Raw genomic sequence first — 267,985 nt, forward strand, 5'->3', positions numbered from 1 at the left:
TTCACAATATTATTTATCCAGTTGTCTAGTGGTTCTTGATTCTATTTAATTATTCAGCAAGAGGATTAGTCTAATAATACATCACTCCTACCATGCATGCATGTACCATCACATCTGACATCAATTAAGTATATATATATATATATAATTTATTTTATTTTATGTTGAATATCACCTAACTGGATTAAAATACCATTATTATATATATATATATATGTATACTTTTTTCAATCGTAACATTGGTTTTTGGTCACACTAACATCAATGTGCAATAATTTGTAGAAACTCCTTTGGTGCACGGGAAGTATAAGGGAAGTCTGCGCCGTTTGCGATGTCGGTGCCGCTTACAGTCAGAATTCCTCGGGTTATCGGTGGCATCAGCCGACAAAAGTTGTCCGTTAAGCTTCCTTCCCAACAACTAACTTTGCCAACGTGTCAAATTTCCGTTGATTTGTACGCCCTGGCAGTTTCGTGAATAAGTGTAGGATCAAGGGTTTTTTTGTCATTTTAAGATAAGCACAGGTCCCTCGATAGAACCTTCTTCCAACCTCTCCCGCCTACGTCTTAGTTCTCACTCCCTCCCAAACTGCATTGACTGCTGCTTATCCACGTGGCATTTTATAAGGTCTTAATTTATGGGCCTCGGCCCTCAGGACTAAGCTCGATCAAATGCTGTTTGGGACCCCGCAGCTGCTCCGTTTGATAGCTGGGTCCTACTCAGATCCCCACCTAAACCACTAGTTCCTTGCCACGTTTACAGGAAGCGACAGGGCGGTGCGATCACCGCCCTCTGTCTTCTTGCTCTTCTTCTCCTCTAGCTCTGTTCGCGATGGAATCGGAGTCAATAAAACCAGGGGCCCTCTTCTTTCTCTTCCCGACCCCATCCTAGGGTTAGAGTTTCGAAGAGTCGCCGCTAGGGTTTCGTCGTCCCCTACCTCGGCCCACCGGGAGCGGCGATGTCGATGCTACGGCGGAGGAAGCCCTCCGAGGCTGAGAAGAAGCCGCCCGCGCCAGCGAAGACGCCGGATGATTCCACCGCTTCCGACGCCGATTCGTCCAAGGAGAAGGATAATCAGAAGAAGACGAAGTCGGAGGAGAGGAAGGGGAAGTGGTCGTGCGTGGATAGCTGTTGCTGGTTGATCGGGTTGATCTGCTCAGTGTGGTGGTTTCTCCTCTTCCTCTACAACGCCATGCCGGCTTCGTTCCCGCAATACGTGACGGAGGCCATAACTGGTCCATTACCGGATCCGCCAGGGGTTAAACTTCAGAAGGAAGGGCTCCAGGCGAAGCACCCGGTGGTGTTCGTACCCGGTATCGTCACGGGGGGGCTCGAGCTCTGGGAGGGGCACCAGTGCGCCGATGGGCTGTTCCGGAAGCGACTCTGGGGTGGGACCTTTGGAGAAGTCTATAAGAGGTGAGCACACCAATCTCCTTCCATCAATTTGGTACTCCTCAAACTTTTTATGCTATTGAATTCTTTTTCTTGGCGTGCTTTTGGGGGAAGCAAAGGAATAATTATTTGTAAAACGGGAAATTATTTGTCTTTTCCAGTGATGAATTGCATTTAGATCTTGTATTGAGTTGGTTTGCTGAACAAGGAAGCTTGGTGCTTTTTGGTTATTGGCGACTCTTTCGGAGCTACTTATATTTGATTTGTAGGAAGAAAGAATAATTCGGAGGAAGTGTTCTATCAAAGGAAAAGGAAGGATTCTTCATTGTAAAACAGAAAGATAATCTCTAGGTAGGAAAAATATCGTGTATGCACATTATCTCAATGATATGAACACTTTCATTTCTAGGACGAATGGTACGCACAAAGTAAGTATTTTTTGGTACTTATATTTTGTTAGTCAGCAAAAGCCCTTTTAATTGGGATAGCGAGAGAGATTTCTCTGAAACTGAGTTAATCCACTCCTTGGTTTAACAGTTATTCGAGTAGACTAATTACTAATTACTCTCTATCTGAATGGATGAAAAATGATCCTTAATGAACATTAGCATGGATGTAAAATAAACATTTATATTAGGGGATATCTGGCATTTATGTTGCAAAATGTCTTCCCCTTTTATCTTTTCTGAGAGTGGATAGCCTCAGGAAATGGATCTTTGCAAATATTTAATAAGATATTCTAGCAAAATATTGGAAGAACCGGTAATCTAAGAGAGAGAATAAACATATCCTTCATTTATAGGTGTACATGGAAGCACTAGGTTAATAGAATGAACAGTCAAGCATCATGAAATCGTTTGAAGATCCTTAAAAACACAGTCAAAGTTATTAAGTGCTGATCTAATGGTTACTACCTCAATTAATTCAACTAGATCATATAGGCTTTTGAATCAGGAAATCACTCTACTTTTGAGCCTAAAAATATCATAATCAAATGGTGACTCGGTTTTAGATTAAAAGAAATCTAGCCAATAGAATGCTTGGTATTTTAGGTTTCTAGTTTGACTTGGTGTTTGTCGCTTTTTTCAAATAGAACATGGATGGGGAAGGTTGTAGCTAAAACAGTCTCTAGTCCTCTCACATGGATCCTGCTTGGCGAAGTGCAGTTTAGTGAGTTTTGGGGTCCACCACGATTAGGATTAGCTTTATAAAGGTGGAAAGATGATGCTCTCATTTTCTTGGATATGGAATAAGTTACCAGGACTTTATTCATTCCTTGGAAATTGGAATGATAACTGTTCTGAGTGTAAAATTGTTGTCCCTTTAATTTTGCAATATTTTGGGACAAGACTAGTATCATTTAGCAACTGATTAGCTTATATACAATATATCAGTTGCTTTCTGTTATTCTACTATATATCTAGAAGGAGACACTACTACTCTAAGGTCCTTTTTATCCTTTTAGTGACTACTTTTGCTTATTAATTGGTGCTAATCCTGTCTTTCCTTCTGTTGGAACTCCCACAGACCCTCTTGCTGGGTCGAGCATATGTCACTGGACAATGAAACTGGAATGGATCCTCCAGGTGTGAGAGTTAGACCAGTCACAGGGCTTGTGGCAGCAGATTATTTTGCTCCTGGGTACTTTGTCTGGGCAGTGTTGATTGCTAATTTGGCTCGCATTGGATATGAAGAGAAGACAATGTATATGGCTTCCTATGATTGGAGAATATCTTTTCAGAATACTGAGGTACTCAAATATTGTAATTGCTGCTTACCTCTCTTGTTGTTATGTTAAATATAATACCTATATGATGGTAGATATATTTTCTTGCTCCTGCTTGTATACCTCATTGCAGCACACGTCTTCTATTCCTGTGACCACAAATTCCAGAATATGTCTTAATTTCCTTCTGTTGATTGTTGTAAACAGGTCCGTGACCAGACATTAAGCAGAATAAAAAGTAACATAGAACTCTTGGTATCTACAAATGGTGGCAATAAAGTTGTTGTCATCCCACATTCCATGGGAGTTCTGTACTTTCTGCATTTTATGAAGTGGGTTGAGGCACCTGCCCCCATGGGCGGCGGCGGTGGTCCAAACTGGTGTGCAAATCACATTAAAGCAGTACTAAATATTGGGGGACCTTTCTTAGGTGTGCCAAAGGCAGTTGCTGGATTGTTCTCAGCAGAAGCCAAAGATGTTGCCGTTGCCAGGTAAGCACAGTCGAGGCAATCTTATTCTTTCTGGTATATTTAATTCTTCTGTGTTTAAGCAGAAGCTATTTAGGCGTCATCGTTTAGTGTTATCACATCTATGAGCATCGCAATTCATATCGGTAAGGGACATCTCCCTTATGATTAATTAATGAGCTATTTGGTTATCTTTTCCATGTCCTCAATTTATGTTAAAGTAACTATCTGTGTAACATGGCCATAATTTATATCTGTTTCCTTGACAACCTATTGCATAGGAATTATGTATATGTTTTGTCCCTCTGACTTCCATTGCTATTGATGAACTGCATAACCTTGCATCCAGCATAACTTTTCTTCACTCTCTTTCCATTATGTATTAGTGACGAGGTTAACTTGTAAGTGTTGATGTCTGCTAGAGTTTTGAATCTACTAACTGAATTTTCAAATATTCCTCATCTAACTAAATAAGTATGCCACAACTTGTATATTTGCGTGAGCCTTCTTCAAATTTTGGTCTAGCATGATAACATATCATTAAGAAAAGGGTTGGGCATTGGTGATGATATCATTCAATTTGAATACTTGTTTGAATCTTGTTTCTCCAATTAAAGTTTTGTGCTCTTACTTGCTTAGAAGTTGGATGTGAACAACATAAGGGTTCCCTGATTCGCAAAAAATTGTAGAAACGTCTCCTCTTTAATGGACTAATAGATGTGATGCACAAATTGGTTTGCTTTAGGAAATTAAGTAAAGTAGAAGGATACCATGGATTAAAAATTTTATTTTCAATATAAGTCGGTATTTTCATTTGACTTGAACAAAAGTGTGAGACTTATCATTGTCCTTCTTGTGTAGGGCTATTACAATAGATGTGATGCACAAATTGGTTTGCTTTAGGAAATTAAGTAAAGTAGAAGGATACCATGGATTAAAAATTTTCTTTTCAGTATAAGTCGGTATTTTCATTTGACTTGAACAAAAGTGTGAGACTTATCATTGTCCTTCTTGTGCAGGGCTATTGCACCTGGTGTTTTAGATTCCGATTTCCTTGGGCTTCAAACTTTGCGGCATGTCATGCGTATGACTCGTACATGGGATTCAACCATGTCAATGATTCCTAAAGGAGGTGATACAATTTGGGGTGGTCTAGATTGGTCTCCAGAAGATGGCTATGCTTGTATCCCAAAAAAGCATAAGGCCAATGGTTCTCAGGATGTTAATTCAGACAAGATGGGCTTTCATACACAAGATCTTAACTATGGTAGAATCATTTCTTTTGGGAAAGACATAGCAGAGGCATCTTCTTCCAAGATCGATCAAATAGATTTTCGAGTAAGTAGTTTATACAAATTAGCTTGCTTTTATTTAAAAAAAAAATCTAACATATACATATGTATATATATACACACACTGATTTATTTAATGTAGAGATGCATATTTGCACATGTATATTCACACATACGCCGTTGTGGAAAGGGATGCAAGCATATTATTATGACTGCAGTTTTTATCGTATCATTTGCAATGCAAAGAATGCATATTTGATACGGTCCGATTACGTAGGTTAAGTCAGTTGAGTCAAGTTGAGTCAAATTGAGTTAATTAGATTTATCTTATTGCTTTAAATTTTAAATCAAGCGGATAATCGTCATATGAATCCGATCCGTTAGGACTTCACTCCTATAAATAAGAGTGGTTATGAGTTGACTATTATCATGAAATGAAATTTAAGTTAAGCCAATTTATCTTTGTTGTCTTTATCTTTTATTATAGTCGTTAGATCATCAGTATTATCATAGAAGAAGATCGTAATCCTAGATTCACCTTCAAGCAACCAAATCCTAGTCACCACGAGCCACCCTACTATATGGCCGTCCACCACCCCCCGATGACCACCGCAATGTCGGATATTTATCGATCTATTCCGTTCTGACTTTTCACTTTTTATTTTTTATTTTTCATTTCAATCTCCAATTTACGTAAAATCAAAGTCATTAGATTCTAACTTTCGAAGCTTTCACCTATAAAAATATCATAATTTTTTTACGTGTAAATAGGTCCAAATTTAGTTCGTAACAATATCAATAAAAGATCCAAAACACATTATCTTTACGAATAGTTAAATTACCAAATAAACTTAATTATGTGATTTTTGGTCTCCTTAACTATACTTAAATTAGATGAACCAAATAATGCTGGTTGGTCATCAATGTGATTATAGTTTATACCAAAGATGTAAGTTTCAGCCATAACACAATTATGATTCAAATAGCTTCCGGACCCACATAAATATGGGCCATGATTAGGTGGCTCAAAGAATTTTAACAGAATAAAGTTATGAATATACATATTTCTGCTAATTCTAGGGTTTGGTTTCTCTAGGAATCATAGAACTAAAGAAGTCTAGAATAATTATTCTCCTTCCATACCTTATATAAGTTTACTAATGAATGTCAAAGACGTTCCCCGACCTCTAGATGAATCTATCATTCTTTTCTACTAGTAATTTGACATGCTGTTATGCAAACATGATATTTAGTTGTAAGATCTTTTGATATATATATTTTTTTGTTGTCTAAATTTATGTTCTCTTTCGGCTCCGCTCCATTCCCCTGCTTCTTTGTGATTATTTACTTCCAAGCAACTATGGCCGTGCTGGCGGCATACTGCCACGTGGCATGAGGGGTGCCACCTCAGCACCTCTCCTAGTAGCTTCGTCGCTTGCCATCAACCTCGTTGTTGAGCTTGTTGTCGCCGATCACTGCTCTCCGAGTCACCGTTTTCGCTGGTTGCTGCCTGAGCTCGCGCCGCTCACACCCCCCATCGAGTGCCCTAGTTCGAGAAGAAAAAAAGGTCGAGAGAGATAGGGTCGGGTCAGTTGATTAAAAACTTAAGTTGCAGTTCTTCCTCCTCGAGCTAGGGCACTCGATGGGGTTGCGAGCAGTGACTCGGCGAGCAGCAAGCGGAGAGCGGCGACGGCGAGCGGTGAAGGACGACGGTGAGTAGTCCCTTATCTTTCTCTCCCTCTCTTACGGCACGTGCCGGCCAGCCGGTGGTCGGTACAGCCATCCTTGCTACCAAGTACCTATTTGTAAATTTTGGTTAAACCGAACACTCTTTTCACTGTGCTAAATCAACACACTACTGGATCAATTACTAGAGAGATGTCACACCATGTGTGGCATTCGTGTATCAAGTACTAGCATCTCCTAGAAATATTCGGAGACAAATTCATTGGGAGTTGTCAGAAACTGCTGTTTTACTAAAACGAGACAACAAAACAACCAGTGGACAGTATGTAGCTTACACTATTCGTTCTTTGGGTTCACTTAGTTATTCCTTAAAGGAAAGATCTGCAGGACACCCTCACTTGCAACCTGGTTAACCATGGGATGTCAGTCAGAGAGACGGTGGACATCAATGGACAGAGAAACAAGATCAGCGACCAAAGCAACATGTTTCATACAGAAGAACTATTCCAAAAGGACATGGAATTGGCAGATTTCATGTAGAAGTGTGGAAGAAGTCCCTCGAGCTTTCACAAACTTATACTTCCCTCCTCTTGAAGTCTAATTATGAGCTAATTTACATCTTATCTTCTTTCTACCTTTTTAAATTGCACTCTTGCACCCAACATTTATTATTCCAATATCATTTTCAAAGTATAAAATTATTAATGAACTTGATCATTCATTCTCTACTTTGATGTCTGAAGCCATGTCCAAATCCATGAAAGACCCTTTTTTCCTTCTTTTTTTGGGAATAGCTTGTGCTCTTGTTTTTTTTTTTTTTTCATTTTCTATTAAGAGTTCTAAGTTCTAACTAATCTTTCATGGATATTGTGGTAGACTAATTTTGTCTCCTATAAAATCTTTCTGGAAGTTTTTAAGAATATGGTTAGAATGTTATCTTCTAACTTTCTTTTTCTTCCATCTAATTTATTACTCTCATACAGGATGCTGTTAAAGTAAACAATGTTGCGCATTCAAGTGCATCATGTCGTGATATTTGGACAGAGTACCATGAATTGGGGTGGGGAGGAATAAAGGCAGTAGCTGATTACAAGGCCTACACTGCAGGTTCCATTCTGGATCTTCTTCATTTTGTTGCTCCAAAGATGATGCAGCGTGGAAGTGCTCATTTTTCATATGGGATTGCTGATAACTTGGATGATCCAAAATACAACCATTACAAATATTGGTCAAATCCCTTGGAGACAAAGTGAGAATCTATGCCTCTAGTTCTAACTCATATTTCTTGACATATTGCTTCATAACTACTTTTGTCAGATAAAAATGTATGTTTCTTCTTCAGAGAAATAGAATGTGTATTTATGTGTATCTATGGACTTCTTCATTGCTGGGCTTCTTTGTACCGTACAATTTATGCCTTCTCTTCCCAGATTTCCTGGTGTGCTCCATATCTTTGAATTTTCATCCGTACCAGTGATGATAACCTTGGGTTATATCTTCTCTTCTCAGATTACCAAATGCCCCAGAGATGGAGATATTTTCTATGTATGGAGTAGGCATTCCTACTGAAAGAGCATACATCTACAAGTTATCCCAGTCAGCTGAATGCTACATTCCCTTTCAGATTGATGCATCAGCTGATGGTGGACATGAGAATAGCTGCTTGCAAGGTGGTGTTTACTTGGCAGATGGGGATGAGACTGTACCAGTTCTGAGTTCAGGCTTCATGTGTGCAAAAGGATGGCGTGGGAAAACTCGATTCAACCCTTCTGGTATCAAGACCTACATAAGGGAGTATGATCATGCCCCTCCTGCTAATCTCTTGGAAGGCCGGGGCACTCAGAGCGGTATGCATGTTGACATAATGGGTAACTTTGCTCTGCTTGAGGATATCATCAGAGTTGCAGCTGGAGCCAGTGGAGACGACCTAGGTGGTGATCAAGTTTATTCCGAGATATTTAAATGGTCCAAGAAGATCAATTTACAGTTATGATTTACCTGAAAGATCTGGCTTTACATTCAGAGATTTTAAATGTGCTTGATAAGATACAAAGAGCTATAAAGGTTTGGTCTCCTGATTGTCATTTGGTGGTAACTTATATTACTCTAGAGGCAGGCGAATAGCAAAAAAATCAGTGCTGCACGACCGCATTTTCCTGGGAAGTTGACCCTGCTAGTGTTTTAGTGGATGTTTGAATTATCAGGAGCTTGTGTTGGCGGAACACATTGTTTAGTTGTACTCTTCTTGTGACAACGCTGCCAAATCTTTTAAACCTCAATCATTCTCTATTTTATTTATTTGATTCTTCAACTTGCAAACCTGCTTATCTTAAAGAGTACCGGTTTATTTCATTTCTTGAAAGTACCGCACAGGTATTATTACATGCAGAAATTGGCTGAGAAATTTACTAGCCAAAACAGAGAGAACCAAAGTTGGCTATTATTATTATTCTAGGATTCTAAACCTTCATATAATCTGGCCCTTCTTGCCTGAAGCCTTTCGATCTCATCTTTAATAGCAAATAATCCTCCCCTTCTGCTGCCTCTCACCAGCTCTCCCTGTAACCTCGTTATCTGCCTATCTATTGCGTTTATCTGCGGCACAAACATCATTAGAAATAGATAAAAGAGTAGAGAGAGAGAGAGAGAGAGACCTGTCTGCTAGGCCATCGAGGCATCCCATTCCGACGGCAGACATGTTTTAGTGCCGTGGAGCACAGCTTGAGTTCCTTTGCAGCTTCCGTCATGGGAAGGTGAAGATAAGAAGCCAACTCACTCAACCCCATGTTTGCTGTTCTCTCCCTCTGTTTCCATGGATCCACACAACCGCACATTAAGTAAACCCCAATCATCTTCTCAAAACTTACTTGACAAATTAAAGATATAAAGGACACATCATGCTACTACCTGAATTGCGAGCCAACTTCTTTTACCGACCGAAGGAGGAGAATGGCTCGCTTGCGTCGCGTTGTTCATTTGCGATATGAACTGGCTAGCTCCGTCGTTGGCTACTTGCATCATATTGGTCGTTTGCGGTAAGAACCGGATAAGACCATCGACGTTGGCTTCTCGCATGCTTGACGACAAAGTTCCTCCCTCAGCTTCCCATACGCTTGACCCCCAGGCTCCTACTGTCTTCCCAGTAAATCCGTGTCCTTCTCCAACCATTGAACCCGAAGATCCTATATCTATATATATACACACACGTCCATTAGTATTACAGTCCAATGCAGGCACATGGATAATCCATCCTTGTAGCCACAGTTGAAAGTTGTAGGTATAAACCTGACGAAGGCTCTGGAAATTTAGATGCAGCGGGTGGGGCTTGTTCTAAGTAGCTGCCTCGCGACAAGTACAGATTAATGTCACCACATAGGGCGTCATAGAAGGAGCAGATGGAGTCATGCATGACACCAGTCGTATCGCTCTTCAGAAGCATGATGCACCCAATTAGAAAGTTCTTCACCCATTCGTATGTCCGCGAACTAAGCCTGGGGGACACAACGAGTTAGTGTTCATATCTACACTTAGTATACACTCCTAAATGGACAAGAATCCCAATTTGTTTCCTATGATTGATATGTAATTTATGAAACGTTCGAGTCCCTTACTCAACGTAGAAGAGTTCTCTTCTTGGAGGCTGATCCACTTCGCCAAAATGCTCCACGTCAAATATAGCATGATCAAAGGTGCCAAGACCACCATGGACTACAAACATCAAGTTCCGAGACCCTACAAATAGAAATCACAAAAAAGAGACATTTTAACAGAAGGAAAGGGGAAAAGATATTAGTATTCTTCTCAAGATTATGACATGGCACAGACCATTATAATGCAGAACTTCTCTTAACACATTGCAACCACTGCAATCCACCAGACCCGGCTCAAACTGCTGAAAGATTTGCTCCTCCATCGCCTCCTCATTTGGGCTCGAAGAATTCGAACCCCCTCGGTTCCCCTCTTCAACACTGAACCCTTCAATCCCTTCGATCATGGACACAACCGCATCAGTCCTCTGCACTGGACTCGACGGTCCACTGCCACCGCGCCGCTCTTCATCTCCGGGGGGCCATTGTGCAACCGGGTGCGGTCGAACGACTAACTCGTGGGTCATCGGTGGCGCCAATTGCTGCGTTGGCGGAGGCGGCGGACTTGGTTGAGGAATGAAAGGGAGGGGTTCAGGATTAGAGAAGTCAAGGAACCGGCGGACATCGCAATCGGGATCATAGTGGTCGTCGAGGTGGTCCATTGGGCGGCGGTACTTGGTGGTGCCGACCAAGTGCCGCTGCTGAGGGTGGCGAAGGAGGAGTGTGCAAAGAATGAGTCACAGGGTCGTGGGATTGGGGGGAGGAGGAGGGAGTGATTTAAAGAAGGCGGGAAGAGGGTAGTTATGAAAACTCTAGGGACGGGTCGATTGGCTCTTGACCGTTGGTCGCAACGGTTGGATTTTTTCGAAAGGGTGGGGGATTGGACAATACTGGTGATCTCTTGGTTTGAAGAGAGTTACTGAATGCTAGTTATATCATCTGCAGTTTAATTCGGTTTTTCTTCGCACATAAATTTGTTCACTGAGCGCATTAGACCATACATGCTGTAGAGAAGAACTATCATGTAATTCTACGTAGAAAAGTAGACCAGAGAAAGGACTTCATCATTAATCTATTTGTATTGCTCTTATGTGTATAAATAATCCACTAGTCCTTTCCCAATTGGAAATTACAAAAGGCAAATAATGCCTATATATACATCTTACATATTAAACCCCTAAAGAAGCTTTTTTTTTTTTTCCTACTGATTCACTGGGGCAAAAAAAGAAAGAACCATTGGATGATGTTCTTATTTACCGTTTAGTAATTTCTTCTCCTCTTAACTAGGGGGAAAAAAGCAATTCAAACGCTGACGCTATTGGGCACTCCTCGGCACGTGATCCCGGGTCCCGAGGACGGCGCCATCAACTCGTACGGCAAAACCCCGGCCCCGCAACGGTTCCTCCTCGCCGGATCGGCGTTCCTCCTAACGATCTCCTCCTCGGCCCGCCTCACGTCGGCGGCGAATTCGTGGAACCCCGCCACCATCGCTGCGTCCCCTGTCCACGTGTACGGCTCGCGCCTCTCCCCAAGGTACTCCTCATCCTCGGAGTGCGTGGACAGCGTGTCGATGACCGTCATGAACGTAGTCGTCTGGGGCAGACTCGGCAGCGCCGAGAGGAAGAAGCGCTGCGGGTCGGCGAGGAAGTGCTGGTACTCCGGGTCGCCCTCAGCTGGGACTAGCCGCCGCATAAGTGGGGGCCGGTTGGGGATGTAGCCGCCGAGTGGGTACTGACCGAAGTTCAACGCGGCGTGCTGAGCGGACGCGAGCCAGATGAGGGTGGTGAGGAGGGAAACCAGGTCGGCTGGGGTGGCGAGCCGGGGCCACCAGGGAGCGTCGCGCTTGTCGGCGTGGCCGACGTGGACGGCTTCGGAATACCAGGCTTGCAGCTCGGCGTCGGCTTGGACGGCATGGGGGGAGGCGTAGTAGCGGTCCACGTAGGCCCGCGCCCACTTCTCGATGGCCGACCAGAGGAGGAGCCCATCGGTCGCGTAGGGGTAGTCGTCGATGAGTAGCTTCACCCCATGCGGTTGGCTGGGATCCTCTACCGCCATGCCTCTGTAAATTCCAAATTTGACGGGATCTTTAATACAAAAATACTCCCCAAAAACAGAAATTGCTAAATGAAATTTCTCTCTTCTTCTTCTTCTTCTTTTCCCCCCAATTAGTTACCTTCGAATCAGATCGGCAGGAAGACCCTCCTGGTCTAAGCGCCAGTGATCACGATAGAACGCCGCACTAATATCCATGCAGTATCTCCCAGGGGTAAATCCCGACTCGATGACTCCTCCGCCGTTGATTAGGATCTGGCGAGCGAGGGCGTTGATCTCTAAGGTGTACCTCATGTGGGGCTTCAGCATCTTAAAGATTGGGTGCATCACGCTTAGTTGGCGGTGTGCTGCTATTATGAAGGGTTCCATGCACGCATGCGTCCTCAACCTATTTATTCCAATCAAAGTCTCATAAATTCTAATCGCCTCAGCTTTAATAATTAATATGGTCCAAGACAAAAGTGTTTGACGAAATGAATTAAAAGTAAGTAATTACCAGTGGTTAACGAGTTGGTGGACGCCAGCGTCGTTGGAGCACACATGAGCCTTGGCGAGCTGCCATAGCCAAGTGCCGGTGGCATCGGTGGGGGGAGTGAGGACGCGCTTGGCTCGCGCGCAGTTCGCGGTCGCGGGAGGAAGGCTGAGCTCGATGGCGATCGGCTTTAGGGTCCCGTGACTGGTGAGGAAGAAGATGGTGCGAGTGCCGTAGGCCTTTCGCCCGTCCTGCGCGTTGATTTGGTCGAGGAAGGGGAGATAGATGTCGTGGTAGTCTATCATGTATAACTTGTTCTCCTCCAATGCCTAATCATAACATTTTGAAAATTAGTCAAATTTAATTAGCACAAAGTTATAGTTATATTATACTTAATTGTTCATGTCGTAATGACATGCTGTCTTCAACCTTTTCAGAAAGATATTCTGAGATCATGCTGACCCATTGTGAGGAAATTTAATGAAATTATCGTAGTGATTAATTTTGATAAATGAAAATTACCTGTTGGACCGACATGCCTGCGAGATGTCCGATGATGTGTTCCTCCTTGATGGCAGATTCCGGCGGGCCGTAGATGGCCGGATCAAGCTTGCTAACGGGAGGGAACACCTGAAAAAAGACAGACAACGCCCTTCATTTTGTAAGAATCCATGTCACAGTAGAACGACCAATTTTGTCAATTTACTTACACCCGACGAAAAATAGCCTTGAAATCTGTGAGAATTTACCTGAAGCCGCTCTATGGTGACCGGGTTGATACCGGCGAGAGTCTGCCGAGCGAACTCGTCGTCACGTAGCCATGCGAACTTGTCCTCTGTTGTCAAAGAAAAAAGAATCCAGTGATCAGTGGGACCCGAGCAATCTAAAAAGAATGGCGTGGAGCCCGTTATTTGGGCACGGTGCATTGCATTTTCTTACATTCCGTAGCGATCTGGCAGATCGATCTATTCTGACACTAATAGATATGAAAGTTATACCAACCAGTGCTAGGTGAGTGCCACTAGGATGTTGATTTTTCTTCTTTCTTACAAAGCAGCAAGCATTTCCCAAGTCTTTTTTGACAATGTATACATAGTTATTAAACGAGAGAAGTAAGAAGTTTCCATCATAGACATCATAAATGCGACCACTAGAGTGGCTTGCCATGGTGTTGTGCAATAGGCGGCAGACAAACGTGACACAAGCGTCTGCTACTGTGGTGCCCGAGGCTACACGTCCTCGCGTGATGGAGATCAATAACCACCCATGTTTACGCGCGTTAAAACAAGTACGATATATGCAATATATAATTATTTTGTAGTATTTTGTTAATTTTACTTACTTGTAATTATGTGAGGAGTATCGTAGCGGAGTAATCCCTCGCTAGATTCTTGAATCTTGGTAACGAAGGGGAGCTTCTGGAAGAGATGGTCCTGCACAGTTTGCTTCATGCGAAGGCCTTCTTTGAAGAGGTTGTCAATGTCGTGGAAGCCCTTAAAGTCGTGGATCTCCGGCGAAATAGCCGCAACGAGAGAGGGCACCAGGTTGTGGAGCAACGCCTTCAGTGCTCCTTGCTTTAACATCTCCTGCTTGCCCTCCTCGAACTGCTCATCTCGAGGCACGTACATCGGCAGTGGATCTTCCGCCCTGCTCTCGGCTTCTTCATCTGCAGAATTATAATAATAACAGTATAAATCGTCGTAAATTTTTCTCAGATAGAGAACTCATGTATTATTACTATTTGTGTGTGCCTAATGTTGCTGTTGATTTTATAATTTTAGTCAATTGGATAGGTCGCTGTGGAGGGATGTGTATATGAACGACCAAGACTCGAAACATACTATCTTCTCTAAAAGTCTATGCAACCAGGTCAGAGACAGACTCTAGATTAGTTCATATTATCTCTGAACAAGACATTAGCCGCAAAAAGATCAAATCTTGTAGAGGGAAAAGTGGACACGTCGAACTGCAACCCGTACTGTTTCCCTAATGACGTGTACACATAGATGTGGCCCAGGGTAAGTTTGTGTGTGTGGCTAATGTTTAATTTGTTTATTCGATTTTCAATCAAACTAGGGGCAGGTCACATTCGTTTTATACAAAAATTAATCATCTCCACATACTGGAATTAAATTGTGCTGTTGACGGCTAATTATGAAAACAGTGCCCTGTAGGATTATTAAATCCTCCATGCTAGTGAAAACCCGGTACTTAAATCACTCTAGAAATGATTATTACCTGTGTTGGTTGGAGGTCTTCCCGTTCTTAATCTTCTTGGATAAGGTACTTCTTCTCCGCCGAGGGTCGGACGGACGAACTCGATGCCTTTGTCAGGGTTGCCCAAATCATTATACGGTGCGTAATCGTAGACCCTATCTGTGAGCTTCCTCTCACCCTTTTGATCGCCCCTTAGCACTTTGAGCTCCTTTTCCCTGAGCTCTCTCAGGCCGGGAGGAGTCTCCGATAGCAAATAAGGCTATAATAACAAATAAATAAGTTAATCCTAATTCATATATATATTAGAACGGTATTTCTCGAGTTTTGCGTGAAAGGAAGTGAGGGTAAATTCACCTTATTGCTGAAGAAGACACGTTTGGTGCGGTGGATTCGAGTTGGCTGGACCCAAGAGTTGCAGGTGAAGTGGACTGGGCCGCAAGCGAAGCCTTCGACGACGATGGTTTCGAGGAAGAACTCCCTCTGATGGCGATTGAGGACGGTAATCGCACCGGGCTCGCCGAAGCTGGAGTCGACCATGAACTCGGCCGTGCACACCATCTTCTCTGCCTCGATGTCCTTCTTCTCGAACCATCCCTTGAGCTCCGCCTGCTTGCTTACTCTCGGGCTCTCTGTCCCTGTTAGTTTCAAGCAATCGAGAAGACAAGTACGAGTCAAACTTAGCGGCATATATATATATATATATATATGTATGTATGTATGTATATTTATATGTATATAATATTAGAGGGATTTATTATTATTTGGATAGAAAAGAAAAAGGACTAGTCAAAGAGCTCAAGAAGGTCAGGTCAACAAAACAGCTGGGGAAAAACTGTGGACAACTCAGACGACTTATAATACCATTCAAAATTCTCAAGATGCATAGATTTTTCTTGAATTTCCTCAAGAAACCCAGATGAGGAATCGGCTTACTTGGATCGGTCTCGGTGCTGATGAGCTCCAGGATGACATTTCTTCCGATCTTATCGGAGTACGCATCGAGTTGGTTTGCCATCTTCTCTTTGATGCCCGCCTTCCTCTTTCTCCTCACCGTAACCGCGGCTCTGACCAAAAACTTGACGGGCTTCTCCATCTCCACGCGCACCAACCTCTCCGTTATCGCAGCGGCCACCATGGGAATTTTGCTCGCTTTCTTGATCGCATGGACTCTTCTCTGCTTCGCAGAGGAGAAAAGGAGCTTGCTCTGTTCTCCGCGGAGGTATAGAGCGGTGGAGGAAGGTAAAAGAGGAGTCTTTTGGAGGAGAGAAGTGCCCAAGAGATCCATCGAAGCTGCCATTAGGTTTTGAGATTTGGGATTTGCTTGATCTGAAAATAAAAACTATGGTAAGGAGTTAATTTTGAGGTGGGTCTACTCCTTTGTGATCGATTGATTGATGTAACTCTCTTCGCTTCTTTCCGAGTGTATGGGTTCTTCGAAGAAAAGAGGAGTTAGCATTCGGTTTATATAGGGAGATTGAGGGGTAAAGTTGGAAATAAAATGTCCGATCGAGTTCGGGTGCTGCGGACGCCGTCCACACGTTTAAAGAAAGTAAAACAATCGTACCTTCGCGGCAGCGGGAGCCATGCGGTTGGTGAATTTGACGCCGACCACCCCGAACAATACTATAATACCATCTCGGTCCCAAAAGGTCTCTACTAAAACCTTTTCTATATCTTCCTCGCTTTCACACGTGTGCGTCAAGATATCGATGCCATCTATTATCTTAAACCTCTTCGCCTAACTAGATATACAATATACTAATCAAAATTGCACGGCACGTGAGAAAGTTGTACAGAAAGGCAAAAATTCAGGCATTTACCTCGGGGGTAATGCACAGTACTGCTCTCGTTACCTTGGCAATCGAAATTAGATTGCAAGGAGTCGACATCGATTTTAGTGTCCACCTCCGCCGCTCAACTTGCACGGCAAAGTAATAAGTTTCGGTTCGCTGGGGGGGGCTATGAGATAGAGGGCTAGTTTGCTAAAGACAGAGAGGCACAATGATGCCATCCAGTTGCCAACTTGGAATTTAATCAGATATAGGGGTGAATGCCTGTGCTTGGGCCAGTTCATAAGGACTCATGAATGAAGATGGCAACTATGGTGCAATACGTCTCCAAAAGAGCTTTGGCAGACAGCTTTCAATAATTTGGTTGAGTTTAACAATGGTTTTTTGTTTTGTTTTTTTTTTTGGTTTTAATAACAGTTATCTGCAAACAACTTACCTAGCTACTCTGGTAGTTAGAAGTTAAAGGATAGGAGCAAGAGCTCTCTGCTGGACATTATCCCATTCCATTGTGCGAATCATCGTGTCAGTGTCACAATGATTGGCATGAAAAGGTCGACGTGGCTAATTCTGAGTTACATGGGGCTTTTGCGTATTTAGAGGGGCAGCATTTAAGATTCATACTATTTGTGACAGTAGACTTTATCAAATAAATCTTTCAGCTTGTTATGTACTCTTACATTAGTCTTATATTGGAAAGAGAGCCGTAATAACTAATAAGGACTATTGGGTTCACACTTAATGACTTATTAGTACTATGATGTTGCAGAAGAGTTTAGCAAAGGAGTCTCGTGGGCATTACGGGAAATTGTAGGGGGTATAAGAGTCATATTAGATATCTACAAATACAAAGATCCTAATTAGCAGCCTCCTTAAACGTGCGAACAGCGTGCTTAATTATTTTTTTGGACGGAAATCCGCGTTGACCGCATTCCATCTCACGTGAAGTCAACAACTCGAAACTCTAATCCCATGCGCTGTCAAACTTTATTAGAAAAGACGGCGGTGTCAAAACGCGGTTGCTCCGGGGTCCACCTCGGTTAGCTACGTGTCGTCTGAAAGGGCTCACGTCAGAATTTTATTCCTACGTGCAGCTCGATAGCCGATCCTCTGGAAACATACGTGAGACGTTGCCAGGTTTTATGTCTGTTGTTGTACTATGGAGTAATACTTAAGCAAATTAATTCAAACTGCCCGTCGAATTATATACAAGAGGATGACTTAAAGGCTTTTCTTTTTAAAGATTTAGATAGCGTTTAACTATAAATTATAAATAAGAAATATCTAATTCATAAATAAGGTTTTCTTATTCCTCAATATTAAATAAAAGTGCTTTGAATAGTTAAATACTTAAGAAGTTTCATAAAGTACCACCATCTTAAGCACATAATACCAGTCCAATTCCTATCTTATTCTATGTTTTATCCAACGCATAGTCCCACGTAAAGAATAAGCAAGTGCTTGTACGACTCTACCACCAATTATTCTTCTCACTTTTGGAAATTAGAACGGATTATTCACTTGTACTAATCTAATAGTAATCCAGTCCATTAATCTGAAAAACGTCTTACTCATTCGTCGATCCGGCCAAACTTTGACAAACTTGAATCCTTTGAAAGAATACGTACTACTTCGACTTACCTCGTTAAAACCTTATATATACACACACACATAAAAGACAAGTTTAATTCTTGTTCACCTTTTGGGCGACTTGTACCCCATGCATGATGCATCGCATCGCCTCATCGAGTGACACAAAGTGATTAAAGAATCTAACTGCAAATGTCTTCCAGTTCATAGAAACGGAGGCACAGAGTCCCAGGTCATAACAAAACCATGGAATGTTGCGCAAGTTTTCTTTCGGTGAAATCTTTTTGAACAAATGTCACTGGATTGCTTGGGATGCAGGCAATTGACCAGAAACTGGAAGAGACCTTTTTTAAAAGTCCAAAAGCGTAATCTGAGATCGATCAAGGACGTAGCAATTAAACACAGGCTAGGTTTGGTTGCAAACTTCGATATGGATTTCACTTGCCAAAGTGCAATGCATATATCATTGAGTAGATCATTGTCCTGAGAGAAGAGACCCAGAAGTTTCCCTAATGGAATTAAGTGTTTAAGTCATTAGGTTAGGTAACTCTTTTTTTCCACGAATGGGAAAAAATTGTAGTATTGAGTTGAAAAGATCAATATAGAGTACTATGATCGTTCGGGTCAAACTGGCATGCAACTTGGGCGTGAGCTTATACGTGGTCTCTTTGTAGTGTTTCAGATACTCAAATGTCAAGCTTATTAATACGTGACCGAGCAAGAGTGGCCTAGCAAACAATAAAGTATAACATTAGGTGAGCAGAATAAATATTTATACAAGACCAAAGCAAGATGGTTCTAACAACTGACATAGAATATAAAAGGACCTTATCCTCACCTCGACTGACATCTAAAGAAGAGTACGAACAAACTATACTGGAGGTACGTGTTCACACTCAAACCAACTTCTCGTAGATAATTTAGCATAATTCCTGGATAAGCAAGAATATATAGATATATTAAAAGTTTTATTTATATTTATATAATTAAAAAATAATTTATGCGTACAAGTTATTTGAAGATTTTCAAATTACAGATTCCAACACACCTTAGATGTAGAAGTCGTTCAAAAATATGGTGGCACTAATTATTTGAGCATTCAAGTGTTCAAATGAGTATGCAACGAAGGTGCTACATAGGTTATGAGTCATGTCATTCGGACGACTATTACCCGCGTTCAAATAATACCAGAGATTTTTCAAAGATTACATTATTCTGTCAATTTTTTTATAGAATCCGTAAGAATCTTTGACATTCATATTTTTATTGAATCCTGAGAATTTTTGGAAAAATATTCCAACTTATCTCTAAGAGATATTTAAGGAGGTTTTAATCTAACCTTAAGTAAATCATCTTTAAGAGATATTTTGCAGGCTTTGGACGGGACGTGTTGACTCATTCTTAACTCAACTCATTTTCATGTATCTACATCAGCTTAGAAAGAACTAAATTTTAAGGATCACTAAAACGGAATGATTAATCTTGAGAGTCTCTAAGGTTTGAAAATCTTCAACAAGAAGTGGTATATCGCAGGATTTAGCAAGAAAGATTATTACAGATTGAGTTTTAGAGATCGATGAGCTATTTATAAGCCTTTGCTACATATTTTAGTGATTGACTTCGATTTAAATTGGATCCGTAATTTTTTACTTAGTTTATAAAACTTTTACATAAAAATCTTTTTGTCTGCGATTGTCTTTTTACACTTTATGATAGCATATGATAAATCAATCTCCTCGGTTATATTTTATTTTAAAAATTCTCAATTAGAATCATAGTGTACCTAATTATTTAGGTTTGTTCAGTATGTATATTTTTCCTTGGGATATATATATATATATATTGATAGGATTGCATCCATTAGTTAAAGCCCCTTTATGTTTCCTAACCGTATGCTATCTTCTTTACTGCTCTAAAAGTTTGAACAAAAACAAGCAAAAAAGAAGAAGGAAACTGGCTTATTCCACTAGGTCGTAACGTTTAATTTTATGCTTTGAATCATTCGTATCTTTTCCATCACAAGTTTGGGAAACAAAGTAAAATAGGAGAAGAAATAATATAATGATAAATAAAAAAAAACTTACGTACAGTAAGTACTCGTTATGACTCCGTGTCCCTCGATCAGGTTTGCATGCTTATTCCTACTAGTTGATCAAGTCCATGCAGCTAGCTAGTTGCACACGTACCGACGTACGTGACAAACGTCTCTGGTGTAGATTCCAAAGTGATGTTGTCCATATACCTGGTAAAGTGATTACATTGTATGGTTCTTAATGATGAGCTTTAATGGCGAAAGCTTCAATTTGCATGGAACTTTCCATGAAATCACTTTCATGAGACTATTACAATTCTCGCATCTCCTTAACTATCCAGAGCTTATAAACTCAATAAAGTTATGGCAGCCGCTAAAATGCCATCATCTGCATTATTGACATCGAATTGGTGACGACCTTGGGATGGATGACGACTATGTGATAACTACTACCCATACACTTGTAAGGACTATAAATAAATAAAAAAAAGTGAACCAAATTGCGGCCTTCACCACTTGTTATGCATCTCCTCAAGAATACCACTGCCGACCACTAAAACAAATCAATTTCAACTCGTCCCATTCAGATTAAAGAATTAAAAAATCGATATATATATTAGTATATATATTGACATTTTACAAGCAGATGAGAGGAAAAGGATCTTCCGTTTTGACATTCTATGCTGTTCTCATTTCTTTCTCATGATTGACCAATATGCAACATGGAAGGGGTGATCAAGCATTAGGTATGAAAATCTCTTGCTTGTTTATAGAAAATGATACACACACACACACACACACACACACACACACACACATTGAAGGAGAAGGTTTAGAGCAAGAAGGAAACCGTTGACGCAGAAACCTTGGGCAAGTTAAAATATATTTTTGGTGTTGAATTATAATAAATGCCAATTCTATTTGGGCCTCAAATTCTAGCTAAAATATCATAAGGCTATGTAAGTGCTACATGGTGCAAATAAACTGCAACCATATATGCATTAATCGGCTCATCAGCAGTCCATTATGGTTTGGATCACAGCGAATCAAACGTATGATTGATGTAAAATTGGACGGCTAGTATTGTCCTTTTGAGACCCCACTAGGTTTGAAATTTGTAACTGTTAATTTCTTACAGAAAGTCATGGTATTTATAATGTGTAGAACGATTGATGCAGTCCTACTTGTGTTACATGTGTGGGAACGATGCCATTCTATTTTCATGGTTGCCCTAATTGTTGACTAAAGCAAATGCTCTATTTATTTAAAAAAATTCATGGATTATTTTCTCAAGGATTAAATTAATCGCTAATTATGTATAAACATAAGAACCATTTACCTACTGAATCTCACAACTTTTTTTTATATATTTTCTTGATTGTAATAATTGTGATGAATTTCTTTGAGTAGTTGATAAACTTATTCGAGTGACTCTCGAGATTGGATGCATTGTATTAGTGACCCTCATGCAAGATAGCATAATGTTCGAAGGAGAAAACACAACAATAATGATAAAATGAAATGAATCCCATTTCTCTAAAAAAAATTTATTATTAAAAATATTTTGACAAAACTATTCTATCATCGTTCAACTCTTGATCTAGGGTTATTTTCTTTATATAGGTGCAGCCAGAAGACCAAAAATCCACTTTAACTCAACTTTTAGAACAACTTTTAATTTGTATTGCCTGCAATGCCACGAAAATACTTGAACGCCTGACAGTACCTCAAGTACTCCTAAAGACGTTCTAAAATATTCAAACACATTTCCAGTGAATCAGGAGACATTAGCCATACAAAATATTCTAAATGCATCCAAATAAATTTTTATACACAAATTGTCGATACAAAAAATATAATAATTTTCCTACCTAATCTATGACTGTTAAAAATAATTCAGGTCTTCTGTTATCATGCTCCTATAAAATATTCTAAATACAACCAGATAAATTTTCTATATACAAATTGTCAATACAAAAGTTATAACAATTTTCCTACCCAATCTATGACTGTTAATAGTAATTCAAGTCTTATATCGTCATGTTCGTACAAAATGGATAAACTTTTTATACAAGAATTATCAATACAGAAAATATAACAATTTTTCCTACCTAATCTATGACTGTTAAATAGTAACCTTCTCTTTACGTCAAAGCTACCTCATCTTCATTTTATCAATTCTTGGAGTTGGGCCAAATTTTAAACAACTCTCTCTCTCTCTCTCTCTCTCTATGTTCCAGCCCAGCATGATCCATGCATAAACAAATGGACGAAAAAAGATGACAATCGGCTCTACGGTCCATTAGGGTATAATTAAGCCTAATTATGATCAAGCTGGAAGCCTATTGGCCCTTTTCGTCATAATTCGAGCTTAATTTCGAGTTGGGCTACGGCAGGATTTGGGCCAGATGTACACCAAAGCGCTATTGGATCCTCTCAAATTTGGGCTAGGATTAGTGCTGGGATGACATGGATAGTTTCCTTAGGATTCCTGCGAGCCGATCTTATACAAGTTTATCTGAGCACATCTTTAGATGTGTGTCAATATATCAATTATGCACGTCTAATTAATTTAATTTTAAAAAATATATATAAATATTATAAGAATTAAGTATGATCAGGGCTGTCAGATATATAACGTTCGACCTACGTTGAAATCTTGCTCTAGATAGTTTATCTCGCGATAAAGAAAAAGAAACACAGGAGTGATAAGAAAAGGAAACACAAGAGTAATACAAGCTGAATTAGGGTTAGGGCACAAGTGGATCACAACATTGCGAGCATATGTGTACTGTAGCTCGTGGGGGAGTTCCAATGATTGGTTTGTTGTTATCTTTAGTTGGATTCCCTCTGTTATGCTACACAACGTGAGCTGTTGGTATAAATACAATTTGGTTGGTTACTTAGGTTCATTGCATGCATGCATGAAATACTTAATTTGGATGGCCATCGACCATATAGATATAAAATCATTAATTAGTCTCCTGTTTCCTTTTAAGGTTAAGACAAACTAGGTTAAGAGCTCAGAATAGGATGTAAGTACTATCTTGTTAATGGAATTAATTTTTTTTCTTCCAAATTACAAGCTACTTTATAATGACTTTGCAACTAACACCTCATCTTTGAGCTTTTGATAATTTAACCTTTATTTTTTTTATTTTAACTAATTATTAGTTGTAGACGAAAAGGAGAGAATAAAATTATAAATAGGTCAAAGACATAATGTAACAATAAAATGACTAAAAATATAAGCGTATAATTTATACTTTCTTTTATTTATAATTACATTTCACGTTATGCAGACCGAGAAATAAATACAAATAAAAAAGCAACATAAAAATTATGACAATTGACAAAATATATTATTAGTTTTAATAAAAATTTATTTCAGAACGTTAGAAAGAGATCCAAGTATCAACTAATGTTTAATATATATGCTTTACCAACAATGGCATCCTTAATTTCTAGGCGGTGATCATTTTGTTAGCTAGTGAAGCACTTAGTGGGTGTCTTCTCTTAACCCATGCCTAAAATATAGGATTAGTACCCACCAACTCCATTAATCATCTCACCCGATCAATCACACAGATAACATTTAAAAAGTGAGGAAAATTCCACATAAGACTAATTATAATCCATCAAAGAACCTTTCCATGTGAAGGAAACAAACTTTCTCTTTACTACTAATAACCATGCCCACCTTAACTATTTCTCTAATTATTTGTTTCATTAGTCAAGGTTTGGAACATAAGCACGTAGTAGGTATCTTTGTCATGAATCATCTACCTAATTCTATTCCTTGAGATCTTTATTATTAGAATCTAGGGTTGTCAAAAAAGGTCAAGTTTTGGGCATAAATTTTGGGTGCTAAGCTTAATTAAACTAGCTCGCTCAAGCTCTAACTCGAAGGAAACAAGAAGAAAACAAATGCTTATGAAGAGTAGATTTCATTCATTAATTTCTGATTACATTGTCGTCTATATGGCGGCCACTCACATCATTTGTCTTAGTGGTCCAAAACATTTAGTTAGCCTGTAATTTGTCTAGTGGTCCAAAACATACATTTTTTAACCTTTTCTTTTATCATGCAAATAGATAACAATGAGAGCTACCAATATTTGCATAATTGCATCTTATATTATCAAAAGTAAGGATTTTATGGACCACATATATTTATTTGCTATATCTCAAGGATCGAGTTGTTCATCTTTTCCTCGACCTAATCTGAGTCATAAGGAATCGGAAAAGTTGGAAAGAAGTAAGAAAGTGATAAGGACTAATAGTCTCACAATAGATATTAATCCTTGGATTAAGTGGTTAATAATGTGCAATCATTGTCGTGACCCCACTCTTCATTACTCATAACTCATAAGATGCCCATAGTGTGGTCCTTGTGGGAGAAAAAACAACATATAATGTGGTGGAATCCTCTCCCGTGTACCTTTTATTTTATATTTAATTAAAAGCTTGTAGTTTGAAACTCTTCGTGTTAACTTTGCTGAATTACAATAAGGGATACAACATGACAGCCGAATACATAGATAGGGCAACGATTCTTTTAGCAAACTTAGAGAATACTACTGATAAAATATAATATCAAGCCAAAAGACACATAAACATATTCAAATGAAGAACGGCCATGGTGAATTCATAAGATCGTCAAGAGCTCTTTAGTTAGCCTATGGTTTCATCGTATTCGGACAATCTAAGACTTCGCTCCCTATGAATATCCGAAAGTTATAAAAAATTTAAGATCACCAACCTACAAGAAAGAACAAAAAGAAGCAACACTAGACAAATCGAGGATAGTAAAACGAGTTAAAGAACACAAAGCAAACTCCAATACAAATACATTACCTCAAGATGCCAACAACGGAAAAAAATCTACGGTGAAGTTTTCTTAATTTCCATTGTATTATTGAGAGAGATTAGGAATTATTTATTACATCCCAATTAAGTTATATAAATTATCATAATCCTGCCATTATATGGTTATTATGTCATCGTCGACTTCGATTAACAAAGAAGAACAGTATTTTGGTAGCTGTAGTGTTGTCTCTTTCCTTCCATAACTACAACCACCAACTACGGTTAAAGTATCTTTGTCAAATCTGGACAACTTTTAAAGGAATTCATTTCGATATCAAGGAATTGTGTTCCATTTGCTACTTCCTAGCATGGGCTATGTGGGTTATATTCTCATACGTAAAAAATAATGGCCAGGCTCTTAATTTAATGAACAGTTAAACACACGAGGATCACTCCCAAGTCCTTTTCCAAATTCTATACTCTGTTCCCTCTGCAGACAAAGCTCGTGCATTTCGCAATCTTAATTAGTCCCAACCTTCGACATCTGTCACCTCTAATCATGCATCTTTCGATGCAAAGCTTAAATTAAGTACGATAAACAAATAGCACTAATCATGCAGCACATTAATTTGCTTCACCCCTTCATAACCTCACATATTAACAAGTACGCAAAACACTCAGAAGAGAAATGAACAAGAAAAAAAAACCAAGAAATTAGTCAACATATATATATATATATATGTATATATTAATAAATCTCTTGTTCTTGAGTCTTACCTTGAAATTAAATCAACGTACTACTATTATTTATTATTTATTATTTATTTTTTAATTCTTAGGCGATCAAGCCTTGGGCAATGGCTCGATTTGTACCGACATTGGTGGTCTCGTAGACCGGCAGCTCATCCCAACCGATCGCCGTGAGATTCTTCAACTCGAATAAATCGGAGCTCGAATCGCTGCTCTCCTCGTCCTCTTCTTCTTCCTCTTCCTCTTCCAACACCCTAAGCAACTCGTCCACCCTCTTCTTTGCCGCAGCCCCTGCCTCGAGATCCGCATTGTGGATGCACTTCGTCTTCTCGCGCGGACGGCACCCCTCGTCCCCGAACCGCACTGACCTCTTCGGCGGCGGCGGCGGCGGCGCCGCCGGCTTCCGCCTCATCGGGAGGCACGACGGTTCCTCCTTTGGCGCCTTGGGTTTCTTCCTCGTGATCCGCGCCGAGGAGAAGAGCGACTTGAGTAGGGAAGCGAGGGGGGAGGACGGCGACTGCGACGAGGAAGGGACCGGCGACGTCATCTTCCTTAGCTCGCGCAGCCGGCTACGGATCGAGGATGTCTTTGTCTTCTTCTTATTTTTCCTCTCGTGAGGCGGAGTCGACGGGGGCGGATTGGGCCGGGACAAGTCGGCGTCGGAGACGGAAGAGGCGGACGAAGAGAAGCCGAAGCTGGAGGAGGAGTCGGAGGACGATGAGGAAGTGGGAGCCCACGAGGATTTGGATTTGGAGTTAGAATTGGATTTAGGTTTGGGCTGGGTCTTGCTTCGCGGGGAAGAGAATGAGCGGAAGTGGTAGGGCGATAGGGATTTGGGCGAGTTTTTAGTGGTGGTGGTTTTGGTGTCGGAGTCGAAGGAGCGGTAGATGGCGTCGAGGAGGGAGGAGGAGAAGGATGGGTGGTGCTCGCGGATCGGCCGAGGCATTCGCCGCTCCATTAGAAGAGAGAAGAAGATAGAGAGAGATAGAAGAGGAGGGGGTAGAGCAGCAACAAATTAGTAGTCGAGTAGAGAGAGAGAGAGAGAGAGACGTGCGACTTCGCTTTTTAGCTTCACGCGCGGGGGGGAGGGAGGAGTGGTGCTAAGTTGGCATGTTCGATGACGTGGCATTTCACTAGTGCTGTAGTCGTGGGGCGGATCCATTTATTACCCAGACCTTGTCAACTCTAAGCAACTACACAGGCTCATGCTACAACTCCTTTCAAACAAACAAGTTTGGACGGTGGAATAGACTTACATAAATAATAAAGCTATCCAAAAGTAAGAACCACAGAAAAGGATATATTAATAACTTCCATTTCAGGAATAATTTTTTTATTTATTCTAAATATAATTTTTATTTTAAATAATAGTTAAATATTATAGTACTTATATTTTATAAATATTTTTTATCAAATTTATATCTTATATTATACACTAACCCAATTACTAATTTATTCTTAATATTTTTTTTATTAATCTAGTTTGTATCAAATCAAAAAGTATTTATCATAATTATTATAAAAAATATAATTTTTTTATTTTTTTTATTTTTATTTTTCACTTTATATCACATCAAAAATAATTATTACACTAAAACTTTTAGTATAATATTCTACAACACAATTGAAGTATCACACTGCCCATAATGATTAGATCTCCGGAGAAGTTAATAGGTCAAATTAACAATGTTGAATGAAGCCTCAAAGGAAGCAGGAAAGCATGCTAAAACCTCTCAAAATCTAAACGGAAGGAAATCTAGTACAGAAGCATGCACTGCACTGTTTCTTCCTTACAAGGTCAGGCCAAGGTATATGCAATAGAAGATGCGGACGTGAACAGTTCTTTGATCCTATGCATAAAAGGATTATTTTAGTTCACTTGTGTGATGTTCCAACAATCATAGGGCATCAAAATACAATAAAAATGCACAGTAAAATTCATCACTGTCTATCCTCCTCACATATGTAGAGAAAATATGGTAGTCTAATTGCAGAAAGAATGTGAAAATTAATACCTCAACTGATATAAAATGTCATACTACTGAATAATAAGAATCTTTGTATCTAGCAAATAACACTTATCATAATTCAGGTCATGAATAATGGAGGGTTTAATCAATTCGACGATATTCTTCAGAATATACCTTTAATTAAAGTTCAGAAGACAACATCTAACAAGCTATGTGATTTCATATCAATATGAAGTATCACACAAAGTACTAGATCATAAGATTACAACTTTAACAAGCCATAATCTTGAAAATTTTCTTCAGGCAAAAGGAAACTTACATAACAATAACAAAACAGATGTACAGGATATCATCAAGCCTATGGTCTTGAGTCTTCTACAACTTAAGTGGATAATCAAATTGAGTCAGTTTCAGTTCTCACAAACCATTGAGAGTCTGTTAAGTCAGAAGACCACAGAGCCCGCAGGCAATTGACACTAGCTCCCGTCAAAATATTGAGAGGTATACCCTACTTCAGTCTATATCTTAATGTATACAGTCTGCATTGAATTCTTTTTCACAACTCCTCGAGAACATAACTCAGTTAGTAACTCAAGTGCCTCTTTGGACATGCCTTCATAAGCTAGGCCTTCAATGAGAATGGTGTAAGTTGATTCCGTAGGCATGCATCCTTTAGACACCATATAAGCAAAAAAGTCAATAGCACGTTCTGTCTGCCTAGCTTTACAAAGTCCCAGCATCACTGAGTTGTAGATTATAGCATTTGGTCTCATACCCATCTTTTGCACTTCGTGGAAAATCTTGATTGCCTCTTCGATTTTTCCTTCTCTACTGAGACCAGCAACCAGCGAAGAATAAGTTATTATATCCGGACGGAGGCCCTTTGCTACCATCTCTTTCAAAAGCTCTAACGCTTTCTCAGTGTTCCCTATCTTCGAGAGCCCATCAATGACTGTATTATATGTAATCAAGACAGGAGCACAACCCTTGCTCCCAAGCTGATGAAGCATTTCAACTGCTAGATCAACCTTGCCATCCTTGCAAAGAGCAGTAAGCAAGGTGTTGTATGTAACAATATCTGGGTAACAACCTCTTGACACCATTAGATCCACATACTCAATTGCTCTATCCATCTTCTTCTCCTTACAGAACCCATGAAGCAAAGGATTATAACTCAAGGAATTTGGTGTGCAGCCATGTTCCGGCATCTTCTCTAAAACATCAATAGCCCGACCTAGCAAACCTTTCCGACATAAGAAATTAATAAGTATATTGAAAGTAACCACACTAGGAGAGCAACCATTCTGAACCATATCAGCCAACAATTTCTCAGCATCCATCCATCTCCCGGTGCTACACATGCTCCTCAGTATAATATTATAAGTAATAACATTTGGATTGCATCCATATGACGGCATACTATTTAAGAAGTTGATCGCCTCGTTCAATCTCCCTTCTTTGCAAATCCCATTGATCAAAACATTATATGTCACGACATCAGGAGCGCAGCCCTTCGTCCTCATCTCATCCAAAAGCTTCATGGCCTCCCCAACTCCACTCTCCTTGCAAGTGGCTTCAATCAGAATAGTATAAGTAAACACATCAGGAGCGCAAGCTCTCTGAAGCATTTGATCAAGCACCTCGAGCGCTTTCTTGAGCTTTCCCCTCTCGCATAAGCTCTGGAAGATAGTATTATAAGTAACAACATCAGGAGCAACACTCATACGATCCAAGAGGCGGAGCGCGTTGTCCGTCTCACCGGACTTGCAGTACCCACCAATCATAACATTATAAGTGATCACGTCCGGCGCGGCGCCAGAGCTTTCGATGATGCCCAAGACTCGACTTGCCTTCTTGGTCTTGCCCACGCGGCAAAAGCCACGGATAAGACTTGTGCAGGGGATGATGTCTGCGACTCCGCCGTTGTTCGCCATCTTCTCAAGAAATTTGAGGCCTTCCTCCAATTCCCCGTTCCTAACGAGGCGGCGGAGACTCTCGTTGCTGCCAAAAGCATCAAATTCTTTGGAAAATTGGGTTCTCACCGGATGCCCATTAGGTGTTCGAGAACGGCCCGCCGGGACAATGGAAGTTGCTGCGAGAGGCCGAAAACTGCGTCTTTTTCTTCTGGGTCTAATCAATTCAGGGCGGGGATCAAAACCCAGAAAGGAATTCAGGAATGAGATGGTGGTCGAGGGGATAGAGGTGGGATCGTGGAGAACCCTGTCTCTAGGATTAACCGTGGAATTGGTTGATACGGGTGGTAGGAAGCTCTTCAGAGGCATGGAGATATCCATTTGGGTAGTAAAATCTGCTCTCTGCTACGCTTCTACGATTGAGGACGGAGGAGAAAACCTCGGATAACGTTGCTGAGCAGATGGGTGACTGTAAGAGAAGGTGGGGTTTAGGGTTTTGGAGCGAAACCAAAAACGAATCAGACGGAGAGAGAGGATCCGTTAGGAGAATTGTGTGCCTAGATTTAGCTACTAAAGTTACGTCAATGGTGCGGATCTAATATTTGTGGGGCCACCATGATCTTTGTCCTTTGAGTAAACGGGTAAAGATAACTTAATTGAGAGTTGAAACAACTTTTCCTTTTATTTTCTTAAATAAATTATGAAAACATTTGAGAAAATAGAGCAGAGGAAATAAAGTTTATTTGAGGAGATTATTGGCTGTTACTATTCAGTAGTGATGGTAAAGATATTAGATATGCCATTTTTAGATTAATTAGATTGATTAGGTTAACCTTTTATCTTGACGATGACTATTGTAGATAAGTGAATATTAAAAAATTTGAGAAAATATAGCAGAGGAAAAAATAAAGTTTGAGGAGCTTATTGCATGTTATTATTTAATAGTAGTATATTAAAGTATTAGATTTACTAATTTTTAAATTTAATTAGATTAATTTTTTATTTTTAAAGTCAACCACTATAGTTCAGTGGCTGAGTTCTACAAGTCCATGACAGAAATCATAAGTTCGATTCTCCCTATGAAAAAATAAAGTTTAGAGTCTTTGAACCAATTATGCCCATTAATTAGAACGATGTCTTAGTTATTAAATCTATATATTAGAGATTGTTAGTATATTGTTAAGTTTAATTATTAACATTCAAGAAAAATCCTAAAAAAAAAATCTCTTGTTCTCTTTTGAACTAGAATATGCTAATGGGCTGGGTCCAAAACTTCTAAAGTAGTTCAGCCCATGGGCAGTTTCATAGTTGAAAATTCTATGTGTTATCCTTTATCTCGTCATCATCTTGTCCCAAACCTTGAACCAATCGCCGACTTCGTCTATGATCACTGTCCTACAATAGAGTGATCCACATAGAACAATGCCGAAGGAAACCTCCATAAAAAATGGACGCCTCTCTGGTTTCTCTCTTTCCTCTTCTTTAGAACACCATAAATTACTGAGATAGGAGAACAAGATATAAAGCAACGGAGGTACGTTGTAACTATCGTTGTTTCCCATGGAGAGATCTCCAATTACAGAGAGCAAGATGCAGGAGCATCGCAGTTGCTGCAAGGGCCTAGCAGTGATCTTCTCTTTGCTCTCTGAGACCAAGCAATCACCACCCAGATCAATACTCCAGCAACAGGTATATGTTAATTACGATATTTTGTAAGGATAAAATGTGATACGAAGTTAGAGCAAAATATTGGTCTTAATATCTTTACAATCTTTTTAATCAAGGTTGCGAAGCTTAAAGAAGAAGTCCAACGACAGAGAGAACTCAAGGCCACTTATAAAGCTCGGCTAGAGAGGACGCAGGAATATGTAAGATATTGCTTAGATATTGCACAGGAGAATGGATTCTTGCACCAAATATGCAACAATCCACAGAATTCTTCGCCTGTCGAAGTAGAAGATCGAACGACGGTTGGCAATCCACATTTGGCTAATACTAGAGACCAAGCTAAACTTAATGGATGGTCCATTGAGCCAAATGAGGTGAATACACGTTTATCTAATTGTTATAGGCTACAAGTGCTTTATATATCCCTTGTGGCAGATAAATTTGCAGGAAAAAATAGGCCAAGGAACAACTGCTGAGATATACAGAGGAACTTGGAGAGGCCTTGATGTTGCAGTTAAGTGGATTTACCCAAACTTTTTCCTATCCAACGAGAATGGTGAAGACTTCTTTGCCCAGGAACTCGATACACTATCGCGACAACGACACCCGTACGTCGTGCAATTAGTAGGCGCATGTCTTCTTCCACCGGAGAATTGCTTCATAGTTACAGAGTTACTCAATGGAAGGACATTAGCAGAATGGTTGCATGGGCATACGGAAAGGCTAAGAGAGAGATCGACAACAACACCTCTTCCTCCTTTTGCTGGAAAGGATAGAGAAAGGACTGGAAATAGCTCAAGCAATGCAATATCTCCACGAGCAGAAGCCTAAGGTCATCCACAGGGATTTGAAGCCAAGTAACGTACTCTTAGATGATTCTATGCATGTTCGAGTTGCGGATTTTGGGCATGCTAGGTTCTTGCTTGAGGGGCAGGAAGCACTAACTGGTGAAACGGGTAAGAAGGAAAGCTTATTGATTACTTCATTTGATTACACCAAAATGCTTCATATGTCTTCGTTTCTTTTCAGGGACATATGTGTACATGCCACCAGAGGTAATTCGCTGTGAGCCATATAACGAGAAGTGTGATGTGTATAGTTTCGGCATCATACTGAATGAGCTTATAACTGGTGAACATCCATACATGGAGACCAACTATGGACCGACTAAGGTACAGCTGCAAGAGACATAATTAAGCATCAAAATCTTTGAGAAAAATTAGTTTGCACTTATTGAAGGTTGTTGTTACTTTTCGTAGATTGCACTTGAAGTTGCAGAGGGAAGGCTTAGGCCTAAACTTCCAGAGGATTACTTCGAACACTGCAAGCTTATAGAGCTTATATGCTGCTTGTGGGATGAGGATGCCTCGAGAAGGCCATCCTTTGGGACGATCACTTCAGCTCTTCGATCGATTTTAGAGAAGCTCACATAAGTTAAAACGTTGGTTGCTTCGTTGTCTAGTTCAAGATAACATTAATCATGTTACATCTGCGTTCTTTCTTCGTAATATTTATCTCATGTTAATTTATTGTAAGGAGGGTCTTGATGTTAAAAAGGTTGTAGATTGGGGATAAACAGGTGGCTTTGTTGATACAGACAAATCTGAACACCCTATTTGGAAGTCTTAAATTGGTAGAATTCTTATAAAATCTACTGTTTGAAACCATTAATCAATGAGATTTTAATTAATTTCAGTAAGTTTGGATAAATTTTATTTTAATTTTATTACATTTTTGAACAAAATCATTTTTACTGCATCTAGAATCGATTGATCAAAACCTTTATTATAGAACAATTAAATAGAACTGCTACCTTTCATGCCCCAAAGCAATTCAACACACACAATGGACAAACACCACCAATTACAACAACGAAGAGTAGATCATCGAGAAATGGAGGTACACGTGGAAATTTAAAAATATTAAAAATAAAAAACTCAAGAAGGGAAACGCGGAATCCTCAAAACCCACCGGGGGAAAACGCGTGAAACACCGTTCCTATGCCTGGATGGGTAGGATCCCTTTTTTATGCTTTGTAAACCAGTTAAATCCAACGAGTTTAAATAACTTTTAACAAAAATTCAAGTATTTCAATAGCATTCAAAGACTAAATTCAAGCATAAGCATCAAGCGTGAACTGTACTTTTGTGAATATTGCCCAGAATATTACAGAACTATTGCACTTTTTGAAGTTATTGCTACTTTATAGATTGCACTTGAAATTGGAGACGATAATCTTGAACACGACGAGCTCAGACCTTACATTACTTCATTCAATTCAAATTGTTTTGTATTGGGAGCCACATAGATGATTTATGCTTGAATAGGATAAAAATGAGGTATAAATTTGTTGTGCTTATGATTGAGGTTGTGATTGGCGTCAAATTCGTTGGTTACGTTGTTGTCTAGTTCAACAAATTAATTAATCTTGTTACGTATTCGTTCTTTCCTCGTAATACATATACTAATATTGCTGTTTCTGCTGTATCTCATGTAAATTTATTGAAAGGATAATTGTATACATACTGTTTAGGATACACACTTCTGCTCCCTAAAACTAAATTAATCAAAAGGAGAATGGCGTTTGCAAATGAAGGCTAGACAAAACCTTTATTTCTAGTACAAATAGAAGAGCTTTTTTCTTTGAGAAGTGAACCTGGAATATGCAAACAAACAAAATAACTGGAAAGTCGAAATAAACAACTCCAACCATAACCACCACCAGTAGACCATCGAGCAAATATAAGTAGCTAGGCCAGAAGAATATTAAGAAGGGTCCCAAGAGAGAAAGTAAGAAAAGACGTGGCGAGCGAGACCCAAATCATACGCTTGGCGGAGTTTGGAACTGCTGATTGATTGGGGCTAGTGGAGAGCCTTACGAGGTATATCACAAGGACGATTCCCAACGTGAAATTAATATAATTAGCAAAAGTGTACAGCTTGAATGCTAATTTATTTGCGGGGACTGCTGGTTGTGTGGCAATCGATAGGCTGAGTTGCAGAATATAAGCAATCAAGACTGTGATGAGCTTGTCATTTTGGTTAGAATTGGATCCGTCGAGAGGAGTTTCCACCGAAGGATCCACCTCTTTGGCTGGAACTCCGATTGATACTTCATCCTTTGTGATCTGGGCCATGGAATTGGCGAAGGTTTGCAATGTGCAATGTGTCATATGGAATTGGCGAAGGGATGCAATATGCCATATTTAAAGGGGCGGGGGTTGACAAAGGGAACGGAGGGTTGACATACTAAAACAAAAATTGTGATTTCTAAAATACCTATAGTACCCTTGTTTTCTCACCACCGCTTAATCATTTTGAGGAGAAGGAAAGTAGAGACGCAGAAGGTACGAGTTGGGATGTGAGGAATAGTGTTTGTGAATGAGTCATGGCCAAGAAAGGAGATGGCTTACTGAATTTTGAGGGGAAGGGAGAAAGCGGCAAGCTTGCGTTTGGAGGGTCACTGTTATAAACTAGATTTAGATAGATTCAGATACAAAAAAATTATAAAAATTTAGATAATGGTAGCTTCATGAGTTAGGGTTCTAATGGCTCTAGTTTCACATAAATCAAAAATCGAGATGAAAAGTTAAAAATAAAATAGTGGAGATAGGTCAGAATGGAATAGAATGGTAAATATCCGATATTGCGGCGGTTGTCGGAGGGATGGTGGATGGCCGGGTGGTTGCTAGAGGTAGGAGGTGGTTAGGATTTGAAATTAGAGTTTTTATGGCTATGATATACTCCTAAAAAAATAACGACGATCTAATGACTACAGTAAAAGATGAGAACGATAAGTAATGCAAGCTAAATAAATTTAACTTAACTCAATATTTATTTCATGATTTCTTCTATGACAATTAAAGATAATTGTGACTTAGCTAAATCAGTCTTCCTTATCTTCCTCAGATTAATTTGTTGTTTCGCTGTACAAAGTTATGAATACCAAAGTTGTAGATCGGAAAGTTGACAATCTTATTCAGCTAATTTGATATTATTTTGATCCGTAAAATATTCTATGAATAAGACTCTGACTAAACTAAATAACCCAAATCATAAGCTTGGCGGACTTGGAGTCTGCTCTTTATCAAGATCAGCTCGAAATTAATTTTAAGCGCGATTTATCAAGCTTAAATCTGCTCAATTTCACGCCGGGCTTAATCAAGCAGCAACTTGAGCCGAGCAATTATTTTAACAGCCTTAACTATATATATATATATATAATTTCTAAGCGCTGCCCCTTCTTTCTGACGAACCTTTAATTTCACAAATCATTATTTAATCTTTTTTCAAGACTCTCAGCTCTCCGTTCACCACTTTTTGCGTGCTAAAGAAGCCTCTTTGGGAAGCTACTCTCTTCATCACAGCCGTCAAAATGCTTGTCGCTCGTCTTATCACCGTCCAAACTGAGGACCCACGCGTTCCAGAGTGAACCCCGTCTCCGTTCCTACCGATCTAACTCCTTGCTTTCCCCTCTTTCCCCGTCTCTATCTGTTCGATTCGAACCCACGCCCTCCCCCTTCCAATTCTCTCGTCTCCCAATTCCCTTTCGGCCCTTCTTTCTCCCGAATCCTTCTAATTCTTCTCAAGCCACCGATAAGGAGCAATGCCGTGCTAATCGCCTTATTGATCCCCTCACTTCCATGGTCAGTTCAGAAGAATCTTTCTTGCTATACTTTTTTTTCCTCAAATTTTGGTGCATTTTATGTTAATCTTGTTCTCAATTTAGTGAATTGAAGCTCTAAATGAACTTTCTTTGATCTGATTGTAGATTATTATAAAATTTGGTGATTAGGTTTTGGTTCCTGTACTCGGTGAATTGATTGGAGCATGCTGGTGGTTTTATCTCAATTCTTCTAAGTGTATTAAGTTGGGTGTTTTGTTGCTGGGGTGACAGTGCTTGTTGATCTGAATTGTATGTGGTGGAATGTTCCATGGAAGCAGTTCTTGACGCAGAGGTTAATGGGAAAAAGAATAGTCGAGAAAGTGAGATTGGAAATAACTGTGTGTCCGATCCCGTGGTTTACCAGCTTGTTCGGGTAAATGCCTGCTTTTCTTTGTCTTTCCTATAATTTCAGTGTGTTATGTGCTTCTATTTGTAAATTTAAAATGTATTCTTGTATCTTTGGCTTTGATTGTTGTATCTAGAAATGCTCCTGTGCCTCGCTTATAAGGAACATGTGAATTGCAGTCAGCTCATTAGAAAAATTAAATTCTAGTTGCTTAGAATATTCCATTTGTGGATTTCGGACTTGAATAATTGCTCTCATAACTAGAATACCTTTATTTTCAATAGAAACCTGTTTTATTGTGTTAGTGTAAGAGTCCTTTGATAGGCTAAAACTAGTGTAATGTTCTAACTGGAATCAAATGTCAGACTGAATTTTCTTAGTCTCAAAGACTCAAACGGCTTAGCTAAAAAGAAAATCATCGAAATAGTCGGACTAAAAGGATTGACCAAGGATGAAGGGACTAACAGCTTATCCCTGTAGTTCAGCAATACTATGGTCATATTGAGTCCTAAAATCCACAAACCTGAGGTCAATGGCGAAATATGATGTGGGTTGTTCCAAGCATGCAATTTGATTGATCTCCTGAGAGTTCGTGCATAATTATCATTTGGAATGTTTCAGTGATCTTTTATAGCATCGTTATGGAAAAAATGAATGAGTTGCTTCTCTTTCCTTTGCTAGCATTTATGCTGGAATAGCAACGTGTCCTTGTATAGGGGATGTAAAGGCTGCAAGTAACATGGGTGGGATGCAATGATTTGGCTGATGACTAATTAAAATGCTATATGGAATGAAAACAGGGAAGGTCTGCCTAGAACCAAAACCAACTGAAATTGACCAAAGTGTTTCATTTTCTTAACTGAGCCAAGACCGAAACTGAAACTTCAAACTATGGTGCTGTTAACTACATTTGAGGTAATAACATTGTATGAACTAAATTCTTCTCATTCTCGGTCTTCACAACTATTGTCGGGCAAAAGGAACCCATGTGAACATGGATGCCCACAATATATAGTCTGTGGTTTGAGGAGAAATTTTATTATTTCAATCATTCTGGAGATATTTTTTTAAGTATCTTCAATCTTTGTGTGTGTGTGTGTATATATATATATATATATATATATATATATATGTTCTGCACTGTCGTATTCCTTGAATTTTGATCTTGTGAGTTCTATATCAATTGTCAACATTTTAATTGTGATACATGTGTGGATACAACTTCAGAATATTAATATTCCAGATAATATGATTTTCAGGTTGAAGGTGATGGAACACTAGTTCCCGCTACAGAAGATGAGGTTATGCAGTTTGAGCATCTGCTTGAAGATGAAAAGACTGAAATACCTTCAGTTGAAGGTGGGACGTATTGGATCTCTTCCACTAAAGTATTGTTTTCAAGATACGTCTTACTTGTAAGATATTTAAAATAGAAATCTGCACTTTATATCAACCCTTTCTGTTAGAGTTTTATGTCCTTGAGATCAGTTCTCCTTGTATGTATGTATGTTTTATCTCCTTTTAGTAACTTGTTATATAATTCAGTTAATTGATGTCCAGTCTTCTGTTTCAAGCTGCCACATAGGGCTGCTGGTAATATGAATGAGGCTTGAATTTACTTTGGTTCGCTTAATTTTTGGTTTCCTGAAGGAAACTCATGTCTTACTACACTTCATGTATCAGGACTTGCTCAATCAGAGAATGCTGAGGTAGAGCCAAGGAAGTTGGACTCTAGGCTTGAGGTTTGTTGTCATCTTATGTACATCAAGAAAATTCATGAGTCATTTTCAATATTTTATTTGGTAATAAAAATGTATGAGTCATTTTCAATTGTACATCTATAAATTAATACTAAGTACTGTACATGTTCTTCATTTGTACTGAACTTTTGATGCTGTTAGGTTTTCTGGTAGCAAGTTATATGCGATGTAATTTCTTGAAACTAGATTTCTTATAGCTTTGGCTTTCTAGAATTGGTATTTTCTTTTCTTGATATATGTAAAAGTTTTCTATATGCAGGTCTTTGTGAATCTATTCTGTTAAAAATTAGGCTGCTTTCCGGATTTCTGAATCAACAGATGGAAGTACCTACCTAGTTTTTGGAGTAATGAGTTGTCTAAGTGATGGTACCAACAACATCTTGATTATTGTAGTGCTTGCCCGCCTTCTTCTCAGACCGGCCTAAGAGCTATAATACTCTTTCCTCTTTTCATAAGTCATTATATACACATAATATAGGAAAATAGTCAAGCATAGATGATATTGTTGATACCCAATTTAATGAATTTAGTGAACACATAAATAACTTATAATTCAGAACAAAAGTAACTTATATTTTCTGCAATAAGCCAACAGCAACTTCTTAAAAGAGATGAAGATTTTCAGGCAAATTTGTTGTGGTGAGATTGTGTAGCTAGACATGTATCTAAACAACCGATTCAATATTTGATTGCAAGAAGTTGAAATTCTATCTGTTAGCAGAAATTTCTGGCTCCAGATTGAGTTAATTTGAAACTGAAGAGAACAAATTTCGGTACCCTGGTATGGGAGGTCAGGTTTTTAATTGGTGGTTAACAAGTGACAAGGCTTTCAAGTCTCAAGCATGTGCTGATACATACAGGTTCTTAAAAAGATTACCTATCATGGAGTAATTTGCTATTTATTTTTCTGACTCCTATTTTGTGCCAGTCAATAACATTACCAAGATTAGAACATGATAGATGGTAGACTCAGGTCTTACTTTTGGCTATACACTGGAATTATGTGTGAAGTGTTAATGGTTATGATTATGAGTTACTTTATGTGAAATTCTGAATCCCTTTTAAGAAATTTCCCTTTATTTGATCTTTTTTTTGTAATTTGTAATTTTATTTCTGAGTTGACACTTCCCTATTCAGCTTCTGCTTTTTAAATATATATTGCAGTACATAGAGGTGATCTCGGAGAAAGTTAAGCAAGAAGAGAGGCTGTTATTATCATGTGAATCTCTAGATGTCAATGCAAATTCTCTAGGTGGTAAGAGCTCTCACTGTCCTAACACTGAGGAATCCCAGAATGACATGATCCATTCTGAAAATCCTTCAATAGAGGCAGCTCCTAATTCTGCAGCATTAAATGGTAATCCTAGTGGTGAAATTGAAAATACAGTAAGATGCTCAGGACCTACAAATGATGCAGTAAATAGTAACTCATCTCTCCCCAAAACATGCACTAGTTCAAAGCCTGATTTTTCTCTTATAGAAGGGGAAGTTTGTTTGGATAATCTTACCATTAGAGAACTTCAAGAAGCATTCAGAGCTACCTTTGGGCGTCAGACTTCTGTTAAAGACAAGTTATGGCTCAAGCGACGGATTGCAATGGGGTTAATTAATTCATGTGATGTTCCAACTTCAAGTTTTTCAATAAAAGATAATAAAATTGTTTGCAATGAAGTGAAAGAAGAGACACATTGCACTGACAGAAGATCTAGGCTAGAATCTGGTTTTCTTTCTGAAGATCAAGTTGCCAACCCAACAAAAGACATTTACCAAGTTTCACCAACTAGCTCTTCTGACCATATTGAGGACCAACAAAGATCCAGCAGGAGGCTTAGGATGCCTCTTGAATATGATGCAACTAAGGAAAATCTTCAAATGGAAGAGTCTGCTGTCAAAAGGATGAGAAAACCCACAAGGCGGTACATTGAGGAACTCTCAGATTTTGATGCCAGGGAGTGTTCCACAAGATTGCCTTCAGTAAAAATTTGTTCACCTGAGCAAGCCTGTCCAAAATCTCGATTACGGCCTGTTCTTGGTCCACAGAATATAACCTTTTCCACTAGGCAGGACTACATCGGAGGATTTGGCATTCAAGTACCATATGTTTCAAGGGCTAGAAGAGGACGTCCTAGGAAAAATTTCTCAGCTCTTAAGGTAATTATTCATTTAAGCATCATCTTTTAGTTCACTTTGACTACTTTGACTACTTTGACATTGCAATCCGATGCAATAGTTTATTTTTTAAAGATGACATAACTGGTTACTGGTTTTGAGGGATAGCTATGAAATAGCTTTAAAAAATTAAATTAGTGTGAAGAACTCTCATTTGTAGCTTGATGTCCTGCAAACACTGTAAATTCACGATGAGGTAATTTGAAATTAGCATAAACAAGTTAAATAGATACATTTGTTTTTCTCCGTACATGTATTCTGTACTGCACTACTGTATCATGCTGCAATATAAGTACTGCACTGCAAAGGAACAATAAACTAAAATTTGTTGTGTCATACCTATTGATAACGAACTATCTAATGTTTACTGATCATTTATAGATCTTCAAGGGTTAATATTTGCTGTTGAATTTATTTTCTCACATTATGTATGATGATTTTATTCCTATGAATAGAACTTTCATGTTCTCATATTCATGCTTCTGGTAATGGTCACAGGCTTACCATTCTGTTGGCATGGCATTTGACTTGGTTAAAGCAGTACTAGATATTCCCTTGCAACACAATGTTGGAAGTGGAATCCAAACAAGGAAAGCCAGATCTCTTCTTATGCGAAATCCACAGCTGGTAGGCTTATGCAATCCATGGTGTTGTTTTCCGATAACATATGTAGTTTAAATTTTAAGTTTCTGGAAACATTATCATAGAAATTCAGTAGCAAAGAAGTTTTTGTTGTACCTAAATAAAATCTAGAGATTTTCTTTGGTCTTCAAGTATTTTTTCCCATCCGCTTCGACACTTTGTTTATGTGCATATGGTATGTGTCCAGTGGTTTTTGCCTCCTATGCATATAGCCAAATATTTATGGGTGAGTACGCCATGACCAGTTAGCATTGGACGTTCTAATTGTTTCTTCTTCTGTCAGAACTTTGTTCACAAGAAAAGAGAAAAAGTATGTACACATCCAATTACTAGTGAGAGGAAGCCAGATCTCCATCATGAAAAGTTGGAGGCAGCTGGAGAACAAATAGATGATAATGCTGATACTCAACCAGTCGTAAAAGGTGGTCCTAGAAGGAAGCATCATCGAGCTTGGACTCTTTGTGAGGTTCTGAAGTTAGTTGATGGAGTAGCCCAGTTTGGGACTGGAAGATGGTCTGAGATCAGACGTCTGGCATTTGCCTCTTATTCTTATCGCACGTCTGTTGATCTTAAGGTGCAGTACCTCATATCTGTGTATGCTAAATCTTGGAATCATCTCCGAGGTTTCTTGTACTTTTCAGAATGTTTGCAGTTGATATTGTAATTTACCAATTGATACTAAGCCAGCAACAATGATCATTTTTAGGATAAGTGGCGGAATCTGCTAAGGGCCAGCCTGGCACAGGTTCCTGCTAGTGAGAATGAGGTAAGATTCTGTGGTTTTCTTGTTTTTCCCTTTAGCACACCCATGCCAGTAGAATAATCCCTTTCTGAAGTTATCAAATTAACAGCACCTTTACAACTCTGATGAATTAGTGGGGGTTCTTCTTGGTTGTGATCACTTACTATTCCTACTATTTGTAGGGAAGATAACTTCATGTGATTACTATTTTTGTATTTGATTATTCTTATCTGCCTTTTGTGTAGCAGGGGAAGAACTCCAGAAAGCATACCTCTGTACCAATTCCGACACCTATCCTCTCACGTGTTAGAGAGTTAGCAGAGACACACTCACAGACTGGGATAGAATTCGGAACGAGCAAGTTTTCTAGCCATGGTGCTAAAGTTGTACAGGGAAAAGGAACTGGATTTTTATGATCCATGTAGTCAAGTAGATAAAAACTAATAAAGCACCATGTAGCCAGTTGTATACAGTAAAAACATTTTATATAAAAAACTTTACGACTTCTGTGCATGCATATTATGCCAACCCAGCCTCATCCACCTGCTGTATCTTCTAATGCTCCAAGTTACTATGGAATATAGATAACAAATGCAGGAAAGATATCCTTTGAAATTATTTTTATATTGTTACTTAGGTTTCTTTTGCATGCTGGTCCTTTTGAATTCGATCAGTTTTCTCTTAGTACCATTTGTGTTCAATAGTAAATGTCTAAATAAGCTATTGTTTCATAAATTAGCTCCTTGTATAAACCAATACTTAAGACGGTTAGTTTCACATTTATTGGTAAATTGAAGGAGAAACTCACGCCTTGTAAACTTTGTATTGCTCCATTAGAAATACTTGTTAGGTATTATTATTTGTGGCATTAGTAGTAATAGTTATTTAAGTGTTCGGGTTAATTATAAAAAAGAACTCCTTGGATACTGTTTAACCCGCTTGAATCTTGATTGATGCCGCAATCGCATACAGCGTACTCCTTCCAAGTTCCATCAAGAGATAAGAGCATCACAGATAACCTTATCCTCCACGCCACGTATCAGAATCGTCCACGTAGGATTCAGATGCTGACCTGGCATCTCCTACGCATCTCCCCCCTCCTCTACTTCCATTCCCTGTGTCCTATCCATCCTAATCTAAACCCACTCGCCCTGACTCCCTATGGCATCTGCTCTTCCCGCAGTCACCATGGCAATGGCTTCCCCTTCCACCACCATCACCACCCCAAGATCCGCCTTCTTCAACCCGATGAAGCTCCCCAAGAAGCCCGCCTCCATCCACGTTTACAGGTGCATCCAGGTCAAGGCGTCGTCGTCGTCGTCGTCGTCGCCGTCGGCCAAGGATCAGGCGGTCGCTGGGCTGACGGCGGCGGCGTTGGCCGCCGCCTTGGTGATCCCCGAGGTGGCGGAGGCGGCGCAACCGGGGATCTCCCCGTCGCTCAAGAACTTCCTCCTCAGCATCGTGTCCGGCGGTGTCGTGATCGGCGTCATCATCGGCGCCGTCATCGGCGTCTCAAACTTCGATCCTGTGAAGAGGAGCTAGATGAAGACTTCGTTATCGATCGGTAATTGGTTGACAAATTTGTGAGCGGTTTTCCTACCAGTGGTATCTAGTTGTTGATTAATTTTTATTACAACTTCCAATTATATGCAATATTGCGAAGCTATGTTAATCGTTCGCTCTTCTGAGTCCTCAATTCTGAGCCATATCATACCAAATTGCTTCTAAATATATCATATAGATGTAGAGAAAAAAGGCGAATAAGAGGAACGAGATCACCAGGAAGAAGTATATAACTTATTACAATTATACTGCTGAGTCATAGTTAGCAATACATTTACTTGTTCTTTTCCGTTATAAAAGAAGTAAAGAATGCTAACACCCACAACTTCGTACTTCGTTCGTTCTGTGAGCTGCTGCTCTCTTTGCATTTAGTTGCTGATTCCAAACTTGATCAATATCCACAGTTCTCTCTGGAGAAAAGAAAGTTTTAAGCGCAACAAGCCCTCCCATGTCCATAGATGAATCTTGCGTCCTCCTCTGTGTAGACATGCGTTTCCTTCAACAATCTGCAAGTTAATTTGAGCAACAATAAGATTGCTAATCATGTCGAATTCGAGGACATAATAAGCATAAAGAAAGAGATACTTACGATTGGTGAACACTCTTGTTCATGGTGGTGGAGGAAATAAGAGACTCCCCATTCAAGTAAAGTAGCTCCCCGTTGATCCTCTCCTTGATTCTTTCATCGATTTGTTGAGCATTAAGGGTGAATGGGTGATCTGATGCCTGTAGAACACCAAGTAATTATCTAGATTACAGCAATCATAGTAAATTTATTCTATAGAGAGTAAACTAATTACCATGACCCATCCCCATGTATCTGCAAAGGATGGCACATGAGCTGTATATGCAAGCACATCTGCAACAAAATTTGTAATCTTAGTAGGCATAGTAGAGAGCTTGGTGTTATCTAGGAGATCCAAGTTTGAGGAAAAAAGAACAAAAAAAGGAGTAAAAATCTCACATTTAAAGACATGCTTCAGAGTGTTGTATATGGATGAAAAGACCTCCTTGTGGGTAAGAACACCTGCTGGTCCAGCCTATGCATAAACAATTAATCAATCAATCAACCAACCAAAATAACAATAAAGTTGGTCAGAGAAAAATAAAATCTATATCTAGTTATGTATGAAGATGTCTACTTGTGTGACAAAGATGCCCTGGTGATTGAGCTTGGGCTTGAGCACTTGTTCATAGAAAGATTTGGTGTAGAGCTGATAGCATGGTCCCCCTTCCACAGGGTCAGCTAAGTCTCCTACTATCACATCGTACCTCTCTTCTCTCTTCTCCAACTCAGCCCTATATTGATCAATAATTTCTTTTTAGTCAAAGCCTTATCAATTTAATTACAGTAGAAAAGAACTAAAAGATTGGTGTAATTAATTCCCCCATACTTGGCGTCGTTGATTACGAGGCAGAGCTTGTCACTTGCGAAGGCTTCATAGTTACTTGTCAGGTACCTTCGACAAAAATCCACAACCTCCTGGTAATGTATAGGCATTTGTAACTTTTAATGTCCATATAATTGTACTATATATATATATATATAAAGTTTTAACTAAGATAACAAATAAAAAACTAATAGTACTGTAAAATATTTATCTAGTTATCATTTATAAATTTTACTACTATCATAAGCTTTATGGCACCTGATCTATGTCGCACATGACCACCCTTTGTATGGTGGTGTGCTTGAGGACTTCTCTGGCGGCGGACCCCTCTCCACCTCCCATAATAAATACTGTCCTTGGACTGCAATTATTATAATTTAGTAATCGAAGAAAAGAAAATGAGTTAGTTACCATCTCACTGTGTATTATAAAAATGATAATAAGAGTACCCTGAAAATATAATATATTCAGAAACAAATTTATTATACTCTTTCATGAATATGACTCAGTAACCTATGCCCACCGATAACATAGGAAAAAATATCCTCCAAACATATGAGAAGAAAGAATTACTTTGGGTGGAAGAGGAGGGCAGGATGGATTAAGGATTCATGGTAAATGAACTCGTCCAGCTCCGAGCTCTGCATCTTCCCATCGATCACCAAGGCCTGCATAATTCAAATAAATATAATAATAGTCGAACCGTAAGTAAAAACAACAAGAAAAAGAGTATTTACAACTATATATGCGAGCCAAAGTTTACCAACCTTCCCAAAATGCTTGGTATCAAGAAGAGCTATTTCTTGATATATGCTAGTCCCTCTATGCAGCACACTAGCAAACATATACCGTTAATTAAGATACAGAAGTACTTGTTAACAGTAAAAGAACTACTATTGATCTAAGTATAGAGAAGGCTATCGGTCACCTATTCAATGCGTAGCACAACTTGAGATCATCATCGATCTCCTCCTCGTACCATTTTCGTTCCTCTGGACACTCTTTGGCACGATGCTCATCGTAGCCATTGATTGCATGCACCTCATCAACAGCCTCTCCCATATTTCCTAGTGAGAGAAACTTGATTCACAGATAGAGAGAGAGATGTGTATATTTATATACGAGAGAGAGAGAGAGAGAGAGAGAGAGAGAGAGGAATAGAAAAGAACTAGTAGGGAGTTACTTATGTAGAGAGATAGCCAAGAGAGGTATCATATATATATAGTGTGAGGAGTGTTAGCACTGCACTAGCATTTATATAGCAAGAGGTTGGTGGACGCAAAAAGGGCCGAAAAAAAGGAGAGAAATAAAAGAAGAAGAAAAATAGAAAAAGATGACACGAGTACGACAGAGGAGGGGGAGTGGGCAGAAGCACGCGAGAGCCTTGTGGGGCCCCCGCCGCTGCCACGCGTTGTCCAATTAACGCCATCCGTACATCCACGTGGCGTGGGGGCTCGGACAGACAGGAGTAACGGTCAAGTGGGCTGGGTTCCACCAACTCTCCGTATTAACGGGTCGGATGGTGGATCCATTTGCAAGGCTCAGCTCCGCTAGACACGTGGCGGATATAGCCTAACGGGGGGTCTCCGTCGTCATCAAACGGGTCACGCTTCAAACTTGGAAGCCTGAAATGACCGGACTCGTATTCTTTTTGTCAACGGTTGTAGAAAGATGCAGCTCGGTGCTGATGCAAGTCTATTTAATGGCTTTCAAGGATTAACACGAGTTGACCAGAGAAAATTCGACCGAAGACAAAACGAGGTTTGTCGTTAAGTCTTTACTCTACTCAACAACTTTAAAAGGGGTAGATAAGCTATTAGCTTAAATGACAGGCGGTGAAATGCAATTTATCAGTAGTTATTGGTATCGGATGCGGAATGGTTTGCAGATCCGCTAAAACGAGGTCCAAGTAGGCCCACCATTAACTCAACGGTGGTGGAGGTGGGGGGCCCAATGACTAGCCGGAACTGGCCTGCTGTGGTGGACTTAATTAATAATTCCAATTCAGTACTTTGGACAAAAGAGGAGAGGAGATAGAATAGATGGATAGATAGATAGATAGATAGATAGATAGATAGATAGATAGATAGATAGATAGGAGCGACCTCGTCGAACACTTAGCGGGTGGGGCCCGCACGTGACTGTGGAGCTGTCGAGCGTGGGAGTAATCCACTACGAAGCTATGAAGAGAGAGTTGGGGTTTTAGTCGATGTTTGTGGAGAGTCCACCTGCTGTCCTCCCCTCCCCCTCCCACCACGCGCGCAAAAATGGCTCGTGCTCATGAATCGTCTTTTTACCATACTACCCCTCAACGTAGTATGTCGACATGCTCCCACTAAGTTTTAGTTGAGGAGAGGAAATGAAGGGTACTGTGGTCAATTAGCAAGCGGCTTCCACGACATTCCCCACGGTGCTGTTTAAAACCGGGAAAGCCCACACAGACACCCACTTTGGCCATTTGACATTAGTCTTAGCCTTTAATAATAGCAAGCATTACACCTATCTAATCTAATGAGGTCAAAGCTTCTCTTTCTGCTAACTCTTCTTCTTTTTTTTCTTTTTTTTTTGGTTACCTCTCGTTTTTGGTTCTCAAGTCAAGGCACTAAGGAGCATGTGGGAAGGGACAATGAGTCACCCAGCTCATGAACAACCTCGGGGTTGGGTGGCTAGTGATAATTTTTTGTGCAGGGTAATGGGTACCAGTGCTCATGGGATTAGTTATATGGATTGGTGCTTAAAGATCTCTAATGATCCAGTGTCAAAATCGTGTCGGCATCTACCCCTACACCACGAGGGGATAACAACTATAGTGCCGCGCGCCCGTGCTGCTCGACAAAATACCTATGTGGACCTCAAATGAGCAATTAAGGAGTTACCCATGGCAGAATACCAGTTGACTGTTATATTGACCAACTTGATAGAGAAAGGAGTCATGGCATTGTGAGTTGAACGGATGTTGATGGTGTAACACTGGATTTGGACGGATAAGTATGCTTAGTTGGAGTCACACAGGACTTGTAGGCTGCTGTCTTTGTTAACTTTTGAGAAGTTGAGATTGTAAGGCCTAGTTTGGTCGTCTGGTTGAACAACAATAGACCCTTATCTGTAACATAACTAATATCATAATTAATATTCCTATAATATTACTAATACCACTAAATTCTTATTTTTCTATTCTAACTTAGAGTTAGAAATAAAAAAAAAGTGAGAACTTATTCTAGTATTACAATCAAACTCTCTTCTAAACCATGGATAAAAATTTAATATAACATTATCCATGAATTACGTTATCTTTCAATCAAACGAGACACAAGGAGACACAAGTGAAACACACGACAGAATGGAGTTAGTCAAGATTGCCTCGATAAAAACAGATAAATTATAATCGACACTTTATGCTAATTCTTATTCTATCTCACGCTTATCTTCGCATGAAAATACTACAAATTTTCAATAGTATTATTACTGGAGTAATCCAAGTTGGCCTTTCACTACCAAAATTTCTACATTAATGGAATTGTTATACCATAGTCGATGCTTAGGAAACACAATCGATCAAAATTAAACTCAGGGATGTTTCCGAGAAACTGCTGAAGAAAATTCCAGGAATCAACTATCCTACCTGGTTCTCATATCACCTTCCAAAACAAAACACTGCATGCGCAAGGCAAGAAATGGCATATAAATTCTCCAAAAGGATTTGGCAGCACACCGTCTGCATTTGGCAAACTTGCAGCATTTACCTCAGCCTATTGTACATTGACCAGCTCAACATCAAACACAAGCCACGAGTTTTTCGGTATTTTTCCTATTGCTTTGTCCCCATAACTGCATAGAAAAAACATTCAGCATTCAATATTACACATCAAGTTAGGAAGAGAGCAATCGACGAAAAAGCCAGTGACTTTATACAAACCCCATAGCTGGGGGGATGGTGAGTCTTCGTTTGTCACCAACTCGCATACCTAGACAAGTCGATAAAATAAAGTAGAAGATCAATACTCCAATAGAAAAATATGATGGAAGACACATTTTCATAATTAAATTTTCTAAGATGACTACCATTAACACCAACGTCCCATCCCTTGATAACTTCCCCAATACCTGCAAATGATGGAAATAATAACCGCTTTAATTGTAAACCAACATTTAAAAGAATGTAGATTATCAAAAGGCATCAGTTTATTTGAACATACCAAGGCGGAACTTAAATGGTCTTTGGCCAACATTGGAGTCAAATATCTTTCCATTTTGTAACTTGCCGATATAATTGACAAAAACCTTGAAGGAAAATAAACCAACTTTCTTTAGTCAGTACAACTCGTCTGACAGGGTTGTAAAGAAAATGACTTGTTCCTAGCAACTTAAGTGCAATAAGCTAGGATTAACAAGTACCATATTTTCATTTGACTTAAAGCAAGGTGGCAAGCAACATAGACATCATGGAACTAAATATTCGGCAAACACTAAGGACCTTACCTTGCTCCCAGGGGAAGCTCTTTTGCCATCAGGCTTGCCCATTTGTAGGTCCTCAATGATCAAACCGTTACCATGAGTCCTTGCTTTAAGGGGCTGTTTTCTGTCCTCTGCCTCTGCTAGGTTAGCTGGCTCCAGCTTATTGTTTACATCCTTGTCATGATTCTTGCTCTTTTTTTTCTTCTTTTTCAGGACCTCTTGCCCAGCAGGATCAGCATTATCTTTAACACCCCTGTGCACACAACAATGTGGGTGACAAACAGTGGGAAATAACACAAGATAGCACTTCAATTCAGCAATAAAGTGTGATTTAATACATGCTTATCTCTGATTGCTGGTTACTCTCTCCTGTAACCTTTACTGCAGTATCAACTGATAAACTGTCTCCCTCTAAAGCAATATCATCTTTAACCACTTTTTTCTTATTTTTCTTCTTCAGTTTCCGACTGCTCTGATCCCTGCATGTAAAAATATTCTAACATTAACCAAATGCATCAAAAAAATGCAGTTTAATACTGAATAAAGAGAAAAACAACAGAAATACTTGTCATTCCGCAGCTCCTCTGGTTTGGCAGAACAATCCTGGCCCTTGCTATCAACAGTAGCAACTTCACTTTGATCACTTTTAGCTTTTCCGTCAATTGCATCAGCCAAATCATCATTCTCTGTCTCAGTAGTCTTTGCCTTCTTGGTCTTCTCCTTCCTTTTATTCTTTGGTTTTGCATCATTTTCTGAGACAGCCACTTCTTTGGTTTCAGTATTTGCATCTGCATCCCCTTGATCATCACCATTTTGGTTCTCCTTACCAGTTACCCTTCCATCAATAGTTGCTTTTTTGTTCTTCTTCAGTACGCCTTTATTTCCAACGTCATTCGAAGAAACATTTGCCTGTGAAGTATCCCTACTCAAGAAGTTATAACATGTTACTACACAAGTAAACCCAAAGAAAGGTCTTTACATGACAAATACTACAGTCGCACATACCTTGCATATTCAGGATTCTGGATGATAGAATCAATTTTCCTTTTCCTATCCTCATTGTTTGTTTTATCATTTGGATTTAAATCTCTTTTAGCATTGTCGCCATTGTTTTTCTTTGTTGAAGAAAAAGATAAAGGAAATCCATCTTCATCTTCACTTTCCAGTAGTTCAGAGACGGCAGGCTTCGCAACAAGTTGACGTTGAGAACCATCATCTCCATCATCACTATCACTGACCTGATGCTTCTTCTTTAAGCGCCGACGACTTGCATCCCCATTTGCTGGCTTGTCATCTTCCACAATCTCCTCGATGACAACTACAACATAGAAATAAAAACTGTCCTAAGAATAACAAGAGATTAATGGAAAGAAAATCTCATAGATCAAACACAAGGCATGGAATGGGCTGGATGTCAATTGTTAGTCAACCTCCACTTCCAAGGGAACCTATATCTGAACTGATGTTAGGCCAAAACGGCAAAACCTTAAAGCATGTCAAGTTTGCAAAACCCAAAACGGCAAAACCTTAAGCATGTCAAGTTTGCAAAACCCACAATGAACCCACCTAACGATATTTCTTGGCTCTGATCAATAGAAACTTATCATAAGCAGAACTCTGAACCAAGTCTGCTGGGTCAGATCAGGGTACAAAATCAAGATACATATACATTCCCAACCACATCCAGAGCAACATGTTAAGAAGTCAAATACCAACTTGCATAATAATAACCTTGAGCAACAGTTAAAAAATCATGTCCTGGTCAAGTTTGCAGTCCTAATCTCAAAGCAGAAAGCAACTATGAAGTGGTTTTGTCGTCTTAGAAAACACCACGGCCACAGATATTACAGAATAGTGGTTTACAACAGAGAAATTCAAATGGCATATCATGGCTTATTCTATTGTATCATACAGAGAGCTCTGCACCAATGTTATGAGGGACTAGTGTATATGGATACTGATAATGCTACCATATATTAGGTAGCTTCCCTTCCTTCTAATTCAAATTTATGATTAAGCTTTCATCAACATTCCCTGCCTTATTTCTTAGCCAAAGATGAATCCCTACCTTACCTACTGCATGGATTGCATTAGGAATGCATGGCTGCACAAAACAGAAATCAAGGGACCATATTCAAATATACCACCAAGTTGCAGAACCATATTATAAATAATGGTCTATTATAAATTATTTGAATTATACTTTCAACTACTGTCATTTGGATTCAGAGAAATATTTCATTTTCACTTACTTTGGAAAAGTATTCAGCAAATTGGTAAGTCGTAATCTGAAAGGAAAAGAAGCACGACACAAAACATTCTTGTGATTCTAGCAAGTATAAGTTAAACAAATTTGGAAACGCTTATAGGAAGCAACAAACAGGTTCTAGGCCAAATTTATGCTTAAGAGTATTAGAAAAGTACCAGCATACAATAATACAATATTGAAGTTACACAACTAAGTTCCCTTGATCGATGAAAGGATCATGGTCCACAGTTAGTAAGCAACTTGGTGAACTAAAATTTTACCTCCACTTTTGCGACGAGAATCAGAGAACATCTCAATGTCGCCATCATCAATAAAGTCGGACTCGTACTCATCTTCACTGTCAAAACTTCCATAGTCTGAAGCTTCACTATCCGTCTCAGCAATGTCTTCTCCATAAGAATCTCTAACCAATTCAATGACAAACTCCACAATAAGTAACAAGAAATTTGGGAAAAAATATCAATCAAAAGTACAATTTTAGAAAGATACGTCTCATCTCCTCCATTGTTGACACTGGACCGAATGTAATAACCCGAGAGATGAGCGCTTCTCTGGCCAAGGACAGAGAAGATAACTTCCTCTTCCTCTTCGAACTCGATCTCCAAATGGCACGTCTCTGCCACATTAGGAATCAAGCTGCAAAGCAAGACGGGCGCTTTATTGCCAACATTGCACTGGACTGAACTTTTTGTAGTCGCCTTGCCATTCCCCAACGTAGCCTGCATCATTCACCATAACAAATTATGTAATCAAGAAAGAGAACCCCAATGGAGGACAAGCAATTATGAACTCGAAATTGACTAGAATCATCTGAGAGGAGTGACCTGACAAACGCGAAGCCGCCCACGAGCGTTGTCGTAGCGATGAGTATAGGGCTTCCCCGGCCTCACTTCGATCCCTGAGAAAGATAGAGAAAAGGGACGGAGACGAGTTAGAAGAGGTAGAAGTCGAGAAGGAAGTCGAGATGAGGGGAGGAGCTTTCTAACCCCAGAAGGCCATCGGAGAAGAGGATTTGCGGGAGGCTCGAGAAGAACGAACGAATTGGAGCCAGAGAAACGTGGGAGAGATCTAAATGATAAACCCTAGAAGATTCGCAGGGGGAGAGAGAGAGAGAGAGAGGCCACCTAAAACCCTAATGGCGGAAGAGCGGCGATGGGAGGGTTTGGTCTGCAGGTGCGATTCATATACTATATTTTTCTCGCAAATGTTCTTCGAACTGTCGCTTCGGCTGCAGGTGTGATTTACCGCACTGGTTATGGTATATTTATCGGCAAATATTTGGATTATTTTTTAAAAATTATAATCTTAATTCAACAGCTTTAATAGTCAGTTTTCATATTCGGTACTGATTTTTTATACCAATTTTAAAATTATATTACGTAAAAAAATTAATATATTAATCAAAAAAATTTAATTACGTGCGCCTAACTTTTAAAATTTTCTATTATAACCTTGAAGATCTTAAGAAATAGATTTTCATCAAATTGATTGATAAATAATTAACTTTACGGTAGTGAAGAAAAGCTCTACACGTCCTTCTGTTAAAAAAAATTTCTTAAATATAATTATGCCTTAATAGATATATCATTTAATATTAAATAATTTAAATTTAATTCTTTGGAGATAAACTTCAATTTAAATATAATTCTCTATCTCTATATGTTAAAATTTAATTTAAATCAATCTTAAACTAATGAGAGATATATATAAATAATAAAAATAATCAAAGAGATAAAATATAATTAAATTTTCATCAAGTTAATTTAAAAGACATCCATAACTTTATTTTGATATATATACATTACTAACATATAAGAATATATGTGTCTTTTACTTAATAAATATTAAAATAATATAATTGTAAAAAAATTATGTGCAAAATTATATATTTACAAAATAATAATTACCTACAGAACTAATAATATCTTTAATTCCTATTGTACTATTGAAGATTTTAACCACTAAATTTTTATCAAACTGATTGATAAAAAATTAACTCTATGGTACAAAAAAAATGCTCATATTTATCTCGCTTTCTTTTTTAATTTTTTTTTAATCAAAGGTAAGCAGAATAACCACAAAAGATTAGAACGACTTCCTAGCCGTTGGATAGGTTAGTGTATTTGCATACAAATTTTAGACATTCCTAGGAAATGCAGCTCTCTCAGAAACAAAATAGAAAGAATAGAGATTTACCAAATTGAGAAAGTCAATTAGTTAATAGAATTAACTTTTAAATAAATAAATAAAAAGTATTACTGATATTTAAATATACTTTTTAAGCATTATCACATCACAATTAGAGTCAATGGATAGGCCCAAAGATTGGCATTTGAGGAGGACCAATCTTAGGACATTAGTTTGGAGCAATCGAATAAACACATTGTGCTTTTTTATCAAAAAGGCACCATAAGCATTCATTTTGAGCACAGGGCAAGTTGAAACGATCCATTAGATTTTAGCCTTGGGCTGCTTTAGAAGGCCCTGGAGGTGATTTTGACCCATGGAGAATATCAGCTGCGACAATCTTGAACCTATATATATATATATACTGAGATGATTCTTTTTTGTTGCTGAAGATGAGAGTATTCTGGGTTTTCCAAATGTTCTGAAGCTCGTAGCAACGTTGGTGATAAGAGTTCTCCTCGAGTTCGGTTCCCTCCCTCGCTAATCCAACTTCCTTCACACCAAGACTCCCGAGTGGAAAACTATATCTACAGGTAACTTTTGAACAAAGCCTAAGTTTTCCTGATGAATAGGGCAATGAAATCCTGGATGAGCCAACGAACTCTTTTTGATGAAGAGACTAAGAGAAAGATGCAGTAAGGTGGGTTTGAAGGCAAGCAGGATATCAAAACAGTCAAGGGTCTTAGATTAGGTTAAGACTCGTGACTATCACTAATAGACTCAATTAGACCTCATGTATCTCAAGCAGTGATGATTACTACAACCTAACAAGTGCGACTAAGAGCTCCCACTTTGAGGAGGCCGTCGGGGGGTGACACAACCCTATGCTTATACTGCATGAGTTCAAAACTTTAAATGAGAAGCTTGAAGGTACGAGAGCCAGTAGAGACCCATAATATAATATCTGAGTTATCTAATGCCCAACCCACCCATCTCTTCGAGGAGACAAACCTCATACTAATTGAGCTCCCCCTGCTCGCACAGGAATACAGGAATGAGAGAGTCCCTTTATCAATTTTGTCCACAATACTAAGAAAAATAGAGAAAAACTGTCGTAAAATCTTACCTATATGCTTTTGATGCACTCAATTGACTTTTTTTCTTAATAAAAACGCTTTTTTTTTTGACGTAAAATTATCTCTTTTTTCGTAAGATTTTTTTTTTCAAATTAGACAATCTATAATGAATTAAATACAATTTTTTTCCTTTCCTTTTTTCTTTGTCTTTCTCTATCTATTAAAACAAATATCTATACAAATATTACTTGATATGAGATATGAGATCAGATGCCCTATAGACTTCTTTTAAAAAAAAAACATTATTCACGTAATCCTCATACAATCATCATAAAACCATTGATTATCAGCAAATTACCTGAATATTATTTTCTTTTCGTCAACATAATCTTGTAAGATTCAGGGATTAAATCTTGTTAGTTTTATTTTTATTATGTAAGTACGTATTAAACATCTTCTTGAAGACACACGTACATTGTGACTTATCATATACTTTATCGCCTCTTCTGTAACTTTTTTTTTATAGAAGAAACGATTTCATTTTGTAATTTTTTTCCCGATCCCTTTCGAGTTTTGAGGCATATCATTCCTCGATGAGGAACTTGTGAAACTAAAACAAGAATACGATTAGAAGCCATAACGCAAGTAGTAGCTTGATCTCCATCTACGCTTCGGCACTGTTGCATGAATTCTGAACAAATCTAGAGGAGATGTTGTCCTGTTTCGCCTCTAAAACGCCAAAAGAGCGTAGTCTTGAATTTGAGAGGAGAACACAAACAATTCTAACCTCAAGATCAAATTTGAAAGTAATGAATCAAAGCGACAACAGAGATTAATCAAAACAGGAAAGGCAAAAAATTTGAGATCACCGACGATACTTTGGAGATCATTCCAAACTTCAAGCATACACGAGAGACGCAGGAAGCCTGACAAACTCGATAGCGAGTAATCTAAGCATCTCGATGGATCCCCTCAAATGAATAGAACGATAAGAGCAACCAATGGAAGGTCAGAGAACAAAGTGAAAAAATTCTCATGATACTTTAAAAAGCAAAAGAAAAAATAAATAAAGTGAGAAATATATATATATATATATTGCGAAGAAGGATGTAGCACAGGAATGGCTGGTGTCATGAAACATTATGTGAACTATTTCACAACCATATCAGCATCCATGGCAACGTTAATATCGTCATCTTCCGACACAAAGTTGGTATTATATCAACCTATTTGCTTTATAGATGACGCAATCCTCAAACAACGATTAGAAAGATGAGCTAAATAGTAGCTTTCGAGAAAGAAAACAAAAATAAAAATAGTTGGAAGATATGCAATCAAAGGCGAAACAGAGGAACTCAGTAATCAAGAGATACCAAAACTACGCCTAACATAAAAAAGATCTAGAGATGATCATCTCAGCCGCCACCTTTTGCTCTTCGAGTTGAAGCCTACAGAGAGAACGAACGAAAGAGAAGTAAAACCCTAGTTATAAAGACGGCGTGCTGTGAGCCGTGAGGACGGACATCGGAAGACCTCAAATGGACGGCCGAGATGATCTTTTTGGGAAGTGGTGCGTTACTAATCTTTTTCTTGGGCTGGGCTTAGTATTTTTCGGCATATAATGAAGTCCAGACGTTTATTGGGCTGTAGTCCAGTTACGGCCCGTTTACTTTACTTTACTTCCGAATCACGCGGTGTAGCGTACCGCTCACGCCGCTTTCTCCGTTCGTCCTGGTCGCTCCGCCCGCAACCCTCTCCTCTTCGTCCGCTCCGCCGGCGACGGCAGTTTAACGGCTCGCCAACGATTCCATCTCTCCTATCAGGTGTGCTTTCTTCGTTTTTATCTTTTGCTCTTTTCAGAAAAAGAACATATATAAATTGTAATGCAGCTTCTTGGGGGATTAACTCAGCATGTTTGAAGAAATGTTGGTGTGATTTGTTACTATTTTACTTCACTCTTGTGCTCGCATCATCTATTTAGAAGGGCTTTGATATGTTGATGCAATCGTAGCGTGAAAGTTGCAATTTTTGGTATGACTGCTAACCTTTAGTTTGTTGTTTTTGCTCTAATTTTTTCGCATAGTTATGTTAGAAAATTCTTGCACTTTGTACATTAGAGTTTAATTCTAATTATTTTTTGTATAATTGCGATATTTTAGCTGTCCGGGAATTAGGAAAGGATGGTCCACCATGATGGTCCGTGCCAATAATTTAGAAGAGTAAAGAGAAAGTATTCATCACTGTACGAGTCACCCTCTTGGTATTCATTCGGATCCATTGTTTCTGACGATTCCTTACCACTAAGTGATCTTAAACCAGCTATGTTATGATCAATGATTGTTTGCACTCTGGAAAGTTCCATTTTGTTCTCTGCTTTTATTTTTGTTTTCTTAGGCTAACTAAAGTTTCTGGATATTGACTGATAATGACAGATCCCTTATTTGTAATAATTCGAATAACTGAGAGGTCTTTTTTGAGTAGTTTTAAAAAGAACAGAGGAATCAAGAAGAATAAGAGATAAATAAGATCTTTAGGCAAGGATGTTTCATTCTCATTCCCCAATCGGCATTCACACACAGAACAGAGAGATTGTACGCCCGTCAATTTTGGATCCAATTCGGGATTTTACTTGGGTTTCTGACTACTTGGAGTTCTTGTATAGTCCATGTGTGATGCCTCATCCACAATTTCATATTGAGTAGTTAATATAATCCAAGAAGAAACCTTTGTTTCTAATAAAAAACACTGAAGCAATTAGAATATTCAGTAGTTAAGTTTACATGCCTGCGAAACTTAAGTCAGATGCCACCGCACAAAATTTCTGTAGTTTCTTTGAACATTGTTAATGCACATCCTAAATAATGAGAACTTGCACATTTGTCTGTATTATAAGTCATTCCTAAAGACTATACCAGATGCTGTGCGATTAAAATTGCAGATGTTAACCATTGGATGTACTTTGCCGCAATCAAGCAGGTCCAATCGTCTTATTATAAATCGTGTCCTCAAACAAATTGGATCGGTCAATCATCCCAACTTTGATAGGTAGATTCAATCTGCCGGAGTTGACTTCTTGGCTCATTGCAGCATGCAAGTACATCCCATTGCTTTCAATGGGGGTTTCCAGCTAACTTTCTTCTGAGAATTTGAAAGTTGGTTAGTGAGTGCTACTCATGCTAGTGTCCATTAATCAGTAGTCTCTATCCTGTATCAAGAAATTTGGGCTTATCTAAATGTATTTTTTTTCCCAACGCAAGTTGTTTTCTCAGCACATGTTGAATCATCAGCACCATGAAATGCTTAGTTAATGTGAATACCAAGCGATTTTGTGATTCTATCTTAATTCTTAGTGGAATTTGTAGGATTCTCAGCTCTTGGCACTAGATGCATAAGAAAAGATTTTATATGATCTTTAAAGAACAGCATGATAAGAATGAGAACTAACTTGTTAAGAGGTTAGTCAAGATTTTATTCTAGGTGAATCTAGTTTTTATCTTCTTGTGCACTTTAAGTTTGATGGTCATAGGAAGCTAAACTTTAAAGGATCTAATCTTTCCAGGAAATATTACCCAAATCATGCCTTTTACAGCATAGCATAGCCGTTTATGATAGTTACAACTATATGATATATATATATATATAATTTTGAATACTGGAAGCATCTTTAGCTAGCAGTACTCCACTACTCCCACATAGACAGGAAGTATTTCTATTTGCCCTACCCTGCATCAATTTAATTACAAGTAGCAAAAGTTAGAGTGGTTGAAGAAAATAAAAACAATCTAATGATTGTTTAAATTGAATTGAAAGAAAGAAACCATGCCATTGACCAGTAGGGTTCATTTGATGAAATATTGCATTGGGATCTTTTCCTTGTCTAGCATGTTGATCCTACATAGTACATACATGATATAATTGCTCTTTCTGATTACATGTATCTTATAGAATTTCTAATTCTATGTTAACCATAAGAATATCAGATATCCTGTTGCCGACAAGAGTCTAAAATATCCTGACTAGTAAATGTTTCCAGCTTATGTTTCTTCTTCATCATTTTATTTTGGTATGAGTGTTGCCTTTTATTTAGCTTATCAATGAACCACACTTGTTTCAGTACCAGTGGGAAAAAACCTAAGAATTGTAAAATGTTTTTTTCGACCTTAAGTTGCTCATGCTTGACACTATTGTCAGTTGCTCTTGGTGTCATCACAAAGCTACATCATATTGCTAGAATGCAATTGAGGACTTCCATTTTCTTTTCCTTTTGTATTTCATCAATATAGCACTAAAGTTTCAGTTTGTGGACTAATGTGCCATTCAATATTTTAACAACCATCAAATAGGGATGTGTTAATCCGATACACTTGAAACAAATAGACAACAATTTATCACTTACCGACTTAAGAATGACGTAATCCAGTCATCAACATAGCTTATCGCTTATAGAAACAAGTAAAAACCATTTTTTAACTTACCTTCGACTTAAAAAATGATGTAATCCATTCGTTCGTCAGCATAGCTTATCACTTACATCTCTGTGTAAGGAATGATGTAATACATGTAATGCAATGTCTCCAGCGATAATGGATGACGCCGGACTGATGTTACGTTCTCTTCGTAAAGATTAAAATGCCAAAAGTGAACTTTCTACGTGATCCTTGCTGTTCTATAAGTAAATACGCGTCAATGGTAATCCCTAAAGTATTAAGTGAAATTATGGGGTCTGAGCCCTTTGTGCAAAACTATATCTATTGAAAATTCTAAAGTTTTTTTAGAGTATTTAAAGGTGCATATGGCATAGTGTTTACCTGTCAGTGTTAGCAGATCATAAAGTAAGAAATTAAACAATATAGAATGACACTGCTGTCACTAGTCATAATATAATAAAAAGTTACGCTTTTTAGAAAAAAAAGAGAAGTACATACACACACACACATATATATATATATATATATGTATGTATTTTATGTATGGTTGTGTGTTTGTTGTGTGTACATTACCAACATATCTGCATAGAGGTAGTAAAGCATAGTAGACATAGAATAGGAAACTATAAATACCATGCAAGAGTAACTTGAGCAATAACTAAAAAAGAAAAATAGAGAACAAAAGAAAAGTTGCTCAAGGATTGTTTGTCTAAATATTACAAACTACCTAAGATGGTCTCCTACACATCCAATGGAAATTTCATGGATGATGTCTTTTGAGTACATGAATTCTTCAACATTTAGTTTTTTTGATGATGTGCATGTATATTCATTTGTTATATAACTACCTGTTTCTTTATGCATTCGAAACTGTAATAGTGACAGTATAAATTGCTAATGAAAACCTTAAATTGCAGAATGTAGAATTGTCCCAATGATTTTAAGTTCTCTCCCAAGTCAATGGAGATAGAAGGTTTACAATGGTCATATGCAATAATCATATATTTTATAAAAAAAGTCATATGTCGTATCATGTGTGACTATAAGAATGTCAGTTTTTATCTGTACCCACAATTGTCCTAATGTGTTGCACTTGTAGAACCTCTTGCATTCTGGCAATAGAAGGCATAGTTAACAAGAATTTTCTTATATGTAATAACCTACTCGGAAAGACATATTTCCTTACTTTATCACCTTAAGTCACAGGTACTTTTTAGTTCGATGTGTCAAATTTCTTGTATACTTACTGCATGCAAGCACAAAAGAAGAAGCATGAGAAATAGTTATTTGATATGGCAGTGAGGTTTTATTACATGGAGTCATGGAGATGGATGTGTTTGCATGTATGTACTATTAATGATGGCAGAAAATTTCCCCATGACCAGGTCATCATTTTTCTTGCCACTCATCTTCAGAATCAAGCAGAGATGCCAGAGTTCTAATCTCAGAGGCGACGTTTTGGTCAAGGCAATCGTTTTTCTTCCAGTCTTCCTGCATGGCTCCACTAAGCCAAAGGGAGCCACTTGCAATATCACTGTCCATTACATGGCAATCATCTGCGTTGTCATTGATGCATAGATGGAAGAGGCCATCATCTTGAAAGCTTGTCATGAGTTCTTCCATGTTGAAGTCCATAAAGAAGTCGGAGGAGTCGCCATCTTGAGGGCCTAGGTTGTTGTTTAGCTTGTTATCATCATCTTGTGGTGGCATGTAAACCTTGGTGCACCTCACTGCTTTGGTCCGGATAACACTGTGGGGTTGCTCAGTGGCTGCTTCCGAGGAATCAACTTTACCAATAACTTTTGCTTTAGGCTTGTTAATAGTTTGCTGGGGCTCAACTTTTTTGCTAAGATTTGTGTTCCAGTAGTTCTTGATTTCATTGTCTGTTCGCCCAGGTAATCTGCCTGCTATGAGGGACCATCTTTGTACATGCAATTGCACAAGTCAATGGCAATAAAATGAATGCTCAATTATATACCTTAATCATATAAGCAAATGCGATAGAACTATTACCGGTTACCGAGGAGCTTGTGGAGCTTTATGATGAGGTCCTCTTCGTCGTCTGAAATGTTTCCTCTCTTGATATCAGGTCTCAGGTAATTCAGCCATCGAAGACGGCAACTCTTGCCGCATCGCTTCAACCCTGTGAAAATCAGACACACGAGCAATGTGCAAAAATTAAGACACCGGAGATCTTATGATGTTATGATGAAATGGTTGGTGCCCACATCGCAGTATGCATGCAAATTCTCACCTGCTCTCTTTGGGAGGTCTCTCCATTTCCCTTCTCCATGGGTCTTAATGTACTCAATGAGGATCTTGTCTTCCCGACCTGACCACGCTCCTCTATTAAGTCCTTCCTTAGAGCAACAAGGCTTCCTCCCCATTGACCTGCTCCTGATCTCTTACTCACGTCTACCAAACTTCTCGAGGCGTTTCATACGAACATCTTATTATTTTCGAAGGCTTCTCTAGACCAAGATGACGACCCTCTTGGAGCAAAATGCTCAATTGGGTCTTGCTTGGCGATCGAATGCCCCTACGGAGCAACACCCTCTGGCAATCAAGTGCATGCCCTTACGGAGTAACACCTCTCTAAATATATATGTATATGTACTAAAGCAGACAACGAGGCCTACTACTACACTTATAGGGATCGTCTGTTTGCTAGCTAGTTGCAAACATCCATGGTGGAAAGTAAGAGATTATTCTAAATATTAGTAACAAGTAATAATGAGAGGGCCAGTGCTTGCTAGCTCTTATTGAAAAGGTTAGGCTTATCTAACTGCACGCTAAGAGTTATAGCCGGCTAATGCTGTTCGACGTCACTAAAGTGATAAAACAATTGACTGGAAGGTAACGGCGAAATTGTGGCGAATAAGGGGGGAATGCTCCAGAAATAACTTCTCTATCAAAATTCTTCGAAGATGATCTAAAATTTAATAAAGTCTATAATGACAAGGCGAAATTTACGGCCATAACATGTGGAATTTGCAGTAAGTTCATATACGGACAGAAGAATTTACTACTCACCTTAGCTTAGTTATTCCACAATACTCCGTGTCCAAAAAAGACACCTATCTATCTATCTATCTATCTATCTTTTTATACGTATATAAATATCTTCAGCAGCACATTTTTAACTTGACTAGGGCATTGACAGAACCTAGCTTATGATCTCAGAAATTTCGCTTTGAATTTCCATGCCAGGAGAGACTGAAAAGAGCTTACTCTAATAATCTTCTCTCTCTCTCTCTCTCTCTCTCTCTCTCTCTCTCTCTCTCTCTCTCTCTCTCTCTCTCTCTCTCTCTCTCTCTCTCTCTCTCTCTCTCTATATATATATATATATATATAAAGAAAAAATTTAATTTATCCATGCAAACGCTAATATTAGTGGTCCCTGTAGCAAATCTCATTGTCATACGCATTCCAATGACGTCCATGCAATAAAAGATCTCGTTGATCACTTTGAGCTTCTCGTTCCTATCAACCCTTCAAATCCCGTGATCTCTCAGCTAACTTCCATGCCAAAATTTTCACTTGGAATTTTCTAGTTTTAGCAGTAGTGGGTAAACAAATAATTCGTAAGATTCGTATAATAAGACAAATCGAAGGGTTCATTCTAGGTTTGGGTTGATCTGTGAATAAGTACGCAGGAGGAGCATCAAAGCTAAAAAAAAATATATAGGCTTATTAAAAATGGAGGAAGAACTTTCACGTGCCTTATAGTACTAAATTATTCTAGACAGGAACAACCTTAATTTCGATTGATTGATTGCTACACGTATATTTCTGCAGACCTTACTTTAGGAAGCGGCCGATACTTGATTGATTTAAGACTTAAATTTCATATACAATTTCTTTTTTATTTACCATGTAGACTCACCAATCTTGACCCTCTAATCTACCACATTTTTTAATCAAAGTATTCGTACCCCCCCCTAACTTTATAATGCAGGGAGAGAATATATTTCACCTTACATGGTTAAACCAAAGTTTTTAAACTCTCTTGTGAATATCTTATCATATATGTAATTGTGTGACAGACATTACCTTTTAACCTTTTAGGTGAAAAGATTAAAATGTCATCTTTGTTTCACAAAATTCTTGAGTGTCTACTTTTGCCTTTTTTATGTCGCCATATTATATTTGCCACGTAAAGAAACGTTCAGAAAGGCACTCAATTTTTAGCATAACTATAAATTTGTAAATCATGCTTTTTCTCTTAAAATAAATTATTATTATGGAAGTGGGACAATTAGACGGTGCTAGTTTTTGCTAATTTTAAATTGTGTGGTAAAGATGATCGATCTAAAATGGTTGGACCTTCAAACCATTAGTTTGACACGGACTGTTTGATAAGTCTATTGCATGTGAGTTTGACGATAACTAGAATGGTTTGTCAATAGGTGAGATGGTGTGACATTTTTTTTTTCAGTTTTTTATGCTTGTCCTTACTTAAGGGGTTGTTTGGTCAAAGATATTTTTTAGATACTAAAAATTATTATTTAGTTTAATGCGCTAAATCTAAAAATCACTATTTTAAAAAACTAATTAGACTCCGATATCAAAATACTGTATCTAGCCATCTCAACCTAACTCATCATTCTCCTCTCATTTTTCTACCCCAACCCAATCACTAGGTTATTCTTAAAGAAACCAACCTCTAAATGCATTGAGATATGCATCTTTAAAAAATATGTACATCTCAATACACGTGCATTTCTATATACAAGAGGCTAAAGACTCCTAAAATATTCATAAAGAGTAGGTATCACTGGTCACTAATTATATATTTATTAAATATATCTGCCAATCTTGTTCCATAAGGCCTAAGTTGTTGTAAGTAGCAGTGGTACTATTTATCGAATATGACATCAATGATAGCTCCATCATAATTTAGGAAGAGGGGAGGTTGTGGGTTGGGGGGGGGAAGTCCTCACAAAGGGGTGTGAGTGTGGGGGTTGATGCATGCCTAATGCTAGAAGATTAAGAAAATTGGTGAATTGATGACAGGATAACCAGCAAATGAAGCCTCGATGAACGACAATCGTAAAACAGTTCAAAGATAGCAAAATTTCTTATTAAGTTTCGACCTGCATGAAAGGCATAATAATCTGACAACTCAATTTATGATCCATTTTGATTTCATTAACTTTCTAGTTTTCTACACAAAAGGTGAAATTTGGTTCATCCAAACTCTTGAAATAATTCGGATGTTATAATTTTATCACACCCACGTCTACAGTCTACAGTCTACAGTAAAAAAAATATTTATCAATTAAAGTTAAACATCCTTACATAAGCATAAAACGAATGTCCATTTTTGAGAGATGGTGAAGTTTTGTCTATTAATTCCAACCAACAATACTGCATTAGATTAAATTCAATAAACTATACTACATTCTACTTAGTGATCACAAATAAGAAGTTATCCAAAGAGTTAGTTCTCTTGCCAGTACTGGACTAGATCTGCATTGCATTTCTATGCCAAATTTTGGCTCAATGAGCTCATTGCTCCCTGCTACTTGACTCTCTGACACATGTTGGCTTTTTTTGCAACTTTCTTCTTGGAAGACGTGTTCCAAAAGTTCCTGACCCCGCCTTCCGTACGACCAGACAGGCAAGATATTACAAGTTTATAACCACGTGGTAAAGATAACTTCCAGATCTGCAAAAAAATTTGCAACATAGAGACGAAATGTACCTATTATTCCCCCATTAACTTTTGAAGCCTGAGGATGAGGTCTCCTCTCCTCTGCTTGCGCTATGTTCCCTGTGCGATGCTTGGTCTGAGATAGTTCCACAATTATGAAGATCTAGTTATTTTACAAAATAATAGAGTTAGTAAGAGTTGAATATATATATATATATATATATATATATATATGTATATATATTACCCACCATTGTTGTCTTTTGTCTTTCGCTAAGTTATCCCCTTCTTTTACCCACAGATTGATGCTAGCCCTCTGCAAGTCAGTAGTGGAGAAAATCTGACCAAAAAGTAGTTTTACTTCAATCCGTACTGGGCTATGTCTCAATGTCCCATCTCTTAACAAAGATGGGCGTCAGTTGTCTTTCATTGAGGCCAAATGATGAATAAAACTAGCACCCACTTTAACTATCAGGTTATATTAAGAGAGATTACGATATGCATCCTAAACTAAACGGATTCCACCACGCAATCGTCTCATCATAATAAATAGCTTTTTTTTTAACAAAAAGAAAAAATTACGATCCCTTCAGTGTTTTTTTTTTTAAAAATAATTTAAATGAGCCTTGACAATAATCTTACCCAACTGCTTCTCAACGACATAATTCACTGTATGTCGTACGAGAACCTCAGCTTCAAACGGGGATACCTAAGTCACCGGTTTGGCACTGACAAAATAAAATGGAAGGAGCTAAGAATCTGCACACATGTCAATTCTCTGCATAGAATATGCATGGTGTCAGTTTCATAGGAATTTATCAGCGACTCTTAGGCCTTCTAAGTCGACAATGGATGGATGGATGGATGGATGGATGGATGGATGGATGAGGACAACAGAAGAGTTGCTTTGGATAGATGCATGATCATGCATCAGAGAATGCTTTTGGAAGTTGCTTACGGAAGTAGGATGGTCAAGCTCGTGGGATTTAATTCTTCGAAGAACTTGACACACTTTCCTCATCCATAGATATAAAAAGATGTGCCAGTGGATCCTTCTTTGATGGCGGAGTGTGTAGACCAACTGCTGCAGGAAATAACTTAGGAAAAAGGTAAATAAAATTCAAACAAGGGGGTTGATTTGGCTAGCATCGGGTTGCAGCAAGTCCTCATCAGTTCCTTTCGGAGGGTTTCACGTTGAACGTTCTCTGCTAGCTTAAGAAAAATATCGACTGTTTACGGTCTAGAAAAGTCCTTAAAGCAGCAATAAGTTAAAAAAGAATGTCTTGCATTTCTTCGGCAGGCAGTTGGAAGTGAGAAAAAAGCACTGACTGCAATTACTGAATGTGCTGTTCAAGTGCAGCTTATTGACCGTCACTTGATTTGAAGTCGCATATGTCCTGCTACACATTCATCCTTACAATTTTGTTCTCTATTTTCTTTAAAATGGTGTATAAAATTGGCTGTGTTAATCACATGATATGCATGCCTCCTTTGTCCGTTATAGAATAACTTAAGTTTTTGAGTCATTAATTATCATCTAATATTATAAGATTCTTTCAAATTCTTAATTTACATATATATATATACTCTTTACCAAGATGCATGCATGCAAATAAGAAGTTCCTTTTACATCTTTTTTTTTTCTCTTCTTCCTAATATATACTAATCGAAAAAAATAAATAGATAATTTGTTCTTAATATAAACTAATTTGATGAAATCTTAACTATTAGTTAGCTTTGGCAGGCATAAAGACAGTGTTTGGCTCATGCATAAATAATATTTATTTTTAATTTAGATCCTTCTTAAATATGTTTTCTCACTTATGTATATTTTATTCAAGTATTATATAAAGTAAGTCACATAATAAATTATACATAAAATCTTATCACAGCTAGAGTGTTCCAATAAAATTATACATATTTTTCTAGGTAAGATTTATATTACACTTAACATACTCAATCAACAGTTTAGTAATTAAACATAAATTCTTACATAAGCTAGCTTATTCAAAATTATACATATTTTATAACCAAACAATATGCATAGAGTTATTCTTAAAGAAAATATATGAAGCCAAATATTTAGAGGAATATACACTATAATAAAAGACTTTATAGCCATTATATATATATACAGACACAAAGAATGAAAGAAACCGCAATAAGATGTTTGAAAGGCCAGTGAGAAGGGCAGGTAGCTAGTGCTTGTACACTGCCATCACCCTTGAAATTACTTCTGCACATCGATATCATTAACGCACCCAACTATGACTAAAATACCATATAGGATATGACATCATTTAATTAATCAACGGGGATTAATAATATTCTACACTGGGAGGTGCATCATTTTTGTACATGTGTGTATGACTAACCACAATATTGGACTCGTCTTGTCACGGCCGCCAGATCCCCATCATTTGCCAAACACTGCCAATACTTCATTCATCAAAATAACTGTGACCTTGGTGGCCCCTTAGTACCTTTTAAATTATTGCTTCCTCTCTCCAACCCAATGCATGTGATCCATCACGCCCCCATATATAGTACTGCCAACACGAAGCAAGCTACTAATTAGATAGCTAAATTGTATAGTACATATATATATATATATAGGTAGATAAATAAAGCCTGAGCCACTTGTTCACTTATTGTTTTATTTATGGCTCTCTCCAAACCCTTGAAAGCAAGCATGGGTCGACGAAGGCTGGGCTGCTCAAAGGAAAGCTTGAACAAGCGCTCTTGGAGTGCATTAGAGGACGAGATCCTCACAGACTACGTTAAAGCTCATGGCGAAGGTCGATGGGGAAAAGTCCCCAGAAGTGCAGGTAACTTAATTGCATTACTTAATTATAAGTAAAATCTATTCGTCATGTTAATTTAGTTAGTTTTTAATCGATTTTTTGAAAACATTCCCCCCCCTCCCCCCCTCTTGGTTTAGTTTAGGCTTGAATCGATCCGGGAGAAGCTGCCGTCTTCGCTGGCTGAATTATCTGAGGCCGGATATTAAGAGAGGAAATATATCCCATGAGGAGGAGGATCTCATACTTCGGCTCCATAGGCTCTTGGGGAATAGGTATATTTTATTAGCTATAAATACTCTTCTTAATTTGCTAAGCTAGCTGGTATAAGCTTCTTTCTTATCTTCTTTGACATCTTATAATACCAGGTGGTCTTTGATAGCTGGGAGGCTCCCAGGTCGAACAGATAACGAAATCAAGAACTACTGGAACACAGTGCTGAAGAAGAAAGTGGAGACCCAGGTTGGTGGTTTTCCTGATGGGAACCAATTGGAGATGCAAAGTCCTCGCAGTGATGGGTTCTTTGGGTTGGATTCGGATGCTCCCCGGATGGCTTCTCCGGATCGTGATCCGCTAAACTTGTTATCGAGTTCGGATAATGATATGCTCTTATTGCACGACCCGTTAGAGTACGAGCTCTTGAGATGGTTCAAGGATTGTGGCCAGGATATTAAGAGTTGTAGCACCGATAGCTTATCTGTACTTGATCATGACTATGTGAGTCTAGAGTCTTTGTTCCAGAATGAATCTGGAAGTATAGAGTTGTGGAGTGGCACGGTTTAATTAATTAAATTGCATGGAGGTCTTGCTATAACTATTCTCCATTAATTTGTTAATGTATCTATCTAAGTGTGACACAAATTAATCTTCTCTCATCTTTCTCTCTCTCTCTCTCTCTCAACTCTTTGGTTGCCACTTTATCCATTTATGGCGTCTTAAAAGGCGTAAGGAAGGAGAAATCCATTCAAGTTATTAAAGTCCACGGAAGAGAAAATTATACTGAGATTCTTTCAACTATTACCCATTTTTATATTAGTACCACAAGAGAAAATTATACACTGATAAGACGATTATTTTAACGTTTTTCTTCAACACCGAAAAAATAAATAATATTCTAGGAATCTAAGTACAGTTTATCTTAAATATATTTTACTGCTGGTGATAGAATAAGATCCACTACATTGTTGGCATGAATATGATCCACTACATTGTCGGCATTATTGGTTCACAGAAAGACGACACATTGTCTCCTTTATGCAGATTACTACTTTATAAATGCATTATAAATTTCAAGAACTTGGAGCTCGACCTACCTCTCTCACTAACAAACAATGCTGGTACGTTGCAGTGGTCAGTGGGTCACCAAAATTTCTACTTCAAAGATCAATTTCCAGAAGGAACGTCGATGACTAACGACAAATTGTTTTTTTTTTTCTTCTTCTTTTTTTTTGGGGGACAAAAAGCTACAGTCCTGTTTCGATGATGACAAAATTAGAAGAAGAATCATCACACATTCAAAGCCACGTTAAATGTTGATCCAGAAATATTTCATTGGATAGGAAACATAAAAGAAATTTCGACGTGCAAGATGATGGTGAAGTGTCATTCCAAGAAAGAACAAAGCAGCTCCGAAAAGCTCTTCATGGCCGAAGCTTGAATTGTCAAAAGAGTATATCGTACAAAGTAATTAAATAAGAAAATAGACTTCATATAGCATTCCGGTGGGATTTTTGTCTACGATAACAATATAATTTTCTTAGTTATTTCACATATAATCTTGGACTAATATTAGAATATGAGAATAGTAATGGATATATTATCTTCTTAGGATAAATTTAAGAATGAATCTTAAATCGAACGCACAGTTAGCTCATGTTACCTCATGGAATATGAATAAATTTATTCTCTGGTGTAGTAGACTACACAACAACTTATTTTATTCCGTTATAATAATTTATCATCCTCTCTCATTTTATTTTATATAAGTTTAAAAAAAAATTTAATAATAACACACAATCACTAGTTTAACCTCCCCCTCAACTACAGTTAAAGTTCTCTCTTCACTATCTCTTATATTAACACCGGTCATCTCAGCTACTATTTAAATTCTCTTCTTTATTTACTCTACATACACGGTTATTTTATATACAGTGTGGACTTATAATCATCATTATCTATAATTATTTATATTTTGTAAGTACACATAAGCCTGTAGTTTCTTAACTAGTACTAGAACTATGATTCTGGGTCAGTTTTAGATCTTTTTAAGGTATAAGTGCATGGGTGATCCAACAAGTTTTATTTGGTAGGGAATAAAAAGAGATTTCAACAGATAAGACGATGGTGAAGTGTCACTCGAGAGAGAACAAAGCAGCTTCGCATGCTGTAGCTTGAATTGCGAAAATAGTAAATCGTACAGAGTAATTAAAAGGAAGCAGAAGCTCTCAAAATTTTATTTTAGTGACGAATGAAATGTAGGTACAAATTACAACAGAAGATAATTAACAATAATTTGGATTAAAAACAAATCAAAATTTTATAAGGGTAAAAACCACAAATTATTTCTAGATTAAAACTGTTGTGCTACAAGATGTACTTACAAGTCACAACCCGTCGCACCTCTCGATACTCTCAGCTAATTATTGAAGTCTTTCTTCCCTCAGCTAATGGTTAAAGTTTTTCTTACCCAACTATATCTTAGACCCTCTAGGGTTGTACCAATTCTTAGGCAAAAAATATATTGGACTTAGATTTCTTTTCTTTTCTTTTTAAATTAAAAAAATATTTGTGGATGCATTCGAATGACATCCAATCATTCGAGCACCCGAGTATTCCATACTAACGGTGGAAAAAATTTATAGGAATATTCCAACTTACTTGGAATATGTATATAGTGCATTTTATAAGGGTATGCATGACATATCTTCAATTTGATGCTTAAAACGTGTAGAGTGATAAAAGTGCCGGCAAATCTAAGATCACGTCGGATGTTCCAGCATAGGAGGTTGTAGCGGACCAGGGAAACAATATTAAAGTTGTTACGACATCCAGATCAGATACAGCGACACCAAATCCACAGGAGATACAATCATACAATCATGCAAACAAACTCAATTAAATTCGCTTGTCTTATGCTAAAGGAACAAATTATAAAATAAAATAAAAAATTATTGCAGTTCAATCCACCAATAAAATATACTAAAGTTATTTCTTGATTAAATTATAGCGAAACAAAATATGTATATATTTTAAATTCGTTGTGCTCAGTTTTTTTTTTTTTTTGAAAAAAAAGGATTTAACTCAATTATTCAACATACATATTGACCTCTATAGTCTACGGTTAGTCTCAGGTTAGTTTCATGGTCCATAAAAGATATTAATAAACTAAATGGGCTTAAATTTAATTCCATCAAGTCCTTTTACATAGCGTGGGGCCATGCACCTCATTGTTAGCCACCATCCGTAGTAGTACACAGCTGTCTCTCAATTCCCTTTTTCGTCTTCTCACTTAATTGGTCGCTTCTTTCTCAATGATGGCTCACGGACGGTGGAAGAAGCTGCCACGTCTGTTAAGGGGGGGTGGGGACTGCATACACTGTAGTGCTACAAGCGGCCGCCCAAATTGATGTTTTTTTTTTTTTTTTTAGTTTTAAAATTTTCAAATTACACTTTATATTTTATTTATTTTAAGATTCACATTCTGTGTTTGAGTTCTTTTTTATAATCCAACATCTACTTTTTTTTTTCTTATAATTCTCATTTAATATTATTCGTTAATTTAAATAATGCCAGCAAAAGAATATTTTGTTATAATATATAAAATAGAACAGAGAAGAAAAAAAATTAACGGTGAGAGTAATTTAGTAACTTGATCGATATTAATTAGTTAAAATAATATTAGGGCGTTAAATAATAATTATAAAAAAAAGCTAATTATAAAATCTTTAAAGTCAGAGTGTGAATTATAAAATAGATAAAATTTAGGACATGATTTGTAAAATTTAGGACATTATTTATTTATTAATTATATATGAGTGTGTATTTTTTATACTTTATTATATTATTATTTGATTTATAATACTGCCAGCCAGCCAAATGTGAGGTTTGTTCGTACAATTCTTATCTTATTTTTTCCTTTATTTGTATTTAAACAAGCTGTAATTATTTAATTAAAATATTAGTAATATAATTAGTTTACAGACTTTCTTCTAAATAGACAGCATAGCACAATTCCCCTCTGCTGCCACTTTCAGATCATAGAGAAAAACTACAAATTATTTATTATTTGAGCTCTTCTGTTGAGTTAACTTAAAAAATACTCTTTTTCCTAATAAGACTTTTGAGATTAATGAGTGGTCATTTTGAATTCGTAGAGTAAGACTTACTTATTTTTTAGTGGACTCTATTTGATAAACAATCATGAGAAAATAATAGATATATATTTTATAATCCAGTCAAAATATAGTTTGTCAATTGTAATTTTTTTCTCTTCAACCCAGATGGGCCAGATTCAGATTCAGATAATTTTTGCTTCTCTTTTTTCTCCTAAATCCTAATGGCGTGGGCAAAGCGATTGCTACGTATCGTCCTTATTGATAAGAATCGATCATAAGAGGGATTTAAGGGCATTGCCACTGTACAGGGGCAAAAGTTTTTGTTTACCAATGCCAGTCCACTGATAAAGTGATTAAAGTTTGAAGTACTTGGAATTTTCTTCATACGGAGTTCGAGCTAGAGTCAGTGTAAGAGACAAACGGGTGGGCCTACGGCTGCCCTTATTAGTTATGGGAACCTATTTTTTTTAATGAATACTACTCCAGATTTCTCGTTTATTATTGATCGTTTATGAGTTGTCTTTTGGATTCTTATGAATCGTTCTTTATATTTTATTAACGTGACGTTATAACAAAAGAGCATTTTGTTTTGTTTTGTTTGTTTTTTTTTTTTTTTTTTTTTTTTCATCTGACAAGTGGACTGGCTTTAATCAAGCCAAACTGGCCTAACTTTTTTTAATTTTAGTTATGTAGTTGGATTGGTAGAATGCTTGCATGCATGCATGCATGCATGCACTAGGCTCGTTGCAGTTCTTCCTCTCTGAGTTCAATGATTGACCAGAAGTGTTGGTAACCCCTTCACTTTGAATAAATTAGTTTCTTAATATTTTTTTTTTCTTCTTTTATCTTTTCTTCACCGATTGGTCAAATAATATCATCTTATTTTAATAATTTATCGATATATATATTGAATCATTGCTCTTCATTCCAGCCCTATCAAGACATAGAAGGCGTAATAATATAGTTGGCCGACACCAACATAGGATCAAAGATGAGCAATTAATCAACTATAAATTGTGGACTAGGAGAATATTATCCCTGCAACTTATCACAATAATTCACGCTCGCTGATAGGAAATGTTGAGGAAAGTGGAGGACAAAAGATCTCTTTGTCTACGTTCTTGTTCTTGGAGGGCAGAAGAAATTATATGATTAATTTTTCATTCATTCCCTAAACTACTGGTGATCGATCTCTACCTAACATTTTGATTTGATAGAACCCACTACTTTCTACACACTCACTTGAGGACAAGCCTTGCATGTCATGTGATGGTAATTATGAATTTAAATAAGTACACAGGTGTCTATAAGACAAAAAGGGACTGATTACAATAAATTTTATCTGTGAACAATATGAAAGGAACAGTCTTAAAGATATTAAAAATTCTCTAATTTCCAATTGGCACTTCATATCCCAATGAATTATGTCTACATAGCTGGAGAAAAATGCCAAATTGACCTTGTTTGAGATGAAGCACTTCACATGTAAACACTTCACACAAGTTCACATTTAGTGTGCCTTTGCCAGATCCTCTGCAGCCCAAGGTGTAGGATTTTTCCTACAGCCTTGATAATATGGCAGCCAAATCAGATGGGCTGGTAAAAGTTAAAACTAGCAAGAAGTGAGTTTTTGACTGTTCTAAGTCCCCCCACTAGTGTACATTTTTTTTGTTTTGGACTTTTAGTTCATAGTCTATTTCAAAATTTAAATAATGATCCAATTGAGTTGTGAACCGAAGGTGACTTATGTGAGAATCGATTTGCTATATAAACCCCTAAGTGAAGTCGCGGAATGAGATAAAAATCGCTAAAGGATGATAACTTCTATATAATATATTGCTGAACCAAAAAATCGACTTACGTGAACTGCAGAACTAAATAATAACTTTCTTAAAGTGAACTAAATTTATTGAGAAAAGCAATTTATATATGAGTCCAGACACAATAAATGATTTACCAAAAAAAAAAAAGTTGTTGTTGTCATTTGGTTCAATGATTTTGCGTAGCAAAATTCACTGAAATTTGTATTTAAAATAAAGTGAACTAGACCTATTCATGCACTTGAGAGAGTATGGACTCATCATTTAGAAACATTAGTGGCTTGTCCTAGTTTCCTCATCCTTTCTTCACTAGCATTTAATTTTCATCAGAAGAATTAAAATCTTTGATGATGAGGGAAATTTTCAAACCAAATCTAAGTGGTCTAGTTGTTGTTTATACTGTCGTAAAACATCAGCACAATGATTATGTTCATGCATCGGCCATAAATAACTTGCTGTTCTCAGCCCTCCACATTTAATTCACGAGGAGTCTCAAATTACTTGGGAGACTTGAAAAGAGAACAACTTTGAGCAACAGTGAGGAGGCTGCTGAGAGACTAAACGAGAAAGGTAGATGAAGAAAGTGATCAGACGATGGTAGTGATGGACTTAAAGCTTCTTTCCACTTAATTAATTAACCATGATGGGGCCGGCTACAGTGGATTTCTCGATCACTTGCTTCACTTTTCGATTTGCAAGGCTGTGAGTCTAAGTGTTAGGCAACTAGAATCTAAGCAAAATTATATGGTCATAAAAGTTTTAGCCATAGCCTTTATATATATAGTATCACTAATGAAGAGGTCTATTTGGTTTAGGCATCTCTAGACTTGGATTCCTCACAATTTTGTACGAGAATGTTAGCATATAGCTAGCATAATCCCTCGTAGTAAGTAGTTCAAGAGTCTTATAAGAGAGACCTCTAAAGACTAAGGCAAAGTAGGAAGTAGGAGGCATATACGTTCGCTTCCGTATCATGGGTAGGGAACCCTGTTACTTAAGAGAAGAACTCAAGAGAGGAGCTTGGACTGCAGAGGAGGATAGAATTCTCAAAGCCTACATCATAGCCCATGGAGAAGGGAGATGGGGAAGCATCCCCAAAAGAGCAGGTGCAACTAATCCCCCTTATGAATAAAGTTTAAAATCATTTCTCATTCATTTATTTCATCCATTCATGTGGTGTGATGGGTTTTTAAAGGTCTTAAGCGATGCGGAAAAAGTTGTCGTCTTCGATGGCTGAACTACCTGAGGCCAGACATCAAGAGAGGCAACATTACTGGGGACGAAGAGGACCTCATCATAAGGCTTCACAACCTCTTAGGAAACAAGTAAGTTTCACTTGTTCTAATAATTTTTTGTTTTTTTAATAAATTTTCAAAACTATGAACTAGAAGAAGTTGATCGTTAGACAATTCCCTTGCAGGTGGTCTCTGATTGCAGGGAGGCTGCCAGGGCGAACAGACAACGAAATCAAGAACTACTGGAACACGTGCTTAAGGAAGAAGGTCCAGGATCGACAGAGAGCAAAAGAACGGGAGGCATCAACCGGCGGCGAACGAGCTCTCTTGATCCGTGCGAAGGCCGTTCGATGCACCAAGAAAGTAGCTGATTACAAGGGAGCTGCTGAAACTGCCGCAGTAGGAGAGCTGTCGAGCATGGCTGCTGCTGCTGCTGTTGCTCAAGACAACTGGTGGGATGTATTGATGCCTTTGGATTCCGGTGGAACCTCGGCATTGGATTCTTTGGATGTTGGACTGTCTGGGGGACAATCACCATGCAACTTCTTTGCAACAAGAGAAGAGGATTGTGGACAGGCGTTTGTTGATTGGATAAGTGATCCGATACATTGTAGCTTTGGTAATTACTTGGATCTCAGAGGAGAGAGGTAGGGGAATAATGTGGGAGATCTTAATTTGTAACTAGGATGGTTCCAAAATGGCATGGACTGTACGATGAGACATGTCACTGCCTTAATGTGTAATGAATAAGTAGGTCAATATATTACTTCACCGTGCAACAAAACAACCAGTCGGCTAGCTAGACAACTTTACCAAATATTAACCCCAGGCCCCTAGGGGAATCGAACATGTTGCTCCAAACATGTCTATCAATGTCCTGGCTCAAGCCTGCCTGGTCTGATAAAAGGCCAAGGGCACATTAACTCATTAACTCATGGGCATGCATAAAGTTGGTAAATTCACACTGAAATATTCACCATGTTGGATGTCATGTAGAACATATAGAAGACGTCTCATGCACAAAATCTCGCTAGTCATTGGGACCTATTAATGTTTGTCCAATTACAAGTCTGTAAACTGAGCAATGCATTAAATTTGTCCCAGAAAACTCATTGAAATCCAATTCAAGTCATATGACAATATGTTGGGCATATTGAATCAAATTAAGCAATGGCCCTTCCCTATACATAGCTACACTAGTCATCAACTGATGAAATTAACTAGTGGTTCTCATCATGTCTTCTTCTGAGTGAGTAAAGACTAAACAGTTTTCCATTTTCTTTTTTCTATCATATACGCCATCCATTCTTCTCGTGGGGGTTCTTGGGAAGGGCAAAAGGTATATATGTTCAAGACTGATAGGACCATCCTATGATTAAAAATTCGAGCCCAAGTAGATTTCAAAGTCACAAATAATTAGAGACCATGATGAATCATGAACCCTAGCTATGATCAATAAAAAAATAGTAAAGATAAGGACGATAATGTGAAAAAGCTTCATCTTTAGAGGATCTTTTTAAAGGTAGCAGCATGGCCAGCTTTTGAATATCCAATTCCTTTTCACGTGGACCGAATTTATGTGTCATGGAATAAAGAAAGAGGTTATGAGAAGTGCCATGAGGTCAATAGACCCTTCCCAACTGCTTTTGGCCAGAGAAATTGATCAAAAATCTGATCCAGTAACTATTAACAAACAAATAAACTAGACAGTAACTCTAGGGAAAAAAAAAATTAAAACCTATAAGTATCATTATACGTACAAGTATTGGAATTTTCGTCATCCACGTGCTTTTCTCTGAAAAATTGAATCATGTTCTAATAATGTTTAATTCTAACATGGAAATGATGTGCAGCAGATTACTAGAAACAAGGATTAGAACCCCAGGGCCTCCTGCGTATTAAGAGGCATTCGATCCTCTCAACCTTTGATTCATAATATCATTAACTAAAAACCCTATAAAACTGAAAATGTAGCTCAACTAGTTGTTCTGTCAAATATACATACTCATCAATTAGAGTGCAATATTAGTACCGTACACTGCCTAACCTAACGTTCTGAAAAACAACATAAATCTAAAATATTTACTATTAAGAGCCTCAGTACATCAAGAAGAAAGAATAATATCCTACTTTCATTAAAAGGGTAGCAATAAAAAGATAACAGGTCTTACATGCCGTTTCTGAAAGGTGGCAACATATTCTGCTAACGCAAATCTTAAGAACTTCACAAACACAAGTCAGGAAGTATGGAGTATAAATAAATCTTCTTCTGTGCAAGTTCCAGAAAATATAGCTTCAAATCGTTTCTCAACCCCATGCCATGGAGGAAGCATAATTAACAACCAGCTTCCCATCAAACCCAAAATTCTGACATTGCAAAAGAGAAGTTTATTAATCCTGTCTGATTACTGAGTAAAGGCATACTTTATTTAAAAAATTAGAATAGGACAATATTCTGTTCTAATGTAGCAATTTGATATCTAGTTACAATCTCGCAATTTCACAACCATTTATAATCTGGCAATTTAATCCACAGTATATGGAGATGCACAACTTCATGCAAGAGGAGAGGGGTTTATGCATGCTTGATAAAACACAAGGATATTGTACCAATCATTATGAACTGCACACGAGACTTTCTAGTATTTGGTACAAAGTTAGGTCTTAATCATCAAGTTCGTATGAAGTATAAACTATATGTGATAGTATACAGCTGATTGCAAGCATTACTTCACACAAAAGGGAAAATTAGCTGGAAATAATAAAAATTACAAGGTAAATGTCATACATATGATGGCTTAGAGTTCACAAGGAACAACCATGCTCGTGTCCAGCAAGCAAAGCGCATGATCAGTCATTCAAGACGGACAGCTGGTTATCCACATCATTCATCATAATTTTGAGCATGTAAAATACCGACAAGTAAAGCATTAAGTAGTTGGAGATGAATTGCCCATGCATCAATTTGTTTGCTCGTTTGTTCTCTTTTCTTTTTCTCTTTTTGAATAAAGTCATGCATCAATTTGTTAGCTAGATAAAGGCTTCATTGCTAATTATAATATATTATGACATGTCCTAATTCGCATTCTAGATCCACATGAATACTGAAATTTCTGTATGCAACTTTTCCAATTGTCAATTTAATCATTCCCTAACAGAACCAACAAATAACTGAATTGGTGATTTCCTAGACATGTCCTCAGTATATAACTGTAACATCAATGTGTGTGTAATTGCATGCATCCAAATGCTGGTGTATATGTCTGTGTGCATGCCTACATGTGAACGTGTGTAAATGCATATAGAAGTATTATATATACATAACAATAACTAGAACTTACGTTGTAAAGATCAATCACCAGTTCATCTGGATTTGGTGAGAAAGCACTATTAATATATACAAACTGTCAAGAAAAAGTAAGGCATTAGCAATCAAGCATCCAGAGAACTGAAGAACTAACAATTTCAATGAAAGTTTACATACCAGGGTATCCCGATGAAGTTGACGACGAAGAAATTCAATGACCTTTGAGAATTTGTCACTTCCAGCAATCTGCCAGGAAAAAAGAAGTGATCTTATCCCTTTTGTCATCCTTATTCTTTATGATGGAAAACCATAAAACCATAATCCCAACGGCAAACAATTGTCCATCTTTTACTGGATAATTCTGGGAAGTAGTTCAATCTCCATAGAGGAATTCACCACATAAAAAATATGCCAAATGATTCTATACCAACACGTCCATATAATTTTTGTGGACAGACACATACACGTGCTACCTAATCAACCACCCCTAATACTGCGTTTCTGCTAGTTCCTACTAAAGTTCTTAACAACATAAGCCTTATTTAGTGTTTCACAACTTCAACTGCATTGTTTTTTCATTTCTCTCTTCCTTAACAATGCTTTTTCTTCTAACTATCTAGTCAGTCTCAACTTACATTTCCACTAAAAGAGTAAGCACATCTCGTTCCATCTAATTTTATCATACAACTCCTAGTTTACTCTTGATAGGCGCTTCTCTAATCTAAGAAGATTGATAATCTTCTTCAATTAGTGAATAGTTGATAAGGACTCAATAAGATAAAGAACATGATTCCCCAAAAAATTGCTCAGTGAGATCTCAACAGGTGTCTCTGCCCCAAGCGACCCCAAACCATTGAAAGGAGGAAAAGAAAAGGAAACGATCTCGTTCTTACTACATTTGTTCTCCCTTCGATCCAACTAGAGCGAATCCTCATCAGTTACACGGCAATTTTACACAGGAGTGCCTAGAGTTCTATTAGTGGTAGGACTGGATGCCTACTTCATAATAATACGCCTATGGAGGAGATGAATTGTACCTCATCAATTTATTTCAATTAACGAGTATCAATTGCAATAGCTAATCTAGTCTATCTTCGAATATGGAGTCATTTCAGAGCCAATTCGACGAAGAATATGCATAGTTGAAGAAATAGTCGAGAGAGATGAGAGATCGGCACCTTGAATTTGGCCTGCTTTAGAATGGGAGCGTCTCCGGTCGCCCTCAGGTGGACCACAACTGCACAAGCGAGTGGAACGATAAGAGGAAGGGAAAGTAAAGGAGAAGGAAAACAGAGAGGGGATTTTAGTAGTCTTTACCCTTTCGATCGGAAGTCGGCGATTCAGCCGCCGCCATCGTCGAAGGGGGAAGAGAGGTTTAGAGGAACACGAGAAGCCGGAGATCCAATGGAAGGGGGAAAGAAGGAAAAGGTGGGCTACTCGAGGACGTATAAAGAACGCGAATAAGAAGCCGGATAACTTAACCGATTCGTTTGAAGAGTATATATTTATCTCTGTCGGGTCTAATTGATCCGATAAGTTGGACTCTTTAGTATATGAGCCCAAGTCGCAGACCTTGCTTTCTGCCTTCTTCATCTCTGGAGTCCTTCGCCATGACTGTCAAAATGTAATATTAGCATCTCTCTCTCCCTCCCTCTCTCCAGATTATTCATCACTCGCCATGGATAGATATAAGCTTATTCGTGTAGAATTGCAGGCTAATGCACTGGCAGCCTAATCCGGGGACAACCCTCAACAGCCAGATCTTGGCGGAGTTGTGCCAATGCGTGGAGGGCTTTAACGGCGTCAAGGATGGGCGGTGGAAGACGGCGATGACGTTCTACCGCGCGATGTCTCGAGAAGCGACGAGTTCCAGCGACATCCCTCGCGATTTGCTCGGCCTCGTCCTCCACGACCACCCTTCCAAGTACTTCTTCGTCCTCCGCGTGCACCGCCTCGTCGTCGAGGCCGACTTCTCTATCCAATCCATCATGGAGAAGCTCCAATCCTACAAAGGCCGCGTTGTCCTCAACTTCGAGGTTCCATCAATCTCAGTGCTTTTTTGGGGTTTAGGGCTTTATTCTTGATCTCAAAATAGAGTTTTTTTTTTCTTCGTGCACCTTTTATATTTCCGCGCTTCGATATTGGAAATTCTTCAGGCACTTGCTTCCTGTTTCAGTTCCAAGTTTATATTGCATCGAGGAGATTCTAAAAAGTACTCGAACAAAATCCAATTAAGCATTAGAGGGACAGAATTAGTGATAAATACTGAAGTAGTTTCGAGTCGACAAGTTCTTCTATTGAAATCCTTTTGAGTAATGGTTGACCATATGAGCCTGCAAAATTGCACTATTATTTGCCTCCGTATTATGTTTATTTCTATTTTTTTGTCTGGACAAACTCCTCCATATTATGGTTATATGATTCTAGGTGGAGGTTACTTGGAATTGTGAGGATTCTCTGATTCATTGAACAATTTGGTGTATGTTTAGTTCAGGAATCTCGTGTACTTTACTTACATACTTCTTTCCTTGTTCTTTCCAGGGATTTCAGTACCAACTAGGTGACTTCAAGTTGAGGGTGGGGAAGTGCATTCCTGCTCTCTCTGAGACTTTGAGGGGAATCATGATGGAGGTATGTTATTCGAGATTCTTTTCTGGGTTAACTTTTCAATGTTAACTTGTCGAGTTTTGTTATGTTTTTATCAGCTTGAGTTAACATTCAGACAACTTCATTGAAGGATATTATTGATTCTTTAGATGCCTTGTTTATTAACTGATGTTCTTCTAAATGGAAAAGACCAAACATTGGGGCTGTCTGTTGCCTCTATCAATATTCTGCATATGGTTTATATATTTGGACATGATCAAATTTCTTGAATGATGATCTTAGTGATGTGGTATTTTTTTTCCTTCTTTCTGTCCTTGTCAATTTGCCATGAATTCTTTTTTTTTATTCCCTTATTAAAAAGGATTCTTTGCCCTACTTTTGACCTTTGACCATATCCAATGTTTCATTTAATTAAAAAAAATTGGCTCCAAAATTTCCTGCTATGGACATATCCAGGTGGGATATCTGAGTTAATAATTTAAGGAGTTGTAGAAGCTTAGAGGGTTCTAGCTTGTTAACGACTGCACATATAGTGATTAGGAGCTTCTGTGAAGGTTCTTATTGATCGGAATGAAGGTAGTAACTATTTAGATAGTTTTTTTTGACAAAAAAGCCACAACCCTGTTTCATTGAAACATAAAAATGCACATTTTCCATCAATTGACAGATTTGCAAACATAGAGCTATTTGGCACTGTGCAAATGCAAGTACAACACGGTATTAACTATTCTTCCCATGTATGGACATGCTGTGACAGCCCTTTATTTCCTTCGGCACTGAAATATTAAGAGGTTGTGCACTATTATGTTCTGTGTGTCACTTAGATGGTTCCTCTGGAAGGGTAATTTATTAACAGAAAGATGTAGGTGGTTTTATGAAGATAATTCTTTCTTGCTGTCAAGGTTATTATGAAGATGTATGTGGGTTTACTAACTGGTGCTTCAATTTCGGTAGGGGATTTTTCCATCTTGAAGCATAAAAAGTATCTTTTATTGCATTGCTCGATATGATCTCCTCAAGGAGTTAGATATATGTATACTATTATTTGTAGCTTATATAGTTATATCGTGACGAAAAGGGTAATCATGATATGTGGAGAAACCTGTTGGGTGGGAATTTGTCAACCTTCCTTTCCAGCAGTTTTAAGTTCAAGTTTCTTTATGCTGGTTAAGCTTTCATGATAAGAAAGAGCCAAGTAGTTCATGCAACACAAAGTACTCAGTCTGAAAGACCATTAAAATCATGATATTACAGTAAATGAGCCAGAAACATTTGAACTTAGAAACTGCATTTAGCCATGATGAAATTTGATTTCCTTGGAATCCACTGAATTCATCAGAAGCACATGAAAAACTATATTGTATAGATATACAACGTTCATAGGAACTTAGGAAGTATATATCATGTACTACGCCAAATTGATATGGATGAGTTTAGCGAGCTTCAAGAGAACTAAAGATTGTTTTCGCTTTGCTGTCTTTTGGAAACTTTACATGCACCTCTAGTTACTGAGTTGTTAATACTATAAAAAGTTCAGTACCACTTTTACTTTTTCAATATTAGTCAGCATGCTTGGAAAACACTTATGTGAGGTTGTTATTGTTGTCATTCTGCAGGTGGAATACCTTCCCTTGTCTTCAATAGAAAGATCAAGGCCACTTCTGGAGGAATTCTTCGACATATGGCAGGAAACAGTAGCCAGGAAATCGTTGCCTGGGCATTTTATTCACATTGAGGCGAACTTTGCAGAGTATGGTCTTGAGGACCATTATACTTCTCAACATACAGCACTTCAGTATGCAAGCTGCATGGCCCAACTGATGGCTTCTGTAAGAAACTAATGGGCTCGAAAGATAGAATATTGTAACCCTTGTAGCCTGTTTCTTTCCAGTTGAAGACTGTATAAGAGTATAAACTAATGAACTCTAATCGTGTCAACCCTTTTCTACGATTCATCATCAAATCATATAACATTTTTTCTTTTCCATGAACAGGAAACAAGAGGTCTCAGTATGCTCATTAATAGCCTTTCTTTCTGTAAAACAACATGAACTACTCCTTAGGAGGCCTTCTTTCTGCAAAAAAAAAAAAAAAAAAAAACTTTACTTTTGATAACTAAATCTGCGTAGAAATATAACTACATATTTGATATTTGTGTGTATGTATACGCCTTCGCTTCAAAATTGGCGACTAAGTTTATGGAGCCTGGCGTAATTAACCCCAAAAAAAAAGAAAAAAAAAGTAGTGGTGAGATTGTTGTGCCTTATTCATTAATTAGCTCACTAAAGGGCTTATGAAGCAGGCATACTTCCTTCCAGAAGCTTTGTTACTCCAATCAGTTACCTCCTTCCGCATTCTATTTTTCCGATCTCCTATCTCTTATTCTTCTTTTTTGGATTTTCTTCCTCTTTTCTTATCCAGTCTGATTTTTTTTCTTTTCCCCAACGGCACAAATTCAACGGGAGGAAGGTCGAAAAGCTCGACATCATCAAGATCTGGTAAGATCTCTCTTTATTACCTCCAGTAGTAATAAACCCTCAGATCTGGGCTGGTTTTGGTTAACCTCTGAGTTTGGATGGTTTGCAGTGAGGAGATCTTGAATCTCTCTGTTTCCTATATTTATTTACGAGTTATCTTACGACTCCCTCACTATTTGACTACGAATTCTTATCCTAATTTAAGCTGGATTAAGACAAATCTTATATATATATATATATATATATATATATCTTATATTATCGTTCCATCTGGACTAACGTGTTCTAATCCCCCGTATTCCCGCGTCGGCAGAATAATAGCAGAGAGAGCGGGAGAGTTCGTCGACCAAAAGGGCGTCCTTGAGCAGGCAGAGCTCTAGGTAATCTTACGGAAAGTTTACGTCTGTGAGATTCTACTCTCTCTTGTTATTTTGGTGGACGTTTTATGTCACTTAGCTTGTTGATTTGTCTAATTTCTTCACCTTATAAATACTTATCTCGTAATTATGCTTTGTGTGGTTCGACAATTTCTTGGATTAATTAGGTAATCTTGTAATTCTGGATGGTTTCAGGGTAAGAACTGTAAAACAAAAGATGGAAATTCGTCGAAAACGAAAGTTAGATGCGAGATGTACGATTCCCAACGATATTATCTTCGATGTTCTTCTTAAGCTTCCTGTGAAGTCTCTTTTGCGGTTCAAGTCTGTCTGCCGGAGATGGTTCAATGAGATCTCCAGTCCATATTTTGCCAATTCACATCTAAACCAAGGTCGAAGATCTCGCCAGTTACTTGTTATACCAATCAGCGAAAGGTCTCCATCAGCACAGACGATCTCCTTTTATAGGTACAGTGAAGCTGAGAATGTGGCTACTCTCATGTTGGAAAAGGAGCTTCCTGGTGATGAAATAGTGCACCTTCTGGTTACTTATTGTGATGGTCTGGTCTTAACATTCTCACGTACAAACATCTTTCTGTGCAATCCTAGCACAGGAGAACTCCTGACCTTGCCAAAGGGCAACCCTAGCAAGCCCCTTTGTGAATGGAGCAGCGACCTAGTCGGTTTCGGCCTTGACCCATCAACCAAAAGGTACAAAGTAGTCCGAATGTTCTATCGCTGGTTTGACTTCAAAACACGAGATTACAGTATAGGCTGTGAGGTTTTTGAGGTTGGTTCACAATCGTGGAGATCCACTGAGGACCCCCCGTTTCCAGTCAATGAACAATATCCTGTTGTGTTAAACAATGTCCTGCATTGGATTAGCGAAATGGACTTGTGCTCGGAGCAAGCTATATTGACCTTTCATCTTCATGGCGAGAAGTTTGGCGTGATTCGGCCTCCTCCTGTGAACTTTGGCAGCATATCCGTCATGTATCTGATGACAGATGGACATAAATTGTTCTTTGTGGAAGGAAACTGGAAGCTCAACCTCACTTGCATATGGATGTTGAAGGACGAAGCCAGCCATACTTGGGTCAGAATGTACAGCTTCAGGAAAGAAGATTCAAAGCCTTATATTCCTTTAGAGATACATGGTGGGGAAATCTTTCTTAGCACAACGAAGAGGTTGGATTGCTATGACACCAGAACAGACAAGACGAGGACTTTGCTGGCTATTCCGAAGGAAGTGGACAACGGAAGTCCATCGAGCAAGGCATACATGGGCCTGTTGAATGGGGCTTCGTCCTTTCGGTTTACCCTCTATGCTGAAAGCCTTGTCCCACTTAAAGACATTTGAAATGTATATAGACTAGTCTGCTTGATTAGTTTTGTTATACAACAAATGCTTGCTGTCTTGTCTCTTTAACTTGTTGCTTCAAGAGAAATGCATGTTCATATATCATTGATTTATGCATACTTATGTGTGTATAATTATTTAGGTTGACAGTGTTCTATTTCGCCTACTCATATTATAATATAAATCTTTGAAATACGAAAACTCATAAATAAATAAAAAATAGCTTCCAAACAAGTGCTTGAAAATTCTTGATATCAGTGTATGTGTAAATTTCTTTGTTCTCTGTTCTTTGGTTTAGCATTTTACTTTTCTGCTTTTCGCTTTCAATTATGCTTCCTAAGCTCATGTGTTGTTTCTCTTCTTAAGACATAATCGGGCAACGTTTTAAACTTAAAGACATCTCTCATTAGTTTAAGCCGGCCATAATGATGGCTAAGAAGATACTACACAAAACACAAACACAGAAGAAAGGGAAGAAAAAAAAAAAGAGATTGAATACTCCGGACTAGTGAAGAAGAAGATACCTACATAAAATAGTATAAAAATTTCTCACAGCTGGGTCCCAAAAAACTATACTATATATCTTATACATAGTATAAAAATAGTTTAATGGGCCCCATGCGGCCGCCTAATGTGCCTATAGATTGAGCCAGAGCCGGCCATAAAGAGAATGTAGTCTCTCTGTTTTTTTTTTGTCTATAATTTAATCTTGAGACTTATAATTTATCAAAAATCTAATCTCAAAGATCCGAGCTCGGAATCTGTGGAAGGGCGGTCCCATGACCCCCATGGTGAGCTCATCCTATGGCTTGTTGTTGTTGGTGGTGGGGTCGGAGACCATTTGGAGCATTCAATCTGGGTGTCCTTTTCTCCTCTCCAGATCCCCTGTTGTAAACCAACTACCCTTTCCTTTGTTTCCCTTTCTCTTTTTTGGTTTCGGTTTCTTTCTTCTCTCTTTCAGGAACAAAGCTATCACTTTTGCTCTCTTTGGAACTGATACTACTTAACCAAGATAAAACGAGCTTGTTGTTTGATGAAAAATTCCAAAATAAAGCGTGGGTCGGGTCAAGCATTTGTTAGGACGAGTAATTTCTCCAACACCGTCGCTCACTGGGATGGACAGTACAACGTACGACTCTGCTGCAGCAGATCTGACTCAGAGATAGAGGAAGAGAAACACTGTTCCTTGGCCCCATGAGTTCAGCTCTGAAAGATGCTCATCCTGTCCATCTAATCCCATTCCACTTCTTGAAAGATGAGCCATGACTGCTGACCGAACCAAAATAATAACATTTTGCCCACGTAGTCTCTTTTTTTTTTTGTTCTATTTTAATTCGTTTTTAACTTTAATAACTTAATTTTATACAATTTTATAACTCGGTTATCTACGCTTCTTGGATAATAAAAGAAAAGAAAAAAGACTATGTTTATGCCTAAAATGGTATATGTGATAATTTCGTTTCTATTTATCAATCAAGATCCATCCGAGTTACTCGGAAGATTTTCTTTTGTCACCAAAATCCTTCTCCAGTAGACTTTTCGAACCCACCAACTAATTGCTAGTTTCTATGTAAACTAATTGACCTTTGGTTTTCACTGTCAAATCTAGGACACATGAGATCTATCAAATCAAAACCCACAGCTCCTGGTTGGGCTGACTAATAATATATTAAAACCTATATTACATAGCTTAAAATATACATACACTCGAACAGAAATTTAAATCCACAGTGAAATTACTCACCTCCTATAAAACTATATCTACAATTAGTCATTGAAATTATACTGTGCCGGAAAACATCCAAATCTCTCTCTCTCTCTCTCTCTCTGGATCTCATCGTGGTCACGGAGCTGACAAGAACTCTATGCATGAAGCAGTGAGCAATGAGTAAGGTTGTTTTTGTTTGTATCAACAAAGAGGCACTGCATAGGATACCTTCATTCAACTGTTAGAGAATTTTTCTAATCAAACAACAGCCAAGAAGCTTATTGTTTATTTAATATGCCACTTTAAACTACACAATGGAGGTTTGCATCTGGTTGTGATATTTTATGATCCAAATAACTGTCAGCTTCACGAGATTCTTCACAGAAACAAATGCTAGTCGGGGGATAAATAAAGATCAATCCCATTAAACAATTGGGTCCTAATTAGATGACAAATCTGATGTACGATCCTGATTTTAAGACAGACATACCTACCTACTACTTCAGCTCCTCTAATGAGCTAGTGTTAATACGTCACAAGAATTAAAGGCTTTCAAGTCTGGCTTCCGCTGCCAAGCAAGTAGATGCTGCAAGTTGATAGAATCCATTAGCTCTTCGGTGGGGGAACATATAATAGAAGGCGAGGGGGGAAGAAACTCGTGGACCCAGAGACAGCTGCTAACCTCACGGCGCAGCCGTGAACAATATCTGCCAGGCCCAGTTTAATGGTTTGCCGAAGAGAGCAGTACAGAGATCTTTTTTATTATTACTATTATTATTACTATTATTTTCTAAGTGTTGGGTCCCATAATTAGACCACCATCATATCCCAATCTGAAACCAAACCGGTCATGGAACCAGCTGGTCCATTGGGACATCATTCAATGTCACAAACCAAGCAACATTCTGATAACATGGAGCTAATTTACTGTTTAAATCTCTCTTGGGTCCACAGAGATGAGGAAAAATAATCACCAATAGATAATTTGAGATGAAGAAAGACATCACCAGTGCATTGATCGATGAATAAAACTAGGGACAAAATGAGGGATGAGTAAGTCGATCCTCTCAGGATGAGAAAACTTAAAAGAACAAACAAATATGCAACCAACATGGAGGGCATTGAAACCCCATTACAGCCAGAGCTACAGCAGCAGCCTGACAAGATACTCCCAAAGTTGAGCAAAAATCTCCTCATGACTTTATTCTTCTGCAGCACAATCAAAAAAATCGATTGTTTAGAACAAATGGTTGAAAGAAGAAAGCAAACCATTGGGTGTAAAGTTTTGAACGTGAGAAGCAAACCATTGTGATGGTGATACTGAGGAGTGGTGAGAGGGAAATCTGGGATGGAAATGGAGAGTTGGGTCTTTGAGTAGGACTGGTTGCCATGATCCCCTTCCAAGTCCATCCATGAGTCCTTGCTCTTCTGAGGCCACTCGTCAAAGAAATGGCGCAGAGGCTTCTGAGCCTCCTGCTCCCTCTCCATCTTATCAGGCTTTTCCAGCTTGAAGTCAGCACCCAGGACAAAGCAATGCTGGTTCTTCTCCTCTTCCACCTCCTTGGAAAGATCAGCGGTGCAGTGGCTGTAATGGCTCTGCTGCAGAGCAGGCCCCTGTTTTGGCTCCCCCAAGGAAGACATGCCCAGTGGCCTAAACTGCCATGAGCTCTCCCTGTCAGCTCTGGAAGCCTCTGAGAAGAAAGTGTACTCATCTACATCCTTCATTCCATGGCAATACCTGATATTCCATGAAATAGAGATAAGATGTAGAGATAGAGATAGGCATAGACATAACTAAAGAGAGATAAAGAGGTGGTGGGTATATACCTGTAGTCTTTATTAGCTGAGTAAGATGGAGTATCCAAATGAAAGTGAGAAGAGTTCACTTGGGTTGAGGAGGAGTAAGGGTAGAGGAGGTGATAAGGGTCAGGAGTGGAGATGGAGAGAGAAGGAGGGTAAGGAGATGGAGTATGGGAAGAGGAGGAAGAGGAGGAGGATGTGGGAGGAGGGGTGCGGGTGGTGGCCAAAGACATTTCCACAGGCTTTCTTGAACGGTTCTTGCCTCTGTGCATGTGCTTCTCACAGTACTTGGAGTCTGGATAAGCCTCTTTGGAGCACCTCCACTTCTTACCATCTGTTCTCCTGCACCTCCCTGGCTCTGGGTCCTCTGCTTTCCTGCCAAAACCCATCTGGAAGCAGCCCCAGCCCACTGCCAGAAAGAGACCCATATCCCATTTTGGACTTAAAACTCACATTTTTACAAGGAAAACACCAAGAAAACCAAAGATAAAGAAAAGGGGGAAAAAAACAAAGGAAGCTTACATGAAGGCTGAGGAGGGAAGCCCAGTGAAGGAGATGTGATAGTGGTGTCCAGCAAGAAGCTCCTCCTGATGGGGAGGATGAGATCAGATGGTATGGGGATCCCTGAGACCATATACTTGAAGATCAAGGCCTGATGCTCCAACTCCTGCCATTGAGATGGGGTGAAGGGGTACCTACTGCTCCTTCCACTCATCATCATCTCAAACCTTTCAAAACCCTAAAACCCACCAAGTAGAAGAAAGAAATGGGAAGCGGAGGGAAAAGAGAGGTGGCCTCTTATACCTACACCATATGTATGGCTTTTAGACCAAGAAGAGCAGGCCCCCCTGCTTGCATTCAATACTATGTAATAGAAAAAGGAGGATAATAATAATAGTGTTGGATACCATTATCTTCTCAATGCTTAGGATGGGTCATTCAGTCAAGATGCAGAGTGAGGCCTGCAGAATCTTCTGTGTTGTTGCATGGATAAATCACTTGACCTTGGGGAGGCTACTATTACTAAGTCTGGACTTATAAGAGAAAAAGAAGAAAGAAATTTATTAATAGGAAAAGAATAAAGAAACAAGAGGGGTTGGGTGGTGGAAGGTGTGATGATGATGTATGGGGTGCATGCCTTTCCATGTCATTTGGGTAGAAAGCCACTAATTTAATGCTAATGGTGTCAGGTGTTGCAGGTAATGCTGCCACCTGGGGGCAGTAGACTCTGCTCCTCTTGTTATTATGACAGAGCAGAGGCAGCAGCAGTGGAGCAGGCAGGTTTGCAGACAGAGAGCAGCAGAGAGCTACTCTCTCTCTCTCTCTCTCTCTCTCTCTCTCTCTCTCTCTCTCTCTCTCTCTCTCTCTCTCTCTCTCTCTCTCCCCCTCCCTTTTTCTATCTCTATCTCTGAAGCAAGCTGCTGTCCTCTGCTGCCTTTTGTTGCTGTTGTCTCTGCCAGCTTTACGGAAACTCATAAACAAAGGGCTGTTGTGAAGTTTAAAATAACACAAAGTAAAGGTAAAGATTAGTACACAAGAGAGAGCGAGAGAGAGAGGGTGAAGTAAAGAGCCCCCCCCGTTAAGACTGTACTCTTTACTGCTCATCTCTCTTTTTGCTGCTGTTACTTTTCTCATCTCCCTTCTATTACTTGTTTTTAACAACTTGGTATGCTATTAACAACTCATCCTTCTCAATTAGTGTCTTACTTTTTTCACCTGAAGGCTGAAGTTAGCCATCCTTTTTTGGCCTTTTTCTGTTTCAATACAAGGGTGTTGGAAGTCATGAGTCATGACAGTGGCTGCAGTCACCACTTTGTGTTGAGATGTGAACAAGGTCTAAATGCCCTTCCTCCTGTCCACTAATCATGGTTTAAAAGTTAAGATACCAAAGTGTTAACGTGAGAGACTATAATTTATTACTAGTTTATTAAACTTTTAAAGTTAAATTAGATTGTGGCTCCCAAATCTATTGTCTTTGGTCCAACACTGCCTGCATCATGATCAATGGCTGCCCAAAAGCCCAGGCATACTCTCAAAAGCATCTGGTTAGGAACTCAATACCAGAAGATGAAACTGATCTCCTCCCCTAAGGCAGTCTCTTGTCCCTTTGAGCAGAGGAACAGGAGGGGCTCCACTTAATAATAATTCCTTTTTGGCTTTACCCTGGCAGCAACTAGGGTTCACTATCCCCCCCCTTTCCATTTGAGACTCGACACCATGAATTGATGCGGTGGTTCCTTGAGTACGTACATAGTTTTTTTAATTGGTTAATGTACCACCAAAAAAGAAAAAGAAGGGAGTTTACTCCTCTAATCCTCCCCAGTGGAAGAGAAAAGAGCTGTAAAATTATGATGGTAAAAATGGGTGAAATAATGGTGCAAGTTGGAATCCAAAACCATCAGCGTAAGTGCAGGTGAGTGTAGCTCATGGGGTTGCTTTTGGTTTCTTCTCTCCATAAGCTGTGTGCATACATTGGATGCCTAAAAGCACCTAAAATTCTTTTGAAGTTAAACTAATATTTTTCAAACTTTGGATTTGCATTCTGTATACTTCTGACACAGATATTACTCTCGAAATATCACAAAGGTATTGTTCCTAAAATGACCCTGTACCAATATTGTCCCTGGGTGTCCTTAAGGAGGCTACTATGGAGACAGCTTCAGAGCTCCCCTATTCCTAGGTGACAGCACTGTTCCAGCTGCTCCTAGTGTTAGTGTCTAGCAAACATGGCAATTGGTTCAGTGGGTTGCACTCAGCATCTACCACTGTGCTTTTCCTGCTCTAGTGAGAGATGCTATCTTAATATCTCATTATTTATATATTTATATATATATATATATAGAGAGAGAGAGAGAGAGAGAGAGAGAGAGAGAGAGAGAGAGAGAGAGAGAGAGAGAGAGAGAGAGAGAGATGAGTAGGGAGGAGACGGGGAATGAATCATGAAAACAGAGGGGGTGCAGTAGAAGGAAGCAAAAAGGAGGTTTCTTTGGTTTTTTCTGGGGGTTTTTGTTGGCGCAATTGGAAAGGTGGCATCCACCACATACACCACCATCCATATTCCAAGCCCCACCACCTGGCTTCAGAGAAGATGGCAGTAGTCTTTGATGGGTAAAGTTGCAGGCCAAGCCACTGCCACACCTGCCAATGCACACATGCCCAACCATCCCACCTCCCCACCCCTTTTTGCTATGATTCTTTTACAAGAAAATAGAAACATATATAGAGAACCCTTTTTTTGCCCAATTACTATTGTTAAGTTGGCTTAAGCCAAGCTCTGTAGATGGTACCTAGTCCCATTTTCTCTCTCTCAACAAAAATAAATAAATTAGCTTTTAGTCAAAGCATTTGGGTGAGGAAATTTAGCTTGCACAAAAGCAAGCAGCAAAGAATTAGGCTTTTTTATGTGTAATAATTTGGGCCTCTCTTATCAAAGTATGGAAAGGCCCATACTAATGGTGCGGCCCAAACAAGTACGAGGGTCGATACTTTAGTACTTCGCCCCTGCAACAAAGGGGTAAAACAAAAGCCCACTTATTACTAGGCCATGTGAGGGCTATTTTGGATGATGACAATCTTGTCCTTTACAAAAATCGGATCTCCTATTCTCCTCTGCAACTATTTGGGCCATTATTAACCCAACAAAGTCTAGAGATAGCTATTACGTGTCCATAGACAAAGATGAAGCAGCAAGACTCGTCCGGAGACCCAGACAGCTGATCAGCTGCAAGCACACATGCAGAAGGAGAAAAACGTGCGTTTAGACCGACATCCACCATTGACTTATTCTCCAGGATTCCTATATCCTTCTCCAATACCAATTTGAATACCGTCACCGCCAGGTGAGAAGATTCCTAAGGACCTCCCCCTCCACATATCGTTGATGATGGTAGATGTTGGCGGAAGGTGACCAGATCTACTCCACCTTCCTCGCGATATCACTTTGTCTTCCTTACCTTTCTCGCCACCCACCAATAATTAGTACTCCTCTTCGCCTAGCTAAATAATATCCCGATCACTTGCTCTCCACTCCAGTTCCTCCCTCTCTTTCCGGTGTCCACGTGGACGGATCCGATGGAGAAATCACCAAATCAACGGCCCTCCCTCTTCTCGCCCTATCAGATGGGCCGGTTCCGCCTTTCTCACAGGTGATCTATCTCTTCCTCAATCTAACTTCGAAGCTTTCGGGTCGGGTTGGAGAAGGAGACGGATAGATGTCGGAAGAGATTAACTAGGCGAAAGAAGTGTGATGTTTTGGTTGTGTGTGCGAGGATATACTTTTTAGGATCACCGATTTACCCTTATGCGTTTGAATTATTTACTTCCGACAGGATCGTTTTGGCGCCGATGACGAGGTGCCGCGCGCTGAACGGAGTACCGCAGCCAGCCAACGTAGAGTACTACGTGCAGAGATCCACGGAGGGTGGATTTCTCATAACGGAGGGCACCGTAATTTCACCGACCGGAGCGGGGTATTCTCGTCTTTCTGCTACATGTTTGTTAGATTCTTTGCCATGTATGATTAGATGCCGTAGCCAAGATCGATATTATATGCAGTTGGCTTGCTGAAGTAGAATAATCATAAGGGAACATAATAAATGATGAATCTGGAATCATGACACTCTGTTGGGATTTGCAGTATAGTGGGTGTTATTTCAAATTTAGCATCTCTTCCGAACTAAATTTCCCTACGAGCTAAATTATTATGAAGTAAACAAATGTTTCTTGTCATTAGTAAAGTCAAAATAATTTTTTAAGTAATATGTCAACCTCCCCCTTGAGCAAATATAAGAATGTCTACGCTGTACCAGTTATCTTAGAATAAATTAAGCCCTCTTTCTGAAACTGAGTGAAAGAATCAAATAGATGCTTGCAAATTGGTAACAAGTGGGAATTGGGTTATTGCTTTAATATATTACAACTGATTCTAGTACATTAAGAAGCTGAAATTAATAGCCATGTAACCATCTGTATCTTAAAATTCAGAAATAATCAGTTGGTAGCTTCGACGTTCAGCCACCAATTCAGATTAATTATAAATGTTGGACTATGTCCTAAAGGGTTTGTGAAGTAATTCATTTTATAGCTAACCAGTTTGCATTATTAGAGAGTCAGCCAGTTTGCATTATTAGAGAGTCAGCGATGGTCTAATCCTCGGTTCAATTCCTTCGGGTTACATTTAATGTGAAGGCTCATCTATAATTGGACCATAGGATCCATTTAATATGTTGGAATGACAATCCACTACAATCATAAATCGAAGTCGATTTGCTTTATAAAAAGAAAATATCAATGAACTTCTATGAAATGGTTTCACGGGATTCAGCCAATTGTCTCAATCATGGGATATCATTGAAAAATTGGAATCCGTGGAACTTGTCCCTTCGGTTAGATCAATTCCCCCTTTCACAAAGTGAGAGGCGTGTTCTGAGAAATATTTACCATCCGGAAAGAGGAAAAAACGGAAAAGCACACCAGGGTTGAAATTTTTTCTTGCAAACTTAATGCTTTAAGGAATTATCTATTTCATTCTGCTCAAATAGAAAAGGTTAGTTATATTGGAAATTTTGATGCCACTATGCTGGTTCTTCCCTACTAATCAGGTCCTAACTGCTCCAAATTATCTCTCATTGTACAGTATTGAACTACAAATGCTGATATGAACTCCCTCTTATAGGTTCCCTCATTCACCTGGAATTTACACAAGAGAGCAGATAGAAGCATGGAAGAAGGTGGTGGATGCTGTTCATGCAAAGGGAAGCATCATATTTTGCCAATTATGGCATGTTGGTCGGGCTTCTAATCAAGGTCTGTTTCATTTGGGTGCCAAATTGATGTTCAGTGGTCAGTAGACACACATTAATTTAAGCATCTCAATTTATCATTCTGCATCATGTGGAAGTCTGTTTTCGAAACAATAGTATTAGTTTCAGTTTTCTGTATGAAATAAGATACTCCACACTAAAGGTATGCAAAGGTAACCATCAAGTTATGCAGAGGTAACCATCAAGTAGTCACCTGATCATGTTGCTAAGCCCTGCAGAATTTTTAAGACTTTAATATAGGATTTCAGGTTCATCCTGCAAAGCTACTGAGAATCATAAATTTATCATTTCTTCCATGTAGAAAGAGAGTAGAAAGTGAAAATTATATTGGAAGTGTCGAATTGGAGAAGAGTATGAGCTATTCCCTCTGACTCGCACTATGTGAATGTCACCTTACAAATTTGTAAGATTTAGACAAGATACTAATATTGGAACATGAACTAAACCAGTCCCTCTGTATGTTGCTTGAAGTTTTTTCAGCTTCAGCGATACGACATATTCCTGGTACTATAAGATGTTGGCTTTAAGATAATTAATCAAATTCTTATGCCATGTTTGTTCTGAAATGTTTGGTTAGCTATTCACTTGACAAACTTTAGATTCAACAACTACGTCCTTACAAAGTTGTTGTACTAACTGAACTCTTTTATTTAACAGTGTACCAACCTGGAAGTGCAGCTCCAATATCATCAACCGATAAACCAATATCGAGCAGGTGGAGGATATTAATGCCTGACGGTTCCTATGGCAAGTACCCTAGCCCTAGACGGCTTGCCTCATCAGAGATACCAGAGATAATCCAACAATACCGTCAAGCTGCCTTAAATGCCATTGAAGCAGGTATTAGAATTTTATCCGCAACTTTGTTAAATCCTACGTATCTCTGGATAAGTAGATCAATACTCCACTCTACATCTACAGGCTTTGATGGCATTGAGATTCACGGCGCTCATGGCTACCTAATTGACCAATTCCTCAAAGATGGTATCAACGACCGGTCCGACTCCTATGGTGGCTCACTCTTGAACCGTTGCCGGTTCATCGATGAGCTGACCCGGTCCGTGGCCTCTGCCATTGGAGCTGACCGAGTTGCGGTTCGAATCTCGCCTGCTATTGACCACCTGGACGCATATGACTCTGACCCGCTACGCCTTGGCCTAGCTGTGATCGAGCGGCTCAATGCGATCCAGCGTGCGTTCGGCCAACAGCTCGCGTACCTCCACATCACGCAGCCGAGGTACACGGCATACGGGCAGACTGAGTCAGGGAGACATGGGAGTGCGGACGAGGAGAGCCGTCTGATGCAGGCATGCAAGGCAGCCTACGAGGGGACGTTCATGTGTAGCGGCGGGTACACGAGGGAACTCGGTGTGGAAGCGGTGGAGAATGCTGATGCGGATCTGGTGTCATATGGGAGGCTGTTTATAGCGAATCCGGATTTGGTCGAGCGGTTTAAAGTTAACGCCCCCTTGAACCGATACGTGAGGGCTACATTTTATACGCAGGATCCTGTGGTTGGTTTCACTGACTATCCGTTTATGGATAAACCCCAGTCACGACTCTGATCCAGCATTGCTGCAAGACGTTTAAGAATAAAGAGTATTGTACCACGTAATCTCTTAATTGTCTACATATATTCATGCTTGAGAATCTGCAGCGTGAGTGGTAGAACGACATTGTAGGTGAAGGTGGAATAACTCTACGAATAGTATAGTTGGAGTAGCTGGTTTACAATGTATTAATTGGTCGAGCCATATAAATGAATTAAAAGCATATCATGATACGAATTGCAAGTAGGAAATAATTCGAAAGCATCAAATATATAATTTTATTTCATCTCACAAATAGGCACACCTCAAAGTAAAGGGTACACCGGCTTTCCATCAGGATAAAACAATCCCCAATTCTGCTCGATCCCTGCAGGCTTCTTGTTCTCATTGAACATAGCAAATATGAACCCATCAATTGGAACATCCGGCCTCCTTGGTGTCCTCTTTCTCACAATGTGATCGATCAAGTTCCTGTTATACCTCTGAGCAAGCTCACGCGTTGTGAAATTCCCATTTCCCGCAGACGGCCAACCTGATTCCGATGCCAGAATCCTCAGCATGCCTCCCCCAACCTTCTCCATCGCAGCGTAGTAACTATCAACCATGGCATCAAAGAGATTGTAGTAATGCAAGATCCCATCTCTCACGACTGGCTGTTGAGATAAAAACTGAGCATATTCTATCGAAATATGCTGCGGCTCAGCAGCGTAGGCAAAGTAAGGGTAAACATTAGCCATCACCACATGTTGGTCATCTCCATAATGTCTTAAAACATCTATGACTGCCTTCATGTCAGCAATCGCACCGGGGGAGAAGACCGTTTGAGACGGTCGGTAGGAATTAGCAAGAGCAGTGCCTGACACTGCTGTAGTTAAAACTACCCTACCAAAGCCCTTATCATTGAGCGAGTGGCGTAGATACTCTATGGCGGGGGCAACGTACTTGCCCAGCTCACCTGGAATGACCTCGTTGCCCACGACGACATATTGGATGTTGACGTCGTTGTAGGGGACAACGTATGAATTTACCCAGTTATCTGTGGCCTTTATGTTGGATGCCAGGCTAATTATCTCTTCGTTTCTGACACCAAGAACAACGGAGATGCCACTCGATCTGAGGGCATGGAGGGTTTCACTGTCTGGATGGAAGAGCCTCATCTTATTGATGTTGTACTTCTTGTAGAGGGCTACGACAGCAGAAGGAGGTGGAAGGTTGTCACCTGACATCCCATAACATACGCCAATGCTACCTGCGCGCAAGATTTAAGTAAAGAAAAAATGTCTGATGCGCAGATACATATATTCTTCAACGTATTTTTTAATTAGGAAGTTCGTAGTGTTTTACCTGAATACTCGATTTGTTGGGCAAAGACCAACGAGAAGAGAATCGCGCAAGCAATCCAAGCCTTTCCCATGTCTTTTATATCAAAATCTGTAGCCATTTTTTGGAGTTATTTGCTAACACAATAAGTAGAATGGAAGTAGATTCTCAACTTGAAAAAATAAATTAGACATGTCGAACTGTAGCTTACCTCCTCTATCTTGTTAGACAGTTAAGACACCAATTCTGAGGTGCACACATATACTTTCTACAATCTCATGAATTCTCACTCTTATGGCTTTCTGGATGTTGAGATGCTGCTCATTAACTCCTCATGTGTGATAGATACTGCGCCAAGATTTTCTTCTCTTCCCTTCTTTCTGATGCTAGGGATGAAAGCATTAAAAAGCAGTATAAGATTCCTTAGCTTGTCCAGAAAAGACACCCTACCTCTATTAGTCTCAGTCCAGCTGTTAGAACTACTTCAGTCATGTGTCAGAAAGAAGCCGAGGCTATTGCTACAGTGTAACTGAAGTGTACAGGACATTAATTGTACCTCTGGCCTCTGTGAATGCTCTTGACTGAAGTTTTAAAAACTTTTTGATAATTGAAGACTGTGCATTACTTCATTTACTCTGTGTTGTTACTCTTACATGTACTGCAGTCTAAACGATTAGAATGGGAATTTTTTTTCCCATACTATGTTATTTTTTATGATCGTTCAGCAAAAGCAAAAGCGACCTATTTAAAAAGAGCGGCCCTTTCTTTATCCTCACTTTACCCTAAGCAGTTTAGAAATAGAATATAAGTAATATGATAAAAGTGTTAATTACATCTACACCTTCTTTACAATATGGCATTGATGGAATATGTCTAATGATTATTATACTCCTAAAAAATATATCACGTTATTAATTTGTGAATAAAAATAAAATTACATAATTATCTTCAATCAACTTAACCCTTTTATTAGATTACGACTAAGCAATATGATAAAACATGAAAATTATTAATAGTAAAAAAGTTAATTTTATTTCTGTCACATTTTAATGCTAACATCCAGTTCCATTACGGTCTCAAGGTTCAAGCCCAGTCCTTGTTGAAACCCGAGACAAAGCCCATCTGGGCTCAGTAAAGGCGAAGGTCCATAGGCTCATATTCAACAACAAAAGAAAGGCCTACAACAAAGCTCTGGAAGAAAATAGAGAGAACTAAAAACTAAGGCCCTGACCTCGGACCCTTTTCCGGCAAGTAGAAGGCGAAAAAAGGGAGCTAAAAATGGCGAGCAGCGGCGCCGCGAAGAACCCTAAGAAGGCGAACCTCCTCGATCCCCATTCCATCAAACACCTTCTCGATGAATCCGTCTCTGAGGTATAAGATCTCTCTCTCTCTCTCTCTCTCTCTCTCTCTCTCTCTCTCTTGCGGTCGCTAGGGATTCCTTTGAGCTATTCCACCTCCTAGAGTTTCTGAGAACGGTGTGAATTTGTCCATGTTTTAGATCGTGACGGGCCGTGGATACGTGGAGGACGTGAGGCTGAGCAACGTAAGGTTGCTGATTGGATCCATCATCATGGCCATCGCGCTTCTCGCACAGTTCTACCCCAAGAAGTTCCCGGAGAACAAGGATTTCCTCATCGGATGCATCGGATTATATCCTTTATTCATTGTTTACTGGTTTTATTTTTTGTTAATTGGAACTGGGGGGATTAATTTATTTTGGGAGATTGTTTGATTCTTGACTCGGGCAAGTATATAGTCTTTAACGGGCTGTTGCAGTTCATTAGCTACACGAAGGAGAAGAATGCTATCCTTTTCACTTACCCTCCCGCTGTGAGTTGCCTCTTTTCACTTACTTTTGCTTGTGGAAATGTTGAATATTGCACTTTGTTTTCCTAATCTTTCTCCCTTAATTTCAATTAGAGTATGAATTATGTAATTACATTACTTCAATTTTATTGCAATATTAGAGGTTTTAAGTTGAGTTGACATAGTACTTGAATCCTGAATAGATGTTGGTTTAGTTGGACATGTTTTAGAGTCTGTGGATTGGTTCATTTTGCTTGATGTTCTTTTAATTGGAAGACACTTTCGTCAACTAAGAGCTGTTGGAGTAGTTTGTTTGTGTTGTTTACACTGCATAGTATTTTCATCTTATTATTTCAAATTGGTGTGTACACCAGAAATGATGACACCGTCTCTTTTTAAAATTTCTTCCTTGTTCTTTAGTAGTTAATGACTGAAGACGAGGGTAAAAGGAGTCTTGTTTAAGCAAGGTTTAAAAGGCTACAAGTGGTAGGTAGATGAGCAGAAGGGGACTAACCCTAGATTGCTAGGCAGTTTGTGGACAGTAAGTAATAGATTAAGCCATCTGAAGAGCAAAAGAAAATAATATAGTAGCATATGTAAGAAAGATTATATTAGGTCAACGAAATCTATGTCAATCAAGAACTAGATCATCAGGAGTCTGTATCATTGAATACAAACTTCAATTCACGTGCCATCCTGTATATGCTTAAGATTTTATTGTTGAAGGCTTTGGCAGACTTCGAATGCGGCCTGAATGGTACTGCTTATGAGTTATGATTTGCACCCCTGTGGTTGAGGCAGCTATGTTTTAGGAGCAGTGGGTTAAGATCAAGACATTAATTCCACATTAGCAACTGGATGTAATCTGCTTTTGCTAATATTTTTTTCTTTTAACATATGAAACAAATAAAGAGGTACATTGCTTTTTCCATTGAAAAGATTGAAGGGGTATAAATGGAAAAGATAGAAATTCTATTTCATCATGTGAGACTATTCCAGATCTTATTACCAGGAAAGACCATTTGAAGAAATATTAATTCAAGGATCTTGCAAGAAGCTCCTGGAAGAATTAGCTTAGTTGCTTTTTTATGAAAGGTAAATTTTATTGGATTTGGAGTGTAAAGTCTTGAATCTTCATTGTGAGCAAGAAAACTCAGACCGATTGCACTTCATTTAATTTGTTTGGTACCAATTTTTTTCCAATATTTTGTTGTCTACAAATATCATTTAGTCAAAGTTGGCTTTATGTGCATATATGATATACGCTTACTCAATGTTTACTTGTTTGTTTGTAGGTATCTTTCAGCAAAATTGAGCTGATTGTATTCGCAAGGCATTTTACTAAGTCTTGTTTTCTTGTTGCATGCAGGGGTCTTTCAATAGCACTGGACTGGTCGTGTCTTCTAAGTTGCCAAGATTCTCGGACTTGTACACACTTACAATAGCCAGTGCAGATCCAAAGTCCATTTCTGCCAATGGAACAGTTAAACTAACTAGGAGTGTCACGAAATGGTGAGTATGCAGCCTTTTATTTTGGCCATTACGTCAGCGATTACAATCCATCATTGACAAGTCTTCTTCATTCTGACTATATCTGGTTGTCCTAAAGATCTTCACTATAATTTGGGGCAGATGCAATCTTAATGTGGATTTATCAAATTGCTGCAGCAATTTACCTGCAATTAGTTGGTAAAACTAAGTAAAGAAGATTGTTTTTATTTGTCCTTGAACTGGGCCATTAGATGCTATGTTTGAGAGTGGATTTAAACTTACATGACAGTGAGAAAGGGTCATCATATTTTCATGCTTGAACCGTGTCATAATCCCCCGATGGGTAGAAATAAGTATTTCTATTTGGCTCATAGACACATCACTTTGTACCCATGCTCTATGTGATACTATTATCTTCATGCATTCTCTCTCTTCTTGTCAGGTTCACCAAGGATGGATTTCTTGTGGAAGGTCTATTTTATAAGGATGTTGAGAGACTGGTTGATAACTACAACGGGGATCGTAAAACCAAGTGACTGCTGACACGGAAGCCTTTGTCTCCGTTATAAGGAGATCGAGATGCTGACGGCTGACCATAGACGTTGGAAGCTGTGTACCTTTTTGTGGCCACCCACATTAAGTGTCACTTTCTTAATAAAAAAAGAAATTATCACTTTTAAATCTCGTTACATTGCAATGTGATGTAAAAAGCCCTTCATTTAGCTGGTATACGGAATGACATTCAAGGGCGTATCCTTTTCTAGTCATTGGGAGGAATTCTGTATAGTTCAATCAACACAATTTAAAGTTTATCGCCTTTATTTCACAAGATTGTTGTAGCGTGACAATAAAATGATGGAAAGGGTGCTTGTTATGATAATTGAAATCAGAGGTTCAGCTATTGTTCGTTAACACTATATTTTGCTACCAATAGTGCTTTGTAAGAGCTATTGATCAGTTTCATTTCGCATCCTTGCGTCTTTATGTTGGTTTCTTCAGTTTCTAAGCTATAAATATTACGTATAGAGTAGGAAATGGATGCAATTAAAAACTTGTGGTGAAATATAGTGGTTGATCAGATCAATTGTAAGTTCTGTGCAATGTCATCCATGAGCTCTCAGGAGTCGACAAATTATGTTAAATGTAAAGCAACGCAATGCTGCCTAAGTGTCTGAACTCTGAAGCCTTAGATTGGAATTTGACACAAATTATTAACAACAAAAGGAATTAACGAGAATATGATAAGGTCTATATGATAGATTCTTCAAGTGACCCTCTTCCCTCCAAGGTGGCGAGGATGCCTTGTGTCCTTACTCATGCAATCGCTACTCTTTGTGCCCACAACGTGCCAAAACGTATCGGAATAACTCTATTATATATATATGCATGAGAGTGAGAGTCTTCATCACTACCGGGTAAAGTTGTGGCCTTTTGTTCTCCTAATGCCGAGTTAGCTACCCCTGCAAGAAAGAGTCCGAGGTCACCGTACGTCGACGACTTCGTCTTCTCCGTCATCGGCGTCGCCGGAAACATGTCGAACCCAATCAAAGCATCTGTAACCCTGGCATTCGCCGCCAAATTCCCGGGAGTCAACTCCCTCGGCCTCTCCGCCGCACGCCTCGACTTCGGCGTGGGTGGCATTGTGTCGCTCCACATGTACACATCGCGGTCCTCGACGGCTCAAACGACGTCTACTGTAAGAATCTCAAGAAGGGTGACACGCTGGTGTTTCCACGAGGATTGTTTCACTTCCAGGTGAACTCCGGTAGTACTCCGGCGGAGGCGATAGCAAACTTTAGTGACCCGATTGAGTTATGCTATGGTGATGTTTATATCTAGATCTCTCTCTATCTTTTGTATCTCTCCTCTTACTCTGTTGTTGATCTATGATGTAGCAATTACTCGAGTGGTGCTTAAGTACATCAAATTATTCAAAGCGAAACTATAAAGTTTTAAAAAAAAATATCTCGACTTTATATATCGTTTCTTCCTTCTTTTTTACCATATTTTTTATAAAGAGCTACATTGATAACTATAGTATAATGGATAGTGCTCGGTTAAAAAATGGCTCAGATTATATGAATGTTTTTCCGTTCGGATTTAGCAGACATCAGTTTAAAATTTAATTGAGATATCATTAAATTTGTACTTTTTCTCTAAAAAAATGAAAAATAATTTGTGACTAGTTAGCCTCCAAGATTGCCAAAATATTAGGAAATTAACGAGATTTGGTGGCAAAAATAAATTGATTAGCAAGACAAATCTGCAATCTCTTTAAGTACGTTGAATCGTTAGTGCATCTTAATAATACAAATATTTTTTTCTTCTTCTCTTTGCCGATAGTTATAGCATTGTCTAGCATCAGATGTGATCTCATTCACCGTCCGATCACGACCAGCAAATCTGAGCCGTTTAAATCCTGCACGCGCCTCTTCGTCCCCAAAAATAATTTTTGCCCATCCTCTCCCCTCCTCGTTCCCTTGACCAATCCGTCTTTATCGAGAGATTTGCTTTCCTTCCATCCGGTGTAATCTTACCCCCTTCCATTGATCGGATCCCACTCGCCGGACATGTGCCCGCTTCGCCTTATCCTCGTCTTCCTCTCCGCCGCCCTCGCTGGATACCTCGTCTGGAAGTCGGTCCGGTCCCCTCCTCCTCCCATTCCCACAGAGGCATCGGAAATCGAAGTTTCCGTCGAGGAATCGAAGAAAACCACGAGCAAGGTTAGTCCCTGTTTTCGATTGCGAAAAAGGAACCTTTCTTTCCAGTTTTCTTGCCACAAAAGTTTAGTGGGTCTTCGTCTAATTGGATTTTCATATGAACAGATGATTAGCGATGGGTTCTTGGTGTTCTTGGATATGGCAAGCGGGAGATATCTTTGGAAAGTGGCAAAGGGAAAATGAGGAAGAGATTGGAGTTGTGGGCCTTTCGTTCTTCTCCTTCCAGTTTGAAGATTCTGAGCATTTTCTGCCCTTTGGGTTGTAATGAGCTGTTGTGTTTCCTCAATACAAATGAGAATTTTTACGTTTTAAATTTTGGGTTCCGATCACTGGACACGCATCCCTTGTATGCAAATGTTGATGAAGATAATGATTCTATGCAGTTCTGGTGGAATTCGTTAGATATGAATTGTGCTTCCTGGAATTGAGTTAATGAAATCTAAGTCATTGTGGTGTTTCCGAAGGATCTCCTTATTACTAACCGGACAGAATATTTTCGTTAGAAATTAGAACACTCGACTTGTCTATCAATCCACCTCTCTTTAGGCCGTGTCAAATAATCCTTATCCTTAACTGCAAGAAGGCCCCTTCTTGACAATCAGCAAAATTAAAACGTCGTTTTGTTTAAGAGGCTATTACATCTGATCACTTCTTTATGATCATTTGTTAAATGCATCTGTACTTCTAAGCAGTTCAATCTTTATATAGGTTTACTTACTTTTATGAGGTAATTTATTTTCTTATAGTTGATCAAAGAATGATGGAACTTATCTATATGCTGTTCCCCTTAAAAAAGGCATACAGACCCAGTCCTCTCCTTTATTTGGTAACTCGATATCTGCGCATCAAAACATTTCTCGCCAAACTTAGTCAACGGAAATCCCGTTGACCCCACCGAATACTCCGTTTCCTCGAGCTCTAAAAACGTCAACCCGTCACCCCCCAAACTCCCTCATTTCCCTTCCCCAATGCAAAGCCAAGAAGGGGAGGGAAGCCAAAGAGAAAGGAGAGAAGAAGAAGAGTACCCGCATCTCCTTGGGTGACAACGATGCCGAGCAAATTCTGGCGAGCCGTCGACGCGGTCAAGGACCAGACGAGCCTAAGCCTCGCCAAGGTCTCCAAGCACGCCGCAATCGACGTGGCCGTCCTCAAGGCCACCTCCCATGACGAGGTCCCCATCGACGAGCGCCACGTGGACGACTTCATCCTCCTCCTGGTCTCCTCCCCCTCCTCCTCCGCCGCTGGGGCCGTCCAAGCCCTCCTCCGCCGCACCTCCCGCACCCGCAACTGGGTAGTCGCCCTTAAGTCCCTCGTCCTCGCCTTCCGCGCGCTGCGCGAGGGCAGCGCCGAGTTCTCCCGGGAGGCCGCCAAGCCCGGCCCCCGCCGCCTCCTCGACCTCTCCGCCTTCTGCAACAATTCGTCGAACATCTCGTTCGCGTGGGACTTCACCGCCTTCGTCCGCACGTACGCGCGCTACCTCGACGCGCGGCTCGAGTCCGCCCTGCTCGGCCGGCTCCGAAACCTCCACTTCTCCCGCAGTCCCAGCTCCGCCACTCCTATCGCCCACATGAAGCCGCTACTACTGATCGACAACATCAAGCACTGGCAGAGGCTACTCGGCCGCGCCATAAGCACTCGCCCGACCGGAGCCGCAAGGACCAACAGGCTAATCCAAATCTCCCTCTACCTAATCGTCCGCGAGAGCTTCGACCTATACCGCGACGTCTCGAGCGGCCTCTCCCTTATGCTCGACAACTTCTTCCATCTCCACTACGACGGCTGCGTCGAAACCTACAAGGCGTGCGCGATCGCCGTCAAGCAATTCGAAGAGCTCGAGTCGTTCTACGTGTCGTGCAAGAAGATCGGGGTCGGAAGGGTGGCCGAGTACCCAACCGTGCAAACCATCTCGAGATCGTTGGTTAAGACGTTAGAAATGTTTCTCAAAGACAACCGGCCGTCGAATAACGCCCGGATAAGTGGGCTCTCCAAGTTGGTTATTCCGGATAAGGTGAAGAATAGTTCGGAGGATAGAGCATCTGAGGCAACGTTATCGGATCAGCAGTCTAGTGTTGACTGGGCATCGGCTGTATCCGACCCGAGAGCAGATACCCAATTACCAGCGAGGGCATCTCTAGCTTCTTCGAGCTCGTACGAGGAGTGCAAAGAAACGGATCCGGATGGGTGGGAGCTTCTCTTGCTCGAGAGCGCGAGCAACATGGCCGAGCAAGACAGTGGTAGTAGTTCGAACGAGCAAGCGAATTATAACAACCCATTCCTGCATGGATTCAATAACAAGAACTTGTCGAAGGGAGCGTTGCCTTCCCCGACTTTCAAGGCAGCGAGGGCAAGTGAGGTAAATTTGTCGGTTGAGACGGGGGCTTTGGGGTCTTCGTCCAATGTCGGGTCGTCGGATTCGGGTCGATCGTTAGATGACTCCGCAAGGCAGCAGGTCGTGGTTAGAGAGCAGCAGATCTGGATGCAGCAACAGAGGAAGATAATTGCCAAGAATTTGCAACGTTGATCTTCTTCTTCTTCTTTTCCGCCAAAAAAACAACTTTAACTTATTGTTTTCCGTCCATGCATGAATAACTTTGCAAGGATATAGATGTAGAGTGACAAATTAAAAAGGCTAGTTTTCGTATAAATGTGATATAATCATCCAATACTTTTCACCCGTTTTTGGTATACTCTTTATCTTTTCGTAGAATGGCCTATGGGCCATAGTGCAGTTTCAAGTTCTGGACCATTTGTGTGGGTCGGGCCCTTGTTTGTTCTGAGGTCATAAATGTAAGGGTATTTTACGTGTAGACCCTTAAAAAATTACTTATTTATTTATATAGCTCCTCTAAATTTTATCTTTGTATGTATACCTTTTCACACACACGTCGTCTTTATATATGCACTCTTTAAAACCTGTTAAACTTAAATAATTATATATAAAAAAAACACAAAAATGTATTTAACGTGGGTTCATCTCTGTAATGAGGTCTTTTATGCTAGATAGAGGCATAAAGCCCCTACTGTTTGTCGGTGGGATAAATGATAAATGTTGCATGGGGCTTTGCGAAGGTCAACAACGCTAACGCCGTGAGAAGCGCCGTCCGGGAGAAGTCGTTTCTACTTGGGGGCGTGGGGCCCGAGATCTGAGAGAGAGGACTCGACTGAGTTCCTTACCGAGGTGGAATGGGACGGCAACTTTTCCCCCTCTCTCTCTCCCTCACATCGGGCATCCATGATGAATCGAAAGCGACATGTTACAGTATGTTCCATCTCAAACAAATCAAGAGCTAACTATTCTTATCACATCTTAATCTCTACTACCCACTACCATTGTGGTGGCAAATATCGGTAAAACTGAGGGTAGATTTATAACAAATATACTCAATAAATGAGATGAATTGCTCCATTTATGGGGTTTCTGATCAACATGTTACCATGAAACCGATCCACTATTCTGGCCAAGTCCTTTCACATGCTCCGCTGGGTCTCTTTTGACATGCATCCCTGGTGTCTCTTTTAGGACAAAAAAAAGACGTGTACAGTGTACTCTGTTCGTAGTTTTATAGGAGGAAGGCATAGAATTAATATTGCATGTGGGATGTTTCAGGGTCGTGTACAAGTTGCAGCATGTTGATGTATTGGCTTGGATTGGAATCTCCATCTAACCACCTTCCAACCTTTGCGATTACTACCCGGCTAATTATACTTAAGGCCCACAACAAACATACTTGGCTCGGCCCATGGGCTTCATCATCTCCCAAAGGCATCGCCTAAAAGAAAATTAATTTCCTACTTAAGAATGTTTTTTGCGCCTTGGTGGGATACTGTTCACTGGAGACTCCCAGTTTACTGTTCATGGCCCTTGTCATTGTGTACTTGAATCCCATAAAAAGTTGTTATATTAAAGTAATAACAAACCATAGATACTCTACTAAAGCAAAGATTGAGTCCAATCATTGAGGCCATGACTGTATGGTGAAAGCTGGAGAGAGGATTGATTCCCTTCGACCACGGGTGAAGGAATTTGCTACCTCCAGCCAGTCTATTAGCTCCAAATGTGAGGAATTCCTGTTTCCGGGCCGCACGACCTTTTATATTCAACTCGTACTTGAGCCCCAAGTATTGATGGATGGTGGATATTTATAAAAGCACCCGTAAACTTTTATCATATTATGAAAACAAGAACCCTCTGTGTTGGTTGGATGGAGGAAGGAGGATTACTGGATTTTAGGTCTTTCGATTGGCCTTGGACTTTATCCGATGAATAGTGATTAGTTATTCCATATACGAAGATTAAACGTAACCGGGGGGAGAATGAAGATTAAACTCGGGTTTGTTGGCGCGCTGGAGGTTCGGTTAACCTGACACAGTGTCCTGCGGATAAAAAAGTGAAGCAGGTCGGTCCGTAATAATTCACGCCGGGCCCCGCATGCAGACCCACCCGTACACCCAATCGTCATCACCAACAGCTATGCTACGAAGACGACACCGTACGACGTCTATCCACCAGGCCCCGCCAAAAGGAACCAACCTGAGTTGTCAAATCCTGCCCACTCGTAGCGCGGTCTCCCTACTTCCTGACCGTCCGATTAGTGGACTTTGGAACCAGGGCATTGGCCCGTAAATAACTTAATTGCCTTGTTCCCCCTCTTCGACGAGGCCACTTATTTTTTAGTTATCTTTTCTATTTCTTTCTTTTTCTGGTTACCTAGGCTATTACATTTCTCTTATGATTCCTTTTTTAAGTTAAATATATTTTATATCATATATTTTGGACCACATTTACTTTACGGTGAACGTTATTTTGTACTAATAAGCAGTCATAAACTTTCTAAAATACATATTTATTTACTAAAACCAAAGTGGCTGGCCACCAACAAGCCACCTCCGACTCCATCTCTCGTAATTTAGTTCAAATTTAGTTTACCTACGATCACATAGAAGCTTTTATGCGGTCGTACCTTGTATAAGTGCTGGCCGCGGTTTAAACAAAGATAAAAGTGGGTTCGGATCGAATAGAATCCTAGCCCAATAAAGGGAGCAAAGAAGAAGGCGAAAAGGATTAAAGTTAGAGAGAGAGAGACCGAGTAGAGTGGGGAGAGAGATGGGAGGGAAAGGAGGAGAAATAAATGTTTGAATAATGTTGGGCCTCAAATTGTTGTCACCCTGAAAAGGACTCGTACTAATCCGCCTCGATCCAACAGCCGCCTGAGCTCTTGCTGATGCCATGCACAAAAGAGATGAATGCTATCGACACCCGAAAAATAATTACCACTTCTCCCACCCACCTCCAATAATGGATCCATGTCAGAGAATCGTGGGCCCCGATGGGACGTCGCCTTCCGCCGGTTCGTAGTTTGCCCGAGTGGGAAACGGGCTTTTTGCCAAACCCCGGGAAACGCCCATTTCCTAACGAGTGAAAGAGGAAACCGGGCTTTTTTCTTCTGTTGGGATGGACAGAGGGGGTATTAATACGGGTAGCTTTTTCGAACGAGCACGAAAATAAGCCGAGTGCATTTACTGCTTGCTACTAATAAATGTGATCTATTTCCTTGTACGCATGAGAGGTAGATCTGTAAATTAGCAGTCGATGGAAATTAACTTGCATGGACTTGGGAAACGTAAGTTTATGGAATGTACTCCCGAGCTCCAGATATTGATGGTAAAATATCTCTGATCCCTCTCAACTTAGGTCAAGATATTGGGATTCTTTGTTTCTACCCATCTTCTCGGTTTAGGATTTATTTGAATTTCTCCGTCTAGCCCGAGCCGAAGTCGGCTTGTTTACTTTCGACTCAAATATAATATTTTTATATATTTATAATTATTAATTTTTTTAATTTAATAACTTATATTTCTATCTAACTCTAGGTTTTAATGATATTTTCTCCCATAAACTTAGCCTCCTATTCTTTAAATTCAAATAGGCTCAAGTTTAATTTAACTCGATTGTTATGTGCCGATGTAGCTCATGAATAAAATGGTGCTCCATCGCAATTCAAATTCACAAGTGTGTTATCCACTCAACGAATTGCTTAGGGCTTGGCTTACACATGGAAAACCTGGTGTGATTTGATGAACATCTTGCTTTGTTAAATGTTTATAACGACATTTTCTATGTGGTTTTATAGGTGACAAATTTATTCGTACTTACAGGCCCCAGATCATAGTGGCTAATTGGGCTGCAATTGTAGAGGATGGTGACTTTAAAATATGCCCCCAGCCACTGAAAAAAAAAGTTATACTCTTTGATATACTCCTTGATTAGCATTGCAGATTGCTACTTCATTCTTTTCAAATAATTATAATAAAGATGCTACGTAAATATATGCGAACAATTCTTTATACCACTAATATGGTTTTTCAAGGTGCTAGATAACTCTATCCTAGACCCAACCCGAGTCCAACCGACGAGTCTAGGATGTTAGGTTATGCCTAACATGAGTTAGTCATTATCACTCTGTACTCAGCGTGGAATTGTACCCATTTAAAAAAAAAATAATCATGAGTTCATATAGGTTAGAACATACAAAGCTCAAACCATACTAAATATTAATTCTGACATAATTATATAGGAAAAATAGAATCCATGATCGAGGGGCAGCTTATTATCCATTCCCTTTTTATTACCTCCCAACTCACTGTCAACGTAGTTACATACGACAGATAGCAGAAGGTTATTTTTTTTCATATATATATTTAAAAGAGGACAGAGAGCAGCAGTTTTTTGCAGCTGTAACGGGATAGCAGTAACTGTTACAGCGATGAGGGAAAACATGATTGGACTTGATGTCGATATATTCCATCCCCTCGCGTTTCCCCCTCCTCGTTTCTCACCAAGATTCATCTCTCTCTCTCTCACATCAAACCCATGGTAGAAAATATATACCAGTGTATAGAATTACCTTCCAGCCCGTAGTTAGTTTGGTTAAATCCCAACGAAAGAAAAGAAAGAAAAGAAAAAAAAGAAAGCGGAAAAGAACAGCCCTGCCACCCTTCTGCAGCTCTGCTCATCCATACCTCACTCGTCTCTCTCTCTCTCTCTCTCTCTCTCTCTCTCTCACTAAGAGTGAGAAGGAAAAAAAAACATAGAGACGAGAGAGAAAGAGATCTAGAGAGAGAAAGACAGATGGATAGAGAGAGAGGGAGAGCAGATAGAAAGAAGAGTATGGCGTGTATTTAGAGACGCTGCCACATCGATGTGACGGGTCAGGCAAACCCTTCGTGATCCCATCCTCTCTCTCTCTCTCTCTCTCTCTCTACATCCAAAATCCTCTTCCCACTCCGCCCCCCCCCTCTCTCTCTCTACGTCCATAGCTCTTTCTATCTCTAGGAGCAGAGCATTGGGAAATGGCTACGAGCTCTACGAAACCATCTCCATTCCCCTACAAGAAGCTTCTTTAACCGCTCCTGGCTCCTGGCTCCGGGGCGCTTCTCTCCGTGGCGAAGCTAGTTACGGAGGATGAGATACTCGCGTCGCGGATCTTTTCCGGTGACCCGACTCGGTTTGTAGCGGTGGAGGCCATGGCGGCGGGCTGGTGGTGGGAGCAACTAGTGCTTGCTCTTCTGGTCATCTGTGCGGTTTGGAGCACCGCGTGCGGCGCTGATGCCACCGACGGTAAGCTTACCAAGGGAATGCGGGGCTCGTCTTCTCAAAGCTCTGGTTCATGGAGAATAAAAATACCTCCCTTTCTGGTTTTTTTTCGACGTTTTGAGGCTTACCCTCTTCGCTTTATCTCCTATTTCTTAGTTCTTCGTGCAATATTCTCTAATGGCTACCCAATCTAGGAAGAGAACAATGGAAGATAACACTATCCCAAGTGTATCTCCTAATATTTTATTCTAAATCTCTGTTCAGATAGAAGATTACATCCTCTTATTATTTTATTATTGGGAAAGTACACCTTTCTGGTTCTATAGTTATTTGTCTCTATTTTTTTACTCGACCCCGGATTAGGGAGCTCAAGTTCATTTCTTTATACTACCTTCTTATCTTATGTTTCATTTTCCAGTCATCTTCAACCCCATTAACGAAAACTGCACCTTTTCCCATTGACTTCTGTTCATCTTTTGCATAGTATGCCACTCATTTGGGAGTTCCACTGTTATCATCAACCTAAATATATATAGTTAAAGCTACAACTTTTCACCTAGATCATGATTTGCATGGATCTTTTGTTGGGCTGCTCAACGGTACGTTGTACAATCGTTAACTGGTCGAATCTAAGTTTGAAATTTCTCACAGGGGCAACACTATCAGAGATCAAGAAGTCATTCCGCAATGTGGATAACATATTATATGACTGGAGCGAGTCGTCTTCGGACTATTGTTTATGGCGAGGGGTTATCTGTGACAATGTTACCTTCAATGTTGTTTCTCTGTAAGAACTTTTTTCTCTTGTCGGCTCGTTTCTTGGGATGTAGATCTCCCCTTCTTACTGGATCTCTTTTTTCGGTGTCTTTGCCATTTTAAAAATGCAGCAACTTATCGGGTTTGAATCTTGATGGGGAGATCTCACCAGCTATTGGAAATCTGAAGAGTCTTGTATCAATGTACAGCCAATCAACCCTCTTATATTTCGACTGTCATTAGCATTGTGAATTAGTGGTATATGTAATTTTAGGCTAATAATAGCGAAGAAGTTGTCTTATACTAATACGCTTTTCTTCTTATTTTGTTTCTTTTGTGTGCTGTTAATGCAGTGACCTTAAGGCTAATCGTTTATCCGGACAGATTCCAGATGAAATAGGTGATTGTTCGTCGTTAAAGTCGCTGTAAGTCCCATTCCTTGTAACCTTTTCATTTGCTGCTGGTAAGTTTTCCCCCCTTAGCTGGATCAAGTTGGTAAACGTCCTAATGTCATCTTGTCCTTCTTGGTGTGGTCTTGCAGGGACTTATCGTTCAACAATATCTACGGCGATATACCATTTTCCATATCAAAGTTAAAGCAGCTGGAAACATTGTAAGTCTGTTAATAAGTGATAACAATATCACGCACAGTAATTTGCATTATTGAGGACCTACAGCTGATGTTTCATCAATCAGGATCTTAAAGAACAACCAACTCATTGGGCCTATTCCATCAACATTGTCCCAGATACCTAACTTGAAGATTCTGTAAGTTCGCTGTTTCTTTAATTTTACATTATATCATGTGTGGAGTATATCTGATCCGCCTGCAATCAGGGACTTAGCTCAAAACAAGCTAAGCGGAGAAATCCCTAGGCTCATTTATTGGAATGAAGTTCTCCAGTACTTGTGAGTATTTCTTGTCTCCCTGTGTTTCAAATAAACTAGTGCCACTTCTACAACTAGCTATCTTTGCTCTCTCCAGCTAATGTCTAATAGGTTAATCCAACGGTATGCAATTTTAATAAACTGGTACCCAAAATGGCTTATTTTTACCAGGGGACTGCGTGGAAATAACTTGGAAGGAACCCTATCTCCAGATATGTGCCAGTTAACTGGGCTTTGGTACTTGTGAGTCCCATCTTTCTCAACTTTTCCTGACAAGTTTCATGCATGCATCCTTGCATTTGGTCTGGAATGATAGATATCCTACTGTTCTACAGTGATGTCAAGAACAATAGTTTGACAGGAAGTATACCTCAGAGTATTGGAAACTGTACAAGCTTTCAGGTTTTGTACGTATTAAGCCATCTGGATCACCTAATTCATTGACCTTTCCAAATATGAAGGTTTGGTTATAACTAATCATTTTGATTCAGGGATTTGTCTTACAATCAGCTAACTGGTGAAATTCCCTTCAACATTGGATTTTTGCAAGTTGCTACATTGTAGGTGGCTGTGAAACTCTACTGAAATGCATGTCCTCAGCTTCTCTTTAGTGCTAATCGGAAACATATTTCCTTCTGTGTAAATCAAGTTGTGAAGAATTTCATTCTGCCATTTTGCACCAGGTCGTTGCAAGGCAACAAATTTTCTGGGCTTATTCCATCTGTCATTGGTCTTATGCAGGCTCTTGCAGTGCTGTAAGTTAATAAAATTTTGTAAAATTTAGTAACACTTTGCAATGCAACTGCTTTTCCTTAACTGAAATATTCACACAAAATTTGGTTTGCATAATGAAATTGACTTAAGTGCAAGTCCACGACATGCTAGCAAAAGCTTATTTTTTGTCTGCATTTATATGTTACTCAATGGTTCTTCCATCTTCTATGTATTTTGCCGCAGAGATCTGAGCTGCAATCTTTTAAGTGGTCCTATTCCACCTATTTTGGGGAACTTGACATACACTGAGAAACTGTAAGTTTGTGGCTTGCTGTGTATTTCTCTTATACATCAGTTTACATCTTGATGCTATCAGTTTATTTTGTTTAAACTTAAAGGTACAAAATTCACCTTAGTTAGAAGCATTTTCTCTCAAAAAAATGTTGTTACATGTTTTCAACTGTGGATAGACCTCAAAATACTGGGGCACATATAATCTTGACAATTACCATTTGTTAGCGTCTGTCATTGTTGGACAATAAGACTTCTGATCCACAGGTACTTACAAGGAAATAGACTAACTGGACCAATTCCACCCGAGCTTGGTAACATGACAAGACTTCATTACCTGTAAGTGTACTGATGTTATTCTGTCTCCAAAAGAAAATTCTGAAAACTGGTATGGGTTTTCAAGGTAAAATATTTTAATTCTGCAGGGAACTTAATGATAACCAGCTCACTGGGCAAATTCCACCAGAGCTTGGAAAGCTCGCAGATTTGTTTGACTTGTAAGTTTGTCCCTGAACATTGTGCTCAGTTGTTATAGATTTTATTTGAAAACTAGAATGTTATACTCGTGTTATGAATATTCTTGCAGAAATATTGCAAATAACAATCTTAATGGGCCAATCCCTGATAACCTGAGTTCCTGCGTGAACCTCAATAGCTTGTAAGGATCATGTTTGGAAAATTTTCCTCATAAAAATTTTATATTCTCCATTTTTATTTTATTTTTTTCTGCAGCAATGCACATGGCAATAAGTTGAATGGAACCATACCAGGCTCATTAAAAAAGCTTGAGAGCATGACTTATTTGTGAGTATGCCCTTGATTTTACTAATGTGTGGTTTTTGAATCTGCTTGTTTATTTGCTTCTTTTATAGTCAAGGAGGATGACTGCATTTTTGTGATTGATTAGTCTGAATCTGTTGCACACCTAGCCTGATGGATCACTTTAATGGAGTTCACTTGTCTTTGCTGCATGTTCACTTCTAGCCTGATGCTTGCATGCTTACTTTAGTGCTTTACTGGTGTTGTACATTTGCTATTTGTTACCTCGGAATTGCTCATGCAAATCTTGAGACTTAGAAGAATCACTTGACCAATAATGAATAAGACATGCTCTCATTAGTCTACTGAGAGGCCTTTCAATAACTATCTATTATTAGTTTGACGATATCGATCTCTCCTTGTTAACACTCTGTGCATTCAACTATATTGCATAATCATGTGCTTTATCCATGGTTAGTCTACTTTGTCATTGTTCTTCTGCTTGTACCGAAGATCATATACCCAATCTAGATTAATTGATTGCATATATGTTTATGTTTGCTGCAGGAATATATCGTCCAATAATTTGAAAGGTCCTATTCCAATTGAACTATCAAGGATTAGTAATTTAGATACTCTGTAAGTATGAATGGTTTACAGGACGTGACATGTTTTGTGGGAAATAAATATTATGCATCTTCCGGCTGTTTGATTTTTCCTGACAATAAGCTGAATTTTGACCAGTGATATTTCATCTAACAAGATAAGCGGTCCCATCCCGTCCTCCATTGGTGGTTTGGAACATCTCTTAAAATTGTAAGACTTGTCATTAAAATATTTTATGTTCTCTTTTGCATCGTGTCTTTACAGCTGTCATTGTTATTATCCAGGAACCTGAGCAACAATCTCCTTGTCAGCTATATTCCATCTGAGTTTGGAAACTTAAGGAGTATAATGGAGATGTAAGAACTTTTTGTCAAGCATTTGGAACCTTTAATTTTCAGGGCAATTTATTTTATTTCAATTTGGTGGATTCTGATGCTTATTTTTCTTTGGAAATCTTGTGCTATAGTGATTTGTCAAATAATCGCATCTCGGGCCTAATTCCCCAGGAACTTGGACTGTTGCAGAATCTTATCTCACTGTAAGTCCTAAACTTGTAGTCATCTCTTTTACGCATGTTTACAATGAATACCGAACTAAGCAAAGAATGGAAGTAATTTGCCATCATTTTTTACTTATTCTTTTCAGGAATATAGAGAACAACAATATCTCAGGTGAAATTACGTCACTTATGAATTGTATCAGTCTTACTGTCCTGTAAGCCAACCAGCTCTGAGCTCTCTAAGGTTGTTAGTTGATTTTAATAGTAGCTGACACTTTCTGCCTTGTTTTAATGGAAACAGAAACGTATCTTACAACAATTTGGTTGGTGTAATTCCCACGGACAACAATTTCTCTAGATTTTCACCTGATAGGTATGATGCAGTGATGATTGCCATATCTTAATACTGGCATTTGCTTGTCTACATCCCTTGTTCTAGTATTTTCTTGCTGAAGTTGTAATGTTGGATTTTGTTCAGTATAGTTGTTTTCATACCTATTGTTGAACCAAGTCATGCATAACGATTATTGATCTTAATTTTGTCACGTAAGAAATTCTTATATTTTCTGTGCTGGTTTCAGCTTTCTAGGTAATCCTGGGCTTTGTGGTTATTGGCTTAGTTCCTCATGTCATTCATCTCATCCACCTGAGAGAGGTAAGAATACTTAATTTGGTTTGACTATTACAGTAATGTGGCAGACCTTCAATCCCTACAACCATAATTATTCATTTGCATCCTAGTTATAATCATCCTAGATGTGTTGTTTGAAGTATCACTTCGACGATTAGACAATTTGAAAATTCTGCTTAAAGGATTAGGATCAGGAAGCAGCTGCACTGGCTAATTCCTCTCTTTCCCTGCAATCATTTATGCAGCTTCAATATCAAAAGCCGCAATTCTTGGAATTGCCGTGGGTGCACTGGTGATCCTACTAATGATCCTAGTAGCTGCTTGTAGACCACATAGTCCTCCCCCTTTCCCTGACGGTTCAATAAACAAACCAGGTAAATCGATCTGTAATAACATCTACCATTGCATTTTTTATAACTATGTTACTGCAAATTGTCTATGTAATATTAGTGCTGCTTATTATGTTAATGCTACTTTTTTCTGATTTTGTCTTCATTAATATTTGTTCAAATGTGATGATAATTTCACACTTAATCCCATATGATAGAAGTCATGAAGCTGTTTTCAGTTGAAAGATTATTCTGTAAGATTTGCACCAGAATGTTTCCTTCAATATGTCCAGCTATTCTTCAGTCACCTTGTCATATGATTAAAAGTTTTTGCTCTTGCAGTTAACACTATTTCTCCAAAGCTGGTGATTCTTCACATGAATATGGCCCTTCACGTATATGAAGACATTATGAGGATGACCGAGAATTTGAGTGAGAAGTATATAATAGGTTATGGTGCATCAAGCACAGTCTACAAGTGTGAGCTGAAGAACTGCAAGCCAGTGGCTATAAAGAGGCTGTACTCTCACTATCCGCAAAGCATAAAGGAATTTCAGACTGAGCTGGACACTGTTGGAAGCATCAAACACCGAAACTTGGTCAGCCTCCAAGGATACTCTTTATCTCCAGCAGGCAATCTTCTTTTCTATGATTACATGGAGAATGGAAGCCTCTGGGATCTTCTACATGGTATGGATAGGTCGATAATCTTCTGTGTTTTCATTGAATGTTTTTGCATACTTGGCATTTTTAACAGCATGGGCACTCTAATAGATTGGTTTTGTTAGCCTTCTTGCCATCTCTGTGAAACTCTTTTGCTTAAAAGTTCTCTTCTATATTATTGATAGTCAAACCTGGAGTATAAAATTTTTGTTGAACATATTGAATGGCATCATTCACTGAGCAATCTTGAAGTTTTGGAAAGTTGTTATCATTCATAAAATAGCAGTACCTGTTTCTAGTGAAGCAAACCCTATATCTGCATGTTAGTAATTTAATAGCACATGGCTTAGTGTCATGTCATTGGCTAAAGTAGTTACCAGCTGTAATAGATGTCCTCGAGGACCACAATCTCAGTAGAAATTATTATTGCTACCTAACTATTTGAAAATATTGTTTTTCGCTTTTGCAGGATCAGCTAAAAAGAAAAAGCTTGATTGGGATTCTCGTCTTCAGATTGCACTTGGAGCTGCTCAGGGTCTGGCTTATCTTCACCATGATTGCAGCCCTCGCATAATCCACAGGGATGTTAAGTCCTCAAACATTCTTTTGGACAAGGACTATGAGGCTCATCTCACTGATTTTGGCATTGCGAAGAGCTTATGTGTTTCCAAGACCCATACATCAACGTATGTCATGGGCACTATTGGTTATATTGATCCGGAGTATGCCCGCACATCCCGCCTCAATGAGAAATCTGATGTTTACAGTTATGGCATTGTCCTGCTTGAGCTCCTAACGGGAAGAAAGGCAGTCGATAACGAATCTAATCTGCATCACTTGGTAACTATTGTTTCCTTTTTTTTCTCATTTGTTCCTTAGATAATTGGTAACCTTTTGAACTGAAATGTGCTTCTCAATTATGATACAGTAATCATTATTGGTTTGTAACTGCTAATGGGCCCCTCATGCTGAAACCTATCATGTGGATTCTTTATCTGCAGTATGCACCGTCCCAATGTGATGTTTGTAGCGTAGTGCTATTATTAATGTACTAGTGTCACCCAAAGCTAGTCGGGCTCGTCAAGAACCAATGAGTAGTATGACAAAGCTGTTTGTCTCCATTAATTGCTAATGCAGATGCTTCCAAATTGTTCCACAGATACTTTCAAAGGCGGCAAGCAATGCAGTCATGGAGACAGTGGATCCGGACATCTCTTCCACCTGCAAAGATCTAGGGGAGGTAAAGAAGGTTTTTCAGCTGGCCCTCCTCTGCACTAAAAGGCAGCCATTGGACCGTCCAACCATGCATGAGGTAACTCGAGTTCTGGTATGCTTAGTCCAGTCAAGTCCAACACCGAAAACACCGCAGACTCTTGCACTACCACCCCCCTCCTCGGTGCCAAGCTACATTAACGAGTATTCCAACCTAAAGAACCCCAACGCCCTTACTTGCCCCGCTTCTATGAGCACATCCGATGCCCAGCTCTTCCTCAAGTTTGGCGAGGTGATATCTCAGAACTCTGAGTAATTCTCGCGGTTACTCATCTGTCACATTTCTACAGAAGGTAAAGATCAAATGCTGCTTAGTGATTACTGTACAAATCGGTATCCTTTTTTGTATCTTTTTTTGTCAACCCCTTTTTTGTCTGTCATTTGTAGCATTGGAAACATGTGAACTGGATTGAATAGTCTTGGATAGTATCAAGAAAAGGTAGTTGGTAATGCTGTTTAAAGTTGAGGAAGTGACTAGTGGGTGGGGTTGTGGTCCTTGTGGGATTCACTATGAGTGCCCGGGATGTGTTCAGTAGTAGTACATTTGCTTGTCTTTGGGATGGAAAAAGCTTCATGTCACTGTGCCCGGGATGGTAAATAATTTACTGAGCAATAGTGACCGGCCTTAGCTGTAGTCTGAGCTCTTGTGGGGAGGCCGTGATGATTGATTTGTGTGGTCCTTGCAATCTGACATAGGGGGGTGGATCCTCGTGATAGAGGAGCTTGTTGTGGTTTGGGAAGTTATGGCCAATCTAATGAGGTGGGGTAGCTAAAGATTGGAAATTTCCTGCTATCAGGTGGAACCTTTTGGCTGTGGATGTTAATGGGGCCCCAATCACTGGCTTGTGGTCCTTGTGATACTGATTGGGTTGGGAGTATTTGGTGACGGCGAGTTGGGTTGGACCGTTGAAAGTATTTGTATTTGGTTTAGTCCCCAAACAAGTTCCTTTAACATTGAAGTGAATATGCACAGTTAGACAAATGACGGGTTTTAAATTTAACATAATGTCAGCCTTTTCCTAAGCCTTAAAAGGGAAAATTTTACCTCCAGATTCTACTCAAATCAAGTGAAGCCCGTAAACCAAAATATCAACTCTTCACATGAGCTGAAACGAACTGAGAACAATATCTAAAACTTGAACACGGCCATCAAGTCAATAACAAAGGGTCATGTCTTTGCAGGTTTTGTAGTTCCGGAATCTAGAGTTTATCAACGGACACCTCGAGTGAAAAAACAGTAGTTCTTTGTACACAACTTTCCAATAAACAGGAGTAATCTGCAGAAATACATTTGCATGTCTTCTATAGCTAGGTTGGAAGAAATTCCTGTTTGCAAAGGCATTAACTTCAGAAAATTCAGCAATTGAGTCAAATATCGGACATAGGAGGCTCAGAAAGTGTATAGTTATTTTTTACGCACGGTGTCGAAATCTGACCGCAAATTGCAATAAACTCTGTTGATCTTACTGTTGACAGTCCAAAACTTGAGGTCACTCCATCAAAGAGAGGCAGCAACTCGCTAGTAAAGGTGAAAAGTCCAACCAACCACGGTAAAATGCACAAACGGCAAGAAATAAGGAGCTATAACATTCAAAAATTAATAGTCAAAAGGTGGGATTCCTTTTCTTGCGTAAATACACGCTGCATTATATAGGCAACAACCGAACGTTCTCGCACTAAACATTGAATTTGACACATCACAAGGGAGATGGGGTTAACAGGAGTAAACTCTCTTTTATATTCTTGATTAATACACGGCATCTCTCATATTACTGTTGATACAATCGGATGTGTAGATAATTGCAGCCAAAAAGAGGGGAACGAGATAAAAGAATTTCTCTCAAGAGGCATCTGAAGATCACTACCATATGCAGTAAAAGGTTCTACGCTGAAAGCAATGTCAACGAGAAAAACAGGAGAACGGCCAGTGTGAAACATAAACCTGCAATCGCTGCAAATGCCTGCAAGGATGGAAAAAAGAGGTGTAATTATCTCAAAGACATAAATATTGAATATCTGAAGTTTACCTTCCCTTGTGACTCAAATTTGAACTTGATTGTGAACCAGGACAATCCTCGATCAACAAAAGGAGCTAAGGCCAGGGCCCTATATCAGGCAATTAGATCATTCAAAGTTAGGGGATCTTAATGAAATAAATCAATTATGGCCTATACTTCCAGATGATCCTCTTAATATATCTTATTCGGAAGAAACTCAATGCCCTCATATTTCATTGCCAAAGTTTTGTGTCTAGGAAAACCATGGTTTTTGCTATATAGCAGATCTGGTTTTTGCTATATAGCAGATCGCCAGATATATTAACAGGAATATGTGATATGATCGTAACTAAGAAGTATCTGAATTGCCCAATCAGAGGTAGAATAAATTGCCAGGAGCATCAACAGTGAAACACTTCAGTTAAATTGAGTTTGTTTAAGCAAACTAACCCTCCTGCTCGTATAATTTTGGTAACTTGGCTGCCAGCCCATACCATTGCCATTATTTTGAGAAATCTGTAGGATGACGAAAAGCACCACCTCTAGTGAGAAACTATAAACAATGTTATAAATAATAATTTCTTTAGTCATTACCTTTCAACAGCTGCAGCATAACCCATTCTACCAGGAGCTGGGGCGAAGTAAAACCTGGAAAGTGAAATAATATACAACATCAAACCTTAAGGAAAGTGATTGGGATAACAGTATCATCAAAGTTGTTGTGGGTACACATGGACAAGACAAAATCAACAACACAGAGGAACACATATACATGCACAGAACAACCAAACACACTATTATGAATTTATGATCAATGAGTTGGACTCTATAGGCAAAGTAAATGAGGCCTGTCAACTCAGAAAGCCAAGAAAAGATTGGCCAGATGAAAATTTTGAACGTCTTGGCCTATAAAATCTTGTAGCTTCAAGTTCTTACAATATATTTTCATGCTATATCTAAATCCCTATAGACAAGCATATTTGTCACAGTTTGTATAATAATTATCCTCAACCAGATTCAAGAAAATCCTAAATATAATTCAACCTAATTAGAAATCTGAAATAAGTGATTTATGAACCAGAGGGTACATGCTAAAGAGCATAATTATCCCAATGTTTGAAGAATCAGAGGTGATTCAAAGTAATGTATGTTTAGGTTTTCCTAAAATAACTGAAGTTACTGAACAACATCAAAAGTTCAAAACTGTTCATAGAATTATCCTGATGTTACGGTGATTTAAGGAATCTCAGCATGACGGAACTGTAGTGCATACTGATGGAATTTCAATTAGTAGATTGAATGGATTCAGTGAAAATTCAATTAAAAACACAGAATGAAAGTATTTCTCAACAATCTCGCAAGCATATATGATTCATGAACTTTAACTTTGACATTTCCCTAGTTTGACTGTTCTGATTGTGATGTTACCTACACACGGATAGAGACAAAGTGAGATAGAACATTTATTGTACAAATGCCTATAACCTCCTGAATCTTAAGTGCTGATTAGATAGTGGCACTGAATGTTCTTACTTCATGGATATATTTATGATATAATGTCAGGCAATCTCTAGATTTTTCACCTCACCTGTTTTTGCCTAATACCTGTATTTTGAAACAGTAAGTATACATGTAGATAACATTTCTCTTGCTGTTTCTGTAACAACATCAGTTAAGTGTTAACCAAGAACTTATAGTTTTGTTCAAAAGTATCTAGATGAATAAAAGACTACATGTGACTCGACTTGAACTCACCAAACCAAGAGAAAAGTGGTAAGATAATAGATGGTATTAAGCAGCCCATATGACAATACTCCTGCAACACCGTATCTCCTTAATTTCTGCAACAATCTGGAAAAAGCAGATGGGATTTTACTCCCGTCGGATATTGTGATAGAATATCTGAAGAAAGCACAAAAAAGCTAAGGAAGCTGTATGCCCTTCATTCCAAATCAAAACACACCCAAACTCATCTAAAGCACGATAATTTCTATAATATAAGAATGCAAAAGTCAAAAGAAAATTTCTCATATAAATGAAACAAGAAAATATGGTGCTTTCGACACGACATTTTAAGGTAATATAATATGCATATTTAAAACTAGCAAGAATCTGATACTGTCAAGAAAGTTTCTGTTCAATAGACTCCACGTGACTAATTAATTGTGGCCATGGTAAGATTCCCTTTACAAAGGTGAACATTGGCATGTTGAAGAAGAGGGGAATGGAAGCAAAGAACACGCAATCCCTTTTTATATCTTCCATTCTTGTAATACTAGAGAGCTTGATTGATTCATATTCTTCTATAACAGTTCAAGTTGAGTAACTTGAGTTACTTCCAAGAAAAAGAGGACCAAATTTAATACATAAGAAATCTAGAAGCCTTATTCTTCTGTTGAAAATAAGCTTTGTGTAAACAGTAAGGTGTAAAATACTCATTAGATGAAAAGGGTTTCACAGATTGTTTGCTGTCACCTTTCCCTGAACCTATGACAAAAATAAAAAAGAAAGGCCATAAGTTCTAAATAAATCCAGGGAAAATGATGATTCAAAGTGTGAAGAACATCGTTACCACTAGAATCTACAGATGACTCATGAGTATCTCCAACAGGTGTTGAATCCACCTGACACGAAATAACTCAGTGATAAGCAACCAATCTGAACAAAACATAAAAGTTAATCAATTTGATACTATGGACCTCTACTGCAGAGTAGAAAGACATCTTAAACCATTCATATATCCAACCGTGAAACTATCTGAAAGTAACAGGTTAGTACACCCATCTAGAAGACATATATTCTGTTTATTCCAGATAAGTTTCTTACCTTCTATGCTTAACTTCACCGATAGAGCTAGATGTTCCATTGATTTCAAATGAACTCTTCATTTCCTTCCAAATCTTTCTACACATTTAGCATTCATTTGATTTACACGTTCTTATAAAATTATACACCCAAATGTGTTGCAATTATCCTACCATTCCCAATTAGCCTAGTGAAAGAATTATAGACAATCGATCGAGACCTTCTAATTTCCAAAGGACTCAAAGAAGAAGAACAGAGGAATCTCACCTCACTCTGGTCCCTCTCGGAGCAGCGATTTGGAGCTACGAGCAGTTCCAAAGAAGAACGCATCGGCTTCCTTAGGATACCGAACGAAACCCTAGACAAGCCCGGCGGAGAGAGGCCATTGCGGACCTGCACGTTGGTTTCGCTCGTATTAGAGAGAAGAGGAGGAGGTTGGAGGAGAAAGAGGAGACAATGGTGAAAAGTCTTACGCCCGCCGGCGGTGACGGGATCCAGTGGTCGGTGAAACACAGCGACACTGACGACATCTTTGGTGTGCGAGTGTCGAAGTCCGAAGGGGAAGAGGAGGGCGAGCCGGAAGGCGGGAGGCTATAGGTGGAGTCTTGTTGTGATCCTCACCGTCGAATAGTTGGAGGGATATTCCCAGCCGTCGGATTTGCTTCGCAGGCCTCTGATAGAGGCGGCCCATAAGATGACCCACAGAAGAAGTCCTTATTCTTATCCTCTTTCCTATTGAGAGGAAATTTTACTAGTCTCATTCTATTAAATGTTGCTAATGATTCATACTTTGTAAAATAATGTAAAATTCTGCATTCGAATATTAATTTAACCCTAAATTGATTTACTTATAGACTTCTACTTACTATCATATGAAGGGATTCAAATATTAACCATGAATTTATATAGTTAATCTGACCATTATTGTAGCTAAACAAAAAAAAAATGTTTTTCCTAGTAACTTCATTAGTATACATATGTCTTCTGGATTCAAGTCGATAAATTAACAAGCAATACTAGTAAATGTTGAAAGGTTGGCATATGAGGAGATTGATATCGAACATATAAACTGAAAGGCTTGATATGCCCCAGATATGTATAGAGGTCCACGTAGAAGAAGGTTTTACTTCAGCAAACCTAGGATGCCAAACGTGAATGTGGAAGGAGATATAGTTGAAACTGGATGAGTAAAACAACAAAAAGAGAGAGAACCTTTTGACCTCTCCAAGTGGTAGATGGTCTTACTTAATGAGTATCTCGACATGATTCCACAATCATATCTCAAAGGTGCTATATTAAATACCTTTAACCTTTTTGAAGCATAACATGCAATCTTCTTCCTACTCATATATCTAAAGGCACACCATATGAAATTGATAATTAATGCCGGCGTAGCAACAGTGTCTGTATATATGTGTGTGTGTGTGTGCGCGCGCGCGCGTATGTGCATACATATATAAATTTAAATTACATGCATATATTAAGCATCTACTCAATAAACTACATCAGGGTGATGCTCAGCTCTAACACTCTAGTCTTTAAAATAATTGTTCAGTTTTATACTTAGTTCTACTACTTTACAGAGAAATGATCTAATTTTGTTTCTATGTGCCCTTACACACATAGTTTCATTATTTTTTTTCCTAATATCAGATATGAGATATGATATACCATATTAGATGTAAGGACATTTTATTTAATCTGTAATGAATGATCACAAGAACTTGGAAGTTTGCAGTAGTCATAGATTGTGCATATTAAGGCTATATGAATCTAGAAACATATTTATCATATTATTGGACGAGGCACGTGCACTATCAATAATTACTTTCATATCTTTTATACATATGATCGATATTATATATCCGACAGATTTTACCTTTGGAGAATTAGATGTTAGTTAATACTCAATTTCATACCATAGTAATAAAAACACCTTAAGTGGAAGTAAGTTTCAACATTCTATCTGCCACCATTTTATGTAGGCATAAAAGTTGTTGCAAAATCTTAGTAATTAGACCTTTCTGACTTATTGAAAAGTATCAAATAATCTAATTACTAGAAAATGATATTCTTGAAATCGACTAGCTTTTAAGAAGCCACATCCAATTCATCTCACATCAAACAAGACGATTAGACTTGTAAAATAAAAATGCAGTTAGTAATATATGAAAACAGTTTGATAAAATATAAGTATCAGAAAATGTATGATTCACTATTGAAAGGGAATCTGTCTTGGTTTTATTGATTAATTTCTTTGACACGAATAAAGCTCTATTAAGATAGGAAGAACTTTCCTATTTTACTAGCCTATTTTAGAACAACATTATTTTATTTGTATACAACTTCATTTCTTAATTAAAGATCAGAAGAGATGTTCTATGACCATTTTAGGGATTTGCAATTAATTAAGTTATAAACAAGACATAAGTTCCTTTTGCTGGCCTTTTATCTGAGCGTGCTAGTAATAGCCACATGTCATGTGGCTTCTCTTCATATAAGATGGATTCCAATCAGTCTTGCCCTTGTTTCTACAGCATCATGGGTGATGATATGATAGCTATTTTTCCTAGTGGTTTTCACACTTTGATTGTGAACGATGATCCAACATTCCTTGGCTTGGCAAAGAGGATGCTCTCAGCATGCCACTACAAAGGTAAAGAGTAAAGATTGAAGGTAAAACACGGCAACTGCTGTTTCACAAACATGCATGTATTTGAGAATCAAATTTTACCTACAGGATCATCTTCATCATCTCAAATCTTTTCAGAAGGAAATATGGTCTTTTGATTATTATTTTTTTGACTTTTTATTATTTCTTTCCAAGTTTTATAGACATGTTGTCGATTACATCTAGTTGTATTTAAATATCTAGCACCCCACATTTCAACCTCATATTTTCTTACTTATAAGTCAGTGGAATTTTGTAGTGCTTAAATTTCAATTACAAGGGCTAATTGTAAGTGCTGCATGTTTGCTTGGTTGTATTTGATTGCTTTCCTTAAGAGGAACAAAAATCTTCTTTTCAATTCTTAAGGAATATGACTATTTCTGTACAAGCTCACATTTCTTTTGTCAACCATTAATTGCAGTGACTACATCACATTGTGCAACCTCTGCGCTATCGATTCTCCGAGAAAGAGTAGGTGAATTTGATGTGCTTCTATCAGATGCTGACATGCCAGAGATGAGCATCTATTTGCTCCTAGATATTGTTGAGGGAGAATTAGGCATCCCAGTCATTTGTATATACTCACTACGAATATTTCTTAATTTATTGCATGTTTCATTGATTGTGATAACTAATATCCTTATTTAGCATATCTTTTTGGATACAGTCATGTCAGATGGTACAAAGGAGGAGGCTATGATGAAAGGCATGTTAAAAGGCGCATGCTACTTTCTCAACAAGCCCCTTGATCTCAAAGAAGTAGAAAACCTTTGGAGAGTTGTAGCTTGGAGAAAGTTCTCTATAGAAGATAAAACCAAGACACCAGTGAGTGACAACGATAAAGGAAAGACGCCTGCGATCAAAGACTCCTCATCGTCGAATGATGGAGCAGGAATCAAGGGTTGCTTAAAGGAAGAGAAGAAGAAGAAGAAGAAGAAGAAGAAGAAGAAGAAGCCGGGAAAGGATAATTCATTAGTTCACAAGAAGAATCGTTTGATTTGGACTGCTGATCTCGAGAAGAAATTTGTGGATGCAGTTAACCAACTGGGACTGGGTGATTATATTTTGCCCTAGTACTGCTGTGGCTTCATATTGTCAAAAATGATCCATTCTCATATTGTTTTCGTTTTCTTTTTTAAATCAACAGAAGCTGTTCCTAGTAAGATAACCAAGCTCATGGGTGTAGAAGGCGTAGATAGAGATCACGTTGCAAGCCATCTCCAGGTTAATTTGGTGTCTACCTTTATTTTTTTATTTTTTGTGTGAGAAAAATAGTGCATGCATGTAGACCTAACTTATGCGAGACAAATAACAAGAATCTTAGGGTGGAAGCATAATATTGTCTGAGATCTCACCACTGTAAATTTGTTACAAGTAGCATCTGTTGACCATTATATGTATATATATATATAAATATGTAAGTATACTGCAAATCTTGGTCGTTCTCTCTCTCTCTCTTTGACTGACTTTTATGGAGCGATAAGGATTGCCAAATAGGAATGAAGTTACTGTCCATGCTATTTTCAGTTAGTAATCTTGGTATGCACCACCTTGGACTCCTCTTAAATTTTTTATCGTGAGGAAGTGATACAAATCTATCATCCCATTTAAAACTTTTAATTTTACATATATAACTAAATTGGTCTCTATGATATTGTATATACAACTCTTTATCAAACATATATTTAAGTGCATGCAACTAAATCTTTTATCATTTACTATGACACTCTTTGAGGGCTTTTCTGTTGTTGTGAAAATGTTAAAAATATCTTCATTTGTACACTTAAATATTCCTCTATGTTTGACCTTTGCCTGTTAGTATAGTTTATACCACAATCCATCACTGTAACTGGCTACCATTGATTGATGATCAAAAATACTCTCGTACTCCTCTTAGAATTCTTCTAATTTCTAATGTCTCAATATAACCAAATTTCTAGGATGCAATAGTAGATCATGCAATGACCTACTTTAGTGGGACACAAATTATTTAGTCTGAAACATACCTAAGTTAACTTCCTTATTGATTAACTATAATCACTACTACTCTTGATATATTGTTTCTGGGTTGTTATTTTTCCTGTTCATGTTGTGACTGTGCTCAGGTGCTTGTGCACTTGAACATGTGCAATATTGTCGTGCTTGTGTATATCGTAGAAAGGAGAGATAGAACTAACTGTCATTAACCAACATTCTATCAACTTCACGAAATGGCATACAATCGCGTGTCTAGAATTATGAGAAAAATATGAGACTATATATATTTTAAGTAGCTTATAGAAGTTAGAATTAATATAGGGGAAGCATGTGAGCTTGAATAACTAACAAGGCCAAAGAGCAAAGAGACTAGCTTAATTTTTCTTATATTTTCCAATAGTAATTCTTTGTTAAAAATTGGTTCAAATTCAGTTTCAGCAAAATATCAGCATTTCTGTGCCGCGCGTTCGAACGGGCCCTGGGGGCGTTCGAACACGGGCTCCAAACAGAGAGCAGTCTGTGATGCAAGCGTTCGAACGGCCCCAGCCGCGTTCGAACGCGAGCCAACCCGAGAGCAGTAGTTTCTGCAGGCGTTCGAACGGGGCTTTGGCCGTTCGAACGCCAGTCTGCATTTGCACTAGGCGCGTTCGAACGCGCCCCGAGGGCGTTCGAATGCGACGCGGAAAAACTCAATTATGAACCGGGCCTATAAATAGAAATGTTGGGTTTTAGGGTTGAGTGTAGGCATTTTGCAAGAGAGAAAAGCTTGTAGGGGAGAGCCACCATTGTTTAGAGAGAGATTAGAGTTGTAATCTCTTTGTATTTGAATATTTGCATAGTGGATTGAAGATTGCTCCGCCCGTGGACGTAGGCACATCGCCGAACCACATAAATCGTGTCTCTCCCTCTTTTCTCTTCATGGTTTGCATTGATTTGGTGTTCATGTTTGTGATTACCTTGGGTATTTGAAGTTCTCTACAACTAGCATCTTGCATTTGGAGTTCTCACATAGATATTGATATTAGCTTTGCTAATATTTGGTTTGCCCCAAATTATTGCTATTCCACTTGGATTTATTTGAGGGTGAAGGGTTTTGCTTCCGCTTCCTTCACCCATTTGAGTATTTTGCACAACAATTCTTTTGCCATCTAAAGAGCACAAAAGCTTAAGAAGAAATAATTTGTCCATGATGTTGACCACCATATGACACACATCTTGGGTTACTTCAGGATACATTTCATGGATCATCTTATGATCACCATCGTGGGGCAAGTTATGATTGTTGCTATTTGCTAAGCTCAACTAGTTTGTATTAATATCTCTATTGGTTTCTACAGTCAGAAAATCTATGATCCTGCATATTATGTGAACTTTTTCAGCATTAACCCCTGGAACTTTGAACAAATATCAATAAAACATAAAGTAACTCTACAATTCTGTACGAACGGTTTATCATATTTGAAAATTTTAAATCAAGGAGACGTAATACTTACTAGATATTTCTATTTATGTGCAGAAATATCGTATTAGGATGAGTAGGGAACGTAACGAGGAGGACGAGGAGTTGCCATACTATATGAACCCTGCCTCGTCAAATGTTCAAGTTCCAGATCAACCAAGATTCGCGGATGAGCAAGCAGGCTACTTTCAGGATCTAAGTCTTAATCCTCAAGTGCTCTCACCTCAGATAGATCCTTCCCAATTCCAAATGCACTCATCTGTCAGTAACTATCATATGCCTAACATGATCGATGCAGAAGGATTTAACAGAACCGAACCATTTTTAGGAGCTCCACTTTATCGGTCATCTACAGAATGGAACAATGTCCAAGCAACAGACAACTTACCTATTACGTGGAGCAACATAGCAGGATCTGGAGATGAAGCTTATGGGCAATTTGGAGGAGGAATTCAACAGCAGCTGTTGGATAATAATGAGCAGAATCAATTCGATTTCGGCACCTTTCCTACTGGTACAGGCGGAGAAACAAATGATGTGGCTTTCTATAACTCCAGCACAATGCGGAACACCAGGGAAGGAGACCCTCTTCTACTTTCAGATTTCAGTGCTTTCCCCTATTCTACCTGGACAAATGGTGAGGCTTCATATAACTCCAATCAAGTGCAGCAGCACACTAGGGAAGAACACTGTCTTCCAGTTCCAGACTTTGCACAGCAACGTAATTCCTGGATGAATGGCGAGACCTCAAATTACACCAACCCAATGCAGAACACCAGGGAAGTAGACACTTTTCCAGAAGCAGAACTTACCGCACCCAATGCTAATACTTGTCCATCTCTGGACATCTCTGTGTTAGACAACGTTGCGGATTCTGAATTTAGCTTTGGAAGGCTTATGGGATGAAACAAATCTCAACATGGCAAGATATGATCAATGCATGCAGAGAGTTCCAGGAGGATGTCCTCATTCTAGATGGCGATAGATTAAACAAGTGGTAGTTCATTGTCTCCAGTTCCTAGCTGCTTTGGTAACTTGTTATCAGTTGTGATTGTGAAGTTTATTATGAAGTATAGCTTTACAAACAGAACATGGCAAGACGTAATGTCTGTAAATTGTCCATATATAAATATGCCTGAAAGTGCTCTGGAAAAGCTCTTTATAGTTCAGCAATACTCTTATGATACTATTGGCTAGTTCTTTTAGGATTATTCTAGCTGCATTTTTTATGTAATATGGAGGACGGTCAAATTCAGAGAGTTTCTTTATCTCTGAAAATTTTCATTATTTCATGACTCAATGAGAGGAAGCCGCTAACTTTGATGCTTAATTATTGTTCTTCATTCAAACTTACAGATATACCAAGCTTCTAACTTTCACATGATGCATGATATGGATGATATTTCTCTAGTAATCGGTGTGTTCCAAAGGGGATGCGCCTTAAATAGCATGGATTAAATGGGTATTGCAATTAGGGAGCAGAGCTCGCTTTTATTGAAATTAGTTGAGCCTAACCTAAAATATCAAGTTTAAATTGGTCAAATTTAATTCGAGTTTAATTCAAGCCTATTTTCAGCCACTTGATAAGTATAGTCTATTTCAATAGATTTGGATCTAAGCTTGAATTGATGTCTACATTTAATATAACTAAATCAAACATGTAATTAAATAGAATTTTATGTATATCGAGCCTGATTGAGCCAACCTATGCTTAAGCTCCGCTTGAAATTAATTTTGAGCATAATCGAATTGAAATATGCGAGTCTGCAACTTGAGGTACTTCGCCACCGACTTAAGTTCGAAATTTGCAACACCATCGACTTCCGTCGTCCGAGGAGTATTCCTTCTCTTCAACGCGCAGCTTATGGATCTCAGGAGAGGTACTTTTAAGTTTGATCTCTGTCTCGTCTTTTTTGTTTGGATCACGATTTTTTTATTGGAAATTTGTGAATATAAGTTCAAGATCTCTATTTACTTATAATTTAGGCTGATCTATTGGTTAACCATGTTGTCCTTAGTAGTGGTGCCTTCAAGATTAATGTAGAAATGCCTGAGAGACGCTATGGATAACGGAGTTGGTGAAGCTTCATCAGCAACACAACATTCGGAGAGTCTGTTCTTATGCTGGAGTTTGCAGGGTCCCTTTTGGAGTAAGGTGTTCTGGATGGTTTGTGATACGTAGAAGGTTATTGACAGCAGCGCATATCAAGAAAAATGAATTACTAGTTGATTGCCGATTATTGAGTAGGCAAGAAACCACAGGGTACGTGTTCTTGGCATATGGCATTTTTTATTTGTGCAAGTTTTCTATGGAAAGGTTTTTGTACATAGTAACTGCATAGGATTTTGTTGGTGTAATGATTGTTTACAAGTATAAGTTTAGTGGTCTTAATGGTCCTTCATGTTATATTTTGCCAGTGGAAGACAATATTCTTTTTTCTATGCAATTGGAGTGAAGATTTTAATACATCAAGGACTTCATTTTCTTTAATATAATGTTGGAACAAAATCCTTTTTCTCTCAGGATAACAAGTATCTCCAATGATAACCATCTGCAAGAACAACATTAAACATTCGAGGCATAACAAAACAACAGTTTTGTAATTCTGTTGACAGTGTAATTCTAGGTTGGTTATGGAGATGGATGTTTTTAGTTACTCTGATCTGGATAGTAGATTGGTGGTGCTATCTCAATTAAGTTTTGTAATGAAATAGGACCGCGTGCCTTTTCTTCAAGAATGAAAATCATTCATAAGTTTGGACTTCTTTCTCTCTCGAATTAAATTCTGATGTAGAGAGGAGATAGTGATCACCATGAAGGAGAGATCTATTAATTATTTTCAGGAGTGAGTTTTTCAATCTCCTAGCCTAGGGAAGCTTGAACTGAAAATTTCTAAGTAGGAAAAGGAAAAAAAAAAAAAGGGTTTCTCTACCATGAGCATCACAATTTTTGCACAGCCATGTCTTCCATTCCATAGTTGGGGCAAAGGCTGAAGGAATCTACTAAAAGAAGAACATGGACACATATAGTAGGACCACCATTCTTCATTCTTCTGTCTGACTCATGTTGAGACATAGCTAACTATAGATGTATGCAGCTGAATAGTGCATCAAATTATATGTAAAAGCAATGTCATTTTGTTCTTCTGGTTTCCTGTATTAAGAAACAATATGAGCCTTTTTCCAAACTTAATAATTCTTCAAGGGAATTCCAAACTTTGATATATTATTACTTATTACTATAGTCACCTGTTGATGTATAGCAAGTTATTTCACCCTAAGTATGGAGTGTTGTTTTCTTTTAACAATTAATAGTAAATCACTGAATCAGTTGAATCATTTTCTTATGCTATTGACTTCAATTAGCTTAATAAAAGGAACTTTGAAGGTTCTTTATTATTAGTTGGTTTTAAGCATTGATTAGCACTTATGTACAATATAAGACAAATGTGGTACAAGTGAAGCAAGTTATTTACTGTTGATTTATAAGATTGCCTAGAAGCCTCATTTCTAACTTATGTAAACTCTCCCAAGTCGGAAATTGATTTTTTCTCCAACAACATGTATCAAAGATAATACTCTTTAGTTTACTCAAATAAATCGCCTTCCTATTGATATACCCAACCCGACTTGATTGGAAGGAAAAGGATGATCTCACATTTTCTTTTAAATTCCTCATCTATCTATAATTTTCTTACAAGAATATCCATTTAATTGTCATAGCATATGTCCCATATCTAATAGTGTATCAAGTCTAAGATAAAATAGTTTTTACTTTGCTTCCCAGAGTTTTCGAAAACTTATTGGTGTGCAGGTTCAAATAATTAGCTAACAGCCTATAATACTCATGCAGTATATCAAAAACTTTCTATCAAGCATCAAATCATATATTGTCTTCTCCTCATTGTAGGACTACAAAGGCCTCAAGAATTCAACAGTGATATTTATAGATAAAAACCATGAACAGAGAGAAGTAAATAAGATAAATTATAATGCAAGCAAATAACCTGCAGAATATAAAGAGGCAGAATCTCTGCCATAAGAAGTCATTGCTCAATTTATGAGGAACAAACCTTAAATGTTTATAGCAAGTTAATTCCTGAGTTATTTTTATTACATCTTCAATTTGAGAGCTGAGATTTTTTTTGTCCTCAAGAATATAATAAAGATCCATTGTAAGTGCATGCGATAATTAAAATGAAGTTGCTTCATGCTTGCATCATTGCATTGCATAAAAAAGTTCGCCACATGGGCCCATCTTATTACTGTAACATCACCTACATAGACTCCTTTGGTAGATCATAGTTGTACACTTTGTCCCACCAAGTTTCCTCAAGCAACGGACCACCCCAAGAATTCCATGCCTGTAGAATACTCACCAGTCTCAGTAATGAATACCTACTACCTTATTTTATTCTCTATATCGATTCAGCTTTTTGAAATTTTGAAGCAACCTAAAGAAAAATTGTCATGATAAAATACAAAAGTTATATGAACATACCTCTCTTATTTCACTGATTGTATTGTAATGTATTGTACGGTCTGTACTATAAGGATATGAGTCTAGCCCAGAAATCGCTTCCACACTCAATTCATCCAGTGGGCTGGGAGAAATGAGAATTCTAAAAATTTATTCAATTATAAATTTATAACGAAACAATGCATACAGATCACATACTCATTAAGCAGTTCACTAATTGTATTGTAATGTACTGTACTGTCTGTACTATAAGGATATGAGTCTGGCCCAAAAGTTGTTTGCACGCTCAGTTCATCCAGTGGGCTGGGAGAAACGAGAATTCTAAAAATTTATTCAATTATAACAAAACAATGTATATAGATCACATACTCATTAAGCAGTTCACTGATTGTATTGTAATGTACTGTACAGTCTGTACTATAAAGATATGAGTATGGCCCAGAAATCGTTTCCACGCTCAGTTCATCCAGTGAGCTGGGAAAAATGAGAATTCTAAAAATTTGTTCAACTATAATAAAACAATGCATGCAAATCACATACTCAGCAAGCAGTTCAGTGAAAGAAATGTCAGCCAGTTGTTCGTTATTAGCAGCAGCAGCGATTGGAGGATTATAAGATGATACCTGTATAATTTTTACACTTGTTACTTACTCATAGGCTCATAGCATCCTTGTTCAATCAATGACATATAAATTTTGAATACCTCAATTTATTTTCAAATACGGATGAACCTTTACAGATTTTTTTAAGAAACATAACGAAAAATTGCGATAAGAAAAGACAAAAACAGTATAAAGAGCATACCTCCCATGTTTGACTGATTGTATTACTAGTAACTGTACTATAAGGATATAAGTCTGATACAGAAACCATTTCCTCAGTCACTTCATCCAATGACCTAGTAGGAGTGAAAATTCTGCAAAAAACCATATAATCTTTCTATCACTCTTTGAGAACCTAGTTTAGTAAATCAAAGCTTGTATAATTCATAATTTACTAAGAGGTGCAGCTGTCGTACATATCAAGCAGTTCTCCGAAAGAAAATTCAGGCAATTCATCATTATTAGTGCTGATTGGAGAAGCAGATGATGATGCCTGTACAATTTCTAGAATAAGTCGCTAATGTTATAGTCTTGTCCACTTTTCAGTGAACAATGACAATATGCAAACTTATTCAGTTGATCAAAAGATTCAAAACAATATGCAACTCTATATTTCCTGATCCATTGTACTCTTGTGCGTGGATCTTTCCTTTGACTTGCTTGACTGAATATTTCATTTGATGTGTTTGAGAACTTACCTCTGAAGCAATAGGACTTGCAAGCTCTAAAATTTGTGCCTATAAGAGGAAACAATTCATTGTATAAGATATACTCAGTAATCATCTCTAAAATGATAGCATTTTACATATGCACAAGCTTATCCAAATCACATAGAGGTTGCAAATGAAAAATAGTATATAATGAATGAGATCTACAAATTTGTAAAGAGTTAGAAAGGAAAATAAAGTAAATTCATTTAATAATATATATGAACCAAGTGATTCATTGATCATTTTTTTTTCTTTTTCCCTTTTTCCGTTTTCCTTTTTCTTTTGTCAATCAGACATGAAACTGTAATTATTGTTCCATTTTGATAAGAAAAGATAGGAGGCAAGCGTTTTTGAGAGCTTGTGTCATATAAGTTATTCTATACAGAAAATATGGTCATATATGAATCACCAAATTCCACAAGAAAGTACATTTTAGGTCCTGTCTGTCTACCAAAATATAATAATATCGATAGATTGCAAGTACATGGATGAAAACAACCAAATGATAGGTATTTTATTAACCTTACTGATAGCAACATTTGAAGGTAGAAATAGCACAATATGTTGATACGCACTGTAAGAGTGATATCATAATATTAAATGGAATGGTAATAAGAACAAAACTTTTAGTTATGAAAAGGAAAGATTAGTACAGTATGTAGGTTCTCAGAGAAAGACATATCACCTTTTGATTCTGAATTTTCACAAGAGATTCTCGCAGAATATTCTCCATTTCAGTAATCTCGAGTATGTTGTCGATAGCATCTGGATTGTTCCAAAACCTAGAGAGATAATGAATGTAATTCATCAAAGCAGATAATCTCCGCCTCTCCGGAATACTTGACAAAGTCTAATGAGCCTATGCTGACATGAATGAGGCAAGTCAATAAATAATTTCTATTTATTGTTTGCGCTTAAATACTCATTTATTCTTGATTCTTCCTACGATTAACGAAGTTTTATTTGCTTCAGTTTGCCTAAAACAATATGAAGTCTTCCCAAATTTTTAGAGCTGGTTAGTTATAGAGTAATAGTATTGTATCCTTGACCGTGATTAAAGCTAAGCTAACAATTCTTTTCCTTTTATAACCATGAAACTAAACATGAAGATGAAATGTTATCCGATATTCACATTAAGATAAAGTACTGCTAACTAGAGAAGTTTGATAATATACGTGAAGTCAAAGATGAATATGTTTATAATTAAGACCTCAATTAGAGGACTCTACACTCCATAAATGCCTTCTACTTAGATCATGATGTTGAGGTTATCAAATACTTTCGTTCGATATTCTTTCCGAAAATTCTAAGTGCCTTATCATGAAATTGAATCATATGCCTTTAAAAACAAGGGGTAAATTTGAATGTCATTCTATGCTCTGTTATTGCATGGTTTGAAGTTTCATCCAAAACCGAGACATTTCGGCAAAATGTTTCATGTTTCCAATCTATCCGATCCGAAACCATCCCCTGAAACTGGCATCCAACCGGAACAATCATAATAATAAACTTTTTAATGTATGTTTTAAATTCAAAGCTTGATTTGACATGAATCCGACTTGTTCCTGGCTCGATATCAACCTCGTTGCTTAAATGTTGTTAGATTTTGTGTAATGCATTGAAAAAATAAGATAAAGAAGATTATTTATCAAAAGAAGTCCGTAACTGATATAATGAAATTAGAATCGAAACCGACCGAAACTGGCCGAAATTGACCGAAACGTGTCATTTTTGAACCAAGCCGAATCTGAAACTTCAAACTATATGTTATAGTTTCCGTCTTGCTTGTCCTTCAAAATAATCTTGAAATCAGCTGCTCCCAAGTGATGATGTGGCAAAGATTTCCCTATTGGGCATCCCGCATTGTACTGCTCAATGCTACTATGGTACCTTAATGCAGCAAGATGTAGACCCCGTGCCCCCTGTTTCAAAACAGGGATATTTTATCTGGCACGAGGATATCTCATTCTGTGTTGAGTGCACCAGTCTCGTATACCAGATTGGTGGCTAACCTAAGAGTCCCATGTCATTGCTGTAGTATATCGTTATGAGAAAAACTATGATACATTTACATGACCACATTATGTTGAGGTTATGTAATTTTTTACTCGAGACTATTCACAAATATAAGAGTCCCATGTCATCGCCAAGCGCCACTACTTGTATAAAAAATTCTTTTAAGGACTTGATTCTGTTCCTCGATTATGTTCAGGCAAGCGAAGCACTTGTTAACTCTGATTTACTGTACTGTGATCAGTCTTATTAGTGTATACTCTTAAATTTCTTAGGGTAGGTAAATGGAGAAGTAAAGTAAAATAGTAGGAATATAATTGCAACCTTATTAAGTAATCATCAAACTATACTACTGTCCTAGAATGGTCAACTAATATAGCGGTAGTCGAGATAGTGTTAGGTAATATTTTGACAAATTAATGTGGATGAAGGAATGGAGCTGCAAATTAAGACTTAGTGACTTCTATATGCTTTAGGATTCTTAATATCTTAGTTTTAGAGCTAAAGTAAATAAGCAAAAACATTTGGGATTGTTCTAATAAATATTTATTAGAAAGTTAATTTTTTTCACATTTGGTCACTCAGCAATCAACAGAATTGAAGGATGAACGCTCATTTCACAAAAATATAGTTGCCATTGCCTCTTGTCAAAATTCTTAATTATTTTTACAACTTTAGGAAAAGGTTACTCAGTTTCATCATAAATAATGGCAACTTTAGAATGTTTGGACTTTGAAGAATTCTATGTTTTCCCTGCATATCTTTTCTCTCTATTTGTAACACTACGTATTATCCACATTTGTCCATGTGTGTCGCATATTAGCACAGCATGAGAACTCATATAATCTCAATCGTGTTAATATGAATACATACGACAAGAAAAATTTGCTCCCTGTCAAAATCCATGATAGCCTACTAATTACATCCTTCCATACATAGGCCACTCCTTATGACATTTTTGCATTTATCACTTGTTCGCACAAAAACTTTATAAGTCCTAGAAAGTTTATGTAAAGTCATTTCTCCTGGCAGATCCTAGTGTGAGGTAGGATATCAGCAAAGCCAACTTCATTTTATCTGAAGTGATGAAGATTGTTGCCGTCAGTATACCTAAGATCAACAGAAAAAAAAAACTTACATCTAACATGAAACCACTCTAGGTTTTTCTTTAGCATCATTATATCGTTCATTGCAATTACACCCTAAAACAGCATGAAGACAACATTTGCCTTAATTTTAAACTAAATATCTTCAATCATTTTATCGAAGTAAGATGAAAAGCTACAATTGGGAGATGAACATTAGTGTCTTATTATACCAGACAATCAGAATTGAAAGCATGCAATTTCCAGAATGACATTTTAGTGGAATGCAGATGGATGCTTCAAGTAAACACCTCAAATTTTCATTTGATTCATCAATCTTTTCTTGTATGTCTCTCAAGTAAGCTTTGTATTCCTGTGAAAGAAAAACAGGAGAAGTTCAGGTTTTAATTGATGTTCTGAAAATTCATAATTCAAATTCGGAGTACTATGTTAAGGTGCTTACTTCTATCTCTTGATGTCTGTAGCAACCATAAAAGTAAAACAGGTTAGTTGGCAAGGGTATCATCAATTGTGTAACACATAGAAAAGTAGAAGCTAAAGTAGGATCCATACCCCTCAGGTGCTAGCAATTCTGGAGCAATCTCATGATCCTCTTTCTTCATGGACTTGCTAAGTTTCTGTCATCCATAAAAGAACAGGAACAAGAATGAAAGAGTATACCTTATTGGAGTTTACAACTCACCTAGTCAATTATTAGATGTGCATAATGCGACAAAATTCACTTTGATCTTACTTTAATAACTTCCATCTTTCTGTAGCAATCAGAAAAAGACAATTAATTACATAAGATCAATAAGCAATTATACTTGTTATAAAGGAAGTTATCGGAATTATTGCACCTGCTTTCTCTTTCAGCAGGGTCAACCTTTGAAAAGTTATCCAACATTGTTGCCAACTCACTGGAAGATAAGAAAACCATCTTATAATCATAGCCATGGATGATTTTGATACAATCATCTGACAATATTCTTGTACATTGACTAAACAATTTCAACAATGAAGAATTGTATAGATAGGCAGACAACTAGACAAGTAGAATCAGATGATAGTTAGCTTACATACAATTAATTACGTGTGTCAAGGTCCGTAAGGTTTTCCATTTTCGATATACATGCAAGTGCATAGATGCCACTGAAATCATTTCCCTGCTGTCTTTGCAAATATATATGACTTTCATTACACTTTGACAGATTTTTGGGAAACAAGCATATTTAGTATTTACAAGATTCTTGTGCTTATGTTTCTGATAATTCCAATAATATCCTGAAGTAAACTTATATATATTCAAAAGAAATCCAATTTCTTGTTGACTGCATGGAAGATGGATTATCACTTTAGATGATATGTCATTCATTTTCATGTATGTGGGCATGGAATACGGGTTACTACCCATTTTCTCCCTTCTTTCTCAGAGAAAGGAAACAATATAAAGAAACTAGCAAGCATATTTCTTGGATTATCAATCTTATAGGTGGTATAATAGATAAAGAACTTAAATTCAGTTTTACGGTCAAGCAATCATAAAAGGGCTTCTGTTGCTTCTCATAAACTGTCACATGACTCAGTATTATCAAAGGAATTATTTGATGGATTTTCCTTTTCCTTTCCCTAAAATGAATGTGAAAAAGGAAAGATGGTTTAACATGCATCCACAGTCCTTCTATATTAAAAATATAATATCTCATTTTATTTTGACATGACCTGTAGATCAAAGCAGAAACAGGTTTCAGAATCACAAAAAGAAGGAACGATCACCTGTTCTGTCCGAGAAAGAGAGAAGGGATTCCCACGGGCGAGAACAGAAGGATAGCAACATCCGCATCGCAGAGGACGGCGAGCTCCTCTGCCCGCTTCCTGAGCACCCCCTGCCTCTTCTTGAAGGTCCTCTTGCGCAGCGCATGCGTCTCCCGGGGCTCCATCGGAATCCTCTTATGAACCATCTCTCTCAACACAAGCAGAGAAACCGAGGTAATCAACCTTTAACTTAAATCTTCTCATCCAGGGGAAAACGGTTTCTGCCTCACCTTCTTTGCGTTTGGTGAGCTGTAATGAGGAGGTAGAAGGGCAAGTGGCAGCCATATGAGCGGATGGTTTTGGCAGGATTGAGCCGAAGAAGATACACTCCATGAATGCAGTGGTGGCTTTCAGTGGCAGTGAGGGAGAGGGGGGATGAACCGTTACATTTGGAAAGAGCTTTCAGGATTTGAAATGGCATCATCTGAGCCGTCCGTGGACAGGTTATAGTTTTGCTTCATTGCGAGCAAAATCCGGACCAGAAACGGAAAGACATGAGTGTGGGTTCTGTTGCCTTGTGGGATTCGAGTTGGACTCAGATCTAATGCTTTCTCAACCTCTTTGCTTCGTCGATGGCTGTTAAGACAAGTCTATAGTGAACCAACCTTTTTACTGTATTTAGGAAGCAACTCTTAAAATAAAGAAAGAAAGTAAGTAAATGCAACTTCCCTTTCATTTCTAGTAACTCTTAAATTATTTTCAAAATTATTATAACTTTTATCAGCTCAGCCTCATCTGAAAATTCTATGTAATTATTAGTATCTCAATGTATTGAAACTACTTTTTTTTCTATAAATATAACACTTTTCTAGGGAGCATTTTTTTTTCAAATTGCTTATTGAGTGTGTGATTTAGCTTATTTTCTTAATGTATACGAAGCAACACTAAAGAGATAGCGAAGGCAAAGTATTAAAGAATGAACACGTTATAGAAAAGAGAAGTACTGTTCGAGAGAGCAACTTATTAATATACAAATAAAAAAGTATCGATTTTGCAGTATATTGACATATTGATAAATGCATTAAGAATCATTGTTATTTTTCATATGGCCTCGAGCTAACAAAACTTATGATAGTTTTAAAAAGTATAGTATATTGATCAAAAACTAAAAAATGCATATCATACCCATCAGAGAAACTTTAAAATGTGCCCAATGGACAATAGTAATAGTCGGTAAGCAATGAGCCGTTTCACTTGTGTAGAGACTCTACATAAGTGAAATCTTTGTTACACCTCGTCTAATATCAAAATTGATATGACCCGGCTTGAAACTTGAAAACAGGCACAGTCTAAAACTTTCAACCCGTTTCAACCCCACCGTTTCCAGCCCAAAAGTCTAAGCCGTATATTTCATAAATGAACCCAGCATGGCCCGGCCCGGTCCGGCCCAAACCTAAAGAACAATAAACAATTTTATCTTAGTCAATAACATGAATGTCGTCCATCTATTTACTGTCTATACTATAAGCTGGATTATATTGTCAAATTATATTCTAGATGATGGTCCGGCTTCCATCTGAAGTCAGAGTGGGTTGTTGCTTCTCGCAGCATTTTGCCTGCGAGGAGAAATAATTGCGAAGGATACAAGCCATCATTTTTTGGCCTGAGTCTCCGAACGTGTAGTGGTTGAGTGCAACAAGTCATCATACAAACTACGCACAGGTGTTTTAAGATTTATGACAACTAATATCCCCAATATACGAGGACTTATCTCGCAATATTTAAACTCCAATGCCTCCTCTCTCGCCACTGGACGTCTGCATACAAGCTCTGGATAGGCTTATTTATTTGCACCACCATCACACGCAAAAACACTTTCAAGTAATCTCTCTACTAATTAGCTTCTGGAGTCGTGTAACTAAACACCCTTCACAAATGTTAAGGCATTGCGTGGATCAATCTCATCGGTCCAAAGATCAGTACCGATCTCGTGATCTCGCCCAATAGAGCGAAGAGACACGTAGACGTAGTTGAAGAAACCGTGCAAGCAAGCGGTCGGCTCTATCCGGTATCTTCTTTTATCTTATAGTCTTTACCTCGTTACCCCGTTGATACGAGCTTTTTATTCCCTAATTACCCCCAGGCTAGCTCCGGAATTGCGGATCCAGTACTCTCAGCCAGCTGTAGAGAACAGGACAGGTGCGGCACGGGCTCCGTGCTGGGACCCGGCTTGGTGGTTCCGATAACCAGATCTCCTGTACTTATCACCGTCGGATCTCATCAGAACGGTGATCGTTTTGTGGGCACTCCACATGGAGAAAATTGATAGCTATTGCCTGTTGTACGAGGGCAAAACCGTCATTAGTCTCACGACTTGATTGCCTCGGCTCGAATCCCTGCGCACTCCAAAATTGCACCACGAGGACGATAAATACGTTATTTAATACGTGTGAACATTTCGAACGGAGCGCGAAGCGGTCATCCGTCTCGTGCATTTGAAACGAAAGGACCAAAGTAACCCTTGCACAATTCAAACTCAGTGGCAATTCCGTTGTTTTGTAAGTACTGGGGGGCTCTTAGGGAAACACACAAGTTTTACTAGTGATTTCTCGTCCGTAACCGGCTGTATCCGGAGTTACGAGTCTGGGGGGGAAACGAGTTCAAGAAAAGAAGACCCAGTCGAGGGTGAAGTGTGAAAGGGCGAAGAAGGCTGAGAATCGTGTTTGATAGGGGAAACGGAAACGTGTCCTTCGGCCCGAAGCATTGGGAACTTGGAAGAGCTCCGTCATTTGATTTTTTCTTTTTGGTTTTGGAGAAGCGCCAAGGAGCGGTATAGCCCAAAGAGTCCGAAACACGAAGAGGTTTAAAACAACTCTTCGAAGCCTCTTCTCCCGGTCTCCGCGATCCTTTTCCGATCTCTTTGGCGGGAAAGAATACAGGTGCTCTCCTCTTCCTCCCTGTTTGAGCTAGGGTTTTGATTTCTTTCTTTTCTTAATGTTCGTCTTTCTTTCTATGTTTTCCTCTATCTGTGTTCCTGTTAGGGTTTGCACGGTTTTCAAGTGTTCTTGTTGGATCTTTGGAGGGGAAGATGAGCTTCCGGAAAGGCTCCAAGGTATGGCTCGTGGATAAGGACAGCGCGTGGGTGGAGGGTGAAGTGATCGATGTGAGAGATAAAGTTATGGTCGTCGCGACGGCTCAGAGGAACAAGGTCGGAGAATCTCTCTTTTTCTTGTTCTATACGTTAATTCTTTTTCTTGAGTTTTCATCTTCTTTTTTCTGATTTCCCCCTAGCTTGCTTCTTTTATCGAAAGGTTTGATTCTCGATTTCTTTTTCGGAGCGTTATACTGGTTTCTGATTCTTCTTTTCCGTTAGACAACAATATGTATTATGTCTGCTTTTTTTTTTTTTTTTGGTTTGAAGCTTGATTTAGGTTTCTTTTTGTGTTCGATTTCTTGTAGATTACAATTGCTCCGGAGAAATTGCTGCCCAGGGATACTGATGTTGACCTGGGAGGAGTCGATGACATGACGAAATTGACTTATCTCAATGAACCGGGAGTTCTTTACAATCTTGCAAGAAGATATGTACTCAACGAGATATATGTAAGTGGTCAATACTCATTTATGAGTGTAATTCCCTACAGATGCGCCTTAAATAATGTTCACACCACTTCTCTCATAATAGTTCTCTTTGATTTGTTAGGAGTTATATAATCCCCACTGTATATTATTAAAATTAAGATAGATTTATCGAGATATTCACTCATTTATCTTTTACTGGCCAACATCTGATTCTGCTGATGTGCTAGAAGCATTTAAACATGCAGTCATCCTTACGGTAAATATAATGTTACATTTGATCAACAATCTCTTGATTGGCAACTGATCTAGGATTTGAAAGGTACTAAAGTAACTAAATTGCTAAATGAGGGGCTTTGTCTAAGTTATTGCTTATTGCTTGATGAATACAATAGTTATTACTAAGTTCTGAGTATGAGACGACAATTCTCATGTTTACGGACCATCTAATATTGTTTCTACTAATTGAAAGAAATAGTTTTCGCAGTCCAGAATCTAAAAAAACAGAGTCTAGAACATTAAATAATTTACACAAGACTCATCCATGTATTTTTCTGTATGAAACAAAAGTTGGTGTGACTGTAACCGTAGTATAATGGAATGGATGGGCAAATTGGTTTGCTTTATGAAATTATAGGCAAATTTAGGCTAAATATAACTTACTCTGTTGGATGGGGCCTATCGTGGTGAGCTGTAACTTGCTCGTGCCATCTAGTTGGGGCAGCTTTTGAGATCTTAGGCAACTTCAAAACTTGAACACTCCCAAACACAATGTGTTCCCTGTTATCTGCTTGTCATGATCTGTAGCAGAAGTAGCATACATGAATTTGACGAGAAAGGGAGGTCGAAAGTGAAAGATGCTACAAGACAAGGATGGACATATTAAAACCTCAAAGAAATTGTAGGAGGTTAGGCCTTTGTGCCAGCATCAACCATATATTTTTCACACTACTTTCCCGTATTGGCAATTCTGTCCTTATTGGTGACTTGGTCCTGTTAATATCATGCAACAAATTTTTTTTTGGGCTGATAGTTGAGCCTGTTGCACCTTATGTGGAGCCTGTCTGATATACTTAAGCTGATTATCTTTGTCCTTTTTTGATAATTGTTGCTTTAGGTTTGCTAGATCAAAACATGATCCTTCTTCGGTGCACTGAATGTTTTGCTTATTTTTTTATGTCCATTTGCTGTTTATCAATTTGCCGGTTTGAAATAATTTTTCCAAAAAGAATATCATGTGTTGCTTGCTTAATTTGCTCTTTAACTTAGGTACTTCTATATGTGGAATGAGATTTAACTTCTATGATTTGATAGACATACACAGGAAGCATATTGATTGCTGTTAATCCATTCACAAAGCTTCCTCATTTGTACAATGAGCACATGATGGAGCAATATAAGGGTGTTCAACTAGGGGAGTTGAGCCCTCATGTTTTTGCTGTAGCTGATGCGTCTTACAGGTAGGAATTTTTTCTGTTGTTATGCTGCATGGCTAGTTCTGATAAATAGATTTCAACAAACATATGAGTGCAATCTTTACTGTAGAGCTATGATGAATGATGGCCGCAGCCAGTCCATCTTAGTCAGTGGAGAAAGTGGGGCTGGGAAAACTGAGACAACAAAACTTATTATGCAGTATCTAACATATGTTGGCGGTAGGGCTGCTATTGATGATCGGACAGTTGAGCAACAAGTTTTGGAAGTATGTATCTTTGGTTTTTTTTTCTTTAATAATCTGCAAATGCTCGGATAAATACTTAGATATCATCTGGTAATGATTGTTTTGCTACTAATTTGCATTCTTTTTTGTAGTTTATTAATGTACTTTTTCCCCTTTCCAGTCAAACCCGCTTTTAGAGGCATTTGGTAATGCAAAAACAGTGAGGAATGATAACTCAAGGTAAATTTCTTGCCTACTGAATTTCTTTTATATATCAATTGTTTTTAGTTTCAGTGATGACTGAGGGCTTCACTTATCTTTTCTTCTTAATTCTGATAACGTTGCTTGTTGCTTTTGTAAGGTTCAATTACTTTAGAACATTAATATATTATGATTATTATCTCTGGACATGTTGCAGCAAGTTGGTAATAGGAGTTTGGGGAACTGAGAACTTTTAATTGGATTTCTCTCATGGTTTCCATGTGGGTGTTCAGACTCAAATATTATTTGGCTTTGACCTTAGTTGTTACTGTCACTCATTTTTATCTAATTCATTTTGTGAAGAATTTTGCTGAAGGTTGGATTTGTACATACACAATATTTATTAGCTTGTCACCACACCTAATTATAATTCTTCTAAGAAGCTTGAAGAGTTCAGGGTTAACTGAGTGGGTATATTTTCAACAGAGTCTTGTTGATTTTTTTTTCTAGATAACTGTGTTATTGGAATATATCAGTTGGTAAGACAGATGTGAGAGACCTTTTTAACACATGAATTTTGAAGAAATCACTATATCGTGCTTCACAACCTGATGTTATTTAAAGCAAGCTTATTTACTATTTAGTACTACCTGGTTTTATTCTTAATTCACTCCTATTTGTTGTTTGCAGTCGTTTTGGAAAATTTGTTGAGATACAGTTTGATGGAAATGGTAGGATATCTGGTGCTGCTATTAGAACCTATCTTTTGGAAAGATCCCGTGTGGTGCAAATTACTGATCCTGAAAGAAATTACCACTGTTTTTATCAATTATGTGCTTCTGGAAAGGTATATGTTGATTGTAATATGCGCATCATGTCCATCCGATGTATTTCAGTAGTTTTAATTTGTTGATTCTCAGAAAAATAATCTGTGCATTAATCTGCCTAAAAATTTGTACCATTTAGTGTGACTGTTCAAGTTGGTGTTATATAGGTTTGGTTATTGAATGGTGCTATTTTTTTGTGTAAAATAAAAGGTACTATTTTTTTTGAATGGTACTTAATTTAACCTATTATTACCCACTTTCGTATAAGTTGGCACTTTCTCCTACCTTCTGTATCTTGACGACATGCATCTATCCATTATTGCGTAGCAGGAATGCTTAGTCAAATTGAATTCAACTGCTAGCTCGCAAGAGTTGGAACAAATTTGAAATAAAAGGATCAAAGGTATGAAAGATAGAAAGTTAGGAAGTTTGTGGCATGATTCTCATGTTAACTATTATAATGTTGGATGAGAATCTTACATTTCATTACCGTGGTAAAGGACAACATTTTCTTTTCCCACCAAGGTCCTGCATGGCAGAAATTTTCGTGAATCTTGTTGTAGCTTTTTTTTGTCTCTTTCTATGCACACATGCGCTATATCTCTATCTTGTATATTTTTGTTTGTGTGTCTATGTGTGTACATGTGTGCATGTGTGTGAGAGTGATCCTGTGGCCCTATATAGCTATGAATTATTATATATTTTCTTTTCTATATTGATTGGTGAATTGGTGTTTGTTGTAGCTTGATTCATAAAGTGGGATAGTAATCATACATGTCATAAAGCTGGTCACTGTGGTAGTATGGTGGGACAATACTCTTTGTTTGTACTGTTGTACTGTTGATGTATAAATATAATATGATAATATCAACTCAGGCTTATTTAGTCTAGGTATATTCAGCCTTAATAAGAGACTTATTTATACTTTGATAACTGTTCTGGGAAGGAAAAGGAAATGCCATTTAGTCCTTCTTGCTATCTGTTCTGCTTAGGAACTAGTTTTGCCTTTTTTTTTTTTTTCAGAATAGATGATATAATATTTGTTGTTCAATTATCTGGATGATGCGGAGTTGCACAAAGATGGAAATTATCTTGTTTGTAGTGTTTCTGGACCTTGAACCAGAATAGACTAATAGAGTTATCCTCATGGTTTTACAGCTGGTGATGTATAAATGCTAAGATTTGAAATACTTCCTAATTTGAGCTGAAGTCAACCATTTGCTGTGGCCTCCATGTTATGCTTGTTTTCTCTCTATTATATGAATAATGGTCTAATAAGCAGGCTGTTGTTTAACTTAACATGTATTGGTTTTCCATGTTATCATCGCTTCAAGGATGCGGAGAAATACAAGCTTACGGATGCTAGAAGCTTCCATTACTTGAACCAAAGCAAGACATATGAACTGGAAGGATTAAGCAATGCAGAGGAGTATCTGAAGACAAGGAGAGCAATGGATATAGTTGGAATAAGTTTTAGTGATCAGGTTTGAGTATATAAACATTGCAGGAAATACATTTTGTACTCGGTGTTATTGGGAAGTGCCTTTATTGAGTTATTTAGATGATCAAGCTTTATATCATCTTTTCATTCTTCAGGAAGCTATATTTCGGACCTTGGCTGCTATTCTTCATCTTGGCAATATCGAATTTTCTCCTGGCAAAGATTATGATTCTTCAATTATTAAGGACCCTAAAGCAAAATTTCATCTTCAAATGGCTGCTAACTTGTTTATGTAAGAAACTTGGCATCACAGTTTTTATGTCTTTTCTACGTAAATTTGATTGCACTATGATGCATGCATTGATTGTCCTAATTACTTTTTTCAATTTGGTACAACATAGCTTTTATTGCAGCCTATTGAGTTTGTGATGTATGGCTGACTGATGATTTTAACTTATTGGTTTGGTAGTTTTGCATTTACTTTGGTACAAGCTAGGAAGAGGTAATGTGTGCTTCCTAACCTACAGTGGTGCAATCGATATATAGACAATTAACTCATAAAGCTGGGTGTCCTCCATGTGATTCATTTGTCAGTGCATGACATTTTGAAATAGTAAAATAAAGTTTTGCAAGTTACAAAAAGTAACATCCTAACTCGGAATTTGTCATTTGAGACCCTATCTTACATGTTTATCACTATATTGCAGTTCCACTTTGCCTTTTCACTATTTCAATTTGACTCCAGTATTTTGTTATTTAATGAAAAACATATGGGTCAGTCTGTGTTTTTGGCGATTTAGAGAAAAGTGCAGGGATCAAATGAAAGAAAGGGAAAAAGGCAGGGTGTAAACTGCAATAAACACAGGGTTGGTGGGATCTGAGAAAATTGTTTTCTTTCTTTAGGCAGAAATGCATGTTATGTAATGGTCATTTTGCAGATATAAATATTTCACAACTGATTCGAAAATCTAGAGTTCTAGACTACTTAATGATCAATTAGGGAATGCTGTTATCAATTTGTTTATCCAAGAAGAAGTTGCAAGGTGCAAAACTAATTTGTCGGGTAAGCCTTAGATTTTTAGTACGGCTGTTGGCATTCTGCTACAGAAAACATGCCTAATATGCCAGGTTCTACTTTCTTGCTACTGTTGAAAATCAATTTGTATCACCATCATGTGTAATTTATTCACCAACAAGATATTTTTATTCCTTTTAACACAGACTATTGTCTTCTTTAATGTCAAATGATAACTAAATTGACTCTTACTGACCAGTGACAACATTTATTATTCTTCGTCAGGTGCGATCCAGATCTTTTAGTTGCAACGCTGTGTACTCGTTCTATACAGACTCATGAAGGGACTATTATTAAAGCACTTGACTGTGCCGCAGCGGCATCTAATCGTGATACTCTGGCCAAGATTGTATATGCTCGAATATTTGACTGGCATGCACATTCTTGTTCTTATTTTTCTTCACTAAAATATTTTTGCCAAATATGGACCCATATATTTATTTGGTCTTCTTGTTACAGGCTTGTAGAAAATATCAATAAGTCTGTTGGTCAAGATATGGACTCGAGGATACAAATCGGTGTCTTGGATATCTATGGTTTCGAATGTTTTAAAAGTAACAGGTTTTTGTTAATCCATGTCTTGTGTAAATGTTTTCCTCTATTTATTGGAAAGTTCTTTTGCTCATTTTAAATTAAAGTACTAAACATCTAGTATGAACAAAAAATGGGCTGTTGGTTTATGAGGCTGAATCAGAAATTTACTATATCTTGGGGAGAAAAAAATGCAAATTAGCTGTATGCTTATACATTCGAATGGAATGCACCTAAACACATTATATTTAATCTGAGTTGAGCTTCCTAAAGTTACATGATAAAGCAACTTAAACTAATATCTGAACTTATTAAATCTTAAGTGTAAGCCTAGATGAGAAAACAGCTCAAATTGATGTCTGAACTTGTTGAATGGAAATTTGTCATGTTAAGATGTATAACATTGTTATTGGAGAAGACCATATAATAATACAGCAGTAGTGCACCTTCACATAATGGATTTACAGAGACCCACTGCAGATGCATCTTATTTATAGGTATGTAGCTGAATCTTAAAAATGAAAGATGAATGATTATTAAATGTCAGACTTAGTTAAGCAACCTTTAAATTTGCAACCATGCTACATGATAAAGCAAATGAAACCATTGTTTAAAAATATTAATGCCTTATCAGCTCACACCCACCTTAGCACCTAGGCATTAATTGATCTACCGTCTGCCTGTTTACGTAAAATCTGTTTAGAGTCTTAGTCAAATCTAGAATAGATTTTTCTTTAAAAGCAATGTTCCATTTGTTATTAACTAAGTTGGATGACTATATGTTGTGAAAAGAGATCCTCCCCATAACATGAGAAAAGAAGCAAGGTCTTAGTTGCTAATTTAGTGCACATTAGTTTTGAGGGTGTTATGGCTGAGAGGAAGTAGATAGTAGTGATTATTATAAGGGTATAGGAACATGATATCCAATAATAGAATCAAAGCAGTAAGGATAGAATATGAAAAAAAGTGATTCTGGTTGGTGATACTTGAAAAGAAGTTTGAAGATTCAGATTTCTGTATCTACTATATTTCCCATAGAGATCCTCTGCTAAAATGTCATCACAAGAAAAGCAGGGAGGAGCCAGCTAAAGGAAGTGCCCCTACTACAGGAGAAGGATTTGATAATATTCATTGGGAAAGATTTACTCGAAATCTTGTTGACTAATCTCTTATTGTTATGAGATATATTATATGATGTAGCTGATTTGCATAACAACTATGACTAAGATCCAAATTAGTGTTAAATTGGGGTAGACTAATCTTTTTGAAAGTTTGTTGTAGATGTTTATAAATGAAAAGGTTCATTTATAGTTGATGCAATCAAGATGTTGAAACTTGGTATCAAAATTTGCCACATAAAAAATGATATGTATCGGCCATATTGGTTGCTCGTAATGGGTTGACTTATTTTTTATTTTCGTAATATTTAATTTTTTTTTTTAAATTTAGGAAAACTTTGAAATATTTAAAAAATGTGCAAGTAAGAAAATAAAAAGTACTCATGTATGAAGCCTAAGAAGTAAACAATACTAATTCAAAACTATGATGAATTTTGAGTTGGATAATTGAATTTCTATGCTCGTAAATTACCTTTGCAGAAGTGAAATGAATATTCACTGTTCTGCAGCAATAAGAAAAGAGGAGCTAAAAAAGTGAGTGAGAAAGAAAGAAAAAAAGACATGAAAAAAGAGTTTACTGAGTTCACCAGAATGTGGAGTAGCTGGGAGTTCATTGGATTGATAACTAGATGAGTGCAGTAAAATGTGGGGGGGTGAGAGAAGAATGCACGTGAGTGATGAAGAGTAAAAGGTGAAAATTTGAAAAGAAGGCAATTGAGGATATCAACTATTGATGTTCCGCAGGGCAGATCTATTTATATTTGACCTAAATTGAAAAAAATCATTTCAACCAGTTTTGGCTGATGTGGCCAATGGCCGAGCCATAATCGAAACTAGTCACCATACTGGTTTTGATTTTAGATTGGGCGCTTCGATTGATCCATATCAGAATTGGCCGAAACTGGTATCCATGAATGCGCTTATATCAGAATACTAAATATCTGTTCATACTCTTAAATTGCAAATGGGAATGGGAGGCACGAACTTGATTTAGTTTCTTATTGAGTCATTTGGATACATTTAGTCCTGTGGCGTAGTGTGTAAGTAGTGGAGAAGTTCCCTTTCTCTGGTCTATTATATGTGTTTTGGTTCTTATATATATAAGAAGCTGTGCTATGCTATCAGCATTATATTATTATTTGAAACATTATACTCCTTGTCATATTTCCTTCTCTTTTTATCTAATATTATGCTTTGTTCAGACTATCTTGTCCTGTTATAGGGAAAGAAAGAATGTTGGTTTGCAACTTCATAATTTTCTTATATCTTGCAAGCTGGTTGTTTGTTGGCAAATTGACGGCCCTTAATTTCTGTTCTCAGCTTTGAGCAGTTTTGTATAAATTTTGCAAACGAAAAACTACAGCAACACTTTAATGAAGTAAGCTACATCGTTCCTACTGACTTTCAGTTTACTATGATGTTATTGTGGTGAAACTTGGATATATTTTCTCGTGACCTCTTGTCTCATCATTTTCTATTGGTTCAGCATGTTTTCAAGATGGAGCAGGAAGAATACGAAAATGAGGAGATTAATTGGAGCTATATTGAATTCATAGATAATCAAGATGTTCTGGATTTGATTGAGAAGGTTCTTTTTTCTCATTGACACAAGAAATACTTTAATCATCCATCTCTTTTATAATATTTTCTATATTTCTTCCCATGTGGTTAAAGTACTCTTATAATTTTAGTTTTTGCCTTTTAGGAACTCAGTTTTTTAGCTGTGATAATTTTTAAAAATTTTATTTTCTTTCAATTTTTGAATAATATAATTTTAATTCCTCTACCTGAAGGACTTCTTGAATTTTCAATATCTTCTGTAAAGATGTTTTCTTATGTTTTTCTTTTTCTAAAGAAGTATGTGTCCAGAATCTTACAGATTACTTTGTTGACTGAGAGAAATTAATGACTAATATGCTCAACTTATCTCAAATGTGAGGAGTTCTGATTTTAGCTCATTAATTTTATGGTAGTCTAACCTAAAGGCATAGAGCATATGAGTCTGCCTTGGGTCCTTATTCTCTACTTGTTGTTGTGACTTGTAAAGGTAACTTTGAGTCATAAGTTTACAATGAGCAATCGCCTAATATTATGACTAGAAGAGGGATAATTGTCTTTGGTAATGGAAAAGATATACTGCACCTTTTGCTGCGGCGATGGATCTATGGTTTGTGCAGCCGAGAAATATTTTGGTTGATTCTGCTAATTCCAATAAGATCTTTTGCTGGAAGGTGGTAGTAGCATAATATTCTATATTAGGTTTATGATTTAATCTATACAGATGTTGAAATAACAACTTTTCTTCAAATATTTGAAAGATAATGTGTTCATATTATTTTTGACCAGTTACTTGTTGCCCCCTTGAATAATATGTTTTGGTGATAAGTAGTTTATAGGACTTCACTTATTTAAAGTTCTACTCATCATCATATTAGCCTATTCCACATGATGGGATTGGGTGGAGCAGAACTCAATGTTGAGACATGAGAAGGCACCAAGAAGAATTGACAAACTTTATGATCGATATTCGGTTCTATGTTAACCTGTTAGTTGGTGCCAACTGCCAAGTTCCTGGCTGTAGTATAAAGCAAGAAAGGGGCGTCCCATGAAAGGTACAAGGCAGTTGGTAGGTAGAATTTATTGTAGTTTTATGATGAGGAGGATGAGAATAAAGTTAGTCTAACAGACAAAATGTTTCTCTTTGCTCCACTTTGTCCCATATGATAACTCTTATAAGTTATTCATACTGATCAGAGGTGAATCCATGTCTTATCTTTTATGTTGTTTTCTGCAGAAACCAATTGGAATAATCTCACTATTGGATGCAGCTTGGTAAGGAAGTCTTCTTTCTTGTTCAGCTTCTTTATTTCCACAAGAAGGTTCTATTCTGAGCTACTTCTCATACAATTGTCTCATTCTTCAGTATGTTTCCAAAGTCGACTCATGGAACATTTTCTACCAAGCTGTTTCAAAGCTTTCCCTCACATTCCAGAATGGAAAGGACAAAATTTTCTGAAACAGATTTCACAATATCTCATTATGCTGGAAAGGTAAATCAACACTTACTTTTGTGAATTCTGAAAGTAATAAATTATTATAAACGTCTTTGTCATGATCTAAGCAGGTAACATATCAGAGTGATTCCTTTCTGGATAAGAACAGAGATTATGTTGTTGTGGAGCACTGTAACCTTTTGTCCTCTTCTAGATGTTCTTTCATATCTGGACTACTTGCTTCAATGCCAGAGGAGTCTTCAAGATCTTCATACAAATTTTCTTCTGTTTCTTCCAGATTTAAGGTAACAGAATTGGGAAACTTTGTTTCTGGAATGTTGACGCATCACCTTCTTCCGTTGTACCTTTACTTCTCATTCATTTTTCCCCTTTTTTCCAGTAATATCTCTAATTTGTGGTAAAAGAACAGTGGACCCTGTTTCTTTCTGATAATGATAAACTGATGCATTTCTTTAGTCATTTTTTCTCAGCCTTTTTGTAAACTTGCATATTTAGTGGTGACAATGATGATGGTGTTGTGAAACGGATATTCGGAATGTGAAATTGATACTGGATTAAGCTTAAGTCTGATGGAAAAAAGAAATAAATTTAACAGTTCAACCATGTTCTTGTAGATCACTATGTATGCTTAGAAGGAAAATTTTACTTTTTTTTGAAATCAATGATTTTCTATGGTGTTTACATTGGGGAAGAAACTTTCAGTCATTTAGTATTGTTACTATTTAGTATCTACCACGATGAGTTGAATATAAAACTTCATACTCATGCATAGTCACATGAATTTTCTTAGTTGATGGTGGTAGCAGCTTCTATAGATGAAATAAAGTTGTGAAAGATAGAGGTAATAGATGTCTTTTTCCACAAACAATGGATGTGGTTGTTGTTGCGCAATTCATTGAAGGAAGACAATGTGCTGTAGCTGCACATTAAAAAAATATATAATCCTCGATATTAAATAAATATGTCACAACGTCATACAATCATCATAACTCTCTCTCAAATATTTCACATGATGCATGCTAACCATGACCATGCATGATATCAAATACAGCCATATATGATGCATATTGATCACTCGATAATCAGATAACCAAATGATAATAAAATCATATGCATTTCTCAACATCACAATCATCACCAACATCTCGGTATTATATCATCATACTAGATCACTGTGCACAGTCAACACCCGGTACCCGTTCTCAACATAATGTCCGAAGGCTTAAAGCATACTTCGCCACCTGCAAGAGTGTTAGAATATGAAAGAGAACAATTCTAACAGATTAAGCTTTTACAATAGTTGATGAGTTATTATGATATTATAGTAGGAAATCGTCCGATTCCACCTATATTATCAATTAAATAATTGAACCTCTTCCTATTTAATCGAGTTCATTTCAATGTCTCGAACCCAAAAGTGATGGGAGTGAATATAAAAGATAAAGACCATGGTTCTCTAACATTTTAAAGCTTTTAGTATGGATGTCGAGTTGATAAGATGAATAGTAAGGAGGCTGGTAAAGTGTTGCCACTTGATAGGGTGATCATTACTGTTGGGGACAGTTTAAGATTGGTTAGATTTTTTTTCCCCATTGACTACACTTGAGGTAGGTTGAGATGTTTGAAAACATTTGCATCATTCTGATCTCTTTGTTTGTTGTACATATCATGGTGATGCTTTGTTGCTTTGTAGGTCATTAATGTTACATCCTTGGGAATATGAAGTCTAGATATAATCCTTCTTTCTCAATCTTTTTGAACCATCTAATGTTATTCATTTGGAAAATGTTCAGCAACTCATTATTTATAGTATAAATATTATATTCCATCTTACTACCTCTTTTTCTCTATTATATGTTCAAACTTCCATACCTACCGCTTTGCACCTAAAGGATATGTTGCATAAGACTTCCATAGACAGGATTTAACTGTACATATCTTCATACTTTGACATCATCTTTTGATAATTGTGTTACATGGTTTTAAGCACCTTAAGGGTTGCATTTATAAGTTTACTTCGTTATGCACTCCTGGCCCTTGTGCACTTGTTGTACATGTTCTGAAATATAATCAGTGAATAATTATACATCAACATGTTAGTGCATAAGACAGCTTTTATTGGTGAAAAACGCAAGTGTACCTAAATTACCTTACTGATACTTTATCTTATTGGAGAACGCGAAACTGAAAATGGTAGATTTGCTATATTTGTTGTTTCAAGGAGAATCAACATAGTGAAACTTTTTCAAAATAATTAGTACCATATATGTATGAGACCTAATTGCCCAGCTGTACTTTTCTTGGGAATCTGCATTGCACATCTTTCTTCTTCTAAACTTTTCTTCAGGTTTAGACAAGAAAGCCGACCTAGAGACAAACTATAGACGAGATGAAGAATGCTGCTATTTAGTTTTCTAATGAAACAACAACACGAAGCTGAACCAATTTGCCAAACTTGACTGGGTCAGCATGTCGAAGTACTTTGTCTAAGTATCTTGTTGACAGGAACAGCATGTCTAAGTACTGTGTGCAGAATGTTAGGAGATACTATCATGTTTCAAATTTTAAATTTCTGTATTTTACTTGTTTGGTGATGAATACTTAGAAAAAATTTAATAAATACTTTATTCTAAGTATTTAGTTTACCACTTACCAGTATGGGTCACAACGAGAATTTCTGCCTTTCTGGTGACAAGTACTCGAAAGAACGTACAACTGTGAAAGCACAATTCTTAATTCATAGTATTTAAGTAACTGATTATCTTTATGCATGAATATACATTCTATGTGGTCCTAATACATATAAGAAGCATGGTTAGCATTTTAAGTATGACCGCATGGATAGCATTTCAAGCTGTTAAGTATTTATAATTTGTACTACAGATTATTTATGTGTTCCTGATTCATGTATTCCGTGGCTCCAATATCAATGGTGATTAGTCGCTGTAGATTTTTCTTGTTCCTTGAAATATGGCAAGCTATTGTATCCAGAGTCATAATATGTTCATAGCGGGGTTAATCTTTCTTGATGTTTGATTACGATGAATTGGTTATCTTTTATACAACTGAAACTTCGCTGCTAGGTTAAGTGGAACTTTTAGGTATCTAGCAGTTTTACCTGATTCTTATTTTCCCTTCAATTGATCTCAGCAGATTCTTTAACTGTTTTTCTGATTTATGTTTCTTGCACGAAATTTTTAGTTGATTGGTTCTCTTATTTGTCTTATATATGAGTCCTGACTGTTTTGCCCTTTGACTTGTTTTACTGAACTGATTGGTAAAGCAACAACTTCAAGCCCTGATGGAGATACTCAACTCAACAGAGCCTCATTACATACGCTGTGTGAAGCCAAACTCTTTCAATCGTCCTCAGAAGTTTGAGAACCAGAGTGTCTTGCATCAACTGCGATGTGGCGTAAGAACCTTACACTGATGTTCATTTTAATGACTTATGAGTTTTTTCTTGCTTTCAACTAATGCTGCTATACTTACCACTGATGTTCATTTCAGATCCATATTTCTGTATGTTTCACACGATTTGCATTTCATTTATTTTCATTTCTGAATGCTACGGGTTTTCTTGTTATGCACGGTGCCCAGTGGTATTGGTTAAGAAGTTGGAACTTAGTACTTGCTGTGCAGGCAAGGTGGATCTTTGATAATTCATTGTTGTTCATCTTTATGTTTTTGAAATGTTCAGGAGCTCTATTTTCTGTCTTTCAGTTGTTATTGCCCTTTATCTGACATCTTTATTCAAGTAAAAGTTATAGAATATCTCATATTATTAATATAGAAAATGTGGTATGTATCACAAGTCTTCTATAGTATATCATGGATATTTATAACTTGTGAATAGAAAAGGAGACCATAATATAGTTGATAATGCTCTAGAATTATGGCATTTAAACTTGTATCATAGTGCCATTATCTACTGATAACTTTGGTAAGAATATATTTTTTTCTGATTTTCTCATCAAATGGTATTTGGTGATGGGATGACTTCCCCCTCATCTGCAGCCACTTGCTTAAAACTTTATGGTATGCACTAATATGCCTGATTAGTCTCTATTTGCTGAGTAATTTCTATTTGCAGGTCTCAAATTTTCTTTGATCTTCCACTGTTTTTCTCACCATTTTTTCTTTTGATCATGCTGGTACTTTTACAATTACTTCTGTTGGAATGCATGCATTTATTGAGCACTAGCGCTCATTTATGGCAGGCTATCCTGGAAGAATCTTTTCTAGAGTTGACTCCTTTTGCTGTATAGCCAAAGCACAACAGTATTATTTGCTGTCAATAACTGATATTGTTTGTCCTGTAACACTTGTGCTGGATATAATTGACCTATGTAATTGCTATTGGTTGAAACTGTTCCTCGTTATGCAGACAATGTTTTAGTTAAATTGTGACTATTAATGGTAATTTGTATAGCAAGTAAAGCTTTCAAACTTTTTTTTACATAAACTACAATTTGTCTGACAAATTCTTTTGGTTTGCAGATAAGTAAGAATAGTTCTTGAACAATAAAAATGTTGGTAGAATACTGTCACACACAATGCTATTATTATGGCTGGAATTTTGCTTTTGTACAAAGAACAATTTCGCTGATTACCAAGTTGTCAAAATTATTTATCTGGTGTCATTGGTTTTGTTCTGGTGGGTTTGTATATTAAGTTGTCTTATCATTCAATTTTTTTTATATGTCATGATGCGAAATTTCCCCTACGCTTCTCTTATTTTTCTCATTTTATCATTATTATTATCTTTTCTTTAGCAACTTAAATTACATATTTGAGTCATATATCTTACTAGGTCTATTTGGTGTGGCGCATGGAATATAATTTTTTTTTTCCAGGGTGTTTTAGAAGCTGTTCGGATAAGTCTTGCTGGTTATCCAACTCGAAGGACTTATTCTGAATTTTTGGATCGGTTTGGACTTTTAGCTCCAGAGCTCATGGAAGAAAGGTATCTGGTTAAATCATTACATGGTTTCGTCCAATACTTTTTCCAGGATACTTTTCAGCCATACTTTGTCTTCTAAGCTTCATTTGAGAAGTTCGCCAATGCATTTCTTTTCATATCGTTGTTGGGGGATACCTTCTCTCAATGATTCATGATCAGTAATAGTTTTAAGTAAAAGAAGCTTGAAGATGTTCACTTGTCCACACATGGAAGATGTGGGCAATCTTCTTTTCTTCTTCATTTGTATGTACATGTGCTTATCAATGCGGGCAAAGCTTGAAAAATACAATTGGCATGGATCGTGAGAAAGAAAAATTGGCGATTTCTGAGGTTAGATATTTCTACATCCGGAATAGGAATATCATACTAGAAGTAATTTCTACATCTAGAAGTCATGGTATCTTTATTGATGAAAAGTTGGAGCTTAATTTTTATGACGTTGATGTATGAATGACACATAAAGCATCATGACTCATCAGGAATCTGAATCTTTCCCTATATTTTATCCACTATCAGTTCGGGAATCTATCCTCTTTTCCCTTTGAAATGGTCAAATGGGCAGAAGTTCTATGCTCTAATGATGCATAAGATTGATCTATACATTTTGCATCATTAGATAAACCTTTTCTAATATAACTATGGTTGCCATGGAGTTGAAGGCTAGTTAAATTAAACTTAGATACATGGCTAAATAACATCAGTGATCCATTGTCAGAACAAAGAAGTTTCTTACTCATTGTGTACCTATGGTCAAACTGGAAGCTTTAGTATGTTTGCCTAATGTGTGAACTATAGGCTACAGAAGGACAAAGACGCGTTGTGATTTTCTTTTATATGTTGTGTGCATTTGTTTTATTATATTGCAAATCATCATTACAAAATGCATCATTAGTAAGGACAAGGGCCTAATGGAACTTTGGTAGTAGGATAGCGTGTAATGGGAAAAAGAACTTCGCACAAGTTGTTGCTTAATTTGGTTCTTTTTAGCTTAAGGAAGAGGTAAGGGATAGAAAGTATTGTCGATGAATGAAGTGTAATCTATGGATTATGCAATCTTGTTGAAGAGCTTGGCAACAAATTGTTGTCAGAGAATGCGCAAGTAGTCTTGTTAATTATGAAATTTGTTGCTCGGAAGTATATCACTACATAATAGATATGAGACAATCAAGGGGAAATTGGCTTTTCCATAGACTTCTTAATTCATACCTTATATGGTTCATCTCATTTCGCCACTTTTCATGGTACCCTTGAATGTTTGATCTTCTACATGAAACATGGACCGGATATCTTATTCGATAAGTTTGCAATTATGAGTGCATTTATTTTTCTCTATATATTTATTTTACATCTCTCTTTTATATTTTGTTGGCAGTTATGACGAAAAGGCATTGACGAAAGGGATCCTCCAAAAGCTCAAACTTGAAAATTTCCAAGTATGATACAATTTCTTACATGCTTTTACCTGCAAGGACTTAGAATGACTATCGTGAAATGCCTTTTGAAAATGTATTCTATGCTGTGTTCATATTCTTATTTGTTGCAACTTTGGATGAAATCATTTTTGATTGTTTCATTGGTAAATGATGCATGATGTCTAGTCAAACTTGTTGTTAGGCAGAATAGCACAAATATAAGATTAATATTTATCTCACTTAATTTTTCAACTCATTTTAAAAAAAGGAAATTTCAAAATTGCTACCAAGATTTTAAATAAAATGGAGCAACTATTGTGTTTCCATATAGCACGAAGGTTGTTTCTGGTTCTCTGCAATTGATGATTGGTTTGAGATGTAAATTGGCCCTTAGTTTTTATTAGCAATTAACTAAGCCCATATCTTGTGAATAAGTAAACTCTATTTCTCTGAACATCAATTATAGTGATACAAAGCAATTGAAGTTTCAATATTGTAGCTTCTTAGACATTATCTCTATATTTATTTAATCATTATAGTTTGAGAAATTGTACAGAAATTGTATACTTGTATAGTTATGTATTGCTATAATCTTCGTGGATTTATAATGATATATTTCTTTAGTACTTGCATTTTCCTTGCTTTAAACTGATTTATTCAAATAATGCCTTTTTAATTAAACATCTTTTATACAATCTAAGTGTGCTTATGTATTCATTTGGCCATTAGCATGTGGTTAGAAATTGTATTTATTATATAAGAAAGCTAGGCCTCTTCCATGTTATCCTTTTGCTAGTTCCCCTTGTATTTGTAGTACAGATTTCAGATATGGTAAAATACATGTATGTGTTAGTTCTAAGAGCTTATTAAGTCTTTGAACTATTAAGAAGCTGGGAATCGTGTAAATTTCATTTGCCTATTTTTAAATGTAAGGATGCATATACTCTTCTCTTTTACACTTGACTCCATTTAGTTCTTTGACATCCATTTCTAAGTTTCAAATAATGATATTTTACCTTTGCAGCTTGGCAGGTCCAAGGTTTTTCTTAGGGCTGGTCAGATAGCAGTTCTAGATTTGCGACGTAATGAGGTTTTGGATAACGCTGCAAGGTTCATTCAGGGTTGTTTTAGAACATTCATTGCTCGTAAAGAGTTTGTTCTGACCAGGGGGGCTGCAATTTCTCTCCAAGCATATTGTCGAGGTTTGTTATTGTTGTTTGTTTTTTCTACTGTGCCTCTTGTAATCTGTGTAGTTACTAACAGTGCATAAAATTCCATGATGTGGGTATGTACGGTCAGTATTCCATACTGTCTATAGACAAATGATAGCCATCTTAGGTATTTTAACAAATGACGGCCATCTTAGGTATTTTAACAAATGACAGCAACTTAATAGATCAGCCTTTTCACTCTAGTTATGACATACAATCTTTTTTGTTGTATATCCTAGGCTGCTGGCTACTAGCTGAGCGATAGGCAGCAGTCTGAATTTTTAACTTTTTCTATCTAGAGGGAAGGAGGCCATAAATTGTCTCCTGACTCTACTTAGTTCCCCAATCCATTTTCAAATCAGAATATGTTCTATACTTGATTAGTAGTCATACTTGTGGAACATAAGCTCTCAGTTCTTTGTTGTGGCAACTTTTTATTCCATTATTCTTCTTTTTTTTACTTCTCAAATCTCAGTTCTTAACTGTGACTGCCTTTTATTTTATATTTCTCCTTTTCTATTTATTATTGTTCCTGCTTCTTAAGGCATAAGAAGTGTGTTTTCTTAAAGGTTATTTTCGGATGTTCTTTTGTATTGAGTTTCTTGTGTTGACATAGGTATAACTAAGCTCTCTATTTCTTTCGGGATTGATTGATTTTTTTTCCTCAATCAAATAGTTTTGCAGTACAGATACTTTATACTCTTAAACATTATTTGAATGTGATCTTGTGCATGCTAGAGAAATGCATAACCAGAAAGGATGTTGTGTGCTAGCTAGTGTATAACTGTGTGCTTTTTATACCTGGCTAATGCCACCTTGGGTTTAAGAAGTTTGATACCTCTATGCAGGACACGTGGCAAGATGCATATATGCAATTAAAAGAGAAACAGCAGCAGCTGTATTGATTCAAAAATATGTTCGAAAATGGTTGCTACACCAGGCCTTCTTGCAACTCTGCTCAGCAGCTATACTTATTCAGTCTTTCGCCCGTAGTTTTGTGCTACGCCAGAAGTTATTGTACATCAGGGAGCATAGGGCTGCAACTCTAATCCAGGTATTGTTGTAATCCAGGTATTGTTGTTTTCTAGCTTGATTTCTCACCAAGAGGCTCTATTTAGTTGGGTACTATCAGACACAATATCTTGTTATAGAACAAGATTTGTAATACTCATTGATAACGCAAGTAACAAAGGCTGTCACAGTGCATAAGCCTCTTACCTTTGCACGATATGGGAGGGAAGATGTATGAGGTTGTACCCTCGTTTTTTAGGAGATTGTTTTCAAGACTTGAACCGGTGACTTTTTGGGTATAAGGGGGCAATCTTTACCGTCGTATTGACTGACACCCTAATCAATAGTAATGCAAGTACTTGCTACTAACTATCATGGCCATCTAAAATATGAATTTTAATTTCTAAGCTACAGATTTGGTTTCGAATACTTTTCTGTTTTTCCATCATGAACAATCTTTTAGATGATTGTGGTATCATACTTTGCTTCTTGTTGGCTAGCCATATATGCAGTTTTGAGTACATGGGATGAGAATTCTGAAGAATAATTAGTGACTCAGGCATATAGATTTAGTTTTGGCCCCATTGTTTGTTTGGAAGCTAAAGGATGTATGTGAAATGCATGGAAATATGTTGCCAAGTGAAAATACATACCTCGAACTATATTTCAGTCTTACTAGAGTATTTTGGCCTTATAGTAGTGTGCTCCATGGCACTTGTTTGTGATAGACTTGAGCGAACGAGCTGAATGTAGATTGATTGGATGAAGAGCAAGAAATTGTACCTTCAATTTGCTTTTTATAATATCTCACCAATTTCTTATAGACAAGTGTTTCTTGAAAAGGTAAAGCAAATGTAATGAAAACCTGTGGTTGTCCATCTGATGGCATAATAGTGGGCAAAGTATGAAGCTAAGCAGACACATCTGATCATGCAATTCTTTGGTTTAAAAAGAAATTGTAACATCCATGAGCTTCATTGGTGACTTGGGTATGTGAGAACCATGGGTTGACATCAATGGAACAACCAAATTTTATTTTGGATGAGTACTGTGCTTTGCTACAAAGCTCACGAGGGAAGAAAAAGATACAAGAATAGTAGTTTCAGAGTTAAATAAGGTGTGAAATCCTTTCTCTTTACTGCATTGAGTACAATAAGAACTAAGAACATCATTTAGTTGATAATTTTACTTATAGCTGCTCGAAGTATTTAGTAGTTTAGAAAAACAATCAAAATTCATCCAAGCCTATGGTAGTGAAATTAGGTAGAGAAACTAATTCATTATAGTTTGTATTAAATTATAGAGCTATATACTTGTCTTGTTTCTAAATGAATGTGTGCTAGAGCCAAATTATTCTTAAACTTAGTGTGCGGAGTTGTAATGCTCGCTATAAAAATGATAACTGAATTAATTGAGGCATCTGTAGATTTGGTACACCTTCTATTGGTATAACGTAGTTGTATTTTAGCATCTATCTGGATTATATGTTGAAACATGATAGGAGGAGGTATAAGACTGAATGCGCATCCTTAAAGTTTGAACTCAAACATATCAATTCCAATTGCGTTTGTGATTTGGGACTGATGCTTCAGGGCCGTAGTTTCTGAATTACTGTGTAATGATAGAAGAGCAGTAATAACTAGAAAGCAGTGAACAAATTACACCGGGAAACTCCAGGTGACCTTTGTAATGAACTCAATCAACTTGTACATCAAACATATACAGTAACTATGTGCATGCTACGGATAAGTGCAGTAGAATTATTTGCTATGAGCTGATGTCCATAATCTATTGTCAAGATATTTATTTGATTAGACATAATAATTGGTTGGAGAGATTTATAGAGGAAATTATTATCAAATGAGAAAAGCTTTGATTCAAACAGGTACAACTTAAGTTCTTATGCAACACTCAATTTCTAGTAAATTTTGGAATATTTATAGTAAGGTATCCCTGTAATATTACGTTAATTGGAAGTAACTTTCTTGCTTCATGAGGCCCTTATAAGTAAAGGTGTAAAATAATCTTGATAGCTTGCAAGCCACTTGAGCTCTGTTCGTTTTTGTCTTGGATCGAGCTAGTTGCAACTAAATAAAGGAACCGAGCTCAAGCTCAAAACTTGAGCTCGTTTATTAATTGAGTCGAGCTTGAGCTAGGTTTCGCTCACTAGAGCTGGATCAAATTAGATCAATATACTTTTGTATATTAATATTACACAAATTTACAGTTCATTTTGGCATTTTAGAAAGTAGCAAAGGTGGCTGCCTTGGCAGGGGGAGCATTGCCAGCCTCGCAAATGGAGTAGGTGACAGTGATTTGGAGGTTGGGCCAACAAGGCAGTCTTGGTTGGTTAGGCGGCCCTTTCTGGCGTAATAGCAGGTCGAAATCGAGCAGCGGCAAGCAAAAATGAGCGCGGGCCATGTGTATGTGTGTATGTGACATTGGGAGCACTACTTTATTTTCTTTTCTTTCTCTCACATTGATAACCATCACTTCCTTATTGTCTTCTCTTTCTTTTCTGACGTTGGGAATCACCACTTCCTTTATTTTTTCTCCTCTTTGACGTTGGGAACCATCACTTTTATTTTCCTTTTCTTCTCTCTGTTTTCTCTCCCTCACTGGCTAGCATGCATCCACTACTATTAATTTTTTTTAGATGCATTAATTAAATATACATGTATGTCTATGTATATATATATACATATTTGCAAATTGTGATCTTTTGTTGTTTTGGTTGTAAATTGTACTATTATAAGTTTTATATATGATATATCATATACGATTATTTCTTATTTTTATATTTTAAAAATGCTAGATCTGTCACTTGCCTTCTACCATTGGTGCTTTGGAATTGCTAGATAGCACATATGGTTAGACCTTTTCCTCTTATATAGGTTACGGGTGTTTGAATCTCCATGGTAATGTTTATTACGTTACTATATGTACATTGCAAAGGCGGGTTATTTAGTCTCACATTCGAAAATTGATATGTTAGAGAAGTTCTTGTAATAAATGTTCTCTGCAATAATGCTAGTGGTTTTCAGAAACTCAACTTATTTGGAAGGTAATTTTTGTAGATGACCCTTAATTGAGCGTAGCTTGACCTGATATTAATAAGCTTGAGCTCGTTTAGACTTTAGACCCCTACTTATAAGCAATGACCTGGCACTTCTTATTCTTTTGTTGGATATACTTTTCAGATTCTTGTCCTTTCCTTTCATATTTCCCCCCCAGATCTACTAATAGTTTTGTCAAATATTATGGAGACAATTAATACACAACTAGCAGTTTTAGACTTTCAGTCTTGATGTTATCTGTCATTGAAGTTCGCTTTTTTTTTCTATTATAAAAACCACCCTTAGGAAACATTAGTGTATTATACATATTCAGTTTTGATAAGTTGTTGTTATTATGTTCTCATGTTCACAGGCATCATGGAGAAAGAGGAAGGTACATGTGGCCTTCCAGCATTACCGATATGCAGCAATATCCATTCAATGTGCTTGGCGACAAAAACTTGCAAGAAGGGAGCTGCGCAGGCTTAAATTGGTAAAGAAATTTTTTGCTGCAATGAGCTATGTTCTTTTATTGTATATGCTAATTCAGACACATCAACTCTACATGCACATAGCTGTTATTTATTCTTGTAACCCAGTCTAAAGTCTAAACCATATTAAATTAGCTCAGATATGCCCTATCTGCTACTTCCTAGCATGCAATTTATTCCCTGTAAGGTTGTAATAGTTGCATATTGGTATTGTAGACCTTTCTTGGTGTTTTTTTTTCAATTCTATGCTTATTCAGAACTGAGTCTTCCTTTGTCTAGTTGTCTAATGCTTGATATTGGATCAAGATGAAAAATTCCCTTTGTTAGCCACTTCTGTAATACAAACTTGGCTGGAGTATTAGGTGCAAGTAGTTGTTTATTTCTTAGATCCAATCCTCTAAAAAATGTCCAGCTTTTGCAGCCACATATTCAAGTACCCATCTGAACTTGTTTTGTTGTTTGTGGGTTCTTTCTGGTAAACTAAAGTAGTCAAGGGCTTAGTATCACCTGGCACTATACATTCCAGCCAGAACATGAGATATTGTGTTTCCGTATTGTGTTAAACCATACTCGTACATGCATGGAGAATACATCGGAGGTTCTATTGACTGCTGATTCTAGTCTTGCTATCTCACTACCTTTTGCCGGCAATGGATCTTTAAATGATGGTCCTGCACGTCCTCACCCTCCTTTTCTCCGCGTGATGCTATGTGCCTCTGGCAAGATGCCTTCATAATTTAAAGGGTTCTGATTTTTGGTTCTTATATGCTATACAACATGCATGATTTTATTTTCTTGGCTGTTTTCTTGCTTGTGCTATTTTGAGGTCAAGAGTCATAATCTTTTTTCTTTGGAAATTTTTAGGCTGCAAATGAAGCTGGTGCTTTACGTGAAGCTAAGAACAAACTTGAGAAGAGATTGGAAGACCTTACATGGAGATTAACTCTAGAGAAAAGGCTGCGGGTAACAATTTTTTGCCTTCCAGCTGTTACTTTTATTGTAACCTAGCTATGGTAACTGCTATTCTGGGTATAATTAGTTTAGACTAATAGTTACTATATTGAAAAATTCAAGTTGTGTAGATGCCACACTCTGTTACAGCTCATTGTTCCTGCCTAGGTTGCTTTCAGATGAATGCAAGCATTTCACCTCATGAACAAGCTGTAAACCAATGGAATAATTAGAAATGAAACTACTAGGATATTGTATATGAAAGTAGAAGCTCTATGGATTGGTCCACGAAATTACAGAAAAACAGATATAATTGGTATTGTCAATGGCTGGATGGATCATCAATCAGGGAATTGTGTCGCACAATTTTCTCAACCATTATGTTCTTTATCTCTCTTGGAGTAATTCTCTAATGTTTCTTGAAACTTCCGCATCTAGATTGGGGAAGTGGATTGCTGCTTTATTATGATCCATTGTGTTATTTCCTTGTATCTTGGACTTTAAAACTGCAGGCAGCAAGTGAGGAGTCAAAGTTGGCAGAAGTTGTGAAGCTTCAAAAAGCATTGAAGTCATCCAATGCTGAATGCGCTGGAGCCAAATTAACTGCTGCTGATGAATGTGCCAAGAGTGTATTACTTCAGAGTCAGTTGGATCGTTCAGTGGAAGATATTGCAATTTTGCAAAAGAACCTTGCAGAGATGGTAGAAGTTAAAAAGGAGAATGACTACCTCAAGGTATTGCAAAATTATGTGCTGGGTAAAATAGTAGTCTTGAGTTCATAAAGTGGATATTTGGTCTTCTATAACAGGCATCCTCAGTTTACTGGGAGTTATCAGTAATTCAGTATGATCACATTAATTAATCGTACTGTTTTCTTTAAGGATTGCTCTTTCTATTCACTTATCAAACTAGTCAAGGTTTTTCTACCATATAACTAAATTTAAATAAGATCATATTCCGCTTTTATATAAGGTTTCCTACTGAAAGATACTTTGCATATATTATCAATAGGGCATTGGCTATCTAACCTGGGAAGATTTTTAAATTAGATTTTCTCCATCTTACCTTTAATCTAATTTCCAGCTTGATTTGAACTTGCTTGTTTATTTAGCCATCCAAGATTGAGCACAAATTTGGGCTTGCTTAGTAATCAGTTGACTCATATAAGGTATACATGGGCATGCCTTTCTATCACATATCCTGTGTTGGCCTATGAAGCATCAGTACAGATACGATGTGATACGCCTAGGATACGTGCCTCATATATGTATATATTTATGTCCCCACACAGCTATATATATATATATATATATATATTAGTGAAATCATGTGCTTAAAATTTTTTAATTGAGGAATCATATATATCAGTGAAATCATGTGCTTTACAACTTTATATGTGGAGACCTCTAATTTATGAATTAAAACAACTATAATTCGTAACAAAAAACTATTACATGATGTAGTATATTACTAACTAAGGTGTAAGATAAACAAATAAATTCGATTTGTAAATCAAAAGAAACTGACCATTGTAACGTGATTTCTAATATTGGTCATAAAATAAACGAAAAAAATCATGATTGAAAGGCACAACATGCATGATTCTATTTACAAAAAGAAACCTTCTAGATCCGATAAAAAATGAAAGGTAATAGTCTTATTTGATTTGACTCCATATTGGAGGTATCCAAAAAGTATCTATGAATATCACAATATTAATTTTATTTTTAAAACTTTGGATATTCTAAAGAAGTATCTAATATGTCTCCGATGAATATCGTATTCGATACGGATATGACAAAAGTATGGAAATATCCATGTTTCCTAGGTGCTGGCACAAATTGTTGGAGCTTTGTTTCTTCCAAATGTTTGATCGTATCATAAGCATGCTTCATTTTTTGTTTTTGTTTTTATTATTTTTTAATTTTTGAGGAACATTCTCAACAACAACAAAACTGGAAGCATCTGCATTTCCTAGGTCCTTGCACGGCTTGTTGGAGCTGTGTGCTTTTACCAAAGGTCCTGGCACAGCTTGTTTGAACCATCATGAGCGCGCTTCTTTTTTTTTTTTTTTTTTTTTTTTTGAGTAAGATTATCATTAACAGAAAAATTGCTTTAAATTGGAGCGAACTTAAGCCTGAGCCTGCCAAATATAAGCTCATCATGAACTTGGTTCCTAATAAGTACAAGCTGAGCCAAGCTTGGTCAAACTTGGGTTACGTGGTTCATCTACACCCTCTAGTGAAGAAGGTTTATATATACATTCTCCTGACTTGAGGTAATTGGCTTCCTTTAATGTTGTCCCAGGTAAAGTGAAACATAGTAGACAAAGTATATGGCAGGTGTTATAATTATGCTGTGCTTTTAGAAGAGGCAGTGACTCAGCACTTAGTGTGGATGTGTGTTGTTTCATTTTTGAAGAACAGGAAATACTTCTCTAGCTTGTTCAGAGATATTAGATTGTTGCTTATTAATTCTATTGTATTTTTCCAATTACTTTGCCCGAAAATTTCAACTTTAAGTTTAGTTACTTTGCTAGCTATTTGTAACTTACATAGTCATGTCATACTCTTCCTTATATCATGATAAGGAAGACGTGATCAAACTCTTACGTGTGCTACCAATCATCTCTCCTTCTGGCTTTATGAATGTTAAGGTGGAGATTTCTTTGGTGCTTTTCTGCAGAAATCAGTTGAACTTTTGGGAAAAAGGAACACTGAATTGGAAAATGAGCTACTTGAAGCTCGAAAATGTAGTGATGATACTTTGGAGAAGTTGCAAGATGTGGAAGGAAAATGTAGACAGCTTCAGCAAAATTTGGACAAGTATGTTTTCTTATCGAACTATGTTTAACATTAATGGAGAAGTTGTCCAAGCATCTGCATTTAGTTTTCACCTTTGTGTTTTCTCATGCTTTCTGCTAGGCAAATTTAACCATTATTATGATTTTGTTTGATGTACTACTTCTGAACTGTACGATTTATTCCAAGCATCTAAGTATCTTTGATGTTTATGAACCTACATTGGATTGCTTTTCTTTTGTTTTTTCTCTTACATTCCATTTCTTTACCGAATGTTTATGCTTCCTATATCTTGCAGGTTGTCAGAGAAACTCTCAAACAAAGAAAATGAAAACCATATTCTTAGGCAAAAAGCATTCAGCATGTCTCCAGCAGATAACCATTCTGTGGTTGTGAAACCATTCTCTGAGGTTTTATAGCTCTTCAGAAATTTTTTTGTCTTTTCTCTGCTAAATATGACTGCAAGGCTCTATTTGATGACTTATTGATTCTTCTTTTAATTAACAGAATTATTCTGGTGCACTCATGCTTCCAAGCACCAACCAGAAATCTATATTTGTAAGTTTAAATCTGTTCGTTGAGTTTCAAATTCAATTCTTTTTTACCTTTTTGATAAATAGCAGGTTACAATTATTAAATCTAATTTCCAGGAAACCCCAACACCAACAAAATATCTAGTACCACTTCCACAGGGCTTAACAGGATCAAGACGAACTAGAATAGCTGTTGAGCGGCATGAGGTAATTTTGTCTCTATGTTCCAAGTGGACTTTGCAATATCTGCTTCCATATTCATCTGTTTAAATTAATGAGGGTGCTCTAAGTATCATCAATGGATTCAATAGAGTTACTATATCTTCTGCTTTGTTCATCGTGATTTTTTCTTCTTTTTTCCCTCTAAATCTATTTCAAACTGATGAATAGAAATATTTTTTTAGCTGTTGAATGTGCTTAAAAATTCATTTGTACCCTTTGGTTAGACTGATCTGAAGCAAGGTCGTTATTGTAGGAAAATCATGAACTTCTTTTGAGGTGTATTAGAGAAAATCTGGGGTTCAGGGACAGTAAACCAGTTGCAGCCTGCATAATATATAAATGCCTTCTGCATTGGCGTGCCTTTGAAGCTGAGAGGACAGTTATTTTTGACCACATAATTGAGGCAATCAATGATGTCCTAAAGGTTGGTAATCATTCCATTTTCTTTTTCTTTTTTTTTCATTCCAGTTCTATTATGGATTCACTTTAAGAACTTGTGTTCTTCACACATTCAGGAGGATGAAGGGGATGAGAGCTTGCCTTATTGGTTGGCAAATACATCTGCCCTTCTATGCCTGTTGCAGAGGAACCTAAGATCAAATGGGTTTCTTACAACACCTTCCCGACGTTCTGCAGGGTCTATTGGTTTGGGCGGGAAGATAGTGCAAGTGAGTGACATTTCTATTGTTTTTGGCTCCAGCATTAGTTGTATTATCCTTCATTTTTCTCATATGCAGGCTTTGATATTATTTTGAGTATTGAAATTTGTCTGACTGTGTTGAGTCAATTAAGCTATTGCTTGTTATGTGATGGTAATTTCATACTAGTTACCACTCACTCTTTATGTACAAAATAGATTTGACATTTTTTCTTTTGAGAAGATGGTTAGGAGATATGGTTGGTTAGTGCGTTGAAGAATTGTTGTGAAGATATGACATAAAGAATAGGTCTACCTATGGGAATTTAGTATTTGTTATCCGCAATAGTACTCTTTTCAGACACCTTGTCCTGCTATTTTAATTCACCTTCATGCAGCGTTCATGACAAATAGCCTGATACTTTCTTATGATTCCTTTTCCAACTTAGATTTTCTGATGATCATGTCTGCTAGATTTAATTGGATATGTTCATTTCAGACTCTGAAATCTCCTTCAAAGCTTATTGGAGCTGAAGATGGGTTGACACATGTTGATGCACGATACCCAGCTATACTGTTCAAACAACAGTTAACTGCTTGTGTTGAGAAGATTTTTGGACAGATCAGGGATAATCTGAAGAAAGAGATATTACCACTTTTAGGCCTTTGCATTCAGGTTCTTATGTTGGTTGTTTTTGTTTGAACTCTTGTATTGTTTAGTCGCACAAGGCTTCAGTAAATTTTTCATTGCTAGTTGAACATGTTCTTGCCTTCTAACTTCTTAAGAAAGACGATGTTCTATATTTACTTATTGTTTAAGAACATCTTTATGAAGGCTCCGAAATCCACTCGAGCAACCTCTGGAAGAACATCTAAATCCCCTGGTGGTGGTGCTCAACAGCCATTGAACACTCACTGGGACAGCATCAACAAATTCTTGGATTCACTTCTGAATCGTTTACGCCAAAATTATGTAAGATTCTCCAACCTATTTTCTACCTTGTGAACTATTTACTTGTAAATGTTGCAGTTTATTTTTTTTTAATGTACTGTTATCGATCTGGTTGTTACTTTATTCTTTTCTTAGATTAATTACCTGTGACCTGAGTAATGATCCTTCCACTAATTCAGATTTTCTTAAAATGCTTTGTTAGCCCTTTAAAATCTAACCAGTCCTCTTGAGCTCTAAAAGTATTATGGGACTTACTATGATCAAGGGTGTATTAAGAGTGGATGCTGGACTACTAATCTTCCTGTGTTACTGTGCACTCTCTTTCATGTGCAATAGCAGGTTTACGAGAAATAATTTTCATCCTTGAAGGAAGCAATGCAACATGATTTAGCATTGAAGCAATGGAACATTTTCCGGGATTTCTTGAGTTACACTTTTGGGCTCCTAATACACACGATTTAGCATGATGGTTTTTGAAAGAACAAAATGATTTCTCATGTCTGACAAAAAGGAAGATCTTGCTCCTGACCACAAAATTTTTTGATATTGAAAATGCTCTGGTACTTGTAAATTTAGTACCTTACTATTCAGGTTTTAAACAATTTTTGTAGATTCTTCAAGTTGTCTATGAAATATCTTGGGCCTGTTCTGTTTGCCAGCATCTTTGACGTGCATAAGGAAATTTATCACAACCTACGAGGAAGGGGGAAAAGATTTCCCTATAGGTGCTTGAATAAACGTCCTAACAGTACAGTCAAGGTCTTGGCTTCTCTTAGCATGGTCATCTGATTAAACAATTGGGTGCTAGTTATCATGTCAAATGTTACAGTCACCATCCTTTGTTACATAATTTGTTGATTTGTTGGTGAATTTGCATGGAAACCCCACTACATTCTTCTTTTCTATGCACTGGCACAAAGTACAAAATTTTAGGGATAATTATCCCTAAACCCCTCAAACTATTTCCCATATTTTCACATAGACCCTATATTTATTTTTCATGACTTATTGACCCATTTAACTATGTGACACCTCCGAAATGCCTCTTTCATTAGTTATCCATTAGATAGTTTTCTGTTAAAAAATATCACGTGACTATTATGTGATCAATTTTAGGCCATTTATGAAACATTTTATTCTTATTTTAGAGCAAGAAGAGAGAAAAATTGAGGTTAAGATGATTATTGGACCTTTTTTGTTAACACAATTAAGGGGTGAGAGATACTAGATAGTTGTGGAGGTCAATATTACAAAAAAAATAAAATAAAGAGGTGTATGTAAAAGTGAGCTATAATTTAGGGCCTCTAGGTGTAATTAACCCAACATTTTACAAGTCAAAGGTGGAAAAAGTGTAAGTTTAACATTGGTTTGACGTATATATGATTTAGCTAATATATTAAACTATTGTTCCTAGACCTCCTATATTGTTGCGCATTTCCATATGGACTCCCTCATTTATTTTTCATGTGACACCCTTAACTATCTAAAATCTCCAAAATGCTCTTTTCATTAGTTTCCATTAGATTTTTCGTTAAAAGGTAACATTTGTGTCACGCAATCAATTTGAGCACTCTAGGACCCATTTTACTTTTAGTTTTAGAGAAAAGAAAGGGGCAAAAATGAGAATAAAATGATAATTTGATGTTTATTATTAACACCGTAAATGATGACAGATGTTTTAGAGTTTAGGTGTACCAAAAAATTTGAGATGATGCATGTGAAAATCAATATTTCAAGAGGTTTTAATGTAATTATTCTTATATTAAAGTACGCATTTAAAAGAAAGTAAGGAACGTTAGCTGTTACAACTTATAATCCTTTTGCTTTAGCATATTCTCACTTCTGTTACATGTACTTGCACTTTATTAAGTGAATTACTTTTATTTGACAGGGTTAACTCTTGTTATGTGGTTGAGTCTTATGTAGGATGTGAGCGTTCATTTGGTTCAACCATTACTTCATCATCGTACACAGCTTTCTTGTTCTCAGATGCTACAGAAATCTGTAATTGCTTTTTTTAATATTATTAAATAAATGGTATAGGTGCCTTCTTTTTTCATTCGCAAGCTCATCACCCAGCTCTTCTCATTCATCAATATCCAGCTTTTTAATAGGTACAAGCTTATCTGAAGGTTAAAGAACTTGTATTAGTTAAATGAAAGCTCCATACTGTAACCACTAATCCATACTCTCTCACGCTCATTAGTCTGCTTCTTCGGCGTGAATGTTGCACTTTCTCCAACGGGGAGTATGTGAAGTCTGGGCTAGCACTGCTGGAGAAGTGGATTGCTGATGTCACAGAAGAGGTGACTACTAATTTTCCAGCTCTTTTGCTATTTCTTCACAAGTTTAATTTGCCCCTCTCTTTAGTTTGCAGGGACCTCTTGGCATGAGCTGAATTTCATTAGACAAGCTGTTGGCTTTCTGGTATTGCAGTCCTTACAGAAATTAACAGATTCTGATTCTTGAGGTCTAGTTTCTTATGTACTTGATGGATGAAACAGGTCATACATCAGAAGCGGAAAAAGTCTCTCGAAGAGATAAGGCAAGATCTTTGCCCGGTATGTTTACTTCAGCCAAATAAAACTTGTAGTGCTATTAATTTATTCTCAGTGAACTGATTCTCACAGCTCATAAAGTGATTAAACCAAGCAATTTTTTATTCTCATCTGAATTGGAACAGGCCTTAAGTGTTCGGCAGATTTACAGAATATGCACAATGTACTGGGATGACAAGTACAGTACCCAGAGCGTTTCAAATGAGGCCTGTATATGGACTTGAGATCTATGATTCCATATTCTTACTGCAAGTTCTGCTAACAGTGTTAAATATGACAGGTTGTTGCAACAATGAGGGAGATGGTTAACAAAGATTCTCAGAATGTTGTATCGAACTCATTTTTATTGGATGATGATCTAAGGTTTGTTATTTCAGCTGATTTAGTTAGCTTTTGCTGGTCTGTGCCTTTTTGTTTTTCATGTAATATATTCGGTTTGGGTCCAAATATTGAAATGGTAGTCTTGAAATGTTAATGGGCTGGACTTCTTCAAAATCCAGATATAGTAGACATCGACAAAATCTAATAAAAATCTATTGTGGAAAGCAATAATGTCTAATATGTAGTACGTTGATGAATATACTCTTGCAAAAATTCCACTGGGAGTATGAATGCACCATGCTACTTCCTAATACTCGGAGAAAAGGATAAGCATAGCTCACTTGATTCTTTGCCTGCCTCAAGTCTTCCGAATATAAGGGTCTGAGAGTGATTTTCTGTTCATTGCCCACTTCACTTCTTTGTGAAGCCTCTGCTGCAATTTCGCCTTTTCAGCATTCTGCCTTCTCTCCTGACCCACAAAGTTCATCACACTTGAGAAGCCAAAACAAGTTAAAGAATAAATATCATAGTTTCCAGACTTGATGAATCAAATTATGCAAAACAAGATAGAGTGACAGGGATCTGTGTTCTAAATTAGCAGACAATCAACATAATAAGGGGCAAAGGAATTCCACTGCTTCAACTCATTCATCACAAACCTTCAGTGGCAAAACTAGCGGCAACCTGAATCATGATTTATTTTGAACTGAATTAGCTTAAAAGGCTGGTTCAGTTCAGTAGTTCTCAAAGAAACACCTGAATGATTATGCATAGTAGATTTGTTTACATTGAAAATGATGGCTAGAGTAACTGATTTGGGATTAACTGGGTTCATCTAGTTGGTCCAATCCAATGTTGCTAAGCTTTGTCTGAAACTTAAGCATTCACATATAGTTGCAACTGATTTTGAAGTTCTAGATGCTTGGGTGGACGTTTGGTTTATTTGGCTATTGGGAAAGTTAGGTATTTGCCTACTAGGCTTGTTGTCCATCATATCTGCGGAGTCTTTCTAGCATTGTCCTACAACCTAAATTGACCTACCTTATCTGTATTGTCTCTAGGACATGCTTTATGAAATGTGAAAGCAGTTTGTTTGACTTCTCATTATTTGCACCTCCTTTTCTTTGCTGCAGCATACCATTCTCCACAGAAGATATATCAAAGGCTATTCCAGTAATAGATACTACAGGTGTTGAACTTCCGCAATCGTTGTCTCAGCTTCCAGCTGCTCAGTTTCTAGTCTGGCATCCAGAGCTCCTGCCAGCCTAGTTGAAGAGCAACATGTAACTAATGTTAGATGTATTATGCTACTCTGTTGCACCGCAACAGGGTTTGTAAAGAATTGCAGACGCACGTATCCGGCTCCAGCAATTTGAAATTCGGAGATTGTTGCAACAATTGTTGCTCCAACGATTCACATCTGAGTACCATGTCAAGGCTGCGGACTACAGTCGACTATGAAACTGTAACACGCATGTGTGGCCATATTTATTTCGTGGCCCGTCATTCCACTTAATCTTTGTTGTCAGTTGAGAGAGAACATGAAATGTAATCCTTGGTGTAAAACGTTTCACTTTTATTATAGCAATGAAATATGTGGTCTTATTTATTAAATGTCTCTGCTTTGGTTTTTTTTTTTTTTTTCTTTTCTCTCAAGGTTAGAGCTGCTGATGAATCCTTGATTTATGTCTGATTTTCACCCAAGCTGCTAATGATTGTTTTACTGGGGCACTGGCAGCGGCACACTATTTGACTAAAGTAAGTTTTCTTTCGTCTTGAGATAGTTCTGACCTGCCAAGTGAAAAACTAGTAACCTATGACCAAAAATGCTCAAAATTAGACACAGTAGCTTGTCGAGTATCAAGTTGGATTCGTATTCTAGTCAATGTGCTTGCCTCTGATGTCTCTGGTGTATGTTTTCCCTCGAACGGCCTATCATTGAAGGATGTTACAACATGCGAATGTGAATTGATCAACCGATCTTGAGATACAGAATTTTGTACTTTGATTGCCATATCAGAGGTTTTGCAAGATGATCAATCTTCCAAGCTGTGCACATAATTAAAAGCTTCTTGGCCACAAGCTATAAGGCTATCTACATGAGATGACGTACCACAACTATGAAACAATTGTTTTTTTTTTGGGGGTTAAATCTTAATAGAATATAATTAAGCAAAAGGACGTTATACATCAATATCACTAATAAGGAGACGTAATGAGGCTGATAGCTCATTCCCAGCATTATAAACATCCCTTCAACAACCTCCAACCTCCCAGTTATTACCTAACTACTACATGGCAACAAGATCTAAGAATGAAGATAGGCTACAAGGCAAACAAAATAATTTCAAGCTACTGAGTCCTCTTGTTCTTATCCATAGGAGCAAAAGAGCAACTTGAACTCGTTACTCGCAGATCCATCATCGAGAATGATCTTGCAGGAATTGATGATATTTGAAGTGGGGAAGAACTGAGTGGTGAAGCAACAGTGGCAGTAGTATGAGGTTTTCCATGTGGGTGAAGGGGAGGAAGCACCCTAGATGGCTCATGCTCTTCTTCGCTGCTATTGCCAATGCTGCCTGAGCTGCACCTGCCAATGGGAATTGTCATGCTCCTGCTGGAATTTGTGAGTCTCTTGGCAATGCCACCTTCCATGGCAGTCAACTGTTCCTTTTGTGGCTTGTCACACATAATACTGAGAGAAAGTAGATTTTTCCGCTTCCTGCTGTAGGCATTCTCTGGCTTACTGAGGTCCTTAGCAGAAGGAGATGAAGATACATCTCCAAGGTAGGTGAAAGATTTAGATTTGCCACAGTAGAACCTGGATATGCCACGCCTGCCAAAAGTGAAGGAATCACCCTTCAGTAAACCACAGACAGTAACATGATTATCTATAAAATGCAACATTTAACTATCACTTTGACGTATTATTTAGTGAAAACAAAAAAAATCACATCATGAGTGAAACAGAGACATTCCACAAATGGACTTATGAGAGGACAGATCCTTGTCAAAGCAAGTATTATGACAGCAACGGATCACAAAATTAATATAAGTAATAAAAAGTTCATATATAATTCATTGTAAGAAGCATCCAACTGTCAGTATAGAACAGCAAGATATGTTTGATAGTGTACTACATGCATCATATTTAGGTCATGCATGTTTTAGGACAATCTGATAGGCTGTTACAAGGAAAACACAGTTTCTAGTCCATATCTGTTGTAATCTCTGCAACTCAAATCAGGTACCAGCTTATGCAATATATACATGCATGCTACGTTAGTGGATCATGGGATTACTGAAGAGTTTTAAGTGTAGTATCAGAAGTTATGCAAGCTGATCTTTCTCAACTTAGTTTATACTCAATGAAAACTTTTGCAGTATGCATCAAAAGAACCCATTTTAATAAATGTCAATCTAGTTTAAACAACAACAAACAACATTCCAACAAATATATGCAGCATCTCTCTTGGATGCATACAATGTGTTCCAAAGGCTAATAAGAGGATTAATATTGCTAAACCAGCTTTCATGCCTCATGGTGCATGGTATGTTATTAACAAAGAGAGGACCTTCCTTTTACCTTCCAGTGGTCGAATCAAAGTTTCATCCTGGCGCAAAAAAAGAAAAATAAAATAAAGAAAGGTTCTGAAAGGAATAGCTTAGGAGTATTATCAGATCTTGGTACTCACATATGTCATGTATTAAGGCGCTTGTACAATCACAAATCAAACCCAACATAATCCATGAAGAAGTGATGAACTATTTGCTGCCAGACATCACCAGTCACCATAGATGTACCATTAGCATAGCCAAGTTCCAGCCATTAAGGTTTCAATAAAATGAGATGTGAATCAACAAGAACAGTTATAAGAAATAGAGGATTTAATTTTTTAAATCTCGAGAAAGATCTATTTTGAAATGATGTTCCATAACCAACAGATATTTCATTGCAAAAGTTTAAGCACATGCACGAACTCACGGCACCAGAAAAGTAAATCATTTTCCACAAAATAATTTATGTATAAGAAAGAGAAAACCCAGTTCAATCATAAGTGAGAAAATTGTATCAAATAAAAAAGTATGAAAGATTGATAACTAGAGCAGGTAATCAGTAGAAATTTCAATGAGAAAAATTAGCTTTCTCCTACGGCCAAAAAGAAGGTATCCGTCGAAGAAATTCTTAATGTACACCTCATTTCTCTAGCATGCTCGACCAAAAACACCACCGCAAGTAAACTCCCAGAGATCGTCAAAAAAGTTATAAAAAATGCAACTTTCTCACATTAATTGCATCAATACGACCAAATTAGAAGAAAAATATGAAGGAAAGTGCACAAACGACCTAAGTTACGATCTTCACCTCATCGGAAGTGAGTCCTCCAATGCATCCATCACATCGAGCGGCCCCTTGTACAAGCTCTGCACCTCCCTCTCCTCGCCGTCCGATCCCGACCCCGCCGCAGAGCAATCGCTATTCTTCCCGATCGACGACGAGCTAGAAGTCTCCGCCGCCTCCGGGAGCGGCGGCTCCGCCTCGTAGACCGAGATGCATGTGACCCCTCGGACGAACCCCGACCGTCCGATCTCCCTCCCCCTCTCCAGAGCGATCGACATCCGTCCGATCCCGGTGTGGTCGAATCCACAGTCAGGATTCAACAACCTCACCTGATCTCTTCGATCACGAGAGCGCCATGACCATTACAGCTCCGACGAAGGGTATGAAACAAGCAAGAGAGGAAAAAGGAGACAGCTTTAGGGAAGACACAGCTACTCGTAGCTAATTAACAAAATAATTAGACAAACTTATCAAAAACACCCTACATTTACCTTTATTACATTCATACCTCGTTTAGATATTTATCATTTGCGCTTGCTTAAAATGCATAAAACATACTCGCCCATTAGTTTTTTCTTTTCTTAAACATCATTTACCTGAGTTAAAAATAACTATAAATATAAAATAACATCAATATTTTATATTTTATATTTTTATTTTTAAAAGTAACGAAATATTTTATTATGTTAGCTACTACTATGGAAAAAATTAACTTCAATTATTTTTTGAAACATTAAAAGCAGAAAATAGATTGAATGATAAATAATCTACATGATTATGAATGATAATTAAAGGTAAAGATAGGGTGTATTTGATAAATTTCCCAAAAAAAAAAAATAATGGCAGCATTGGTGCTTACTTAGCTGTTCTCAATAGTTAATTAGACTAAATTAAGGATGGGGATTAGATTAGAGTAACAGGTTGGGGACCTTATCTGCTTATCCTCTCGTCCTCTGCTCACTTATAAGTTGAATACTAATACAATATTTGCCTAGTTCGAAATAAATATTACTAACCAAGTCTATAACTATTGGACCAAAAGAATAGCCCCAAAAGACTAACCCAATCATTGTGGGTTTTTAGGTGAGTTTCTGGGGGCAACTTATGTTAGTGTCCGTAACCTAACCCAACTACATGGTCACATGAGATGTCCAGATGGTGACGCGTGTAGGTTGCATTACATGGACGGTTGATGGTGAATCTCCCGGCGTTGATCCCGAATTCATCATCTCAAGCTTATCCGACTCGTACGGCCCGAATAAACGATGACTCCACCGTGACAAATGCTCATGCTTTTATTAATATATAAGATAAGATTTTTTTATTAGCTTAGAGACTAAATATGAGCATGACAAAGGCCCAACTCTTTCTAGATACTAGATACTAGATACAGAGGTACTTAGACTCTACCGAGTTTTTAGCTGCTAGTCTAAGCTTCAAGTCATATGCGTCGTCGAATAATTTTTTCAAACTAAACGCTCCTGAGACTTGCTCTAAATTATTTGTGTTGTCGAGCTGTTCCTTCAAACTAACCGTACTGTCAAACCATCAACCGAATTGAACCAAGCCATCAAACCTTATGACCTTGTTGGTCATGAAAAGTTACCTACCAACTCAGTTATATATAAGATTAGATAAGATAAATCTCCGAAAAAAACGGAAAATAGGTCAATCGCGAAATATATTCGATGATGATAAATATATAACATTTTAATATTATAAAATAAGTTTTTATAACTGTGGCAGGAGTTTCAATCGGACGGCTCTGAGATATTTTTGGGGACCATCTTCTACTTTTTGGTTGATCGTGACGACTCTTATCCATCGATAAGATAACCGGAACAGTGCATAGAGTTTTATATGCGGGAATGATCTCCGCCGTCGAATAACGACTGCACACCAATGTTAGTCAAAGTAGAATCTGCTGCTAAATAATGGTGACAAGTGGTTGTCATCTTAATGTCATCGGGCAAGCCAAAGGAATCATGCACCCAAAACTAAGGGATCTTGTATCACTTTTATTAGACTCTTAATTTTGAATCATCTATTAAGACCTTATCCAATCTATATGTAGAAGTCGGTCACCATAGTTGCAAATTCTTTAAGTATGACATTAGAAGCCCTCATATTATCTGCAAATGAAGTAGATTATGGCAGATATTTATTTATTTTTTTGTTCTTTTTGTTCTTTAATGGCTGGAACAATGATGTCATCAGAAGATCTAAATAGAGATCCACAGGAGCCGCAAAATCATTATCTATCGAGCCATGAGGATGTGGTGGTTTCACATCTTGCCTTTCGTTTTCGATCGTCGGCAGAAGTCCTTATCTCCTCAGCTTTTTGTTGATGGCGAACCAAACTATGTCTTAAGCGAGACAAGTGGGACATCATAAATAGACCACATCATCTCATCTCCATTGTTGTACACAAAATTGTGAGCAGTGACTACGTTAACAACAATCTCAGGCCACCAAACTGCTCTTATTTCCTTAGCCGAAGGATGGCAATCACTACAAGGATTGGTGATGGATTAGGTTAGGTTTACTGGGACCATTTGCAGCCCTAGTGTCCGAGAGAAGCACAATGGACGGCTCTTATGGCTCTTCTCTTGCAGTAGAAACCTAAACGATGCCGTAATAAAGCTTTCGCTACTTATTAATTTATTTGTTATATAATACTTTAAAACTAATAGCTGCAGATAACAAAGTTTCTTCCATTGTTTGTGTGTATAATCTAGTTACAACTACTAAGCCCCTCCAGAAAAGGGTTTACGATGATACAAAGGATTTATAGACAATTCAAATAAGTGCATTGGCAAATATCATAAACCGGGCTATCAACGATATATTATTAAGATCACCTCAGAAAAATAAATCAACTCCATGGTACAAAGACAGATAAGGTGAGGTGTAATTTGTTCTATTTATTTAGTGTATATGACCTCCTCCTTTCCAAAGCATATGTGACATTTGGATTTTTGAAGAATAACCTGCCAAATAATGATTTAGGAGCATTAAGTGTTGATTGCAAATATATAAAGAAAAAGAGAAATTTGAAATAAAAAAAAAACATAAGAGTGTTACCTTTCACACTATTCCAATTTCCCTATAATTCTTACTGTTTCTCCAACTCCCTAAGTAGCCTGTGAGAGAAAATAAGAAAAGGTAGTAGATGGATCAAAGGATTTTGGTAGAGTATTACGTACTGCATGATTGACATCCTCTATGTGCTGGTAAAAGATCTTCCTAAGCGTTCAGACAGCCCAACTAATATGCAAATTAATCAAAATGCGGGCATAAAGCATCATAGGTTACTTTATATGAGTTGACTATTTTCTTTTAACATCATAGTAACAGTTTCCGATGTCAAGGTTGAGATGCATGCATGTTTAATTTTCCATCTTAGATTTGGCTGGCAGGAAACAAGATACATGCATATGCAATTAAGCATCTACTGAAATTTATTTTGCAATTTCTAATGTTATAGGAGAAGATAATTGCTCTTACCTTTTCATTAAATGAGGAGAAAATAACTTTTACATCCTCAAAAACATCTGAAATAGTCTTCCCAGCATCAATCTAATAAGATGAAACAGTTAAATCATTCTCATTACAAAAGCATGCAATTGAAAGATATATATATATATATATATATATCATATTAAACAGACTACTTTTTTTTAAGTTAAAATTATTCATCTCATTCTTTTTTTTTTTTTTTTTTTGATCATTCATGAGCCCGAAGGCTAGATATGGGCCGGACAAAGGGCCAACCCTCCCTAGATACAGAGGCACTTTAGGCCCCACCAAACTCTTTAGCTATCTAGTCTAGGCGTCAAGCCATATGCGTCGCCGAACAATTGCTTCGAATCAAACGCCGCCGAGACCTGCTCCAAGCCGTTGCGTTGTCAAGCTGTTCTTCCAAGCTAACCGCACTGCCGAGCCATCAACCAAATCGAGCCAAGCCACCAAACTACCAACCACCAAACAATTTCTCCACAATATTGCTTGGTGTTGGAGTTGAACTCATGACCTCCTTGGTCATGAGCAAAATACCTACCAACTATACTAGAGTTGGTTGGTATTCATCTCATTCTTCTCTCTTACTCTCTATGCCTCCTTTTCTCCCTTCTCATCTCACAGGTTCTCCTAACTTTTTGTTCCATCTTTTCTTCCTATGATTGCTATACTATCTCCCTTTTTTACTATCTCCACAAAAGGTTAAGGTTACATTTTTTTTTTTTAAGTCACACAAAAGGTTACATTTGATGAAGGCCTCGAGTACAGCGGCTCCACCGAGACCCAGGATCTGCTGCCTATCCAGAACCACCCTTCTGGTTCATCTCTCTATCCCCTCTGTTTCCCATCCTTCACAACCTCAAATAGTTGGTTGAAAGTCAAAACCATGATTTAATTTTTCCGGTGTACTTGGTCTGGCTTGAGCCTGAAGCTGCCTGAATAAGGCCCATCAGGTTAATCGTGCAGGTTGCAGATAAATATTTCACACTAGAGGGATACCACTGTTGAAGTAAAGACAGTTCAATTTATAGATGAAACTTGTGAGACTAGGAATTTTCCAACAGTAAATACACGGACACGATATACATGAAAAGGGAAAAGAAAAGAAGTACACGGACACAAAGTACTCTTGCAAGTTGAAACTACTTTTACCATATTATAATATTAAATAAAAAGAGAAATACCTTCTTAACCTTGCCCTTCGAGTCGTAATATTCAATCACAGGTAAACTGGATTCCACAAAAACTTTGAATCGCTTCCTTATCGTCTCAATGTTATCATCAACTCTTCCCTATGAAACCAACAGCAGAAAGAAATGTCAGAGGTGAACTATAAACAACAGAAACTTTTCATAGGTTGCCGTCAACCTCACCTCATTACGGTTCAGAAGACGCTTCTCCATCTCTTCCTCAGAACACTCAAAAAATAATACAAACTCAGGTACTATCTTTGTCTGTAACAGAAAGAGATAACATTCTTAGATTCTCTTTTCAGAAAGAAAGGAATAAAATTAGCAGAACAATCGGTATAAAGAGAAATAGGTAGTTAGTATCAAATAAGAAATGCAGAATCGTCAAACTTACAACTCTCTCAAATGCAGCACGATTTTCTTCATTCCTAGGGAATCCATCAATGAGAAATTTGTCATTTGCATCTTCAAGCATAGCCCGTTGTAAAAGCTTTATTGTTACCTCTGAGGGAACAATCTTTCCCTCCTTTATCATGTTTTGGATCATGGTACTGTAAGAAATAATATTATAAACTTAAAGTAAATATCAAATAGAAAGTACAAAGAATTAGAATGGAATTGAAGGAAACTTTGTCTAACAGAAGAGAAACTCTGCTTTCAAGTATAAAACTGGCTTCCTTTCAAAACCTTGGCAACCATGAAATTATCAGTAATTATCGCAAAAAGAAGAACAATGTGTATTAATGAGCAACTGCAGAATCAGTAATCATGTTTATATTGTTATAATAATGGTGATTGAAAGTACCCATTCTCAGAACCGGATCTTATTTCTGCCCGCAGAAGATCGCCGGCACTAAGATGAGTAAACCCAAAGTTTTGAACGATATTGGCACATTGGGTACCCTTACCACTACCAGGACCACCTGTAAGTAAATCAGATTTTGTCAGATCCAATGTTTTTGATCTGGACTAACAGCATAATTAACATACTATAGTATCTAAATGTTGGAAGAGAAATATGGAGAGAACATTGGGAAATCAACCGAAACATGAATGAAGCAAGAAATCTCACCTAAAACAAAAATGACTGTCACTTTCTTGTTACCCAGGATGTTCTCATTGTCATCCTGCAAATAAATAGTAGTTAATTACAGTAGAGAGAGATAAAATTAAATTAAATATCTTGATTCACATAAATATGATGCTGTTATAAAAATAAAGAAAGATGAATAATAAAAATGAAGTATTATGATTTAGTTCTTGATTGATATCAAATCTATTTCTTTATGCATATAAAGTGTATCTTGGAAACTTGTATCTGTCACGACAGTAACTAGCAATACAAGATGAAGTAACAGGACATCCAAATTCTAGATCCATTCCATTGTAAAACAGATTGTCTTCTTTGAAGGTACACAGTAAGTGGAGAAATATAGGTTGTTTCTCAACCGCTAGTTAGCTAAAGTGTACAAATCCTGCTATTTACACCTCAACCTCATATCTTTGTAAACAAAATTAAATATATAGGAAAAAAAACTCATACCTCTGTATTGCATAAGTGGCAGTTCTAACAAGCATATGATTCTTCATATTAAGTCATTCAGAATCATTGATTGCAATGCTATCCATTTCAAATTGTTAACTAAAAATTTTGTAATCATCCCTTCTGATCTGATATACAGGCATTACGTGCAGAAGAAGGGAATCATGATTCAATAGACTGGTTTTATATCAAAAGAAAGCAGGCATGCACGTACAAACATGTATTATACTTGTGTAAGAAAAGATACTAATTTGCATCGTTTGCGTAGAAGGCAGCGTAGAGAATGCCTTAATATCTACTGCAAGTAAAGATTCTAAATGAAGAAAAGTAACTGAGCTGGAAATTAATCTTCCAGTTAATTGTATCTTGAAATTTACTAAATACTTAGAATCTGAGATTATAGAGTACCTTGACAATTCCAACTGCAGAAGCTTCTACAACAGTCCCCATTTGTAAAGCTTTCGGATTTGTTACCTGCAAGGAAGTTTGGATTAATGTCAAACTCCTATCTCATAAGTGAATATATAGAGCCCTTGTTTATTTCTATACAAGGTCAGAACGGCACCTGAGTAAGTTTATGGAGTAAATTCTATTAGAGTTTGTTGAATGAAATTTCTTTTATCTTATCTAGATGTTGACAATGCCAAATAGCTATTTGTCGGAAAGAATTGAAGGTCTTCTAATATAACTTTATTCACAAAACTTACAACATTGTTTTCATACCATGATCCATGTTCCAACAGATAAAATTTTGCATGATGAGCACTGGAGGATACGAAGGTAAGGAAGGCCACATCAAAGACATGCTCTTAACAGCAACATCTCCTATTAACGATACTATTGAAATGCATATACCACATTATTCGACTACCAAAAGGGGTAGGCTAATGTATGTAATAGACAACAACCTGAAAATGATCCGTCGGTAAACACTTCCCAACTTAGCTCTGGCGTCATCCTTAAGAACAAATTACTCTCTAAAACCTTCTCTATCTAGAGATCTAGGTCAAATCAAGTAAAACACAAGTTTCTTTACGGCAGAGAGGCCCTTTCCAAAGATTTGTGGAACTATACTTCCATCACTCTAGCGAGAAAGAATTATCTGGAGAAAAACAATATCAACAAACAGATTGGATAACAAATACTAATTAGTGTAAATTCCACATTTCTCACAACAGGAATCACCAATATGTTAAATTCTTAAGCCGTTACTTCATCAACAAATTGATATGTCGAAATTTGGATCTCTCTAACACCAGATCTAGACAAGATTTGCTCTAAAGTAACCATCAACAGTAGAAGAAAGCAACAATAATCCCAATTCCACCAGATATATCATGCACAAAGAGTATAGGATCATTTTACGAGCAAAAGAACCATAATTAAACAACACGACCAACAAAATCAGGAAAAATGTGACAACCTAAGCAGATCATTGCACAAAGACAATACCGGCATTAGATCCGGAGAATGAGATAGGAAGAACAGATCAAGAGATGGAATCGGCACCTAGTAAGAGGCGAGAGGTTGGTGGAGCGGAGTTTCAGACCTCAATGGGAGAGAGAGAGAGAGAGAGAGAGAGGAAGAGAAGGATCAAGATCCAAGTTGCCCTTGGCAATGGAACCAATTCCTCTGATATAGTGGACGTTATATACGCGCGCGCGGGGAGATCTTCCTCCAACTTGCGACGAATTCTTATTATTATTAAACGTTGAACCCTATAATACGAAAAAGCACTCACTCACCATTTTATTATCAACTTTGTAGATCATGTAATGTTCACATATTATTTTGTAATAAAAGAATCTAACGGATAACTACCTGAACATATATATATATATATATATATATATATATATTATAGTTTTCTATAGTTAAGAAGGCTAATATATTATGAAAAATAAATGAGAAATCTATTTTAGATGTAATTATCTCTTATTATTATTATGAGACGAAATCTGCGATGAACGATTACGAGAGGGAAGAGCGAGATGCCAACCCACGACTCGGCACGTTACGAACGTGAGGTAGTAGGTCGCGTTATGTGCTGCTTCCCCCTCCCTAATTACTTTTCGGAAAAGGATTATTTAAAATTCGGTATTAATAACATTTTCAAATATTTGAAATCCATAAATTCTAAATCATCTCTCTCGCAAATCAAGTTGTTACAGCTGCTGTAGTTATTTGTTTGGGATGGGTTTGGTTGAATATGATTCAATTGTCATCAATACCACCTAATTATATTAGGAATAAGAATATATAAGGATAAGAAGAGGGAGGGACAGCTAGACAGGAATTTAAGGACCTGATTCTCACTCAATAGAATACCAATCCATAACTAAGCAGGGCTTGGTGTCTGACAGAAGAATATCTACAATAGAGGGTGGCAAAGAGTAAATGCACCACAGTAAGAGCTCTAGTTGGGTGGAAGCCTCCCCCAGCTAGTTGGATTAAGATCAACACAACGAATCCTTTATAAAAGGTGACGCCCAAGGCAAACCGAACCGGATCATGATGGAGTTGGATGTTGAGGCTCTGATCAAAGTGCTTGAAGAGAAGGAACCTGAACCGTAGAGAATTAGGTGGTCTCGTTGACACGTGCTGGACTTTAATTACTAGTTTTTTAAAGATTAAATTCCTTCGTATCTATAGGGAAGGGAATCGAGCGACCGATTGAATGGCCAATTTTGGTAGAGGGGCAACCTAGTATGTTTGTTGCGAAGGGGATAACTCTGCCCCACCTGATTTTGATGTTTTGATCAATTTGGACAGAAGTGGTATCACTAGGACCACCGTTGTAAATATTAGTTGATTTCAGTAAGGTGCATTTCGTCCAGATTGCTCAAAAGCTTAGGACATACTTCTTGCCATCACCCGGTGGATAATATAGAGGGAGCCCAATGTCAGAATTTTCCAATTCATGGCTCTCGCCCTGCATGTTTCCTGGTCTATCTTTTACCCCGTTGGTGAAAACTAAACCATTTGAAGTGAAGTGATTCGAAAATGTATTGGGTGGAATTACAATAGAATAAAATATGTTCTACAGACTCCAAAGCGGTATTACGAACAGGACAAACAATAGGGCCTGTGTGACATTTCCAGTAGACAACTACACATTTAACTAGAGGAGAATATAGTAAAAATTTTGAACTGTTACCCAATAATCCACTATAGCAATATGCATACCTCTTTTCAAAGTTGTGCTGCATTCTTTGAAAGTGAGACTCGTTTTTCTATCTGCAGGTCTTGGCTGTCGTTAAAATATTTCTTATCTGATAATGAATTCCAGAAGCGGAGCGAGCAAAGAGAGCAAAGTCACAAAAATTCTGACAAATATCATAACATCTTTAAGCCTTACAGTCTGCCATTTATCCCACATAGATGATGCTGCTCTGTTAGTCTCTGGCTCTCGCATCAGTTGCCAAAATATCACAATGAAGCAAACATGCCATATTCTATTATCCACTACCACAATTCCCAAATATCAAAACAAGAAAATAACTCAATTTGAGTAGTAAATGACGAAAACTGGAAGCTGAAACCTGAGAGATTCGAATGAATTGGATTTTTACGACAAAAAAATCAAAAGAATACATCAATTCTGGTAAAGCAAAGCAAAACAAAGCATTACAGATCAAACGTTGTGTGCTATAACTACCAGAGCGTGACTGGCAGTAGAATTTTCACAGCCAACAGCATGAATAGTAGTCAAAGTTATACAGAATTAAGAAGAATCATACATGAGCATTTTAACTAGAACCTCACAAACTATACAGATAGTTGTCAAAGATCACACGTGGACAGTTATATTGCAGCTGTCCAGAATCTTTGCAACCACAAGATTCTATGGAAAGCAGTCATAAGAAAGATATCAAGAGCCTGTGGATCACTTGGGATTAGAATGATGTCATAGCTTCCCTCACTGGAGCAAAGCAACAAAAGGTTTGTAAAAGTGCTTCTGCCTACCAGGTCTCCCTCCGTACTTGATTTTTTTTTGTTGCAGAAAGCTAATCGCTTTAAAGCGTTTCTGAAACATTTAACTGTATTAATAATAGGAAATGAAAGAGGACAGTGGAAAAGATGAGATAAGGATACAAAATATTTAATCAACTTTTCAGTCAACATAACAGCCCCCTTCATCCGTTTAACCCAGCTTCCACATTTCAAATGGATTAAGGGACTTACTGTACAATTCATTTGTACGATAAATCAATGGACATACTAGAACATGTTGACATAGTAATTATAGGCGTAGGTCAGCTTCTCCTGCCACCCTGGCAAGAGAGGGAGGAATTGGTCAGCTTCTCCAACCACCCCGGCCAGAGGCGGTGAGCCCTCCCTCGTACATCCGCTGGATTTCCTCCCTATACTCAGTCAAAGACTTGTGCGGAAGGGCTGGTGTTAGCTCCACCACATCCCCCATATGCAGCTTCTGACTGGGGTCGCTCACAGGCTCGTGATTCAGTCTTGGCCTCAATTCCTCTTTCAGAGGGAAACTGTAAGCGCTCCATCTCGAGCTCCCTCCGCCAATTCTTTCCAATAAATTTGTCACAGTTGAGTTTGCTGGGAACTCATGCACAGACATCTGAAATCACCAACAACCACGTCAACTAAGTGACTGTCTAAACATTATATCGTCAGTAATGCAAAGGGGTTATAGAAAGATGTAACTGAGTGAAGGGAAAATCATGCCTCCGTGTTCTTACTACAAAAAAGAGAAAATGTACAAACAAAATTCACATCGACAAGAACAAACCTTTTCATTTTCCAGCATGATGATGAAAATGGGTCCATCGTGGTTGCACTGGCGTGTGTATGAATAAGGACAGTCATCAGAATGAGAAGGAAACGGGCATGGTGGCCTAATAATATTGGAGTTGCCAAAAGACAAGGACTTATCATTGCCCATTGTTTCACACTGCCAAGTGACAACCCATCTTGCCCATTCCACCATCTGGAGCACAAATGAGTGCTTGCAGCTACCTTCCTTGTATCTCCAATGCGCAGCAAATCCATATTCTGCTTGTAAATGCATTTCCCTTGTTCGGATCTGAACTTCCAGTGGGAGCATATCTTCACTCTGAACAACAGTGTGTAGAGATTGGTACCTGCAACTAATGATCAGCAGGAAGTCCGAGTTTCAATATTGAATTAAAATATCAGAATACTCAATCACATACCCATTCAATTTGGGATGACTTATGTAGTCCTTGAATTTTCCAAGAGCTTTTGGCCACAACTTATGAACAATATCCAGCGCTTTATAACAGTCTTCTTTGTTATCTACTATTAGGCGTAAACCATGGATATCATGGATCTCATCCACACTCAGCTTCTTCCTGAGAAAGTTTTGTAGCAACCTAGTTAGCCTCATATAGTAAACAAGAATTGCAATTTCTGAAGTAGAAACTTCATTATAGTGCAGATAACAAAGAAACTATGTAGAAACATTTGTAAATTAGAAGGATAAACACACTTTAGCATCTTGCAGTAGATACTGTACAAGCTCTTATGCCTCCCAGATAGAACATGATAAGGAACACCTTCATCTTTTAAACCATTTTCTAGTTTCTCCACAGAAGATGCAATAAGTCCTTCATCAAAGGATTTCATAAGTTTGGAGGATAACTCCTTGTGCTGCTCCGGATTCAGATGCTTGAAGCAAATATTTTCTAACTTCTCTTTCCAACTAGAGATTCCTAATCTATTGGCTAAGGGCACAAAGATCTCCAAGGTCTCTTTTGCAAATCTCTGTTGTTTTACCATAGGTAGTGCTTCTAAAGTCATCATGTTATGCAGCCGATCTGCCAGCTTTATGAGAACAGCTCTGGCATCAGCCATCGCAAGAAACATTGTATGTAACCTGTCAGCCTCAACAGTTTTGCTTGCAGTGTTGCTGTCACGAGCAAGTTTGCTTAAATGGCTTAACTTTGAGACCTGGATAAGTTGCAAAGAAGCAGTTAAAGTTTTATCTTCCGAGTCTATAAGCAATAGTAGATTCAGCTATAATAATTTGAAACGCAAATGTCTAATAATAGATTTAGCTCTAATTTGAACACAAATGTCTACAACAATGTACTAATTCCCCCCCTCCCCCAAAAAAAACAAAAAGATAGGACTGCTTCAGATAGTTAGATAGTTATAATTTATAAAAAGTTTCTTATAGGTAGAAGTCCTATTACCAGAAAAAGAGGTACCTCATCAGCTGATACCATAAAAGCAATAGAGAACAAATTAATGGATCACACGGATGCTACAGTGAAGATCTTGCCAAATGATCGCATCAATATTCATCTAATAATTCATCACTATACAGATGGATAAATTATCTGTACGTAAGTGTCAGAACTGTGTACTTTTCATCTAACACGCCACTGGGAACACTATTTAAAAGATGACTCAGAAATATCCTGATTATCATATGTATGAAATAGTATTATACTATTATCACAAACAAACAACCAGTCTACATCTGTCAATCCAATATATCTGGTCATTAAATAACTGTGAGATAAAGAAAAGCCACACTTCTTGATAGTCTAGCTAGCTATGCAAAACAAATAAAGAACAGGCAGGCCAAGAATAATCTGATAACTTATAAAGTGAAATCAGTCAATCACAGTTCTCATTCTCCACAAAGAACAGTTACATGCATCTCTGATTCCAAACTAACAATAATAACCTTCCAGTAAAAGATCTGAGATTAATAAGATTTAATCTAACCATTATCGAAGTGAATAGAAAATAAGTGGATGGAATGATAATAAGATAAATAGATATAAAGCAAATCCATGATCTGTTAATTTGACGTGGCCTAATAATGTGTCTTCAGGTATTCTGAAAATTAACTGGAAAAGTAGTAAATGGCACAGAAGGACCCATCAAACTAGACAAGAAAGTTTTGCACTACAAGTATTCTGATAATTAACTAAAAAAGTAGTAAATGGCCATCTCTCCATGATATAAAATGTTGAAACAGAATTGAGGAAATTGACCGTAAAAAAATAAAATAAAATAAAAAGAACATACCCCTTCAACAAGATCAGCTACACCAGCTCCAAACATATGAAATATATGATCATAATCCATAAAAGAATCATCTATTGTATCATGTAAAAGCCCTGCAGACACTACTGTAGCATTAGCACCAATCTTTGCCAACAGAACTGCAGTCTCCACACAGTGCTGTAAGTACGGATCTCCGCTCGCCCTCATCTATCAATTCATAAAAAGATATATCAACTTCATTAAAACCTTCAAAGAGAGACTATAAAGCTTTAGAAATCATTGACGATAAAGATAAATATGGAGAAGGCCAAGAAACTAAGCATTCCAAATCTATACAAGACATCTGAAGGCAATCGTGTTTGAAAAGAAAATTCCTATTTCATTTGAGAAACAATTAGATAAAAGAAGCAATATCACCTGTCTCCTGTGAGCTTTCTCAGCTTCATAGAAAGCCTTCACCACAAGCTCCTCGTAGAAAATCTTATGCCTTGATTGAGCTCCAGCAAGCAATTCCCTCGCATAGGGCTCAATAGATGGCTCCATCTCATCCAATTCAAATGTCAGCTCCTCAACATCAATCCCACTTTCCACCTGACCACCCCCCTGCAGTGGCAAACTCGGCGACACGTAATCCAAGCAAGAACCCAACGCATTCCTCACAAACCCACTAAAAAGCCGATCCCTTCCAGCCTTCCAATCGCTTCCCATCCACTCTCGGGGCGGCCGCAACACCGGCGGGCTTCGAGAAGTTCCGCTCCCACTACACGACACCGGGCCCTGTAACACGGACACAGGACTATGGTCCCGGCACTTGAACGATGAAGACGACGGGTACGAAGAGTATGAGTAGGAGCTGCCGATTTCGTCGGATCTCTCGTGCCAAAGCGAACCAATCTCGTCGCCGCCAGTAAAGGTCGACGAGGGCCCGTGGCGGGTGGCAGCGGCCGAGGACGAGAAGAGGCAGGAGAGTCCGCCGGCGATGGGCTTTTGGGCGGAGGTGGAGGACGACGGGGAAGCGGATGAGGAAATGATATCGAAGTCTGGGAAGCCATGGGAGGCGGAGATCTGAGAAGAGTGGTGGGGAGCGGAGCAGACGCCGCCGGCAGGGCTCGCGTAGAGGGCGATCGCCGGCACAGGCATGGTCACCGGAACTCTAGATTCCTCTTCCCCTTTTGACGGCTCGAATTAGGGGAATCGTGATCAAAAAGCGGAGACTGCTCAGCTTTGGGGCCTCAAATTGTAGCTCAGGAACCCTAATTTCGAGCTGGAGAAGACGAATTCGAGGCAGAGGGAAGAGGATTTGGAGGAAAGGAGAGAGCTCGATGGGATTTGAGCGAGGGATACGGGAGACCTAATATTAAGGGAGAAGAAAGTATAAGTTGGGAAAGGTGAGAACGGTCGAGAGAGAAGGAAAGGAAGTAGAGAGAGAAACGGCAAAATAATTTTCTTTTTCTTTTTCTTTTTTTCTCTTTCCCTCGTTTGTGGTTTGGATTTTAGTGCGGGAGAAGAAGAACCTGGCACTCCCCCGGCTAAAGCATAGAGACCAGGAGAAGTAAATGACAGAATCACGGAATTGCCACCGAGAAAGGAGATATTAAATTATTAGTTATTGTGATTTAAATAAATAATCTACACCTTTTTTTTCCCCGCATGAAAATAAAATGCTACTCTTCCTTATGACAAAAGGCTTTGAGATCTTATTGAATCAATATATTAGTGGTAAGGTTGTGACCTAGGGGAAATAATAATAAATAAAATAAGTGGACTTTCTCCTACCATGATTAAAGATAGAGTTGGATAAGTCTCTAGTCTAATAAGATAATCATCGATAAGCTCTTATCAAGGGTTAAATCATTGAATAGGCATTGGACTTTTAAATAAGAAAAACTAAATAGGAAAGAAGTAACGGATAAACAAACATTATTAAAAAAAATTATTTGAGAAACTTGCAAGGTCTTATTACAAAATTCTGCAACTAAAGATGGATGAATGGATGATGATGACCAGAGGAATGATAAGAAATTTCTCGAGGATAATAATATTTTAGATGAATTGGTACCCCCAATTTAACCTCTGATAGTTACTTAACGCAATTAAAATGGGTAGAAACGTGGTAAGGAACATAATGATAGATTGGAGTTTGAGGGTGGTATTGTTTTTGGAATCTGGAGAAGATTGGCAGAAGACAAGGGTAGTGAGTGAGTACCTGCAGGGAGTTGGCAAAACGGACGGTCTTTGGAAAGCACGTGCGATGGAGGGGGCTTGCAGTTGATCGATTTCCGCCGCTACACACGCAGACACGTTTCTGCGGTCATCGCCACGTGGCTTCGTGAAGAGGGATCGTAGCCGTTGTTGAGACGGCCCGTGGTGGTCGTGCGGAGCACACGTGTCGGGACTTGGATAATGGAGTTAGATATGTAAGATTCTCTTTAAGAATTATAACTTCGGATAGGACGTAAAGAATTATTATTTACCTCCAGAAAGTTAGCCTGATTTTAAATTTAAGATTTTTAAAAGTTGTAATTATTAAGTTTTCCTTTCAGAATTTACTGTGCAAATACTTAAATTAATAAAAAATTATTGATACTAATATTTCTTACCATAAGCAAATTGGTAATGTTCAAAATACCACGGGTGTAAATAAGTCGAGCGTGAGCATTAGCTCTAAAATTTAATTTTAAATCAAAATTTTTCTTTTCAAATTTATATCAGCACAATTTGAATAAGCCTAATAGTTAAAAATTCAACATAGTATATATATAATATGAGCTTAATCAGCTCACTCCACTCAATTCAAGCAGAGCTCGAGCTGAGCCATATCTCTGTTAACCCGTGATTAAACAGTTGTAATTTAATATAGACCACTTAGAGAATTGCGTGCTTAATTATTTTTTTATTTGCTTAAGTTTAAAGTAATATAAAAGAGGAACATTGGAATTTACCCTGTGTTAAATTTAAACCTAGCATAATTGTTTGTAATATAAGGAGTGGTAATTCTTTTGATCTGTTTTGATAAACAAAAACTTAGCAGCTGCGATATCTTCGTATACAAGTATACAACTAGTCATTCATCTTATCGAAAGCTCTTTCGCTTAACAGTGTAGCACTTTTATGTTCACTCTAAAGTGGAGGAGGATAAGGATGACACCTAAACAAGCATAACAAGTAACATATGACTCTGTCGTATTGTCATGCCTTGCCATCGCAAGCAACCACAACTATGCACTCAATCTACCAATGGGGAAGTACAAGAAACAAGTATAGATCCCAGAATTTGTAGTATTGATTTCTATTAAGATGAAAACGTTTTTAACAAAACTTTTAGTTCTGATTACATAGCAAGGGTAAGGTATCTTCTGATGAATTTGTAGTGATGTAGAAGTAAAATTTATTGCCTTCTCCGAGGTCGAAGGTCATATCTTCTGGTAATTGATGTTGTACTGGTGTAATTCTCTGAAACTTCTTCTGGCAAGATGTAGTTTGGATCCACATCGCTATCTATATCTTCTGGCAACTCCTTGCAGATCCATGAGTAGTTGCTGATACTCTCATCACTCTCTGTGCTGTAAGACAACAGTTTGTTCCCTGTATCACAATAGCAATATCTCATCAATTATTACAAATTTATCATCTTTGCCAATAGTAAATGCTCATCAATTGTTATGAGTACCCAACCTGAATTTTCTTCTATTGCCCTAACCTTTTCAACCAATGTTTGTAGCAACTGATGGTTTAGTACCTCGTAATCTCTGCAAAGTGAATGACAAATAAATAATAACTTTTTTCTAATAAGCTTACGAGTACTATCGATAAACTAAAATTTACCTGTAAGTAAATATAGAATGCAAGACTTGTATAGCTGCTGCAGCAAGGAATGCTATTCGAGTTAAGAACACTTTAGACATTATCCAATTTTGCTTACTGAAGTCATCCTCTCGAAGTCTTACTAATCCAAGCTCAACGACAAGTGTTATACAAAGACCTATCAGAATTAATGCCGTTAAGAGACTAACTCTGGATATTGTTTTGAATTTAAGGATGTATATTACAACCATTACCAAAATATAGTCGCCCTCGGATGCCGAATGTTTGTTTTGCACTAGTCAGCATGTAGAGAAGAAAAATGACACAAGAGTAGAAAAAGAATGACTTGATGAAACGAGACTCAATCAAAATAGCATTATGTAGTGCAAAGAGTTTATCCAGTGCTGAAAAAATATTTGCTTGCTTCAGTTCAAACTCTTCCTGCCGGTAAAATGAGTTCAGCATCTCAATCGATGAAGAATAAGTAAACAAAATGGAAAACCTTGAGATCCAAAATAACTCACCTGAGCAGCTAGTATTGATTGTGAATTTTGGATAAGAAGTTCATGGGCCTGCTGGATTTGCTCTTGTCTAAGTAGTAGCTCTTCCTGCTGCTTCTGACCAAGCTCTGCTAGTTTCTGTATAGTTTCCCTGACAAAACAACAGAAATTTCACAGAAAGATAGAAGATATTAGAGAAGCCATTAAGGAAATGGCACTTCAACCCAAATTCGATGAATAAATAATCTGATACCTGCTCTCTTCAAGTGCTTGAGATTGAAATTTTCTAAGGATATCTAGACCTTCAAGTGCCACTGCCTGTCCATCTAAAAGTCGTTTTTGTTTCTCCAAGGACATTCCTGCTGCATCTCCAATATCATTAGCGGTACTTTGAAGATCTTGCATCTTTGAGGACATGGAATTGCCGACGACCTTAATCTCCTTCTCTATATCCATAGCTTCCTTCTTCAATTTATCCATCTCATTGCCCAAGATCTCATAGGACTCCTCTAATCGCGCCATGCCTGACTCTAGTTTTTCCCTCATCTCTAAATGCTCTTCTTTTAGTTCTGATTGAGATGCCGCTATCTCCTTAGATTGCTCAATAATAACCTTTGAATGCTCCAACACATCATTAATCTGGTCCTCAACTTCCCTTGATGCCTGTGCCAATTGCTGAGTTTGGACTTCTATTGAAGCTATTGAATCATGAACTTTACTAGACTCTTTTAGGATTTGCTCTGATCTCTCCCCAATTATCTCTAGCTTATCCTCAGCGAATCGAGACGATCTCGTTAAATCATTAACCAACTTTTCTGTTCCATGCTTGAACGCTTCAGCTCTGAACATTTCACATCCAGTTAAAATCTCAGTAAAAGAAACATTTTAAGAAATTTAACATGACATCATGCACTATGCTGGAATAACTTGGAGAGTACTTAACTGTAATTGGTGGCAAAGAGTGTTAGTCTCAAGAAAGAATTCAAGAAAAATCTTTTGGTCGAAATCGCTCAACTTCTTGCGGCAATGCACCATAAGTACTCCTGCGTCACAATGAGGAAACATTGACCTACCAGAGTCCTCTTGAAAGCAATTGCTGAGGTCCCATGCCAACCTTGATTGCTTCTCTTTATCAGCCATGATCTCAGAACAACTAGAGAATAGATTTTGATACGCATCTTGCCAGCAATTTCTTGGTCCAATCAATTTATTCCTCGCATTCTCCAGTAACTTCACTCCTTTTGGATTATCGAGGTTTCCCATGAAGAATTCAGCAAATGGTTCTCCCACATCCTTCTTCCAAGTGCCATGGCCTGGAGGAGTTGTAGAAGAAGAGGAGGAGGAGGAGGAGGAGAACCATCTAAAGCTATGACTAATGCGAAATAAACATAGTAAGGCCAACAAAAAGAGGTGATGCATATTGCCCACAATGTGAAGATCTGAGAACTTGGATAAAAGTTTAATCTGCAACAGTCGTTTTATGCTAAAACTGAGGATTATACGTAGAATAAAGTTTCCTCTATGCCTGTAAATTTTCGCATTGTAAACCAACAGAGGAAACTTATTATTAATGACGTAAGAAAAAGGAAAGAGAAGCACCGACTTGATCAATCCAATAATAATAGGAAAAACGAAATATTCTGACAACAAATCTTTGTATAAACTAGTGTTCAAACATGGTAACTTGCAGTGCAACGAGACCTATTCTTAATCCATCCTGGAATTAATTAACCAGTATCCCCCTCATGGAAACAAATCTACCAAGGCAAGTATAAGAAGGAATAACATTTAAACTTGATTGAAGGAAACAATGGAAGCTTCCAACAATTGTCATATAAAGGCTTTTCTTCTCAAAGTTTTCTCAGCCAACCATGAAGAACAAAAATTTGTTACCCGGATTCATCAATATAACAAAATTCCCCTGCTCTTTTCTTTATCTATCCTTTAGTAAAGCGAGCTTCAGTAAACATGCATGGTCTCAGAACTTCGGAGTTAGAACATAAACAGAAGAGAAAGACTTAACTTTGGAACATATATATGAGAGAGAGATAGAGAGAGAGAGAGAGATGCCTCTCTGTCTTCCAATAGTTTACGAAGAGTCGTACTAAATATATGTCTCATAGACGATGAGATGTGAAGAGATGCGTGCCGTTTAGGGACGGTTGTTAAGTGAAAGGATGTCACGTCCGCAGAATATTGGTAGTTTAACTAATTAGTGCTTAATTTATTGCTGCTAAATGAGGGCAGATTCAATAAATATGGTAGGAAGTTATAGGTAATTAATGTGATTTGGTATAATTAATACTTCCCCTGTGAAAACTCTCTGTTCATTTTTCTTTTTATCTTGTTTCAGCTCGATATGTTAAAAACCATTTAAATTGAAAAGGTTGAAAGAAGAATAGAAACCAAATTGAAGAAAATTCATTAGCAAAGTATTCACAAATTTTGAGTAGATTCAAATGGACTCACATAGTAGATAAAAGGTTCTTTTATACCACAGTGCCAAATAATAAAACTAAACCAAATCAAGAACATGAGTGATCTTTATAACCAGAAGAAAGAAATGCATAACCCTCCATATGTGAGAAAAAAGAGAGACCTTTCCAAATGAAACGAAGGCTGACAGTACTGAATGCTGCTTAGGACGACATCATTTGTTTTCATTTAAAATGAATACTAAAGTCGTAGTTTATAGACAAACATGTGTTTATAATACTACATTGACAACTACAAGCAAGCTGAAAATGTTGCTCTCACCCATCAGAAAACAAAGAGCCCACAATAACTCTGAACTATATATATGTACCTGCCACCGACATTTTAACAATGCTGTTCATGCAATATGAACTGATTCACAACATTGCTTAGTTGATCCCTTCTGAAATGAACCAATGCCAATGCAGCAACATCACAAGTGGTTGCAGAAATATTTGCTGCAAAAAAAAAAGACCAAAAGAGGAGATCTGCATCGGTCAACAAACTACCAGAAAGTTCTTTGATTTTGTTCCGCTATCACCTCTAGATGTTTGCTTATAATTGTGCAGCAAGGATCTCATTCCATGTATCAGGAATACCTGGTAGGCACCAATGCAAGCAGTCCTGGACACCTTCTGCAGCTTTAATACTGTACCTTGAAATATGTCCCTCATCCCTCAATTGTGATAGAGCAGTAATGTCCAAAAGCTTAATCCCTGTGCCATTCACAGCTCCCTCAGCATCAGCATCATCAGAATGATCCTGAGAAACAGTATTTCCACCTGCTAGGGAACTCATACTGTCACACCTACCTCCAGTATTCCAGTCACCATTGAAGAAATGCCTAGGAGATATTGATCTGAAAAATATTTTTAGCCGTGGATGATGAGGGAGCTGAGAATTCAACCACTTTACAGTACTGTGAATAGCAAACTTTTTGGCGTTCCAAATCTGTGCAATTTTTCTATTGGTATTTGGAGCTCCTCGAACATACATTTCCCACCTGTTTGCATTAAGTTTCCCTCTATTCCAGTGGTGCCCAGAGTTAAGAACCAGAACATCAAATTTATGAAGATTCTGCTCCAAAAATGCCGGAGGGCGGTCGAGGTGCATAGCATAACTTGTAGCTGGGTCTGCTACATTCAGAGGCTCCAATTCACACAGGGTTGATGACCAATAGAATAGAATGGTAGTATTGGTTCTTGGGAATCTATAAGCCCAACCGTTTGGTCTCTTAGCGCCAAGTTCTTGAACAAAACCATAAGCTCCACCAACATCTTCTGCATCTGGGCTTTCTTTTCCAACCATACACATAATTGACTGGAACATCTGTCTTCCTAAAGAATCACCGACATAAGCAATTGTTTTGTCCTGCATCCTGGAATCCATCTTAATTAGCTGGAGTTCAAAGCACAAATTTCCTTCTACTAAGCTTTTAATAAATAAATATCATCAATAGCATATTCACACTCATGAATCTGTGGTATAATGCATTCAGAATCAGCAAAAATGTTGTACCTTCTCAAGAATTCAGAACCTTCAAATTCTGGCATCTTGCAACCTTCAGGTTGCCATTTGAATTTCTCATAGGAGAAATCTACGCGTTGAGTCAATCTACAAGCCCACATCTCAGAGAGCCATCGTTTACATCCAAAACCAGAATACAACGGTCTTCTGTCATCCGCAATCCATTTTCCCTTCCCATAGTTACATCCTACATATTTGCTCAGAACCTTCAGACATTTCAAAATCTAAAGAACTACATGTCATTAAAAAAACTTATTTTAGAGGAAAAATAGAACTGAAAAGTATAATTAGAAATACAGTCTAAACATATATGTATAACTGAGCTAACATAGAATTTCAAAATAAATAATTAGATATAAGGAGTCATAAGGCAAGTAACATGGCTGCAGATTTTCGTGAATCACTATGAAAATATTAAACCAAGTGATGACATCTACCTGTTACAACAGAAAAGGGAAAGGACCAAAGAATGTAATCGAGTATAAAAATAAAAATTACCTTCCCTCTCCTGCGGTATTGTTTCTGTATCCTTTTTTGCTGTGTTGGATGAGCTTATTATTGAGGAACCCAGTGGTGATTCAGTGAGAACTTTTTCTGCTCCCTCAGTCAATGGCCTCACAAATGTATCTGTATTTGGAAAATCTTCCTCTGAAGAGGGATGATGATGTTCGTATCTCGAGCGAGCTACTGAAGAATTAATAATAGCAGGGCAAACCACAAAAGAACAAAGTGAATCAACCAAGGAGAAAAGAGAGAGAAGATGGTATCTCTAGAGATAAAAAATTAAACAAACCTGGAGGAAACAATGCCAATGTATCTGGTGGTAGGATGAAAGCAGATTGATGTGATGCTTTCTCCCATCCCCAAACAAGAAGTATCGTGCTGAGAGCGATAACAATGATCTTAAGTTGGTTACCTCTCACTCCATTTAAGCTCCCCAATTTCATCCCTTTATTGATTTACCAAAAGGCAAACTGCACCTGTTCTGTGTCGAATGTACCTAGGAACCCTCCACATATTATTGAGACACAATTGGCTTAAGCATACAACTGTTCCAATAACAAGAAGAGCAGAACTTAGAAACTCTTCATTAACCCAATTGATCTATAATACCACATTACAAAATAAACGCAGGAGTGAAGAATTATCCAACAAAAGGGCACTTCAAAAGATCATTTGGAACACAAAAGCCTCCAATTCCCTCGTCCAGTAAAAGTGTACTGTAAAAATGTATTAGTTCTATCTTCCTTGGGTCAAACCAGCCACTTAAGTTTTTACCAAAGCACTATGTGAAGTCACAACGTAAACATGGTAGAAAATTTCACAACTTAAAGGAGGTATCTCGCCATCTCCACTCAATAGAATCTTAAATTTACTTTACCTAAAAGGAGGATTCCAGGCTTTCAAGTACAGTGATTATTTCTAATTCGGATAGCACAATAATAGATCAAAACACGTATTAAAATATACAGTACAGGAAAAGGGAAGAACCTCAGAATATCGCTATCACTCTTTAATCGGACAAAATGAAGAGGAATAAAACTTAGCAATCTTACCGCAATGGTGAATATTACTCTCGTCAGAGTAGAATACTTTCAGAATCGATCCAAAAATTATTCTTTACGGCGATTCCAACTACCAACCCCAATTAAAACGAAGAAGAAAAAGGACTGGAAAGGGGGAAGCTACAACCGAGAGAGGGAGAGGGGGGCTGGAAATTGGGGCTTTCATGCAGTCGACCGCTTATCTCTCATTCGCTGAGAGAGAGAGAGATGTTAGTTCTTTTTTCTTTTTAAAATTTTTAATTATCTGGAATGAATAAGTTATATAGAAAAAGTGAACGGATTGCCGTTAACTTCTGCAGTCCAACTGTTTCTATGACGATGGTTACCAAAAAGAGGGAAGGATCAATACGACCCTTCCAAACTGTTTCTATGATTTATTTTGCAATTTGAATAACGATCCAGATCATGTTCCTTTGGATGACTGAGAATTGCGATTAAAATTGTTCAAGGTACAATAATTCTAGGAATACAAACAGCTAGATGTTTCACAAGATCCGATTTAAATTATAATTATTTTTAGACCGCTTTTTTTGTATCGTAGAAATAATTATTTATCAATCGGTTTGATGAAGATTTAATGACTAAGATCCTCAATGATATAATAGGAATGAAATAAAATTTAAAGATATTACTGCTTCAATAGATAATTATTATTTTACTTTGCACATTATTTTTTGATAATTATATTATATTAATAATTTATTAAGTAAAAGATACACATATCATTAACTGAGAGTAATATATATATATATATATCAGAATAAGAGTATTGATGACTTTTTATAATTAACTTGATAAAAGTTTAACTAAATTTTATCTCTTTGATTATTTTTTATTATTTACATATATTTCTCATTAGTTTAAGATTAATTTAAATTAAATTTAATAATAAATAGAGATAGAGAATAATATTTAAATTGAAGTCTATCTCCAAAGAATCAAATTTAAATTATTTAATATTAAATAATATTTCTTATAATTAAGATTAATCATATCTATTACGATCATATTTATAAAAAAAATCTTAACAGAAGAAAAAATATATATAATCTAAAAGTTATGCAAACGTAATCAAATTATCTTAAATCAGTATCCGGTGTAAAAACGGGCTATCTTATTTTTATCACCATTATTGTCGCACCAGCATGGTGCTCTCTTCTTAAAAACAGTAGTCGAAAAATCCAGTTTGAAATTTTGGAGGCTTGAACTGATTTGAAACTTCCAGTAGAAAATAGAAGTTGTAAATCAAATAATTAATAAGAACTTTTAGTCAGTCCATTCTGATAAGAAAAACAACTGAGATTTTCTAAAGCAGTGGTTGTCATTGCCCTTAATCCGGCTCGAAACTAGCCCTTAGGACACCTCATCTATATAAGCATACTTACATTCTTCATATGTGTTCATGGTTTCCCTATACGTTTCCAGCAAAGGCATGAAACCAAGTACTTTTGAGTTGAAGAGAAGCTGAAGCGCAACCAAGTTCCACACCCGAGAATTAACTTTTGCTAGCATACTAAAGAAATTAGAAGTAAATGGAAGAACAAGATAATTATGCACAAATATCATAATGGGACAGTGATTTATATATAGATGGGATTTTATCTCTTTCTTACATCCTGCAAAATAATTCACATAATATAGTCCAATACACCATCCTATCCAATACAATGTGTACAGATCCAATAGTCCTTTCGTGCTCTAGGTACAAATAAGAAAGAAGCATCTATTCCGTGGCTTCTCTAAGCAGCAATAATTGGATAGGAGGAACAAGTAGCAAGACCTGCAAAAACCTCATCACAATCAGAATTCAAGTTTGGATATCTGTCCTAAAATTTTGAGCCTTGGAACCATGTCTACAATAGCTCATATGTCCTTAAGAATGTCAGTTACTCGTAGAAGAAGTATGCCTGAGCTTTGGCAAACATTGAGTAAAGCTTCTTACCGCACATGTTCTTCCCCAGCTCCATTTTGAAGTAGCCATCAAGACCCCAGTCAGCTCCCCATGAGTTCTTGATTAGCCAATATGGAACACCATCCTCCACCCCATAACCAACAGCGAGAACAGCATGGTTCACATCCTATGCATCGGATGAGAGTTAAGACACTTTAGTGGGCATGGAAGTTGAGTGAATAAGAACATCGCAGTTTCCTACTCATCATTTACCATAGCAAAATAACTATTTACAAGCAAAGCAGCTGATTTTAGTTGAAAGCACCAATTACTACAGATATGTTGCCCATAGAAATTTACAAATGTTGACAAGAAAAGGGGAAATAGGCGACTTTCTTATCTTAAACAAGCATAAGGAATGATTGAATGTTAGATAACTCACAGTAGGAGCATTGCCACATGTTTCACTAGAAAAAACTCCAGCTTTGTATAATCTGAATTCCTTGATCACTTGAAATGCAACACTAACTGGACGAACCACTCCAACTGCATGCTTCAACTCGTCTTCGGCACCCTTTCCAGATAGTGAGGAAGAAGATCAATCAACTTAGATGATCAGCATTTAATTCAAAAATTTGTAAGCAACAACCTTTGACATTCTTGGTTTATACTTCATAGAGGAAATATTATCTGGCAACCATATAAATATATAATTGAAAGAAGGTGGAAAGAAGAAGGATATATGTTCCTCACCATGGTGATGTTAACCGAGTCAAGAACCTTAACACCAACATTCTCGGGTTTAAAGCTACAAATACCATTGACTCCAGTATAAGGGTACGACTCCTCTGTGTCAAGGCCTCCGTTGTACTTTATATACTGAAAGGCTTGTGATGGCAGCCCACCGTTGCAGCCAAAGTTATTGTATCCATAGGCACAGTCGACCAGCTGCTGCTCAGACAGTAAGATGGGCTTTCCAGTAGCTTGTGTATATGCTGCCTCAAGCGCCCCTGTTGTGCTGCCAGTTTGAGCATCAATATTATCAGAACTTTAAGATTTACATCTGGAAAATCTCAGATTATTGCACTAGGATGAAAGAATTATTCTTTCCATATTAATAGTCTGAAAAAGTAACCGATGGATGATGTAAAGAAAATTTAATATTGAATAAAGAAAATCTTTGGATTTTAAATAGTGAGTGTTGGTGATTAGGAATTTAGATGTCTGCAGAGCATCGATAAATTTGTAAAATATCTTGATACTGAACCTATGCAGTTGGATATATGCAACCACTTGAGTCTAGCTTTCACTGTTATTCATATATGAGCTATCACCTCTTGGTCTTCGTTTTTCATTAATTTGGTCTATTTAAACTTTAAAGCCACCTAATTGACTGGATGCCATTGAAACTTGCTAAAATGAAGTACAAGGAGACTATAAATGGGCACTAAAGTTGGTAATAATATTTGTTTAATAAGGATAGAGACGAATCAAGATACCTAATAAATCAGCCTGATTTATACAACCATTCATAAATGTGATAGTACTTGGATATCTAGCATTATTCAAGAAAATTAAAAAATATTTAGCACTCAGGCAAATGAAAGTCAAAGTTTTCTATTTCCAACACAGTTTCAGCATTCTCCCTAACTCAGACTCATGGTTAGCAAAGACATGACAAAATTAATTGCATGAGTTCACAAAATTAGGAGGCTATCACTTATCACAACATATCATCGATTGGTCAAAGTGACTCATAAATGCAACCTAATCAGCAAACAAATATTTGTTATAGAGGAGGATCAAAGTTCCACAATTTTCATAATGTGAGAAACTGGTTACTGCTCATGAGAACAAACTATAATTGCAGTCTAAAGACTACATCAAGAATATTAATTTAATTTAGTCAATCCGAAGGAGAAGCAAGCATCCGTTACCTAAAAGTCCAGCATGATCCACAGTGCCTCTGATCTTTCACCGGACTAATTATCCCATCCTCTCTCCAGTCTTTCTGCAAGGGCAACTTCGTAAATCCAAAAATCAATCAACAAAAACGAGAACCGAAAAATTTATTAATCTCTCTCTCTCTCGTACCGTTTCGGGGAGAACCGTATCCGTCAACCTGTGGTTCCCTTTCAACGTAGCCGAGCAGTTCTGCGGTGCGCCGAGCCGGCTCCCCCGGAACTCCTCCCAGCTCAGATCCGCGAACCCTACATCACCGATCAAACGGCCAAGGTTAACCCGAGACAACCAACGGTTACGATCGAAATATGTGGCAAATCTTACGGTTGATCCCGAGCTTGTAAGATAGCCCCTTCCTATTGGTCGATCTGATCAGCTCCAAGCTCTCCGCAAAGATCCCAAACCTCAGCTTGATCTCCTCCACGCTCTCATATCTCTTCCCATACCTAAATAGATTTTTTTTTTTTAAAAAAAGGACACGATTAGGGAAGATCGAGACCGTCAGATCGTCAATAAGTGGTCGAGATGCTACCTCTTGGCGAAGCGGGCGAAGTGGAGCGCTTCCCTGGTGCGGCCGAGGACGGCGAGGAGGGACGACTCGAGAGAGCCGATCCGATCGGTGACGGAGCGGATCGGGTTGGACTCGTCGAAGTCGGTCCGGGCCGCCGCCGAGGAAATGGAAAAGACGGTGAGTAGGAGGAAGATGATAAGGCGAGCCATGTGGCCGGCGACGCTTGGCTCCAAAGATGAAGGGGGGAGGCAAAAGTTGCTGCGCTTCGCTTTTTATAGAGCCAAAGAGCGGATATATACGCAGTATTATACGGTGACGCAATTCATGACGTTTTAAACGTGATGTGATTGCAATTGCTTAATGCCCGATATAACCTTCATGTGTACCGTTGGATTTCGTTCTTGGGTTCTTAATATTGGGATTTTTGTAATTTTAGGTAATAGATATTTTTTTTAAGGTAATAGATCCTGGATACAATAATTTTTGACCAAACTAGTACCTCCTAAACATTATTTATTAAAAATACACCACATGCAAAACTTAATATTATATATTTTTTATAACGCTCACTAAAATGTAGAACTTATTATATGAATTTGCTAAATTACTCAATGTTTCATGTATGACAGTAAAAAAAAAACTAAAACAAAGACTTAGTTTAAGTTGATAGTATTTGGTCTAGAAATTGAAGCGCTAACAAGATCGGTAGTTTACACAAATAAATTGCTAATAAAATTAGTGTTTCAATTTTATTTATATGTTTAATTTGAAAAAGTGCTTACATATAAAATTCTAACAAGAAAGTAGAACAGCAAAGTTCATCAGCATTTTACTAGTACCTATAGAAAAAGCAAATCCCTATTAAATTTAAAGTGTAATTTATTTTAGTAAATAAAATTTAGGAGACAGGCTAGTTTAGTAAAAAGCTACTGGATATTTTTATAAAACGTGAATAACTCGGATTGGCTGCGCTGGACCCAATTCCAGCCATGAATCGAAGATGGAGGAACCGTTTCTCGTTGCTAAAGAAAAATGGTGGAACTTAGTGATAACTGAGTAATTTGCATGAAACTTTTTATTGAAGCAAATGGGATTGATTATTCCAGTGAAAATGACACTGGATCTTAGTAAATCAATGGTGCCATAAAGTCGAAACTCCAACTGTTAGTACAAAAAATTAATCTAGTTTATAATCTAAGTGGGCTCTCGAGTTATAAAAAGAAACATAGATGTAGTTATATTTGTCCTCTCTAATTTATTTAATACGACTTCCCAGCATATCTAATACCTTAGAATATCTTATAAAAAATTTAAAAAAAAAAAACCTTAGAATAGGTTGGTGAGATGCGACAAAAGCTTTGAGGTCTAGTGTGACTGCGGAACTACAAGGAGAGTGCGGATCCAACGTGGCCCAAATATATTTATCATACAACAAAGCATCCACGTCAGCAGGCTGGCTTATTACCTCCTGCATCACTCAACAAGACTTCTCTCACTAGTTTCTATTCTTAACGCTAGTTAATGTCACGTTTAGCCAATAGGAAGTTAGAGTCGATTGAAATTTTTTTATGGCCTTCATTGTCGTGGTCTTGGACTCGTTCGAACCCATCCAGATTAGATTCCGTAAAGATTTACAACTCTTTTACTATTGGTTGAATTCCACATCAACCAAAGTGATTCCTTTGTTTACACTACCAGTTGATGGGAGGTGCAACATAAGGATTAATATATCACATAATATCTTTTAGCTCTTGTTTGTTTGAGTTCAGTGTTTCTCTAACTTAGTCTGGCACTCTTAGACAAATTCAATAACTAAATATTTTTTAACCTTTTTTTTATCTCTAACCAAGTTTACTCCTCAAAAATTAAAATTAAAAATTTAAATGATTTTAATTTTAGATTTGACATTAAATAAATCTATCAAATTTATTATTAAAGTCAAAAAATATTTTAATCTATTAATTTTATATATTGTTTATTTTTCACCAAAATTAATATTTTTTTTTTACTTTTTAACATCACAACAAAGATAATAATTTTCTTAGCCCAATTTAAAATACTTAAATCAACACTGACAAATAAGATTAGCTAATTAAGTTTGAAACTTAGCCTCAAACCGAAATACGGCCAATAAACTATCATATCAACTTGGTTGGGATATCAATCAAATACCGAGGCCTTCTAGGCGTATTGAAATATTGATTCTAGAATTTGATATGGGCTTGGATTTGTGTATCACTCTTATATCCAAATCTATATACTCATCTATTGAAGAGATTCTTATCCTAATCTACTTTCGATAAATATCCAAATAATTTAAATACTATGGAAATAGTAACAGACTACATTATCCGTAAGTTTATATTTATTATGCATTTTTAAAGGATAGTGACATATAGACCTGCATGAAACCATTTTTAAGTAGATTCCTCTTTTATTAGTTTAATTTTTCATGGTATATTGTATGTAAAAAAATTTTATTAAATTTTTTTTATATGAGTGTCACATTATCAATTTTATGCAATATATTAACCGTTTTAATCTTATTTAAAAAAAGAGAGAAGTTAAAGGTAGAAAAAATTAAATATTTTTATTAATATTATTGACGGAGAGAACTATTAGATAGTCGAAAAATCAAAATATCACGAAAATAAATGAAAGTCCGAAAGTCTAAGTATAATTATCTAAACTGCAATCATAAGTCTGAGCGCTCTCATAAAAAAATTAAAAAACACACACAAGCACAAATAAGAATAATAATAATAATAATAAATAAATAAATAAATAATTGTGAATAGGAATTGAAATTAGAATTTATCCACGTATAAAATATGCTAATGTAAGACACAAATCTTGCTATGCTGTCTCTCACAGAGCATAACCTTTCTTTTCTCTGTTCCCTTCTCCACGTTCATATGTACGCGTTAACGTTGATTAGAATGGATTCAATCATCGTGCAAAATAAGGAGGCTTCAATCTGGGGACTGGAAAAACCTACTTCTCAACTCAAACTGCGGCTAGATTTCTTTTTTGTTCCCGTAGTTTTCTGTGGGCGGACACCGGACAAGCTAGTCTTTGTTTATAGTTTCTTCTCAGATATTTTTCTTCTCTGCTGCAATTGGATAGGATTGAAGTTGGTACAAAGCCAGTTTCCGGATGACCCGGTCTCATATAAATATTCAAACTAGGTTGGTTTGGTAGCACTTCTGCAACTGCAGTTTCATATTGGTGCCACCTCAGTATATAAATTGGCAGATTTGACCTGCATTTTTACCCGATTATTAATCGTTAAATCTAAATATATTATCCGATTAGATGTAAACAGAGCGTCATCTATGATAACGATAATTACAAATTAATGCATTTGTTCGTGTGCTTCTCCTACTAGTAATCCAAGCTTGTTTGTTTAATAGGTGAAAGAGACTAATTGAACTCTCCCATCCCAATTAGAGCTCAACAACCAATCGCATACCGAAAGAAACCATGGCGGATGGCAAATCTACTACTAGTAGTTCATTGGCTAATATTGGTTGGTGGAAGTCCACATCTCTTTGTTCATCAAAGGCGTGTGGCCGTGTGGGGTTAATTTAAAAGAATAATATTCTAAGATTGCACTCCTAAGATTTTTCCATGGCACACAGTGTTCTTGGGGTGATCCTAATCTTGAAAGAAGAACCCATTTTTCATTTTCTGTTGCTTTGCTCTTGGGAATTTGAAGTATATCCTCATAAGGAAGTAATTAATCTTTGCTTGTAGTCAACCCTCAACCTATATGTTTCTTTAACACAAGCTCATGCACTTGTTTAATAGTTTAACATGCTATACCACTCAACTCCTTTCCTACATTCTAAGTTCCCCCACAGTTTTCTTTTCTCATTCACAGAGTCTCGAGGAAAACCAACCATTATATAAAGTAGAACACAGCAACTATTGCAGCTATGAGCAAGCCTCTATATAATCTTTCCGAGATATTTCAACCTTCCTCAAGGCATCTGCTCCTCCTTATCCCTTAGGAAATAGATAGGCAGCTTAGCTTTATATGCAAGGATGTCCAAGCATTCATTGAAGTCGTTCTTCATGGCCTGCTGTGGAAAATTCGACGAGAGCTCAACGCAAAAAGGGAAGAGAAGCACCCTCTCGAGTTCCAATTCAAGGATGTCATACTCCAATCTTAGCAAGTCCTCAGGAACAATCTCCCCTGAGGACTTATCCTTAACACTTGCAGGATCCAACCTCCATGTTTTCACCCTTGCTGAGCTCAAAGCCGTGACGCGCAACTTCTCCATGAGTAATTTCCTCGGTTCAGGTGGTTTCGGGCCAGTCTACAAAGGTTTTATCGACGAAAAACTGCGCCCCGGGCTAAAAGCGCAACATGTAGCAGTGAAGTATTTGGATTCAGAAGAAGGGCTGCAGGGCCATAGAGAATGGCTGGTAAGAACTACCACAATGCCTTGATCTAGTTTCTTGTAAGTGATTATGAGTTGTATGTTTTCTTGATGCTAAACCCTTTTTTTGTTTGTTTGTTATGTGATATGAATATCGCAGACTGAGGTTATCTTTCTTGGGCAATTGCGACATCCCCATCTGGTGAAATTGATTGGTTATTGCTATGAAGATGATCACAGGATGATAGTGTATGAATTTATGACCAGGGGAAGCTTGGAGAACCATCTTTTTAAAAGTAAGTCTACTTTGCTCCTATTTTTCTTCTTGTCATTTTAGGTTGAATTCAATTTGTAAGATAACAATTTTCGTGAATTTACAAACCATTTGCATTCGAAATGCAGAGAGTTCTTCAAGTTTTCCATTGGCAGACTCGGGATTTCTTTCTCTATCATCCTGTTCCTAAAAAACTGTTCAGCAATCAGCATCAGTTCTAATCTTTATCAACTGCTTAAGTGCGCCACCTCACATAAAAAATTAGCCAATGAATCATTCTTAAATTTATCTGGATTAAGGCATTTATAGAAAGAAAATCTTGGAAGCAAGTCTAGCCAAAATTTTAATGTAATCCGTTACAACTGTCATTATCATTTTTGGCTTCTGAAACTTTACATCAGCACCACTAGAATTGACAGTTAGCAAAGCTATAGATGCATGGTTGAGTGCTGACCTTAATTTTATTATGGATTGCAGGGTTCTCTGCTTCTTTGCCATGGTCGACAAGAATTAAGGTTGCGGTCGGAGCTGCCAAGGGCCTCGCATTCCTTCATGAGGCTGAGAAGCCCGTGATCTACCGCGATTTCAAAGCTTCGAACATATTATTAGACTCGGTAAGTCTTTATCATGCTAGTCTCAACTCTCCATTAAATTTATTCCACGAGATGGAGCAAGTCCAGCTAGCAGAACCTATTCTGATTAAACTTTTGATCGTGAGAGCAACAACGCTTAAATGCATCTCTCATCTACGTTTCACTTCATTTCCATGACGACTAAATCCATTGCGCCTAGCTGACTGAATGTTTCTGAATCAAATTCTCAGGACTACGAGGCAAAGCTTTCGGATTTCGGACTAGCAAAGGATGGCCCTGAAGGAGATGACACCCACATCACGACGCGCGTCATGGGCACACAGGGCTACGCCGCGCCTGAATACATCATGACTGGTGTGCATCGCACCAACCTGCAAACGTACTTGATTCCAATTCAGCTGCAATTCATCCAAAACTAACATTAGCATCACTTGTCATTCAGGCCATCTTACTGCAAAGAGTGATGTCTACAGCTTCGGAGTAGTACTCCTCGAGCTGCTAACTGGCCGGCGGTGCGTGGATAGGACGCGGCGAAGCCGAGAGCAGAACCTCGTGGATTGGGCCACGCCTTATCTGAAGAAGCCGGATAAGTTATACCGTATAATTGACCCCAGCCTAGAGTTGCAGTACTCTACCAAGGGTGCACAGAAGGCTGCTCTAGTGGCATACCAGTGCTTAAGCCGCACACCCAGATCAAGGCCTCGCATGAGAGAAGTTGTTCAGGCATTGGAGCCTCTTCTGGAGTTAAAAGATTGTGCACCTACTGGACCCTTTGTGTACACAGTGGTGGTGAAGGATAGCAAAGATAAGGAGGTGGATACAAAGATTGAGACGAAGAATAAAGCGAGACACCAATGCCATCAATATAGGCACAGGGTAAGGCATCCGAATGCAGCTGTTCACGCTGAGAGAGGACTCAACAGGGAGGTGGATGAGAATGGCTCCTATGTTACAACCCTTGGACACTACCTGAGCTCCCCAAGCTGCAACCAGGAAAGAGGAGCGTAGATTGTATCAAAGAACAAGTCCAATTAATTAGCTGTGTATATAAAGATGTCAGAATGACAAACTGATAGGCTATTCGATTACTGTATCTATCATTTGTTGACTTTGTTGTGTGAAATTGAGAGCAATCTCAATGTGATGTTCCATCCTGATTAGAAATATTATGGGTAATTAACCACTTATGATATCTTGGACGCTAATTAATTAACAAGTAATACGAACAAATTTTGCATATAAGACTTTCTTAGCACGAAGGATCCGCAGTAGTCAAGCTCACCTGGATCAGCACATAGCAAACCAATATGCTTGATTGGCCTTTCTATGAATGTATAAAAGGTACAAAAATTTTAAATTTCAGAAGTTCAGTGTTAATGTCAGAGGAAGCATGTCTTAGTTCCAGGCGGCACCATTAATAATAACTCGAGGATGAAAAATTATGCAGGCCTAGTTCTGTTAGGATTTAGTGGTGTCTTACTCTCCTCTTCCAGAGGGCTCTAACCTCTCCCTCATTATCGCTAGCGTGGCTGGAGAGAGAAGAAGTTCTCCTCCCTGCATATAGAGGTCTTCCTATCAAATTCTCTCGGCCTTCCTTCAATTCCTCTCTCTCTTTTTCTTTTCTTTTTTCTTACAAATTTATTCCACCTGAGGTGAAAATATATTAGATTAAGTTTAACCTGGCCTGAATCGGATTAGATATGGGTGAAAAAACTTTACTCGATGACGGATAGAGTATACAGATAGTGAATATTCATTTAGTCGTATTCTATACACAACTAGTAAATAATCGGTATTATTCTAAACCCCAAAATCCTCTAGCCAACTAGACCAATTAATAATTTAATTTCACTAACCCTACTTTTAAAAATCTTATCAATATCTAAAAACTATGGACTCTCAATATATATATAAATATCGGTTGAGGACTATCGCATCTTTATCCGATTCATTTTCACCCTCCTGTCTCTCCTCGAGCAAAATATGATGTTGCTGGAACCACTTCTTGAAGAAATAAATTATCTCTCGTACGAAACATTTTAACTTAGTTCTTATAGAGATTTCTTATCAAAATAATAATAATAATATATATATATATATAAAGCAGTATACATTTGATTGAGCGGGCCGATAAGTGTACAGCTTCGTTTAAAATTAATCATAAATCTAACTCATTAAATCAAGCTCGGCTTATTTAGTTTCAATTCGAGCTTACTTGCTCCTATCTCGAACCTAGAGATAAGCACAGTCAAACAGAGCTTGTTTGCGACTTTATTGGTTCGGCAGCCTTATCTTATCTGGTATAACGAAGTATAAATAAGTTAACCCCACAATCTTCCTGTACATTACATTACATTTATGGGAAGTAACACCAACTAATACTGGGGATATGAATTTCTTTCCGAAAAGGACTCGAATGGTGTAACCACATCTTTATCCAAGCGAAATCCCCGCGCAACCCACAGGAAGCACGATGGCGTTGTATATAATGGTTGGCATCTTGCACAGTGACTATCTAAAGGTGAAAACTTCCACCATATATAGCATTAAGATGGAGACGGGAATTGTTTAATAATTACAACAAACTCTCATTCCAATTGTTCATAGCTAAAGTTTACATCACTACTATATTTATTGCCACGCCCACACATATATAGTTCCCTACTGGAACATAAAAGCGACCACCTTATTATATATAGCTCACGCTATTACCCAACAACAACAACGACAATTAACTCACAGTACTCCATATAGATGACTCGGTAGCTTCGGCTCGACGACGGCCTCAAGCGGCACCTTCCTCGGAGTGGACAGCCCAAAGATCTCCTCCATGCACAGTTCCTCCACCTTCATCCCATCAGGCAACCTCCATGCGAAGCCATGAAGTAGATTAGCCAAGCTCACCTGGATCACCTTAAGTCCAAGATTATAACCAGGGCACATACGCCTTCCCGACCCAAACGGCAACAACTCAAAGTCTTTTCCCTTGACATCTATCGGGCTGCCTAAGAACCTCTCCGGCCTGAACTCGTGAGGTTTGTCCCAAATCTCGGGGTCTCGTGCAATTGCCCAAACGTTGACGAGCACGCGCGTTCCGGCGGGGATGTCGTAGCCGTCGACGGTGGAGTCTTCGCGGGAGAGGCGAGGGGCGAGCATCGGCCCGACAGGGTGCAGCCTCATGGTTTCCTTGATGATGGCTTCGATGTAGGGGAGGCGGTGGACTTCCTTCTCTTCCACCCACTTGTCTCGGCCGACGACGCGGTCGAGCTCCTCAGTGGCCTTGGCGAAGATTACCGGGTTCCTGAGGAGCTCGGAGATGGCCCACTCCACTGTCACGGCGGAGCTCTCTGTGCCTCCGGCTATCAGGTCCTATAGATGTCGTTGTGCACCGGTGGTTAGCTTGATAAATTGGAAGGAAGAAAGGTATTCGTTAAACTTACACTATATAAGTAGGATTAACTACTTATACACCTCATGAATTGCAAAAATTAAATAATAAAAATGAATTTCACTTTATTTTATTTTTTTCGACTTCTTTCCTTTCAAGAAAAGAGTCGCTTTATAGCAGTTGAAAACGAGTTGCACTAAGATTTGTCACCATCTTTGGAGACCGAGGAGAGAAAAATTAAAGACGAGACTTGAATAATAGTCTTTCTTTTTTTTAACTGTACAGAGTTCAACTCGTGAATAATTGCAGCTAACCACCACGTGACATCGGAATCCCATATTGCGTCGACCACCTCCTGAAGAACTCATCACTCATATGACGTTTTAGCTCTTTAAAATAGTCTGAATACGTAATAAGCACTTCTATTCTGATCCAAAATATATAAGGTTCACTAGTTTGATGATTACGTATTGAGAGTTTTGGATTACGCTACGGTATATAGATAAGCAGTAAGCTGCAATTAATTAATCAAAAACATTTATACATATTAATAAAAATCTATATATGTAGAAAATAAAATCTCACCTGAGTAAAACCTTTGATTCCTTCTCTCTTGAGCTGGACCACCAAATTAGGATCATCCGCAAGTTGCAGCAACACGTCCACCGTGTCCTTGGCCACGAAATCGTCACCCGCCTTAAAACGCCTCTCATTGTGCTCATCAAGCACATGCTCGAGAAACCTATCAAACTTCTTGCTTAGACTCTTCATCCTCCTAATATAACCTTGCAAGTCCAAGAAGTCCAACCAAGGGATCGAGTCCCCAATGTTTAACACCCCATTAAGCAAGAACAACTCATCGAGCATCCACTTGAACTCCTCCGGCGACACTATCGACCCCTCCGACTCATCCAGATACTTCTTCCCCAACACCATCCTACTAATAATGTTAAGGTTAGCGGTAAAAAGGTAATCCTTAAGTAACACCTTCCTCCCCGAAGATTTAAACAATCTTATTAGAAGTGCCTTTACCTCTTCTTTCCTTATGCACTCATATGAGTCGAGTCTTTTAGCACTAAAGAGTTCTGTGAGGCACATCTTACGTGCTTGACGCCAGTATGGGCCGTAAGGGGACCAAGTGATGTCGGAGTAGTTGTAAGTGGTGTACTTCCCGGCTGCGGTTTTGGGGCGGTCGACGAAGATAACGTCGTGGGTCTTGAGGAAGAATTTAGCCATGTCGACGGACGAGCCGACGACGACGGGGAAGGAGCCGAAGCGGAGGTAGAGGAGTGAGCCGTACTTTTGGGAGAGCTCGTGGAGAGAGCGATGAGGAAGGGAACCGATAAGATTAAGATTTCCAATCACCGGCCACGGTTTCGGGCCGGGAGGGAGGTTATACTTGCGGCTGCGGCTGCGGCAACGGCAGCGGCTAAGGAGGGTTTTGAGGAGGAGAATGGAAGATAGTATGGTGGCGAAGTGGGTGAGCCATGTTGGTAATTCCATTGTTTTGTTGATGTACTAAAGTATGGTTTTGGAGTACTTAAGAGATGGTTGTGGTAGTATATATAGATGGAAGGGCAGTGGATTTTAGGTTTCAAAAAGACTGTCGGTTGACCCATTTAGGCTAATGAAATGGAATGGACAAGCTGAATGATTGATGCATTTAGCAAGGATTCAGTCTATTGTTTAATTAGGTTAAATTACTGATATTCTTCTTCTTTTTTTTATAACCAAAATGAGTATTTAGAAATATATTTATTGGTTTAGTCCACATACCAAACTTCCTACAAGAAGGGCCTATTATGGCCATGTTAGTAATTTACCAAAAATTCTCTAAATAATTCGATTATTTATCAAAAATTCTCAAATAGTGAAAGCGTTGAACTTTTCGCTGTATCTTTTGAGCTCGTGTTTAGAGCAAGTAAATATTCCAACTCCTTAATTTTTTAGTTCTAGTTTACTTTATAAATAAAATTAATTCTAAAATAAATATTATTTTTGTATTCTTAAAATAAAATTTTTACTTAAGAAATAACTATTCTTATGTTAACTTGTATTCTAGAATAAAAGTATAATAATTATTTTTGATATAATATAATTTTTTTTTTAAAAAATAATAAAATTATATTTTATTTTTTATAAAATTACCGTGAATACATATTGATTTAATATAAAATAGGTTATTATGATAGATATCAATGATAAATTAGTAATTGAGTTAGTGTATGGTATAAAATATAATTTTAATAAATAATATTTATATTTTAAAATAAATTATTATAATATTTAACTGTTATTTAGAATAAGAAATTATACCCTAAAATAAAATAAAAAAATATTCTTAAAATGAACTGTGGCTTAGGGCTTTCTCTTTCCTCTAACTCTCTGAAGTGTGATGTGAACAATTCAGTGCTCACATTCTTAAATTTAAAATTTCAGATCTCAGTGTATATTAGTTAGAATCGGAAAAGAGTTTTGGAGTCAGCGACCTTTGGCTGAGTAAATTAAGCAAATTGTTGTAAAAGAAGTTGATGAGAACCGTGCTATCCTCTATTTTAAAAAGCTGATCGAAGAGTTTAATGCTTATAGTATTTGAAAAAAGTATTAAATTATTTTATAATTTTTTTCACACATAAAGCACTAAATATTTCAGCATAATAAACTAATGACGTGTCAATGGACTAGGCCAAAAGAGATAACTTTTGGTATTTAAGCTTAGTGGGAGGATCAAAACGGTAAATTTCTAAGGTAGTCTATTTTTTATATCATTATTGATATAAAAAATGATTTGATATTTTGATTGGACAAATTAATAAATTGTAATGACTAACAAAAAAAAATGTATAGCCTCAACAGGTAAAAATTTATTACACAAGACAAATATATACAGTTCCATATGTTTAACTATAAAATTACTTTAAAAATATTATATTATTAAATTAAAAATATATACAGTTCCATATATTTAACTATAAAAATTTTGGAAATTTGGACAAATTGGTGCCACTTGATAGAATCTTTCTTTTTTAACCTGATAGAGTCATTTTTTATTATTTTTATTTTAAAAAATACTTGATAGAGTCATAAGCAGCTAAATCTAAATTCCATACCACTTCATTCCCGAACCACCTTTGAAGAAATCGTCACTCATATGTAGACAGGATCATCGGGCGGGTCGGACTTTTCGGGCCAATCGAACTTAAGCATTTATTCATAGTTCGACCCACCAATTACTCAAGTCGGGTCGGATTCGGGCTGGGCTAAAATAGTCTAGCCCGTTACCGCCCGTTGGCCTGTAAGAGATCGAGCTAGCCGATCGGGCCGGGCCAGCCCGACCCACCAATCATTTGGCCCAACTCACATTTTAGCTATTTTTTATTTTTTTTACTATTAGCTTATTTTTTTTTAATTATTTATATTCCTCTATTTGAAAATAATAATAATAAAAAATTAAAAAAATAAATGTGTGCTTAAATAAATGTAAAATGGTATATTTTTAAAATTTTAGTTGGTAGCAGAACGGGTAAATACTATAGCAGAACGGGCGAGCTTAGTTGCGGGCCAAACGGACGGGCTTTCTGGCCGGGTCGAGCGGGCAAAAGGTTGGCCCGTGCTGCTCATGAGTAGTTCGGGCTCGGGCCGGGCCGAGCCGGGCCTAAATCGGATCCGGGCCAAACTTAGCCTAGTCCAAACCGGGCCGAGCACGGACAAGCTGGCCCTTTGATCACGTCTACTTATGACGTTTTGACTCTTTAAAATAGTCTCATGTACATATTTCACTCCTGTTCTGTTCCAAAATATATATTAAGGGGGTAACTTATCTGATGATTACTGAGAGTTTTGGACTCATAAGGGGGGGGCTCAATAAGGACCGTTGGATTACGCTACACAATATAGATAAGCAGTAAACTGCAATTAATCCAAAACATTTATACATAATAATAAAATTCTATGTACAAAATAAAACTTTCTTCATTTTTACAAGTGCCCGTGGACTAAAAATATTCATTCAGAACTTAGAGTATAGTTAAATCTTGTCAACGGATCATCTATTCTCCCCTGATACAATTTGGAGCTTGTAGTAGCGTTAGTGCCACTCGAGAAACAAACTTTAATCTTTTAAGGATATAAAAATAGACTAATAGACCATCAACTTGTTCTACCCACCGAATTAACTACCTTAATTACCAAACCTCAGTTCACTTGGATAATAAGAATAATATTTCTCTGGAATAAACATTATTATTATAGTGCAGTAAGTAAATAATAATTTAGATTCTTTTAGTATACTAATTCGTTATTCTTTTTACTCTTATTCCATACAATATTTAAAAATTAATTAATAATAATTTAAAATTATTTTGTTTTAAATTAGACAACACCTAATTACTATTAATTTACATCCAATCATAGTTTAAAATATCTCTAATTTCTAAAATAAATTTACTATTTTTTTTATTTTAACATCAACTTTACATCACATTATCACAATAAATATAATTATTACTCCTTCTACTAGTATTCAACTAAATAATAAAATAATTGATACTGGTATTAGCCCTCTTCTTCTAATATTAAAAATTAGAATATATATTTTTTAATTTGGTCTTTATTTCACAGGTGAAGGGAGCTTAAAGTGATCAAAAGAACATTCATAAGGTAACGAAATATATTACATGACAAGCCCTTGTTCCAAGTGTTCATAGCTATAGTTACCATACATAACTCCCTAATTCAAACTTAAAAGCGACCATCTTATTATGACAGACCGAACCATTATTTCTACTATGATACTATTACATTTCTCCAATTAAACCAACAACAGCTCACAGTACTTCATAAAGATGACTCGGTAGCTTCGGCTCGACGACGACCTCGAGCGGCATCTTCCTCGTCGTGGACAGCGCAAACGTCTCCTCCATGCACAAATCCTCCACCTTCATCCCGTCAGGCAACCTCCACGCGAAGCCATGAAGCAGATTAGCCAAGCTCGCCTTGATCACCTTAAGCCCAAGGTTATGACCAGGGCACATACGCCTTCCCGACCCAAACGGCAACAACTCAAAGTCTTTTCCATTGACATCTACCGAGCTGCCCAAGAACCTCTCGGGATTGAACTCGTGAGGTTTGTCCCAAATCATGGGATCGCGTCCAATCGCCCAAATGTTGACGAGCACGCGCGTCCCAGCGGGGATGTCATAGCCGTCGACGGTGGCGTCTTCGCGGGAGAGGTGGGGGGCGAGCATCGGCGCGACCGGGTGCATCCTCATGGTCTCTTTGACGACGGCTTCGATGTAGGGGAGGGAGTGGACGTCCTTCTCTTCAACCAACCGATCTCGGCCGACGACGCGGTCAAGCTCCTCGGTGGCCTTGGCGAACTTTTCCGGTTGCCTGAGGAGCTCGGAGATGGCCCACTCTACTGTAACGGAGGTGCTCTCAGTGCCTCCTGTTATCATGTCCTACTTATGTTGTACAACGGTGGTTAGCTTACTAAGTCAGGAAGAGATGTTTTAAAGGCTAGCTTACACTATTTTAAGTAGAATTAACAAGTTTGCACAACCTGTTCCTTAAGGTACTGTGAATATGACTAATTTTAGAATGGTTATTCATTTTTTTTTTTAAGATGAGTTCTTTATTTTAAGAATAACAATTATTATGTTCAGTTATATTTTAAAATAAAAATATATAATAATTATTTTTGATATAAAGGTAAAAGAATATTTTATTTTTTATAAACATAAATGTCTTTTAAATTGAGCAGATTAAGGAGATAAATTTGAAGGGTAAATTAGTAATTATGTTAGTGTGTGGTATAAAATATAATTTTGATAAATAATTTTATATTATAGAATGAAGTTATTATGATGTTTAGCTGCTATAAAAAAATATTTCTAAAATAAACAAGCGCTCATTTATTTACGTTACAAAGGAGTAAATTGTGTGTTTATATATATTCTAAATAGGTGATGAGTGTTAGGCTAAATTAAACAGGTTATGGGCCAAATGAAATAGCCTAAGAGTGGAGCCAAAAATGGAGCAACAGCCCAGTGCATTGGCTCCATATATATTATAATAATAATATAATATATATTATTATATTAGCTATTTTAAATTGCTTAATAGATCATCTTAATGTTATTATTTTTTATTAAAAAATATATGGTTAGAAAATTCTCATCGAGATCTTTAAAATAAGATTAATATTCAATAGTTTTATAAGTAATTTTAAATTACTAATTTTTTAATTAAATGACCAGTACGATTTTGGGATAAACGAGTATTACACGACATTATGATTGCTTGTGTGATACTACACAATATGACGATAGATGATGAACGGGACGAGGAACTCGATATTATTGATTCTACTCAACTTCCGGTCATTGAAGAGCTTAAAGCCAATGATGATAAACGATTTCAACGATTCCTTACGCAACATAGGAAGATCCAAGATAGAGAGGCTCATTTTGAGCTTCGAAATGCACTTAATTGAACACTTATGGAAGAGGCACGGGAATGAAGGAATATAAATTTTAATGTAATTTTTATTTGATGTATTTCATATCTAATGTATTTTAATTTTTAATATTTACATTGGGGATAATTTTGAGTAATTATATTTTAAGATACATAATTTATTAGACTCGTTTTTATAAATAATAAAAATATTAAAATTGAAATTAATTCAAAAATAATTTAATATTAGACTCATTTTAAAGGTCTCGATGAGACCTTTCCAATGGTATTATTTTTATTAAAAACTAATTAGTAAAATTAATTATATACTCAGTTTAACTAACTAAATTATTTAATAAAGGATACAAATGGAATTAAAATTATTGAATATAATAATTATTCGATAATTTTGGCATTTTCAAAAAGTTGATATAACAAATAAAGCCCGGCTCCATTTTTATGGTGGGGCTCCAAATTTTGAGCCAAATTGGAGATGCTCTGATAGGTAAGTTTCTAAAGTAAATTATCGGTAAGGATGAATTTTTTGTCATCTTATCCTAACTTGTAAGCCAAATCAATCTGACCCCCCCTCCCCCCGTATTTCAGCTAATTAAAAGAAGATCAGTTATAAATTCTCTTATCCTGCCTAAGCAAGTCTTCTAGCTCCTCCAACAGCTGAGAGTCAATAAGCCACACCATGCGCCTGGCCATTAGCATACCCAATCTGACCTTTCGAGTAACAACAGGGAACAGTACCAATCTAACCGTTGGAGATAAAATGGATAGTGATGGAGATGGAGGAATTCGGTAGGACGTGGGGAGGGGGGAGAGAGAGAGAGAGAGAGAGCAAATAAGGCTAGCTACGTTGTAGGATTCTCCTTGAGATTTAAGTCCTTAAATAAGATTTACTGGATTTCTTTAACTAGGGAGGAAGAGAACAGTATCTTAGGAACAAAGGACAACATGTCATGCTGATATAAGGAGCTGGTAGACGTCAACAATAGTGGTGCTGGGTGCTGACTCGTTGATTACTCAATACTTTTATAAGAGCCAAAGTCACACATACATACACACACCCACACACACACACACACACACACACACACACACACACACACACACACACACACAAAATAATAAGGACCATACGATAGGAGATTGGTTAATTTTGGAAAGCACTTTTTAGACACATGCCCCAACCACTAAAATATTATTTTTTATTAATAATCCCGTGCTACGTTCACCCAGATAGAGCGACGTCCTACACGAGAAAAACATAATAAAGAATTTAGGTAATAATCCTACTTAAGATTTGGCAGCAAAATGGATCCTTGGCAAGTTTGAGGTGGACGAGATGGTAGACTGAGATTAAAGGGCAGCAATTACGCGAAGAAAATGTGCGTACAGTTACTAAATTATAAGTGTGAAAATGTACTGAAAGAAGAAGCCAAACACGACACGGCGTCAGAATTTTATGTTTCGAAGAAATATATCAACACTAATATGATGTTTAGCTCTTTAAAGTTTATTTAGTAAGTCAAGCCGGCTCGAGCAAGGCACTCCCACTCAAGCTAATTAATTGAATTGAATATATATAACGAGACTAGTTTAATTTAAACTTAAATTAGACTCGACTTAATTAACTATGCACACCCCTGGCTACCTAACTCTGATACACATAATGATGGAGGTCTTCGGCCCAAAAGGTACCGTAGGAGTGCGTAAGCTAATTAAAGCAGTTAATTAACTGTAAATAAATCCAAAAAGATTTCTTACACAGAAAAGCTCACCTGAATAAAAGCTTTGATTCCTTCCCTTTGAAGCTTAACCTCCAAATTAGGATCGTCCGCGAATTGTAGCAGCACGTTCACTATGTCCTTCGCCACCAAATCCTCACCCTCCTCATAACTCCTCTTCTTGTGTTCATCCAGCACGTGCTCAAGAAATCTATCGAACTTGCGGCTGAGCCTCTTCATCCTCCTAACATACCCTTGCAAGTCCAAGAAATCCAACCAAGGGATGAAGTCCCCAATATTTAACACCCCATTGAGCAAGAAGAACTCATGGATCATCTTCATGAACTCCTCCGGCGACAGTATCGACCCAGACGACTCGTCCAGATACTTCTTCCCCAATACCATCCTACTAACGATGCTAAGGCTAGCGATGTAAAGATAATCCCTCAGTAACACCTTCGTCCCCGAAGAGTTGAACAATCTGAATACAAGTGCGTTGACCTCTTCTTTCCTTATATACTCGTATGAGCCGAGTCTCTTAGCACTAAAGAGTTCCGTGAGGCAAAGCCTACTGGCTTGGCGCCAGTACGGGCCGTAGTTGGTCCAAAGGATGTTGGAGTAGTTGTAAGTGATGTACTTCCCGGCCGCCATTTTGGGGCGGTCGGCGAAGACTGCGTCGTGGGTCTTGAGGAAGAATTTAGCCATGTCGACGGACGAGCCGACGACGACGGGAAAGGAGCCGAAGCGGAGATGGAAGAGTGGGCCGTACTTTTGGGAGAGCTCGTGGAAAGAGCGGTGAGGAAGGGTACCGATAAGGTTAAGATTTCCAATCACAGGCCATGGGTTTGGGCCGGGCGGGAGGTTATACCTTTGGTGGCGGTTAGAGAGGACTTTGAGGAGGAGGAGGATGGAGGCAAGTACGGTGGCTAAGTAGGCAAGCCATGTCGGTAGCTCCATTGTTTGTAGTTGATGATACCCACTGGGGTTTCGGAGAAAGAGAAGGCTTTGTTAGTGGGGTAGTGTTTTGTGTGCAGTGCTATTTATATATGGAGGAGGTAATTTAATTTAAATGCCTTTTTATTTGCTTGAATTAACTAATCTGGGAGCGTAAATGAGCCGAGCCGGCTTCTTTCGAGGTTCGGCTCAAAATTTAGTTTGAGCCTGGAATTTTGTTTAGACTCACTTTTATATTTGAGTTGAGCTTGAATCAAATCTAATTCAAGCTTGAACGGAGTTGTAAATTATATACTACCTCTATTAGAGCATAGAGAGAAAGAGAACACCATGCATGCCTAAGCCGAGCTTGAGGGATTAAAAAGGAAGAAAACAGAGTTGGAAGATAAAAGCTTACAGTGAACGCATGCAAACGCTTCCAGGTTTTTGCCGGAAAGCGGATGGATTTCCCGTTCTACATAAGTGACCTCCAATCATTATAACAAGCTCCCATTCCAGGTGTGCATAGGGAAAGGTTTTCGAGTCTGCTTACCTTAGGCCGAGTGAATCAAACAAATTGTCGGAGAAAAAGTTGATCAGAGCCAATCCAATATTTTAAAAAGCCGAAGAGTTTAATACTCCTACTATTTGTTGAACTATTCCACAATTTTTTCCACATGTGAAACGCTTGCTTTTTTTAACAGTACGGAATAAACTAATGAGATGTTAATAATAAACGTGACCAAAAAAGATTACCTTGATATTAAGTTTGATGGGTGGACCGACAATTTCCTAAGGTGGCCTATTTTTTTGTGAAAACTCTAAATTATTGATGCTAAAAATGGTTTCATATTTTGACAGGACAAATGAGTGATTTGTAATGATTAACTAAAAAAACGTAAAGCCTCATCGGATAAAAATTTATTACATGCGGCAAATATATATTTTGTTACATCTTAAACATATAGCATTATTACTAAATTAAAAATATATACACTTCCATATATTTAACTATAATTTAAGAAATTTGGTTTCTATTTCTTGTTATTATAAGAAATATAAAGGTGCCCACTTGATAGGATCTTTCTATTTTTACTTGATAGAGTCCTTTTTTATTATTTATATATATATATATATATATATGTACTCGACAAAGTTCTGCTCATGAATAATTGCAGCTAAACTCCACGTGGCATTGGTTCCATGTTACCTCATTCCCTAACCACCTCTTGAAGAAATTGTTACTCATATGACGATTTAACTCTTTAAAATAGTCTGACGTACGTAATCTCACTCCACCCAAATTATACATTAAGGGGGTCGCTTATCTGATGATTATTGAGAGTTCTTCTCAAGGGTAGGGACTCGTGAAGCTCGAAGAGCAACTTGTTTAAAGTTCGGCTAGAACCTAGCTCGAACTTTAAAAGAGTTGAGCCGAATTAGATTTTTTTAGCTCAAAGAGTTAATCGAATCAAAACTCAGCTCGGCTTAATAAATGAGCTTGCTTATATATATATATTTAACTTATAAGGGCCATTGGATTCTAATAAAAAATTCTAAATCTCACTATGCTGAAACTAGCTTATCTCACCTTCTTCTTCCTCGTCAACGTCTGCACAAATCCACCGGCTACACCTCCACGACGCTCTAGGATTTTGATCGACCTCGCCTATCACTATTGTCAAAATCTTCACGTTCACCTTTGAGATCGAAGTTAATTTTCTTCTAGAATGACATCAACCTACTCAACCTCCTCCTATATTCCTTTTCCTTCTCTTTAGCATTGCCATCTTCCTGCTCGAGATCTACGCCACCAAGTCATGTTCTAGTTTGCACTTGGATTTGATCTTCCCTATTCGAATTCTCCTTTTAAATTTTTATTGTAATATTGCTTGGAGTTGGCTATTTGGTTGTGTTACAGCTAATTGATGGTTTGTTTAAATTTGTTATTTGACTCAAAATTTAACCTATCTTTTTGGTGCTGCCTTCCAATCATTTTTGTACATAAGTTTTGTTGAGAGCATGCCAGGATATTCCATACTTTGTTACCTACTTGAGGTTTTTTCTAAAGTATCTTTTCTTAGGTTATAGATTTCGAGTTCTAAAAATTAGTTTCTTTGTAATCAAAGTCAGATCTCTTTCTGCACTGCACCAACTTACTTGGGCTTAGCTAGGCTTGGTACTAGAGTATTTTTTTCTCGGCTCAGAGCTTGAGACGAGCTGGATAAGACTAGCTCGGCTCGACTCATTTTATACTTGAGAAAGCTCGAACTCACTCAATAGCTTGAGAATTCTTCATCTCTTGCAAGTATTGGGAGGAGGCGAGATACCAATTGGAGCAACTTCAGAGGGAGAAAAGGCATAATAAGTGGCCAAGTAAGTTGGTGCAGTGCAGCAAGTTGCTCCGTTTTTAAATTTGACCTCGTGAAAAACGGAGCTTAAAAGTGATCAAAAGGATATTAGTAAGGTAAAAAGAATTATATTACATGACAAGCCATCGTTCCAAGTGCTCATAGCTATAATTACCATACATAACTCCCTAACTCAAACTTAAAATCCACCATCTTATTATGACAGACCGCACCATTATTTCTACTATCACATTTCTTCAAACCAACAACTCACAGTACTTCATAAAGATGACTCGGCAGCTTCGGCTCGACGACGACCTGGAGCGGCACTTTCCTCGGCATGGACAGCCCAAAGGTCTCCTCCATGCACAAATCCTCCACCTTCATCCTATGGATGAATTTTTTTAATGTAAACTATCAATATGGATGAATTTTTTGGTAACAATAACAATCTCACCCGTTGGAGATGCGATTAACTTGGGAGGAAGAGGACAGTATCTTACGAACAGTCGAGAGACGTATTTTGCACAGTTGTGTTGAGATAAGGGAGCTAGTCGACCTCATCAACACTGGTGCTGAGTGCTGATATGCACTTATGTACAAGAATGTCGTTAATTGCTCAATAGTATTATAAGAGCCAAAGTCACACACACACACATGCCCCGACAACTAAAATATTTTGTTTTTCTATTAACCCAGTAGTAATTCGGCCGAGATAACCTTGCCATTATTAAATGAGGAAAACGATGTCCTACACGAGAAAAACATAATAAAGCATTTAGGTAATTACCGTACGTAAGATTTGGCAGTCCTTGGCGAGTTGGTGGTTGACAATCGACATGATAAGTTGATAGAAAAGGACAACAATTCCGCGAAGAAAATGTGTGTACGGTTACTAAATTATGAATGAGAGAATTTATTGAAAGAAGAAGCCAAACACAACACGGCGTGAGAATCTTATGCTGCAATATACACTAATACACCAGCCGAAGCAATCGCCGCTCATATGATGTTTAGGCTCTTCAAAGTTATCTGGTAGGTCAAGCCTAAGCCGGATCTCCCAGTCAAGCTAATTAATTAAATATAATGAGTGTAGTTTAATTTAAACTTAAATTAGAATCGACTTAATTAACTATAACCCTAGCTAACCCCGGTACACATAATGTTGGCTAATAGTGAGGTCATGCCCGGCCCATAAAAGGTACGGTAAGAGTAAGCTAAAATTTAAAGCTTCTAATTGACTGTAAATAAATCCAAAAACATTTGTTAGATAGAAAAGCTCACCTGAATAAAAGCTTTGACGCCTTCCCTTTGAATGTTGACCTCCAAATTAGGATCGTCCGCGAACTTTCTCTCTTTAATTTGAAATAGAATACCTAATAAAACTTAAAAGATTTGATGTAAAGATGCCTTATAAATGAACGATTAATTGATCTTTAGTAGAGTTTAAGAACCGGGCATTGAAAAGAAATTGTGACCCGTTACTATCGCTGCTGGATTACAATTCCAAATTAGAGCTGAGCATTAATGTAACATCCCGTATCAAAATAATAATAATAATAATAATTATTATTATTATTATTAAAAAAAATTGTATGTGCACACGTGAGGGGGACATGGCCCACGTCCCCACTCAGTCTTTCTCCCCCTCCCTCTCATCTCCCCTCTTTCTACCAAGACAAAATCCCTTTTTTCTTTATAATTTCTCCATATCATTCTCCTATCATGCTTCGAAACATTTCGTCGACAACTATATTTCGCCAGAGCATCGGGTGACCCTATATCAAGATCAGACTCGATTGACTCACCAGTTCTCAACTTCGTCGTCGGGCGTTGTCATCAAACACATCGTGTCGCCACCACCTTCTCTCCCTCGCCACCTCTCCGCCTACCCACTAGAGCAACACCCCATGTGGGACCTGCGATGAGCACCTCCTTTGGCGGTTGAGTTTCTCTTGTCTCCCTCCTTTATATTCTTCTTCACCCATTGTAACTACTAATTTTTTTTAGTTCCGGTAATGGTAGTGAGTTGGGCCACTTTTGGCCCATCAACCCATGTAGGTTCTAGTTCTATTGCAGCCCATCTACTTGTGTTAGTAGGTTTTAGTAAGCACTTACTATTATGTCAGTATGGAGTTCACTTAATAGTTTTTATCTAACTATTGATTGTTATAATTAATACAAAGAACTAAGTAGCATTAAGTCAGATTATTTTTTCTTTTAGGTAGTCTGAGTTATCTTAATTGTTTCATTTATACCATTAGTACTACTATTATTAATCCTTAATATTACATTAGTGATAATCTTACTTCTTTTTATTAAAAATAAACTGATTAGGTAAAGGAGTTTTCTTTTGTTAAACCTTACATCATTAATTTTGTCAGTTATTTTTGAGTTCTAACTAAATAATGATTGTAATTGTTATGAATAAATTCTTTCGTCACATAGTTCCTTTGTTGGTATTACTGCTCTTAGTTTTTCTTATTTTAAATAATTATAGAGAAATTGAGTTCAGATATTGACTTGGGGCTATTAATCAAAATTAATTTACTAATAATTTAGTATTATTATTAGTATTTTAAATCACATAGATATATGTTACGAACCGACTTGATCTGATCTGTAATGGTTTTGGACTAGATTAAGGACGTGACTTTTGAAAGAAGATACGTATAATCTAGCCATTAGATCTTCTTGAATTTTGGATATATTGTCGCTCTTGAAAATAGTTTTCTAACAAATCTAAGATCGCAGAGTTTGGATGACTAGATCTTGAGAATATCGGTACTATGTTGCCATTGAAAGCAAATAATCAGAACCAGGTTTTTGCCGGAAAGCGGATAGATTTCCCCTTCTACATTAGTGACCACTAATCATTATTACAAGCTCTTATTCCGAGTATTACATCATAATTCTTTCTACGACCATACATATATAACTCCCAACTCAACGTATAAGCGACCATCTTATTATAACACACACGCCATTAACTTCTACTATCACACCCCTGGACCAACAGTACGCAACGACAACCACACATATCACAGCGATTCATAAAGATGACTCGGCAGCTTAGGCTCAACGACGGCCTCGAGCGGCAACTTCCTCGGCGTCGACAGCCCAAAGATCTCCTCCATGCTCAAGTCCTCCGCCTTCATCCCATCAGGCAACCTCCACGCGAACCCATGCAGTAGGTTGGCCAAGCTCAGCTGGATCACCTTAAGCCCAAGACTGTAACCAGGGCACATACGCCTTCCTGATCCAAATGGCAACAGCTCAAAGTCCTGTCCCTTGACATCAATCGAGCTGGCTAAGAACCTCTCGGGCCTGAACTCCTCAGGCTTGTCCCAGATCTTGGGGTCACGTCCAATCGTCCAAACACTGACGAGCACCCGGGTCCCGGCGGGAATGTCGTAGCCGTCGATGGTGGTGTCTTCGCGGGAGAGGCGGGGGACGAGCAACGGCGCGACGGGGTGCAACCTCATGGTTTCCTTGACGATGGCTTCAATGTAGGGGAGGCGGTGGACTTCCTTCTCCTCCACCCACCTGTCACGGCCGATGACGCGGTCGAGCTCCTCGGTGGCCTTGACGAAGATTTCCGGTTTCTTGAGAAGCTCGGAGATGGCCCATTCCACCGTCACGGCAGAGCTCTCTGTGCCTCCGGCTATCAGATCCTATATATAATAATAAAAAATTAAATGCTACGTTTTTATTTTTCAGCTCATAGTCCTCTCGTAAGTGCAGAATGGCAATCAATTCTCTTAGCGCATCTCCAACAGAGCTTGGAAAGTTCTCGACCAGAGTCTAATATTTAATTATTTTTTAAGTTATCTAATATTTTAAATTATTTTTAACTTACCGAACTATTAAATACTTATTCTTTCTATTATTAAATATTAATTTTTTACTTATTTTGTGTAATATAATTTTTATATTGTTTAATAAGTCCGATATTTATTTTGTGTAATATAATTTTAATATGTTTAATTAAAAAAAGTAATACAAAATTACTTCTAAAATAATTGAATATTAGTCTGATAATTTTAAATGATATATTTTTTAAAAATAATAACACTAAAAAAAATCTATTTAATAATTTAAAATAAATAATATATATATTTTTTAATAAATATAAAGCTCGTTGTATTGTAGTATACCGAGCTCTTTTTCTTAGATATGCTCTAAAAGGTTGGGTTATAGAAAAAAAAATAATTATTATAAAATAATGAATATTTAAAAATATGGCGTAACTTTATCACAATATTCAAAAGCTACTTAAATTATGACCAATAAAACACTATATCTTTCGATTATCTTTCTGTGGACTCTATCGGCCACCTTTCCCATTTATAATTTAATTCATTTAATATATTTTTTAGAAAAGAACAGAAAAGAAAACGACCTTTAGATATCACAAATAGTACATGGTCATGCAAGGACAATAAGGGAGTCAGATGCATAATTAAGGTGGGACCAGATGAATGGTAAACTCCAACGGATCCAAAATATATAAAAAGGTTAAAAAAAAATAAAAATATTACGTACATAGTGAGAATGAACTTACCTGAGTAAAACCTTTGACTCCTTCCCTCTTCAGTTTAATCTCTAAATTAGGGTCATCAGCAAGCTGCAGCAGCACATCCACCATGTCCTTGGCCACAAAATCCTCACCCTCCTTGTAACGCCTCTCATTGTGCTCATCGAGGACGTGCTCAAGAAATCTATCGAACTTGATGCTAAGCTTCTTCATCCTCCTAATATACCCTTGCAGGTCCAAGAAATCCAGCCAAGGAATGGAGTCCCCAATGTTTAACACCCCATTGAGCAAGAACAACTCATCGAGCATCCACTTGAACTCCTCCGGCGACACGATCGACCCCTCCGACTCGTCCAAATACTTCTTCCCCAAGACCATCCTAGTGATAACATTCAAGCTAACGGTGGATAGGTAATCCTTAAGCATCACCTTCCTCCCGGAAGACTCGAACAAGCTGGTGAGAAGCGCCCTGACCTCTTCTTTCCTTATGTACTCGTACGACTCCAGCCTCTTAGCGCTAAAGAGCTCCATGAGGCACATCTTACGCGCCTGGCGCCAGTACGGACCGTATGGCGACCAGGTGATATCGGAGAAGTTGTAGGTGGTATACTTGCCGGCGGCGGTCTTGGGGCGGTCGGTGAAGATCAAGTCGTGGGTCTTGAGGAAGAACTTAGCCATGTCGACCGACGAGCCGACGACGACGGGGAAGGAGCCGAACCGGAGGTGGACGAGCGGGCCGTACTTTTGGGAGAGCGCGTGGAGAGAGCGGTGAGGGAGGGAGCCGATAAGGTTAAGGTTTCCGATAACCGGCCATGGCTTCGGGCCGGGTGGAAGGTTATAGTTACGGCCACGGCGGCGCCAGTTGGAGAGGGCTCTGAGGAGGAGGATGGAGGCGAGTATGGTGGCTAAGTAGGTGACCCATATCGATAACTCCATTAATCGTTTGTAATTGGTTGCAATACAAGCAGTAGAAGAGGTGGTGGGAGGATCGAGTTGGGGTGTGGTGGTATTTATTGACGAAGCAATTGAACTTTCGATCGCGAAAAGTCGCATGTAACAGTAAAACCTTGGAGTTGCACATTGCACGTTTACAGAAGACTTGACCAATTTGCTCCGGAAATTTTCTCGAAACTAGCTAACGAATTAAACGCTTTCACAGGTAATTTCATCTGAGTCATGACTTGTTTTCCCATTGTTTTGGGTCAATTAGTGTAGTTGTCTGGCAAAATTATGCTCGGCACAGTGCGTCGTTCTCCACGACCAACCGTGTGTTTGTTTGTTTGTTTTTTTTTTTGTTTTTTTTTTTTGTAAAACATGATCGAAATTTCCTTCTACTAATTCTCGATGGGGATCATATTATATAATCTTGTAGTGGGCGACTCTTTAATCTTGATAGTCAAAGTCTTGCCCACTCTTTAATCTTGATGGTCAAAGTCTTGTATTCAAATCCAATATATGCTACTTTCAGGTAAGTTCACATGAATTTAAGAAGGAAGTGCTGGGAGAAAAAGGAAGCTTTAGTGAGTTCTTCCATTAAAGTACCTTCGGTCGTCCTCCTTCCGGCCCATTCACCCCGTTCATTTATTTCCACTTGCTCCTGTGCAAGTGTGGGGGAAAGTGCATGGGTTACTAGTTAAGTGTATACAGGTGACTTGGGGTCAAGAATTCTAAGCGCTAGTTCGTCGTCTTGTATACATTTATTTCTTAATGTTCGAACTTGTTGAGACGTATCTTTCAGTGGGTGTGGAGTCTTAACCTAGAAATGCACTACATCCATTCACACTAGTGACATCTGGACCCCTTAAATTGTTACTCAATGTCATTTAGATTTTCTAATTTAACTAATTTTTTGGTAAACTATTGATCTCTTTTAACTATATAAAACCTCCAATCTCCCTCAACTTAGATACTAGTAGGCGAGAGTTTATCTTCAGTCGTGATATCTAATAAAATTGGTGAAATAACTAAACGCATGAGTTTATCAACGAAAAACCTAACAAATAATAGACGGAATAGTCATTCGAAAACGTTTACACATAATTAAAAGGACCAATATGTCAAGTGAAAAAAAGAGTCTTAAGTGAGAATAGATAATACTTCAAAATGGTGTAGATATAATTATTTCTTAAATGAAATCTAAGTATAAGCTGTGTTGATTTAGGTTCGATTTTTTTTTGTCAAACCTAGTTTATGGAGATATATCATTAAACAGGACTTTATCCGATTTTATAAGTGAAATTAGCCTATCATATTGTAAATTGTGACAAGATCTGGAACGGATTTAGTCCAATGAATGGCTGCCAAGTGCCAAGTACTCTATCGCAGGAAATTTCTATGGGACAGGGTTACAGAGAATGCAAACATACTTCGCTAACATTCTTTCTATGCAAACCACCGGCTTTAGAAAGTTGAAGGCAATTTGATCAAATTCATCACTAAATAAATTTATTATAGATAAATTATTTGGGTGTTTAGTGGCTTAGATTGACGGCCCAATTTAACTCAATTAAAGGAGCAGTAGCTAAAAGCAATGACTCAACCACACGATGACACAAAGATTTTAAGCTTAGATTGAATGACTATACCCGTTAGCTATAAAAGATTAGAAAGGCCTAATTATTTTTGTATTGAAAGAAGATTGATAATTTGTCTCGTTCTTATCTAAATTTTGGGCTCTTGAACGACAACAAAAAAAAAAAAAAAAAACATTCTTCTATGCAGATGATGAATTTCCTCTATAGTAGGTGTAACAACATTAGGGTCTATCTTCTATATGAATGAATTAATAATTGGTCTATAAACCATTTTAAGGAAAAACCCTATCATTCTTGCTCTAATGCCCAATCTCAATCATTACTTTCAATGGTAATATGATTAGTTTACAGGGAAACATCCACTTAAAATAACTACCTTTAAGGACAATTTAAAAGAGGGACAACAAACTTAGGTATTGTTTATTTTGAGTTTAGGGACCTTTTCTAAATTGGTTTCGGTTATTAAATATTTTTTTATATTTTTTTATATCTAATTAAATTTATTTTTAGAAAAATTAAAAATTAAAAAATAAGATTAACTAATCGAATTTGAAGCTTACCCTCAAACCAAACAAAACCTTAGCTTCCCCTATTTATGTGTTATTTAATTTTCAGCAGAGCCCGAGTAGATCTAGAGCTGCTCGATTATATGTATAGCTCCGTACTAGTGGATCTCAAATTCTCAATTCAGTGGTTCATATCTTCTCTTTCATTTGAACTGTTGATTAATATGTTATTCTAATCCTAATCAAGTCTTGCTCAATTCAAACTTAAATCAAACTTGAAAATCGAGTGACTTGATAAGACTTGAATTAGATTTATCTAAGACTAGCTCAAATTAGGCTTAAAATATGTTTGAATTATTAGGCTTGTTTAAAGCTTCCGGCTTGACTTAAATGCTATCTATTCAGGTTTGATCATAATCTTAGAAGCTTAAAATTAAATTTAAGTCAAAGCTTGATCATTAGTAGGATCTATCAAGCTCGGATCGTTTTAGACTCCCCTCCCCCACTCCAAATCACTATCCTAGCATTAAGACAGAAAAAAAGGTCAAAATGGCGATCGATTCATTCTTAAGGCATTTTATAGAAAATGAGTGAGAGAACTTTCAACCTCTGCTAATTAGTGGCAGGAAGAGAACCCTATGCTGGAATTTGCCACACTAAAATGTTTCAATAATTGATAGGCAGAAGAAGAGGAAAGCTCTGATGAAGAGAATATAAAAGAGAGCATCAAAGAAACGCTTGGTACTGTCTGAAAGGACAAGTCTTTTGGTCTTATAATATTGATATAACATTGAGCATGCATCAATAAACAAGAAGTATCCTGAAACCTAAAAGTGGCCAATCCTGCAAGTGCTATTATATTTCTTATTCTTTGCCAGCTTTTGCTCTTTAAACCATCTACATCAGACAGTATGGCTTTATAATCATCAAATTATATATATGATCAAGAAATCAAAAGCAACCTAATGATGAAACTAATTATCAGATAACAGTTTTTTAACCACCAAACATGACTCCTACTTGCAATTGTGTTGATAAGGGTATCTGCTTACTCCAACTACAGAAAAGTCAGTTATGCTAACAACAAGGAATACTCATTCCATCGAAACTTAAACCCTTAAATAGAGTTACAGGGATTAATAAGAACTAATGTACAGAGTTCAAACAAAGTCACACGTTATATTATATTCCACTACGTACAGAGGTTGCATTCCTACAACTGAAATCAAGCATTAGCATCTGGTGGATTCCCCATGTATATTGTCAAGAACTGCAATAACACCAACAACAAATGCTTGGTCATAGCCTGGTTGCACAACCACATGGTAAAAGTCCTTGCTGCCAATCAACTCCTTCACTCCTACCTATCACAGAAGGAAGACAACACAAGCTATTACCTCAACCTCCCTATCTAAAGGTTTTTCAAGTGTGTCATACCTGAGCTACAACGTTTCTGCTGTGATCAATGATGGTACAAATTTTGTCAGCGAAGGACCCATTCACCTCGAAGTCCCAATCTTTGTTGCGGCTCCTAGGTTCGACCCGAATCCTGATTGCACTTCTTGCTGCGAAACACGGTTTTGGTTCACTGAAGCTAAAGATTAACTTGTTGGCCTCCTGGTAATCCTTTGAGTAGCCATTCCATCTATTGTGAGTACTCAGAGCTTGGACAACTCCTCCCTAGCATGGAAAAAAGAATAAAATTCATTGAATACCAACATATAGTTATATGCATTACATGCTTCTCAGAGAATCAGGTTACCTTTTTACGAATGAAGAGTATCGATGCTCCATCTCCATCTTTCACCATCAACTCTCCTTTGGCTCCGAGCATTCCACAACCGTCAACAAAGAAAATTATCTTCTGGCTGGAATCAGTGACCACAAAACCGCCGCCATTTACAATGACAGGTCTCTTCCTAATCATCAATGAGGCTGCGGACGACGAACAGAAGATCTTGCTAACAATAGGACTTGCAGATCCACCCATACTACTCAATTATGCAAGATCAAGTACCCTTCACGTCTCTCTTATAGAGGATGAATATAAAGGATGAACAATGCAAACGGTTGGCTTATTGCCTACCAAAAGAGATCAATAACCAGTCTAACAAGTAAAGTGCATGCAGAGCAGTTGCAAAGGTTTGAAAAATAGTTTGAGTGTAAAAAACTCGTAGCCTCGTTGGCTATCCCAGCATGTAGAGTTGGGTAACGCTTTTCCTCACACAAGTTGAGGAAGTCCATATAAAGTAAAAGATCCTGCGGAAATTAAGGGCCTAAAGGGAATATGTCTACTTTCACAGAACAGCATCTTTGAATGAAATTGCTTGGAGGTATCAACTTGCTAATTGTTCTTAAAAAGAACCACTATCATAAGCTTTACGACTTACATACAATTTTGTAGGGCCCTTTGTCTTCTTGAATCACCTCTGTGGAAGTCATTATAACCTTCTATTGCCTTCATAGAGATAAAACTGATGATTGAAACTAGATAGGACCACTCTAGCTGTTATAGACCATGTGTATAAAGTTCTTTCACTAGTCTATGAAATCAGAGGAAAAGTTAAACAAGTTTTAATATCATATTTTCGCTAGGAAGTGCCAAAATTCTGAATACATAAAGAGTTAACTGATTTCTGGATTGGTTACCTAAAGAATAAAGACAACAACGTATTGCAGAGCATGGTTGACAATATTTTCTAGTGTTGTGGACAAAAATTATTCTAAAACAAGTTATATTAGAAAAAAGTAACTAAGTAGGAAGTGCTTCTAGCTGCTGATATCCCCATGCCGACTTCTCAACCGTATTATGCAATTATGCACACACACACTGGTTGGCACAAGATATAGCAAAGAAGTGATGGAGGTCTCAAGAGTTATACCTTGCAGCATGGAAATTTCGAAAAGCAAATCATTGTTTTTGAAGCAGCCATAAGTGGCACAAAGTTGAAGGAAACATCGTCAGAAACGAACATGTTTATAATACAAATTAAAGGCCCCAAAACTGAAATGTCTGTTCTCGACCAAATTCAGACGAATTAAAAGCGAAGAATTCTAATGACAAGAGAGGAAATGATGGTGCCAGTTCACATGGCGTACTCCACTGAGGATTCTTTTCTTCTATGCTCTTCCACTTCAACCTCTAATTGCTATCCAGTTCTGCTTAAATCTGTAGTCCTAGTCATATAATTTATCTAAAGTTTCCTTTTTACAGGTAAAGTTAGTGAATCTTACCTATTATTTCACCCACATTGACTGTGATTACAAATATTTTTCATCCAGGTCTATTTAGTTTGAACGGTCAAATTAGCTGGTGGGATTGGTTTTGAAATCGCCATTACTTACTAAACCAATCTATACAATGTTCCTTCACATATTAGATTATTAAAACATCTTCCCCGAAAAACTGGGATCTAAAAATATAAACTCAATGAACCAACGCATCCAGTAATTGCCCGAAGAAGATTAGAAGAGACGGTAAAATGATTAATCTTGAAAGCTAGAATATATGGAATGACAATTAAGCAGACAACGAGAAGGATAAAAATACAAAAAAGGAAGGTTTAAAGTGTTCTTGGAACAAAATGCATGTCATATGCCTAACCTAAGGAAAGAATGACCTAACGCTATTATTGGCTTACAACAACAGGAGAAGAAAAGGTTTAATCTGCTAAATTGTCATTAATCTGCTCAACTGACACCGTATGATATATTCCCCTCCAGAACCTTCAGGAGTACAGAAAAGAAACTCCAACATCAATCATGGTAATTTGTGATGCCACTAACTTTCAAATATCGTCTACTGACACAAAAAGAAACTATAGCGGTAGGTGGATCAATCATAGCTCTTTCGAAAGGACAGGAACACAGCAAGTCCTTAGTCATCTGCAATTGGTCGCACTGCGAGGAAAATCCACATGCTTTTCAAACGTATTAGGTGCAATGCAAAGAAGTCCCGGATTATAAGATAGAAGACAGAACAAGCAAACTTGAAATGGAGAGTTCTATACTGCATCCAGAAAAGTATGAATCAGTCGAAACAAACACTAACATTACTAAAGTGGTACCAAATAAATATAGATGAACGCTTGAAGAACAACAGAAAGACAAGGGCACAATAGAAGCACCTGTTGTCCAAACTGTGAACATCTTTGGGCGGCCACTCTCACTTTGCTTCCTCTGTCCCAGGATAGGCCCCAGTCGTTAACTTGGGGCCTTTTGGGAGGATACATTTAGATGGGCCCTCTTCCTATTAACCTACATATATAGTCAAGGAGAAGAGTGGAGAAATAGAAGGGGATCAATTCCGATCTTCGTGACGGTTGATCAAATTAAGTAACGGCGTGAGTCCGTAACTCGGTCGGTTTCTTTCTTTCATTTTTTGTTGCTTAAGGACTACTGATGACGTAAGAAGACAAGCCCACGTGGAGGTAAGGCGTATCGGGCTCTCTACGCCGTTGCTACTCTGTTCGGTGCACGCGGTTGTGCAGGAACACGTCAGCATCGATCCATCTTTGCTTGCGAGCTCTCCTGACGAGGATGACCCACCCGCACTGATCTGTCGACGTCTTGCCCCCAGTCTCTTTGTGCCTTCCACTTGTGCCCCCCTTCTTGCTTGCTGTTCTAAGCTTTAGGCTGGACGATCAATGATATGAGAGTCAACAATTTGTGAAAGTAACTGTTTGTTTGTTAGCAATTGGCTGAAGCGTATTAGGTTGAGCACAGACAATACTTCAGCCGTCGTTGCAATTGTTCCTCCTCTCTTACTACAATCAAATATATATATGGGTAGCATTCCTCTTTTTCTTTTTTAGTCCACGCATCAACAATTTAGTCAGCTATTAGCCCGTCGAGAATTGGTGAAGTATATATCACATAAAAAATTTAAGGTAAATAACGATATTTTTGACCTTTTGTCTTGTATCTATTTAAACAAACAGTTTAACGATAGCATAAAAGAGGGAAATCTATGGGTGGCAATTTGAGATATTTTTGACCTCTCTTTCCCGCTTCAGGAGTTCAAATACAAGAATGCCTAATTTCGAAATTAGTCGGAAACCGAGCGCCGCTTTCAGAACACACCAGACTTAAATGCCCGGACCACATGTTCGTGAACATCACGTGCGCGCTGCAGTATGGGCGGCGCCACTCTCGCCTCCTCTCTCTCTCTCTCTCTCTCTCTCTCTCTCTCTCTCTCTCTCTCTCTCTCTCTCTCTGCAGCGGCACCGCCCTTCGCTGCTCTGCGAGAGAGTACGATCAGTCGCAGGCTTTTTCTATGACCACTTCCATTTCACCAATTCCTACTCTCTTTATATCAAAGAAGGGAAAAAAAAAAGAGAGAGAAGAAAGGAAAAAAATATTCTTCTTTCTCTCTCTTCTGCAAATCGCCCCATTGCTATTATTGCAGTGAAGACCAAACGATAAGAACTCTAGAGTCGGTTGGCGAGCCCCAAATGGGAGCCTTCTCCTCCATACCAGTAGAAAAAGAGGGGCTTTGGGCAGTGACCATACCCAGCCTTTGCTTCCTTCTCCTCCTCCTCGGCGGGCGCAACTTACCTGGGGGCAGGGCGGTCGAACTCGTAGGCGATCGTTAGTGGATTTCTTCGGGGATTCGCCGTCGATTGATGGCGACCGTGGATTTTGCTGGGGCCGCAGCGGCGGCGGCGGCGGTACCACCTAGCCCTAGGTCGCCACCGAAGTACCCGGACTTCTGCGGGAGGCGGAGGTTACATCTGGAGGTGCAGATCTTGAATCGAGAAATCGGGTTTCTCGAGGTAATGCACTGATTTCTTGTTCTTCGATTTAAGTGATCGAGAAGGGCTCTTAAATCGATTCGTATTAGGAGTGCAGAGGGATTTGGAAATGGTTGTAGTTCTTGAAATACCTCAATAGGAGTTGAGGTGCTTCACTCTTACATAGTTGCTAACACTGGTATGCAAACCAGTGAAGGATAGTGATAGTAAGAAAGGAGTGGCCTGTGATATGTGTAGATTATGGGCTGTACCATAGCATTGTAAAGCCAGAGGCTTACTTTGCTTACAATTTTATAGTGGGTTATTTTACTGTTATCCTGGTTGAGTAGATTGTTATTGTCTGCACGTTTGCCAGTAAATCTATAGTGAAAATAGAAGTGGTTTTTGCTGATCTTTCTATCTTGTTTCTGCTCCTAAGAGTTGAGAATTTTAAGAATCTAACAGAAATTTCATTTAAGCAGGATGAGTTACAATCGCTCGAAGGAGTTCAGCCTGTTTCCAGATGCTGCAAAGAGTATGTTTTATAAACTAGGGTTATTGTAATACCAATTTTCTGCATGTTGTATCCGAGAAAGTAAAACGTATTATACTGCAGGTAGTGTAAACTTGATTATTTTGAATGATAGCTTGCTAAGTTCATCGTTTTCATAACTAACTTCGAAAACAATCCTTCAAACCTTGCCTTTTCTTTTTCTTGTTAAGATGATGTTCCAGCTGTTGCTGACAATCTTTTGTTTTTGTCTTTTCTGTTATAATGCAGATTCTCGATTAAGTGATTCTAAAATTACAGTTATTCTGATAGAAAAGCGCTTTATAATTTGAGACTGGAAAAATCATAAAGGAGGTGAAAATATATTTACAATAATGGAATGCATGGAAAAATGAGATATTTCAGTGGATTGTCCTATCTTGCTTGTAGACTAGACAAGCCTACTGTGTTATGGAACTTATACTTCATTGTTCAACTGATAAAACTTCATAAATTTATAAATTAGGCTGTGAGGAGATTTTGGGTTAAGTCACATTTTGCCAGGTTCTTAACAGAAGCAAGTTCTTTATTGATGACTTATGTTGCTATATGGTACTTGGCAGGGTAAATGAGACTGTGGGAGCAAAACCAGATCCCCTTGTACCAATGTATGGTTTTTCTGATTTTGGCTTTTATTATTCTTTCAGAAAATGTGATGTTAGTTATTCATCATTTTATTTGTCGAGCAGAAATAAAAAGAGAGGCAGATCTTGTCATGTGTGGAAGTGGATAAGGTACATCCTAAATCTCTCAGCTCCCATACTTTTGAGATGTTGAATCTAGTTTCCTTTATTAGTTCCTTCAACCATGCACAAAAATATTATGCTTCTTGGGAGAATGAGAAACAGGAGAAAAACCAAGCTTGAAATATGAGGATTAGTAGAAATACACCTATTTCTTATGGGGTTGGAACTTGTGCCTATCAAAGTTGAAAATATATTTCCTTCTTCCAGCACCATAATACAACTGTAGAAGTTGCTCATTATGGGCAGTTCTTTACTGCCTGAATTATACAAATCCTATTTTCAACATTATTCTAGCGGATTAGCTAGCTTTTATTTGTTGCAACTTTGTGATTTTCCTTTTTGACCATCAACTTCTCAAGTGAGAATTCTTCTCTCAAAGGGAGTTCCCTAGACTGATGGTGTTGCTTATTTCCTGCCCAATGTTGTACTGTGGTAGTATATTTTCTGTTAAACTAGATAACTAAATTGCTATTAGAGATGAAATTTTGAGGGAAATAAAAATCCTAGTCCAATAAGATTTAGAATGATATGGAAAAGAAAATACCAAAAATGAGTAGGAAATAGAAAACTGAATGCGTTTAGGAATAGGGAATCACGACAAAGACATATACATGATTATTTTAACATTGAAAACCTCTCAGTTAAGAGAAAAAAACCACAGATCCATTTAAATCGTATCAATTTATGTCATATGATATCAATCGTATACAGAAGATGTACCTATGAATCCTTAGACTGTATATTCTCAAAGTGTTTAAGCTCCATCTCTTTCTCAAAAGCTGTTGTAATTAACTACTCTATGAATAGATTGTAGAGGTGTCTGATACGTTGTATGTCACTATCTCTACGGATTTACTCATTAAGTCCTCATGTATGACAACAATATCAGTACAACTTATCCGACACTATGAATCAATCTCTGATGTAAAACAAGCATGAAGATATATATGTAGCTCTCATAATAAGTGTAAAATATGTTTCATGAGGGAATTTTAGAACTCTCTTATGTGTATTCCTTTGCTCTCCCTTGAATTCTTTTGGGTTGCATAAAGTTCCTTATATTTTGGTCCTCTTTTATAGGTATCGGGATCATCTTTGGTTTGGACTAGGTCTTTTAGATTAGGAAAATCCAAGTCTAGAACTGTTTCTGAATTTTTCTTAATTAGTTCTCTGCAGACAGTTTACACCTAGTATAGTTACCAAGGAGAATACATGCACTGGCTGTTCCAGGATATGCACCCACTCCTGTGTTGCTGGAATACACTTTTTGATATGATTTTGATTTTATTCTTCGATTCTGTTTGCAAGTATACTCTTCCACAAGTAATATGTTTTGATTGTACATTGACCCTAGGTTGTACAACATGTTTTAAAGTGTTGATTTGTCCACAAACTTTCACAATTCATATGCCATTATAGAATATTGCACTAATATGAGAAACCACATAGATTTGATACGTCCACTTCAAAGATATATGTGTGCATTGCATATTTCTTACATTAGATGTGAAATTGACTACAACATTTCTAAAGTCTGGTCTAGATCTATGAATAAGCAGATAGATTCAATGTTTGAAAGACGGTCACAAGTGGCAGCTGACATAGTGGTTGATAAGATGGTTTAGCATTTTTAATATAATAAATTAAAAATAAATAAACATATATGATACATATATATATAATAAACATTATACACTTATATGTGACCAAATGTAACCAATGCAGATTAGTTCCAAATTTTCCCTTCAATGATCAACAGACAAGAGATAACAGATACTAGATTAACTAAGTGAAAAAAGTACTTGTTTTAGTTAAAAAAAATTAACAATCAACATATTAAGAAACTAATTTGTCACCGTTAATCAACAGATTAACTAATTAGCATTCATAAAAACATTCAATAGTTTAAGAAAATTAACAATCAACATTCAACTTTAGCATATTAACAAATTAATAATCAGCGTTCAACAATCAACAAATTAATAGATTAAGAAAAAAAAGAAGAAAAAAACAATTTTATAGATTAATAGTGAAAACACAGTCGATTTAATTCCTTCAATTAATTTCTCTAATTGCCTAGCATAACAGATTAACAAATTAAGACAATGAAAATTGAAAATAAAGAAAAGCACAACAGTTGCTTTTGGTCTTTGACGTTGATGGGAAAAAGTAGGGGGGAGAGAGAGAGAGAGGTAGAGGCAGAGAGGATCATATTGTCCACAGTCGTTTGCCGTCATCCATGGTAGCTTGAGAGAGGAGGATCTTTAGAGGAGAAAGAGACTGATTTCTTCTCCACTCAATTGTTGCCGCACATCATCTTTGCTGCAGTAGGCTGTGGAAAGGAGAGCCGGAGAGGAAGAGAGAGGGGTTTAGGGTTTTCATAGGATCGGGCGAGAGAGAATCCAAAGAGGAGATAGATATTTTTTTAATATAACCTATTAAACTTACCTTCGCCCCGTACAAGACCCACTTTTGACCCATTTAATTATTTTGTGGGCTGAACCACCATTCCGCTAAATTGACCCTCAAAGGCATTCACTGCCTTTTGCCTGCGCTAATCCAGTAGGCACTGGGTGCCAAAACTGCTGTTCAAAACATTGGATAGGTTTTCGTCAACCCTAGCTGTTATCTAGTTTGGGAGTTTGGGCTCTCTCCTTGAAATGAAAATCACAACTTCAAACAAAACAGCCTTTACTTCTGTAGAAGAGTTGAAGTCTGAAGTCAACTTATGCCGTGCATATTTCATATACTTTGGGCATTTGGAGCTACAATACTTATCCGCTGGTTATCTTTCAAAACAAAATAATCTCATCCACTACTTCTCTCTTTTTAAGCCTAGTGCTTCATGTTTGTTGATGAGACACCATAGCACATAGATTTGAGGCTTCCCATGATAATTTTCTTCCTCTGTCACACCCAGTTCCAAGTTAAGTTCCAGGGAATTCTCTTTCTCAATCTTCTTTCCAACTTTGGTTGCCACTTGTTTTACATACATAAGTAATCAGTTCATCAGATATGCATCTAATCTGCCAATACAGATATGTAATCTTTTATTTGAGAAGTTTCCATCTTTAATACTGTTATTTGTCATCAAGACTTTGATGACTTCTTTATAATGCCATGTCAGGATGTTGGTAAAGCATCAGTAAAATAGAGAATGGGAGTATCCTAATACTTGGGTATTTTAACTCTAAGATGCACACACAAACAATTCTGGAGAACTAACTAATGGCAGCCATTGAAATCTGCTTTCTTTCTTTTTGCATGAGTTTTTATCTCCTGTCTGTCTTAACAAAAATCTATTTTAGATTAATCACCCATTAACTCATAGATATTTTATTGTCTATTGATCTATCTTGAGCAGATCAAAGTTGTGCTTCCACTTTTCATGGTTGTGCTGCCCCTGTCCATGCTTGTGTCCAGCTGAAAAACCAAGCTGCAGTTGTCCACACCCAAAGAACTGCTGTTGTCGCTGTGAACGCCGATGTCCTCATTGTAGTTGCTCTATACTTCCATGCTGTACACCACGTTGCAGTTGCTCAAATGCTTCTTGCTGCAAACCCAGTTGCAGTTGCGAGAAAAGTTTGTGCTGCAAAGGAAGTTGCAGCTCAGGTTGCTGCTCTTGTTCGAAGCCATGTTGCAGTTGCATGGATTGTTCCTGCTGTCATCCTAGTTGCTGTAACTGGGGGTCTTCTTGCTTCAGATCATGGTGGTCCTGTTGCTTGGGGGCTAAATGTTGTAGATCATGCTGCACGCTTCCAAAACTCTCCTGTCCTGAGTGTTCTTGTGGTTGTATTTGGTCGTGTCCTAGATGTGCAGACGAATGCCTTTGCCCGAGATGCAGTAAACCTTGCTGTGTTAGCAGATGTTTATGCTAGACATAGATCATGATTTTATATTTCTAATCTGCTCAAGATGTGATATTTATCCATTAAGATTATAAAACAAAGTTCATGAAATTTTGTCAGGTTTGCTGGCGCACTCGTTTCTCAAAATTAACCTTCCTTTCTTCATGCTATGTTAAGTGTTGCATTGTCTGTTTGGATTAATTAGTATGCTGTTACCGTCTTATTTGCAGGAGATCAAAAGATAAAATGAAGAGAAAAAGGAGTTGGCGACGACCAGAGTCTGAGTGGGAAAGGATAACTCTACTGAATTATTGCCTTATTGGTGAGTGGAAATTAAGAAAAAACGAAAAGTCGATTCCGTGCACTTTCTTATGCCAGTCGAGTAGATGCCTCTGATAAGATATGAAACCATTGATATAGCAGTCATGGAAAGTTTATATTAATAACGCTGCGCTATTTCTCCAGTAGGGTGGTCCAAGTCTGATATATGAGCCTGAGGTTCCTGTCGAGGTATTGACTCCCAACTCACAGTTGGATTCCATTACAGGTTTATAGCTGAGAGAACGTTTATTAACCCTTTCAGAAATAATTAGTAGTTGTTATATGTAATCTTCGATCTTAATCATGGAAACCTGACACAGAATTGAAGCAACCACAACCATAAACCAACGTATTTCTGAAATCAAAACACGTGAAGCAAATGGTATTCATCCTGTGCTAAAATAAACAAAGAAGGCCAGAAAGCCAACTACATCTCTCTCTCTCTCTCTCTCTCTATCTTCTACACGACTGCACCCATTGCGCTGTGCCGCTGTCCTGCTGCACAAGGAACTGAGGAAGCGAGGAGGACGGTGCCGATCCGATCGCAGGACAACATTTATACTTCGGATCCGCGAATCCTACACTCCAACGTCCCATTATTAGTCCTGCAACTGTTACGTGGCGACATGCTATTGGGTGATCATGAGTCCAAGCATGTTTCTCTCCACGAGTCCTTTGCCAAACGTGACGGCCCACGTGGCCCATCTCCCGTCGCTCCTTTTCTATATCGCTATTGGAGGACGCGGAATCTTCCTCTACTCACGGTAGAATTACGAACTGGCCCACTGCGGAAACTAATCTCTTCTGGTCCAATCCGTAAATAACGGAAAATCCGATGACATATAGTCAGTCGTCTTTCATCATCGTGTTCAGTATATCCTCTCCCATCTCCTATTGGCTCAACCCAATCCTTCTCTCCATCTTCTCCTCCTTCCTCACCATGAGGAAATCGTTTCCCCTCGTCCTCCTCCTCCTCCTCCTCCTCACGGTGGTGTCTGCGGCGGAGGACAGCAAACAGAAGACCCGATCCGCTTACATCATCCACGTGTCCCCATCCCACTCTCCTCTCACCACCAGTAACCTCCTCCGCGGCTACTCCTGCTCCCTCCGCACTATCCTCCCCACCCACCTCCACCGCCCTCGGCCCCGCCTTCTCTACGCCTACTCCCGCTCCATCGCCGGATACGCCGCTATTCTCACCACCACCCAGGCCTCCTTCCTCCGCTCCCACCCTTCTATCCTCGCCGTCCTCCCTGACCGCCCTCGCTTCCCGCACACCACTCACTCCCCATCCTTCCTCCACCTCTCGCCATCCTCCGGCCTGTGGCCCCTCTCCCGCTTCGCCTCCGGCGCCGTCGTCGCCGTCCTCGACACCGGAATCTGGCCATCTCGCCGCTCCTTCTCCTCCTCCTCTGACTCCTCCCTCCTCCCCCCTCCCCCTTCCTGGCGCGGATCTTGCGATTCCGCACCTTCCTTTAACTCCTCCGAGTTCTGCAACAACAAGCTCATTGGCGCCCGCTTCTTCTACAAGGGCTACGAGGCCGCTCTGGGCCATCCCATCGACGAATCCAAGGAATCCAAATCCCCCCTAGACACCGAGGGCCACGGCACCCACACCGCCTCCACCGCCGCTGGCTCAGTTGTCTCCGATGCCGGATTCTATAACTACGCCAACGGCGAGGCCCGCGGCATGGCGACCAACGCCCTCATCGCCGCTTACAAGATCTGCTGGGCTTCCGGGTGCTTCGACTCGGACATACTCGCCGCTATGGACGCGGCGATCGAGGACGGGGCCGACGTCATCTCCCTCTCCGTTGGAGCTACCGGGTATGCGCCAAGCTTTTTCCGGGACTCCATCGCGATTGGGGCGTTCGGTGCGGTAAGACATGGGGTGGTCGTCTCTTGCTCGGCTGGGAATTCTGGCCCCGGACGATTCACGGCGGTTAATATCGCCCCGTGGATTCTCACGGTCGGGGCTTCGACGATTGACAGAGAATTCCCGGCCGATGTGGTTCTCGGGGACGGTAGCACGTACGGCGGGGTCTCGCTCTACTCCGGAGATCCGTTGAATTCGACTGATCTCCCGCTGGTTTACGCCGGAGATTGCGGATCGAAGCTGTGCATAAGAGGGTACCTTGATCCGGCAAAGGTCGCCGGAAAGATCGTCCTTTGCGACCGCGGCGCCAATGCCAGAGTCGAGAAGGGGAGCGCCGTCAAATTGGCAGGCGGGGCCGGGATGATACTTGCTAATACTGAGGCGAACGGGGAGGAGCTCATCGCTGACTCCCACCTCGTTCCTGCCACCATGGTTGGCCAGACCGCCGGCGACAATATCAGAAATTATATCAAGTCTCAGGCTTCGCCGACCGCCACCATTCTATTCCGAGGAACGGTCATCGGGCAGTCGCCTCCGGCTCCAAAGGTAGCGGCTTTCTCGAGCCGAGGGCCCAATTACCGTGCGCCAGAGATCCTCAAGCCCGATGTGATCGCCCCCGGCGTCAACATCCTCGCTGCGTGGACCGGCGCAAGCTCCCCGACCGACCTCGAGATTGATCCGAGAAGAGTCGAATTCAATATAATCTCCGGCACATCGATGTCGTGCCCCCACGTCAGCGGCATCGCTGCCTTGCTCCGCACCGCTTATCCGGAGTGGAGTCCGGCCGCGATTAAATCCGCTCTTATGACCACGGCCTACAATTTAGATAATTCCGGCGAGATCATTACGGATTTAGCCAGCGGAAAGGAGTCCACTCCCTTTGTCCGCGGCGCCGGGCACGTCGACCCCAACCGTGCCCTCGATCCCGGCCTAGTCTACGACTCGCAAGTCGACGACTACCTCGCCTTCCTTTGTTCCGTTGGATATGGCCCTCAGCAGATTGCTCTCTTCACCCGAGATCAAACCACGGTCAATTGCTCTGCTATCGCGTTGGCTAGCCCTGGTGACCTCAATTACCCAGCCTTCTCGGTTGTCTTCTCTTCTTATAGCGACGTCGTCAGGTACACCAGAGTAGTCCGAAACGTCGGAGAATCGCCGGGCGCGGTTTACGAAGCTAAAATCTCCAGCCCACCGGGTGTCAAGGTCACGGTGGCTCCGAGCAAGCTCGTGTTCGACGCAGTAGGCCAGAGCTTGTCGTACGAGATCACACTCGCATCGGTGGCTAATCCGGTGATAGTTACTGGGAATTATGCATATGGGTCAATCTCGTGGAGCGACGGCACGCATGAAGTGAGGAGCCCCATTGCCATTCACTGGCCCTCGAATCTCGTGTCGTCTAGTTGAGCTCTATTCGTCTGAATAGCTCAATGTTCGACGGCAGTGGACGTCCACGACTGCTGCATTTGCAAGTGAAAGATCGACCACAATAGATGTCCACATAGTAACTGCAATGGTTGCAGGATAGGAGTATGTTTGGTGGAATAAGGGTACGTATTCGTGTGCCAAGGTAAGGGATGAACACTTGAGTTGTACTGCACTTAAATTTCTTTGCCTTGTATAGCCGCTATTGCTTGGTGTTTACCAATGTTCGCCAATGTAGTTATATTTATTTGCTAATGTGGATGTTTACATGCTCTTAACTTCTTTGGAAGCACTCACTATGTCTATGTATCGGTATCGGTTGGGAGAGAACAGGATTGGGAAGTGGGCTATTAACCCACCCATACTTTCAGGGTAGGTTGGGCGAAGGTGTAGAATATTAGGTAGTGATCCCGCATCAAATCAATCATAGTCACATCTCCGTTTCTGCGAATATATTTCCATGGGATAAGACTAGAAAACAAGAGTATGCCAATGTGTAACTTACACGCAGAAGCATGGCGACTGTGAGTCTGTGACAGAGATATGCTTCCCATCCACTTTAAATGATTTATTTATTTATTTATTCTGATATAAGTTTAATTATAAATATTTATATGATAGAGTGTGAATACTAATATAGACAAATTGTATGGTATTTTTAATAAATTTGTCAAAGAGCAAGTCTTGAGCAAGGAATATGATAAAAATGAGGATAGAGGAGAGAGAGAGTACTTTGGGACAAAAACGAGGGTTCAAGAAATGCCCTTAACAGGGGGTTTGGGGGGATATGATAGAGTGTGAATACTAATATAGACAAATTGTATGGTATTTTTAATAAATTTGTCAAAGAGCAAGTCTTGAGCAAGGAATATGATAAAAATGAGGATAGAAGAGAGAGAGTACTTTGGGACAAAAACGAGGGTTCAAGAAATGCCTTAACAGGGGGTTTGGGGGGGATATGATAGAGTGTGAATACTAATATAAACAAATTGTATGGTATTTTTAATAAATTTGTCAAAGAGCAAGTCTTGAGCAAGGAATATGATAAAAATGAGGATAGAGGGGAGAGAGAGTACTTTGGGACAAAAACGAGGGTTCAAGAAATGCCCTTCAGGGGGGTCAGGAGAGCATCTCACCACCAAATATTAAGCCAGAATTACAAGCAATTTCTTCACTTATGAAGACATTGAACCTTTCTATCAATGAGAATTTCAGGAGATGTATTCGAGCACAGTTAATTTGGCAGCGTCACATGAAAAAAAAACATGGAAATATTGTGGCAACTGCCAGCATTACAAGTTGTAGAAAGTGTTAACTGTGAAAAAATTAGAACATGCCTTGAAACTCCATAGGGAGGTAAATAAAAGTCTCCGTTGAAAAAGAAAATTAGATATGTCAACTACTTCTGAGCATATATGGTTTAGAACAAAAAGAAGACTTCCCGTGAAAGGAGATTGTAGCAACTCCATTAATCAGGCAAAATATTTTACAATTGCTTGCTAGTAAACAAATTAGAAATGACTAAATAAGATGGTTCTCTTCTGAAGCCATCAGCTCTCTGTAAGAGTGCATAACATAAGAGGACATACAAATACAATGATACTTATTATTGAAGAGAGAAAGACTCCCTAAAGGTGTATGCCTTTTGACCTAGAAAGCCATGGGAAGAAACAGACAGCAGCAGCTTGAAGGCAGAGGTCTTCCAAATGGCAAGATTAAGCAGAAACCGCATTTTAATCATGCTGCACCACCTTGCCCTAATATAAGTCCAACACGAGTGAAATATGAACTAGATCTTCAATTAGTTACCATGAAAACATGAATACTGATGCTTCTTTTCACAACATTTGCCATGCAAATGATATTGGGCTGCGCACTTGGTGTTGCTCATTACTCCAGGTTAGCCAACCAAATGCCTTCGATCGGTCTCCCATCTTCTTCGACGTGAATGTAATGGTGTACCTCAGCTTGTCACCTACCTGCTTGAAAACAAGCTTAGCAGGTTTCACAGTTACCCTGACACTAGCAGGACCATTTATCTTTACATTGTACACAGATCCTGCTGCTCCAACATTTGTGAGCTCCCGGGTGTACCTCACAACTCTCCGCGACTTCCTATTAAAAACCACTGAAAATGATGGATAGTTGAGATTACCAGGATTAGACAACCGTCTCGAGCATGTCGTGTTTGAGCTTGCAGAAATGGCCTGAATGTGCTGAAAGGAGTAATCCAAGGAGCACAAGAAAGCTACATAATCTTCAGTAGTTGTGTTATAGATGAGGCCAGGTGAAAGGGCCTTCTCGGGGTTCACATAACCGGAGCCGTATGCCCATGGTGTTGCAAATGTGCCTCCAGCAGCATCAAGGAGGGGGTTTCCAGTGTTATCGATAGTGTAAGCAGTAGTCATCAGAGCAGACTTGATGGCACTAGGGCTCCAGTCAGGGTGTGCAGCCTTCAGCAATGCAGCAACCCCACTAATGTGCGGGCAGGACATAGATGTTCCTGTATCCATCAAATATGTAAATAGAATTACCAAATAGATGCTGATAAAAAATATATGGATTTACTTGTCATCTTTATTACAAAAGTGGCAGATTTCGTATACAAGAAAAAAGCAACCTCAGACTCTGAGCATTGGAATATTACATTAGCATCAGTAATCTGATCTTTTAAGATAGATGATAAAGGCTTTGTTGCGTCATAATTAGTCCATGCAATATAGTACAGATATAGGTGTGATTTTATCTCAATAACATGATGTTTCTCCTAATAACACGTCATTTTTCACTCTCATGGGGTCACTTAAGTTACTTCACGATGGATTTAAAGGTATGTGGCAAGTCTATATAAATTAGGTGCACTGAAGCAACTCAAAACAATTACTCAATATTGTCTAAAACTGCTACGATACCACAAGTAAGCAACATTCTACCCTTCAGCATGTACAGACCTGACACATAAATGCAACATGTGAGGCAAAACTTTTCACCGTGTGGTTAAAACGAGGTTATGCTGAAAATTACCATTCTACCAAATTTTGACGTTTCTACTTATGCAAACATAGAAGTGGAAGCATGTAGCATTTACTAGATAAGTTTAAACTTTAAACCTACATAAAAGACAAGCTAACTGATGTAGCATGTGGTACTGGCGAATCACAATCTCATGCACATAAGACATTCCATATTGGTGTCTTGTCATTGCATCAATAATGCAAAGTGCCATCACAGTGCGGTGCCCAGTTGTACGTTGACATAGATCTACGTAATAAGATTTAGCCATCTTAATCCCCAAAACTGAGGTGCATCAAATTTTAGAGAACAAAATGCTGTGCTTATCAATAAAATATCAGGAAAGCCAGAAAAAGATTTACACTCACCAGACATGATATTAAACGCCGATCTCCTCTCATCCTTCGCCAACCCAGTCGGTCCGATTGCTCCCGACCAGCCAGCCAGTATATTAACCCCTGGACCAATCAAATCCGGCTTAAGCAACTGTGGCACCATCGTGTTCGGCCCTCTTGAGCTAAATGCCGCCACCACCGGAGACGGATGCACGTCGAGCACCGTGCCTCCGAAGCTCAACGCTACCGTCGGGTTCGGATCCGACCTCACATACTCCCTGATAATATCAGCATTCTTCACCCCAACCGCAACCGCCGGCAACAAATGGCTATCGGCGACCAGCTCTTCACCATTAACAGCAGCATTCGCAAGAATCATCCCCACTCCACCAGCCTCCTTAACCACCTGCCCCTTCTCCACTCGCGCGTTAATCCCCCTATCACACAACACCACCTTCCCCTTGACCTCATTTCTATCCAATGTCCCTGGCAAGCATAATTTACTGGAATTGCTCCCAACTTGGGACCCCTTGTTGTAAACAATCGGCACCATTCTTTTCTCCATGCCTTCTCCACTATAGAGAGAGACCCCTGTATACCTCTGGCCATTGCCCAATTGAGCAAAGGCCGGGAAGTCCCGGTCCAGGGTGCCGGCTCCGACGGTGGCGATCCACGGCGCGGTGTTGGTCAGAGAAGCCGGCGAGGGCCCACTGTTTCCGCCGGAGCAGGCGACGAAGATGCCGCGCTTGACCGCGGAGAACGCCCCGACGGCGATCGGGTCGCGGGAGAAGGGGGCGGAGCCGCCGCCGAGGGATAGGGACAAGACGTCGACTCCGTCCTCGATGGCCTGGTCGATACCGGCGAGGATGTCGGAGCCGTAGCAGCCGTTGGTCCAGCAGACCTTGTATGCGGCGACGCGCGCCCCAGGCGCCATGCCGCGAGCGGTCCCCGCCGCGTAGCCGAGCAGGCTCGCGTTGGCCACGGCGGCGCCGGCCACGGTCGAGGCCGTGTGGGTCCCGTGCCCGTCGCGGTCGCGAGGGGAGGCGACCTCGCTGCTCGTCTTGTTGTCGCTGGCCCGGAACCCACGGGAGAAGCTCCGGGCGCCGATGAGCCTGCGGTTGCAGAGGGAGGCGGGGAAGTCGGCGGAGGACTCGCATGCGCCGAGCCACCGGGAAGGGACGGGGGAGGCCAGCGTCGTCGGAGAAGCTCCGGGATTCGGGCCAGACGCCGGTGTCGAGGACGCCGACGATGACGTCAGATGGATAGGGGGAGGAGGAGGAGGAGGATGGGGGAGAAGGAGAAGGGTAAGGGGGGAGGTGGAGGAAGAGAGGGGAGCGGGTGGTTTGGAGGGGGAGGAAGGGGTCAGGGTGGAGGTGGAGGACGGAGTGGTGGCGGCGAAGGAGGGGGAGGTGGTGAGGGAGGAGGACGGCGGCGAAGGCGGCGGCGGCGGCGGAGTAGGAGTAGAGGAGGCGGGTGGAGGGGGAGATTGAGAGAGAGAGGAGGTGGGAGGAGTACCAGTGGAAGTGGGTCTGATAAGGCGTAGGCTTGTGGGTTGGATTCATGTAAACAATGTAGGTTTGATTACATGATGCTAATGTGGGAAAGTGTAGAAGTAGAGGAGAAGTGAGAAAGAGGAGGAGTAGGAGAAATGGGTGTGAAGAAGCCATGGTTTTGAACTTCGATGATGCAAAGAGGAGGTAGAATGGAGTGGTTCTTATAAGGTGGTCGTGGGTCTGATTTTAACTGTAAAGAGAGAGTGATGCAGCGTGGGGAAGCGAAGTGGGTGTCTCGCTCAATCTAGAACACTTATTACAACTAAAAAAAAGGGTATTCATGCGGTTCTCTTGTTGATAGTTACGCACATTCAGCACTTATATAATAAATACTATGAGAAATAAGAGGAATAAGAGAATGTGTGGGACTGGGAGAGGGAAAGAGGAGACGAGATCTTGGGAGGTAATAAAATAGGAGATCTTGAGGAGCGGTAAAGTAGAATGTGCTTCTGTAAACTGTTACTAGTATATATTAAATTTTAACATGTTTCGGAGGAAAGTGAGAATGATGGGCGTTTGCAGACAAATATCAAGTGTGAGGGTGAGGTTAAAAGAAGCAGAGATTACTGAGCCGGGGGTGTATTGGACTTGTACAAGAAGCGTGTGTGGGCCTGAGGAAATGTGAAGCTCTTATCGATGATCGCCTCGTGATCGATTCGACCGTTACTGCAACAATCCAAATTAATCCTCTCTGGATCTCTAAGATAGTAATCTAGAACAATATCTAAAGAGGTTAATACGTGACTCAATTTAACCTACATAGTGCTGCTGCACTCTGGCCAAAGATCTAGTGGATGGGCACTTGTTATGGATAATGGATATAGTTTTGTTTTGGTATCACTTTTGTCTCATCGGGTGGAAGCAAAAGCAAAGGCTCACGCCACCAATAGTGGACCTGACCACAGTGCTCAGTGAGCCCGATATAAAAAGATCACGGGAGAATATTTATGTGGACCCCGTTCACCCACCGCGACCACCAAGATGATGTGGTTTTGACCTCTTTGCACACGTCACTCCCGGAAAATGGCAGCTTCTTGCCACTCTGGCACTTCTTCCTTTTACGAGAGAGCTCGCTTTTGAATAATGCTATCTCCAAAGACACTTTACAAACACACTATAAATATTTTATGCGTGCTATCATTTTATTCATCGACTGTGATAATTATAAAATGGAAAGAAAACCGAGATCATCTTGTTTGCAGAATATTTATAAAGTGCTTGTGTGCATCATATTACTCTGTGGGATAAGCTTTACTTATAAATATTCTTAAAGCAGTGTATACTTAATAACTTGGCATCATTATATATGTGCCACATGTACAAAAATTAAGCGTTGGCAAGCTAGGGCTAGGGTTTGAACGTAAAAGGCCGGTGAACCGAATAGGACTAGTGGTGTTGTGCTTCAATTGTAGATTTGAGTTGATCGAGAGTGACGCGTAGGGCAAGAATAGGCCATAGAGTGTGGTGATAGAGTGAGGGCCAAATGTGGTGACGATGGTGACTCAGTAAGGAGATGATGATAGTGAGTGGCCCAACACCTATGATGGTCCTGCAATGGTGAAGACAAGGAAAAACGATATATGAGTAGTAGATATGACTAGAACAAATAAGGACGAGAAAGAAGAAGCTAGAGAGTGAAAGAAGAGGAGAGAAAGATAGCTAAATCAATTCATATATAATTCAACTAAGAGTGTCATTCATATATATATAAAGACTACTTTGACTAACTTAATTTAGGTTCAGACATAACCATACCTAGACCGACTCGTGCAATAAGCAACTAAATCAAATATAAAATGAAATGGCAAAGGACGATCTATCCGACTCAATCGTCCACCGGCCCAAGCTAATTTGACTTCTCTAACTATTATTTGTTTTTTAACATCTTCAATTTTGGCATCTGCCTAGGCGCTGCCTTCCCTTGTCAACTCGTCTACTGTTTTAAGTCTTTTAAAATATATCTGTTCGCATTGAATTCACACCCAAAGAAACTACCAAGAGTTAATAAAAGTAAGTCATAATATGAGTAAACATAATAGCTATCTTTTTCATGATTCTAGGCACGACTTTTTCGCAGAGCATCCCACAAGCATCACGAGCCAAGCATGTAATGTGGACAGTAAATATTATGTGCAGATTAGAGAGGAGGGGTTCACCTAGTTTGAATCTAAAATTTCTAATGTGCTTATTCTTTGATGTTTAAAGGAACTTATGTTATATAAATGTTTTTAGATTTAAATCTCAATGTGATTGATTTAATTGTGATACTATTAATTATTTTTTCTTGAAAAAAAAAATTGGAAGTGTGACTTATTGGGGATGACTGACGCTCTGCTCTGAAAAATGTCATTGGTATCACCACCTTATTGAGGATGAATAATGTTAAACAGGATCTTAACACTACTCTTATTAGATTGAATAGATCTTAGATTCCACTATAAAATATGATGATATGAGAAAATAAAAGTTAAAGTAAGTAGCTTAAAAGAAAATAATCCATGTTCAGATGCTTCTCCGTAGCAGACTGCTTCAAATCTCAAAGGTTAACTCCACGGAAGACAGGGTGGACTCCATCCACCTTCTGCACATTCGAGAGACAAAAAGAACATCATATCCCATACTAGCGTGATTGCATATGACCTTCCATTAGAGTCATCATAAGTTCTAACCACAGTGCGCACAAAGCAACGCCAATTGTCATTCCACCTCCCTAACAATCTCAGTGGTTCCTCCGCATGATTAATTCTTTGGCCCATTTCCATGTCAGACCACTATGTGCTCATGTGATTTTAAACGCCATTCTTTCTTTTCTTTTAAAAGTTGCCCACAAATAATGGTACCCCTCTTTTTGTGAGAGGAGTATTCAATACATTAAGCGAGATATAAACTAGATAAAAAAAACATCTACACTCTACTAAAATATACTCAGTATATTAAGTTGTCTAATTTAGTCTTCGAGCTATGTGTATTGTAACAGACCGCAGAGTCATCATTTGAGCTTAGCTGAGATCTGTTAAATCAAACAACTAAATATTTTTTTTATAATAATTATTTAATATTAAAGTCAATTCGTGATTGGCTTGCCATCCAAATCATTCGGAAGTTAAAAGAACAAAAAAAGTAGTAAAAGCTAATCTTATTTAGCAGTCAATTGAATGCAGGAAATTCTTAGGTTGGAATCTGCAAATAATCTGGTACCTTTTGAGCTTGCTTATGTTTCTCTGACATTGTATTGATGTCAGATATCCTCAGAGCCCTATATATATATATATATATATATATATATATATATATATATATCCTACTGAGTAATTGCTTATAATTTGAATGCTAAGTTTTGTTCTGTTGGTTACTATTTTGAACTATTCATGCTAGTATGCCAAATAAACTATATGAGAAAAAGAAAAAGAGAACCAGAACAAACATGTCCAAGATATATGGATGGAAGTCAATTGGGTCTGTTTTTATATTTCTATTGGTGGGCTTGGAGCCTGATACCCGTTGGGCCAGATTAGGCCGGGCTTACTGCTAAGGCATTGGGTTTAGTCTATAAACCTGAAACCCGATCCAATTTACTTGAGCTCGGACCTCATCTAGCCACGAACCAGGCCCACTTTTAAAACCGGCACTTATAAATTTGACACATAACCCATCCTTCTCATTTTTACTAGTTAAAACAAAATGTTAAATTTTGAAGACACCTAATTGTAGTCAATTAAGTATTCCAGTTACAACCAGTGCTACCAGAGGACCTAGTATTCCAATTACAAGAGCTTAATTGGGATCTTGGGCTTAGAATTGGGTATCTACCAAGGGCAAAGCTATAGATTTTAATTAGGAGGGACAATATCCCTAGTCATATATAAATATCTATAAAAATATTATCAGTTATAATAATCTAATTAAAAATGTTTTAGGTGTAAAAAATAAAAGACAACACATCTAAAATTTATCCAGTAATCACAATTTAGGTTTCAATACTGAAATTTACTTATTTGGAGTACATGGAACAAAAATAAAAAATATAATTTATGGGGGGCCAACTAGTGCTACCAATAGAGATTCATTAAATTTTTTAGGAGGGGTACAAAATGATATCAATCAATGTTCCTATAACAAAGTTGAGGGTAAGTGGCAAAATCCTATGACCTAATAATATAATAGTACGCACGGTCGGTCGTCGGTCGTCACTCGTCACTCGTCACCTGCCCAAAGATTCCTCTCCCTTTATAATTTTATCTCTCAATCTCTTCAACTTCAATCGCGATAGAAGCAACCAAGCCTCGTCACGTGCGCCACGTCGGGCATCAAACGTGGGCCCATTAATCATCGCTGGGAATCACGCCTTTCTCTGTCGTCAACTCTCACGTCTCTCCATGTCTCATCAATTTTGAACTACTAAATTTACAAATTATTCTACGATTACACAAACGACTTATGATTTATCTAAACACTAAAATTACAAAGATTCCCCAATTCTCTCTCTCTCTCTCTCTCTCTCTCTTTTCTACAGAGAAAGCGTCCGTGGAGAAATTTCATTAAAAAACCTCCATTACATTGTCAATTTGAAAATGTGATCAATCAAAGCACCCTCAAATTGTGAGCAGTGTTGTAATTGGCTCTGTCGAGTAAAGAACCTTTAGCAGAAACTTTACTACTCACTCTTAGAAATACAATATCTATTGTCTAGTTCTCTCAGCAACCTAAATACAAATGGATGCATATAATTCCTTATACGTTTGAGTACATTTTGCTCTCTATGTACTTTGGTTCGGTATTATTCTGCTTCCCTCTTCCGTAATATGAAGTCTTATAAATTGTCTCTATACTTTCAAAAACTTAAGACTAAACTCATATATTAATCTACTGTGAGCTAAAAATCTCATGCTAAGTACGTGAATGATAAGCTATGTTTATATGGACTACATTACTCTTAGGAAGGTGGAAAAAAAATAAGTTTTGGATGATTTTATTCATATCTCCTTCTTCAAGCTGAATTAAAAAGGGTTAGCTAATCCTGAATATTGTTTTTAAATGAGTTTGGAAATATTAAAGCCTCGTTTGATTGGTGTATCAGACTTAGAACAAATTTATGCACATTTTGATGAGAAAAGAAAATATGATAATTTTATAATACCCTTAATTTGTGATCACACTCACATTTCTAAAGAAAATAGTATTTGAGCGCTATTTACAAATAAGAAGGTATATTCATCAGCCAGACCTAAGTCTTTTATTGTAAACTTAGTTAGTGGTCTTCATTGTTTGACATGAAAAGGTTAACCTAGAATAGGAAGTTACTTTTAGAGATATTGTATATTGACCAAATACATCGAGGAAAGAGAAATATTCTCAAAGCCTTGTGAATTGAGAAAGAGAGGAATTTTTTTTTAAATGATAATTAGTTAAAGTAATATCTTACTAAAGACAAAATAATAAGGTTTAATTATAGTTATATCCCTCCGAACTATAGGGTAATAAAGCAATCAAATCTTGGCGTTTAAAACACTACAACCAAACCTCCTAAATTAACAAGGGGTGTAACATAGTGAACGGTATTAATGAAAAAAAATATATCCGACTACTCTTTTATCCCTATCCACGTGGCATTGTTCTATATTTCTATTAGTTGTCATTAAGAGAATGTAGAATACTCATTTTACCCTTCATAATAAACTATTAAGGGCATGTAAAAGTAGAACTAATTTTTCCTCTCTGAAGATTGGCCCCTCCTTCGTCGCCACTGGCGCCCATTTTGCGGACTTTGCCATAATCCTCGGCCTCGAGTTTGAGTTCAATTCCATCCTAACCCCGATCTTAGACCTCTCAGAGTCGACCCTTAGTAGAGTGCCAAGTATGCACTCATGAATTTAGAGCTATAATGGAGGGCTCCCAATATTGCTTCTTCCCCTTGAATTAGATACAACCGGGCTCTTTCTCCTCTTTCCCTTCCTCCATGGACGCCCTTCTCTACATCAGCGAGCGCAACAGTTTCTTCAACATCTACTCAACCTCTTCATCCCTACCAAAGGAGGCTATTTTCTACTCCTTGCCTAGCTCTATGGCGGAGCTGGGTTGTCGTGTACTCCACTTATCTTGCTATTGGCCAAACTCGACAATTGACCACTTACGACATTATTGATTTAGCCCTGCGATGTCCCCTTCTAGGAATTGAACGACTGTGGCGTCCTCTTAGGCAAACGGAAGTAGAGGAGCTCAAAGTTAGGATTTTTGTGTTCCAAACTATAAATAGCTCAGAGAAGACTTTAGTGGTTGGCCTTATTTGGTCGATGAGTCTACTCTTTATTTCCATTGCCAAAGCTCAGATGGGTTAAGAAAGCATCTCGCCAAAAGAAGGAACCGATGGCTCCGATGGTCCTCGGGAGATCTTCTCTGGGAAAGCTTTCCTAACAATGTGGGATTAGAAGAGAGAAGGGGTCATCTACGCTAGCCATGGCCCTAGACTTTGCAACATAGAGAACCAATATTGACATAAACTCGATCACACTAAGATGGTGATGCCAATTCTCAACCTTCTAATTTAATTGACTACTCTTGAACTTCCAATTTAATTTCCAACATATACATTGCTACAATTAAATTGGAGAAAGAAATGTTTTTCATCTTTATTTTCAACTCTATCTCTGTGTCCTTTTTTATTTTATTTTATTTATTTTAAAGCTCTGTCCCTTTTAGAGAGTGCTGCCAGAGTAGGTGCTTAGCACCATGATGTCACATGCTCCTTATTCCATTTTGTACATTCGACACAACTTGCCTTGCGTATTTTATGCTTTATTATCTAGAAGGAAAATTCGCCTCTTTTATAAAAAATAAAAACAATTTTTTATTTATTAGTAAGAGATCGTTCTCCAGTGCTAATCCTAGTTGCTCTTCTTGCCATACACAAGAACAACGCTGGGTCTGTTGATTAGCATGGGTCTCTCCTTCTATTGGAAGGGATTTAAGTTCAGCTGTTGAATCATTAAATTCCATATCAAAGTAGATATAGATGAGGACAGCTGACCAGACTACATAGCGAAAGAATGTACGATATTAATAATCTTTTATTCATAGAATTAGATGCCTGTGTGTAGTTTGATTTGTGCATAAAAAGTATCTATTTCATGAATTAAATATTTATTAGATATATTTTTGAATTAAACACTCATTTGTGTATATTTTAATTAATTATTGTGTAACATAAGTGATGTGATCAGTTATACATAATATCTTATTTTAAGCAAAAATTTCTATCACAGTAAATATATTAATTCATAATTTATTTTTACATACATTTATTTAAATAAATTATAAATATGTGTAAAATTATAGATACACTTAATTTATATTTAGAAAATACATATCAAGTTATCTTTAAATAATCTTATGCAATAAGCAAATGAGCATAATACTTACTAGTGGATTGCAAAACTTGATATCATTATTTTTGTTACTACTATAGAGCAAATTGCCTACCCATTTTGTTGAAGAATAAGAAATCTCTATTTATATAACTAATAATTCCTTATTTATAGTTTGTCACAGAACACCACCTAAATCTAATATAATTAATATCATGATTAATTTTTTCATGATATTATTAATACCATGAAACCAGATCCCTTATCTCTATTTACCTATTCCAACTTAGAATCTAAATAATAGAGATGAGACATAACTATATTTAAAATTAACATAAATATTTACTAAAATACCCCTAAAATAATAAAAAAACAGCTACTCTTTAAAAGCATCAAGGTATTTTAGTATTTGGCCTTAATCATCATCATTATTTTTTATTTTAACAATTGAACATCTCTATCTATAATACCCTTTATTCTTTTATCCATGATAACCCTACTTTAGTATTACAATCAAACACAAAAAAAACGTCATTAAGAATAACTTTTTGAGATAAAAGAAAAGAAGTATAATACCTTATTCTTCAACTAAACGAGATTGATTTCAAGAATTATTTCAAACAATCTACTTTCTAATCGGAATAGGCTTTAAAATTTAGATGAAGTTGTGAAGCCTTTCGCCTTTGAATATTACTTTCACCAAAACTATTTTTATCCCATTTTTAAGTTGGAGATCAAACCTTTCTTTTTATATTGAAGTATTTGCCGACAAATTAATCCACACCACTCAACAGTTACTTCCAAAAGCAGACTTACGTTGATCCGTGAGTGAGCAGAACGGCATCCTCCCATTCTTAAACACGAGCTGCTCCTCTCTTCTCTCTCTTTGCCTCACCGCTGAAGATCGATCAACAAAATGGCACCGGATGAGCCACCTTTTTCTCCTCCGCCACCGTCCATGGGACCTCGCCGAGCCCTGCTTTTCCGTGTATCACGCCGCACGGCGGCGTCCGCGTCGTCTCGGCGGAGGAAGATAGCGGTGGTGCGGCTTGGAGGGCGGCGCGGGTGGCGCGGAAAGCGGCTCTTGCTGAGGTTCCTCCGCCGGCTTCGTCTGAGGTGGCTGGTGGCGCAGTACCAGCGGGCGATGAAGCGGCTGAGAGCGTTCTACGCGGCGGCGATGAAGGATCTGATCGCGGGGGCGGCGTCCATCGACGCCGTCCATTCCCGGATCATGGCCGAGTCCCACTTTGCCGCTCCATTCATGCCCGTCGCCACCAGTTCCTACTACCTCCGGTAACGACGAGAAGAGAGAGAGAGAGAGAGAGAGAGAGAATAATAAGCAATATTTCTTTTCTTTTTAAAGTGTAAATTTCGTCTGGCGTCTCTGTGATAGAATAGAAGACTCTTCTGCTATGTATGTTCTCTTCCGAGTCAATCCAATCGTTTGATGTTATCAAGTATTTGACTTCTTTCCATTGGTAATTCATCAACCTCAAGGCTTTTCATAGCTGCAAAAAGTCAGCTATGCAAGTTTGCGTGGTATGGAAAAAGTAGGCATATATCATGAAGCCTGATGACTTTCTTAATCCACCTCTTAAAATGATCTTACAGTTGAACTATCAGCTACATAATATCTTGATCTATATACGGAAGCAACCGAAAGAAGTCCCAAGTACTTCTAAGAGGAAAAGAAATACAATTATGTTTTGTTTTGTCTTTCAATTGGCTGTTAGACATTACAGATTTTGCTTTCATCCTTTGAAGAAAGAAACCAAATACCAGTTTAAACCCAAATATGATCCCTAAGTATGTATGAATTATCCCTCTCTCTCTCTCTCTCTCTCTCTCTCTCTCTAGGTAGGTAGTCAGGTAGAGAAAGAAATAAAGTCAGGTCAAATGCATACAGCCACACAACGCCTTTGTTAACTAATGAAAACACATACAGAACTCTCTCTCTCTCCGGGTCTATCCATTCGAAAAATGGGTTTTTACAATTTAGTTATATTTAATTTTTTTGATTTAATATATAAAATTAGGTACATATATTTTTTTATAGTTGACACATAATTTATTATAATAAAATATATACCAAAGTCTATTATTATAAATTAAAAAATTAAATATAATTAAATTGCAAAAAGCCCTTGCAAATATGCGATGTGGACCTTAGTAAGTTTCAAAAGGACTATTTTGTACTATGAATATAGGATAAACTATAACATATCTTAACTATAATTACGTGTAATGTGATCACACCTACCGGTAGGTATCACACTGATGACTCACTTAAGTTGTGAGAATAATAATTTTTATATTTTATATTTAATGCTTCTCTTATTTTTGAGCATATAATACTTTACAAAATTTAAAAAGTAAATTTAAATAAATAAAAGTTTTATATTTAAATAACAGATAAGCCTAGCAAGATTCAAACTAGAGTACTTTCTTTTGTTATAATATCGTGATACTTCACCGATTATTCTAAAATTTTAAATTGTTAAAATATACTAATTTTTATGTTTTAACATAAATTTTGCTAATATCCACATATGCTAGATTTCAAAAACCTAGTACAATTGTAATAACTAATGTGAATCACAATATAAAGCAATTTTCCCAATTGAATCAACTACATGGATCCAAACTTACATAGATACGACGGGATTTGCGCAGATGCAGAGATTTAATAAATACTTCGAAATGCAGGAGCCATGTTCTTTTGTACTGTTTCAGAAGACCTTGTATTCTAAATGAACAAAAATAAGCTGTTATTATTTCTCTTGCCCTCTCAACCACCTATATTGTATTTTAATCAGTATATGAGTCGGAGGTTGTGGTTGTTAATCTGTTGCTTTCATTTTCCTCATTACATAATTCGGCATGCCGGCAACTAATAAACAGTTTGTCGAGCATTTATTATTCATTCTCTTCCGCCATCTAATGCATAATCGACATTCTCCGGCATCTCATAAATTGTCAAATTCTTCTTTTTCAGCTTAATGATTCTTCAGAGTGTACTTTTTAAACCACTATTTCTCACATCCATGTTTGTTACTATCATAACAACGTTGATATTTCTCATTGATAATCTTATGCTTTTACCATAATCCCTGCGACTTCGTTTTTTTAAATTTATTTGTCACCTATTAAAATTTTTATTAAATTACGTTCTTTGGTTTTACTATAATTATTTTGAGTGATCTGAATACATCCTAAAGTTTTAGGCTAATTTAATTACCTAGATTTCTTTCTGAATTCAGAACTTCCACTGCAAAGCATCATTACCTCAACTGACTAAACATGTGACTGCAAATAGCGTGTATTAGGTATAGTGGTGATCATATGGCCCACCCGCCCATGCCCAGCTCAGCCAGATTCAAACTGGGTTAGGCCTAGCCTGAACTCGGTTTAGGTTCGGCTCTACTCGAGCTTAAATTGCCGATTGGCAGCACGGGCCAGCTTCTTGCTAGCCGGACCCAAAAGCTCAGCCCGAAAGCCCTACCCAAAACCCAGCCTAAGCAATACAACAAAAAACTTTATCACTTCACTTGGGTCCCCATTGTTAGTATATGCAGAAATCAAATTCAAACAAACACATCTAACATTCTCTTGATCATTCTATCGAACAGCACTGGGGCATCTTCAATCCGACAACTAGACTATAACTTAAGGTCAATCCATCTTAATATCTTGTTACACACAGAAATGCCATGTTAACTAATCTCATTCAAGCATTTTTTTTATTTCTTGAACTTTCTGTTAGGACTCAAAAAGATGGGGAGCAATCATGTGATAGATAGTACTTGTCGCAAGTAGTTGACATCTGAGGAACAGAGGCGGCATCAGAATATCAGATGCACAGCGAGGTGAGATCTCCAACACCATCTGCTTCATGCGCTCACTATGTTTCTATGGTATGTCTTCGGTCTGCTAAATTTGTACCTTTTAGAAAGGAAATCATATACTTCTGCAGGGAGTAAGCATTTTAAAAGTTTCCTTGAGTTTAACATCTGTTCAAATTGTCCTAGGCTCCTAGCATTAGAACTTCCTTTATTAATCTGAAACAGGCAGCAAATCTCTGTTTCACTCAAACCCAGCATCCGGGAATGGAGCTTTCCTTGTTCAAGAGACCGAATATCAATACGGGACTGGAGAAGAGCCCCATATTCCGAGGACGAAGTGGGTCGCTCTCTACCCTTAGAAGCTCTCACAAAATCAGGTCATGCATTAAACTCGGCTCAGCCGAATCAGCTCGCTCTCTCACAGGCTAATGAGTAATAACAGATTAGATTATTCTAGCTTAGCTCGGCCCGACCCACTAGACAGGCTGTGCCCAACCCGATTGGCCCGGCCAAACTCGGTTTGCCCGAAGATAGGTATCCACAAATTGATATCCTTAATGAATGTTGCACTTCGGTACACATTGGTAATTACATAAAGCAAACCCAAATTTTGTACGAGAAATTTGATTGACGCTTATTATACTAGACACAAATTATGCAATCCCAGTTACCAATGCAACTAAATATTAGCAAGTTAGTAACGGTAAATATAACAGTGAGTTAATTTTGAAATCACTGAGAAATAACTTGGCAATGGCCAGCAAATACTCAAAAAGAACCAAGACATTCACATACCTCAGGTCCGCAGCACCGACTAGGAGTAGGAAGTAGAAAGGCACTGCAAGCACGAAAATTACTTCCCAATTATCAGACAAAAAGAGAGAAGGAAAAGGTGATACGGGAAATCTCTTGGGTAAATTGTCTATCTATTTGTAGGATGGATGGAGAGGGGTAAGTAGCTTCCACACATATATCACAGGACAAGAACATCTACAAGTCCGGATATCAACACAAAAATAAACATAAGTCTTGCAATCAACTGAATGGCATGGTAATGAACCAAATCCAAATGTAGCTCATCTAGAATTTGCATTCTAAGGCAAAGTTAGGAATAACAAGTGAATAAAGCGGCAAATATTTATATGGAATTTTGGTATCCATCAAATTTCTCACTAGCACTATACTGATAGTGAAGAATGTGTGCAAGTCAAACACTCACCAAACTTAGATGCTGTAATCCCCCCATTAAGCATGCATTACAAAATTGTTCCAACGAGAAACATGCACAGTGAAGATAAATAACAAAGATCTTATAAAGATTTGTAGTGCAGGTTAGTTAGCATATATTGATAGTGACTTTAAATACAGACACAAAAACATATAAGAAACTAGTAATGACAAAGTACAGAAGCATATAAAGAAAATATTAAGCACTTGACTATTCGGAACTCCTTCCGGTAAGCATTTATTGTTAACACTGCACCAATCATTCTCATACAAGAAAAGTTGGCAATGAGGCATTCATGATTAAAAAAGGTAATACCTTACACCTAAGATGCTAAGCTATTTCGTAGAAGTTGCTGCAAATGAATATTTTTAAGAAACTGAAGATATTTCATATTCCTAGCTTTTGATGAGCATCGCCTAGATTTTGTTTGCTTACATTAATGACGACACTTTAAAGCTGCGATACCTTTAACCTAACCTAACTGACAAGAAAGAGGTGACACTAATTTATATGGTTCTTGTTTGCATAAGGTTAATGATGATCATCACAGACGCATAATAATTGGACTATAGTTCACTAAACCACTTGAAGCCTCAAACTCACATTATTATATAATTCAAAGGTCCAGCACAACTAATTAACCCATGATGCAAGCTTACTATTGAGATTTGCAGTTTTAAAAATCCATTAAAAAAATGTTGCCGTCAATTGATTTTTAAGTGTCTTCCAGCAATTATAGCAGATACAAATCTAGATAATAAGATTTGAAAGACTTTCTAATCCTATACGGATTATAGTAAAAAGATGAAGAGATTATATATCCTTTTATGCAAAAAAATACGCCAGACTGAGATAATTGCTAGAAACTAAAGGAGATGAGAAACCTAGAGATCATATAAAATACTAGAGAAGAAAAGTAGGGAAGAGAATATAAGGGGATAAAGAGCAAACAAGCAGAAAGTAGCATGTTTTCTTTTTTTTCCTACTCTCAGTCTCTAAACTCCCTCTTAAATATATTGCAATAAAATAAAGTAAAACAGAATTAACTACTGCCTAACAATATTACCTCTTCCCCTAAAAAGTGACCAGTATATCAAAAACACCTATCTTATTACTAAAGCTCCTGATCACCTTAAAGTTGGTCGGCAATAAGGATAGCCGATGCCACAAGCACAGCCCGTACCGGCCAGTCGCTATACTTGTCAACTGTGTCGCAAGGAAGAGAAAAAAAACTACTCACCTTCACTCTTCAACTTCAGTGGCGATAGAAAGTTGGACGACGAGATCGATGGCAAACAACTTCAGCGGCGATAGAAAAAAAGCCACATGCTGATACTCGCAGGCAAGGCCATCTTAGTCAGTAAAATTGTAAAATACTGCATATCTATCAAATCTTATTAACTATATAGGAGCTCAAACAGACAAATCCATTTACACCTATGTATATTAGAATATAGGCACATGCACATACATAAACAAAACAATTCACTAATAATTTGTGTCATTGATGCTTAATAACAACGGTTGTGTGACCAAACAAGCATACACACGCGTGCGAACGAATGCTACGTTTGTGTTAGTGAGGTTGATGCTTATTGAGAATGGGGCATGCAACAATTGCAATGGAAGATGTAAACCAGCAATCAATGGTAAATTATCAGGTGGTTCATTGACATATGGCAGAATAAGAATGATACTCATATACATTAGAATGCACATCCACTTACATACAACGCATTTCTACAAGAAAGCACATATTCTACAAGGAATCCACATCAAATGATGGTTCAACCGAAGTACCGTGACATTTGCATGTAAGGTAATATCCGATATGGAGGTCAAATTAATTATATTCCTTGTTGCTTGATTTTATAGAATATAAATAAAAAAACAAGGCATTTAGATACATGTGACCACAAAAGCATCAATTTTAAGTAACCAAATTCAAATGCCAATGAATAATTACTATAGACACCGGTGATCAGAACCAGATGGACGAAAACAGTGCTAATGCTGGCATAATGATAATACGATGTAACCTTCATTGCGAATCTGCATGTGGCATTCCTACTCCTTTTAAGTACAAACAGTATTAGGAAAGAACAGACATAATATTTGAACCATTGCACGTAGAGAACTTGCAAGAAGTATTCAGAAATTACATGGACAATTTCCCAGCTTGCTTTCCCCGGAAACGTCCAAAATCAAAATAGAAGAAAGGTGCCTTTTTGAATTTATTAGCTGCTCGTTCAGGACAGCTGCCTAGGCCTGTCTAG

General features: G+C 38.0%; 38 protein-coding genes, 3 long non-coding RNA genes and 1 pseudogene across 58 annotated transcripts; 18 read left to right on the plus strand and 24 right to left on the minus strand.

Moving 5' to 3' along the window:
• Nucleotides 1-767: 767 nt before the first annotated feature.
• On the plus strand, nucleotides 768-8,880 carry LOC140789138 (phospholipid:diacylglycerol acyltransferase 1). Its single transcript, XM_073138748.1, has 6 exons — nucleotides 768-1,414; nucleotides 2,918-3,140; nucleotides 3,324-3,607; nucleotides 4,603-4,921; nucleotides 7,545-7,810; nucleotides 8,071-8,880. Exons 1-6 carry the CDS (start codon nucleotides 957-959, stop codon nucleotides 8,552-8,554), a joined length of 2,034 nt encoding a protein of 677 aa, XP_072994849.1. The 5' UTR covers nucleotides 768-956; the 3' UTR covers nucleotides 8,555-8,880.
• Nucleotides 8,881-8,885: 5 nt separating this feature from the next.
• Nucleotides 8,886-10,881, minus strand: LOC140789148 (uncharacterized). Its single transcript, XM_073138758.1, has 6 exons — nucleotides 10,387-10,881; nucleotides 10,173-10,293; nucleotides 9,847-10,052; nucleotides 9,469-9,749; nucleotides 9,216-9,365; nucleotides 8,886-9,156 (listed from the first exon to the last, which is right to left on the minus strand). Exons 1-6 carry the CDS (start codon nucleotides 10,808-10,810, stop codon nucleotides 9,013-9,015), a joined length of 1,326 nt encoding a protein of 441 aa, XP_072994859.1. The 5' UTR covers nucleotides 10,811-10,881; the 3' UTR covers nucleotides 8,886-9,012.
• A 327-nt stretch (nucleotides 10,882-11,208) lies between these two features.
• On the minus strand, nucleotides 11,209-16,324 carry LOC140784097 (putative lipoxygenase 5). Its single transcript, XM_073131307.1, has 9 exons — nucleotides 15,823-16,324; nucleotides 15,244-15,524; nucleotides 14,911-15,148; nucleotides 14,015-14,338; nucleotides 13,422-13,507; nucleotides 13,195-13,302; nucleotides 12,697-13,001; nucleotides 12,322-12,588; nucleotides 11,209-12,207 (listed from the first exon to the last, which is right to left on the minus strand). Exons 1-9 carry the CDS (start codon nucleotides 16,184-16,186, stop codon nucleotides 11,451-11,453), a joined length of 2,730 nt encoding a protein of 909 aa, XP_072987408.1. The 5' UTR covers nucleotides 16,187-16,324; the 3' UTR covers nucleotides 11,209-11,450.
• A 9,332-nt stretch (nucleotides 16,325-25,656) lies between these two features.
• Nucleotides 25,657-26,892, minus strand: LOC140798284 (uncharacterized). The gene has a single exon (XM_073152097.1). The coding sequence runs from the start codon at nucleotides 26,813-26,815 to the stop codon at nucleotides 25,943-25,945; it is 873 nt and encodes a 290-aa protein (XP_073008198.1). The 5' UTR covers nucleotides 26,816-26,892; the 3' UTR covers nucleotides 25,657-25,942.
• Nucleotides 26,893-28,029: 1,137 nt separating this feature from the next.
• LOC140793985 (uncharacterized) lies at nucleotides 28,030-30,230 on the minus strand. The gene has a single exon (XM_073145789.1). The coding sequence runs from the start codon at nucleotides 30,119-30,121 to the stop codon at nucleotides 28,346-28,348; it is 1,776 nt and encodes a 591-aa protein (XP_073001890.1). The 5' UTR covers nucleotides 30,122-30,230; the 3' UTR covers nucleotides 28,030-28,345.
• Nucleotides 30,231-31,300: 1,070 nt separating this feature from the next.
• On the plus strand, nucleotides 31,301-32,841 carry LOC140795943 (serine/threonine-protein kinase STY46-like; annotated as a pseudogene).
• A 2,803-nt stretch (nucleotides 32,842-35,644) lies between these two features.
• LOC140800970 (uncharacterized) lies at nucleotides 35,645-42,250 on the plus strand. Of its 6 annotated transcripts, none has more exons than XM_073155943.1 (9): nucleotides 35,645-36,054; nucleotides 36,306-36,447; nucleotides 37,680-37,779; nucleotides 38,104-38,162; nucleotides 39,345-40,331; nucleotides 40,848-40,976; nucleotides 41,275-41,565; nucleotides 41,698-41,757; nucleotides 41,979-42,250. In XM_073155943.1, exons 2-9 carry the CDS (start codon nucleotides 36,343-36,345, stop codon nucleotides 42,147-42,149), a joined length of 1,902 nt encoding a protein of 633 aa, XP_073012044.1. In that variant the 5' UTR covers nucleotides 35,645-36,054; nucleotides 36,306-36,342; the 3' UTR covers nucleotides 42,150-42,250. The 6 variants fall into 6 exon arrangements, with proteins under 6 accessions (XP_073012044.1, XP_073012068.1, XP_073012026.1 ...); XM_073155967.1 differs by having other exon boundaries at nucleotides 41,982-42,250; XM_073155925.1 differs by having other exon boundaries at nucleotides 35,717-36,054; nucleotides 36,204-36,447.
• A 599-nt stretch (nucleotides 42,251-42,849) lies between these two features.
• Nucleotides 42,850-43,429, plus strand: LOC140793096 (uncharacterized). The gene has a single exon (XM_073144470.1). It carries the CDS (start codon nucleotides 42,895-42,897, stop codon nucleotides 43,273-43,275), a length of 381 nt encoding a protein of 126 aa, XP_073000571.1. The 5' UTR covers nucleotides 42,850-42,894; the 3' UTR covers nucleotides 43,276-43,429.
• A 65-nt stretch (nucleotides 43,430-43,494) lies between these two features.
• On the minus strand, nucleotides 43,495-45,918 carry LOC140793088 (thermospermine synthase ACAULIS5). The gene is made up of 10 exons (XM_073144459.1): nucleotides 45,616-45,918; nucleotides 45,455-45,521; nucleotides 45,261-45,355; nucleotides 44,946-45,048; nucleotides 44,691-44,779; nucleotides 44,439-44,595; nucleotides 44,261-44,336; nucleotides 44,097-44,155; nucleotides 43,886-44,022; nucleotides 43,495-43,802 (listed from the first exon to the last, which is right to left on the minus strand). The coding sequence occupies exons 1-10, from the start codon at nucleotides 45,747-45,749 to the stop codon at nucleotides 43,724-43,726; spliced, it is 996 nt and encodes a 331-aa protein (XP_073000560.1). The 5' UTR covers nucleotides 45,750-45,918; the 3' UTR covers nucleotides 43,495-43,723.
• A 2,207-nt stretch (nucleotides 45,919-48,125) lies between these two features.
• LOC140780784 (peptidyl-prolyl cis-trans isomerase FKBP53) lies at nucleotides 48,126-52,649 on the minus strand. The gene is made up of 12 exons (XM_073126541.1): nucleotides 52,398-52,649; nucleotides 52,236-52,309; nucleotides 51,901-52,130; nucleotides 51,672-51,814; nucleotides 50,148-50,460; nucleotides 49,708-50,064; nucleotides 49,481-49,621; nucleotides 49,167-49,395; nucleotides 48,884-48,968; nucleotides 48,750-48,791; nucleotides 48,604-48,652; nucleotides 48,126-48,515 (listed from the first exon to the last, which is right to left on the minus strand). The coding sequence occupies exons 1-12, from the start codon at nucleotides 52,408-52,410 to the stop codon at nucleotides 48,437-48,439; spliced, it is 1,755 nt and encodes a 584-aa protein (XP_072982642.1). The 5' UTR covers nucleotides 52,411-52,649; the 3' UTR covers nucleotides 48,126-48,436.
• A 3,668-nt stretch (nucleotides 52,650-56,317) lies between these two features.
• On the plus strand, nucleotides 56,318-61,024 carry LOC140800923 (uncharacterized). The gene is made up of 4 exons (XR_012111327.1): nucleotides 56,318-56,437; nucleotides 56,525-56,645; nucleotides 56,774-56,874; nucleotides 60,427-61,024. It is a non-coding gene; the product is annotated as an uncharacterized lncRNA (long non-coding RNA).
• On the minus strand, nucleotides 60,315-61,776 carry LOC140800914 (transcription factor MYB1-like). Its single transcript, XM_073155850.1, has 3 exons — nucleotides 61,296-61,776; nucleotides 61,055-61,184; nucleotides 60,315-60,962 (listed from the first exon to the last, which is right to left on the minus strand). Exons 1-3 carry the CDS (start codon nucleotides 61,426-61,428, stop codon nucleotides 60,431-60,433), a joined length of 795 nt encoding a protein of 264 aa, XP_073011951.1. The 5' UTR covers nucleotides 61,429-61,776; the 3' UTR covers nucleotides 60,315-60,430.
• A 5,477-nt stretch (nucleotides 61,777-67,253) lies between these two features.
• Nucleotides 67,254-68,359, plus strand: LOC140788501 (transcription factor MYB1-like). Of its 2 annotated transcripts, none has more exons than XM_073137793.1 (3): nucleotides 67,254-67,525; nucleotides 67,644-67,773; nucleotides 67,867-68,359. In XM_073137793.1, exons 1-3 carry the CDS (start codon nucleotides 67,360-67,362, stop codon nucleotides 68,279-68,281), a joined length of 711 nt encoding a protein of 236 aa, XP_072993894.1. In that variant the 5' UTR covers nucleotides 67,254-67,359; the 3' UTR covers nucleotides 68,282-68,359. The 2 variants fall into 2 exon arrangements, with proteins under 2 accessions (XP_072993894.1, XP_072993974.1); XM_073137873.1 differs by having other exon boundaries at nucleotides 67,267-67,525; nucleotides 67,639-67,773.
• Nucleotides 68,360-74,129: 5,770 nt separating this feature from the next.
• LOC140801501 (transcription factor MYB1-like) lies at nucleotides 74,130-75,671 on the plus strand. The gene is made up of 3 exons (XM_073157050.1): nucleotides 74,130-74,758; nucleotides 74,848-74,977; nucleotides 75,073-75,671. The coding sequence occupies exons 1-3, from the start codon at nucleotides 74,626-74,628 to the stop codon at nucleotides 75,536-75,538; spliced, it is 729 nt and encodes a 242-aa protein (XP_073013151.1). The 5' UTR covers nucleotides 74,130-74,625; the 3' UTR covers nucleotides 75,539-75,671.
• Nucleotides 75,672-76,992: 1,321 nt separating this feature from the next.
• LOC140800404 (ubiquitin-like protein ATG12) lies at nucleotides 76,993-79,654 on the minus strand. Its single transcript, XM_073155175.1, has 5 exons — nucleotides 79,512-79,654; nucleotides 79,373-79,431; nucleotides 78,372-78,440; nucleotides 78,229-78,291; nucleotides 76,993-77,254 (listed from the first exon to the last, which is right to left on the minus strand). Exons 1-5 carry the CDS (start codon nucleotides 79,546-79,548, stop codon nucleotides 77,195-77,197), a joined length of 288 nt encoding a protein of 95 aa, XP_073011276.1. The 5' UTR covers nucleotides 79,549-79,654; the 3' UTR covers nucleotides 76,993-77,194.
• A 7-nt stretch (nucleotides 79,655-79,661) lies between these two features.
• On the plus strand, nucleotides 79,662-82,802 carry LOC140800393 (mediator of RNA polymerase II transcription subunit 20a-like). 2 transcript variants are annotated; one of them, XM_073155156.1, is made up of 4 exons: nucleotides 79,662-79,818; nucleotides 79,909-80,230; nucleotides 80,736-80,825; nucleotides 82,418-82,802. In XM_073155156.1, exons 1-4 carry the CDS (start codon nucleotides 79,748-79,750, stop codon nucleotides 82,640-82,642), a joined length of 708 nt encoding a protein of 235 aa, XP_073011257.1. In that variant the 5' UTR covers nucleotides 79,662-79,747; the 3' UTR covers nucleotides 82,643-82,802. The 2 variants fall into 2 exon arrangements, with proteins under 2 accessions (XP_073011257.1, XP_073011265.1); XM_073155164.1 differs by having other exon boundaries at nucleotides 79,687-79,818; nucleotides 79,901-80,230.
• A 357-nt stretch (nucleotides 82,803-83,159) lies between these two features.
• Nucleotides 83,160-85,134, plus strand: LOC140800387 (F-box protein At5g10340-like). The gene is made up of 3 exons (XM_073155140.1): nucleotides 83,160-83,299; nucleotides 83,592-83,658; nucleotides 83,851-85,134. Exon 3 carries the CDS (start codon nucleotides 83,873-83,875, stop codon nucleotides 85,013-85,015), a length of 1,143 nt encoding a protein of 380 aa, XP_073011241.1. The 5' UTR covers nucleotides 83,160-83,299; nucleotides 83,592-83,658; nucleotides 83,851-83,872; the 3' UTR covers nucleotides 85,016-85,134.
• A 2,546-nt stretch (nucleotides 85,135-87,680) lies between these two features.
• Nucleotides 87,681-89,667, minus strand: LOC140796422 (growth-regulating factor 1-like). Its single transcript, XM_073149462.1, has 5 exons — nucleotides 89,432-89,667; nucleotides 89,046-89,327; nucleotides 88,551-88,932; nucleotides 88,028-88,461; nucleotides 87,681-87,932 (listed from the first exon to the last, which is right to left on the minus strand). The coding sequence occupies exons 2-5, from the start codon at nucleotides 89,242-89,244 to the stop codon at nucleotides 87,925-87,927; spliced, it is 1,023 nt and encodes a 340-aa protein (XP_073005563.1). The 5' UTR covers nucleotides 89,245-89,327; nucleotides 89,432-89,667; the 3' UTR covers nucleotides 87,681-87,924.
• A 2,666-nt stretch (nucleotides 89,668-92,333) lies between these two features.
• On the plus strand, nucleotides 92,334-96,128 carry LOC140796432 (12-oxophytodienoate reductase 7). Its single transcript, XM_073149472.1, has 5 exons — nucleotides 92,334-92,668; nucleotides 92,852-92,992; nucleotides 94,198-94,328; nucleotides 95,003-95,185; nucleotides 95,267-96,128. The coding sequence occupies exons 1-5, from the start codon at nucleotides 92,595-92,597 to the stop codon at nucleotides 95,908-95,910; spliced, it is 1,173 nt and encodes a 390-aa protein (XP_073005573.1). The 5' UTR covers nucleotides 92,334-92,594; the 3' UTR covers nucleotides 95,911-96,128.
• Nucleotides 96,129-96,146: 18 nt separating this feature from the next.
• On the minus strand, nucleotides 96,147-97,645 carry LOC140796442 (glucan endo-1,3-beta-glucosidase-like). Its single transcript, XM_073149481.1, has 3 exons — nucleotides 97,427-97,645; nucleotides 97,240-97,326; nucleotides 96,147-97,144 (listed from the first exon to the last, which is right to left on the minus strand). The coding sequence occupies exons 2-3, from the start codon at nucleotides 97,307-97,309 to the stop codon at nucleotides 96,201-96,203; spliced, it is 1,014 nt and encodes a 337-aa protein (XP_073005582.1). The 5' UTR covers nucleotides 97,310-97,326; nucleotides 97,427-97,645; the 3' UTR covers nucleotides 96,147-96,200.
• A 768-nt stretch (nucleotides 97,646-98,413) lies between these two features.
• LOC140796452 (signal peptidase complex subunit 2-like) lies at nucleotides 98,414-101,424 on the plus strand. Its single transcript, XM_073149491.1, has 5 exons — nucleotides 98,414-98,586; nucleotides 98,714-98,865; nucleotides 98,964-99,045; nucleotides 100,391-100,533; nucleotides 100,955-101,424. The coding sequence occupies exons 1-5, from the start codon at nucleotides 98,494-98,496 to the stop codon at nucleotides 101,046-101,048; spliced, it is 564 nt and encodes a 187-aa protein (XP_073005592.1). The 5' UTR covers nucleotides 98,414-98,493; the 3' UTR covers nucleotides 101,049-101,424.
• Nucleotides 101,425-104,176: 2,752 nt separating this feature from the next.
• On the plus strand, nucleotides 104,177-105,906 carry LOC140782767 (clathrin coat assembly protein AP180-like). Its single transcript, XM_073129542.1, has one exon. It carries the CDS (start codon nucleotides 104,281-104,283, stop codon nucleotides 105,751-105,753), a length of 1,473 nt encoding a protein of 490 aa, XP_072985643.1. The 5' UTR covers nucleotides 104,177-104,280; the 3' UTR covers nucleotides 105,754-105,906.
• Nucleotides 105,907-110,444: 4,538 nt separating this feature from the next.
• LOC140786703 (LRR receptor-like serine/threonine-protein kinase ER2) lies at nucleotides 110,445-118,695 on the plus strand. Its single transcript, XM_073135323.1, has 27 exons — nucleotides 110,445-110,850; nucleotides 111,478-111,613; nucleotides 111,714-111,785; nucleotides 111,936-112,007; nucleotides 112,124-112,195; nucleotides 112,279-112,350; nucleotides 112,420-112,491; nucleotides 112,642-112,713; nucleotides 112,806-112,877; nucleotides 112,962-113,030; nucleotides 113,154-113,225; nucleotides 113,428-113,499; nucleotides 113,743-113,814; nucleotides 113,901-113,972; nucleotides 114,062-114,133; nucleotides 114,208-114,279; nucleotides 114,802-114,873; nucleotides 114,979-115,050; nucleotides 115,125-115,196; nucleotides 115,307-115,378; nucleotides 115,486-115,554; nucleotides 115,641-115,712; nucleotides 115,921-115,994; nucleotides 116,216-116,344; nucleotides 116,642-116,989; nucleotides 117,432-117,802; nucleotides 118,122-118,695. The coding sequence occupies exons 1-27, from the start codon at nucleotides 110,757-110,759 to the stop codon at nucleotides 118,488-118,490; spliced, it is 2,955 nt and encodes a 984-aa protein (XP_072991424.1). The 5' UTR covers nucleotides 110,445-110,756; the 3' UTR covers nucleotides 118,491-118,695.
• A 1,136-nt stretch (nucleotides 118,696-119,831) lies between these two features.
• Nucleotides 119,832-123,614, minus strand: LOC140786711 (uncharacterized). Its single transcript, XM_073135335.1, has 9 exons — nucleotides 123,510-123,614; nucleotides 123,304-123,429; nucleotides 122,804-122,855; nucleotides 122,667-122,718; nucleotides 121,987-122,082; nucleotides 120,826-120,879; nucleotides 120,682-120,747; nucleotides 120,262-120,340; nucleotides 119,832-120,195 (listed from the first exon to the last, which is right to left on the minus strand). Exons 1-9 carry the CDS (start codon nucleotides 123,564-123,566, stop codon nucleotides 120,118-120,120), a joined length of 660 nt encoding a protein of 219 aa, XP_072991436.1. The 5' UTR covers nucleotides 123,567-123,614; the 3' UTR covers nucleotides 119,832-120,117.
• A 7,242-nt stretch (nucleotides 123,615-130,856) lies between these two features.
• LOC140782849 (uncharacterized) lies at nucleotides 130,857-140,659 on the plus strand. Its single transcript, XR_012107965.1, has 3 exons — nucleotides 130,857-131,023; nucleotides 131,162-131,406; nucleotides 139,762-140,659. It is a non-coding gene; the product is annotated as an uncharacterized lncRNA (long non-coding RNA).
• Nucleotides 133,225-140,246, minus strand: LOC140782825 (uncharacterized). 5 transcript variants are annotated; one of them, XM_073129639.1, is made up of 16 exons: nucleotides 140,079-140,246; nucleotides 139,810-139,980; nucleotides 138,894-138,953; nucleotides 138,788-138,806; nucleotides 138,607-138,671; nucleotides 138,497-138,512; nucleotides 138,345-138,406; nucleotides 135,621-135,717; nucleotides 134,924-134,962; nucleotides 134,642-134,718; nucleotides 134,428-134,539; nucleotides 134,164-134,246; nucleotides 133,993-134,097; nucleotides 133,822-133,944; nucleotides 133,645-133,747; nucleotides 133,225-133,507 (listed from the first exon to the last, which is right to left on the minus strand). In XM_073129639.1, the coding sequence occupies exons 2-16, from the start codon at nucleotides 139,971-139,973 to the stop codon at nucleotides 133,421-133,423; spliced, it is 1,212 nt and encodes a 403-aa protein (XP_072985740.1). In that variant the 5' UTR covers nucleotides 139,974-139,980; nucleotides 140,079-140,246; the 3' UTR covers nucleotides 133,225-133,420. The 5 variants fall into 5 exon arrangements, with proteins under 5 accessions (XP_072985740.1, XP_072985732.1, XP_072985748.1 ...); XM_073129631.1 differs by lacking the exon at nucleotides 140,079-140,246 and having other exon boundaries at nucleotides 133,822-133,926; nucleotides 139,810-139,994; XM_073129647.1 differs by lacking the exons at nucleotides 133,993-134,097; nucleotides 140,079-140,246 and having other exon boundaries at nucleotides 133,822-133,926; nucleotides 139,810-139,994.
• Nucleotides 140,660-142,585: 1,926 nt separating the features above from the next.
• Nucleotides 142,586-175,967, plus strand: LOC140802741 (protein OPAQUE1-like). 2 transcript variants are annotated; one of them, XM_073158328.1, is made up of 39 exons: nucleotides 142,586-142,727; nucleotides 142,830-142,996; nucleotides 143,248-143,391; nucleotides 144,682-144,827; nucleotides 144,913-145,069; nucleotides 145,209-145,267; nucleotides 145,919-146,075; nucleotides 147,390-147,539; nucleotides 147,652-147,788; nucleotides 148,797-148,943; nucleotides 149,031-149,132; nucleotides 151,541-151,598; nucleotides 151,707-151,808; nucleotides 153,015-153,052; nucleotides 153,144-153,270; nucleotides 153,345-153,518; nucleotides 156,518-156,649; nucleotides 158,091-158,200; nucleotides 159,570-159,630; nucleotides 160,634-160,811; nucleotides 161,669-161,874; nucleotides 165,261-165,380; nucleotides 166,243-166,341; nucleotides 166,842-167,063; nucleotides 169,015-169,154; nucleotides 169,429-169,540; nucleotides 169,638-169,688; nucleotides 169,781-169,870; nucleotides 170,139-170,309; nucleotides 170,401-170,553; nucleotides 171,022-171,198; nucleotides 171,358-171,495; nucleotides 173,518-173,588; nucleotides 173,681-173,780; nucleotides 173,845-173,901; nucleotides 173,979-174,035; nucleotides 174,158-174,238; nucleotides 174,313-174,395; nucleotides 175,487-175,967. In XM_073158328.1, exons 2-39 carry the CDS (start codon nucleotides 142,877-142,879, stop codon nucleotides 175,620-175,622), a joined length of 4,563 nt encoding a protein of 1,520 aa, XP_073014429.1. In that variant the 5' UTR covers nucleotides 142,586-142,727; nucleotides 142,830-142,876; the 3' UTR covers nucleotides 175,623-175,967. The 2 variants fall into 2 exon arrangements, with proteins under 2 accessions (XP_073014429.1, XP_073014439.1); XM_073158338.1 differs by lacking the exons at nucleotides 173,518-173,588; nucleotides 173,681-173,780; nucleotides 173,845-173,901; ... (2 more) ...; nucleotides 174,313-174,395; nucleotides 175,487-175,967 and adding an exon at nucleotides 173,366-173,495.
• Nucleotides 175,968-176,521: 554 nt separating this feature from the next.
• LOC140802752 (uncharacterized) lies at nucleotides 176,522-179,156 on the minus strand. The gene is made up of 2 exons (XM_073158349.1): nucleotides 178,720-179,156; nucleotides 176,522-177,189 (listed from the first exon to the last, which is right to left on the minus strand). Exons 1-2 carry the CDS (start codon nucleotides 178,971-178,973, stop codon nucleotides 176,706-176,708), a joined length of 738 nt encoding a protein of 245 aa, XP_073014450.1. The 5' UTR covers nucleotides 178,974-179,156; the 3' UTR covers nucleotides 176,522-176,705.
• Nucleotides 179,157-181,515: 2,359 nt separating this feature from the next.
• LOC140781494 (UMP-CMP kinase 3-like) lies at nucleotides 181,516-186,682 on the minus strand. Of its 6 annotated transcripts, none has more exons than XM_073127519.1 (10): nucleotides 186,457-186,667; nucleotides 185,356-185,421; nucleotides 184,477-184,531; nucleotides 184,210-184,327; nucleotides 183,799-183,955; nucleotides 183,588-183,668; nucleotides 183,399-183,506; nucleotides 182,203-182,274; nucleotides 181,780-181,838; nucleotides 181,516-181,685 (listed from the first exon to the last, which is right to left on the minus strand). In XM_073127519.1, exons 2-9 carry the CDS (start codon nucleotides 185,395-185,397, stop codon nucleotides 181,830-181,832), a joined length of 642 nt encoding a protein of 213 aa, XP_072983620.1. In that variant the 5' UTR covers nucleotides 185,398-185,421; nucleotides 186,457-186,667; the 3' UTR covers nucleotides 181,516-181,685; nucleotides 181,780-181,829. The 6 variants fall into 6 exon arrangements, with proteins under 6 accessions (XP_072983620.1, XP_072983603.1, XP_072983627.1 ...); XM_073127502.1 differs by having other exon boundaries at nucleotides 186,400-186,488; XM_073127526.1 differs by lacking the exons at nucleotides 181,516-181,685; nucleotides 181,780-181,838; nucleotides 182,203-182,274 and adding an exon at nucleotides 182,426-183,149 and having other exon boundaries at nucleotides 186,457-186,682.
• Nucleotides 186,683-189,028: 2,346 nt separating this feature from the next.
• LOC140791730 (probable GTP diphosphokinase RSH2, chloroplastic) lies at nucleotides 189,029-193,481 on the minus strand. Its single transcript, XM_073142373.1, has 6 exons — nucleotides 192,373-193,481; nucleotides 191,977-192,162; nucleotides 190,424-190,884; nucleotides 190,128-190,286; nucleotides 189,704-190,055; nucleotides 189,029-189,532 (listed from the first exon to the last, which is right to left on the minus strand). The coding sequence occupies exons 1-6, from the start codon at nucleotides 193,093-193,095 to the stop codon at nucleotides 189,245-189,247; spliced, it is 2,169 nt and encodes a 722-aa protein (XP_072998474.1). The 5' UTR covers nucleotides 193,096-193,481; the 3' UTR covers nucleotides 189,029-189,244.
• A 1,737-nt stretch (nucleotides 193,482-195,218) lies between these two features.
• Nucleotides 195,219-197,927, minus strand: LOC140796947 (protein GAMETE EXPRESSED 1). The gene is made up of 7 exons (XM_073150172.1): nucleotides 197,203-197,927; nucleotides 196,513-197,100; nucleotides 196,284-196,410; nucleotides 196,014-196,200; nucleotides 195,781-195,937; nucleotides 195,631-195,704; nucleotides 195,219-195,540 (listed from the first exon to the last, which is right to left on the minus strand). The coding sequence occupies exons 1-7, from the start codon at nucleotides 197,676-197,678 to the stop codon at nucleotides 195,344-195,346; spliced, it is 1,806 nt and encodes a 601-aa protein (XP_073006273.1). The 5' UTR covers nucleotides 197,679-197,927; the 3' UTR covers nucleotides 195,219-195,343.
• A 971-nt stretch (nucleotides 197,928-198,898) lies between these two features.
• Nucleotides 198,899-202,025, minus strand: LOC140787431 (protein trichome birefringence-like 16). The gene is made up of 5 exons (XM_073136349.1): nucleotides 201,818-202,025; nucleotides 201,055-201,310; nucleotides 200,760-200,948; nucleotides 200,253-200,448; nucleotides 198,899-200,112 (listed from the first exon to the last, which is right to left on the minus strand). Exons 2-5 carry the CDS (start codon nucleotides 201,206-201,208, stop codon nucleotides 199,290-199,292), a joined length of 1,362 nt encoding a protein of 453 aa, XP_072992450.1. The 5' UTR covers nucleotides 201,209-201,310; nucleotides 201,818-202,025; the 3' UTR covers nucleotides 198,899-199,289.
• A 1,350-nt stretch (nucleotides 202,026-203,375) lies between these two features.
• LOC140787441 (cysteine proteinase 2-like) lies at nucleotides 203,376-206,452 on the minus strand. The gene is made up of 8 exons (XM_073136360.1): nucleotides 206,212-206,452; nucleotides 206,004-206,125; nucleotides 205,812-205,927; nucleotides 205,655-205,728; nucleotides 204,471-204,735; nucleotides 204,160-204,291; nucleotides 203,769-203,904; nucleotides 203,376-203,606 (listed from the first exon to the last, which is right to left on the minus strand). Exons 1-8 carry the CDS (start codon nucleotides 206,397-206,399, stop codon nucleotides 203,566-203,568), a joined length of 1,074 nt encoding a protein of 357 aa, XP_072992461.1. The 5' UTR covers nucleotides 206,400-206,452; the 3' UTR covers nucleotides 203,376-203,565.
• Nucleotides 206,453-210,144: 3,692 nt separating this feature from the next.
• On the plus strand, nucleotides 210,145-212,593 carry LOC140788289 (serine/threonine-protein kinase RIPK-like). The gene is made up of 5 exons (XM_073137522.1): nucleotides 210,145-210,621; nucleotides 210,736-210,871; nucleotides 211,327-211,463; nucleotides 211,673-211,796; nucleotides 211,885-212,593. The coding sequence occupies exons 1-5, from the start codon at nucleotides 210,238-210,240 to the stop codon at nucleotides 212,448-212,450; spliced, it is 1,347 nt and encodes a 448-aa protein (XP_072993623.1). The 5' UTR covers nucleotides 210,145-210,237; the 3' UTR covers nucleotides 212,451-212,593.
• A 1,361-nt stretch (nucleotides 212,594-213,954) lies between these two features.
• LOC140788205 (trimethyltridecatetraene synthase-like) lies at nucleotides 213,955-216,368 on the minus strand. Its single transcript, XM_073137405.1, has 2 exons — nucleotides 215,416-216,368; nucleotides 213,955-214,811 (listed from the first exon to the last, which is right to left on the minus strand). Exons 1-2 carry the CDS (start codon nucleotides 216,331-216,333, stop codon nucleotides 214,179-214,181), a joined length of 1,551 nt encoding a protein of 516 aa, XP_072993506.1. The 5' UTR covers nucleotides 216,334-216,368; the 3' UTR covers nucleotides 213,955-214,178.
• Nucleotides 216,369-219,467: 3,099 nt separating this feature from the next.
• On the minus strand, nucleotides 219,468-224,284 carry LOC140802729 (trimethyltridecatetraene synthase-like). Its single transcript, XM_073158302.1, has 2 exons — nucleotides 223,077-224,284; nucleotides 219,468-220,289 (listed from the first exon to the last, which is right to left on the minus strand). Exons 1-2 carry the CDS (start codon nucleotides 223,977-223,979, stop codon nucleotides 219,657-219,659), a joined length of 1,536 nt encoding a protein of 511 aa, XP_073014403.1. The 5' UTR covers nucleotides 223,980-224,284; the 3' UTR covers nucleotides 219,468-219,656.
• A 2,134-nt stretch (nucleotides 224,285-226,418) lies between these two features.
• On the minus strand, nucleotides 226,419-226,905 carry LOC140800731 (uncharacterized). Its single transcript, XR_012111299.1, has 2 exons — nucleotides 226,764-226,905; nucleotides 226,419-226,694 (listed from the first exon to the last, which is right to left on the minus strand). It is a non-coding gene; the product is annotated as an uncharacterized lncRNA (long non-coding RNA).
• A 2,224-nt stretch (nucleotides 226,906-229,129) lies between these two features.
• Nucleotides 229,130-232,320, minus strand: LOC140799059 (trimethyltridecatetraene synthase-like). The gene is made up of 2 exons (XM_073153195.1): nucleotides 230,871-232,320; nucleotides 229,130-229,980 (listed from the first exon to the last, which is right to left on the minus strand). The coding sequence occupies exons 1-2, from the start codon at nucleotides 231,894-231,896 to the stop codon at nucleotides 229,348-229,350; spliced, it is 1,659 nt and encodes a 552-aa protein (XP_073009296.1). The 5' UTR covers nucleotides 231,897-232,320; the 3' UTR covers nucleotides 229,130-229,347.
• Nucleotides 232,321-234,955: 2,635 nt separating this feature from the next.
• On the minus strand, nucleotides 234,956-236,047 carry LOC140797817 (protein LURP-one-related 6). Its single transcript, XM_073151490.1, has 3 exons — nucleotides 235,646-236,047; nucleotides 235,321-235,563; nucleotides 234,956-235,247 (listed from the first exon to the last, which is right to left on the minus strand). The coding sequence occupies exons 1-3, from the start codon at nucleotides 235,871-235,873 to the stop codon at nucleotides 235,116-235,118; spliced, it is 603 nt and encodes a 200-aa protein (XP_073007591.1). The 5' UTR covers nucleotides 235,874-236,047; the 3' UTR covers nucleotides 234,956-235,115.
• A 2,914-nt stretch (nucleotides 236,048-238,961) lies between these two features.
• LOC140784407 (uncharacterized) lies at nucleotides 238,962-244,870 on the plus strand. The gene is made up of 5 exons (XM_073131808.1): nucleotides 238,962-239,657; nucleotides 240,098-240,150; nucleotides 240,729-240,773; nucleotides 240,855-240,899; nucleotides 244,276-244,870. Exons 1-5 carry the CDS (start codon nucleotides 239,508-239,510, stop codon nucleotides 244,787-244,789), a joined length of 807 nt encoding a protein of 268 aa, XP_072987909.1. The 5' UTR covers nucleotides 238,962-239,507; the 3' UTR covers nucleotides 244,790-244,870.
• A 1,013-nt stretch (nucleotides 244,871-245,883) lies between these two features.
• LOC140784415 (subtilisin-like protease SBT1.4) lies at nucleotides 245,884-248,656 on the plus strand. The gene has a single exon (XM_073131819.1). It carries the CDS (start codon nucleotides 245,916-245,918, stop codon nucleotides 248,358-248,360), a length of 2,445 nt encoding a protein of 814 aa, XP_072987920.1. The 5' UTR covers nucleotides 245,884-245,915; the 3' UTR covers nucleotides 248,361-248,656.
• Nucleotides 248,657-249,816: 1,160 nt separating this feature from the next.
• Nucleotides 249,817-253,856, minus strand: LOC140780570 (subtilisin-like protease SBT1.8). Its single transcript, XM_073126209.1, is given in 3 exon segments — nucleotides 249,817-250,881; nucleotides 251,759-252,906; nucleotides 252,908-253,856. Coding segments are annotated over 3 exon segments (2,298 nt in total). The 5' UTR covers nucleotides 253,393-253,856; the 3' UTR covers nucleotides 249,817-250,216.
• Nucleotides 253,857-267,985: the final 14,129 nt, after the last annotated feature.

This window comes from Typha latifolia, chromosome 1, assembly GCF_019914945.1.
Source record: "Typha latifolia isolate L0001 chromosome 1, TyphaL0001v2, whole genome shotgun sequence".
NCBI lineage: Eukaryota > Viridiplantae > Streptophyta > Magnoliopsida > Poales > Typhaceae > Typha > Typha latifolia.

Bases quoted from the DNA above. Each gene is read 5' to 3' on its own strand.
- LOC140789138 (XM_073138748.1), top strand. From the start codon at position 957: ATGTCGATGCTACGGCGGAGGAAGCCCTCCGAGGCTGAGAAGAAGCCG. The intron at 3,141-3,323 runs GTACTCAAATAT...TGTTGTAAACAG, and splicing joins TATCTTTTCAGAATACTGAG to GTCCGTGACCAGACATTAAG. The intron at 7,811-8,070 runs GTGAGAATCTAT...TTCTCTTCTCAG, and splicing joins TCAAATCCCTTGGAGACAAA to ATTACCAAATGCCCCAGAGA.
- LOC140789148 (XM_073138758.1), bottom strand. From the start codon at position 10,810: ATGGACCACCTCGACGACCACTATGATCCCGATTGCGATGTCCGCCGG. The intron at 9,366-9,468 runs GTAGTAGCATGA...CCATGGAAACAG, and splicing joins GAAGTTGGCTCGCAATTCAG to AGGGAGAGAACAGCAAACAT. The intron at 9,157-9,215 runs GTCTCTCTCTCT...TTTGTGCCGCAG, and splicing joins CTCGATGGCCTAGCAGACAG to ATAAACGCAATAGATAGGCA.
- LOC140784097 (XM_073131307.1), bottom strand. From the start codon at position 16,186: ATGGCAGCTTCGATGGATCTCTTGGGCACTTCTCTCCTCCAAAAGACT. The intron at 15,149-15,243 runs GTGAATTTACCC...TTGTTATTATAG, and splicing joins GTGTCTTCTTCAGCAATAAG to CCTTATTTGCTATCGGAGAC. The intron at 12,589-12,696 runs GTAATTACTTAC...TGGAATAAATAG, and splicing joins CACCAACTCGTTAACCACTG to GTTGAGGACGCATGCGTGCA.
- LOC140798284 (XM_073152097.1), bottom strand. From the start codon at position 26,815: ATGGAGCGGCGAATGCCTCGGCCGATCCGCGAGCACCACCCATCCTTC.
- LOC140793985 (XM_073145789.1), bottom strand. From the start codon at position 30,121: ATGGATATCTCCATGCCTCTGAAGAGCTTCCTACCACCCGTATCAACC.
- LOC140800970 (XM_073155943.1), top strand. From the start codon at position 36,343: ATGGAAGCAGTTCTTGACGCAGAGGTTAATGGGAAAAAGAATAGTCGA. The intron at 40,332-40,847 runs GTAATTATTCAT...TAATGGTCACAG, and splicing joins AAAATTTCTCAGCTCTTAAG to GCTTACCATTCTGTTGGCAT. The intron at 41,758-41,978 runs GTAAGATTCTGT...CCTTTTGTGTAG, and splicing joins TTCCTGCTAGTGAGAATGAG to CAGGGGAAGAACTCCAGAAA.
- LOC140793096 (XM_073144470.1), top strand. From the start codon at position 42,895: ATGGCATCTGCTCTTCCCGCAGTCACCATGGCAATGGCTTCCCCTTCC.
- LOC140793088 (XM_073144459.1), bottom strand. From the start codon at position 45,749: ATGGGAGAGGCTGTTGATGAGGTGCATGCAATCAATGGCTACGATGAG. The intron at 45,522-45,615 runs GTGACCGATAGC...TATGTTTGCTAG, and splicing joins TTGTGCTACGCATTGAATAG to TGTGCTGCATAGAGGGACTA. The intron at 43,803-43,885 runs GTAAGTATCTCT...ATTAACTTGCAG, and splicing joins AACAAGAGTGTTCACCAATC to ATTGTTGAAGGAAACGCATG.
- LOC140780784 (XM_073126541.1), bottom strand. The intron at 48,969-49,166 runs GTAAGGTCCTTA...TTTTCCTTCAAG, and splicing joins GAGCTTCCCCTGGGAGCAAG to GTTTTTGTCAATTATATCGG. The intron at 48,792-48,883 runs GTATGTTCAAAT...CATCATTTGCAG, and splicing joins ACCATTTAAGTTCCGCCTTG to GTATTGGGGAAGTTATCAAG.
- LOC140800914 (XM_073155850.1), bottom strand. From the start codon at position 61,428: ATGGGGAGGAAGCCTTGTTGCTCTAAGGAAGGACTTAATAGAGGAGCG. The intron at 61,185-61,295 runs GTGAGAATTTGC...TGATTTTCACAG, and splicing joins AGACCTCCCAAAGAGAGCAG to GGTTGAAGCGATGCGGCAAG. The intron at 60,963-61,054 runs GTAATAGTTCTA...GCATGTACAAAG, and splicing joins CACAAGCTCCTCGGTAACCG to ATGGTCCCTCATAGCAGGCA.
- LOC140788501 (XM_073137793.1), top strand. From the start codon at position 67,360: ATGGCTCTCTCCAAACCCTTGAAAGCAAGCATGGGTCGACGAAGGCTG. The intron at 67,526-67,643 runs GTAACTTAATTG...GGTTTAGTTTAG, and splicing joins AAAAGTCCCCAGAAGTGCAG to GCTTGAATCGATCCGGGAGA. The intron at 67,774-67,866 runs GTATATTTTATT...TTATAATACCAG, and splicing joins CATAGGCTCTTGGGGAATAG to GTGGTCTTTGATAGCTGGGA.
- LOC140801501 (XM_073157050.1), top strand. From the start codon at position 74,626: ATGGGTAGGGAACCCTGTTACTTAAGAGAAGAACTCAAGAGAGGAGCT. The intron at 74,759-74,847 runs GTGCAACTAATC...GGGTTTTTAAAG, and splicing joins AAGCATCCCCAAAAGAGCAG to GTCTTAAGCGATGCGGAAAA. The intron at 74,978-75,072 runs GTAAGTTTCACT...ATTCCCTTGCAG, and splicing joins CACAACCTCTTAGGAAACAA to GTGGTCTCTGATTGCAGGGA.
- LOC140800404 (XM_073155175.1), bottom strand. From the start codon at position 79,548: ATGGCGGCGGCTGAATCGCCGACTTCCGATCGAAAGG. The intron at 78,441-79,372 runs GTGCCGATCTCT...TTTTCCTGGCAG, and splicing joins TAAAGCAGGCCAAATTCAAG to ATTGCTGGAAGTGACAAATT. The intron at 78,292-78,371 runs GTATGTAAACTT...TTTTCTTGACAG, and splicing joins AACTTCATCGGGATACCCTG to TTTGTATATATTAATAGTGC.
- LOC140800393 (XM_073155156.1), top strand. From the start codon at position 79,748: ATGAGCCCAAGTCGCAGACCTTGCTTTCTGCCTTCTTCATCTCTGGAG. The intron at 79,819-79,908 runs GTAATATTAGCA...GTAGAATTGCAG, and splicing joins TTCGCCATGACTGTCAAAAT to GCTAATGCACTGGCAGCCTA. The intron at 80,826-82,417 runs GTATGTTATTCG...GTCATTCTGCAG, and splicing joins TGAGGGGAATCATGATGGAG to GTGGAATACCTTCCCTTGTC.
- LOC140800387 (XM_073155140.1), top strand. From the start codon at position 83,873: ATGGAAATTCGTCGAAAACGAAAGTTAGATGCGAGATGTACGATTCCC.
- LOC140796422 (XM_073149462.1), bottom strand. From the start codon at position 89,244: ATGATGATGAGTGGAAGGAGCAGTAGGTACCCCTTCACCCCATCTCAA. The intron at 88,933-89,045 runs GTAAGCTTCCTT...TCTTTCTGGCAG, and splicing joins CTTCCCTCCTCAGCCTTCAT to TGGGCTGGGGCTGCTTCCAG. The intron at 88,462-88,550 runs GTATATACCCAC...ATGGAATATCAG, and splicing joins TCAGCTAATAAAGACTACAG to GTATTGCCATGGAATGAAGG.
- LOC140796432 (XM_073149472.1), top strand. From the start codon at position 92,595: ATGGAGAAATCACCAAATCAACGGCCCTCCCTCTTCTCGCCCTATCAG. The intron at 92,993-94,197 runs GTATTCTCGTCT...TCCCTCTTATAG, and splicing joins ATTTCACCGACCGGAGCGGG to GTTCCCTCATTCACCTGGAA. The intron at 95,186-95,266 runs GTATTAGAATTT...CTACATCTACAG, and splicing joins CTTAAATGCCATTGAAGCAG to GCTTTGATGGCATTGAGATT.
- LOC140796442 (XM_073149481.1), bottom strand. From the start codon at position 97,309: ATGGGAAAGGCTTGGATTGCTTGCGCGATTCTCTTCTCGTTGGTCTTT. The intron at 97,145-97,239 runs GTAAAACACTAC...TCTTGCGCGCAG, and splicing joins CCAACAAATCGAGTATTCAG to GTAGCATTGGCGTATGTTAT.
- LOC140796452 (XM_073149491.1), top strand. From the start codon at position 98,494: ATGGCGAGCAGCGGCGCCGCGAAGAACCCTAAGAAGGCGAACCTCCTC. The intron at 98,587-98,713 runs GTATAAGATCTC...TCCATGTTTTAG, and splicing joins TCGATGAATCCGTCTCTGAG to ATCGTGACGGGCCGTGGATA. The intron at 100,534-100,954 runs GTGAGTATGCAG...TCTTCTTGTCAG, and splicing joins ACTAGGAGTGTCACGAAATG to GTTCACCAAGGATGGATTTC.
- LOC140782767 (XM_073129542.1), top strand. From the start codon at position 104,281: ATGCCGAGCAAATTCTGGCGAGCCGTCGACGCGGTCAAGGACCAGACG.
- LOC140786703 (XM_073135323.1), top strand. From the start codon at position 110,757: ATGGCGGCGGGCTGGTGGTGGGAGCAACTAGTGCTTGCTCTTCTGGTC. The intron at 113,226-113,427 runs GTAAGTTAATAA...ATTTTGCCGCAG, and splicing joins ATGCAGGCTCTTGCAGTGCT to AGATCTGAGCTGCAATCTTT. The intron at 115,197-115,306 runs GTAAGAACTTTT...CTTGTGCTATAG, and splicing joins TTAAGGAGTATAATGGAGAT to TGATTTGTCAAATAATCGCA.
- LOC140786711 (XM_073135335.1), bottom strand. From the start codon at position 123,566: ATGTCGTCAGTGTCGCTGTGTTTCACCGACCACTGGATCCCGTCACCG. The intron at 123,430-123,509 runs GTAAGACTTTTC...ACCAACGTGCAG, and splicing joins TCCCGTCACCGCCGGCGGGC to GTCCGCAATGGCCTCTCTCC. The intron at 122,719-122,803 runs GTAACGATGTTC...TTTTTGTCATAG, and splicing joins GTCATCTGTAGATTCTAGTG to GTTCAGGGAAAGGTGACAGC.
- LOC140782825 (XM_073129631.1), bottom strand. From the start codon at position 139,994: ATGGTTCATAAGAGGATTCCGATGGAGCCCCGGGAGACGCATGCGCTG. The intron at 135,718-138,344 runs GTGTTTACTTGA...TTATCTCTCTAG, and splicing joins GAATCAAATGAAAATTTGAG to GTTTTGGAACAATCCAGATG. The intron at 133,927-133,992 runs GTATGTGATCTA...CGTTTCTCCCAG, and splicing joins ATCAGTGAACTGCTTAATGA to CCCACTGGATGAACTGAGCG.
- LOC140802741 (XM_073158328.1), top strand. From the start codon at position 142,877: ATGAGCTTCCGGAAAGGCTCCAAGGTATGGCTCGTGGATAAGGACAGC. The intron at 156,650-158,090 runs GTAAGAACCTTA...TTTTTTTTCCAG, and splicing joins TGCATCAACTGCGATGTGGC to GGTGTTTTAGAAGCTGTTCG. The intron at 169,689-169,780 runs GTAAGTTTAAAT...TCTAATTTCCAG, and splicing joins CCAACCAGAAATCTATATTT to GAAACCCCAACACCAACAAA.
- LOC140802752 (XM_073158349.1), bottom strand. From the start codon at position 178,973: ATGTCGATCGCTCTGGAGAGGGGGAGGGAGATCGGACGGTCGGGGTTC. The intron at 177,190-178,719 runs GTGAAGATCGTA...CACTTTTGGCAG, and splicing joins GAGGACTCACTTCCGATGAG to GCGTGGCATATCCAGGTTCT.
- LOC140781494 (XM_073127485.1), bottom strand. The intron at 184,328-184,476 runs GTGAGATTTCTT...ATTTACTTACAG, and splicing joins GACAGTCATTTTTGTTTTAG to GTGGTCCTGGTAGTGGTAAG. The intron at 183,507-183,587 runs GTGAGGTTGACG...TTGGTTTCATAG, and splicing joins GTCTTCTGAACCGTAATGAG to GGAAGAGTTGATGATAACAT.
- LOC140791730 (XM_073142373.1), bottom strand. From the start codon at position 193,095: ATGCCTGTGCCGGCGATCGCCCTCTACGCGAGCCCTGCCGGCGGCGTC. The intron at 190,885-191,976 runs GTATGTTCTTTT...CAACTTATCCAG, and splicing joins TAGCTGATCTTGTTGAAGGG to GTCTCAAAGTTAAGCCATTT. The intron at 190,287-190,423 runs GTGTGTTTATCC...AAACTTTCTCAG, and splicing joins ATCTACTGCAAGATGCTAAA to GAAGAAGCTGAGTGTGGATG.
- LOC140796947 (XM_073150172.1), bottom strand. From the start codon at position 197,678: ATGCATCACCTCTTTTTGTTGGCCTTACTATGTTTATTTCGCATTAGT. The intron at 196,411-196,512 runs GTATCAGATTAT...TTGTTTTGTCAG, and splicing joins CAAGCACTTGAAGAGAGCAG to GGAAACTATACAGAAACTAG. The intron at 195,938-196,013 runs GTAATGGTTGTA...TAATTCTGATAG, and splicing joins CCGAGGGCGACTATATTTTG to GTCTTTGTATAACACTTGTC.
- LOC140787431 (XM_073136349.1), bottom strand. From the start codon at position 201,208: ATGAAATTGGGGAGCTTAAATGGAGTGAGAGGTAACCAACTTAAGATC. The intron at 200,949-201,054 runs GTTTGTTTAATT...TTAATTCTTCAG, and splicing joins ATTGGCATTGTTTCCTCCAG to TAGCTCGCTCGAGATACGAA. The intron at 200,449-200,759 runs GTAATTTTTATT...GCAAATATGTAG, and splicing joins AATACCGCAGGAGAGGGAAG to GATGTAACTATGGGAAGGGA.
- LOC140787441 (XM_073136360.1), bottom strand. From the start codon at position 206,399: ATGGCTCGCCTTATCATCTTCCTCCTACTCACCGTCTTTTCCATTTCC. The intron at 205,729-205,811 runs GTACGAGAGAGA...TTGCCCTTGCAG, and splicing joins ATACGGTTCTCCCCGAAACG to AAAGACTGGAGAGAGGATGG. The intron at 203,607-203,768 runs GTAAGAAGCTTT...AGGTTTTTGCAG, and splicing joins GCTGGGGAAGAACATGTGCG to GTCTTGCTACTTGTTCCTCC.
- LOC140788289 (XM_073137522.1), top strand. From the start codon at position 210,238: ATGTCCAAGCATTCATTGAAGTCGTTCTTCATGGCCTGCTGTGGAAAA. The intron at 210,622-210,735 runs GTAAGAACTACC...TGAATATCGCAG, and splicing joins AGGGCCATAGAGAATGGCTG to ACTGAGGTTATCTTTCTTGG. The intron at 210,872-211,326 runs GTAAGTCTACTT...TATGGATTGCAG, and splicing joins GGAGAACCATCTTTTTAAAA to GGTTCTCTGCTTCTTTGCCA.
- LOC140788205 (XM_073137405.1), bottom strand. From the start codon at position 216,333: ATGGAATTACCAACATGGCTCACCCACTTCGCCACCATACTATCTTCC. The intron at 214,812-215,415 runs GTGAGATTTTAT...CGACATCTATAG, and splicing joins GAATCAAAGGTTTTACTCAG to GACCTGATAGCCGGAGGCAC.
- LOC140802729 (XM_073158302.1), bottom strand. From the start codon at position 223,979: ATGGAGCTACCGACATGGCTTGCCTACTTAGCCACCGTACTTGCCTCC. The intron at 220,290-223,076 runs GTGAGCTTTTCT...CAACATAAGTAG, and splicing joins GAATCAAAGCTTTTATTCAG to GACATGATAACAGGAGGCAC.
- LOC140799059 (XM_073153195.1), bottom strand. From the start codon at position 231,896: ATGCGACTTTTCGCGATCGAAAGTTCAATTGCTTCGTCAATAAATACC. The intron at 229,981-230,870 runs GTAAGTTCATTC...TATTATATATAG, and splicing joins GAGTCAAAGGTTTTACTCAG to GATCTGATAGCCGGAGGCAC.
- LOC140797817 (XM_073151490.1), bottom strand. From the start codon at position 235,873: ATGGGTGGATCTGCAAGTCCTATTGTTAGCAAGATCTTCTGTTCGTCG. The intron at 235,564-235,645 runs GTAACCTGATTC...TTTCCATGCTAG, and splicing joins TACTCTTCATTCGTAAAAAG to GGAGGAGTTGTCCAAGCTCT. The intron at 235,248-235,320 runs GTATGACACACT...CTTCTGTGATAG, and splicing joins GCAGAAACGTTGTAGCTCAG to GTAGGAGTGAAGGAGTTGAT.
- LOC140784407 (XM_073131808.1), top strand. From the start codon at position 239,508: ATGGCGACCGTGGATTTTGCTGGGGCCGCAGCGGCGGCGGCGGCGGTA. The intron at 240,151-240,728 runs GTATGTTTTATA...GGTACTTGGCAG, and splicing joins GTTTCCAGATGCTGCAAAGA to GGTAAATGAGACTGTGGGAG. The intron at 240,774-240,854 runs GTATGGTTTTTC...TTTGTCGAGCAG, and splicing joins CCAGATCCCCTTGTACCAAT to AAATAAAAAGAGAGGCAGAT.
- LOC140784415 (XM_073131819.1), top strand. From the start codon at position 245,916: ATGACATATAGTCAGTCGTCTTTCATCATCGTGTTCAGTATATCCTCT.